We start from the raw sequence: 231,095 nt of genomic DNA, 5'->3' as shown, positions 1-231,095 counted from the left end.
TAGCCGTGTTAGTCTGGATCTGCATCCGACGAAGTGGGTATTCACCCATGAAAGCTCATGCTCCAATACGTCTGTTAGTCTATAAGGTGCCACAGGACTCTTTGCTGCTTTCACTTAGACTAATACTAAAGCAGCATCGGGAAGGGCACTGGCCTGGTACAGATACACAGGGAGCACAGGTGTTGCTGAAGGCCATTGTGCATACACCATGTCTAATTTGTACCATGCTTTTCTGTCCAGCTCAGGAGGGGGCACATTATCTGCCTCCTCCCCACCCGTCTCAGCCCCTCTTTTCTGTCTCCCACATTCATGTTAGTGTCAGTAGTGACACCTCTCTTTATCTAGCCTCTTGCACAAGCCTGTCAATGCTTTATTTTAACCTAAATCCACCCTTTCCCTATTAGCCTCTTTGCTAAAGCTCTTGTTCTAGGTCTAAATTCTCTCTCACAGCTTGATTAATGTGACCTCCTCCTCTGGAAGCTCCCTGCCTCTCACCTTGTGTTCCCTTAGTATGTCTCTATAATAGTGCTGCTAACAATCATACATCCTGGAGGTGTGAGCAGTCTACACCCAAATGAAAACAAACTAGCCCTCAGTTGTGTGCAATAGAACAGTCTGACAAAGAAATACCCTTACCTTCACCAGGGTTTTATGATGTGAGATAGCTATAGTACCCTCTTCAAACTTTATCCACCCTCTTTCAAATAAAAGTTGTTTGCTTTTAGGATTAAAGCAGAAGACCAGTCTTCTCTCTTTCTTTATATTAGCCTAGTCAATCCCCACCCAGGCTTCCACAGTTTACTTCCTTCTTTTGTGCCCAGCTCTTGAGCCTGGTAGAATATGCATGTGCTCCACACTTTTTAGCCCTTTCCTGTCTGTTTCCACATCCCTGCAGAGCTAACAGGAAGATAGAAGGTTGAGATGGGGCTACCAATGCTCAGACACTTGGGCCATGAGCCTTCCATGAGCTCTGCACAAATGGACCCTGAACCCGCATTAATCTGGTAGCAGGATAGAGACCTTGGGTGATATTTCAACACTTTAATTCTGGTCATGGATAGTACAGAAGGATTCCTCCCAAAAAAGGGGAGGGGCACATTTAGGAGGGGAGTGGAATGATGAAGTTCTTATGTGACCTGAACTGATTTGTCTTTTCAGCCCTACATTATTTTACTGCTGTTACTAACCTGTTGAAAGGAAACTACACCACCAAACATGTTCCTTCACTTTCTAGTTAAATTCATGTAGCTGGGACTACTGTTAGGAGACAGTGGTATCCCAGCTGCAACAAAGTGCTGGATGGATTTAACTATCAAACTCTTGTCATGCACTTGCCCTATGATATCTGGGACACTTTCAGAGGGTCTCCAGGATTTAGGCTCCTCACTACCACCTGCCCTTAAGGGGAGGAAGCCTTGTCTATACCAGTGGGATGTCAGCTCCCCAACTTCACTGGCCACCGGCACCACAAGCACTCCTGAATAGGCCTACAGAGGCCCTGCCATCTCTCTACAGGTTATCAATAAGCACACACCAACCCCCAAGATCTGAGCATCTCCCTGGAATGTCCAGACCTTATTCCACTGGACACTTACAGTATTTAAAGATCTACTGCTTCCAAAGACACAGCACACCCCAGCTTACACATTCCAACTCAGATCACCATTGTACTTACCACACAGCACTTAGACATGCTTATAGTGAAATCAAAAATAGGTTTCTTTAACAAAGCATAGGGATTCAAAGTAATAGTAAGTAAATTTATTGGAAACAAATGGTTATATGTAAAATAAAATCATAATTAAGTCTAGGCTCAGAATGCATGTTAACAAGATACTCTCATGACTAATAATGTTTTTCTCACAAACACTTTATAAGCAGGCTGGCTGTGACCCCGCTCTTATGAGACACAACATGCTGTCATCTTGCCTCCTCGGTGAAGGATTCTGTGTTTCTTTGCATTCCCTGATACACCGGACTAATCCTTTAATTTTAGTCGTAAAGAGGACACTCCCCTGATGATTGTGTTTTCCTGTAAATTTTCTCTTGTGGATTTTGCAATCTTTTAACTGGTATCTGGGCCAATATGCAAATAGGCATCCTTGTGAGGCAGATGATACACAATACTCTCAGGGCCAAGCACAGAGATAAGGATCTGTTGCCTCCTGTCTAAAAGGAACCTGTCCAAGGTATGTCACTTCCTGGTGATCTGTCTTAACGTCCAGACCTTAATAATGTAATTTTTAGTTTAGATATATAATTCCTTAAATATTACCCAAACATACATTTCACTGTGATTCTGACAACCAGTGAACTATTATGCATATATCTGACCCAGAGGATTCCTCTAAAATCCTGCATTCCCCATGCCCTCTGCCAGTTGGTACCAACAGGTTACTGGGTCACAATACCCCTCTCCCTTTTTAGAATGCTGTTATAAGAAGCAAGGTTTAGAAGAAAGATTTTGAAAGTGGAAATTTCAGTAACACTTGATCTTTCTACCATTCTTTTGAGATTGTATGTAGGACTTCAGTTTGCTGAAGAATATCATGAAGGTGACCTCAAAATCCCATATCAGAGGTAACCTGCTCACTCCAATGAGAAATAAATCTGGCAAGATAGGAGAAAAAAAGGAAAGAGACGTGGCAAGCAGTAAGATGTGTAGTTGGTCAATCTATAAGGATGGATTTAAAAAACAAAAACAGAAAGAAAGAAGATAGTGTATAGTGGAAAGGGTACTAGACTGGGAATTGGGAGACCCCCGTTCTATTCCTGGATTTGCCACTGACCTTGGGCAAGTCACTTTATTTCTCTGTGTCTGATTCTCCACCACCTTTTAGATGTCTCATCTTTATAGATTATAAGCTCTTTGGGGCTAGGGTTGTCTCTTATTCTGTGTTTTTATAGTGTCTATCATGATGGGGCCCTAATTTTAGCTGGTATCTCTGGCCATTACTGTGATATATAATAAATAGTAATTACTGAGGGCAACATCAGGTCTCACAACAAAGCTATTGGAATTACATCAGTCAAACATCAAATGGTTCAGGCTACAATTAGAAACAAATGTTGGTCAAAGTCAAATTTAAGATAATTCAAAAACAAAAACCAGTACTGTAGAAAGTTAAGGTTGCTAACCTAAGCATAATACTAACTCATTAAAAAATAGGAATCAGCAATTAAGACATCAGTAAACAAAATCCAAGCATAAGTCTCAAAACATAATGCATATGCCTCAACCTCATGTTCCCAATGCTAAACATAGCTCAACAATCTGACTACAAACAGGAATTGCAACCTTTACTTCAACTAATGATAGCCTGTAGGAGATGCAAGGAGGAATGTGTTGGCTTTTTAAAATACATTATGAGTGCGTCGTATGTTACACCAACCCCGTTTCCTTTTAATTTACTCCATACTGATTGCCTAAAATTACAGTGTATGTGGCTCTGGGCGTGATCCTACCCAGCCACAGCCACTGTGAGCCACTCTAGTAGCACAAAGAATCTGTAAAGTCAGCCGATCTGGGCCCCCAAGGATTCCCTGTGTTGGCTAAATCCCTTGCACTAATATTTAAATGAGAAGCCAAGAGTATGTAATTACATTATTCAGAACTAGGATCATGCAAAAACCCTGGCACAGATGCAGTTAAATAGTTCATACACCCACTTTACAGTTGGCACCACACACAATTATTTTGTTTGACTACCACAAGAAAAGATTTTAAGTTTAACCTGAGCCAATATTAAAATATATTGCCTCATAGTGTTGTCTCAGGTGAGGCCTACAGATACTCTGAACCTCTTTGACCCATTTTCCTGAGAGAATCAAAGGCCCAGTGACTAGATTTCACACAGACACATACCCTTTATAACTTTTTCACGTATCCAATCAAGGAACAAAAACAATATCATGTGACCAAAGTTCTGATGAACCCCTTGGGCAGATAATGTTTGTAAACAATTCATAGGCTGAAATTTATTCACAAAAATCTGCAATATAATGTGTATAGTTATTTGAATAATTCCAAGTACTAGATTAAATTTAAAGTGACAAATTCAGGAAAGATAAAGGAACATAATTAATTTGAATGAATTGTACACTGCAAATGGTTTCTACAGATCTAGAATAGAATGTTCGCAATATGAAGTCAATCCAACTAACCTAACTCAAAACACTGCAGTTCTCCTATTATTTACAGTAACTCCCCACTTAACGTCCTCTGTCTTAAGGTTGTTTCAATCTTACGTCCCTGCTCAATTACAGAACATGCTCCATTTAAAGTTGTGCAATGCTTCTCTATAACATTGTTTGGCAGCCCCCACATAAGCTCCCCTACGCCCCACCCCCCACAGCGCCTCCCACTCGCCGGCAGACCCTGCCAATCAGCGCCTTCACCGTCCTCCCCCCCCCCCGCCCGCAGCATTCAGGAGGCAGTGTTCAGGAGGGAGGGGGGAGGAGCTAAGATTCGGCACGCAGGCTCCCCCTCCCTCCCCTGCCTCCCGAACACCACAAACCAGCTGATTGCCACGGGCGGGTGGGAGGGGGGAGGCTGCACACCGAGTCCTCACTCCTCCCCCCTCCCTCCTGCCCCCTGAATGCCGCAAGCCAGCTGATTGCCACGGGCAGGAGGGAGGGGGAAGGAGTGAGGACCTGGCGCACCTCCACCTCCCTCCCCTGCCTCCTACCAGCAGCAATCAGCTGGCTTGTGGCATTCAGGAAGCAGGGGAGGGAGAGGGAGCCTGTGCACTGTGTCCTCGCTCCTCCCCCGCCCCCCCAAACGCTGCAAGCCAGTTGATTGCCGCGGACAGGAGGCAGAGGTGGGAGGAGCGAGGACACAGCATGCGGAGTAAAGGGGGAGGGAGGGAAGAAGAGGCGGGTTAAGGGTGGGGGCTTGGAGGAAGAGGGGGCATGGGCGGGCCAAGGTTTGAGCCCCCCGCCCCTGGTACTTGCAGAGTAGGGGAAGCTGCCGCTGCTGCTGTGCAATGTGCTTCTCCTAGCATACAGCACCTTCAGCCTCCTTGCCTGCCTCATTGTCTCCAGTGCCAGTGGGCTGTGCCAGTGTGGGGTAAGGCAGGGGCACCTCCCAACTATAGTACTGTTCTGTACAGTGTGGCAAAAAAAAATTTCCCTGGAACCTAACCCCCACATTTACATTCATTCTTATGGGAAAATTGGATTTGCTTAACATTGTTTCACTTAAAGTCGCATTTTTCAGGAACATAACTACAATGTAAAGTGAGGAGTTACTGTAGTTTATTTGTTTTGTCAGTGTAATTGTGCAATCTTGGGGAAGACAGGAGGTAGGAGTAATTGATTATAAGAGCAAGATACACTGGTGCTCAATTTCTCCTCATTCCCTCCTCCACCCTATGATTCAGATCCTGTGTTGTTATCCTCACAGACTGCCACACTACATGGAACCACATTGAAGTCAATGGGTCTCTGTGCTGGTGAGTCGTCTGTCCACAGGAAACCAGTTGCAAGACTACGGCTTAATTCTTTACACAATGGTTATGCATTCAGATTAAGCAAATATAGGTCCTCCTGATCCCCAGACATTAAAAAGGTCATAATAAATTTTAATATTTCCTGAGAATTTAAGACCTGAATTGGTTTAAAGAGGGACTACTTGCAGCACATAAAGTTAAGTAAATGTGTAAGTCTTTGCATGAGCATGGCCACAGATTAGATAGGACTAATTCTAATTGGACTTCATGAAAATCTATGGGTGATTAACACACCAATGCAAATAACACTCAGTCTGTTTTAACTACAATCTTCCAACTAATTGGTGTTTGATTTATAACTAAAATTAAAGAGACCATTATAGCTATTTTCTGTATTAGCACAGTTTGAATTCCACTTATTTCAGTAACCATATTTGGGGGATGATTAAAACAGCAATAAATGTGGCTTTTTAAAAGGTTGAAGCTTTCCTCCTTGTGCCACTGTTCTGGACTCATGAGTTGCTCAAAGTGCTGAAATGAGATTCATCCAAAAATGGATTAAAAACAAATATAACATTCAGGTAGATCAAATATTTATATTTAAAGTCCCCAAACATTAAAAAGATCATAATACATTTTAATATTTCCTGAGAATTTAAGACCTGAATTGGTTTAAAGATTATAGTCACGTACCAGAAAAAGTCAAAATAGGTGTACGTTTAATTCCGGATTTTAAAAAAATAGCTAAAAAAAAATCTCTGCTCAGTTTCCTAGGGTACGTCTACACTACGGGATTATTCTGATTTTACATAAAGCAGTTTAGTAAAACAGATTGTATAAAGTCGATTGCACGCGGCCACACAACGCACATTAATTCGGCGGTGTGCGTCCATGGTCCGAGGCTAGCGTCGATTTCCAGAGCGTTGCATTGTGGGTAGCTATCCCGAAGTTCCTGCAGTCTCCCCCGCCCCTTGGAATTCTGGGTTGAGATCCCAGTGCCTGATGGGGCAAAAATCATTGTCGCGGGTGGTTCTGGGTACAGCCTCACCCCTCTCTCCATGAAAGCAGCAGACAACCGTTTCGCGCCTTTTTTCCTGGGTGAACTGTGCAGACGCTATAGCACAGCAAGCATGGACCCTGCTCAGCTCAATACCGCAATCGTGGATGTTTTAAACACCTCGCGCATTCTCGTGCAGTCTATGCTGAACCAGGACCTGCAAAGCCAGGCGAGGAGGCGGCGGCTACGGCAGCGCGGCGATGAGAGTGATGAGGACATGGACACAGAAGTCTCTCAAACCGCGGGCCCCTGCGCTTGGGAGATCCTGATGGTAATGGGGCAGGTTCTAGCCATTGAACGCCGATTTTGGGCCCGGGAAACAAACACAGACTGGTAGGACCGCACTGTGTTGCAGGTGTGGGACGATTCACAGTGGCTGCGAAACTTTCGCATACGTAAGGGCACTTTCATGGAACTTTGTGACTTGCTTTCCCCTGCCCTGAAACGCCATAATACCAAGATGAGAGCAGCCCTCACAGTGGAGAAGCGAGTGGCAATAGCCCTCTGGAAGCTTGCAACGCCAGACAGCTACCGGTCAGTCGGGAATCAATTTGGAGTTGGAAAATCTACTGTGGGGGCTGCTCTGATGCAAGTAGCCAAAGCAATCATTGAGCTGCTGCTACGAAAGGTTGTGACTCTGGGAAACGTGCAGGCCATAGTGGATGGTTTTGCTGCACTGGGATTCCCTAACTGTGGGGGGGAGGGGCGATAGACGGAACCCATATCCCTATCTTGGCACCGGAGCACCAGGGCACCCAGTACATAAACCACAAGGGGTACTTTTCCATGGTGCTGCAAGCACTGGTGGATCACAAGGGACGTTTCACCAACATCCACGTGGGATGGCCAGGGAGGGTTCATGACGCTCGCATCTTCAGAAGCACCACTCTGTTTAAACGGCTGCAGCAAGGGAATTACTTCCCAGAACAGAAAATAACAGTTGGGGATGTTGAAATGCCTGTAGTTATCCTGGGGGACCCAGCCTACCTCTTGATGCCATGGCTCATAAAGCCATACACAGGCAGCCTGGACAGTGGTCAGGAGCTGTTCAACTACAGGCTGAGCAAGTGCAGAATGGTGGTAGAATGTGCATTTGGCCATTTAAAGGCGCGCTGGCGCACATTACTGACTCGCTCAGACCTCAGCCAAACCAATGTCCCCTTTGTTATTGCTGCTTGCTGTGTTCTCCACAATCTCTGTGAGAGTAAGGGGGAGACCTTTATGGCGGGGTGGGAGGCTGAGACAAATCACCTGGCCGCTGATTACGCGCAGCCAGACACCAGGGAGATTAGAAGAGCACACCAGGAAGCGGTACGCATAAGAGAAGCTTTGAAAACGAGTTTCATCACTGGCCAGGGTAGGGTGTGACTGCTGTGTTTGTTTCCCCTTGATGAACCCCCACCCCCCTTGATTGACTCATTCCCTGTAAGCAACCCACCCTCCCCCTTCGATTACAGCTTGCTTATGGAAATAAAGTCACTATAGTTTAAAAATCATGTATTCTTTATTAATTCATTATAAAAAGAGGGAGAGAACTGAGAAGGTAGCCCGGGTGTGGTTTGGGAGGAGGATAGGAGGGATGGAAAAGCCCACTAAAAAAATTTCACAATAATGACAGCCTTTTGGTTGGGCTGTCCACGGGGGTGGAGTGGGCGGGTGCACGGAGCCTCCCCCCATGCGTTCTTACACGTCTGGGTGAGGAGGATGTGGAACATGGTGAGGGTTGAGGGTGGTTATACAGGGGCTGCAGCGGCACTTTGTGATCCTGCTGCCATTCCTGAAGCTCCACCAGACGCCGGAGCATGTCAGTTTGATCACGCAGCAGCCCCAGAGTTGCATCCCACCACCGCTGATCTTCCTGCCGCCACCTCTCATCTCAGGTGTCCCTCCTGTCCTCATGTTCACTGGCATCTTTCCTGTAATTTGCTACCACGTCCTTCCACTCATTCAGATGAGCTCTTTCCTTGCGGGTTACTTCCATTATATCCAAGAACATTTCCTCTCGCGTCTTCTTTTTCCTCCACCTTATCTGAGCTAGCCTTTGGGATGGAGTAGGGAGGCTTGAAAAATTTGCAGCTGCATGAGGGAGGGAAAAAAGGGAGAGAAGTATTTAAAAAAGATACATTTTACAGAACAATGGTTATACTCTTTCACAGTGAACAGTACTATTCACCTTACATAGCACATGTGATTTCACTACAAGGTCGCATTTTGCATCTTAATATTGAGTGCCTGCGGCTTTGGTGTTACAGATCTCACAGACACAGGTCTGGGCATCAGAATCCAGCTTGCATGCGGCCATGGTAAGCCACTGTCTTTCGGCTTCTGCAGTGCTTTACCCCTCCCCCCACCGCATGGCTGGTACCATGAAAGCTGCTAATCACCCCCCTTCCCTCCCCCCCCACCGCGTGGCTGTTAGATAGGAAGATCCCTGCAAAACAAACGCGAAAAAGCTCATCGGTATTTCACTTCTCCCCTTCCCCCGCTTGGCTACGTGCAAGAAAGGATTTTTTTTTTAAGCTGCATTCCACGAACCCAGTAGGAAAATGGCCATCTCTGTCCCCTTAATTAAACTCCTGATTTTCAACCAGGTTACCCTGAATGATATCACTCTGCTGAGGATTACACAGCGAGATAAAGAACGGATGTTTCTTGAATATGCAGCTATGCTTTGCCATGCAATGATACCTGATTACTTGTGTAAGCAGAGTCAGGATGAGCCCCACCCTGACATCTGGTGGTAAATTATGGGGAGTGCGGAAAGAATTTTAGGTTATTTGCATTGGCACTCCCACCCCACTTAGCATACCGCAAAGCAGCATGGGATGGTTATTTTCACAGCTGTGGGACCCCCATTTTCATTGTTATTGGGGCAGGAGCAATAAAATGTTGTCACCCCGATTAAGTAAATGAGGAACTACAAAACTGTCTTATGATAGAGGGTTTCATTGTCAACTAAATAGCACTTGCTAGACAAGGGACATGGGTTCCAAAACCCAGTCAAGGGAGAGAGGCTGGGGACAGATATCTGTACTGGGTGGTGCAGGCTTCTTGTGTGAGCCAGAAGCACCAGTTCCACCTGTCCCTCTCTCCACTGTGGAATGTCAGAGTTAATTTTTGATTCCCTTAAGAATCTAGATACAGGTTACTGAGCTGAACTCACTGGCACTGGGGCTCCCCTACTATGAGCTGGAATCACTAAGAGCTGAAATCACTGAAGAGCTGGACTTGCTGAGCTGAGAGCACTGAGTACTGTGCTAATGAGTGGGGGAGCCTGAAGCAATACTGTGGAGCAGAGCAGCTGGCAGAGCGGAGTGGAGCAGTTTGTGCAGCCACTGGTTGAGTGGAGCCAAGCAGCTCGTGAGGACGGCTGGAGTGGCTCACAGGACAGCTGGTAGACCAGAGCAGCTGGCAGAACGGAGCAGCCCACAGAGCGAGCGGAGCTGAGCTGTTTGCAGGGATGACTAGTGGAAGCAGAACCCCATGAAGAGGCAGGGCAGTTGGCCCCGAAACCACGTAAGGTGCCCTTTTCTACCCAGGCTGGGGAGGGGGACCTCTGCAGAGAGACTCTTGAACTCTGGGGCTGCACTGACCCGGGACAGAGACTTTTGGATTGTGGGACTTTTGGGACTGTGGGTGATTTGGGGGTTGCTGGACTCAAGGGCCCAGAGAGAAGGACACGGCCCAATTTGCTGGGGTGGGTCTTTGCTCACGGTTTGACCTATGAACTCTAGCTGAGGTATTTTCCCAATGTAATGCTTGTTGTTTATCATGTTATTAAACCTTTAATGCTACACCAAGACTCTGTGCTTGCGAGAGGGCAAGTATTGCCTCCTTGAGGCGCCCAGGGGTGTGTGTAAGATTTTCCCAGGTCACTGGGTGGGGGCTCGAGCTGGTTTTGCATTATGTTGTGGGGAAGAGACCCCTATGTATTGAACCCGGCCCTTGCTGCTATTGTTTCGGCCCGGCAGAAGGGTTACACTTGCTACATGCATGGCGTGGTAAAGTGTCCTACCATGGTGGACGGAACAAGGCTGCCTTGCCCAGAAATCTTCTGCTAAGGCTTTTGGAGTACCTCCAGGAGCGCTTCATGGAGATGTCCCTGGAGGATTTCCACTCAATCCCCAGACATGTTAACAAACTTTTCTAAGTAACTTTACTGGCTGCGAATGCATCCCAAGTCCTCAGGGCAAATCAATCATTAAAAAACGCTTGCTTAAAAAACAATGTTTGATATTTACAAAGGTACACTCACCAGAGGTCCCTTCCATGGCTTCATTGTCTGGGATAGTGGCTTGGGAGGGCAATTCCGTCTGGGTCAGAAACAACTCCTGGCTGTTGGGGCTAACGGAGTGCTGTGTGCTCTCTGCAAGGTAGTCCTCCTCTTCCTCCTCCTCACCTTCCCCGTCCGCATAATCCTCAGCCATGGCAGAGATTACAACCCCCACCTCGGAATCCACGGACGGGGTGGGGTAGTTGTGGCGCAGCCCCCTAAAATTGCGTGCAGCTCAGCGTAGAAGCGGCATGTTTTTGGCCCTGCATTGGACCTTCCGTTTGCTTCTTTTGTTTTCTGGTAGGCTTGTCTGAGCTCCTTAACTTTCACTCTGCACTGCACTGAGTCCCTGCTATGGCCTTTTTCCATCATAGCCTTGGAAATTCTTTCAAATACTTTTTCATTTCGCCTTTTGGAACGCAGTTCTGTTAGCACTGAATCCTCTCCCCATATAGCGATCAGATCCAGTACCTCCTGTGTAGTCCATGCTGGAGCTCTTTTTCGATTCTCAGGAGACTGCATTGTTATCTGTGCAGATGAGCTGTGTGTGGTCACCTGTGCTGATGAGCTCTCCATGCTGGGCAAGCAGGAAATGAATTTCAAAAGTTCACGGGGCTTTTCCTGTGTACCTGGCCAGTGCATCCGAGTTCAGATTTCTGTCCAGAGCGGTCACAGTGGTGCACTGTGGGATACCGCCCGGAGGCCAATACCGTCGATTTGCGGCCACACTAACCCTAATCCGATATGGTAATACTGATATTAGCGCTACTCCTCTCGTTGGGGAGGAGTACAGAAACCGGTTTAAAGAGCCCTTTATATCGATATAAAGGGCCTCGTAGTGTGGACGGGTGCGGCGTTAAATCGGTTTAACACTGCTAAAATCGGTTTAAAAGCCTAGTGTAGACCAGGCCCTAGAGCCACATGCACCTCCTCTCAAAGAAGTTTTCTGCCTTTGGTTTCCAAATAGATGACAATCTGTCAAGTGCAAAAACATAACAGAAACAAAACACTGACAAAGCATTTTAGAATACCCACACAGTACAAGTTTGCAAAATGATTAAATGTGGAGATGAAAGTAAGAGAAGTAAAAAGGATTCAACACCTTAAGCTGTCCAGGGTGCTCAGTCCTTGATGAACCATGTAAATTGCAGTAGATAGATGATGGAGAAAGTGAAGTGGGTTTAGATTTATTTGTCTCTTTGCCATTGTCTCTTTTTCCACTATATGGCTATACAGTTGATGAGAATATTACCACTGTCAACTCCAAGCATTCAAAATTCATGAGTCAGGCCCTCAAAAAAACATGACATTTTGTTTTTCAAATAATAGAGTTGGGGATATTTTGTATTTGCCTTCTGATTTCTGAGCCTTTAGATTGTACTCACTTCAAGTTTTCATCTTTTTTCTGCTGATAAAAGCACATCCTCTTCTTGATGGTATTGGAGACATTAACATCACTGACATGAAAGCACAGGATTCTAGAGACAAACACTATGATTAGAAACATACACTTAGATTGTTGCAAAAATTGTATTGTGGTTCTGAATTTATAATGATGCCACATTTGTCACTCTCACCTTTTAAAATGCAGCACTGTAACTTTTCCCAGTGATTTCTTCAGAGCTCTGTATCAATAAGAAGCTTTCCCACAGTCTCTCAGGACAGAATGAAAACATATATAGATTGTAAACTCTCCAGGTAAGGAACTCTTTATTGTGTGTGTTCGGTATATAAAACAATGGGGCTCTGATCCCCCAATCAGGTCCTCTAGGCACTACCATAATTAATAACACAGACAAATTATCTTCTCAGCTCCCAGCCTGAGTAACCAGGCCATGAACTGAGAAGGTCATAGATCATGGAGCAACAGCGGAGCCACTCTGTTCTACAGGTGGAACTGCCCCTGGATTTTCATTATCATGGCTCCACCTGCACTGCCCCCAAAAAAGACTTCTTGTATACATTGGGTTGCAAAGATCCCCTGCAAATCTCTGGCTTCTTTGTGTTTGCTCCCCCATGTTCTGGGCATGCACCCACAATGAAACCATACTGATCCTGCTGTGTTCGGGGTTCTTTGCATCTATGGAGGTGTAAAGAACCTCCCTTAGTCAGTTTTTGACATTTATGTCCAGCTTATCCATACAGTATTACCTTTTGTATATTCAAGGCATCAACTGAGGGAGAAAAGGGAGGGGTTCTTAGATAGGTGGATGGGGGTGGACCCTTGATTGTTTGTTCTCACACCATAAAGCTCAGAACCTTGTTAATTATGAAGCCCTGACAGCTGGACTCAGATTGTTATAGAATATTGATTGAGAGACTTCTGCCACTGCCAATTATTAAAAATAGTCATCAGTATCAAAATCTCCTCTCCACTCCCATGGTTTCGTCAATACTTCTTATCAAAACATTTTTTCTAAACTCTCCTAATCACACAATAAAAAGAAAAATTGTTAACCCTGGCACTGCAGACTAATTCCAACCCATGAGCAGTCAGTGATAAATTGTCCAGAGAGAAGAAGCCACAAATGAGCTTTTGGAAGTAGTAAATTAAGCTGATTTTTACAGTAAAAAAGCATCTTACTCCGGTTCCAGATCATGTGGCTGACATGGCACAGCTGATTTCCACAGCTGTAGTTGCCTGTGTGCAGAAATATGTCAGGTCAGAGGTGTTTGGGTTGGTCTCTTGCACCTCTATTATTTATTGTGGCATTTCATTGTGATGAGTATCCAGTTCTGATACACTTCCTGATCTGATGCAATTTGGCATAATTCCACAAATTTCCATGTTCTGAGAAGAGTAAATGCAACAATAGCCTCAGTCAGTCATGTCAACAAATCAGCAGAACCTAAGGGGAGCAATCTGCCCTCACCTGCTGGAGGCAGTATTTGGTGCAGAGAGGCTTCATCAGCTGACTAGAAGGAATTATGTGATTGGCTGAGAGGATTGTATAATTGGTTAAAATTGGTTTAGAGGTGCTCGCCATCTGTCTTTTACAGAAAAACCAACTAGGAGTTTTATTCCAAAAGTAAGCAGTGGGTCAGGTAGTTTAGATCTCTTTACTCTAAGCACAGGAAAATCATTGTCTTGTTTAGAAAGCAAATTAAATTGGATGTGATTTGGTCCTATTATGTCAGTAGCCAACGTGCCTGTTTAGTTTTGGCCACAGAATCTACCTCTAACGTACAAAATGCATTCCAACTGCAGGCAAGAGTCATAAGTGGTCACGTTTCTAATATTGTGATGTCAGCGATTTGTGGCTTTTTGGGAACAGATTCTTAAATGATCCTGCTTGACTCTCCAAAACACTTCGTTAAATTGGAAAATGTGGTTTCTGATGAGCCTGTCTGCACTAGTAGTAGATACTCAAACCATCATTGCTTCTATCTGTTTGTCTAAGCAGGATGGAATGTCTCTAATGTTACACTCAGTAGGTCAGATTCCAAAGTACAACACTAGATCTGGCCTAGTTTGGCAATGCCCTGTCACATGAGTGACAAACGAAAAACCTGCCCTCTTCTTCACTCATGGGCTGGGAACACTACAGAGGCAGAACACATTCCTATAAGGTATGGATTGGGTCTTTCCAGCCACATCATCTTCCCTTCTCATCCTCTGCTAGGAGTGGCAGTGGTGGACGTCAGAGGCAATTTTTGTAAATCAAGGGTTCTAATCAGTTGAAGACAGTAATGATTTTATTGTTTAGTCATATTAACACCAAATTAATTTAGCTTTAAGGCCACATTCCTACAGCAGATTATGGAACTTAATTTTAAAAACCTGGTTATACAAGTGTATGAAACTTCTGCTATAGCTCCCACTGATGTAACTCAAGGACAGCTAAACTCAACTTATTGAACTCTCTCAGAGAAACATGACATGCCCAACTCTTCTAATTGAGTTAACCTGCAAAAGAGAGGTTTGTAACAGAAATACTGATAGACACTTAACTCTAGTGGGACTACCAAATTTTAGAATAAGGTGTTTTAAAAAGGAATATGAACAATGAGGACCAAACAATATGTCATGTTTAAGTCATCCCTTATTCCATCCTCACGCTCAAACAAAATTGGTAGCTTTATTTTGCTTCATTCTTGTCCAAGATGGGTGGTCACTCAAAGGAACTAGCACAAAGTGGGATGAGTAACTCTTTCCTCCCTTGGAAGCCAGATTTTCTAAACTGCCTTTCTAGAGCATGAAGTCACTTTTAGGAATAAATCTGAGAGTTGAAGTCCCATGACAGGATTTGGCATCATACCAAATCCTAACACTGCAGTATTGCACTCAGAGAGTCGCACAGTTTGAAGTCCCTTGCATCCGAAGAAGTGGGTATTCACCCATGAAAGCTCATGCTGCAAAACGTCTGTTAGTCTATAAGGTGCCACAGGATTCTTTGTTGCTTTTACAGTTTGAAGTGTCATTCTTCACTCAAAGACACTAAATGATGGGATTCTGCCATTACTTCAGGGGCTGTAAGCAATCTACACGGGTCCTGGAGAGACCTTTCCCCAACATCAGCCATAGGTGGGCGAGGCTGCTGTAGGTAGACCTATGCTGGTCCCTCCCCATGCAAACCCAGTGGTCCACTTGTGGGGCAAGGAAAAGTCAAAGATCCTATGGCCTACTCAAGAGTAAGGGAAAATGGGTTTTAACAGCCAACAATGTTTTTAGCTATTACTTTGTGCATAGCAAATAATATCCTGGCTTACAGTCACTATACAACCATTATTTCATTGCTTAGCTAATTATACACATGGTGTTAATACATACACTTTAATAGTGTATTTTCAGGAAGTAAGGGGAAACTGTTCAGTATGGAAGTGCTACTTCTCCAGAGCTGAGCTGGCCTGGCAGCAGACAGTTCCAAATTTAAAGTGACAAGAGGAAAAAGAACCATAGATCCCTGCTATTTTATCCAGCTTTATGTGCAAGACTCATTTTTCCCATAAAAGCTCCGTTTCCAGTGAAAGCATTTTGCAGTATACAGCATCATTGAAGCTAACATGGAAAGCTATATTTCAGAATACCAACAGTAAGGGGCAGCAGAGCAGTCACTATTCTATTACATAATTAAAAAAAAACTGGGACAAAACAATCCAGCATTTTCTAGACATACCTGGTGTGTGTGGAATATTCTATGCCAAATGCATATGTTTTAATTGCAGCTCAGAATAGCCTTAGCAGAAGAGCGAGGAGAATGTTTGCAGTTTTCACTCTGACAGGTAGTGGTCTTTGCAATTTTTTAGGGTTACATGCTGCTAGGTGGATGGCCAGTGAGGATTGCTGAGATTGAACTTTTTGTTAAGTTGTTGGGTTTTGTTGTAGTTAAGAAGAACCTTAAGAGACTTAGAACGATCAGCTGATACACTTAGAAGTATGTAGTTATAGACCAGCTATCAGGGTTACCCTCATCTTCCTGTGTAGTAACCACACTTTTTACATCTGGTTTAAGGCCCTGATCCTGCAATGAATTCTGCATGGTGACAAACTCCACTGGAGCCAATGGGGCCAATGGCGGTCCAACCTCACAGAGCTCCTCTATAGTGCCAGTTCTTTAGACTGCAAGCTCTCCGGGGCAGGAAGCTCACCTCTCTATACAACTGTACTGAGGCCACAATCCCAACTGAAACTTCTGGGTGCTAATAAAGCAGTGTGCACTACCAGCCAGGGATGGAAGAATAAAGTCCCAACTCCAAATCTCTTCACATCACTTTCTTCTGGGCTTCCTTTATTTCCAAAAACCCAAACTAAAACCAAGAATAAATCAACTCCAATTACTAGGTAATAACCAGCCAAGGTCTTGCCACCCGGGAAGACAGACAACACACCCTTTCCCTATGGCAGTCGTTCTCAATTTTTCCAGACTACTGTACCCTTTCAGGAGTCTGATTTGTCTTGCATACCACCAAGTTTCATCTCACTTAAAAACTACTTGCTTACAAATATCAGACATAAAAATACAAAAAAGGGTCACAGCACACTATTACTGAAAAATCACTTACTGTCTCATTTTTACCATATAATTATAAAATAAACAATTGGAATATCAATATTGTACTTACCTTTCAGTGTGATACTGGAGCCTGTTTTTCACTTGTAAGAAGCCTGCGCCTCAGGCATCGCGGTTGAAGCATGTAACTTAGCTTCACGGGGCCCCCTGTGGTGTGGAACCCCAGACCATTTACCTGCTTGGCACCCCCTAATGCCAGCCCTGCACTTGTGACTCCCCATAACCTGTCCTGTGACCCCTTTGGGGGCTGCAACCCCCAGGTTGAGAAACACTGACCTAGATGAGTTCAGTACCCCCTGGAAGACCTCTGAGTACTCCAGGGGTATATGTCCCCCTGGTTGATAATCACTGCCCTATGGTAACTTCCCCTACCTTGCCTTCCCTTTTCCTTTTATAACTCTTCCCAGATCAACCATCTGAGTAACTCCTTACATGCCAGAGAGCCTTTACATCTTGTCACAATGCTAATGGAGCAGAAAAACAGGCTCATCCCTATTGTATTTTGAAATTGGAATAATAATTCATAAATACTTAAAAATAATCATAGTTTGTGCCTTACATTTCCTTTAGCAGCTCTTATGTCTTAGTGCTTAAAGATGTAATGGCATGTAGTGATGAGTAAATACACACTTCACATATTTGAGGGCTTTATCACCAAATATTAGTTATTTTTTCAAAAAATGCACAAATTCTGAGCCACCAAATTGGTTGACTCAAGCCTGCAAATAATACTTGCCCCATTTCCCAATATAGCAGATATAACTCATGCACAGAAGGTGACGCTAATGCTTCTTAGATGAGAATTAATGTAATTAGATATCATTTCCAGCTAAATTGTAGGTGTTCACTAGGGAAGAACACTTTCTTAATATATGATTAATTGCTGTTACTGGTATAGCTGCAGGAACGAGATCAGACAGGGAATAGTCTCAACAGTTCAGATGAGGATTTGTCAAACTCTGTAGCTCCTGAATTAAATGAATGTTTATGCTCAAGCTACTTTTAACAGGAGACACTTATGGCAACAAGCATGTTTATGTTGATTACTTTAATCTTGCGCCTGTAAACTGCTGTTTTGATGTTCTTTAAATTACCAAAGGTGTTTAAAGGATTCTGCCTACCATGCTTTCAAATTGTATCTTTCATGTGAATCTTATCAACTTGTTTAATTGTGAAAATATACATAAAATGCAGTGGGAATTGGACTGGTGACTCATGCCTCTCATAATTCTTCAGAATACAGGGGAGCAAGAATTTTTGTAACTTCATCTGAAGCTTTTCAAATTTAATTTTCACTCTAAAACTTGAGCTTTGATTTTCTCAGGCTATGTCTACACTACAGACCTTACAGTGGCACAGCTATATCACTGCAGTTGTGCTGCTGTAAGTTCTCCCATGTAGCCACTCTAATCTGATGGGAGAGAGAGCTCTCCCATTGGCATAATTAAACTACTCCCAATGAGCGGTGGTAGCTATGTCAGCGGGAGAGCGTCTCCCACCAACATAGCACTGTCCACACCAGTGCTTTTGTCGGTGAAACCTATGTTGGTCTGGGGGAGAAGGGGAGGGGCAGGGGTTTCACAACCCCTACCAACAAAAGTTTTACCAACAAAAGTGCTAGTGTAGACATAGCCTTAAAATAGCTTCTGGAACTCCGTCTTTTACTCAAAGAGGAAACACAGTGCATTATCTTTCATACAAAGGGACAAATACTTCTACCTAAAACACTCTTACCTCCTGAACTTGGATGTTTAGATAAAACTGTGACCCACAGCCAAATCTCCCCAGTTTTGCCCATCTCTCAGAAATCACCTGGAGCATGTTGCTATTGAGTGGAAACTCTTACTTCAAAGTAATCGATTCTTTTTTACTCACAGCTACCCTTCAGCCAATGAGAAGTTCAGTCACTAGACATCAGCTGTCAGAGGCTGATGAACCTTTTTGTAAAACACAAGGAACTCAAAGCTTAAAATGATCCCCTGGAGGCTTGAAGATGGCAATGTTTACCACAGATAGCAGAGAAGAGTTTTATTATGAAGCTGAAAAGAGAAGAATCTGGAAGGCCTATCTGCCAAGCTAAAGCAGCACTTACAAAACTATGTTGCAATCTCTAGAGATCCCAACTGAGAAATGTGTAGGTACTGTGCACACACAGTAAGGGAGTCCCAGCCTTAGGCCTGGTCTACACTAGGGTGGGGGGTCGAACTAAGGTACGCGTCGCGTAGCTGAAGTCAAAGGACCTTAGTTCGAACTTCTTACCTGTCCAGACGCCGCGGGATCGAAGTCCGCAGCTCCCCCGTTGACTCCACCACCGCCGTTTGCGGTAGTGGAGTTCCAGAGTCGACAGGAGCGCGTCCGGAGTTCGAACTATCGTGTCTAGATTAGACGCGATAGTTCGAACTCCGAGAAGTCGAACACTACGCGTCGACCCGGCAGGTAAGTATAGACCTACCCTCAGAGAGCTTACAATCTAATAGATAAAAGGTGGGAGGAAAGAAGCTTTGTTATTCCCACTTGACAGATGGGGAATTGAGTCACAGATTAAATGATTTGCCCTTAATCGTGCAGGAAATAAATGGCAGAGCAGGAAATTAAACCCATATCTCCTATGACTCAGTCCAGTGCCTTAAACATAATACTAGTCTTCCTCTTAAAAAGATAGAAAGGCTCAGCTGGGTGGAAAATTTTATCTATTGTAAGACTATCTATGCTAATCACTATGCCACCAATTTATCTGAAACAAAGACATACAGTATTCTTATTGTTCATCTCTAAACTGTCCTATTAAGAAATTTTGTAGATTTACAAAAATAACAAGCTTTCATTATGCACCTGCAGCTGACTAAACAATTATTATCTGAAACTTTACTCTTGGGACACTTAATTGAGCTTAGAGTATGAGGAATCAGATGATGACCATTTCCTTGTTCTACTTTAGAGAGGAAATCTGTATCACCATACAGTACCCTACATTAGTGTATATATAGTACCATGGAGTATGGACTGAGAGCTGCTGAAGGAGGCTGTTTTTCCATTTGAAGAAGGAAGTCGGGGAGGTGGGAAGGGAAATGCCCAAAGCAGCAGTAAACTTGGGTGGAAGGGCTGGAAGTACATCTCTCCCCAGTATATAACCCATCATATATGAGCTGCTCTTACCCCAGCTGTCTGGTGGGGTTCGTGATAAGGCAGTGCCAGCCTGTGGCTCTGTTTTTGATAACAGAGAGCACTGGCAAATGAAAAATGATTCTGGCACTGACTTCTCTGGCTGCCTTGATGTTTGTTACTGGAGTGTGCATCTGCACACAGTGAGTATAGATTACACTGGTGGATAGAGTACCTTGTATGATTGTTAGGCTGTCCTCCCTAGCAAGTAACATTATATCAAGCACAAAGGGGTGATCGATTTTGTGATTAGAGCACAGGCTGTAAACAAATGCAGTGCTGATGGTAGCATGTCAACTGAAAAGTAGGGGTGTAAAAAGAGTAAAACATGCACAGACATGATGGTTTACATGCTCTCCAATTACGCCTGTCTTCGCATCCAACACATTGTTAATAGCAGGACTAATGGACTGTCCCAATGACTTCTAGAGTTAAAGGAACAGTGTACACTAGCAAATGTGGCACACCAAAATATAAACACAAAAGTCCTTTACTTTGACGTTCAAAAAAGCATTTTTCCATGGGCTACACAAAAAACAGTATATCCCTTTAGCTGGTTTCATAGTAAGAAATTAACTAACACAGCCCAGAGCTATAAGGGTACTTAGAGACTTTCCAAAGTGACTCATGATATGGGATGCCCTTTGAAAAAGGCCTGATTTGTTTCAGATGATAGGTGCTCAGTGCTTTCTGAAAGTGGGGGGTCCCTTGAAGAAGTCTCTACTTAGGCCTCCATAATAAAAAATAATCGCGATAATCAATGATATAAGTACCTAAAAGAAAAAAAATTGCCCACAAGAAAATCAAGTGAAGAGCAGAATAAATGTAGGTCTTTCATGAGGGAGAGAAATGTCAATCATCCAAAAATACCTCAGCGATAAAGAGGATTGCCCATTATATTTTTAAAATATTCTTTAGGATCCTGAAATATCAATTATGGTGTCAGTTACACTTACATCCCTTTCTATTCTGCTAAATCCTGCTTATTCAAGTCCTATTTAAAAATACTTTTATTCTCCCTGTTCAGCAGGAGAAGGAGGTTAAACTTGAAAGACCCTTCAATTATATATGAAGAGGCAGATCTGCTGGCAGCTTGGGGATGAGTATCTGCATATCTGAGAGCAGGTGATCACTTCTGCTCTTCCTATTTAAAACCCAAAAGGTGCTGTGCAGTAGCAGCACTGTACATGTTAGCTGAGGTTTTAGTTTTTGCTGAAATATAAAAAAAAAAATCTAGCAATGAAGGTCTGTTCTTCAACACTTCAGTAGGTTTTGCAGATCCATTCAGCAGAGCTTTTCATGTTGTTCCCTACTTCCCTAACAATTGGCAGTCTGCATCCTATCTCCTAAGTATTTTGGAGCCTAAGTTTCATTGACCATCAGTTTTACACTGACTTGGCTTTTAAACTGTCTCCAGTCTAGTACTCTACACTTGAAGGAAATCCCATAGTAAGACTTCTCCCTTCCTCCTCCCCCTCCTCCCAACCCTAACCCCCCCCCCCCCAGCCAACTGCTAGGCTCTCACCCTTGCAGAAGGGCATTAATGATCCATTGTAAAGATCTTGTTAAACAATCTCTTACTAAATCAAGATCTCAGATCAATAGCAAAGAATAGACTGGTTTACAAGCCTATTTTAAAAATAAATTAATAAATAGTTGTATCTCCAATTGACAGGACTGGAATGGTTTCCCTTGCAACAGCCGAGATTACAACCTAATGAACCATGCAGGAAAGATGGAGCATGCACAGCATCTTGTACAATTGTGTTAACATAGATGGTCACGTCTCAAGGTCCAAGAAAAATGATCAATAACTTCTAGATGCATTACAATAGAAAAGTCTCCTGAGAATTATTCGTTTCAGAGGTGCTTCACTTGCAGAATATACCATATTTTTGTAGCATACATAATTCAAGTACTCTGAATGCTCTAGGTCAATGATCAGCTGAAGGAAGATTAAGACAAGATTTTAGCAAAGTGACTCAATGTCTTGGACCAGAAAAGGTGTCCCAGATATACTTGCTCAACTGAACAAGCAAACTAACTCTCTAGCCCTGAACTGTGGAGAAGGCGGCAAGGGGATACCAGAGGCCAAAACTATAGTAGTAGAGAAGAGATCAAAGTAGCATGGAATAGCTCATGGAATTGTTATAGTCCCTTCTTAGTAACTGTCCTTTGAACAAAGACAGCAGTGTACAGCTTCACATCCTTCAAGATTTATGGATGAGCTCTGTGAAGCTCGAAAGCTTGTCCCTTCCACCAACAGAAGTTGGTCCAATAAAAGATATTACCTCACCCATCCTGTCACCCTTCAAGCTAGTCACTCAGCTCATTCAGCCACACACTGCAGAGCACACTGCCTTCTAGCCCCTACTAGCCCAAAGAGCGAGGGACTGAACCCTGTATCCCATATCATGCAGCCACTACGCTACCAATTTAGCCACCCCCAATGCTTATTAATGCATTTATAGTGAAGTATAAAATATTGTTACAGATGGAGATTTTGGATGGCTTGAAATGTATTGACCTCTGTAGTTCACAAATACTACTCTTTTAAGCAAATATGTCTTCATCCCAAGCTTGCCCCAGTCGCTGCACTGTGTGGTAGAAGAAATGAAGTCTCATGACACAAGTTACAGACATTCTGCTTTTGATTTTGGTGCCTGGTGCCACTTTGTTTTCTGTGTGACCTCTGTTGGGCTGTTACTGTGATGTCCTAGTTAATACTGTCAGCTCTCTAGCTTCACTGGATCACATAGTTTCCCTGTTGCTGGCTTCTTTTCCCTTCTGTCTGTAATAAAAGCCTAACGCTTCCTACAGCTTCACAGTGCATTACTGAGCCTATGTTTCAAATTGGCAGACTTTAACACAGTGGTAGCACACAAAACAGATGACTGTCAATACATATTCATGCCATGGGCTAATAATGCAGCAGCAGAAACACAAGAAAGATCAACATTCCATCTAGTTCTGTGTTCTCTTCTTGACAGGAACATCTACTGAATGCTGCAGAAAAGGGTTAAAATGCCCAAATGTGTAGCTGTGTGATGTGTTTGTGTTGAGTTGGTGGGGAAATTTCTTCCTCATTGTAGCTGATGATCAGCTCATGCACTGAAGCATAAAGATTGGTAGCTGATGTAAATCTTATCCTAGCTTGTATAACTGCAGGTAAAGCAGTGGAGCGTATCCATACTTTGTGCAATTCTTGGTCCAATTGATATAGCAGGAGGACATGAAGGAACTTAGCTCGTTGGAACATAACACAATTTTAGGAACGGGAAAAATTATTTTGTCCTAACAAGCCTGCTACATGTTATGTAACTTTCAGCCCACATTCTTGCAGTAAAAGTCCAGATTCTAAATCCTAAATTCATGCCTACTCTTTGCTGTGATGGCCTCCCATGGCAATTTTTGCCATATGTTTAGTATTCACTGAGTGAAAATTTTCTGCTTGAGAATCCTATTTTCTCTCAATCATTAAAAAGTGAGTCAAGATAATTTACTCTTAAACACCTTGTTCAGAGTCTGGAGGGCCTCCCACTAGGTCACCTCCAAATCTCTGCCTACTGGAGGCATCAGAACGATTCTTTTATTTCCAGATTTCAGTCTCTTACTGTTTTTCCAATAGGCACCATGAACTTCTCTCTCAGCCAAGTGTGCACATATTGGGACTGTTTGGTGAAGGTAAGTATGACTGAATACACACCTCATGCCACATTCTCTTAATGGAATATATGTTTTTCTACGGTGGCAGCTGTCCAGGGTAGAATGTGCTTCATCTGTTTAAAGATCGCCTTCCTATTTATATGCAATGTGTATATGCACTAATAATTCCAAAGAAAATGCATTACACTCTGCATCCTTAGGGCTTTTAAATTAGCAGGAAAAGTTCCTGACCTCAAGAAGAACATTTTGCCCCCATAGAATTGAAGTACACCTCAACCTCGATATAACGCTGTCCTTGGGAGCCAAAAAATCTTACCGTGTTATAGGTGAAACTGTGTTCTGTTGAACTTGCTTTGATTCACCAGAGTGTGCAGCCCCCTCCACCCCCCGAGCACTGCTTTACCGCGTTATATCCAAATTCATGTTATATCGGGTGGCGTTATATCGAGGTAGCGGTGTACTGATTCCGCCACTGCTCCCAGAAGAGAAAATTAACAACAGAATGAAAAACAAATCTCATTAGGAATTCAAGTAGCCTACTCCTTTCTCAAGATTATCTGTTTTACAGGAGGCATATGTGGTTTGGCTGTGAGTCTGTCTGTTTAGGTCTATGAGTACTTAGCTTCAGATGTGCAGTGCTGGAACTTGCTTCTACCACTTTGACACACCCAAGCTGATCTTACTTGCCTCTCACATTGAAAGCCTCAAGACGTAACTATGGAGAGCAATTGAGAATAAGATTAGTAAGGTAAAGAGCAAGGGGGGTTATTTGACAGCCCCGTTTGGGGGTGGAGGAGGAGGGGAAATTGAACACTGGGAGAAAGAGGGAGAGGCTTGGCTGCTGTCACCAAAAGTGTAACCTAGCAACCTGAACACAATCAGGGACAAAGTAAACAGACTTTTTAACAGAAGTGAGGTAACTTTGTATGCCTCCCTCCAGACCGTGGGAGCAAAGGGGACTCATTCCCCAAGCTATGATAGCAGTGTAAATGGTGAGTAGGTCCTTTATATATATTTAATAACAGGCACATTTCTGGCTTTTACTGCTTTTCTTTGTTCAAATACCACAGTCCCAACTTTCCCTTTGAAACAGCAGCCCTCTGAAATGTAGGAAGCTGGGAAGAGGAAGCTTCTAGCAAGTAGCCCTGCTTTATGCAAATATGTCCGAACAAGCTATGGTCCCAGGCCACCTGTGTGTGAAAAGAAAGGTACACTCGCACATAAAATGGCTGGGATGGGCAGGTAGGTAGCTTCATAATTCCCAAAGTCTGAGACTTAGTGCTGCTGCTTTTATAGCCCTCATGTTTGAGTGTCCACTCCCCCACATTACCTTGGTTATTATTGTTTGTGTTTTTCTTATCTCATACCTGAACCTATGAGGTATTCAGGACTCTCAACTCCCATTGGCTTCAGGAAGAGTTGAGGGTGCTCAGCATTTTGCAAGATCAGGCTAGTTTTGTTTCTCGGCTCTGACTATTTACATGATTAGCAGAGTCCCTGCTGGCATTATTTTATGTATTTATTTATTTGCATTACCATTGATCTTGGTTGAGGTCTCCAGGTACAGAGCCCCATTGTGCTAGTCGCTGTACATAAATGTAGAATGAACCAGTCCCTGCTCTGAATAGCTTACAATCTATGGGCTAGTCTACACTTACCAGCCGGGTCGACGCGGTGAGTTCGACTTCTCGGAGTTCGAACTATCGCGTCTAATCTGGACGTGATAGTTCGAACTCCGGAAGCGCCGCGGTCGACTCCGGTACTCCACCACTGCAAACGGCGGTGGCGGAGTCGATCTTGGAGCCGCGGACTTCGATTCCGCGGCGTCTGGACGGGTGAGTAGTTCGAACTAGGGTACTTCGAATTCAGCTACGCTATTCACGTAGCTGAATTTGCGCACCCTAGTTCGACCCCGCTTCTTAGTGTGGACCAGCCCTATATAAATAGATAAGATAAACAAATGATGGGAGAATATAAGTACCATTATCTTCAATTTACAGTGGAGGAATTGAAGCATAGAGAGATTAAGTGTCTTGCCCCAGGTCACACAAGAGATCTGTGGAACAGCTAGGATTTGAATGTAGCTCTGCTAAATTGCAGTCTACCAGCTTAATCACAAGACCATCCTGCCTGTGCCTTCTGGGCATACTACTATTAGGAAGGTTTCACCTGAATTAAAATACATTTTTAGAGAGTTTTCAAAGAGTTATAGAAATGAGGGGTGAAAAGATTTATTAGGTCATCTAATTAAAGTAAACATACACCAATCCTATACACCTCAGCTGGGAAACCAACTATATGTATACAGCTCACAATTTTGATTCATACAGTAGATGCATCACGATAGTGAAACTGCCACAAGTCTGTTTCACAAGGGGAAGAACCAGCCCCAAATTACTGGGGAGATGAGGATCAGGGCCACCCAGGGGGGCAAGTGTGGCAATTTGCCCCAGGCCCCGCAGGGGCCCCCATGAGAATATAGTATTGCAACTTTTTTTTATGGAAGTGGCCCCCAAAATTGCTTTGCCCCAGGCCCCCTAAATCCTCTGGGCAGCCCTGCAGAGGATTTATTTAAATGAACTTTAATTAAATAACTCACAGTGACTTGTTAAGGTGTCATCTGTCTGATGGCTGGTGAGGGCTGGCTGGACTTCTCACGGCCCACTGTTTACATGTGACTGCATTGTTGGGGTGCTGCTGAATATGAGGGGGTATCATAATCTCCTAGGCTTGGTCACTGAGATCCACACTACAGTTTGCAAAATACTTCTTTAAACTTCCTTTGCTTGCTGCCCAGCTGCCTCTTCAGCATCAGGCATTCTTTAGAATTACCATGGGGGTGGCAAGGTGGTGGTTTGGCCTAGGTAGGGCATGGACAAAATAGCTTTCAAACAGATATTCAGGCACTGACCTTTAGAAAGCTGTAGTTTCTAAACTCCTAGCTAAAGAAATGCTCAAGCAAATATAGATAAACTGTATGTCAATGATCTCCCCAGTGGGTTCCACTTTAGTTACATTTGAAATGGTGAATTATGAAACAGAGGGTAGAGGGAAATGATAGCACCTAAAGCGTCTTCCTGTGGTTTGTTCTGCCCTTTTTTAGTACGTGTGGCGTGTTTGAAACAAACCTATGCCCATGGGTACTGAGCAATGACTCCCACTAATCCCTGATAAGCACCAACCCACACCCAGGGCCTGTTGTGTGATTTAGGGATTCATTGTGCAGTCACAAGGTGACCAGTGTCATGATTCCTGAGGGAACCCATGAAAGCCCTGAGGGAGTAAGTCTTTGTTTCTATTTGTAAATGCTACTTCAGGAAGCACCTGCCAAAACAGCATGGTATAATAATACTTCCGCCTTATAGAACGTTTTATAAACATTCACTAATCCTCACAACACCCCTGTGAGGGAGATACTGTTAGCCCCATTTTACAGGTGAGGAAACTGACACAAAGAGAGGTCAATGGTTTGAGTTGTTGTGAGAGCTCAACACCTCTCAAACCATGGTATAAGTGAGTTCAGGAGCTGAATGTACCTTAAATTATAGCAATTGTGCAAAGAAAGATTCTGTCTCCCCACACAACAGATGGAGAGTGTCTCCATAGGTATATAGAACATGTACATAGAATCCATGTGTCTGAATTCCCAACTGAATTGTGCAGCTATGGATGCTGGAATAATCACCAATTTTTCTGTATTGTCATAGAATCACTAAAATGGCAACAGAGATAAAGAACTTGGAACCTGTTCTTCAGCAGCTGGAGTAAGTACCCAAGTGCCATTCCCTATATTTGGAAGAAACATCTAAGCAGCAATGCCATGAGTGAGCAGGTGGGAAAGCAGCAGCTTGTACCCCTGCAAACAGTAACTGAGCTGATGGGGCTTCTGACTAAATATGGTCATATGGGGTGGTGATAGGTGTTTCATTGCTGACAGAGGAAGCCTGCTGGGCCCATCTCCATCAGGCAGACAAAAGAAACATTCTGCTTGAAGTTTGGCATGTTAGCTTTCTAGCTAATAAATCTGTACACACCAGGTTTCCTATGCAGTGACATAAGCAGAGTTCAAGTTACATTGTGCGGTAACAACACTGAGTGACATACAATCAAAAAGTCTGGTTTTGGTTTTCATTTTGAAACCATGGATGATAACTACAGAGGCAGCATCCATTCCCAGAACTAAACCTGGGTGAATCGTTCATAACAAATAATTCACAATGAATGTCACCTTGTTTCCTGTTCCCACTTTGTTTGCAAAAAGAGAACATTTTTCTGAACTATTTTTGCAGTATGAAATTATTCACTGAGCAATTTCTGCTGATAATCCTTGGTCTGTGGCTTGATTATGAGCAGTTTGTTGGGGATGTTCAGTGCCTTCAGAGTGAGCTGTCTTATTTGGATGCCCAGGGCTAGATTCTCTGTATGTGAGCTGACCCTTTTACACTGTCCTTGGGACAAAGGAGGCATAACAGGATTACTGGGGATTCCCCTTTTGTAGGTGAATTCCAGGCTGGTATAGAAGCCGAGTAGCCAGTTGTAGGCCACCTCTTCATGCCCTGCTCCAAAGACAGGGGGCACATCAGGCAGAAGAGGCATGTTGGGGTAATTCTGAGACAGCAGAACAGCCATCTAAGGGGCTATTATAGCTGGGGTAGGTTACAACAACCTGAGGCTGTTCTTATGCTTACAGGAGGGGATGAACTGTCCCCTGGCTGCCCCCAGCCTCAGTGGGGTGCAAAGGTGGCTCTAAACCAGAGGTGGGCAAACTTTTTGGGCTGAGGGACACATCCGGGTGGGGAAATTGTATGCAGGGCCGGGGCAGGGGGTTGGGGTGCAGGAGGGAGTGCAGGGTGTGGTGTGGAGGAAGGGGCTCAGGGCAAGGGATTGGGGCAGAGGAGGGGTGCGGGCTGTACGAGGGGGCTCAGGGAAGGAGGTTGAGGTGCAAGAGGAGTGCGGGGTGCAGGAGGGGGCTCAAGGCAGGGGTGCAGGAGGGATGTGGACTGTGGGAGGGGGTGCATGGGGTGCAGGGTGCAGCAGGGAGCTCAGGGCAGGGGGTTGGGGTGCACAGGGGTGTGGGGTGTACAACAGGGCTCAGGGCAGGGAGTTGGGGTGCAGGAGGGGTGCGAGGTGCAGGCAGGGGGCTTGGGGCAGGGAATTGGGGGGCGGGGTGCAGGAGGGGTTCGGGCTCCGGCCTGGCACTGCTTACCTAAAGCAGCTCCAGGGTGGCAGCGGCACGCACCAGGGCCAAGGCAGGCTCCCTGCCTTCCTGCTCTGTCCCCGGCCCCGCGCCGCTCCAGGAAGTGCTGCGGCCCCTGGGGGAGGGGGAGGAGGAGGGCTCCTCGTGCGCTGCTCTTGCTGTGCCTCCAGGTACCTCCCCCGAAGCTCCCATTGGCCACGGTTCCCCGGTCCCAGCCAATGGAGCTGCGGGGGGAGTGTCTGGATGCAAGGTCAACGCACGGCGCCCTCTGCCCCCCGCCCCAGGGGCCACAGGGAAGTGGTGCTGGCTGCTTCTGAGAGTGGTGCGAGGCCCACGGCACTGGTGGGGGCAATCCCGCAGGCTGGATCCAAAACCCTGAGGGGCCGGATCTGGCCCGCTGGCCATAGTTTGCCCATCCCTGCTCTAAACCACCTTTTTCCCAACACCCCAAGTCTTGCCCATAGTACACAGAATATGTTTCCGTTCCCTGATTGGATGAGCACAATGCTTAAAATCAGGTTTCTGATGCAAATACTCATGGCAATGAATTCAAATTCACTTTCTACAAGAGTTGCCTGAAAACATGCCATTTCTACAAACATGGCTGTCAATCAACTTGTATTCATGTGTAAAGCAAACACAGAAGGGCTCTCAATGAATATTCAGGCAAAATTCAGCATTCACTCAGCTCTACTCAGCGGTTAATAGCCCCTGTTTGAAATACTGCCTGGGCCTGCAAATCACTTCCAAAGAAACCTTCCCTGCTCATCATTCTTCTGCTGCAACAGAGAGCATTTTGAAAACTTTGTTCCTGCCAAAGCATAGAGCACTCTGATACTTAGTGGGCTGCCATCGGGAAGTACATGGGGAGTCCTAAAATGGTCTTTTTTTGTAGCACTTCAAAAGGATCAGAGCTGAGTTAAGATGATCATGAGGAAAAATCAGAACCCACATATTCCTGGGTCTCCTCTGCTTCTGATCTAGGAAACAGAACACTGAGCCAGACACTCCAGTAAAATATGATGATTTTTTTTCTAGCTAAGAAATGCACTGAAGCATGAGCATGATGCTGCAATGGCTCCTGCTCCTCATATTAGCGTTGATGCCGATAATGCTGGGAGTCATCTGATGAAATGACAGCTAATGATCCTCTGAGTGGAGGAGTTTTTGTCAGTTTTGAGAATGTGATCTCAGTGCTGTAGTAAAGTTGTACTTCTAACCTTGCCTGTCTCAGCAGATGACAGATTAGGAAGCCATGACTCTGAGTCACTCATCAAAGCTGCCAGCTGAGGCAGTTCTCAGTTGTTTTTGTTTTCATGGGGGTTTCCTCAGAAGGCTCCTTTTTCTGCATGTCAGCAGAAACACAGGAGTCTGTGTGGGCTTGCTTCTCAGCTTCCATACTCATGTGAGCTCTTGCTGGCCTACAGGTAACAACAAAATGTTCGCATAAATACAGAACGGACCTGTTCAACACACACAGCAAACTTTCCTATCAGCTTCTCTTCACTCGGGTATTTCATTCAAGCTGTTTTTCCTCAGTAAATTTGTCTAGAGCATTAAGTGCATTTCAGGTGGGTACAAAATTCAGATTCAAGATTTTCCTTTCTGTAAATGAAGCATTCTAATAAAGTCTGCTCCAATGTCAATAAGGGAGAGGATTCCCTCAGTTTGCCGCAATCCCTTGGGATGTGGAGGAAAAGAATAGGTGATGATGGATCTCTCTGCCTGGTCACAATGGCCTTGGGGTGAAATCCCTGAAAGGAAGATAACCTGCACTGGAATTTGATGCCTACTTGGAATGGACTCTTACTCTGTCTTCCATGAACCTGACTTGTACCTAAGATATAGACATTTTCATAAAATGTGATTGCATTCTGATAAGTGGTTTTCTTCTCTTTTTCTCCAAGAACCAAGTGTATATCTGCTAAGGAGAAGATGGAGATGCTAAGGAGCCCAGTTGCTGGTCCAGTCAAAGGAAAAGACATCACAGCATTAGCAGGGAAACTCAAACACGTGGCCCTGAACACGCCACTGCGGTTTAGTACGGAGGCCATGAGACCCCAGTCAAAGAACAACTCTCGCTTTGGCAACCTCAGCCACCATTCCTTCTTCTCACGGCACAACCCCCATCCTCACCGAGTGACCCACATCCAAGGTATGGCCTTAGGATGGGGGGCAGGAAATGGGAATTGAAGGCATTAATTATGTGGCCATTCTTTGCTGAGGAGCAGAGGTCAGATGGGATGGGAGGAAACAGAAAAATCCCTGTAATGCTTCAGCACAGGCCTGATTGCAGAGCACAGTGGGATATGAGGAAAGTAGCAGAACTCTGACTGCATAATGTTTCTAGAGTAAGTGTTGTCCTGATAGTTATTCTGAGCAGCTGTGATAATCTGAGACTCCTTAGGTTAATCCCATGCATGTCTTTGCTCCATCCCAGGACCTAGTTCAGAAAATCAGCTACTGCATCATCTGGATAAAATAATCCCAGCTGTGTATTTGCAGTAGTGTAATTCATCCAAATTGTATATTCCCTAACTAAATAGAGATCTATAAACAGAGGTGCTTCAGGAATCCATTCAGTATTATTGGGGCCAGGGAGGAAAATTGATCTATGTATGCCATAGCAGAACGCATGCACCTACAGATTTATTATTCAGGCAGAAAATAACTGTAAATGCTGTGTGTGTTACGCAAGGTGAAAGACACAATTTTCTTGTGTGCTTCTTCCACTGAGTTACTCACTGATATTTGCCTCTTTTCATTTTCTTTTGTAGGCTTAAATGGCGTCCCCATCTGTATGGTTAATGACGGGTGGTCTGTGCTGACCCCTCTGTCACCTCATCCAATGATAAAAGGCCAGCTTTCTACTACCGTATTGGGGGTACCAGGGACTCAGATGCCCATTGGAGATCCACATAGTAATCTGGTCCCCAGGTTAACTGTAGGTTAGTGTGCTGTAGACTGCTTGATCAGGATGCCCTGTTAGATGGCCTTTTGTCCAATTAAGAGGAATTCCTTAATTAACAGAATTAATCATGCTGTACCTGAAATGGTTCTCAAATGACTTCACTTGTTTTGACTTGCTACAGGACTGGAGGTAGATCAGGTCTTACATTGACAAAAGGCTCAGCCTGATTATTTTTCCTGCCCCTCTGAGCTGAAGTGGTTTTGAACCAGAGGAACATAATGCCAGGTTTCAGAGACATCGGGTATTGCCACACAGCACTGGTGGAAAAGCAGCTTTACCCTGGCAGAAGTCTTCCTGTGGCATACAAAAGCACCATCAGCTTCTCATTTTTACAAGGGCCAGATAACCCTATTTTAGAACCACTTAATCGCTTGCACATATCCCAAGCAAGTGAAATTACCATGGCAATTAAGTGATGGGCCATGCCATTAAATATCATCATCAGGTTTAAATTGGTTCCTTGCAAACAACCTAATTAACAGTATCTCAAATAAATGGAGTGAGAGTAATTATTTCCTAACCCTAAAGCCTCTTATATTAGAGCAGTGGTTCTCAACCAGGGGTACCCATAGCGCTGGGGGTACTCAGAAATCTTCCTCATCTAGATATTTGCCTAGTTTTACAACAAGTGACAAAAAAGCACTAGCAAAGTCAGTACAAACTAAAATTTCATACCGACAGTGACTTGTTTATATTGCTCTATATTCTATACACTGAAATGTAAGTACAATATTTATATTCCAATTGATTTATTTTATAATTATATAGCAAAAATGAGAAAGTAAGCGATTTTTCAGTAATGGTGTGCTGTGACACTTTTGCATTTTTATGTCTGATTTTCTAAGCTAGTAGTTTTTAAGTGAGGTGAAACTTGGTGGTACACAAGACAAATCAGACTCCTGAGAGGGGTACAGTAGGCTGAAAAGGTTGAGAGCCACTGGGTTAGAGGTGCCTGCTTGTCCTTTCCCATCTTTCAGAGATATCACTGTAAGCACAGTGCCCCTTTGTTCTGGACCCCTCCGCATTCTCCAGCAGCTTTATTTCTGGCAATATGAAGCCATGGGTTTTCCCTTCACCTGGAAGGCATCAGACCTCAGACATGCACAATGCTTTGGTGTTGCACCAACCACCTGATACAACAGAACCCCAGGAGGGGGCAGGGTGTCTGATTCTGAACTGCCCATCTTGAGCAAGAGGCTGTGGCGCACAGGGCTCTCACCATGATTTTAGTGGTCTCGTTTTTAGCCTTCTGTACCCCCGCAGCCCTGATCCTCCCTGCAGAGCCCAGAGCCCAAACAGGAGGCTTTAACCGTGGAAAAGATCAGAGATTTGAGAGATTCTCCCCTCTTCCCTCCCCTCCTCATCCTCTCATACAGCTCTGCAACAACCCTCCTGTCTGTATGAGCCTCTATCTCCTTCCCATGTTATACTATGACGTTTGCACATGCATGTTTATGTTACCTCTAGGGCTACTCATGGTGTGAAATATGGGAACCTCCCTTTCCACTCGCTCTCATACAAAGAGTATCACTGCTCAAGATACAGTACATCCCATAATACTGTAATATATCCAGTGGTTGTAGCTACCATTTATTTGTGTCTCATTTCCATCCAAGCTCTGTAGGGGAACTGTTGGCCTCAGGATGAGACCATGCAAATTCTTTTCCACAGTGAAAATAGGAAGTCATGGATGCCTAGGGGGAGGAATTCAAAGTGTGGTCTCTGTTCAGACATATGCAAGGTTTATAAGTGCTGTAGGAACTAAGTGGTTCTACTATACTGAGCTTTCTCATGTCTCCTCTCTCTCACAGGCACATTGTCAGATGCATGGAGAGAAGAACTGAGGGAACTTGCTGCCAGAGTTAGTGCTTCCTCCTCCACTGAAGTGGAGCAAAAGGAAGTGGTGAGTTTTTCATACTGCGAGCATGACACTTAGGGCTGCTTTGCTATTGAGTGTCATCTAACCAACACCTGGAATGAAATAAAGAAATGGAGGAGAGGGAGCAGAAAAACCTGAAGAGAGTTTTTTTTATGAGCCTGCTGTATCGCTACCGTAGGTCACGTGTCTGTTGGTGACAGCATCAAGACTTGAAGGGTCATGTGGAAATCTATTTTGTAAAGATGGGTAATTTAAAACTATTTACTCCTAATCTAAACAAGGCAAAATGTGCAATGGAATGTGACCTATGCCCAGATCTGGAGATCCCCAAATTTTGAAGGTTGACCGAAATCTGAACCCAGAACCAAATTTTGCAGATGATTTCTTTGCTTTTATAATGTGCTGGATCGTAACTTCTGGATCTCTACTATCCCATTCTCTGTGGTGTTTAATATCTGGAGCCAAAATTTGTAGTTTGAGTCTTTAACAACTACACAGAGGGGCCCACACCAAAAGGAGAAGTGGGTCAACACTAGTTTTTCACCTCTTGACACATAGGCTCAAATCTACTTTAGGGTACAGACGAAATTGGTGTGTAAAAGCACATCACAAAACAATCGCACAACGGCACAACTGTTAATCTCCAGTGGAGGGAGGATCAGGACCTACAGGATGTTGCAGGTCAAGATTACGGAGCCATGAAAGATCATGGCTGGACACAGCAGAGGTGTTTTAGGTCAGGCTCAAAGGACACTGGCAGTGCTGTGGGGGGCCAGAACTAGAATACCAGTGCGTATTACAGATCAGGATTGAGGTGCATATGTAGCACTGCGTAGAGGAAGTTTACACAACCTCTGCATGCAGTGTATCAGCTCCAGTGAGTGCTATCCATCACTCACTTTCAAGAGCACCAAATTCAGCACCCTGGATTAGCATTCTTTAATAGTGGGACCGGATAATGTCAGTGTTAACTTATAAATGATTATAGCTGCGTAAGGACAGCTATGGGTTTAGATGCAGTGTTTGGGTTTTGACCATTCAGTTGTCTGTCTCTTCTGACAGACAGCAGTAGGTGGTGCACAAGTTTCAATTTTAAATAAAACATTGTTTGTAAAATCAGTGCACAGTTCACAGCTAGAGAGAAACACACCTCCCAGATGAGCTTTTAGTACCACACAGTAGCTTCACTTTAACAGCAGCGGGTGCATTCATACTTTTTGCAACAGACAGGCACCTCTTTGATGAAGATTTCCCCTTTTGTCACAGCCTTTTTACACTCAGTCTTGTTCTAATCATTTTATCTCCTGTGCAAGCCCTGTCCCACTCTCAGCCCTCTAATCGGAAAGCATGTGTGCACTTGCATTTTAACAGGCGGAAGAGCCCCGGAGAGCAACACAGTACTCAGCAGAAACTGGGCGCCTCATCCCACCTTCTTCTCGGGCAACAACCCGCCATACCCCCCAACAGTTGTGCCGGAATAATGCGAAGAACAAAGGCAAAGATGCTGCCCTGTCTTTCCAGGACCAAGAGCTGGTAGTAAGTAGAACATAATGAGAGAGTAGCTACACCTGATACTTCCTGCTGCTCACTTCCTCTGTGTGACTGTTTTTCCTTTAGGACTGTCGCAGTGTAGGTACATTCCATCCCGTGTGCCGGGTCAGGTATGGAAAAAAACTGTACAGCACCCCGTTAGGTCTGTGTTCGTGTCTCTGACTATAAAACATGGTACTACGGCCTAGCGGCTGGAGTCAGTAAAGCAGCCCTTCCACTCAGGGAAGCTTGGCCTAATGGCCAGAGTCAATAAAGTAACCCAGCTCAGTGGGACTGCATGGCTGATTGGCCCATTGCGGGAGTGGGGCGCCACTTAGGGGTGTGTGGAGTGATACCTCTCCAGCATATCATCAAGGATCTACAAACTATCCTGAAGGACGATCCCTCACTCTCACAGACCTTGGGAGAGGCCAGTCCTCTCTTACAGATTTGCTTCAGGTTGCCCCAACCTGAAGCAAATACTCACCAGCAACCACACAACAGAAACACTAACCCAGGAACCTATCCTTGCAACAAAGTCCGTTGCCAACTCTGTCCACATATCTATTCAAGGGACACCATCATAGGACCTAATCACATCAGCCACACCATCAGGGGCTCATTCACCTGCACATCTACCAATGTGATATATGCCATTATGTGCCAGCAATGCCTCTCTGCCATGTACATTGGCCAAACCGAACAATCTCTACGCAAAAGAATAAATGAACACAAATCAGACTTCAACCTCCTGGACACTCAATTACAGAGCTAAAAGTCGCAATTCTTCAACAAAAAAACTTCAAAAACAGACTCCAATGAGAAACTGCAGAACTGGAATTAATCTGCAAACTGGACACCATTAAATTAGGCTTGCATAAAAATTGGGTGTGGATGGGTCATTATACAAACTAAAAACTATTCCTCCATGCTAATTTTTCCTCTCCTGTTACTCACACCTTCTTGTCAACTGTTTGAAATGGGCCACCCTGATTATCACTACAAAAGTTTTTTTTCTCCTGCTGATAATAGCCCACCTTAATTGATTAGTCTCGTTAGAATTGGTATGGCAACACCCATTTTTTCATGTTCTCTGTATATATATCTTCCTACTGTATTTTCCACTGCATGCATCTGATGAAGTGGGTTTAGCCCATGAAAGCGCATGCCCAAATAAATTTGTAAGTCTCAAAGGTTCCACAAGTATTCCTCGTTCTTTTTACTGTTAAAACTATGTGCCTTATTTTTAACTTGAATTGGTCTGGCTTCAACTTCTAGCCCTTGGTTCTTGTTCTGCCTTTCTCTGTTATATTAAAATGCCACTTAGTACCTGGTATTTTCTCCCCATTAAGATACTTGTACATTGTAATCAAGTCATCGCTCAATAGTCTTTTAGATAAACTAAATAGATTGAGCTCTTAAAGACATTTTCTCTAACTTTCAAATAATTTTGTGGCTCTTTTCTGCACCCGATTGAATTTTTCAACATCTTTTTAAAAATGTGGCCACCATAACTGGATGCAGTATTCTAATATCAGTCTTACCAATGTCATATGCAGAAGTAAAAATCACTTCCCTAATCCTACTCACTATTCCCCTGGTTTAAACATCCAAAGACTGTATTAGCCATTCTTTTGTTCCTGGATGTATGACTTCACCTTTGGCTGAAAAATTTGATATTTACTTCGAGATCATTAATAAAAATGTTGACTGATGACAGGCGGGGCAGGGAATAGAGGACTGACGTGTGTAAACAATGGGAAGGGAATAAATACTGCTCTTGTAGGAGTCATTTCCTCCCTCCCTCAAGGAGACAAGTTTATTTACTAGAAGTTGGTTTGTTTCTTACATCTTGGATTTGATATGGTTTTGTTTTTAAAGGGTGAAGTGACAGCAGACAGCACCAGGTTAATTGCAGAAAGGCAGCTGAAAGGGGTATTAAGAAGAGAGATTCATGAGAATCTGCAGCAGTGCCCAAGAAACATTTTGAAGTTCATCTCCTCTGTAGGCTGGGAAGAGAATGAGAAGTTCCAGTTTAGCATGTATAGCAAGTGTGACTAGGCCTGTCCCTGATTTGCTAACTCTAAGCACAATAGATAGAGGGAAACAAGAGATGGTAAAAAAACAACACAGAATATGAGACATGAGTTCACTCCTAACTGCTAAAGTACTCTGATGTGGTGCGTTTGAGTGCCTGTATACAGGGACACTGGTCAGAAAGAGGTGAGATGCAGTGCAACGGAAGACCCAATGTCCTAACAAGTTTAGTCCAATTTAAACACTGACTCAGTGATCAGGGCCTTATCCTAGTCTCTGTTGGGGAGGAGAGGGGGATATCTACCCTTGCACACAGTAGGCTTTGATAGATCATCCTCTACTGCTTTTATTATATTTTAAAATGTGTAGGTTAGACCCTGGGCAGGGAACAGTAACTCATAAAACTGAAAGACAAAGTCCACACCTGTACGGTGTCTAGATAAGCAAGGTGCCTGTGTATGCATACCCTAATGACCTCCTGTTTTCCTGTGTTCCAGGTCCAGTCAGTGTCACTCTGACCTGATCATGCTGTCACTTTCTACTTTGCTCTTCTGCCAACAGATTTTGGAGCTGCTGTGTCAGATCCTGCAGACAGACTCCTTGTCGGCTATTCAGCAATGGCTGCTCACAGCTGGTCAGAGGGGTGAGGAGAACCTGGAACCTCAACTTGGTGCCTGGGCAAGAGGAATAGACACCCACTTCTATTCTCAGAGTTTGGCACGCTAATTATCTCTACTTCAGCAACCACAAGTTTATTCCCAATACACACGTTACAGCCTTTCAGATCAACCTGAGTTTGTGGAGTACACATTTTTCTATGAGGGAAAAGTTGCTTCTGGAGGAAAGATTCCTTTGTATAGAATCTGTTAGGGTTTTCTAATGACCTGGTTTGCAGTAACTGGTGAAGAACTAAGGATATGAATTTTGCTTGGTGTTCAGGGACTCAGATGCTGCGATGATGAGATTGGTATAGAATCTGGACAGATGGATGGCGTGCATGGCTTTCTAAAAATTGTCTCTCTCTAGTCTCAGTTTTTTCTTCATTCTATCTTTCCTGCCAGTGATTGTCTTTTGGGTCTCACTGACTGTTATTGAATATGGCCCAGCATCAGAGTAAAGGACTGTTTCTATGTAAAAGTTGTAGGCCAAAACTTTCAAAGTAAGGCTCCTAAATCAATTACCTGATTTCCACAGGTGCTGAGCTCCCATTGACCTCAATGGGGGCTTCAGGTGCTCAGTACCTATGAAAGTCAGATCACTTATTTATCTGCTTAAATATTTCTTTAGAGGCCTAGCGTTAGGCTTTTATGTTTGAATATTTTGCTTGAGTTACAGGCTGCAGCTTAAGGTAATGCTGCTGCTGCTGAATTCAGGCTTCACTATTGAGTTCCAATATAAAAATGCAGCTGTAGGAAGATAAATATTGTTGGTCAGATTGTATTTATTGTATTCATTTTAAGGGTATTTGTTCTGGGTGTGTACCAGTTGAGTAGGGGAAATCCCTATTTCCACAAAAAGGGAACAGTGGGAGCTAGAGTGGCTCTTCTATCTTAGGTAGCACTGTAGCTCGCGGCTCCATGGACCTGTATTGCAGCAAGAGACCATTACACATGCCACTCTCCCAAGAACAGGGTATCACTGGAGTCCTGCTGTACTTCTGATTGATCAACTTCTCTCTGCTTTCCTTGAACACATGCTGCTTATAGGGGGTGAAGAAAGTGACAGAATCCAAGGCATAGGAAAATCATTTTGTGACATTCAAATGTTTCCAGATTGGAACCTCTCTCTCTCTCTGTTGTAACAGGTGAGATATTGTTTCTTCTGCTGCCTACTTGTCTTCCTTTCATTACAGAAAAGGATCTTGTTATGAGGATGTTGCAGACTGCAACTGCCAACCTACAACCGGAGCCCAAATCCTTGAGCACAAGCATGGAGCAGAGACTTCAGTCCCAGATGTCCCAGACTGCAGTGGGCCTGTCCTCCAGAGGGCAACACTTGGGAAGGAATCATCCAGTCAGGTTCTCTCATAAAAACTATTCAATTGGATGTTCACAGTGTGATAGAGAACTGAAACATTTCACTTACTGAGGGCTGGAGACATGTTGGATACATTAGTTTGCATATACAGCAGCAAGAAGAGAGAAAGAGGCCGTTACACAGAAAGAGATTCATCAAGCAAGCAATAAAACTGATTTTATCCACCTACTTAGCTCCCCTTTCCCCATTTCAACTGGTTTAACTGAGGGCCTGATCCAAAGCCCATTTAAGTCAATGGCATGGCTTGCAGTCATTGCTCAATGGGGGCCCATTATTTCAGTAGCACATGGGTCAGAGATTAAGGTGAACTGGTAAAATCGTGCCGAGACTTGGATTTCAGTACTTGTATGTGGACTTCCAGTCAATAGCATGAGCAGAATAACTAGAAAATAAAAATACACAAACACAGGAAGTGAATGGCAAAGTGGCAGACTAATGCAACCTTTCATTTTCATGACTACCAGGTTTATTCAAAATTTAGAATTTTAGATTTAGAAAAATACTTAGTTTTCTCTGCATTTCTTTATAACAGATTATCTCAGAGTCCGAAGCAAGAACCCATTCCAGAGGAAGACAAGCCAGGTAAAAATATTATTATAAGTAAATACTTTGTATTTATTACATGCTCCCTTTGAATCCAAGGGGCTTAAGACATTTTATAAACATTAATTAATTAAGCAGCAATAGACCTTTGAGGTAAGGAAGTATTTTACCCATTTTAGGGTGATGCCTTAGAGAAGTTAAGTGATTTCCCAAGAGTTACACAGTGAACTAATGGCAGAGCTAAGAATAGAAACCAAGAGGTCCTGGCTCCCAGGCCAATGCTCTAACCACTTGATCAGACTTTCTGAACATTCACACCTTACTATGAGAGCAAGACTATACTACAGATAGACAAATAAATGACAGCAAATTCCTTGCAGGCTATATTTTGGTAACACAGAGTAGGAGTTCAGATAGCCTTTTTGTGGTTACCTCTGAGTGAACAGTAATGCATGCCCTGTGAAAGAATCATAGAATATTAGGGTTGGAAGGGAACTCAGGAGGTCATCTAGTCCAACCCCCTGCTCAAAGCAGGACCAATCCCCAACTAAATCATCCCAGCCAGGGCTTTGTCAAGCCTGACCTTAAAAACCTCTAATGAAGGAGATTCCACCACCTCTCTAGGTAACCCATTCCAGTGCTTCACTACACTCCTAGTGAGAGAGTTTTTCCTAATATCCAACCTAAACCTCCCCCACTGCAACTTGAGACCATTACTCCTTGTTCTATCATCTGCTACCACTGACAACAATCTAGATCCATCCTCTTTGGAACCCCCTTTCAGGTAGTTGAAAGCAGCTATCAAATCCCACCTCATTCTTCTCTTCTGCAGACTAAACAATCGCAGTACCCTCATCCTCTCCTCATAAGTAATGTGCCCCCTAATCATTTTTGTTGCCCTCCGCTGGACTCTTTCCAAGTTTTCCACATCCTTCTTGTAGTGTGGAGCCCAAAACTGGACACAGTACTCCAAATGACGCCACACCAATGTCAAATAGAGGGGAATGATCACAACCCTGGATCTGCTGGCAGTGCCCCTACTTATACAGCCCAAAATGCCGCTAGCACACTATCAACTCATATCCAGCTTCTTGTCCACTGTAACCCATAGGTCCTTTTCTGCAGAACTGCTGCCTAGCGATTCAGTCCCTAGTCTGTAGCAGTGCATGGCCATTTTCAAAAGTCATTTAGGCACTTAAACACAGACAACATCTCTTAGATCCAGATTTTTAAAGGTATTTAGATGCTTTAAAATGCAAATAAGCACCCAGCTGGAATTTTTAAAGTAGCTAAGTACCTAACTCCCATTGATTTCAATAGGAGATAGGTGTGTAGGGGCTTTTGAAAATCCTACTAGGTGCCTATCTACTTTTGTAGGTGCCTAAATACTTTAAAAATCTGACCTTTGGGCTCTGAAAATGTTATCCATATGGGCGAGGAGTTAGCTACTCTGTGAGATTATAACTGGTGTTGACCCACATCGACATAGGCGCTGACTCTGTGGGTGCTCTGGGGCTGGAGCACCCATGGGGAAAAATTAGTGGGTGCTTAGCACCCACAGGCAGCCAAGCTCTTCTCACTCCCCGCCCCACCTCCTCCTCCTCCGAGTGCGCTGTGTTCCCACTCCTCCACCTACCTACCAGCACTTCCCACCCAGCCGCCACCAGACAGCTGTTTGGCAGCCAACAAGCTTTTGGAGGGAGGGGGAGGAGAGGGAATGTGGCACATTCAGGGGAGGAGGTGGGGAAGAGGCAGGTCCAAGGCGGGGATTTGGGGAAGGGGTTGGAATAGGGGCAGGGAGGGGGCGGAGTTGGGTGGGGACTTTGGGGAAGGGGTTGGAATCGGGGCAGGGAAGGGATGGAAAGGGGCAGGGCAGGGGCAGGGCCTCATGGAAGGGATGGAGTTGAGGTGGGGCCAGGGGCAGAGGGGAGGTTGAGCACCCATGGGACAGAGGGGAAGATGGTGCCTATGCACATTGACCCATCCCAAATTATTTTTCATTTTCAGTGCGTATGGGTACTGCAGAAGTTCTCCAGTTCCATTTATCCCAGGAAGGAAAGCAGAACCAGCCAGATCCACCCAATTAACATGGAATCTTCTCTCATTCCTGATGGAAGAACCTCAAGAAGTGCTAGCACATTTCCTGCTATAGCTGCAGTGTTTTACTCTCATTACTCACCTAGTGAAAAAGTGTTCTGTAGAGTACATGAAAAGGCATGCAATATCCAGTATCACATAATCTCTCTCTTCACTTTGACATCATATGTTGAGACCTGGCAAATTTAAACAGAATTTGTTTAATGACTGTGCCATAGACATTAAGTCATACTGTAAAATGGGTCTCTGTGAAATTCCGAACGTCCCCATAGCTGTAGATGCTTAAAGTACTGCTTCTGCTATGATCCGGCTGGGTATTTGGTTCAATATGCAGAATCACAAAGAATGTGGCTGGTTTTTTTTCGTGATCTCAGATGCAGGAGGTGCATGGCTCATAAGGTGGGTTGACTCGCTGTTTGAAAGGTTGGCCATTAAACATTTCAGGCCTTCCTCTCAGATCCCATGGGTAGCGTTGAGCAATTGCTCACCATTCCAAAGGACTCAAATCAGTCCTGTCAGTGCTTCTTTAAAGCCACTGGCGGAGACAGAGCCATTCTGAGTGATTCTCAGCTCTTTGGCTCCTTTTCACTGAACACAGCTGCTGCCTCATTGCTACCTCCTGGCATGTAGTGGGAAAGTAATCTGGATGAAGAAGAACTGGTTGGAATTCAATCCAAATAAGAGAGAAGTGATGTTTGTTCACAGAGGCATTTAGAGGATTGGGTGGAAACACCACCTATGGAGGGTGTATGTCTGCATTCTGGCAAAATAGCTCACAGCTGCTTGATCTTACTAGATCCATCACTGCTGCTCTCGACTTCTCAGGTAGCAGTGGTGGCCTGCAATTCCTTTTGTCATATATGGCTGTATGATTTTTCTTCTAATGTGGACCTTAGAACAATCTTCCATGTCTTTGTCTCCTCCAGGCTAGGTTACTGAAATGTGCAGATTTCTTTGGTAAAGACATCATTGCATATCAATTACTTGTATAAAGACTGTACGACTCCTAGTATTTGCCTGTGGTCCTTTTAGGAATAAACTGTCTGCTTGTGTAGCCAGCTGATCTCCGTGACTCCTGCCACTCTGTGATCAGCTTAAAGCGTCTGGAAGAAGCAGAGCAGAGCACAGCACTGCAGACTGTAACAGCACTATGGCCACTGCAGTCAGAGCAGAAACTGGAGATGTTGAGAGGCTTAATTAGGGTTTCTGAAGTGCTTTGGTGAAAGGTGCCATAACACTGTAATCTTGTGTTCCCATTTCATGTTGCCACCGAGATTTCAAATTACTGCAAGCATTTGCACCAGAATATCATGGAAATTGGAGGTTCTTGCTACAGAGCTTCTGTCCAGCGGGCCACAGAACCAATCAAGAAAGTAAGCTGGGTCTGGTACTTTATGCACATGCAGAGAATTCAACAGCAAGCTGCTCATTAACAAGTTGAGGTGCTTTATGGTGTCCACGCATCTCTTCAATGCAACTCTATTTCTTAATAAAAGTAGCGTTCCGAATCAGAATCATGTTAGTAGGCTTTTCTGGAGACAGAAGAGCAAATCTACAAAGGAATACAATAGTACTGCATGCGATACCTACACAATACCAGGTCAATCTAGTGCCCAGTACTATAAAGGTATGAGATGTTGAACTTCTACGGGCCAAAGCCCATAAACCAAACCATTAGAATCCTCTGCCCCACAAACCAGTAAGTCCAGTCTCCAACCACATTGTTCATGTGTGTGCGTGTATGCACCAAAGTGATTGCTGGGCTGTAATACGTTTCCTTGCCTCAAACACAGGTGACATGGAAATGAATGAATGAACAGGCATCCCACACCTGGTTGTGTGCTAAAACAGCTTCTGAGTGCATTGAGTGACTCCAAACTTGGTGCAGAAAAGGACAATGGTTCTGAGCGGAATGGGGGCTGATGGGAGATGACACACTTGCATGACCATCCATTCCATGAAGCAAGCTAAGCTCCATTACACCTTACTGTGAAAGATCGGAATTGGGATTTTAAGTGGTTTGCCAGCAGAGCTCAGCATAAGCAGACTAAGCAATTGCTCAGGGCCCTGAGCGGCTCAAGGGCCCCCCCATTCACTTTTTAGTATGTGTTGGGGGGCAAAATATCCCTGCTTAGGGCCCCTAATGGGCTAGCACCACCTCTGTAATAATTGCCAGACTTGTTACTTTGCACATATATGTCACCTTCCTGAGGAGCTCAAAGTGCTCTGCAAAACTTCAAAACACCCTTGTGAGGTGGGTGAATTTTATGCCATTTTTCAGGAAGGGAAACTCAGTCTCACAGAGATTAAGACCTTGTGTACACTGAGCTTTTAGCTACCAGTTTCAAAACCAGAGTAAGCTGCAAATTGCATTGCACCAATATAAACTGTGCATGCACTATGGATTTGCACTAGTGCAGCTACACCAATGGCTAAAGTCCCAATATAGACAAGGCCTAAATAACTAGCTCAGTGAGTCAGTGGCAGAGCCAGGAATAATGCCATGGAGCAGGAGTCAGTAGGACTCAAGTCCTATTTTGTATATGCGCAATCTGAGGGGAACTGTGCATGACCAGTTCATCACCCCATAACCTATGTTAAGAGTTTGTAAATAAATTAGTTCAAAATCTTCACAAAAATCCTGTTAGAGCTCTTGTTTTTCCCTCCTTTCCCTGGCTGCGCCACACTTCCTTCCCCTGCCAACACATTTGTCTGAAATGTAAGACCCTGTGAAATGCGAGGCACACTGCACTTGGTATAGTCAGACAAGTGGGTTAGCAGTGGCAATGGGGCTGGTAAGTGAATGTCCTTTGATCTCAAGCCAAATCCCTAACACATTGCAAGATGCAGTCTTTAGTTATCGTTCCTCTCCAGAGCTCATTACTCTCTCTACATACAAATCTCTCCCAAAAACCCATTTCAGTTGTGACTCAGAGATGCAAACTGGTTAAGGCCCCTCTGAACTGGGTGCTTGAAGATTAGACATCATATAAAAACATTATGGGTGGAATTTTCATAGGAGATCTAAGGGACTTAGACACCCAATTTCTACTGATTTAGGCTCAGTTTACATCACAGCATTTGTAATCTAGCATGGCCAGTTACCTTACAACCTGTCATATGTTGTCGATCACAGTTCCCCAGCCTTTTGATTATGTGCTTGTCTATTATAAGGTCTTCCTGGCAAAGGACATTCCTCCTTCTGTGCTTGGAGAGCACCTAGCACAGGGGTAGGCAACCGATGGCACACATGCCGAAGGTGGCGCATGAGCTGATTTTTAGTGGCACTCACACTGCCCGCGCGGGTCCTGGCCACCAGTCTGGGGGGCTCTGCATTTTAATTTAATTTTAAATTAAGCTTCTTAAACATTTAAAAAACCTTAGTTACTTTACATACAACAATAGTTTACTTATATATTATAGACTTATAGAAAAGAGACCTTCTAAAAACATTAAAATGTATTACTGACATGCCAAACCTTAAATTAGAGTGAATAAATAAAGACTCGGCATAGCACTTCTGAAAGGTACTGTTCTCCTAACCCTAATGCCCTACTTTTCAGAATTATTTTCTTCTGAAACAGATTACAATTCTGATCATTTTTCACAGACAGTTGGTGAAGTGCTGTGATAGAGGCCTGAGATTGAAAGCGTGTGTGTGTGTGTGTGTGTGTGTGTGTGTGTTTTCTATTCAATAAGCTTCATTCACAGAGCCCAGCTTTCTTATTCCTCTCCAGCCTGGCCCTTTAAGTAACCTGATCCTAGAGGCTGGAACTCCACAGCCCCTGAAAAGGGAAGGAAGAGGGATGATTCTGCTGCTGCTTTTTGGGCCACTTTCTTGTCAATTTTCCTTCCTTTCTTTCCCGTACAGAGGGGGAAGTGGCTAGGAGTGGAGAGCGGGTATGTTTCAGGGGACAGAGCTTCTCTTCTGAACCCCTAGGCAGATTCAGCAGGGCAGACTCCAGACTGTTGCCTTTTCTCCACCCAGAAATCAATTTTGCATTTTTTGTTGATTTCCTTGTTGTAGGCTTTGGCAAATCCAAATGATTTCCAAACATTTTATTTCTTTTGCTGCTGTGGCTGCTGCTACTGCTGCTGGGGGTTAGAGCAAGGGATTAATGATTTGCTTCTCTTTCAATGTGTAATTCAGGGATAGGGAGAAGGTCAGGCCTGGTCACCTGACATTGTGAATCCCGTCAATTCTGGCCACTCTGGAGGGGGTTTGTTGTATTTTCCTCCTGCCCCGCTCCCTGCCCTGTCTTTTCTTTAGCCTTCTCCTCTTTCCCTAGCACTCTGTTTTGCTCACACACAATCCCCACCATGAATTCACAAGCAGCTTCAGGACACATCTGGCTGATTTTCTTTTTCTTTACCAGCCCAGCAAAAGGTAAGAGACTTTGCACTTCAGCTTCTGAAATGGCATGAAATGAGAAAGGATCCTGTGGACCTGAGATACAGGATGCTTGTCACACCTTACACAAAACTCTGTATAATGCCTAGTGCTTACTGGAATTCTAGATCTCAAAATTATAGTCCCACAGTCAAAGAAGGGAAGTAGAAGGAAAGCTCTGAAAATGCTCACATTTCTAATCTCTTTATGAAGATTCATTAGCATAGGAAGTAACAACAGCTTGTGCATCTCCAGAATTCAGGGACAGGTGGCTGGCTATAACTTAGTTTCAGGCTTCCTGGTTAGAAGCTTCTTCTCTCTGGGTGCCTGGAAATACAGGAAATACTGGCCTTTAAAGATTCAACGTCATGTAAAAGAAGCCAGCACCAGTTACCTCTGATACACAGAGAATGGTTTAAGGAATTCAGCTAGATTTACACCTATGGATCTATGGAGTTTTCCTTTCATGGAGACTTTGGCATCCTTTGGGGAGAGTTTTAAAACCTGTTTTGCTGGTCATTATAAAGGATCAGATGACAGAATTCCAAAACGCTTCAGTAACCTACTACATTCACAATGAATTGGAAGAATAGTAGGTCCCTTTGAGAATTTCAAGCACAACTGTATCTTTAGATAATGGATTGAATGGATTATTCCTCATGGCAAAAGCAAACACAAAAATCAGAGTCAATCTTTAAGTATATACAAAGTATAAAATACACAAGAAGATTGATCTCAGATAATTCTAAACATACTATGTAAAATGAAAAATTAAAGAATATTAAGGCTGCGGTAGAAAAACAAAAATATTCTGAGGCAAGGCCTCTCCAGCATCTTTATCCTAGCATGCTGTGGTTAGGTAAATGATTAAGTTAGGGACAGGGGGTTATGACTTAGCTACAGTTCTCATCACTGCTACTTTAAAACAGGCAAAAGAGTGGATGAAAGGGGGAGTATTTACTCTCTTCCCTCGCCATTAAATATTCTAGGTTGTCCAAGGTAGGATGGAATGAATGGTCATCTCTGTAAGAATCCTTCAAACTTTCCTGAGCATGAACATATCCATGGAACTGTGCTATAGGACTAGAATTCAGTCCCTGGAAAGAAACCTCTAACACCGGCAGCAGTGGACAGGAGTAGGAAATGAAAAAGGGACTGAAGTCTTTTGTTGAGAGCTAATCTCCAAGCTCCCATGTGAAGTCTTGAAGTCCCACAGCAGGGTTCCTGTTTTTATTTACCTTTCAGCAGAATTGTGCAAACTAATCCTTAATAGATTGTGTGAATTGTGCAAGCTAATCCAGTGAATCAACCACTATGAACCCTAGGAAAAGATCTCCTGACACTCAAATATTTCAGTGATGGGTGTGCTACAAGAACCTACACAGAATACAATAGAAAAAAAACTGCACCAAATGAAGAAAGTTTTTACAGGTTTCTACTGGTTGACAATAGCAAATGTTATTGTATTATGATACCAGCAATCTGTAATTCAACAGTTTGTAAGGGATTAAGAAATAGAATGAAGGTTCCCTGTAAATTGTGAGTGGATGGAGTTTACATACAGCACTACTCAAAGGTGAATGATAGGGCTACTTAGTAACTTTACCCAAGGTCTCAGAGACCACAGCAGATAGTGGAAGAAGATCCTCATCTGATATAATTTGTCATAGCTCCATTGTTATAATTCCATTGACTTCAGTAGAGTTATAACAACTTAGACCAGCTGAGGATTTGCTCCAGGCTGTATATTCAAACGGGTGGTGAGACACTACAGTGCACATAATTAATTTTAATAGGCCGACATTTGGCTGCTAAAGTTGCTATGGACCTGTGCTGGGTAATTACATAGACCAACGAACTCTTCCATGCAGTGATGTTTTGTTAACAAAGGTATCTTACTAAATTTTCATCCTTAGTCCTTGATAAACCCCAGATATATGAATGATAAGATGGGGAGGGGGGGTCAGGAAATCCATTCCTTTATTTTCTCATTTAAACAAAAACACTTTCCCACAACCAAGGAAAGAGGCAGTACCACTGGGCAAACAGACTTATGTGCATTTGCTGGAAATGTGTATCCATTCTTGAAAAATATAGTGCGTATATTGGTAGTGTAGCAGTGTCCTACTTGTATTGGTTGAAGAGGGGGACTGGGGCATTAAGCATTTTCTAACTCAGACTCATTGTATCCACCTATCAGTATTGGTGCAATATTGTCTATTTCAAAAAGCAAAGCAATACAATTCAGAAGTATTTTCATGAGCCCAAGGGATAAGTCATCACTGGCAGAGAAGTCATCAGAGTTTGTGAAATCAATCCCAATTCACCCTTTGATCTGATGATGGAACTGTATCAAGGAGCTTTTGATCAACCTTTTACATCCCCTCCCAGCATCCATTAGAGCCAAGGGGAGCCTTTCTTCCCAGCTGAATCTGTAGAATCTGGGTTGATCTTCTCATCTGAAAGTCACCCTGTTCACATCAGTACAGCAGCATCCAAATATACAGTTGAGGCTAGAACATCAGCAGGTGTAAATTGGGGTAGCTTCATTGAAGTTTGGGCTAATTTACACTAATTGAGGATCCAGGCCTTGAAACTCAATTTTCTGGGTTAGATACAATAAATACTGCTAGTTCACTCTCAGTTTTAGAAGTGATTCCATTTATTTTTCTGCTCTATTGTTGATACACTGTAAAATGGAAGACACAGGCAGATAAAGCAAATAGTTTTGTTGTTGTAAAATAAAAATGTTCTTTCCCCTGCCAGTCACTTGGTTAGGCTTTACTGCAAATGACTCAAGGCAACTTTTTAAGGTGATATATATATATATATAATCTTTCAGGCTTTCAGAGTCAGTGGAGTTGGACAGAGAGAAATCCAAATGACTGTCGGACATGGGAGTAGATTCATCCCTAGTGTCACCCCACTGGCTTCATCTGCAAATGTATATTGCTGGTATTATCATGGACATTAGAAATAGAAAAGGCCTTTTAGGTCACTTGGCCAGTGCTGGCCAGCCCTGTACTGTACATTGTTTCTAATGCTTTGTGAAGTCTAGTTCTAAATGTCTCCCTGGATGGCAATTCCACCATTTGGGTGATTATGCCACAGGCTACAAATCTCGAGGTCAGGAAGCATTTCTTAGTATTTAGCCTGATTTGTCTCTTTTTAAATTTGAATTCATGGTGCAAGACCCATTACTGGGCTTAAGCTCTCATAATGCCATAAATCACTGGTAGTTTTTGCAGGGTTCCTCTTAAAGGCTCTTTGTATAAATCACAGTCTTTGAAACATCTACATCTGTGAGGGGTGAGTCTGTTATTGGCACTTGGTGGGGGAAAAGCAGAGCAGAGACACAAGCTGTCAGAAAGCTCAGTCAAATCTAAGGGTGTGGACAAGGTCCTTTCTAATCTTTACTCCTAATTGTACCCCTTTTTTGAAGGGCCCAGGAATAGGAGTTACTAAAGGCAGAATAAGTGGAGGTTCTTTCTACCAACCTAGGCCTCAGCAGCAGGACCAGGGAGAATAAGAAAACATATGTATTAATTTCAGACAGGTTCTGATCTAAAGCCCATTGAAGTCAGTGGGATTCTTTTCATAGCCACTTAACCTATCTGCTGAGATAAATTTGAATCCAAGCCATCATGGGTACTGAGGAATGTGAAAGTGTGTGCGTGGCTTCAGTTCTGGTCTCCTTTCATAGGGAACTTAGAGACACCATCTTTCCAGCCTGGAATCCTCTATCAATACCGCTACTCACTGGAGCTGCAGCTAGATTATGTCTCAAGGTTGTCCTTGCAAGGAAGTTGGATGCAGGCTGAAGCTTTGGTTCAGGTGCACCTGCTCTGGAGAAATCATGCAGGGGAGCAGCTTCTCCAGATCCAGGTATGTGATGGTTTTGTCCCCTAGTACCTGCAGGCCCGAGAAAAGCTATTGGTGCTTCTAGTACCAACAGGCTATGAGGATTTCCTTTTAGTTCAAGTGGTAGAGCTACTACTGCTGGATCATCTTGGGCTCCATCGGCAACTGGTTCCTCCCATGCAAGCAGATGAAGTTTTTACTTAGGCATGCTGACTGTGGAGAAACTGGCCAGTGGCTTGTCCTTACCCAAACATTAATAAGCCAGTTTAGGGCTAAAGTGCTTGCCTGAGAGTTTCTTCACTGAATAAACACATAGCAATGCTAACTTCAGTTGGTGGGCACAGGGGACATTCAAACTCAACCATCTTCTGTTTCCAAGCAGGTGTCTGTGAAGAGTCTATGAGATATGGTAAAAATAGGGCTGTCAAGTGGTGTCTGTGAAGTGGTGTCTGTGAAGAGTCTATGAGATATGGTAAAAATAGGGCTGTCAAGTGATTTAAAAAATAATTAATAGTATGATTAAAAAAATAATCTCCATAAAAAAATGTATTGCTATTAATCGCACTATTAAACAATAATAGAATACAATTTATTTAAATAATTTTGGATGTTTTCTACATTTTCAAATATATTGATTTCGATTACAACACAGAATACAAAGTGTAGAGTGCTCACTTTATATTTATTTTTATTACAAATATTTGACTGTAAAAAAAACAAAAGAAATTTTATTTTTTCAATTCACCTAATACAAGTACTGTAGTGCAATCTCTTTGTTATGAAAGTTGAACTTACAAATGTAGAATTATGTACACAAATAACTGCACTCAAAAACAAAACAATGTAAAACTTTAGAGCCTACAAGTCCCCTCAGTCCTACTTCTTGTTCAGCCAATCGCTCAGACAAACAAGTTTGTTTATATTTACGGGAGATAATGCTGCCTGCTTCTTATTTACAATGTCACTTGAAAGTGAGAACAGTTGTTCACATGGCATTGTTGTAGCTGGTCTCGCAAGATACTTACGTGTCAGATGCACTAAATATTCATATGTGCCTTCATGTTTGAACCACCATTCCAGAGGACATGCATCCATGCTGATGACAGGTTCTGCTCGATAGCGATCAAAAGCAGTGTGGACCAACACGTGTTCATTTTCATCATCTGAGTCAGATGCCACCAGCAGAAGGTTGGGTTTTTTTGTTTTGTTTTGGTGGTTCAGGTTCTGTAGTTTCCACATCAGAGTGTTGCTCCACACCTTGTCCCTCTCAGATTTTGGAATGCACTTCAGCTCACCTTGGATCCAGTTCTGTAGCTATCTTTAGAAATCTCACATTGGTACCTTCTTTGCGTTTTGTCAAATCTGCAGTGAAAGTGTTCTTGAAACAAACAATATGTACTGAGTCATCATCTGAGACTGCCATAACATGAAATATATGGCAGAATGTGGGTAACAGAGCAGGAGACATGCAATTCTCCCCCAAGGAGTTCATTTACAAATTTCATTAATGCATGATTTTTTTTTAACCAACATCATCAGTGTGGAAGCACGTCCTCTGGAATGATGGTTGAAGCATGAAGGGGCATATGAATGTTTAGCATATCTGGCACGTAAATACCTTGCAATGCTGGCTACAAAAGTACCATGTGAATGCCTGTTCTCACTTTCAGGTGACATTGTAAATAAGAAGTGGGCAGCATTATCTCCTGTAAATGTAAACAAACTTGTTTGTCTTAGTGATTGACTGAACAAGAAGTAGGACTGAGTGGACTTGTAGGCTCTAAAGTTTTACATTGTTTTGTTTGTGACCGCAGTTATGTAACAAACAAATCTACTGCAAATTGCACTTTCATGATAAAGAGATTGCACTACAGTACTTGTATGAGGTGAATTGAAAAATGCTATTTCTTTTGTTTACCACTTTTACAGTGCAAATATTTGTAATAAAAAATAACTATAAAGAGAGCAGTGTACACTTTGTATTCTGTGTTGTAATTGAAATAAATATATTTGAAAATATAGAAGAACATCCAACAATATTTAATAATTTTAAATTGGTAGTCTATTGTTTAGCAGTGTGATTAAAACTGCAATTAATCGTGATTAATTTTTTTGAGTTACTCGCATGAGTTAATTGTGATTAATTGACAGCCCTAGTTAAAAATGCACTCTGTGGCTCCCCTCAAGTCAAATGGCCAGAGGTGCTGGGAAGGGAGAGACACACACGCTCTGTGACCCATACCCGCAGACCTTCCATCTGTCTTTTGTGGTTTTAGATCCAAGACCTAAAAGTCTACCATGATTCAAAACACGAGAAGATTCAGAATGTTACCAGAGACCCATCCACCGAGGTTGTGCTGGGCAAAGAGGACACCGCAGAGCTTCAGCTGCCAGTTTTCCTCCACTGGAATAATGGGAAGGTGTGTTAATAGTACCCCACCCACAGACACACAAAGAGCACCTCACATCCCTATTCAAACCCTGAGGAGTCCCTCATTTTCCCTGCTTTACATTCTTGCCACTCTCAGTATGTGGTAAGCACCACTCCTCTGGCCATGGACCCCAAGATGAAACTCTCCTCAGATGCTATCAATGCTGCTGTTTAACTGGCTAGTGGGAGAGACTGTTGAGTAGCAGAAGGCTTTCCCTTTCTGGGAATAAGTGCCCTACCCCAGCCTTTCAGTGTCTGAACACCTGCCAGCCCAGACAGTTAGTCACTTCACATCATGCACTAATGGAAGGCACTCCAATATTATGGTGAGGAGGGTGCTCTGAGCACATCTATAGAATACAATACAGCAAATGAAAGAATTTGGAAGTAGATCTTCTGCATAGCTGTGCACGGGATGACTATAGAGTCAGCCAGTGGGCTCCAGGTGTGATAGTTCTGTTGAAATAGAATAGGCTTGAGTAGTCTGGGTTAGCTGTGGTGGCTCTAGGTCAGATTTTTAGGTGGGAGAGTGTTGGTTATTGCTGCATAGAAGCTGATTACTTAAGAGAACTCTTGAAAGCTCTCCTACACCCCTCTGCTGTGACTTGTAGGTTGTTCAGGGAAGTACAGACACTCTTCCTGAAGTCCTGCTATTGCTACAAAGCCCCCTGCTCTGTCGTACATTACACAATTGGGTGGTATACAAGAGCTGCCCCTGCACTGGTCCTACATTTACTGTTCAGTTAACAGCTGTGGATGCATCATAGGATTCAGATGAAGATAAAAGAATGTTATTTCGACTCAGTAGAGCAACGTTCCAGGTACCCACCGGTGGAACTGCCACTGCTTTAAGGTTTGTGCAAAGTGGAGAGGCCTCACTTTTTAAAAAGACTTTGTGGCCAAAAATGTATTGTGAAATTAAGCCCGTGCTAGTCAGGGATATCAGCTGGGTTTTTTTAAGCCTTTCAAAACAGTGTAGTCGTCACCTAGTTCTAGTACAGTGGCAGCACAATAAATGTTTCTCTCATCCCCCATGGAGTCCCTTGCCTGAGGTTCTCCTTACTGCCCCCTCATATGAAATTTTTCTCCACCTTGAACTGCCATATCAGTCTAGAAAACCCTTTTGACAGCCTGGGGAGAGGGGAATTCTCTCATTATCATGCTATCTCCATGCCTTCATGCTGAGTTCTTGTCCCTTTCTCAGCAGTGTCCGGGATTCTCTCCTATAAATCATACATTTCTTCTCGTAGGTAGAAGGCATCTATGGAGATAGCGGAGGAAGGCCCCAGACCTTGAATCTGAAACGGGGCCTCATCAGTCTCCTCCAATTCCAGCTACATTCTGGGACAGCAACTGAGGTAGGAGCAGAATATATTTTTTTCCCAAAGAAAAAGATGCAAGAACCTGATCTTAGTGCATCAATAAAACCACCCTGGAGTGAGAGGGTGTTTCCCTCTCCAAACCTATTGCTCTTTTCTGCAGTTGCTAATTAGTGCCAGTTACCATAATGTTTTTCATAATTTCTGTCATTATATTCATGCTCTTTTTGTGTTTACTTGCTATAATGACTTAAATGTCAAACACTCATTTGGGTGTGCAGTTGCCTGATTTTATACACTCAGTTTGTTGCAAGAACTATGCTAGGTAGAATAGGCATGTGTTTTCTGAGCCTCATTTTCAAAATATGGCCCTGTATCTGGTTCTGTGCAGATTTTCTACATAATCTGTTCAAATTGGATTGCATCATTTTTGTGTATAGTGAACTGTATTTTGTTCTGCCACAAGTTCTACTCACACATTATCATTTCATGACATGATTTCTTATATTTGTTTGGCTTCAGGAGGATGTTTCTGGGAGCTGTCAAGTCACATATGTTGTTTACAAGGATTCCATTGTAAAGACAAAAGATCTGCAAAGCTGTACAAGGCCAAAGTTTGGATTCACCTCCGTTAACAAAGCAAGTCCATTCCTACGTTGGTAATGGTGGGTTAGAATGTTCCTGCCCCAGTCACACCCCTTTTAAATGTACTACACTTCTCCAGATCTTACCATAGGGCCAGTAACTTCAGGGAGGTCCCAAAGTGAACAGTCTCAGGTGTATTATGATCATTTCATGTGGGGGCTTAAAGAAAGCTTTGAAAAGAAAGAAAAGTTCACTTTTGAAGCCTCCTTGGGGTCTCTTCTGTCAAAGCTTGGTGGCTACTGAAGAATTAAGGCAGAATCAGATTAAATGATCATTCTGAGCCTTATGATCAAAAGGAGCAAAGGAGACTGAATATCCAGAAATATTTGCTAATAGTGAAATCAATTGGATTGTTGAAGTGGAAGAGTGTGACAAGAGAAGTGGCAGAAGCCCCACTGGCTGGTTTCAGGCATTCAGACCTGGCAAAATTAGGTACAAATTCTAATGATACTAGTGGCCTTACATCTGCCTATGCCAAGAGTGATCTGACCCCTATCTTAGATTTCACTGAAAGCACTGGAATAAACTGTAGGGAACAAACCTGTACTATAGGTGACCTAATACGAATATTTATATAAAAAAGCCATTTAAATGTAAACATGGCACATTTCCCAAAGAAAATAATGGAATTTGTCAGGACCAAATTCATGAGGACACAGGTTTGTCCAGGGTGGATGTGTGTGTGAGGATGAGGTTGAAGGCAGTGGTAGAACTTTAGGGCTTAGTCTAATAATTCCCATTGAGTTAATGGAAGTCCTGATCAGGATCAGAACTATAGTGCCTTCAATGGGCTAAGAGACAACATGGTCAAGTGTGCTGAGTGCTTGGCTAGAACTCAGGAGTCCTGAATTCCATTCCTGACTCTCCCACAGGCCTGTAGTATGACCTCTCTGAACCTCAGTTTTCCCATCTGTAAAACAAAGCTAATGATACTGACCATCCATTGTAAAGTGTTTTGAAATCCACAGATGTAAAGCACCGTATAAGAGCCGGGTGTTATTACTCCTATAATTCACTATGTAAACTGGGTCACTGTATCTCATGTACAAACATTCACAAAGCAAACCTGGTAGTTTCCTGCAGCTCTATTCTTCCCCTGTGACTTCCCCATTCACAAAGAATCCTCCAGATGATGACCCAGGTGCTCAGATAATGTCTCTTGAAGTTATCAGAGGTCTCTGGGTGAAGTTGAGAGCAACAGAGAGGTGATGGTGAAGTCCAGCAAGTGCGCCATTTCTTTGGAAAACAAAAGAATCTCGTGCAAGGTCACTCTGCAGCACAGCAAGGGAGCCAAGCATTTTTGGCTTGGGTTCATGCTTGATAATTTGTGCTTTTTCTCTCTTTTTTACTTGGTGAATGGCCTTGTGAATAAGAACACTAACCTAGGAGGCTTTTCCTTTCTGTGCTTTCCTTTTTCACAGGCGATTGGGGGGTGGGGGCAAGGGTATTGCTGGTGAAATTTGCTGAATTGACACTGCTGCAGAATGAGGCTTCTCTTTATCCACAGAAGATCTCCTCACATTGCCCCTTTAATATGATTTGGTCACACTCTGTATTAGGAATCTATTAACACATTGTTTATAAGGGGTTACTAAACAAATAATAGATGTTACAAATGTGAGTTGTTTGCATTATAGATGGTTATAAGCACAACAGTAGAAGATGTTATAGATATTTATAAGCCATGGTTATAGTGACCTGCTAGACTTTATAACACTCTATAACATCTGTTACTAATTCCCTGAACCATAATTCCCCCCAATTAAGGGTATCCCTTAATTGCAAGGATATTGGGGGTGAGAATGGGGGTTGTCTCTCTAGATTGTCTGAATCTTTGTGACCAGAATGAGTGTGATATGAAACAAAGACAGTAGGGAGTTACCTAGAAAGAGAGCTGAAGACAGTCAGACCTGTAGTGCTGTCAACAGAGGCTGATGGAACCCCATTCAGAATCCATTGCTATTGCTGTGTGAAGCATTCATTTCACATTTGCTTAGCTAGTGATTGCACAGAGCACTGTGTACCTCTTGATGACTAAAGAAACAGCCAAGCCACCCAAAGCATAAGAGATGCCCTGTGTTAATACATTTTGTTATTCATCTCTGGAGACCAGGGCTCAAATGTGGAGTAAGTCAAAAGTGAAATGTGTTTGGTGCGCTCAATCTAGTCCCTGGGACATGTGTCCATAGCACAAAACCACTTCACAAGATTATGCATCAAAACCCACCTTCAATGCCTTTTCTTGGGCCACTACTTGTGCAGTACATGAGTGATTAGAGGCTGGCTGACCCCAGACAGTAATTCTTTCTCCCCTAGTCTAAAATCCCAAGCGTCACTATTTTTCCCTTTAGCTAAGGCTTTGGCAATGGCAATTTGTAATACATGGAACCTTCCACTGGGTGTCACTGTTCCTCCACACTAATCTCCGCTATAGCGTGGGAACCTGACAGGAAACATCTCTTTTTAGTTTAAGTGGTCTGGTGCTGAACATGGCGCCAGGTTATATCTTGGAAGAACCACTCCTCTCATGCAGGCTGGATTTCCTCTTAGAGCCTGATGTTCCACTCACAGAAAATTGCTGATGGGAGTTATGCACGTTCTGGCAGCAGTGAAGGGATTAACAAGATCCTACTGGTGCCCAGAGAATGCCCTAAAAGTAACTATTAGCTTTGTGCTCTACAGTTAGATATAGAAAATAGAGTAGGCATTTCTATATTTTTCCTTACATACATTTTAAGATGAATCTGGTGTTAGTAAAAGGGTAGGGTTGAGTTAACAACCTTTCTCCGCAGCCCCCAGCCTTGTTGAAGATGGCCCCACTCAGCTCCGCCAGGCCACAGTTCAGGAACTGAACTAGACTGTTCCATTCTTGGGCCCTACCCCATACAGTTATTCCAATGCACTTGAGCTCTCAGATAAAGCATCTCCAGCTGTCCTACTCCTGTCCTCTCACAGCTCAGTCAGCCTTCCCCATTCCTTTTCTAGCTATTCCAAGCCTGTGCCACCTCCCAGCTCTTTAGTGCACTTAGCTGTAACCTGAAGCAGTCCCCTATAGTCTAGTACTAGATCCCAGCTCAGCTTAGCAAATAGACACCAGTCTTAACCTGCAACAACCACTGATATCCCTGCCTTGGATTCCTAAATAGCTCTGTCTCTGTACTTCACTTCTGATCTGACCCACCCTCTGCTGAACCACCTCTTAGCTCTGCTATTGCATCTCAATCCCAAGCCTTGTCATCAGGGCCGCCCGGGGGGGGGGGGGGCAAGTGGGGCAATTTGCCCCAGGCCCTGGGCCCCGCAGAAGCCCCACGAGCCCTGGCCTGGCGGCGGTCCTGGTCTTCGGCAGCATTTCGGCGGCAGGGGCCCTTCAGTCACTCCAGGTCTTCAGTGGCATTTCAGTGGCAGGGGGCCCTTCAGTGGTACCGAAGACGCGCAGTGACTGAAGGGCCCCCTGCCGCCGAAATGCTGCCGAAGACTCAGACCGCCGCCAGAGAAGTACAAGCGCCACAGCTCCCCCACTTTTCCCCAGGCCCCCTGAATCCTCTGGGCAGCGCTGCTTGTCATTATAGTCCTGGACTCCACACAATAATGCCAAAATATGCAATGCAGGACCTCCTACTATTATAATCATAGATGTGTCCAAGCACCTCAAGCCCCACAAACAACATCCCCTCCTAGTTCAGTCATGGGCATCTTCCCTAATGACCAAAAAGTGTTAAAGCTGCCAAATTGTGTGATGGTTCTGTCATGAGGTGGTTCTTTCATCCAGTAGGCTCCAGGGCAAGACTTATCAAATGCATAGACACAACTTTTGTTAGAAATAAAAAGGAGAGCAAACACTGAAAGGAGAACAAGAAAGGAATAGATTGGCAAAAAGATAATGTGTTCGTTTCATTCTTTTGCAGATTTTTGGAGTTCTGTGGCAACCCACCAGCAAAAGCTTTTACTCTGTACAAGGAAGTCTCATCCAGTCAGTGCTGTCGGAGGAAAGCCACGTGGTCTCTCCAACCTTGAAATCCTCCATTGGCACCAAGATCACGTCAAGGTTAGTGCTGTGCTAGTTCCAGGGACTTGCATACACTGAGTAGGCTGGAATGGGATCAATGTCTGCCTACCAGAGATACCCTCCTCCCATGTGGGTTTGATGTCCTTGTTGTGTCTTGATGTGGGCCGTGGAGAGATGGTGTGAGATAAAAATTGGGCATACTGAAAAAATCATCCCAGAGGATTTATATATTCTGGCTCCTACATAAGCCCAGGGCAGGCTACAGGAGTACAAAACACACGCCAAAATTAGCTACCTTGAAGGCTCCTCCCCTCCTCTTCATTTTCCCCTTGCACCTTCTGAAATACTAAATGCCCTTCATTTACCACTAGATCCATTTCACTTCACCATAGGATACACCAGTGGTTCTCAGACTTTTGTACCAGTGACCCCTTTCACACAGCAAACCTCTGAGTGTGCCCCCGCCTTATAAATTAAAAACACTTCTTTATATATTTAACACCATTATAAATGCTGGAGATGAAGCAGGGTTTGGGGTGGAGGCTGACAGCTCATGATCCCCCCACGTAATAACCTTGTGACCCCCTGGGGGGTCCCTACCCCCAGTTTGAGAACCCCTGGGATATACCATACTGATACCAGCACATGTCCTGACCAACCCCTAAGCAAAGGGAGGTTTAAAAGATGAAACCCTTCTCAACAGCCTCTTTTCTCTCATCAGACAGCAGCTTAAACTTGTGTCTTCTTCAATGCCTGGCCCTGCAGAGACTCCTGGAGAAAGCCTTCAGGAAGCTCTGGCTGGCATACTGGAAAAGCACCAGCCTATAAGCACAGTTAGCGAACTCTTCAAGAGGACCTGCATGCAGTGCCCATCAGTGAGTAGCACCAAACTCTTGCAGAAGAATTCTCTTTCTAATGTGACACTTGGAAATGTAAAACAAAGTGAGATCTAGCTGGAGAAGGCCAAAGGGCCTAAGAAGTTTAAATAGAAAATCTGTACACACTGTGATGGCAAGGAAGGGCCAACAGCAGCTACACAGCCAGTATCTATCACTGTGAGAATAAACACAATGGCTCAAAAGAATTCCCTGGCTAACTTTGACCCAGGCAGTAGGTAGGGAGATTGTCCACCAAAGTCTCATGATCACAAGGGCTGCTTCATCTCAAAGTAATGAAGTACTAGTGTAAAGACACTTTTTCTAGTGTGCCCACAGGGAGAAAAGCAACTAGAGATTCTTCCTCCAGGCAACACTTATATCAGGTATTCTTATAGTTTTCCATAGTTCCTCAGTCTGATTGGAATGTTATGCAGGGTCCCCAAAGTGCCGCATAAGTTTTCAAAATGTTATTGTTCATCTGCAGCACTGGAATAACAGGCTCTCTGAGTAAACCCATGGAGTGTGGTAAGCCGGTCTGCTGTTATATACTCTGAAATAATACACACTCAACCATGGACATTAAAACTATTGTACTGAGAGAGGAAATATTGCCCAGGATACTGGGGCTACCCTCCATTGTTTTTGGAAGTGCGATGGGTTCTTTAATAGCACCTGAACAGTAGCCACCAGAAATAGAAAGAAGGAACCGTGGGTGAAAGTTTCACACCAAGGACAGCACCCCTAACAATGCCCATGTTAAACATTATTTGTATTCTAGTGGTGCCCGGGGCCCCAGCTGAGATGGAGACCCCCTTTGTTCAAAGCCCAGTAAAAAGGATAGTAAGAGCCAGCCTCTGCCCCAAACAGCTTATAGTTGAAATAGACAAGACAGACAAAGAGGGGAGGGCAACAGAAGCGTGAAGTGACTTGCCCAAGGTCACACGGCAGTGTAGTGGCACAGTCAGGATCAGAATCCAGGTCTTCTGACTCCCAGTCCAGTGCACTATCCACTGAACCATGCCTTGAACAGGTTGTCTCATTAAAGTGGTCAGACCCTTGATAGTGTTCCAAGCCCCCATTGTACCAGCTGGGGCTATTAAACTGTCACTGCACAGCATAAGTTTCCCTCTCATGTCTGCTCTTCAACACATGCTTCGCAGACCAGCCCATTTGAATGCATTTTCTCTGGTTTTGTGATTTTGTGGATGGAGCAGTTGACCTTAGCCATCAAACTTTTCAATTTCATGTCAGGTTGCATGCCAAAGGCATAGCCCTCTGCTCCATTATGAACCCACATTCCTGATTGGTCAGAGGAACTGTCTAGTTCCTTGTCAGGTGTTTGGCCTCAGTAGCTAGTCCTGGAGGTTCACTGCTCACATGCTTTTCTTTAAGAGCTTTGATGATTGAAGGTCAGGCACTGAAATTATCAACTTTTCAAGGCTGGTGCTTTAACTCCCCTGCTTGATCTTTTTCAAAGGGTGATGAGAAAACTACAGCAGGAGGACACCTGGTATCTGGGACTCCTGAGTAGGAGTAACTTGCCTTGCAAATAGAGAGGCCAAGACTCAGCTCCCACGTCTCATTCTTCACACTGTAGTTCTTCGCTTTGTAGTTTCTGCATGTCCAAAGTTGTCAAGTCCACCCATGTTCCCTGTGAAGGAGCAGAGGTGTTTAGTAGCCTGGAGCCACACTTCTGTGAACTTGTCAGCCCACGTAATGTAAGTGGAGTTGAAATGGGTCAATACAAGGCACTACAGAAGGAAGGAATGCTGTTGATGCAGAAAGTAGTACTCTTCCCTCTGAGTCACTATTTAATCAGTGTCCTGATGGGAGAATTTGCAGCTGACAACTGAGATCTTGACTGTCTCTGGTCATTGAATATCTCATGGACTTTTTACAAGAATAAAGATATTAGTCCTGGCCAAATTCCAGCTGGACCATAATATTCTGCCGACCAAAATCCCCCTTACAGTGACATGCTATTCTTTATTTCTGTCCTAAATATTTGGAGCTAATGTTGTTGCTAGCTGTGGAAAGGCTGCCAATGTCCATGCCATAGATGGCTGCATTTAAGGGATGGGTGAAATAATCCCTGTCTTTATACGGTGTACATTTTGTCCCATGCTATGGCAACTATATAAAATTGCCTTTATTGATAATATGAGTGTTTGTTTTCAGCTCAAAACATATCTGAGGACTCTTGGTAACAGGAGAGTCAAAATGGATGTCTCCAAGGTGTCGACAACCTGGCAATTCCACAGGTTCATCCAGATGCTGCGTGGTGCCAAGAAGAGGGATGTCCTCCAGCTGCTGAGGAAAGCTCCGGAGAAGATAGTGTAAGTAAATTCCCCAGTGACTGTCTGTCCGGAAAAGGCAGCAGCCATTCTTACAGACACCTGTGCACAGGGCAGTTTCTGGACTCATTTTAATGATTAACCACATTTCATTCAGGCAGATGTGAAAAGGGCACATTATTATTCCCAGTATCTCAAATGACCAGTCTGAAGAAGTTCAAGGACCACTTTTTTTAAGGACTTACCTTATGGTACCTTGTAAGAAAAGACCAATTGAATGTGTTTGATGCAGATTCAGCACATTTTAGAGTAAATGCTCTGGTGAACCTTTCAGAGACACGTGCCCCATATAAACGCAGATCCCTGCTCTGCATGTCCCATTCAGTAATTCCAGGACAATGTCATTTTCCACTTCCTGTGCTGAACTGTTGCATGATGTTACTGTGCGCTTTTAAAGGCTGCTGCTTTCCACCCAAAGAGGTGGTTGCATTTCAGTGCTAGGTGAAATCCATATGTGATTACATATATATGGTTCCAGTTCAGCAACTGCTGTAAATTATCTCATTTATGGGTGAAAGCTTCTCTAGAAATGGTAGCTAATTATTTAGTTTTATAATTCATCCAATTGAAGCTGCAAAGGGTGTTTATATAAGTAGAATGTGAATTGAGCTGGAATTACCCTGCACACTTTTGAAAAGCCTCTAGACCAAATTTAGCCCTGCTGTAAGTGGGTACAGTTTCACTGACTTCAATGAAGGACTGAATTTACTTCCTTATCTGGAGCCGGGGGAAACAGAAACAAGGGATCATATTCTCAGCTGGAATATATCAGTGTGGGTTCATTTGACTTTAATGGACTCTATGCCAGTTTACACGAGCTGAGGATCTGGCCCCAAGTGGTTCCATCCTCCCCATGTTCAGCTGTACATGACGCACATAATTCGCTTTCTCTTCCCATTCCAGTACCTTCTTCATTGATGCTGCAGTTGCTGCCCAGTCAACAGCTTCCTTGGCAGCTCTCTCTGAATTTTTGGATTTTAGCAACAAAGGGCAAGTGCCCCTGCTAGAGCAGTTTCTCTATGCTGCAGCCTTCTCTCCTCGGCCCTCAAAAGAACTTCTGCGCCTGGTGCTAGTAAGTCAGAGGCATTTCCTCACTCCCCTTCTGCTCTTTGGTGATACAACTACTGGATTTGGGCTTCATCCTGCTCCCATTAAGTTAAAGAGAAACTCTCAGTGACTTCAGTGGAGCAAGATCAAGCCCTCACAAAGGAGAAAGATAAAACGCTAAGTATGTCCTTTGTCCATTCTAGCATTTAATGAAGCGACTTCAGCAGCAAGCCTCATGATTTTGGACAAAATGCTGCCGTGTATTAAAGGGAGCAAGTTGCCTAGGTGTATTGACTAGAACTGGTTGAAATTTTTTCAAATAAGATGGGTTTTTTTCCCCCCATCAAAAATGGTATGTTTGGGAAATGAAATTTTACATGAAAAACAGACTCTCTTTTTCATTATTTTTCAATTAAAATGTTATCAAAATTATGGAAATGTAAAAGCAGCAAAGAGTCCTGTGGCACCTTATAGACTAACAGATGTATTGGAGCATGAGCTTTCATGGGTGAATTCCCACTTCGTGGGGAGTATTCACCCATGAAAGCTCATGCTCCAGTACGTCTATTAGTCTATTAGGTGCCACAGGACTCTTTGCTGCTTTTACAGATCCAGACTAACATGGCTACCCCTCTGATATTATGGAAATGGTTATTAACATGTTAAACTTACTGAAAAACAGGTTTGATAGTCAACAAAAAAATCAATAATGCTGTTAATTAACATGTCAATAACAATTGGAAAAAAATTCAGACAATGAATGAGTTCATTTTGATCTCAAAGTGGAAATTATTCTGAAATTGCAACATTTTTTACAAATCTCTTTTCTCTTTTTTTCAGCCAGCGTTGATGTTGACATCTCAATAACTGTACTTACACAAGGCCACAGGGAGTTGGGAGGGAGGAGAGGGAAATGAGGAATTCTGTGAAGCAACCCCTAAAACCACAGTTAGCTCTGGCAGTCTGAGAGCAGAGGGGCACTGAGAATGATCTCCTGCCGCCATGTTGTTATGTAGGAAGGCAAATCTAAGATGGAGTTGGAATTCCTTTTCACATTTCTGGAGTAACTAGTGGTCCAGGAGTGTTCCAGGTTGCCCTCAGGTCAGAGCACAGCTTCATACTGTCTGCACTAGTGGAGCCTATGAGAGCTTGGAGGGAAGGTGGTTTTACACCTCTGTTGACAAAGAGGCTTCCTTTGCTCAACAGTAATCCCATTATGGCCTGGGGTTGGCCTTCAAAGGGAAGCCTGTGCAGCCCTCCTCAGCTAGAGTGCTGAGACCGCATAAAGTAAAAGACGAGTTTATACTGGAGGGAAAAGCTGGCCAGGATCTTTAGGACTCCATCCAAGACATGCAAAATCCCACCAAAGGGATTAAAGTGGGGGAGGAAAATTCATTTCTATGTCAAATCCCTCTATTTAAATTATTATTGTACATGAATACTTGAAATGTGAATAAACATTCTGAGGAAATAGGTGGCATGGCTTTATATCAGTTGGCTGATATAGACAATAAAAGCTTAATTGCCTGTTATGGAAACCAGAATATTGTGGGACTAGGCCATGAATTACCCCCTCCCAGGCAGATGAAAGCAAGGCTAGAGAGACTCTCTCAAAAAACCCTTTGGGGTAATAACTAAAACATATTCTCTCTCTCCCCTCATGTCCTGCCTTCATTTGTTACACCCACTCTCCCAGGACAAGCTGAATGGAAAGGAGTTAGACCCTGCCATCTGGGAAACAGGGATAATTGTCATTGGCTCTCTAGTTGGCAAACTGTGCCGGATGAAGCTGTGTGGATTGCAGGTGGGTTTCCTGACATGATTGCTTCAGTTATTCTTTTTAGTCCTCCCTTTTTTCCCTCACAGCTGCCTGAAATTTGTGTCATGCTTCTTTTTCACCCTGCTCTGTTTCTCCCTCCTCCAAACAAACAGGAAGTAGGACTTGGAATGGAAACTGTTCTGAGAAGATTAAGAGACACCAAGGAGAATTCTGAGATAATCATTTACCTGTTGTCCCTGCAGAATGCCCTGCTCCCAGAAACCATTCCTACCCTCCTGCATTATGCAGAGGAAGGGTCTGCAGGGGTCTCAGGTACAGCAGTATCTGCCCTACAAAGGTTCTCCTCTCAGCATATCACTGGTGAGGTATGGAATGAGCCTACTTAGTATCAGAGCTTTTCCTTATGCATTTAAAATACCCTTCCATGAAGCATCCCAGGTGTCTGTGTCCCAGGAAGTGTATGGGATATCATTCTCACCAAGTCACTTTGTAACTACCAGCATTCTCTGTCTTTTGCATCTGGGAGATAATGCTTCCTTAAATTTTAGCTGCTATTCCCAGAAGTCCCTCTATCCTGCACTGAGAAGGAAATAAGTGGTGTGCTTGCCCCATGGTGCTTAGATGGATGTATCCAATTAGCAGAGTCTCCATGTGATGACTGGACTTGCTAAGACTTGTTTTGCACATTACTGGAGCTGAAATTAACTGGGAGCTTTGTGGCTCATAGGCATTAGCCATACCCGGGGAGCCAGAATGGAGACTCCCTTTACCCAAGTCAGTAGGAAATGTGATAGTCTTTTCAAATCTGATATAGTTCCCTGGATCTCAGCCTGTCTTTCTAACATCTAGAGGTCTCTCAACTTTCTGAGAGCGCATTTTCTCCATGCCTTGCCACCACTAGGAGAGATGCCATCTAGATTAGGAACAGGAGGCATTGGTGATGACTATACTTCTGGTTTTTTTCCTGGAGTTGTAAATAGTAGATCTTCTGTTCAAAGCCCAGAGTGTAGTGTGAGATGCCATAATTATACATTTGGTGTTGGGAATGGTGAGAAGTAAAGTTTTAACTATATTCTGGCATTAGGTGAAAAAGGCAATGAGGAGGATTTTCCATCAGAAAAGCAGAAACTATGAAAAAACCTCTCGACTGGCTGCTGCTGAAATTCTGTTGGACAATGAGCCTTTGCCCATGGACCTCACCAATATCCTGCTGGCCACCAAAGAGCTGGAAGCAGAAATGTCAAAATTTTTACTTTCGAAAATCCAGACTAGTTTACATTCTCACCATCACCCAGCCAGGTGAGTATGGAGACTAGAAAGTATTAACTGTGACTCTTAAGACCCAAATCCCTTTTTCCCTTGTTCTTCTTTTTCCTCCCTTTCATTCTCTCCAACATTCTCTCTCTTCACTCTCATCTGTTAATCTTTCCTTTTTTGTTATTTTTCCCCTTAAGAAAACTAATTTGATATAAGTTCCCAGATTTGTTGCCTCAATCCAGTCGTATTCCATGTGTGGTTGCCAGTTGAAGACAGTAAACAATATAATATGGAACACCAAAATGACAGTGTAAAAACTGTAGAAGTGTTCGGAAGCTTAATCCCATGGTTGCAAGATATCTATAAAGTATGAGCAATGATATTAGTCTCTCCAGATTCTCAAAAAAAGCCCAGCCCAACACCTGAATGAAATGCCGAAGTTTTTGAGCTAGGCAAATAGTGATAGACTTGAGGAGCTCAATCTATTTAGCTTAACAAGAGGGAAGGTTAAGGGGTGACATGATCCCAGTCTGTAAGTACTTACATGAGCAACAAATATTTGATAAATGGCTTTTTAATTTAGCAGACAAAGGATAACAAGACCCAATGGCTGGAAGCTGAAGCTGGACAAATTCACACTGGAAATAAGATGTAGATTTTAACAGGGAGAGTAATTAACCACTGGAACTATTTAAGGCATGTAGGGGGTGATTCTCCCTCAGTGGCATTTTTAAAATCAAAATTGGATGTTTATGTTAAAGATACACTGTAGTTCAAACAGGAATTATTTTGGGGGAATTCTATGGCCTGTTGTACAGGAGGTCAGACTAGATGATAACAGTTGTCCCTTCTGGCCTTAGAATCTATGACATATCGCACCAATGTATTTGAATACATTTATTCAGGTAAAAAAGTGAATCCAGTTCAAAGGTATTCACGGTCTCTTCATTCATTTTCTGCAAACATTTATAACAAGCAACTTTTCATTCACAAATATATACACAGAAAGGGAAAGTGTTGTAATGCTCCAATGAACAGATATTCACATGAATGTTCACATAACCATCTTGAGAGCTCTTTGGGGATTTGGAAGTCATCCACTCAAGAAAGAAACAATACCATGGTCACCTACGTTACAATCACATGCTTGAATAGTAAATTAGAAATAGCCATTAATCAAAGCAGTGCTAATGGTAAATCATTTGTAAGCAATTCACAGGCCAGGATATGTTTGCACAAACCAGTTCTTAAATCATTCTGAACATACTAAATGATAAAAAATAAAAAAAAAAATCAGTCAGTTTACAGATAATCCACCAATAGAAGAAGATTATGTTTACTGGCCAATGTGGTCAGTAAACATAATGTGAATACTTCAGCCAGCTCTAGCACGTCGCATTCTATTCTTGTAGGACTAAAACTACACCCAGACCAAGGAAACCCTGAGCTAGGAAAGGCTTTTATAGCATTTCACAACTCCACTCTGCTCCACCCTCTCTCCCTCATTTTCTTCTTCTGTCATGCTCCATGTTCTTCTGTCCCTCTCATGCTGAGGAAACAATAATTACAACCACCACTAAGGCTCAAATTTATGCATGTCATGAATAGTTGCTCATGCCATAGGGGATATTGCTGAGCTATTTTCTCCCTCCTTTGGGAGATACAAAAGAAGAGAGAGATTATAAAGGAGCTTGTTTAAGTAAAGCTGTTTTTATGCCATTTATATTGTTCTTAACGTGTTGTTATCTCCTACCTCGCTATAAAACCTTCCAAAATGGCAGCTGACTTTTCTGAGTTTCTGTTTAGATTCAGACACTAGATTTTCCTCTTTTTCTGCCCCACCCATACACACCTTTTCCTATTTTTTTCTCTAGGAAAGCAATGAAAGAAATTCTGAAAGATCCACAGATCAATAATTACAACTACCTCTCCAAAGCTGGCAGTTCCTCTTCTTTCTCAGGACCCTTGGCAGGTGACAACATGAACAAGATTATGTTTAAGTTCATCTCAAAAGACCAAGTGAAAGTAGCTGTAGGCAGAGCCTACTTTTGGAATCCATTGTCAAGGGGCACTGGGAGTTACAAGGGATCTCTAACTTGTGTGACTGTCCCAAATTTAACACGAGGTGGCAAGAGTCCTCTGTATGTGTCCTGAGATGTCTAAGCACATTGGTTATTTCTCCATTAGCTCTAGTTGCATGTACTTTAAAAGCAGTGGGGAAGGACAGGCGATGGAAGGATATGTGAGGGAAAGAAACTGCTGTGGTAGGACCACCACAATCCTAAAGCTGGCTCTACATGTAGAGAGTAAAATGAGGCACAAAATCAGTCAGACATGGTCACACATTAGCAGAGCCATTGTTCTTGATTCTTTACAAAGTGTATCAGTGCCACTCTGAAGCTGGCTGTGTGGAGTGATGTCAGACACACGCCATCATCCAAATACATGTTTCTGACATGCTGCTTGTCAAAGGGCACCCCCATCCTGGAGCACCCTCCTGTAACAGCCACAGCATGCCAAGTATGCCTGTCTCAGTTTCCCCTTTCAGAGGCCCCAGTAACTCCACTTCAGGTTCGGTTAAATAATACCCCTACCACACCCCGGGTATATAGTCCTTAACACCCCATTCTTCCCAGCAGTCCACCTCCCACACCACTTTCTTTGTTGGGAGTCTTTCCATGCCGTACTCCAGTGTCTTCCACCACACCAAGCCTCCTTGTCAGGCCTCTTCTGTCTCTCTGCCAGGACACCCACGCCAGCCCAGTTTGGGGAGTCAGCTGACCAATCACAGGTGCATTGGCCTCTTCCTCTTAAAGAACCAGTGCCACCATGTGGTACTTCTTCCCACACACTTTGTACAAACACTGATCATGCCAGTATCACAGTTCTCCCAGAATCTGCTACCACAAAAGATGAGCCAAATCTAGGACCGAAACCTGTGGTAGATCGCTTGTGTGATAGAACACTGCTGCTATTGCTAGGCCAAGAGACTAGCTCTATTCCTGATTATTTCTTAATTCATTAGAGTATTTTAATAAGCTTTTCAAAGGGGCAGATCCTTAGCTGATGGCTATGACAATTTACACAACCTTTATCACCTGCCCAAATATTTTTATCCCCATTTTAGGGCTAATCTTCTGATTTATTATAAGTTTGGACGGAGATGAAATTCCCTCATATTTCAGCTTCTTGGTCAGATTGTTAGTGTATGGAACAGTGCTGTTCATCTACCATAGCCTGGAAGGGAAGAGCTATTGAATATAATGATATGATTTGAATGGGGTTAGTACTTACCAAAAGGCCTCTAGCCTCTTGTCTGATTTACCCAGAAACCCAACAGGAAATATAGCAAAGTAATGTTTCCTGCACCCCCATCAGAGCTCTTCTGTACTTTGAGTTATAATTCCACTGAAATTGACACCTTGAACACAGGAGACCACACTGGACTCCTCTGCATTCCCATGGCAGAATCCTCAGATCTTCCCATTATATTACATGGTAGGCCACCAAGCTCTTTATTTTCCAGTGAGATAGTTGCAACGTGTCGCTCCCCTCAGCCATTATTGGAATGTTTTAAAAATGGATGTGTAACATTTTGCCAGTGATGACTGCTGTGCAGCTCTACTTGCTGGTGTCTCTTTCTGTCTTTCAGTCACTGATGACATGCTGTCCACTTTCAGTCTGGAGCTGCTATTCACTGAGAGTGGTCTCCTGAGGAAGAGTGTCTCAGGTTTCATGCTGCGAAGCCATGGCCACCAACTTCAGGCAGCTCAGGTCTGCTATCAGGTTTTTTCACTAGATGTGAAACACTTTAGATGACTGAACAACAGATACACATACACAACCCAGGATTCCTGCATTGTGCCAGCAGACATTCAATAGCTCCTCTTTAACCTTCCTTGTAGGCCTGGTGGGTTCCTAATATTTGACTTGGGACCGGTTTTGTTCAATATCTTCATTAATGATCTGGAGGATGGTGTAGACTGCACCCTCAACAAGTTTGCAGATGACACTAAACTGGGAGGAGTGGTAGATATGCTGGAGGGTAGGGATAGGATACAGAGGGACCTAGACAAATTAGAGGATTGGGCCAAAAGAAATCTGATGAGGTTCAACAAGGACAAGTGCAGAGTCCTGCGCTTAGGACGGAAGAATCCCATGCACTGCTACAGACTAGAGACTGAGTGGCTAGGCAGCAGTTCTGCAGAAAAGGACCTAGGAGTTACAGTGGACGAGAAGCTGGATACAAGTCAACAGTGTGCCCTTGTTGACAAGAAGGCTAACGGCATTTTGGGCTGTATAAGTAGGGGCATTGCCAGCAGATCGAGGGAAATGATCATTCCCCTCTATTCGACATTGGTGAGGCCTCATCTGGAGTACCATGTCCAGTTTTGGGCCCCACGCTACAAGAAGGATGTGGAAAAACTGGAAAGAATCCAGCGGAGGGCAACAAAAATGATTAGGGGGCTGGAGCACATGACTTATGAGGAAAGGCCGAGGGAACTGGGATTGTTTAGTTTGCAGAAGAGAAGAATGGGGGAGGGGATTTGATAGCTGCTTTCAGCTACCTTAAAGGGGATTCCAAAGAGGCTGGAGCTCGGCTGTTCTCAGTGGTACCAGATGACAGAACAAGGAGTAATGGTCTCAAGTTGCAGTGGGGGAGGTTTAGGTTGGATATTAGGAAAAACTTTTTCACTAGGAGGGTGGTGAATCACTGGAATGGGTTACCTAGGGAGGTGGTGGAATCTCCTTCCTTAGGAGTTTTTTAAGGTCAGGCTTGACAAAGACCTGGCTGGGATGATTTAGTTGGAGACTGGTCCTGCTTTGTGCAGGGGGTTGGACTAGATGACCTCCTGAGGTCCCTTCCAACCCTGATATTCTATGATTCTATGACTTCATGTACGCATTCAGAAGCCCTCACAACAGAGAACATCTGCTGTATCTAGCCACACATAGGAAGGCTTAATACCTTAGCTGCTTGTTATTCACTGTTCTGAAGTGAGAACCAGGGCAAACCTGCTGTTTGACATTTTAAGAATGCCTGCACTGAAAGTTGTTTAACTTGGGTAAATGTCCCACACACGTCAATATTTTCCTGACATTTTTATTCATCATCTATCTATGGATATATGGGCCCATATCCCAGCTGGTGTAAATCAATTTCATTCCATTGACTTCAATGAAGTTGCACCTATTTATGCTAGCTGAAGATCTAGCCCATGGCATCTTCAAAAAGACTGGAACAGAGACACTACTGTTTTTTAATTTACTACTACAAAGACTGAGTGAAATCCTGGCTCCTAATGTCAATGGGAGTTTTGCCATGAATGGGTCCAGGGTTTCATCCTAAAAGTCATTAGATAATAACTGGTTTTAGAGTGGTAGCCATGTTAATCTGTATCAGCAAAAACAATGAGGAGTCCTTGTGGCACCTTAGAAACAAATGTATTTGGTTATAAGCTTTTGTGGGCTAAAACCCATAGAGACCGTCTGGTTTGGCCAATGTATATGGCAGAGGGGATTGCTGGCATATGATGGCATATATCACATTCTATTAAAGGGACACCATCATAGGACCTAATCACATCAGCCCTGGGGCGGCTCTAGGCATTTCGCCGCCCCAAGCACAGCAGGCAGGCTGCGTTCGGCGGGCTTACCTGCGGGAGGTCCCTGGTCCCGCGGCTTCGGCGGACCTCCCGCAGCCGTGCCTGCGGTAGATCCAGAAGCTGCGGGACCAGTGGACTTCCCGCAGGCAAGCCGCCAAAGGCACCCTGCCTGCCGCCCCCGCGGCGCCGGCAGACCACCCCCCGTGGCTTGCCGCCCCAAGCATGCGCTTGGCGTGCTGGGGCCTGGAGCCGCCCCTGCATCAGCCACACCATCAGGGGCTCATTCATCTACACATTTACCAATGTGATATATGCCATCATGTGCCAGCAATGCTCCTCTGCCATGTACATTGGTCAAACCAGACCAGGGGTCTCAAACTCAAATGACCCCGAGGGCCGCATGAGGACTAGTGCATTGGCCCGAGGGCCGCATCACTGACACGCCCCCTTGCTGCCCCTGGCCCCACCCCCAATCCACCCCTTCCATGAGGCCCCGCCCCTGCCCTGTCTCTGTCTCAGGACTAGGGCAGAAGGGCAGGGGAAGGGCAGCCTGCCCTGGCCCTAGTGAAGGGGGGCTCTAGAACCCTGGCAGCAGGTGATGCCGAAGCTGCAGGTGGAGTCAGCGTGAGCTCCCGGCATAGCAGGGTGGTGAGGCAGCAAGTGGGCCGGGAGACACTGGGAGGTGCGTGGGGCAGGTGGGGCCAGGAGAGACCCGCCCCAAACATTGGGGAGCAGCGCGAGCTTAGGCACAGAAAATAACTCGGGAGGGGGCGGGCATATGATGGCATGATAGGAAGTAACTGAGGGAGCCCAGGGCCCCAGAGGATCTCAGCCCTGGGGCTCTCCTTCGCGCGGGACCCGCCGCCAAAGTGCCCAAGACCTGCGGTGGGGCAGCGGGTCTTTGGGGCAGGTCGGCTGGTCCGGCCGGCGGACCTCCGCCGCCGTGCCTGCGGTAGGTCCAGAAGCGGCGGACCGGTGGTCTCGTCCCACCCGGCCCGGTCCGCCCCAGCGGGTCCTGCTTCCCACCCAGGCCCGGCCCGGCCAGCCCCGGTGGCTCCCGCTGCCCTTACTCGAGCGCGCTTGGCGTGTTGAGGCCTGGAGCTCCCGCCTGCATCAGCCACACCATCAGGGGCTCATTCAGCCCCACATTTCCCAACGCTGATATATGCCATCAGGCGCCAGCAATGCTCCTCTGCGCCGAGGCTCCAGGAGGCGCCCACGGGCCGCATGTTTGAGATCCCTGAACCAGACAGTCTCTACGCAAAAGAATAAATGGACAAAAATCAGACATCAAGAATTGTAACATTCAAAAAACAGTAGGAGACCACTTCAGTCTCCCTGGACACTCAATAACAGACTTAAAAGTGGCAATTCTTCAACAAAAAAATTTCAGAAACAGACTCCAATGAGAAACTGCAAAACTGGAATTAATTTGCAAACTGGAGACCATCAAATTAGACCTGAATAAAGACTGGGAGTGGATGGGTCACTACAAAAAGTAATTTTCCCTCTGCTGATACTCACACCTTCTTGTCAACTGTTGGAAAATGGGCCACCTTGATTGCATTGGCCTCGTTAACACTACAAAAGTAATTTTCCCTCCCTTGGTATTCACCCTTTCTTGTCAACTGTTGAATATAGGCCACATCCACCTTAATTGAATTGGCTCATTAGCACTGACCCCCCCCACTTGGTAAGGCAACTCCCATCTTTTCATGTGCTATACTTATATATTAACTGCTTACTGTTTTTTTTTCACTCCATGCATCTGATGAAGTGGGTTTTAGCCCATGAAAGCTTACGCCCAAATAAATGTGTTGGTCTCTAAGGTGCCACAAGGATTCTTCGTTGTTTTTTTTTAGATACAGTAACTCCTCACTTAAAGTCATCCCGGTTAACTTTGGCCATGGCTACACTTGCAGATTTGCAGCGCTGCAGCAGGGTGTGAAAAAACACCCCCTCCAGCGCTGCAAGTTGCGGCGCTGCAAAGCGCCAGTGTGATCAGAGCCCCAGCGCACGGCTCCCAGCACTGTACGTTAATCCCCATAGTGAGGTGGAGTACGGACAGCGACCACACTCGCGCTTCAAAGCGCTGCTGTGGGAGCGCTCCCGTGGCAGCACTGTGCAATGCTAAGTGTAGCCATAGCCTTTTTATTATTATTACATTGCTGATCAATTAGGGAACATGGTCGTTTAAAGTTGTGCAATGCTCCCTTATAACGTTGTGTGGCAGCCGCCTGCTTTGTCCACTGCTTGCAGGAAGAGCAGCCCGTTGCAGCTAGCTGGTGGGGGCTTGGAACCAGGGTGGACTGGCAGCCCCCCCCATCCGCCCTCCACGCCCCTAAGTTCCCTGTGCAGCAGCTGCACAGCAGGCTAACAATTGTTGGCAGTTCAGCTGTCCCTCCCCGCACTGCCATGTGCTGCTCCTGCCCTCTGCCTTGGAGCTGCTCCTGGGAGCCTCCTGCTTGCTGGGCGGGGGGAGGGGAGGAAGAGAGGGAATTAATGTCAGTGTGTCCCCCTCCCGCCTACTCCTGCCCCCCTGCTTATCCCTTCACCATATAGAGCAGGGGAGAGACACAACAGGGCTCAGGATGGAGAGAGCTGGCTGCAGCTGCTGTCTCAGCTTCCTGATCTTTTTAAAGAATGTGGTGTCAGCGTACTTAAAGGGGCAATGCACATCTCTCTCTCTCCCTCCCCCCCCCCACACACAGGGTGTGTGTCTCTGTCTGCCATGCTGTCCCCCCTCCCTCCATTTGTGCTGCCTTGTAGAGTGTGAGGCTACATTAACAACAATGTGTTAACCCTTGAGGGCTCAGCCAAATGCTAGTTCATCATTTAGCAGTAAGGCATCCCAACCTCTGACTTCACCACCTCAACCAAGCTTCACAATCATCATTGCTGTGTACAGTATAAAATTCTTTGTTTAAAGCTTATACTGTGTGTGTGTGTGTGTATATATATATATATATATATATAAAATATAGTTTCTTGTCTGGTGAAAAACATTTCCCTGGAACCTAACCTCCCCCACATTTACATTAATTCTTATGGGGAAATTGGATTCACTTAACATTGTTTCACTTAAAGTAGCATTTTTCAGGAACATAACTACAACTTAAGCGGGGAGTTACTGTAATAACTGTTATCCTGAATGTCCAAGTAGAGGTTGGGTAAAATCTGGAAGCTGCTAAGTGCCCCCATATTTTGAGAAATTTTCCTCGCACTTTCATGCTTAGTGTGAGAGACAATTTTATATCATGGTCTGATCCACATTTGACACAGTGCAAGGAGATCTGAAATCCCGCTAAGATTTCTATGGTGCTAATCACTCTGTAAGGTTGATTGCAAATAGATAGAAAAAAGATTCTATCTATCATACTTATATGACCCCCATCACTGTAGTATCTGGGCATCTCACTATCTTTAATGTATTTATCCCACAACACCCCAGTGAATTAGGGAGTTGCTATTATGCCCACTTTACAGATGGGGAACTGAAGCACAGAGAGCTCAGAGACATGCCCAAGATCACTGTGATGGAGCAGAAAACTAAACCCAATCACCCAAGTCCCCAGCTGGTGTCCTAATCACTGGACAGCCTTCATCTCTACTTTAATTAACATCCTTAAAATAAATAATATCAAATACTAGAACCCGATTCTCCACTGCTTTGCCACCTGTGTTATCATTTACACTCATCCAAAATTGGTGTAAAATAATTCCAAACCGGATCAATAGTGTTTTGCAATCACTTTGTTCAACTTAAATGACTGCTCAAAGGATAGGCCAGTGTTGTATCAGGCTCACTGGGCTTTAAATATAATCACTTTCCAGTTCACTAGGCCCATGGGTGGATGTTACTTGAATCAGTAGTACAGTAATGTAAGATGCCAACCAACTGCTCGCAATACAAATGTTTCTATCAGTACTTCAGCAGGTTCTTTATCCAACTTTCCCTAGTGGGAATAGTGAAGGTCAACCCTTGAGGAAGCCTTACCTTGTGCAGCACATTTTCTCTGCTTGCGTATTTTAGGTCTCTGTTGAAGCCCAGGGGTTGGAATCTGTGCTGGGAGAGAGTAACCCTGAAGGAGAAGAGGAGCAGGAGCTCATGGCTGGGATGTCTGCCATTTTCTTTGACGTCCAGTTACGGCCAATTGTTTTCTTCCAAGGATATACGGATTTAATGGCCAAGGTCCTCTTAAGCAGCGGAGAGCCAACCAGTGTGGTCAAAGGGACTGTCCTGCTGATGGATCATGAACAGGTAATGGCTGTATGATATGCAGACCTTCCCTCATCCAAGCTGCCTGTTAAACAGTGCCATGGTACACTGCAGCATAGTGAATATTCTGGAGGGGGCCTGCTTGCAAGCCATCGGCTCATGATCGATATTCATGACAGTGCCAAATCTAACCATGGGATGGCACTGATCAAAGGATGTTAAGAATTGGTTTTCTGAGTTGGCTCATTAGAGGTGGGTTCTGCACTGCCATGTGGGAGACCTCTCTTCAGTTCCTGTCTTCCCCGCCCCAGCCCAGTAGGCATTGGGAGTCAAAGTAGGCAGCATCCCCTCTGGCCAGCTGCTGTTTAATATTTTTGTATGAGCACCCAAGATCAAGAAAAGTGCTTCCAAAATGAATACACTCTTTTCTGTTCTACAGGCAATTCCACTTCAGTCTGGACTGCAAACAATGGTTAAACTTCAGGGGGCACTTGGGTTAGATATTTCAGCCAACATTGATATGAATTTATGGGAGCAAGAATCAAGAACCAGCATCAAAACAAGGTAAATGAGTGAAAACTTATTTAATCTCTGAACACTGAGGAGACTTATTAGGAACTAGCGTTAATTAGAACAGCCTCAGAGCTGCTCCAAACATTAGAACAGACTCAGGGCTGCTCCAACGTAGGCTGACTTGTAACAGCCCCCAAAGGGCTATTTTATATAATTGGCCAAAGATAACTAGAGCTCCATGTTTTCCAGCCATGCCTTTCCCACCAAATACACCAATGCACATTCTATGCTGGGAGGATGAGGGCTTCTTTGGGAGGGGGAAGGGGAAGTGGAGGGAGTTGCATAGAGTCTCCTATACCTCTGTACCAGCTGTGAGAACTACATCTGTTACACGCCCCTTTAAAAGATCTGCTTCCCCATGAACACAGACACCCATCACTTACTGTCTTTAGGCTCTCATAGCCTGTGCTTGGGATCAGGCTAAAAGCCTCACTTTGATAGATGGCTTTAATAAACAGTTTTCTGCACCTCCCCTTCCTTTGGGATCAGGAAGCACCACACAGCTGCTGACAAATTAAGAACTAATGAAATCATAGAGTGCCAGCATTGCATAGACAGTGCATTCCCCTGGGAGACATTGTTCAGTGACCGGATTTATGCTTTCTCCTGTTGCAGGGGTGGACTGGCCATTGATTTCACAGCAGAAATTGATGCCCCTTTCTTTCAAGCCAGCGTGAAAAGCCAGACAGAGGCAGAAGCCTCAATCAATTTTGATACAGCAGTGAGATTTTCTGGGAATCCTGTGCTCATGTGTCTGCAGCTAAGGGAGGAGCAGCTCCCTTACAGGTAAACTGTGGCATTCTAGTCCAGGACTACTAGGGTGTGGATTTTTACTCAGGGGTGGGGATTGGGACACGCCTACAGTCAGGGACATTAGTTTGTGACTCCCAGTGGCAGGGAAGGTGCGGAGGGAGATCATGCATTACTTCCCCTGCCCTCCTGACACTAGAGCTCAGTTCAGAACCTTAACAACAGTGCTCCCTAACTCCAGTGGTGCTTGGCCTTCCACAATATCATGAGCATCTGAGATATTCAAGGATACAAAACCTACAGGATACAAGAGAGGAGGCTATTATGAAAGCCAGTTCTCACTCTCCCACTAAGAAGCGAGTTATTTATTGCCCTGTTTCTTGTAGCACGTGGTAAGAATTTCATTGTCCAGCATTTGATTTAAAGCAGGTTCCGTTGAGTCTCTCCATTTGGAGAGATCAGTAAAAAGTTAAAGGAAGCCTTGGACGATGCTGGAGAATTAGCAAGCCTAAGGAGTATTAAGACGAGCCCTGTGCCCAGAAGAATGCTGGGCTATCTTTTACAGTATTGTGCTGATAAACCTCTTTTATACTTTAACTGCTGGTCCTAATGCCAGTATTGATTTTGCCCCAGACATAACATCATTGTTTTATTACTCTGTTACTGATAAGTCCTTCATGGCTCCTTCTTGACATAAATAAGCGTCAAGCAGTTTGTTGCTGCTGTATGGCATCAGAGGCAGACACCCTGGCACTCTTCCCATGACTTACTAGCTGACTCAAGCTAACAGGGCTGAGTGTAGCTGTCTGAAATACTTGCAAATAATAGATGGATAGGTTCCCATAGAAAAGCCTTGGGCCTCCTAACCAACCCAGAGATGGGACATGAAGGGAACCTCACCTACAGGTCAGGCCTCAAAAACAGGGAGAGAAAGGAGCCCTTGGGTCCAAGGTCCTTTCCCTCTGAGGAGTGAAACTCTTGAGGAGTTATTCATTTCTCCACAGATCAAATCTTGTTACACAGCTTTTCCTGGAAGTCCAGTCTGCTCCATCTGTTCAGTGTGCACTGCAGACTGGTGATAGAAATCAACTCATTCTCTAAGAATCTTCCCCATTTCAGTCAATTGCTGGGAGCAGAGGGATAACTTGAGACAGCAGTGGTTCATCCTCCTACTGAAACATTTAGGCCCCATCCACATTATAGGTGAAACTATCAGGAAAATTACCCTGTCCAGTGTTGCGAAATGTTGGAATTATTCTAAAGTGTGCTAGTTAATCTGTGCTAAAAATTAAACTCACAGCAGCCTCTAGCATGGTTATACAATGTGGATATAATACTGTTTTCAAGGGCAATAAATCCCTATTGACAGAAGTCAAGAAAAACACCTGTCAGAATATGCCATAACATTCCAACAGATCAGACTTTCAAGGAATGGAACATGCTGATTTGAGGAGACAAGTTGGATCCAATCTTGTCTCATTCTAAAGTCTCCTAACTACTTCATTGTTGCTCTTGTTGTTTTGCCCCACAGAGAAATCTTTACAATCTCCGAATCTTCACCGAACCAAAGCATCACTGTTCGCAAGGGGAGACGGGGCACTATTGCTGGACGCGAGCTTTCCTTGCACAGGGCCAACTCCGAGATGTGCAAGATCCTGTTGACGGAGGCAAAGGAGCAGTAGAGGAATCAATGTGTCCTGGGTCTGGATTTATCATTCCTCCCTTTTCCTTGGTCCCAAATTCTCAGTGAGCTGCATCCATGAGCCAGGCCCAGGACTGATGTGGGCAGCCCAGAGCCCTTTCTAGCTCCCACAAGAGTCTGCTTTTTACTGACTGTAATAAAAACAAGTGTCCCTATTGCAAGAGAACATGTTGAAATCAGGGTGCCAAATGTGGTTGGGACATGAATCCCTAAAGTCCATCAAAGCAAGTCCCTTGTAAAGGGCCAGCTCTGGGATGTGCAAGATCCTGTTGGCACAGTCAAAGGAACAGCAGAATTAACATGTTCTGGGTCTGGCCTTGAGAATCCTTAAGACACCAAGAAAGGAGAGAGGTAGAATTTTCATAATCATGTACCCTTCCCTATGATGGTCATTCTCCATATGGTATGGTCCCTTAGAAGCAAAACTGGGCCACGATCAACCTCACAGCTAAGACCCCTTGCTTTGAGAGTCACAAGGTGACTTTCAGGCAGTCTTAAGAAAGTGTTCTGAGAGCGGATACCCAGAATGGCATGTTAATCACACATTTCTCCCCACTCATCTGAGTAACCACCGGGGGTGAAAGGGAGCCGGTATGGGACAGCGCTTTAATGTCCCTGACCCTTTTGCCTCCCCTGTCGGGGGCGGCCACCAACGGGGGGGGGGAGAGGGGCGCAGCAACATTAAAGCACTTCTGCGGCAAAGGACCCTGCAGCACTTTAACATCCCTGCCCCTTTTGCCCTCCCCCCCCAGCCATTGATGGGCATGGGGGCAAAGGGAGCAGCTGCCCTGGGGCCGGCAATTTAAAAGGGCCCAGGGCTCCGGACACTGCTGCCCTACTGTAGCAGCGGTGTCCAGAGCTCTGGAGCCCCAGGCAGCCCCCCAGCCCTGCCCCTTCCACCTGAGGCCCCGCCCCTTCCGGGGGCCAGAGCCACACCACCCCTCCCCCGTACCGGTAACTGTCCTCAGTTACTTTCACCCCTGGTAACCACAATCAAGTGAGCTCTCCCAGAGCGTCTGGACAGAACTTCCCAGGGCTGAGGAAGTGAATGGAATCCAGTGTTGCATGATTTGGTGACTGTGATAGTGTGCCATGCATGTGGAAAGGGTGGCTTGATTTTTTGGGGGTACTTGATTTTTGAAAAAAAAGCAGTGAGACAAAAAAAGCTGCATAATCTGTCAGCAATTATGTTCCTTCCTTTTGGTATAATTAGAAGTGTTTGTATCTGAATAGGAGTTCATCTCAGTTCCCTCACAACTTGAACTTCTTCTGCTTGATCCTCCAGTGAGTTCATGCTCTGTTGCCAGGGAAATGACTGATGTCAGAAATCCAGAAAGAGAAGATGACGCTGGAAGTGGCTAATCCTTTGTTTAAATAGGGCAAATTCACCTCTAGCATAACTTCTAATTTTAGGGGTTAGATGGATGAATTTGACCCACACAATTTTCAGTATTAGAAAGAAAAATTAAACACATTATGGAAAACTAATGTGAAGGTAAATAGGGTTGTGCTTAAGTAGGGTGTGTATATATGACAATTTTTCCCTTGGAATGGAAGTCCACTAGGGATATTACTTCTTATTTCACCAATACAACACGAGTGGAACAGTGGAACCACTACTGGGGCAGAATGTCCAGTTCTGGTGTTCACGCTTTAAAACAGATGTTGAAAAATTAGAGAGAATTCAAAGAAGAGCGACAAGAACGATTTGAGATCTGGAAAATCTGCCTTACAATGAACAACTGAAGGCACCCAGTCTATTTAGCTTGTAAAAGACCAGCTTACAACATGATTTGGTCATGGCCTATACATACACAGGGAAAAGATAATCAAATAGGTGAAGGATCTTGAATTTAGGAGACAACAGCATAACACGATCCAAAGGCTGCAACTGAAGTTAGCAAAGTTCAAACTGGAAATGAGACACGGTTTTTAATAGTAAGAGGCTTTAAACATTAGAACATTAGATTACTAAAGTATTTGTTAAATCTCCATCACTTGCATGTTTTTCTAAAAGATATGCTCTAGTTTTACTGGGTTAAAAGTAGGTATCACAAGGTGAAATTCCCTTGCCTGTGTTACCCAGGAGGTCAGATTAGATGATTATAATGGTCCCTTCTGGCTTTGAAATCTATGAATCTATGAAATGGAGAGTTTGGTCAAGGTTAATACAACAAAGACATTTCATATAGTTCTCTCTCTTTTTATTATTCAACAAAAATTGAACAGAGCAGTGTGGGGGTGTCTTTCCCAGTATCCCACTCTCCTCCCAGTCTTGTCAGAAGATAGCAGATATATATATATATTTTTGAGATTCATGTCCTAGTGGATAGTTACCTATGGTGCTCCTCCTTCTAGGTCAGGGGTAGGCAACCTATGACATGCATGCCAAAGGCAGCACGCGAGCTGATTTTCAGTGGCACTCACGCTGCCCAGGTCCTGGCCACCGGTCTGGGGCCTCTGCATTTTAATTTAATTTTAAATGAAGCCTTTTAAACATTTTAAAAACATTATTTACTTTACATACAATAGTTTAGTTATATATTACAGACTTAGAGAAAAAGACCTTCTAAAAATGTCAAAATGTATTACTGGCACATGAACCCTTAAATTAGAATGAATAAATGAAGACTCGGCACACCACGTCTGAAAGGTTGCTGATCCTAGGTTTACATAGTTATGGAAAAGCCTTTTGCATCTCTTAGCTTCTTAAAGTGGTACCACTCTTTTAAATGTAGCACAAAGTGACGACGAGACATTACTCAATCCTAAAGATAATGAGGCAATATTTAAGTAGCAAAGTGATGGAGAAACTTCCCTTTTCTGTTTATATTTTGGTTATATTTGTGGTAATTAATGTACATTGTAATGTGCTTTTTTGAGTAAACGTTTACGTTTTCAATGATTTTTCTTTTAGGTGACCAGCATTATTTAATCAGTTATTTTTGTGCTACAAATTGAATATTACTGCAGCAATTGCAGAAGGAAGGGAAATTCACATCAACTAGCAATGCTCCTGGATCACTTTCTGATAAGACTTTTTGTGTCCCAGTTTTGCTTCCCACTTACAGTTTTTATATCAAAAAATCCTGGGGGATGGGGGCTTGTGGATTATGAGAATGCTGCAAAAGCTGAGGATTTTGTTGCCTGATAGCATTTCTTTCATATTGATTCTCATATTTTTGCTTGGTGGTGTTTTGCTGCTTTTTCTGAGGGAGATACTAATTATGCGTCATTTGGTTTAGTTTAATAAATTTAATCTATTTTTTTTTAAATTCTATTTGACTTTGTTAATTTTTCCTTGCATGTGAACAGACCAGGTACATAGGCAGAAATCAACCACTTTGCAACACGTTCCCAGCAGAAGCCAGAGGGAATGGTGTCATTGAAGCCAGCTATATTTAACGCTGCTAGGAGCTGGACAGGAGCTTGCTTTACAGCTTCAGCCTCAAGAAGTTCCAGAGAGCTGAAGCTAAATTCTCACAAAACTCCTCTGGTCTCTTCTGCTCTGCCTCTACAGAACTTAGAGATGACCTTCAGCCCTGTGCAATTCATAGGCTTAAAGATCCCAGTTATCCAAACCCTCCTATTTTGTGAAGGTTTTGGATACCACTCAGAATGTTGGTAAAAATCAGGGTTTACCTTCATCTTCTGAGCAGCTCAAACTTCTGCAGATTACTAGGTAATTTGCACTGAGCAGGCCCAAGGTCATAGAGATTAATTACAATGTAACCTGTTCTTTTGTCTAAATGGCAGAATTACCCCCTGACTGTGGAAGGAAGGAACATGCTTCACTTGTTATATTTCTAGACTGTATTCTGGGCTTCAAACTGCTTTCAAATTCAAGTTATCCATCAATAAATTCTGTCCCTCTTTGAGACTCATTTACTTGCCTCTCCATCTTTACTTTTTCCCTGTGGGGCCCTACACTCTCTCATCATCATCAACTTTAATTCCTGCTAGCTTGATTCTCCTATTCCAGTGCTGCTTTCCTGTCCTCCCTGTTTGAATTAAAACACCTCAGAGCTTGCTAGCAGTTCTGCTGGCATGTACCATTGTGCTTACCTCCTTCGGTGGAACTGAAGGTTAAGCTGCTAATGACACAGTCCTGCAGTTAACCCTGCCTGTAACTTATTCCACAAATGGGTTTGCAGCCACAGCATGAGGCCTGAGTGATCTTAATTCATATCTGAAACCACGTTATTCTGCAAGGTGCCTGGGAAAGACAATTTCAGAATTGAAACCTCCATCAAACCAGAACAGATTAAGCAGTCACACTCCTTCACTACTAGTCCAAACCAATGAACAGAATGGTCTGGTTGCCAGATGTCGAGATACTACTTGAGAGCATTCCCAGAGTTTCACCTCCTTCTTGGTTTCCTTTAACTTCCCATGTGCTCTCCTAGGATTTACAGAGGCCTTTGCAGCCCAGCTGAGGGGCTGTATTACCTGGGGTCAAATAGGAAATTACATACATAGCAGCACATTCCAATAATTGTATACGCTGGGGCTTATAAATTGGAAGAATTTAACTGGCGTTACTCAGAAAAATGTGTCCATTTTGCCCTAAGGAAATTGATACAGTTCCTCAGTATCTGCTTTATTCCCTGTTATGAAGCAATCCTTGGCAATGCATTGTTCAGATTGCAGTTAAATTGCTGTTTAAACATGTATTTTGCATTCTCTGGCACACCTTGACAGCTGCCAAACCCAAAGTCAAGCTATTTACTTCTCAGCATCAATTGGCAAGTTTTAAGAATGGCCACTGCCTTTTGGAGTATGGCAGGAGGCACGGATTGTCACCAGCAGTGCTCTAAATGGCTGATTGGACCTTAATGGTGATGTTCAGACCCAGCTATGCACCACGGTGCACAGCCAAAACTTCAAAAAGAGCAGAACCCCTTTAGCCCTTTTGTTACTGATGCTTTTAGAGCCAGGGCAGTCAGAGTAAAGAGCCTTCAGATCCTGCCAAGTCCCACTGGCCCCAGCAGCATCTTCACTTTCCCTGCTACTTTGTCTTGTCCTTGTCCTAAGACAGCCACCACCATAGGAAAGTTAAGGCTTTGACTAGCCACACCCCCATGTAACAGTTTCAAGATGATCACCTCTGGTCACAGAGGTGTATATAACACTGGTAAACCAGGTGCCAGCTCTTGCCAAGGCTGTAGGTGTCAGCTGAGCACTGACAAATTCATAGCTGGAAACCAGACCAGCTCACCTAAATATTAGTATTGTTCAAGATAGGTGTTAGAGTTACAAGAATGTATTTATTGTTTAGACTCTATAAAATGCTTGTAAATTGCTGCATACATACGCCTTAATTGTAATATCAGTATCCCATGCTATAAGGTAATATGTAAGTTTTGCTATATAATTGCGAAAATGCCTGCTCTGAACTTGTGAACCTAAGCAAGAAGAGTCGTTTCCCCTGCCTGTCAAGAAGGCCTATCAAGACTAAATGGGCCATGGAGGACAAAATCTTTGTTGACTGCCCCATCATCCATGAGGAAGTTATGTGCAGGAGTGCTCGTCCCATCGGTTTGAACTCTGGGGAAAAGGGTATATAAAGATGCTCAAAAGAGGAAATGGTTCTCTCTTGGCTGTTTGGCCTCTCGCAAGGGCTGGAGCTAAGGAACAAAAGCAGAGAACCCCAGGGGCAACCTGGATTAGCCCTAAAAGCCATTCAGTGGACAGATTACTACATCTGTGTCACCTTTTGGAATCAAAGACTGTACCTCATCTGTGCTTATATGTTGCTGGCTTTAACCTGCACATAACTCATTTCTTTTTTTATAGCTGATAAAGCTTTTGTTAGTTTATTATAGGCTCGGCTACAGCATTGTCTCTGGTGTGAGATCTAAGATATAAATTGATCTGGGGTAAATGGCTGGGCTCTTGGGACTGGAAGCAACCTGAATATTTTGTGATTTTTGGTGTAAGTGACAGTTGATCACTGAGTCCAGCTTGCCTGGGGTTGGGGAGATGTAGGGAAGAGGATTATATCTAAAGTAGCCTAAGATAGTAACTAGGAGGGAGTGAGGGACCTGACATTTCAGTGTGGGACCAGAAGATCTTAATCTAGGTCTGGTTCAAGGATTCTACTTAAAGAAATAGTTGTATTTTTCCCCATTAAAAAGTAGTAAAATTTCTGGCCTTTAAGAAAGATTATCTCCTCAGCCTCCCAGGTGGCGAGACTAACTCTTCATATTTTGTCTGGAGGCATATTTCTAGCTTCTCTGGAAGTTTCTGGAAAGTTTTGGAGTGCAATTCATTAACTTTTGCTACTGATGGCAGTTTTACTCTCCTTTTCACAAGTCAATGAAATCTTAAAGTTTCAAGGTCCATTCCAGAGGTTTTTCAACTCTAGCTGTTCCTTGGTTTGACATCCTGCTCAGGGCACCCAGAACTTTGATCCACTGTGTCACACCTCTGCCTTAACAAGAGCAAGAGCTTTGCAGCTGCTCAATTATGTGTCGGCTCCCTCACATACCAGCCTGTCTGCCTGGTCAGCAAACTCTTTAAGACTCTGCCAATCTGAATCTTGCCTTGTGAGGAACAAACAATGAATCCCAGTCCCCTTGTTCCTCAGGGACAACTCCCTGAACTGTCCAGTCCCCCTGACTGGATACTCACAGAAATTACGATTGCTGCCTCCAGAGAGACAGAGCCCACACCAGCCTCTTAGGTTAGCTGAAGACTCAGACTTTGCTTTAATACACAGCACTGAGATGGATTTGTAATAGAACAAGAATAAGTTTATTTAAAAAAGAACAGATTTAAGTGACACTAAGCAAGAGTAAGAAAGAGAGGGTCTGAATACAAACAAAACAAAATACACTTTCTAGTGACTAAAACTTAATCTTAGCAAGTTACAATCTTTGCCTAAGCAGTTTTCTTACTCACATCAAGTTATCAGCATCTCCAGCCCTCCAGACTGGGGACCCAACATTCACAGAATCAAAGGGAGCTGCTCTCTTTGTTCCCTAAGGGTATGTCTTCACTACCGGCCAGATCGGTGGGCAGCAATCGATCCAGCGGGGATCAATTTATCACGTCTAGTCTAGACGCAATAAATCGATGCCTGAGCGCTCTCCCATCGACTCCTGTACTCCACCGCCATGAGAGGCTCAGGTAGAGTCAATGGGGGAGTGGCAGCAGTCGACTCACCATAGTGAAGACACTGCGGTAAGTAGATCTAAGTACGTTGACTTCAGCTACATTATTCATGTTGCTGAAGTTGCATAACTTAGATCGATCCCTCCCCCCACTATAGATCAGGCCTAAGTAATGGATAACAAAAATGACTTTTTGCTCCACTTACATTACCCAAAGGCCATTGTCTCTGCCTCAAGAGCCAGAAAGGATTCCTGGGGTGCAGATTCTTCCCCCGCAGTGTGCTCATTAAGGGTATGTCTACAGTTAAAATGCTACAATGTAGCCACTACCTACACCAATGGGAGAGGGTCGCCCATCTGCCTAGATAATCCACCTCCCCGAGGCACTAGCTAGGTTGACGGAAGAATTCTTCTGTGAACCTAGAGCTTTCTATGCCTGGTCAGTATAGCTGAGGCTCTCATGGGGTGTGGATTTTTTTATACTCCGGGGATACATAGGTATTCCAATATAGATCAGAACTTAGCCACTGCTCGTTAGCTGTATAGCTTTGTTCACCATAGGTATAAATGTACTTTCATTGTCCTCTGCCAGTAAATCCACATTCCTTTTTCTAGGGTGGGCTGGGTTTATGCACTGACTCCCAAACACATTTTAAGAACATATTTCCAGCACACATGTATAAACTCTTTGTACACAACCCGTACATATATTATGCAATGATTTTGGGGGTGGCGTGTCACCAGTTTACATATGATACTTTACATGACAATTTTTAGATACATACTATGATGATAGAGTGCTGGGGTAATGAGTGCATCAGACCTGATCTGAGTCACAGTATGGTGGGCCCTCTGGCAGTTGACATTGAGAGAGTCCCCAGGGTCATACTTGGAACCAAAAAGTAAAGGGCGGTGATAGACTGGGCCAGGTGGCCTTTTCCTAAAATTGTCAACATGTGCCACTTGTGTTCCTTAAAGGGTCAGATCATCAAGTGACAATATGTTATAAACCCAATTCCTAGTCATGGGTCTTCCAGTGTCATATAACTTCTGTTCTTTTCACAATAAAAGAAATTGATGAAAGTACTGCTCTCGAGCCTCAATTGTTCAACTGGTTTTTTTATATGTTACATTTGAATTCAATAAATGGATCACCTCTTCCATGCTGCTTTTTCAACTAGAGGGGCCAATGGCCTGGCCATGCAAAATAAAATGTACAAGAGGAAATACCATAAAATAACTTAGTGTACCCAATACCAACTGATCATATCCTTTGGTATTAGAGCAGGAGGCATACACAGAGTTTGGCACTTCCAATAACCACTCTAAGAGAAGTAGCAAAAATTTAACCCATGTTAGGCTGCACTCCAATAAAGTGTCTGTGCTCCACTTTTATAAGTGCATTAACCTTTCCTTGTGGGGAGGTTATGGATTCACCAGCAAGACTGCCAATGTCATGGAAAGTTCCAAAGAAAACTCTAGAGGATCAGATCTGAAACCACTGAGCTATGCATGCTCCCATCACCAGTAAAAGTTAGTTACACTGTATGGTATACTAACATGTAAACAGGTCATTAATTAGAACCCTGCAATATTAATTAAAGGAGGAAGGAAGGTGCCAAGAAGAAATGGAGAAACCAAAGGAATCCACATCTACCTTTCCATTAAATGAATGACATTTTTAATGGGCAACTTTAATTACCGACTTGTTGGTGTGAAGAATTAGCAGCAGCGATTCTAGTTTTAAATCTTAATATGCTATTCACACACTTTTGCACCCAGCATTTGGCAACTGTCTTTCCTCAGGAGCCCTTGGATAGTTCATGAGAAAATGTTCCACCCCAGGCTGAGAAATGACTTGCACTAAATTGATCTGCACAATTAGAACGAATGGTCCCATTCATTTCAGTGCAAGGTTATTTCATAAGGAAAGATTTAGCACTGAAAATTAGGAGAGATTTCAAGTGTGCAGGATTCCATCCCTAGCCTGGTGCTACGTGCCAGCAAGCATCTATTTAACTGGGATTTTGTGAGGTCATATTAAAGGATGAAGCCTGTCACATAATAGCACCTTACCAGAAGATTGTTTAAAACCTTGCATTGTTTTTTGTAAACGAGACTGACATCTGGAAGCAATTTTTCCAAACATCTCTCCAAGAGTCACTTCATATATTGTAGTTCAGAGACCTCCAGTGGCTATTGAAATAAATGTATGCCAGGGAAGTCCAGGTTTCCCAGGTGATGGATAGTAGGCAATGAGGAAAGGCTTCTAACTCATATATATATATACACACTTACGAACACCACACAAGTAGCCCATTGCAATACCCATATTAGAGATGTGGCTAAAGAACTTTGGCAAAGAAGGCTTCCACTACTTCTTCACACAACAATGAAGCAGTGTAGAGGAAGCAGCACCTTCTCTTCTTCATTACAAGTGCCGCATTTAAAAGCACTGACCCAATACGGTAGGAAGTGGTATGAGTTCTTGCAGCACCGGAGAGGTCACAGGATGTTCAGTGCTCTTCCTGTCTCGGCTACAGTGAAAAGAAACCTTGAAACGTGAGTGAGACTAGATTGTGCCCCTGCAATGTGCCAGGAACCTGGGTGGGTTCACTATGGCAAACAAGCAGACAGAGAGGCAGTCAGTGAATCACCAAGTTCTCAGGAGAGGTAGTAAGGAATTAAATGAGTTAATAAGAAGCCATCTAGCCCAGCTGAACACACTGGCAGATTTTAGACCTTAGAGAGCTTGATCTCTCTTTATCATTGTTACTCTTTCAAGAGTGAATTTATTAGTACTGGCAAAAGGTGCCAGGCCTGAACACTGAGGTCCATAATGGGAAGCAAGTGCAAAGTGCAAGCTTCCTACCTCTGAGCTCTCCCCAGGTCATAGGTCATTCTTGACCTATCTGAGTCTGCTAACCAGTATGATAACTAGGTGTCACCTGTAATAGTCTTTTTTTTCAGACGAGTAGCTGTTTCTGGGCACTGAATAGAGTTCACTCTCTCATTTCACAAAGGGCACCAAACAGGAATTAAATGGTAACAGAGAACTGTCAAATGACCAACATTTGGCAAGTCAGATCAGTATTTTTAGTGAGTATTCATATCCACTTCCTAACAAATCAATTGTATCCGGTGTTATTCTGCCATGGTTGGAAGGGTTCAAAGGGTGCACATTTCCATTTTAACCAGAGCAGCAAGAAGCTTACACTACAGAAGATTACAGGCCTGGAACTACATTCACATCCTGTTTAGAGCCAAAAACATACAAGTGAGTCTGTTATAGTTTGTGCACAGAAACCTTCATCATAATCTTCAGTGGGTACCTACAATTTAACATAGCTCATATTTCCTGCGTGGTGTTAGCCCTAGGGACCTTCAGAGTGATGTGGGTAGAGGGGCAGCTGCCTTAACAGAGTAAAAATCAAGTAGGTGTTCACAAGTAGCTGAAATGGTCCATGTGGGTGATTAAAATAGATTTTAATCTGGGATATCTAACCTCAGAATGGTCCTTGCTCATCACAGTATGTTGCAATTTGTTTGGAGAGAGTAAAAAGTGCCAGGAGGTTCCAGAAAAGGATTAGTAACCAACTGATATGCTTGGAATACAGTAATGAGTCTGACTGTCCAAAAGCAAGGGAAAGTGCCGACTGTAAAAGGTCTAAAAAGAAACATACAAAAGTGGAGATTTTTTATTACTGTGGGTGCCTCTCTCCGGCCCATCCCTCTGGTTGCCTTGTCCTTGGATGCTCCTCATTCCCAGCTGCTTTCTAGAAGCATGGTCCATATCATCAGGTGTTGTCCTTCAAAATCACTATAAAGGCAGGCTTTAGTGCCACAGTCAGCTTTTGCACTGAATACAAGAGGCAGCAGACATCTCCACACCATGTTGTCAGCAACTTTCAAACTGTGCTGTGGGATCTCACAGGAGCACCTCCGAAAGATGACTGGTAAGCAGAACTCTCCTTGGTCTATAAAGCAGAGCATACAATATACTGTAAATATATTCCTCCATGTAGTGTCAACCATGGAAAAGTGTTGTCCTCTGAATAACTGGTGTGATTCTACGGGACAACCACAATAAATCTCTATGTCCTGTACAGTGGGCTCTCTCAGTCACACAGAAAATAGCATCAGTCACCACTCTATAGATAAAATATATATGTATGTATTTATATAGACAAACACTCAGAGAGACACATTTATAAACAGGCTGACGTATATAGTGCATATATTCCTGTTTTGCTATATCATGTTTAGGAAGGGTCAGATTTTAATCTGTAAATGCTGCTAATTGTTCTTTCCCTTTATGTAAAAATAATGACAAAAATGGGATCATTAATAATCAATAGATATAGGGAGGGAAAGTTGAAGACACATGAAGCTGAGGATCTGACCCATAGGATATGTTGCATTGGTAGACAACAGGTACCTTCTTCACTAGCAGACCCAACAACAAATCATTACATATTCTCATGGTCAAAAATTATGACTTGGTTCCTGAATCTATTACATTCAGAATAAACAACAATTATTAGTATCTTGGAGAGGGACAGTAGTTCCCGCTAGTGCAAAAAAATCAACTTAGAAGTATTTGGAAATCAACATTGGCATCCACTGAAATTTATCCTCAAAAATCAAATCCTTCCAAACCAAATTTTTGATGCCATGGAACAATTCATTGTGATGCCCATGAATCAGATTTCCCCCCAGCATGGTGTTTCTTGCTGCACTGTTCTGCAGAGATACCCTGGTCTATGATACAGGGATCCTCTTTGCAGCAGTCAAGTGCAGTGTATTACAGTAGGATGCAGGGAGAGGGTATGTTTTGAAGCAGATATTACTGATTTATAGCAGAGGTGCAGAACTGCAGTGAGACAGAGCTACAATGATATGCTGCAGCTCAGTGAAATATGATGTAACATCCTGGGATAAAAGTGTACTGTGCTAACCATTTTATACTGTAGCTTTCATTAATTTATTATTTGGACAGGAAAATGTTAGAGAAAACTGAAAAAGGCAAACTCCCCTCATTCCTCCACTGGAACATTTTTGACACCCAAGGTCAAATGGAAGTTATGGACTTGATGCAGGAATTACTGGATGAGTTTCTAAGGCCTGTGTTACGCAGGAGGCCAGATTATATTATCATAATGGCCTTAAATTCTAGAACTCTATACATCCAGTTCTTTTCTGCAAGCTACCAGCAGCGTAATGTCATTAGAAATTTTCACCATACCACTTAAGTGTCCCTCATTTTGAGGGATGATACTAATTTTAATCCCCAAATTACCTACATTCCACACAAATTTGATGTCCCCTTACCTTTATTGTTGAAAACTGTTTACATTAAACTAAAGTATAATGAGTACTGAGGTTATAAAAAGACCATTTACCCTAACAGAAGCAATCTCACAGCATCTGAAGTTTCCTATATGAATATTTGGTTCATGGTCCTTATTTTGGGCCATCATCACAAACTTGCCTTCACAGTTCATGAGGCCAACACACACCTTACTGAGAGGAGTCCTGCTAGATCAGTCTGAAAAATCAGAACATTTCTCGTGAAAATTTTTCTGTAAACTTTTTGCATGAAAAATTTTGAAACTCATCACTTTTCTGCTAGGTAAAAAAATTTGAAACATTTTGGTCACCTCTACAGTTCCAGGCAATTTTCTGGCAGTTCACCAGATTCTTCCCTCTCCAAACAGTTGATTGCTACTCTACCATGGCTGGAAAAGACCCCTGCCACGAGGCACGGGGGTTCTTTAATTTTATTTTCCAGCTAAAATAAACTAAAGCATAAGGCAGTGAAGTGCCTTGCCCAAAAGCCATCCACAGACATCCAGTGAATGAGTAACTCTAATTAGTGTTCTCTTTGCTCTCAGACCTTTGCCTCAATCTCCAGGCAAACGTGCCTCCGTACTGAATGTGATACATTTTAGTAGCTGTCTATGTTTGTCCCCCTGTAGGTTTGAAGAGAATGGCTCTCTCAGCTGCTGGGCATGACACAAGAGGACTCATGTCAAAAGGATCTCACTGCCTGTCTTCTACAGTTCCTGATTATATTCAGAGGATAATGTGGAAGGACCCTGGTAAGAGTTCTGTTTATCACAGATGCGTGGATGTTGCATGTCCTAAGAAATCTCCCACAGGTGGTTCCTACTGCAGCTGGCACAGCCTCTGTGTGCTACCTGCAAACTCATGGATGGATGGATGTGTATTAAAAGACTGTTCTGAATGTGGCTGATTAACCAGAGATAGTGCTATACTGAAGGGAGCACAGAATTAATGTTATTCTCATCACATGAGAGGTCTCAATACCTTGAATAATTCATAACCATCTCAATATTGGCTAGAGGCCAGAGTTTTGTACTACCCAATGGTATATTCATCCTGAGACTTGTAAGAGAGACAAAATGAACTCATCACAAAATGAAATTCAAAGACTTGTAGAAAAGGTTGAGTTCAGTCAACAGTGTTTTGTTATATCTAGACAGTGTTTTTAGGCCCATCTAATGATTACCTAAAGATTTGCAGATGAGAGCTACCTGTCCTGTTCTTTTGAATCATTGGTTGGAGAGGCAATGTGGTATATATAATGCTACTAAATAGTCCCCATCTGCATTCAGTTTCTATCACATTATTGTTGGGAACTAGTTTTAAGTGCAATTTTTTGAAAATACTTTTCAGCAAGTCAGCACATAGCTAGTACCTGCCTCCTGCAAATGGTTTTGATTTTATCAAGCCCCATCTCTTTTATACCTTGCACTTAAAAACAGTTTCTTATAATGGTAAAAACTGTGATGTAGATGTAGGTGCCAATATGTCAACACTGAGCTTTTGAGAGCCATTGTCCACGTGAGGCTGTTGTAGAAGAGGCTTATATAGGTGGTTTGATTTCAGGAAAATTTTGTTATAGTTGGTGGAATGATGCTACCTGAAGTGACTGGGCCAATCAGCATATTGGCGATAGTTTATTTGGATATTAATGCTATTGCTTAAAAAGTCACCTGTTTAAATGGTTTTCTGCTTTAAAGATATTTTATTCCGCAGTAATGATGTCATGACTAGGACTCATAGCCTTCTGACATCAATGATGGGAAAACTGATTTAAGTGGTTAGCTGGCAATGGGATGTTGCTCTGTACGTTACATTGGAGATGCCCTCCCCCCCCCCCCCCCAAGCAAAGCAAAAAAAGTTCAGGTCTGGACTGCTCCAAAGTTAGAGAAGATTCAGACCTATCTTCTTACAGGCCTGGGCCTGAGCTGAGAGGCCCATCAGTGCACACTGTAATTCCACACACAACTCCTAAAACAGCAGATCTATCACATAGCCTTATTAAAGGCCAGAGTATATAGGCAAAGTAGGGAGGCTTTGGAACATTCATGAACAAGCACTTTGCGCTTGCTCCTGTAGCGGCAGGTGAAAAACATGGCTCTGAAGTTAACTCCAGCTGGTTTTCAAACACGGAGCTTTCCTATGTGAATCAAGGAGAAGCCACCCTGCATGGGGCTTTAGGGATTCTGCAGCAGCAAGATGGCTGGCAGACAGAAACCTACCAGGTACAGTCCTTGCACTTGTTGCTTTTGTTACTCTAGTAGTCCAGTCTAGTAGTCTGAGAAAATCTTGGGGAATGGGAAAGGGCTAGATGGAATCAATCTCAATCACTTCCTCTTATTATTGTTAATAACTATCTCTAGCAATGCCCTCTCCCATAGAGCTCCTTTCAAGACTAAAAGGCCAGTGTCAAAAGAGCAACAGCAATGTGTTTATCACATTTCCACCTGTCTGTGCATGGCAAGGACTATGGGTGAATTAGTTTGAGAGGCTAGGAGGTTGTGTGGTGGGGAGAGTGGGTGTGACTGCCAGGGCACATGGTATGTGTGAAGATACCTACCTGCTTTTCTGTAACAGGAGTGCTTACAGGAAACCATTCTACATTATGGTCAGTGTAAAAGGAAACAGGTGCAACTTCTAACAGACAATTGGCTAAGCACACACACAAATACATTAAACAAATAGACAAGATGAAAAGGCTTTGAGGGGAAAACTCAGTCAATCATAGTCCCAGAGAAAGTTCAGAATGTTTATGCTACAAAATGAACAGATACCAGTTCATGGCTGTGTTCTGGTTTTTGTTATTTGTGTGTTTATATAGTAAGATCTTTACTAGGATAGTTTCCTTTAGCTAGAAAGGAAACAGCAAGCACAGAATGAACCTCTGGTGGTGAATATTTTATAAATAAATAGCAGTGACATGATTTAAATATAATGACTTTCATCTATAAAACAAATGGTGATGAAAAAGGACCAAAATCATTTATTAGAAAGGCCCATTATGTCAGTGAGCAATTCAGTGCCCTGCAGTGCATGACCTGGCAGAGAGTGTGGGCAGGTTAACTGACATTGGCCTGAGTCCTGTTGCCAGCACACCTGCTACATCACTGTGGTCAGGATTACCCTGCCAGGTGTTCTTTCATCCCAGGGAAAAGGAGAGTTGGTGCTGAGTACAGTTCTTCCCAGGCTCGGCAAAGTCTTCCGAATGGAGACAGTGCTGGACGTTCCAGTGGACCAGCTATACTATGAACTGTTTGAGAAGCTGGAGCAAATGCCTGAGTGGAATCCTACCCTTAGTCAAGTCAAGGTAAATGGAGAGATGGGTCTGGATAGTCTACAGCCTCCAGTTTCTCGACTGCTACTGACTTGCCTGCTCACAAATCTCTCCCAAAGCCTCCTGCAGTTATTTTACATTTATATAAATGCTCTCAGGACCCTTGACAGAATTGAAAACAGCCAAATTAAATACCCAAATATAGCTGAAGTGCAGCTGTGTCCTTCAGTATAACCCTCCAGCAGCAAGCCAGGCAACTCAGGAGCTCAAATCCCCTTTTCCCTCTAAGTAATTCCCCATTTATGATAGCTTCCCACTCCCCTCCATTTCCAATGCCTGGATCCAGAGCTGAAGTTTGTAGCATGGCCTGAAGGTCAGCAGGCTGGGGCTATTTCAGGCCAAGGGGAAGGGTGAATTCTGTTGCCATGGGGCCATTGTCAAGAACACCCTGCCAGCAGCCCCTCTGTGTATTGTATATGCCAGCGGGGCTTCAAGTCCAGCTCCTCTGCTGATCTCAGCTGTGACAGTATGTCACAGGGAAAGAGGCAGTCTCTCCGATAGGTGGGACATAAGCCATTTTAGGGCTTTGTAGGTCAAAACCAACACTTCAAACCTTACTTAGTAACTCACAGACAGCCAATACTGCTAGTGGAGCTCCGACAGAATATACTCGTCGTAAGATTCTCCACTTATCAACTAGACCTAGGATCACAGGAACCTATATAGGATCTTAGAAGAGAGAAATGTGTTGAATGTCAATGCCATTCCCTGAAAGGGCAGGATATAAACCCACAGACAAAACTGCACAGAAGGACTCCGGCTATTTAGAAGAGGTGGAGCCTATTACATACAACTATTGCACCTTGCTGAGAACATGGACGTGAAACTAAATGCAGTAAAAGAGCAGGTGTTAAAGTGGGTCAGGGAGTTGTGATACGCTAATATATATTTTAAGATTTACTTGAGAGTGTGAGCACTTAGGGGGGGGCGACTTTTTGTTTTGGATACCATATTCATCAAGAAAGAGGAAGTAAAACAATTCCCTTGGGCACCCTGATTGTAGGAAACTTATATTGATCATTGTCCAATATATTAGTGACTGGCCTATGAGGCCAAAGATGGAATCAGAATGGGAGGGTCATCCCCTCATTGTGTGATCAGCTGTTAGATATTTGCGTTGGGTCACAGCAAACAGTAAACTGGAATAGTTTAGTTTTTATACAGAAACAAGCTGCTGCCTTTCTGTCCCCCTGCAGACATCAGTGTGCAGAGTTTCTTTATAAGACTATCTAGTTAAGGGCCCATGAACTAATGCGTAGATAATGCGAATTAACTGAGTGAAACGAATGTATGTGCCAAGTCATTTAATGAAGTCCCTGTAAATTAAAGTTCACAAGTTAGAGATGTACAGCAGAAACCTATTGGAATGCTGACAGCTACTTGGATAATTAAACTGATTATACAAAGATCTTTGAAGGGGTCTTCAGCAATAAAATAGAGAAACACACCTTCTTTCCCCACCCCCAAAACAATAGAGGGTTGGGGTTTGAGATGGGCCTTAATAGGAGGTCAAGTACCTAAACAGAAGTAAAGAAATAATTAGTCAGAGCAGAAGCAGCATTTTCCCATTGGCTAACAACTGTAGATCTGACTATTCCTACCCTGGGATGTTTTCCCAGAAATGTTCTGTTCTTCTCAGGACCCAAGACTGCTAGTAATGCTGCTGTACTGCAGGGAGGAACACAGCACTGGGAGTGGATTTTGAGTGCATTGCAGCTTAGAATTAAGTTTCTCTGCTTTCTTTTGATTTGGCCTCTAATTCCTTCTCTCCTAAATTTAGTAACTTGTTCGTCAGAGATCAATGTTACCTCTACTGCGTTATAGCTCAAGGCACATCCCTGGCTAGCTTCTAGGCAGGCTAGTGGAGTCATACAGTATTTCCTAATCAGTACATTCTTTCTCTTTCAGCTTAGCTTCCACACTAGTATTAGAAATACTCCCCACCCTTTTAAAGGAAGCGAAGTACCTAACCCATAAACTGTTGCTAGCTAATGACATTTCTTCTTAGGTCAATAGGACTAACTACTTCTTTCAGCCCTCACAGTCTATCCTTCCTAATATTGGTTAACCCAAGTTCCTAGGGGCACATCCCCCTTATACTGTACTGGGAGGATTACTTAATTATCCCCAGCTGGTCAAGCTCCCCACCCTGCCAGTCCCTGCACTTAGCACTTGCAGCTGTGATCTTTCCTCTGCTGCGGAAGATAGTGTTAACCCCATCCCTGCCAACTCTTAGGACAGGTTGATACTTTCCCAATCATTAAGCCTATATAGGCAAGGAAGGAACAAGTTCTAAATGGGGCATGAAATCCAGCCTTTGCTACTGTATATATGCCTTGATCATAGCAGCTTTGGAAAAAGATGGGGGGATAGTTAGAACATTCCACCTCTACTACTCAAAGATCTACCAATAATACATTTAAAGGTGAGTTTCCACAGCTATGGAAAGGTGCCAGCAAGGAGAACAAGCATTTGTTTTGCAAAACCATTAGTGCCTTTAAGGGAACAAAATGGCCAGCTGGTTCAAGGGCTGTTGTCACCCCTTATGCTTGTTTGGAAGGGGACCATGTTTTCCAGACTGTTTGGTTATTGCAGTTTCCAATCCAGTAGTTTCTATTCAGTTCTTTGGTTTGTGTTCTTGCTGAAGATCCTCCAAAGAATTGGGAAGGACACCCTGTTGACTCATGAGATCACTGCTCAGCATCCTGGGAACCTCATTGGTCAAAGGGACTTTGTCAGCGTACGGCACTGCTGGAAGAAGGAGACAACTGTGTATCTGGTTGGCACTGCAACCCACTCCGAGTTCATGCCCATGCAAAAGGGGCAAGTCAGGTGAAGGCTCTGAATGTTAACAGGAATCTGTGCATGCATTATTTTGGCATGTGTGTTGTGCACTCAAGAGGTACATCTTCCCTATAGATGCTGGTGTGTGTGTGTGTGTGTGTGAGCACGAATGCACAATTTCGGTGGAATACAAATATGTTCAGCACAACACACATCTAGGGCCACACAGAAACCACTCTTCTGAACAGTTAGCACCTAGCAACTGCAAGACAGGTAAGGCATTAAATAATTGAGCGTTTACATTTTATTTTTAACAAGGCACCATTACAAGTGAAGATCCCAGCCCTCTTTTGGGCCCTTCTAGTGCACAGATGGACACTAATATCAGTCTCTAATCAGGAGAAGATCTGAAACAGAATAAGGTGCCGCTCAGGAATGTGATGTCTTCGTAGGGGGGGCAGGACTGGAATGGTAGGGTCTGATGCCGATTAGGCCTGAGGTGCATTAGACGGGATGTACAGAGTGCTATGCCTGGTTTCTAGCCTGCATCGCTGGTACACTCCATTATGTTTATGAGCACTAAATTCCCTTGCAAAGTACAGGCCTGACCCTACAATAACATCTGCACAGGAATGCCCATGTGGCCACGCAGAGACACATTAGCTGCAGGGGTCTGCCTGCACAGATGTCATGGAAGGACTGGGCAAGGAATCTAAAATGAAATGTTACTAGTGAGGTGATGCCTATTAAGATGAGAGCTGATACCTGTATACTTCAATGGTTAGACAAACTTCTTCCCCCAGGAAGAACTACCCATCTGTGGCCTTATTATTAGACCTCAATAAACATACTTTTAATCTATTTGTATTTAATTCATGCACAATTGGCTCAGTCCAGTAAGAAGGGATGTCATGGAGAGCTTGTAAGCAGGTTTCAGTGTGAGCAGATGTGCTAATCCAAACCTGAGGTGGCTGGGACTACTTTAGTGTCCAAGTCAGACGGTTCAGTCGGTCTCTCATTGGAAAGAAGCTAAATTCCTTTTTCTCCCGCAATCGTTAGGGCCGAGTCTGGGTTGAGCTGCATTGTTCTGCAACCGCTGGAGGGTGACCAACGTCAGACTCGCTTCACCTGGCTCCTGTGCATGGACCTCAAGGCAAGTTCATGCTGCCTTGCTAAGATATATGACCACTTTGCTCCTGGCACCTGTGGGAGGCAGACTTGCGGTAGGAGGAGGACTCTAAGGCAATGATCCTTTCTGAGAGCTGGGGAATAGATCGCTGTAAAATAATAGCCAGACACTAACTTCACGTTCCTTAGCATGGTGTGTCATCACATTAATACTGTTTATACTCTCAGGAGCCCCTGGGATGGGTGCATTCTCTTTTCCTTTGTTTCAGAGAAGGAACGCACAGTGCAAGCTGACACAGTAGTCCTGGGGGAATTCTGCGCTACTGCGCATGTGCAGAATGTATGTTCCTTGCAGATTTCTTTGCTTCCCCGTCAGAAAGTCATTTTTCTGCGGGGAAGCAAAGGGAAGCCACAAGAGCAGTCATGCAACCTTCCCCAGCAGTATGCTTCAGGTGCCCAGGGAAACTGGCAAAGAGATAAATCACTGTGGGGTAGGGGGCAGGACTGGGGAAGACCCGGCTGGTGGCTCCTACCTTGCACCACCATACCCAGACCCCCGTGCTGAGCCCCAACCACCTTCACCTGGACCCCCCTGCAGAGTCCCATTATCATTGCGCCCAGAACCCCCCAACAAGCCCCTGTGCATCCAGATCCCCCCACACACACCTGGATTCCCCACTGAGTCACCTGCATCCAGATTGCCCCACACTGAACCCTCTCAACCCACACCTGGATCCCCCCACACAGGGGCGGCTCTAGCGATTTCGCCGCCCCAAGCATGGCGGCATGCCACAGGGGGCGCTCTGCCGGTCGCCGGTCCTGCGGCTCTGGTGGACCTCCCACAGACGTGCCTGCGGAGGGTCTGCTGGTCCCGCGGCACCGGTAGACCTCCCGCAGGCACACCTGCGGATGCTCCACCGGAGCCGCGGGACCAGCGGACCCTCCGCAGGCACGCCTACGGGAGGTCCACCGGAGCCGCCTGCCGCCCTCCCGGCGACCAGCAGAGTGCCCCCCGTGGCATGCTGCCCCAAGCACGCGCTTGGTGTGCTGGGGCCTGGAGCCACCCCTGCCCCCACACTAAGCCCCTCCACACTTGGATCCTACCTTGCTGAGCCTGCCTGCCAGCACACACCTGGTGCACCTGGTACAGAGGGGCAGGGTCCTGGGGTGTTTCTGGGACAGGCCTGGTCCTTGCACTGTGTCAGGGTCAGGTGCAACCTCACTGCTGAGTCTGTGTCCGGGGGGAATCTGTGCGCAGAATTTTTTGTTTTTTTTGGCACAGAACGCCCTCAATAGTAAGGGATGTGCCGTGTGGGCATGATTCACCCCTGTGCTGACACTGGGGCAGGGATGAAGAGGAGGCATCTTGCACCGTCATTATTCAGACTAGCTTTAATTGCCCGGCCACAGGATAACCTCAGGTCTCTGTCCTTGTCTCCTCTAGTCCAACCTTCTATGAACCCCAACCCCAGGGCTACTGCAGTGGAGGCACAAAGCTGACACAGCCGGTTCTGCACCTGCAAAGTGTCCCCCTCCCTCCGATCCACATGCCCCCCACCCCCACACTGGGGGTGCATTCCCCAGGATGGACTCCAAGCTGCCAGACTCCTGAATTTGCACCTACATGGATGGAGCCCTCTCTCCAAAACTGAGCTGACACTGGCAGATTCGTTGCACTGACATCTTGAGCCCTGCTTATTTAAAGATGTTTTGCTTTTTTAAGGGATGGATCCCCAAGTCCATTATCAACCGTGTCCTACCTCAGTCTCAAGTGGACTTTATCAGACACCTACGTCGGCACCTTTCCACTACAGCACACCCCTGAGCTTCTGGGAGGATAGTCTCTCACAGCACAAGGCTGCCATAAAGGGAGGAGGAGGAGGATGCAGGAAACAAGCGCTAGGCCTGTGCCTTTCATGTTTACTTAAATGCTGCTACAGCCAAGGTGGCATTACAACTGGAGAGCAGCTGAAAAGCAAAATTCTGATCCTGGCATGAAACACCCCAAAGCTTGGAGGGTGTTCAGCTGTGGCACATGGGCTGCACCCATTGTAGGGCTAGGGCCTATAGGGATGGTTTGGGCTTCTCTCTACTTACGTCTTTCTCCACCACTTTTCTGCCCAGAGCTGAACTGGGCAGTGACCCCAGCAACATACAAGTTGTGTTCCAGGTAGCTTGTAACACTAACAGGAGCTCAGTTAGTGGGCTGCTGTGCTGTGTTCGGAAGTGAGCGGATGACACTGAAATAATCTCTGCTCATTAGCACTTCTTTAGCTCAAATGACAAGGCACTTGCCTAGAGAGCCTAAGGATTACCCCTAACTGAGCTCACCACTTCCTGCACTAGAACAGTAATATGGTGTCTGGCTCCCTCTAGTGGTATGTCACCTCCTACCAGAGGACCTACAAGGTATTTCATACTTTTTCATATTGACTTCTGTTTGACATTTATGAAGCAGAGTTTCTTTCTCTGCTTTAGTCTGTTGTCAGTTTCATCTGACATTGAAAACTTGGGTGCTGTTGTTTGGCTTGAAGTGGTCAGTCACCTTTTCTTTAGAAAGTCTAAACTGTTTTATTTTTCTCTAATTTGATGGTACTGGATATAAAGAGGGACGCTTCAGTCCCCAGAGCCCTAGGCCCTGTCTTGACTGGCAGAAAGGGTGTGTTTTTCAAACATGTTAGCCGGTGTCTTGATGGAGCTTTCCAGTCTTATTAAGCTAACGCATTTGAAGCCATGTTGGCAGGCTGTGCGTTAGCCAAGGATGTAGCCTAGGTTAAAACAGGGCCAGGTAACATGGCTTCGAATGGTTGAGCCTAGGTCTTGGTGGGGCTCTCCAAACATGCTAAGCCACGTTGAATGAGGTAACACGCTTTTTGTCCATCAAGGCAGAGCCCTGACAATTAAACTATACAGAGAACAGGGATGGAATTGCAGTGAGTTACGAATACACTTGGATTCCATCCAGGGATTCCAGTAACATTCTAATCTGTGAGTAGAGGTCATGATCTGGCCATGAGATGGGATTTCCTGGTGGTTGCATTGCTACACATTTACAACTAGGATAAACCACACTTACTACTCCAAATTTGTAGCTTAAAACCACTGGGAGCAATTTCTCTGGCCCTTTAACCAGCATGGCCTTCTTAAAAATGGGATGTTTGTTTGAATGAATCCATCCCCATTTTGCTCACCGAACAGATGGCCGCATGTCTCACTGCACAGAAACTATGAAACATAATTAAAACCAAACACTGCAATAGTGGGTCAGACTGCATGAACCAAGCAGGCTCATCTGGTTTTTATGAAATGTAGTTATTGCAGCCGTTTCAGTGTGCTTGCTAATTTATAAGTGCATATGTTTGTGTGTTTCTTGGGCCACTCTCATTTACTGAATAGAAACACTGCCAAAATGTCTCTAAGATTTCATGGGACCCAGCCAGGTGTGTGTCTGTATGGGATTTGTTGAAGTTAAATAAAGAAATGAAATACTGTTCTTTGTAAAGCGTGAATTAACTGATACTGCCTCTGATTTATACCCCAGCCAGAGAGGTGGACTGGAGGTGGGGAAAGGGTTATTGAACACAGTCCCCTAATGATAGAAATATGGACAAAGCTCATTCTTTGGATGTTACACTCCACTAATCCAGACTCAGTAGTACTGCATACTCACTTTAAACAGGTGCAAGGCAGTGAAGATGAGGCCCATGCAAGGACCTCAAAGTGCTGTACAAACTAGTGCAATGGGCTTCTGCACTTGGCATTTTACTTCATCTAATGATGGGACTTTTCCCATCACTTTTATAATCTTCCTCCCCATATCCTGAACCCAGAATGAAATCTACTTCCTGCCCATTCCTCCCCTCTTGCATAACATGCAGAGAGATACAATCTGGGACTACTGCCCAGGACCCCTGCTACTGCTCAACCCACTTCTCAATAACCACACACAGGTTGCATTATTCACATGGTATATTTCCCCCACTGCCCTCAAAAATAAACCAACAGAAAAAGGTGAGGGCATTGAATGGATTTTTTACATTAAGAGTTTCAAAAAAAAAAAAAAAACCCAACAACAACAAAATTAATAAATATTAAAAAGCTCTGAATCTTATATGTACAAAACTTTATACATCATAACACTGGACAAGTTTACATCACAGGAATGATTTGACGTGTTCATCGGCCAAGGAGGAGATAGGAAACCACCCCAAGTCCCAGCTCCACTCACCCTGTTAGGTATCGGCTGCAACATACAATCTTCTTGTGGGTGGGAATGGCAGAGGTGGGAGGAGACAAATTTCATTACTGCGGGATGGAGAGATTGGTGATGTGACTTGCCCCATACACATAGTGTCATTAGCTGGTGTAACACTGGTACATCCCTGTGCAAGACCTTAAACTGCACCTCCTTCATATACATTTGAGTCTCACTGTTGTGCCCAGCTCTGGTGGTGACTAGTGTTTTCTCTGATTTGCAAACCAGGTATGTATTAGGACCTCACCAACATCAAACAAATGCCCAACTCGCTACAGATCAGTCTACACTAAGCAAGAAAACCATTTTAGGGACATCAATTGCATCAACTGGTTTGTTGTGTTGCTTGTCCTCGCAACATCAATACTTTTGCAGAACTCTCTTGCTACCTCCACACACAGTCTTACAACCACTGTTGTACCAGTGGGTTCCAGGTTCCTTGAAGCACCATCCTATAGTGCTCTATCATGTTGCAGGGAGTGAGGGCTTTGGGGTAATTTCCAAATCTGACACACTGCACTGTGGGACATAGGCGGCAGAAATGGGTGTGCTGGTGTAGCTGCTAAGCCTGTAGGTACAAACTACTCATTCAGCCAGTCCTGAGACAACTTGCCCCCAGATGCTGCAATAGAAAAGTCGTACAACACCTAGGACAGCTGTTGTGTGTGAAGTGCAAGGCCCTGCACATGTGCTGCTTTCTGGAGACATCCCAAGCAATGATTGTTGGCAATCGGTTTTTAATGCTTGATGTAAACAGGTTTTGGGGGGGCGCAAAGAGCAAATGTGTTGAACCCGCTTAAGGGAAAAATTTTGCTTCACGGGGAAAAAGCTGAAAAACTGCCTATGTTCATCTTAATCCCAACATGGTATTGAGTTGCCACAGAACTAGCAGGAGAGATGCATGTTACCATATCCACCAGGGAACAGTTCCCTCCTCTCAGCTTTTCCCTGTGGATTCAAAGTAAATGTCGTAGCAGATGTGGCCTACAAGTCACTAGTTCACGTTACGACTTTGGAGCTGATGCAGTGAGTCATCACAATTATGTACTATGTTCTAGTGCATAATTTATATTAAGTATGTGCTATGTTTATATAACGTGTCAAACCCGAGCCCTGAAATCAGGGCTCAGTTTGACTCCACATGTGACAGGTTTCCAGACCTTAGCCATGCTGGTGCACTGGGAGTAGTTGTTGGTGAGATGGCAAATGGTTCCTACCCCACCCCAAACTCTTCAGAGGCTGGTGCTGAAGTGGAGCTGCTGGTATTCTGGCACTCAAACCTGCTCACAATACTGATCAGGGATGACCACTGGCTACAGACGGTAATTGTGGAGGATGATGTGGTATTTCCTAACCCGTTCCTCCCAGTGGGTGTTGCCATCAAGGTAATGTACCTTGGTGGGAGCTGTAAGCTTCAGGTGAGAGTCTTAGAAAATAATGCTCTTTAAAGAGTAAACAACACACAAAATGAAGCATTATCTTTGGCATAATAAACAAACATTGACACTCAAGCACTCCCTTAAAAAGTTCATAATGATATTTCAATCAGAGGGACAAGCCACTAATGTTGTGTGCAGTTTGCAGTAAGAAGTCGTCTAAGGGCCAGATTCTGATTTGTTACACCCATGTAAATCTGGAGTAACTATTAAAATCAATGAGGTTATTCCAGATTTACATTGGTGAAGCTCTTGCCAGAATTGGGCCCAAGGTCTGCAGTAAACCTATGAAAGGCTCCATGATGGTTCCGGAAACCTGCATGCCTCTATCACAGACATCCTGTTACTGCGTTTCCTTACATGTGTTGTTAGTTTTAGGAATGCTTGTTTGTTACATATTGGTAAGGGGTCTGCAATGGTCTGACATGAAATTGCACTAGCTACCTGGATTAAATGAACCTTTGTAAGCCAATCAGGTTTCCGCTTTCACTAAACCCGTTTTATATACCAGTATATCTCAGGGCTGGGAAAGTGTCTCTGAGGGACAATGGGTCACAAGCAGTTTGCATTCAGGGATTGGTTGATCTGATCTCCAACAGCTTCAAATTCCCTTCAACAGAAACTAACCAGCTGCAACAGACCAGCCCAAACCATGTGGGCAGCCCAGCTATCCCTCCTCGTCTCAGATTCCGAGAGATGGTTCCCTACCCATCTTGTCAGCCACATGTGAGGGTGCAGAGAGTCACTACCAATGCATCCGACAAAGTGGGTATTCACCCACGAAAGCTCATGCTCCAATATGTTTGTTAGTCTATAAGGTGCCACAGAACTCTTTGCCGCTACTACCAACCCAGATACTCAGCATTTTTTGCCCTTGGCTAAAATGTCACAGCAAGCCTTCCAGTGCAGAAGGTAAAAAACAGAAAATGGAAGAGGTAGTAAAGAAAGAACGAACCATTTTTCACTACTTCCCATTCCTGCCAAAAGGCTCCAAAGGATTTCATTAGTTTAACAAATTATTGGGGTTTTTTGAGCATTTCTACCCCTTTTGTCACTTTGGTGTATATACACTTCATTCATACTATAGAGCCCTTCTTCTTGCAAACAAATCATTTAAAATTAAAGCTTTAAAAGCATTAACCAACAATATATGCATATGGACTGGATTACACCTTGTTATGGGTTAAGTTAAAACCTCACTGAAACTGACATATGAATGTGACTTCCACTTAAAATAGCTGTGAGACATTTAAGGGATCACACTTAAAACAAGGCCTAACAGAGCCCACCCAGGAGTTTTGGATCGTGTAGGTGGAGGGGTGAGTTGGAGGAGAAGGGGAGAACACACAGAAACTGAAGACAGACAAGAACAGAGAGGCACGCAAAAAAAGCAAGAAAGCCAAGCAATAGCCTGTGAGCACAGTGTGACCCCGGACAAAGCTAGTGGGAAAAAGCTTTCGGACCTGTTGGCTAAAGAGGCTTGGGGCAGTAAGCTAAGGAAATGCTCCTTTTGCTCTCGATTCCTCCTGCAATCAGAGAAACAGGGTTTTGCACATTCCTTGTAAATAAACAAGATTGCAGCAAAGACTATACCAGACTCTATCAATTGTTACTTCCAGCTGGAACATCCCAAGGCCCTGAAATTTGACTAGCTGCTCGGGTCAAGAAGGGGCAACAAGATGTTTCTCTTTACAGCACCTGTTTGAGGCAAGTGAGCGTCCTGGTCTCTGACACAAGAGGAAGATTATCTAGGACCCACCCCTTCAGGATGCTGGGCACCTCCTACAAAGGGCTGGACTTCTTCAGCAGCCAAGTCAAGACGAGGTCTGGACTCAGTCCTTCACACGAGGCATGAGGTGGATCTGACTCTTACTGAGCTCTGAACACTCCTTAACTCCATCAGGCTTGCAGTCTAGAGACTGAGGGCATGCTGCAAATCAGCTGACCCACATTCTTTCCTGCACCAGTGACAACTACAGGGGTGCAATCCTGCTCCCACTGAAGACAGCAGGGAATTTTGCCACTGATTTCAGTGGGAGCAAAAACAAGCCCACTGTAAGCACAAATGTCAGAAAAATGTGAGAACGGATTTGCAGCCGGACTCATGTCTCAACATCTGGCTGCCAAGCCAGGCCTGGCCTTCAAACCCACCTACTATTCCAGCAAATTTGCCTACCTTATTCTCATTTGCAATGATCCCTCACCTGCCTTTGCCCAAACTGTTGTCTTGTCTTATTTGTGTCCATCTTGTCCAGATTAGGCCTGGCTCCTGCAAAGCACCGAACGCCAGCTGCAATCTTCTGAGAGCCCTCAACTCCCACTGAAGTCAGCCCTCTCAGGAGATGTTCAGCACCTTGCTTGACTGGGTTTAATCCTGCTTGTGGGAGTTTTGCCATTGACTTCAGTGGGAGCAGGAACAGAGTCAGACTAGATGGGTATGTCCACACTGCAATTAAACACCAGTGGCTGGCCCGTTTCAGCTGACTGGGGCTCACAGGGCTCAGGCCACAGGGCTGTTTAACTGCAGTGTAGATGTTTATGCTTGGGCTGGAACCCGGGCTCTGGGACCCTCTCCACTCACGGGGTCTCAGCAGGAATCAAAACAGCACCTTACAGAACAGTTTTAGAGGACAAGCACATACTCCCACAGCCAAAATTTCAAATGAAGAGACGTGCACTGTCGGATCCACACGTCGCTAACCAAACTGTTCTATGCAGGGGATGCTCTCCTCGGGACCTTCAGGGCAACATACTTCTTTCACAAACACAGGAATTTGCAACATATTTATGTACTGAATTCCCTCGTTCTCTCTGCAGGTAATGCCACACTTCTTCCCCCACTTCTCCTCTTTCTCTGGTGACTGACCTTGCCATTGCCTCACTAGGTAGAGCCTCCAGACACAAACACCCGCTGCCAGCCTTGAAAGGACACCCTACGCAGCTGGAGACAGGTTGTGAGCACAGTGAAATCCAATGACACCCCCCCCCAACGAAGCCAAACACCCCTGCCATGTACCATCCCTCTCCCAGTTGGGTCAGGATACTGACAGCTCCTCTCCTGACCCCGCTTTTGAAACTGGGTCTCCCCATCCACACATATAGAGTACAAGTCCATCTGGCCTGCTGTTCCCATGCCCCCTTGCTCTGCTCTTCGCTGAGGTTAAGAGTAGAAAATCTATTTGCAGCACCATTTCCAACAGGATTTCAGAATCCACTGTGATCCTTGCCACGTGGATAACAGCAGCAGGTGAGTGAGGACTGAGCTGAGGGTCAAAGGTCCTTTTGGTTGAGTTTTGTTTTATTGCTTGAAAAATCTCTTTGTAGCACCTTGGAAGGAAATGCCCAATTGATTCAAGCCACTCTCTGAGGTAACCAGGCATGGTCTACACAAGCTGTGCGCGCTCCGCCACTGTTGGGGGTTCATTTGCAATCCAGCGGCCAGTGCTGCTTCTTCCTTTTGTTTCTTCCTTTGATTTGATCTTTTTTCATTATTCCAATAAAGAATTAAAAAGTGCCACTGCTGAAAAGTCATAAAAATGAAGCCGTTTTTTCGGTAGCCTTCTGTTTGGTTTTTAAATCTGTGTCTCATCCGTTTCCGAAAGTGGCTCGGAAACTTGGCTGCTCTGCCCATGTAAACCGTCAACAAGAGAGACATTGGGAAAATGTTTCATGTCACAACAGGGGAGGAGGTCCTGAGACTGTTCCCCAGCTGCTCGGATCCCGTACTATGCCTTCTCCGTCGTGCTACGCCCTGGGAAGGGACAGAGGAATCGCTTTCGCTGTTTACACCGGCAGGTTTGTTCAAGGCAGGAGAAAACCATTGAAAGGCAGTGCTGCCCCAGAGTTCCCCAGAACTCTGCCCTGCTGCAGCATGCCGGCTAGGAGGTAGTAGTCTTGAAGTGTCAACTTTTGAAGTCTCATCGACTGGAGTGCCCCGAGATTGGGTCGCAGCATTAGCCCAAGAGGTTCCATGGGCAGCTGAACCTTCCGTGCTGGGCAGCTGAGCATGAGCAGCTTGGGATGCATCTGTCTCTTTGGCAGCTGTGCTTTGTATCCTGTGTGGGCGGTGCCGGGCAGTGGGATGAAAGGGCAGGGGTGTGACTGGGCTGGGAAAGAAAGCACCAGTCTCTGAAGCACCTTGTTCTACACCGGGCGGCACGCTGGTGGTGGAGACCTTTTTGCCACAGGACTCACAACAGAGTTTGTTGTAGCCAGGGATGGAGCAATAGCGAGCCAGAACTTCCATCTGGCAGAATATGGACTTGTCCCCAAGGCAAGGCTCTTCTGTGACAAAGACATTTATAAAGAAGCTAGTGAGTATAACCAGGACGTACAATAATAATGTGCACAAAATACGATCCAAAATCACTGCATACATGGGTTTAAAATTATCCCATAAAGCTGCTGTCAGAGTAAAATGCCATATTACACTTGGTGTTACATCATGTTTAGCATTGGTCAAATTTCAAATTCAAGGCTTGATTTAAGCATTGAAAACTGTGAATTCTCCTGTGACCCTCTCTGAATCTGTACGTCTTGACTTTCTGGTTTCAGGCATGTTGGAAGCACTCAGCTCCTCAAAGGAAAGGTGGAACAGAAGTACCAAAATATTAATTATTAATTATTATTATTAGATAAACTGTTCATACCAAAGGTACAGCTTGCTTCTCTGCAGTATTTTGGTACTCCCACTTCCTAACAAAATCAAGACATGCACAGATGCACAGATGTTTTCTTAAATGAACCAAAATGGTGAAATGTTTGGCTGAGGGGATTAGCAATAGGATGTAGGACCTTTCACCTTTAGGAGACCAGTTCAAATAAGGCCGGCATTTTAGAGGGAGTTTACAGACTCCAGATGCAGCCTTATAAACATTGCTACAATTGTCACTACAAACCAACATAACCGAATAACTCCGTTGTTTTGATTTTACTAGATGACGTTAGCGTTGAGTGGTAGGTGCTGGAGTCACATTGCTGCTGAAGACATCCACCCACCCACAGGACAGAAGAAGTAAAATCAACAGCAGTGGAAGTTCCTCCATGCCAATAGGCCTCAATGCTGCTGAGGAAGAATCATCTTTAAGGATGAGACGCTAATTAAAGACTCCAGGCTCATTTAGGGCCTGATGCAAAGCCCAGTGAAATCATTGGAAGGCATTCCAATGGCTTTGGATCAGACCCTTAATCCTTCTCATGTCTACTTCTTTGGAGGCCTGATACAGCAAGGTACCTAAGAACATGCATAATTTTTAGCATACATCCCATTGACTTGAATGGAATTACTCTGTATGCATGTGTTAAAATGCCTTGCTGAACTGAGGCCTGGGGCAGGGACTTTGTCTTCCTCACATCTAGACAAGAATCTAGCATACTTTTGGCAGTAGCAGATAAAAATGACAAGAAAGTCATTTGTTAGAATCATGTTATGATGTTGACATTTGCCCACTAACAGAATGGGACTATCAGCTTAATCCAGAGAGGCCATCAAATGATAACAACTTCCTGTCACTACCTCCTTATGTCAGATTTGAAATAACTTAAAAGTTACAAATTCCCTGTCCATGTATCTATTGGGTTTCTGGGAAACAGGGCGGGCGGAAGCCTGCCCCATGCTAACGGATCCCCCCCTCAGCCTAAGGGGAGGATCTACAGGACCTCAGAAACCCACTAATTGTAGCTATCCAGTTTCCTAACACAACCCAAGAACTCTAAGATTAGGAAAAGGCCATCTGACCCAACGTGTCACTGCTCTTTGTACCACCACAAAAATAATGACATTAAAAATAATGACAATATTTACAAGGGAATTCACTTGCCAAAAAATATTGGGGTTTGTGCGTGTGTGTGTGTAAGGAATTACCTTACAAGTGGAGAACCAATGTTGAAGGCCATTGGAAATTGGCCTTCAACACTGGTTCTTCACTTGTAACATAACTCCCTTCTCTTCATGTGCCAATATATATTTATGCCTGTATCTGTAATTTTCACTCCATGCATCTGAAGAAGCGGGTTCTTTACCCACCAAACCTTATGCCCAAATAAATCTGTTAGTCTTTAAGGTGCCACCAGACTCCTCCTTGTTTTTGTGGATACAGACTAACAGGGCTACCCCACTGATACAACGAAAATCCTTGCAACTGTATATCAAGGGCCACTAGATGGCACCCTAATTTCAGGGTTAGATGCAAAAGTGAAACCTCAGTGACCTGTTTAATTGTCAAGGGAAAGACTCAGAAGAGAGTTTGGGTCATTCTCCAACTGCAAAACCCACAGAAGGGAGCAGGGAGGATGGCAGGGGAAGAAATGGAGAAGGGAACCTACAACACTTGAACAGAGTGCCGCAAAGGTCTGGTTTCTGAACAGGCAGCTCAGGTGAGTGCTGAATGCTGAATTTAGGGAAGGACAAAGAACAGTGTTAGTGGTCTAACTTCAATCTCACTTCGCATGAAATAGGGAGGTGGTGGGGCACTTCCCAGCATACCCATCTTAGCATGGTAGCATTTCATAACTTCAGACTGCAACCAAGCTAAGCTTGTATTCTCCTCTGGTGTCCGTTATGGGGCTTTAACCTTTTGATCTCCCTTTGAGAAAGGTCTTCCTCCACTAACCTTCAAAAAATGGTGTCCTCCATTAAGTTATTTCCACTTCAGTCACGGAAGAGGAAGAAGGCAGCTTGTAAACATTTAATAGCAGAATCCCTTCCTGAGGAATGCAGGTAAAGAGACTTCTGCTCCAAGAGACAAACTTAGGAAGAGGGAAAACTTACTTGAAGATATCTTGTTAACAGGATTTTTGGGCCCATCCTGGGGTACCCACTGTACTTTCGGAGTCACATGATCACTGGTGTCTGCGTTTGCTGCAATACTTGGTAGCTTTCCTGTAGGTAGATCAAGGCCAGAAAGTTTAGGCATAAAGATTAGCCCAACAGAGGCATTTCCAAAAGAATCTGAGAGTAGGTATGGTGGGGAGGGTTCCTTGCACTAGCCCTTGTCTTCTAGAGACACACATCAAGATTTTTTAAAGTAACAAGGGTTTTGGGGTGCCTCAATTTTTGGGTGTGCAACCTGAGCCACCTTAAAAAGGGACCTGATTTTCTGAGAGCAGGTGCTCAGCTTTCTGCAAATTAGGCCCCTGTAAGGAATCTTAGATTGGGCACCCAAAACTGAGGCATCCAAAACCACTGTTAAAAATCTTGGCCAAGGATTAAAATAAATTTGATGGTCTCACCTTAATCATCAATTATTCACACATCGCAACACCATCAGAAAATTTTACACAATCTCTGGTCCTAAAGAAAGGACAAAAACTGGAAAGGCCAGGAGTGCTGTACATTTCGGTAATGTCAGTCTTGTCTGTTAACGTTTTTCCCTGCTGGTCCTCAAGGTCACTTCAGCTGTGTTGCCATTGTGTCATTAGCATTCCCCTGAAGCTGATGGAACATCAGGGCTTACTGACTAGTACAGTTAGCAGCACAGCACAGGTACTCTACCAAGACAGTAACAGCGGCTGTTTTAAATGGAAGCGAATGGGAATATGTGAATACCTGTATCTATGGAAGTGGATTTTCAGGAACAACCTGAATCCTTAACTTATATCTTGTAACACCTTCTTCTGCTCCTCGGCATGTAAACTACATCACCTTCCATAGCCTTACACATCAGTAGAATAGATCTCCATGCAAAGAAGTCCAACTTGTACCACACCATGACCGTTTCTCAGTTTGATTCCATGACTGACTCTAGGAGAGTCTGCTCCAGTGACATTTCAGCTCCTCTCACCTGGGCACGCTGCCATTTTGCAGACTTGGACAGTCTCTGGTTTCTCATCTTCACATTGCCCAATGCTATTGTCACTGGCCTTACACACCACCTGGCGCTGCTGGATGCCTTCTCCACAGCTGACTGAGCACTGTGTCAAATCACCAAGGAGGGGAAAAAATACACCTATCAGTGCTGGGGGGAAAAAGCAGGGATGGAGACATCGAAATGCACCTCATGCTACAAGAGGCTTCAAAAAGATCTCTGTGAGTGTGTGCACATGTGCAAGACTATGTATATAAAACACACACAAATTAGTATTCAGACCAATGGATAGAGATCTCCCCAGCTCTGTTGAAATTTGTCCCCTTGGCTGGATACGGCTTAACCTTCCAACTGAGAATGACTTTCATCTCTATATCATAAAGGTACTTCTGGAGATGAAAGGTTTGGCTTCCCAAATGCACTGAAGTGAATTACATACCAAGCATTTCCCCCAGGTTTGATACCACGGGTCACCCATTATAAGCGCCCCTCCAAATCCTCCATCCCTACTCTGCCACCAATGACTTAGCTTTCTTCAGGGCTGGACAGAGGCATTACCATGCCCACATATACACACCCCTGTCTGCCTCTAAAAGGACTACACAGAAAGCTACTTTTCACTTGTCTTCCTACAAACCCAAACAATAATGTCAGCAGCCGTCTATGTCATTATCTAGTTCACTACAGAATTCATTTGCTATCTAGGTGATTTACATTAACCCATAACAAATGTGGTCCTCCCACAGGCCTTGTTCTCTAGGGCCTGATCCAAAGCCCAAGGAATTCAATGGAAATCTTCCTATTGACTTCACTGGGCTTTGGATCAGGCACTTAGAGTGAAATATATCTCTGGATAATGTTACACTGTGTGTGCTGTATAAAAATATGCTCCTGACTGTGAAAACGCTCTCAGCTCCCACCAGAATAAGGGAGGTTTCAGTGCTAACCCCCAGCTACTCAGCATGGCCGCTGGCCACCAATCACCCAAGACTGGTGGGTTTTCCACAGTAGTGAAGCAGGTTCTTTTGCAAGCCAGCTGGCTCCCGAGATGTATGATGATCATGCTTTCTCGAGTTTTTGAATCAGGTAGCAACCAATCACAGATCTGTGGAATAAAAGCTTTACTATGTCACAACATTGTAGCCATTGCAGAACCTGGGCTCACGCACCTGGGACCAGGCCCCTGTCCTCCATTGGGCTGGACAGGGCAAGCGGCTGCAGGGCCTGCGTGTATCCGGTCGATCTCCTGTGCAGTATTTGGTGTGTACAGTCCGGTTCGTGCCATTCAGAAGGTGCTGGATGCATTGCACCACCCTTATCTGAACTCCTAGCTTGCCACAGGACTTGCTGCAGGCTCCCCATTCCTCTGCCATCCAGCTGAATCATTAAAATACAGCACTGTCAACAGCTTGAGGGGGAGAATATTTGGACTTTTTCAGATTCTGGTTGGCTTATCTTTCTGGAGCTTTGAGATGACAGATTGAGAGTCCTTGGAAGAGATCTGGAAGCTCATATTCCTAGCTGCAGCATAGACTTCAGATTAAGGAGCAAATCCTCAGCAGGTGTCAACCAGGATAACTCCACTGAACTCAGTGGAGCTACTTGATTTACAGAAGCTGAGAACCTGTGTCTCTGAGCCTTACTCAGAGAGACAGGTTTTGTGCTGATCTAATGTGTTGGACTCCAGTAGGCCAAACAACGGCAAGTTTGTCTTGGTCCCTCTATGACAGCCTGCATAACCCATTAGGAATGGTTATGCCTTCCATGATTTAAGTCATTGTCAGTTCCTTCGCACATGTCCCTACCTTATTTGGACAGTACTGGGTCACCAAGATTTTATACTTTTCAGGATGGAGGTGGGATCGGGGTGGGAGGTGTTTAAAATAAAACAACAATTTTCAAATAATGAAAATGACCAGAGCCTCCAGCCTGAACCCTGAGCACCTTCCTGCAGGCATAGCAGAGTGTCATGATCGTAGGGGGAAGAACTCACGCTGGCTGGGAGCACTCCTGTGGGTTACATCGCCTCCGGATCGGCTTGGGTTTCTTGCCATTATCACAGAAGTTCCGATGCACCATCCGGTTATCGCTTTTCCTCCGACAGCCATACTTGGTGTACTGGATGCCTGAAGGAACCACAGAAAGAAAAATACACAGGGAATAAAGGAATCACCAGTATAGATACAACTTGGTTTGAAACGCCACCTTGATGACCATTAGTTGGATCTCCCTAACTAGCTCCTCGTGCTTTTCTGATATGACTTTGCACTCCAACTATGGAGTTCACCATGTCATACAAGGGGCCATAATGCAGCCAGACAATACTTCCTCTAGGCTGTACACACATAAACACACAAAGGCACCAAATATATTTGCAGTCAACAAGGAGGTGGTGGTGAGATATTGCTACTCAAGTCTGGAATACCCCAGTCATTCCCATCTTCCTGCCTGACCCATATGGTTGCTGGCTGCTATGTAGCCAATGGGAAATACCATTTCATCTCTGCAAAACTAGGACCAGATTCCATACTGCATCCTGACTGCATCCAAGTTCTGCTCAGACACAGGGTGAGTGTGCAAGGGAGTAGCTCTTATTTAGGCCACTGCCATAAGGTCCCTCAGGGATGACAAAGTGGACTTAGCAGATGAGCCCCTGAGCTCTGGTGCATTTTGCGACTATTGATAAGAGTTTGATGGGTCTTACTTTGGAGCTTACTTCCCCTGATGGAAAAGAAAAGAATCCACATCACAAGACAGCCCCAACATGTTGTTAGAATTTGGCACACTGGTCACATTTGCTTGGAAAAAGACCGGGTCTGGGCTAAGCTGGCCTGAAGCATGAGCTTCCATTCACTCTTCTAGAGGGTGATCCCTCCATGTCAGGATTGTGTTCATTGGTGGAGCATGTATAAGAGAAGGTCATATTGCAGCAGCTTGTAGCTAAAGCAAGGACTTCAGTTCCATCTCTGCCAGTCCCTAAACCTTCCCAAATGCCAATATTTATTTTTAAAAAATCACAGTTACAAGGAAATGAGAACAAGGTGGAGCCATCAGATCTGCTTTGACTTTTAAAAACTGATTTATTTCAGTGCTCTGGATAGAGTTTACATTTGTTTGCCCCATAATTATGATGATTTCACCTGCCTTGAAACAGGAGCTATAAGGATTTGTAACTTGTGTAAGTGTGGTGTCTTATCCATTCATTTGCATAACAAGCACCCTAGAACCTGCACACAGACACACACTTCCTGTTTCTCAGTGTAGGGAATGACTCAGGTACTGGTGGGAACAAACCAGCAATAACAGGTGGAAGTGCTACTGGGTCTTACAGGTCTTTCCATTTCTATAAGTTCCTATGATTAGGTCCTTCCCCAAATCTGTAAGAATAACAGTGAGATGATTCTCATTTGTATAGCGCCTGGGTCTGTGCTTTTAAGCAAAGCTGCAGAAATCTGACTTAAAGACCCCTGGTTACTTTTTCAGGAATCCTCCTTAACTGAGACTACAAAAGTTGCTAGTGCACCTTGTAATTGTGCAAAACCAACATTCACACATAAAAAATGGCACCTGTGTGCACAATTACCTATGCTGTGTGCACAAAAGATATCCACTCAAACTTCTGCAGGTATCATTAAAAAAGAATGTTGAAAAATATGACGTGCGTTTGGAGTGGAGCTGCATCAGAGAATGCTCTGCAATAATTGCAAGGGTCTTTATAACTGTCATGGGGCAGCCCCTTAGGGTGCCCTCCAGCGTCATGCCGCAGCACATCCCGTGCACATGCCTGTTTCCCCTTCAGTGGATCATCTCAGAAATAGTCCACAAAGACTTTCCAAGGATACCTAGCCTTTGCAGGGTTAGTTTATTACCAAATAAAGCTCTGTGCACGTAAACCATAACAACAGTCCCACAACCATAATCCAGAATTCCCTAGCACAGTCCAAATAGTACAGTCAGTCTCCAAGTCCCAATAGTCTATGAATACACTAAGTATGACCCCATCATCTCTCACCATACTCAGGTTCTCTGGTACAGCTCCAACATCTCTCACCAGGCTCGCCTTTCTAGTATGGCTCCAGTGTCTCTCACCATGCCTCCCCCAGTCTTTAGTCCTCTTCTGGCTCTCCAGCTCAGCTCTCCGGCTCAGAGAGCCAGCAGGTATCTCTCTCTGCTGCTCTCAGCCTTCAGCCCTTTCCAGCCTTTTCTGGCAGAGATGGAAACTCTCTGGCCCAGGAAGGTCAGCAGGCTAGCCCCTCCATTGGCTTCCTGGCCCTCAGCCCTTTCCTTAGCCAGAGAGCCAGTGCTGGGAGACTGAAAAGTCAGCAAACTAGCCCTCCTTCTTTTCAGCTTTCCCTGGAGACAATCCTCCAGATTGCTGATCTCTGACAGCTCTCACCTTCCAATCCCCAGACTGACCTGGTCTGTTGTTAGGCTCTTCCACTTATATGGCCCAGGTCCCAGCTCTTAAAATCCAACTGGGAAGCAGCTGACATATCACAAGTGCATTGGACCACTCCAAAACCTCCTAAAGGGGCCAATCTCCCTGTGACACTCAAATTCCCATCTCAGAAATCCCAGGTTTTAGGAAGCCACAAAAATCTTAAGCAAATGGGAGAATCAGATGATGCGTCAAACCAGACTCCCAAATAAAGCAGTATATCAGAGTACTGCCAAAGGAAGTTAGATTGGCTCCCCAAGCATCCTGGAATTTAAGGCTTGGAATTGCTAAAGAATAGAGAATTAGGTAATTAAGGTATATGGATATCTAAAACCCAGAGGTCTACTTTGACTCATACTGCCCTACAGGTCCAAGAAATCTGAGCACGACATACATGTGACCGTGTATTACAGCTTAACAGACATATAAAAGAGAAACAGACCTCCTCCACAAGCCTTTGAGCACTGAGACCAGCTCTTTAGGGCCCACTCATAGGAATCCATCTCTTCAAGAAGGACATTATTGTTTCCAATCACCGGCAGCAGGTCTTCATGGATAATGTACTTATACATCAGGCTGCTCTTGGACTCATCTTCCTGTGGGATAACCTGGGATCAGAGAAAGAACAAAGGCAGTGTAGAGGGAGCAAGGAAGAGAGAAAGAGAATGAAATTGTGGGATAGGGTGAGAGGGGAAGGAGGAGAGGAATTAAAGAGGACGCAAACAATGACAATGTAGCATGTAGACACATAACATGAAAAGTAGAAGAAAAGAAATAAGGAGAAAGAAACAGGAAAGAAATTAAACAAATACCACAGATAAAAAAAGATAAAACTTGTAGTTAACATGAAGAACTCTTGATCCATTCAAAATATTTCAATTAATCTAAAATGACTGGAAGGATTCTAAAATACTCACGGAACATACTCTGTATTGGACCTCTGCACATGTGCAGAAAATGCCCATGATCTATCAAAATATACACTCAAACTCTAGACTTCATACACAGAACTTTCTACCTTATCTGCATAAATAGAAAACTGTACTATAACTTTAGACATACAAGGAGACACAGAAGTGTTGTTTGTAACACTCTGTACCAATAAGTGAACACGTATTCCAAGACATTGCAGGGCAGGGAGGATGAGCTTTTCTTCAACGGAGGCATGGGGAATCTAGAACCCGTTAATGCTGGGATAAGGCAGAACAGGGTGCATATGGTAGGCTATGGTTGTATGCCTTGTGTGATGGAGCAAGGCCGGATGGCTACAGGAAAGTACTGAGGAGCAGGTATGTTAGCTCCAGGCTAAGCAAATCCCTAGTACCATGGGAACCAAAATGGCAGTTGCTCCAGGCTAATCAAGGCACCTGGGGCCAATTAAGAACTTTCTAGAAGGCACCGGAGAGAGCTACATTGATTGGAGCACCTGCAGCCAATCAGAACAGGCTAATCAAGGCACCTGGGGCCAATTAAGAACTTTCTAGAAGGCACCGGAGAGAGCTACATTGATTGGAGCACCTGCAGCCAATCAAGGCACCTGGTATAAAAAAGGGGAGCTCACTCCAGTCTAGGGAGGAGGAGCCAGAGGAAAGAAGTGTGCATGAGGAGCTGGGAGCAAGAGACAAGGAACTAAGAACTGAGAGGGGGTACTACTGGAGGATTGAGGAAAACACCATACAATCAAGCAGCATCAGACACCAGGAGGATCCAGTGGTGAGGATAAAGAAGGTGTTTGAAGGAGGCTATGGGGAAGTATCCCAGGGAGCTGTAGCAGTCAAGCAGCGGTTACACGTAGCACTATAGAGACTGCTGCAATTCACAGGGCCCTGGGCTGGAACCCGGAGTAGAGGGCGGGCCCGGGTTCCCCCCTAGCCCCGCTACTCCTAATCAGACATAGGAGTAGTTGATCCAGACTATGGGTTTCATCCAAGGGGAAAACCACTAAGGGGAAGAAATCCGCCAATAAGCGCAGGACCTACTAGAGGAGAGGAGGAACTTTGCCGCACTTGATACTTTGTCAGATGTAAGGTCAAAAACATTCACGGTTCTGAGAAGTGCATTCGTAGTGTATTTCTACACGTCTTGAAGTATCTTAATCGCTATTAGATTATGGCTAGTTAATTTCATTTTTTAAAATAACTTTTAAGAGTTTTGTAGGAATTACGCCACTATGAAATTCTGCCATTCCATTCTAAATTGTATATCAGGCTTTTCTAGCATTTGCAACAGTGATTTCACTGTGTGCTCTGCTTCAGTGAATGATTGTGCCCATCACATCTCCTGAGGACAAGACAGTGTGACTCACCAGCACACTGATTGCTTCATGCAGGGGGCCGCTGGTTTTCAAGCTCTCCTTGCCATTCTCGATTGTGTATTCCCACTCCAAGCCCATCTCAATGAAGGTTTTGCTTTTGGCTTCCTTGTCTTTGGCATTAAGGATGAAGTTTCCAGTAGCTTGGTTCTTAACAGCTGGGAAAAAGAAGTTCACAAAGTAATTTTCCCCTGTTAAAGACCTTTAGGGACAGAAAAATGAATTGTGAGCATAATGCATGGGAATTTAACTGACCAGAAGAAATCCCTAAGGATGGGAATTGTATGGATAGACCTTCATGGTGAAAATATTCCTCATTACAGACCAGATATTCATAAAAAAGATCTCAGAATCCGGGCTCAGCTGGTTGGTCTTTTGAAAATCCAGTCATTAAGTATCACAGTGGGAGCAGCTGGGAGCTGAGCAATTAAAAATCTGGCTCTTGTTTAGGTACCAAAATAGCACCTGCAACTCTGGCCCTATATACACCTCTACCCCGATATAACACTGTCCTCGGGAGCCAAAAAATCTTACCGTGTTATAGGTGTTATATCGAACTTGCTTTGATCCGCCGGAGTGTGCAGCCCCGCCCCCACAGAGTACTGCTTTACCGCGTTATATCCGAATTCGTGTTATATGGGGTCACGTTATATCGGGGTAGAGGTGTATTAACAATTGTATACTATTGACTGTAAGCAAAGCAAGTCCTATTAGTCTTTCGATTGTGATCTAATCTTCTGTCAGAAAGGTAAAAGTAACGTTATTCACGGACGAGACTGCAGGCCTGGATTGTGCCATGAGTTAATGCACTAGATCTTTACAGAAAAACATCTGGGCTCAAATAGTAAGCAAGCAAAATGGGTTTGCCCACATCACAAACAGACCATTTAAGATAACACCCCTAGGAATCTACATATAGGGAGGCCCAAAAAAGAGATAGCAGAGGTGCTGTAGGTCAAGAGTGAGATGCACTGACAGAGCTGTGTGAGGCCCAGGACTGGAATAGCAGTATTGCCGGTTGGAACTGAGAGGCACTGGCAGAGGCCTCAGGCCCAGAATTCGAGGGGACACGCAGGCAGATGAAAGTGTCCCTTTTCTGCCCTTCTAAAGAAAATACATCCTGGTGGGGCTTGTGTCCGCGGTGCAGAGAACAAGGCTGTGAGCAGCTGCTCATGGAAGAGCCTGAATACATTCCACTGAACGAACAGGCATGTGCGTGTAGGGCTGGTGATCAAGACAGACCAATCCCCCTGACATTCCAACTCATCCTTTGAATTAATGGTCTTCTGAGCAGAAAGAAAACATACAGACACATACACACCCTTCCTATGTCTGAAAGAGATTTGGCTTCAGGACCCAGCCCTCTGAGAATATACCTCACACAGAGGAGCATTGTGTGAGTTCTCACTACAGGATCACACAGGCAGAGCTCAACTGGCCAGCTTCACTGGAAGGTTCACTAAGAAGGATTTTGGAGACAGCAGAAAAGGAGAGCTGCAAATTGAGATGCAAGAGGCTGGGAAACAGCTACTCCAGCTTAACTCCTTCGTCATTTTCAAGCAGGGCCGCCCAAAGGATTCAGGGGGTCTGGGGTCTTCGGCGGCGGGGGGGCCCCGCTTCGGTGGTAATTTGGCGGGGGGGGGTCCTTCCGCTCCGGGATCCGCCACCAAAGTGCCCCGAAGACCCGCGGCGGGGCGCCCCACCGCCAAATTACCGCCAAAGACCCGGCACTTCGGCGGCGGGTCCCGCTTCGGCGGTAATTCGGTGGCTGGGGGTCCTTCTGCCCTGGGCAGAAGGACCACCCCCCCTCCCCCCGCTGCCAAAGAAGCTCCGGGGGCCCAGGCCCCGTAAGAGTTTTCTGGGGCCCCCGGAGCGAGTGAAGGACCCCGCTCCAGGGGCCCTGAAAAACTCTCGTGGGGGCCCCTGCAGGGCCCGGGGCCCTGTTTTCAAGTAACTTTCTCTCTCAGTCATACGCGCACACACAAATACCCACTCACTCCAACGTGCTTTTAAACAGTGCGGAGTAAGAGAAACAGAAGGATCACTCTATAGAAGACTTTAAAGGCCAGGATGTTGCCCCGCTGTGCCTCCCTGGCCCTGTTCTGGCAGCACAAAGCGGCTGTAAATCTGGCTTAACCAGATACATGGGCTTCCCCCAGTGTGGAGAAATCCTCAAGTGGCCTAGGGCCAGCACAGCAGCTCCTACACTATCCCCTATGCTCCTGGTATAGACAGGCGTGGCTGAGGAGCTGCTCTATCTAGCCAATCCCCAGTTGTTGTAAGGTCCCTTGGGAGCCATTACCAGCCAGTGCAGCTTAGAACAGCCATGAGGATGTTCTTAGATGCAACTCATGACATACTTGGCACCCAGCAGCCACAGGACTGGGTGGGGTAGGATGGATTTTAAGGTTGCCCCTTAACATCCTTCCCCTGTCCCAAGGATTTGGCCCCAGGACTCAACATTTTCTTTTTTTTCAGCTGACTGTTAGTGCTCATGGAAGTGAAGGAATGGAATCATTGGCTAGCGCCAGCCATTAGCAAAGGCAAATGTTGTACAAATTCTTTGGCCTCCTGCTCCCAGCTCTGCCAACAGACCTCAATTCTGACATGGAACACCCCTTGCTATTCCACTCCTGAGCGCACACACCCAGTTCTGCCAAAACAGTTCAATTCTTCACCACCCTCTGCTATTCCATTTCAAGGCTCCTCCTAAGCAGCAACTGATATTCACACAGAACTGGCTAAATTGTCTGGTAGTTCTGTGTAAGAACAAATGTTGGTCTTCTCTGACTTTTGTGCAAGGAAGTGGGCTAAGAGCTACTCATTTCACTGGGATCTGGGTGATAAATCAGCCTTTTGCACTCAGTTTCCCATTTTATCCATGCACCTGAATATTTTGTGCATGCAACTGCCCCTTTGCACTTCCATACACATTTTGAAAGTGTGACTACCACATCTATTTTAGATAACCCGAGCCTGAAAGCTTCTTTGATTAATCAACACTAGGCCAAACTGGCTAATACCCATCTCTGAGTCTGTCTGTGCTCTCTGGTTGTTCAGTACTCACCAATGCTATGGGAGGCCGGCTCCATCTCTTCTATCTGAATGTATCTGGCCCCAACCGGAATCTCAAACATTTTCAAAACACCCACTGAAAATTAAACAAAAGTAAAGCATTCTCAAAACTGATAGCAAAGCAGGCAAGTTTAAATTCTGTGGAACACTCCCACTAGGTTTTGAAACCACAGGATTCTTCAGTGAGAGAAAGGAAATGGAGAAGAGCATTTTGGTTGGTGCTTTTACCTTGTGTTTTTGCTGATGGTAAAAGACTGGTTTTATATAACTCTCTGTTTGCAAGATCAGCCCCAATCCAATTATGCAGATACTAAATACAGTAAAGCACTAGAAGGCAGTTTACTGAGCTAACAGGAAATCTGTGTTTTTATTAACTATGGGTCAAATTCAAAAGATCCAGTGATTCAATTCAGATAATCATCCAAAAATGTGGATTCTTATCTGGAATGTATATGAACATGAGTTGTTTGCCCTCTCTTTCTGCAGTTCTCTCATAACTACGTTTTTTCCTCCTGAAACCTCCCCAAGATTTGCCTAAGAGCCTCCTGGCTCCCCTTCTTCTCCCTAAATCTTACTTCAATGAGAGCCTTCCAGCTTCCTATCTTTCTCTTTCTGCTAATCCTACCCTTGCAAAAGTATTGCATGATCCTTCTCATCTCCTGGTCAGGTTCCCAGCATTCTGTGGCTACCCCCTGCACTCTTCCTTGCTCCTATCACATCTCTCCCTTCTTGCAACACCACGTTTCTCTAGAAAGGCTCTTGCCTTTCCACTACTTTGTCCTGCTCCTAACCCCTGTGAGAGATTAGGTAAAGAGACAGAAATTATTTTCACATGGATTGCTAAAGATACTGTAGTATCTTGACTACTCTTATGCAAAGAGCTGCCCTCAGCAAAGCTCTCTCATTTCTGACTTCCTTCGTAGTCTTGAGGGGTCAGACTCCAAGTGGCATCAGTGTGATCCCACCCATCTGTTAGCAAAACACCTACATGGGATGTATGTCTTCCAACATGCACTGAAGTTGGCAAGGTTGGGAGCTCAGGCTGATTGATCTACAACACAAGCAAGCTCCATAACCTTCACAAGGTACGCCCTGGACTCTGTCAGCTACATGAAGCTGCCATACGTGGGTGCAGACAGGGAAGCAGTTGCTGAGATAGCCTGGCCCCAGTACATCAAGGACTTTGTAGATGAGGACCACAACCTTGAACTCAGTAGGCAAACAGGGCCTGATCCAAGCCCCACTGAAGTGAAAGGGGACTTCTTCCACTGATATCAATGGTCTTTGGATCAGGCCTCTGGTACAAAGGGAAAAGCAGTGGTGTGATATAGTTGTGCCAGTTTGTGTGGTTTAGCAGGTAATCCACTGTGTGCTATAAGAACTGTAACTTCTGGGTAGTCTTCTCCTACAGTGCATTGCATCGGTCTAGCCTGGTGATGCAATAACTTGAATCATATAAATAGCCAGCTAACAGATAGGCAGAAAGAAATAGATACCAACACATAAATAAGCTGTTGTAATTAACTGACTAAATGATTGGGTCCTTGCTCAATCAACAGAAGACCAAGCACAGCTGGGAGCTATCACTTTGGCAGTTATAGAGGGCATATCCTTAGGCAATATCAACCAGCAGAGCACCAATGAAGTCAGTAAAGATACGCTACCTGATGACCATCATATCTGAGCACACAACCAGCACTTGGACATCAAATTTCTGGGCTTTCATTTTGTTTGCCAAAGGTCTGCAGAGTAAGACAAAGGTCTAGTCTTCTTTCTCAGTATTTTGTTTTAATTTCAAAATGCAAAACCTGTATGTAACAGCCTGTTAAGTGATGTGCAGTTGGCCAGAGGCAACATAAGCAAGCATTCTGAGCCTGTGGATACACTTCCGGCTAGAAAGACATGGCCTTCATTTCAGCAGCAATATCGCTCTAACCTTCCTGTTCTGTGTTTGTACTGTACTTCTCACAATGGGGTCCTCGTCCATGACTAGGGCTCCTAGGCCTTATGATAATACAAATAAATACTACTACTACTGATGATAAACTATGAGATGTAGTTGTACGTATATCTGTAGGGCCAAATTCTCATTTCAGCAACACCCGTGTAAATCTGTAGTAATTCCAATGGACTTCAACAGAGATACTCTAGAATAGGTTTACACTGGCAGAACTAAGAGAAGGTTTTAGGCCACAGATGGATTATATTTGTTACGTGCAAAGGTACATTAAAGCAATCACTTCCAAAATATGAATACTCTTCCCCTACTCCCGGGCCAGACTCTCACCTGGCTGCTTTGGGGATTTGATGAAAGTCCCTTTCACCGTCCGGCAGTGGGAATTGTCACCCCCGCAAACACCACACTTGTCATCCTGCTTCAAAGAGCCAATTTCCTTGTCACATCCAACATGCTGTCACCAAAGAGGGAGAGAAAGAGATTTTAAAAAGGTCACATATGTAGAGCCTCAAAATTCAAGGCAGGCATCATAGCTTGTCCTGGGCTTTAGCCACCCTCCAGTCTTACAGCAGTATGACAGCTGTGCAGATGTGTATGGCAGGGGAAGATGGTAGTGACTTTCCAGTGCAAACCCTCACAAAAAACTCTGCCAGCTGGTGAATCATTCTCACTAGCAATCACTCCCATGACAAATGGGGAGATGGATCTGATATCATGTGCCCTACTTCTTTTCTGGTGCTAGGGAGCTTTTAGGCTGATGTAAGCCTTCAGGGTCGTCCTGCTTCAATTCTCTGCTACACTTGACCACCACCTGGTAGCTCCAAGTCCCCTTAAGTCCGTCCGAAAGAGTCTATAGGGGTGAACTGTACAGACTTGGATGCCAACTTTGGATGGAAGTCTTAGTCCATCCACCAGTATAATCAGCCACTCCTCTACTGGCACCCTTAAGTCTCTGTTTATAAAAACAGTGTGACATAATAAAACAGAACTTGGAGGAAAGTATTTAACGAGCTTCCCCCACATTACTAGTTGAATGCACATGAATTGCGTCCTACACATACACAGCTTCTCTACCATTGTGAGTGCCAGGGAAGCCTGGGTAAATAACAGTGTACCTAAACCTTTATGTACTCTTCACACAGTGCCCCAGTTTAGAAAGGAATTTTAGATTCTATGAAAAATGTAGAGCATTTAAGATTCCACTGACTCCAGAAATGTGCATGCTTGTTCTCTCTCTCTTTCTCTCATTTGAATAGAGGACAGGCAAAAACTGCCAGACCCAATGATTAGTTACATACGTACCACACACTCCCCCCGAACACAGGCACTGTATTGGTCTCTGTAGCTGCATCTGGTACCATCATGAACCACCTGGTTCATGAACACCACATCTCCTGTTTCCTCTGACTGACAAATCAGCTCACACTTCTGAGCATCTGCAGCAAAATAAGTATTGAAAAACCCATGTTCATGGAAACACAATGGAGTCAATACAAACTATCTTAATAAGAGGAACTTGCTATCTTGAATTAGAATATTCTCAAGAGCCAATCCCTTCTTGTCTCTAAGTCCCTCCTACATTTGCCATTCGGTACTCTATATTCTCTTACAGAAAACTTAGGGAGGTGGATGTTAACCACAACATATTAAGATTTGACTCTGGCAGAGCAAATTAAATGATCTAAGAAGTACATGATTGGGCAAGCTGTTTTCATTCTTTGTTGAAATCTGAAATGATTGTTTATGTAGTGAAACACCAAATTCTGCCTGCAGATATGCACGTGCAAGTCCCTTTGACATCCTCGCAACTGCAAACGCATTGAGTCAGTTGGTACACCGCTACCTCGATATAACGCCACCCGATATAACACAAATTTGGATATAACGCGGTACAGCAGTGCTTCAGGTGGGGCGGGGCTGCGCACTCCAGTGGATCAAAGCAAGTTCAATATAACATGGTTTCACCTATAACGTGGTAAGATTTTTTGATTCCCAAGGACAGCGTTACATCGAGGTAGAGGTGCACTACAGAATCACTTGATTCCTTTAATTCAATGAGAGTTGTGCGTATCTGAGGACAGAATTTGTCCCACAACAGCTACAAATACAACATATCATCCAGCTGTGTAAAGCAACACAGCGTTACGAAAAAACTGTAAAACAGTGACAAAAATCCAACTTAAAAAAGTGCAGACAGATACATTTATGTTTAAAACAAACAGCAGATTCTCTCCTGCATCAAAAATTCCTATTGGTGAAAGTCAGTGGGGGAGATATCGGAGCACTGCTTATGGTTCTCTGATTCTGTTGGCTTGTCTTCACTGTCCCCAGCCCTTTTGTAGGTCAGAGGTGCAACTTAGGGGCCGCATTAAGGAATACCAGTGGCACATGAAAATCAGTTTTGCTCCTCTTGCTTGCCTGGATCTAGGTGCAGAGGTTTTATTTCCCCTGCAATTATTGACAATATCACATATAATACAAAGAGCATTTTCCTGCTCTATTTCAAGTGCTTGTAATGTTCTAAGTGCTCGCAATGGAAACCCTCAGCATAGGCTTCTGTAGGTAAGGGAAAGTGATTTTTGGGAACCTGAAGGGCTGGTGATGGAATATGAAGCTCTTCTCTTTAAAGAGCACTGAGATCATACAAGCGTGAAAGATGTCACATAAAACCCAATTCAATTTTTTCTCTTTAAATGACAGTTCAGTGCAGGGGTCTTTGATAGTGTCCTTGTATTGCAATGTGAAAGGCATAATCACGTACACCTGTAGGAGCCGCTACAGTAGGCAAACAGTGGCAGCAGTGTCATTCCAATAGCAAGGAAAAAATATATATACAGGTCATAAGTAACTCAGGACCAATCCCAGAACTGTCCGAAGAAAGAGCTATCCCCATTGCCATACTGTAGCCTATCCAAACTCTTCTGAATGGTCCCCAGGGAATGTACGCAGCCCACAAAGCAAACAGAAGTCCAGTCGATGACTACACGAGCACTGCCTGGCCGAATGGGCTGTCTCCACTCACCATCATGGTGCTCATAAGGAAGCCAGGTGTGTTTGGAGTTCTGGTGGGTATAATAAGAGTTACGCTTAGAACACTGCTGGGCACGGAAATCTTCGTAGGGTCCACGACACTCTTCAGTATTGCAGACCTGGTACTCATAAATGGCACCTGGGCAATGGCGCCCACCATAGGCCGGACTAGAAAATAAATAAGGGGATAAAGAATTTTGAAACTATTTCAGAAAGGGGTACTCAGACCTGACGCAGCACAGTCCTACTAGGGATCATGTGTGAGGGAGGCTTTCATGACTGCCTCTCTGAAGCCTGGATGTTCTAGTACAATGGCATGAGGTCCCATGAAAACTTTAAGTCTAGAAACACTGTCCACAGGTCTCCGTGAAATACTTTTTCCTCTTCACTCGACTGACTTTCCCCACAATCCAGTCCAGACTACCATCATGTTAAAGGACAAACACATGTTTGCACAGAAAGACTTATTTATATTAGGTTAGTCATTTAAAGCACCAAAGTAACAGTGAAAGCTGGTGAGCCCACAATCCATACCTATCACTACCAACTTTGTGCTAGTTTGACAGTCCATGTGAGCACACTTGGCTCACACGTTAGGATTCTTGTCCCCTGCCAGCATACAAGAACAATGAAGTGGTACAAAGTGCACGTGTATTGCCATAACTGCTAGCTGCTATCACCAGGTCACTGAGCCAAGAAGCTGGGTTTGATCCATTTGGAGCCCATCTGCCTTGACAGTGCTTCTTTGTTGTTAGTGCTCCTCTGGGTTAAAGGAAGGTGACCAGCTCAGTTTGATTACGTCAAGCTTCAATCCTATTCGGTGCATGTGAAGAGAAGGAGTTAAACGAATTGTAGCTCAGCGTTTAAATTTAGGGATTACAGCTGGGATTTTCAAAGGAGCCTAAGGGAGTAGGATAAACAAATCCTATGGGAGTTAAGAGCCCAATTCCCTCAGGCTCCTTTGACAATCCTATCTTACATATCTGACCATAAGAGATGCCCATGATTTATAGCAACAAAAGCAAAGAAAGGATGGACAAGCATATCCCTAAAGTTTGCTAGGCTCTGGGAAGGAGAGTTCCCTTTAATGCTCTGACACTCCATGCTGTGGTGCCAAGGCATGGCCCTTCCTCTCTCCAGCTTACACTCAGCTGTCCAGAACAACACTCTCACCTTCCTTGTGACTGACCTACTGCAGGAAGGAGGAGGAGGAGGAGGCCCTTGTTCTCTGCCACTTTCAATAAGGCAAGGACTGAGAGAATTAGCAGAAGGCCAAACTTACGGTGGGTTGTTGCAGTTCCTGCTGCGGGAGCGCACCCCACCCCCACATGTCCTGGAGCAGGAGCCAAATTTGGACCAGGAACTCCAGCTGCCATCCTGGCTGTAAGGCTGCTCTGAAGTCTTCCAGATGCAGTGACCCTTGAAACACCACTGGAACAGGAGAAGAAACAGGGGTTACCGGAACACCTGCCTCTTCATAACTGTCCAGTGTTAGTGAGGAGAGAGATTCTGTAGCCACAGGGGCACCCAGCTTAACAACATGGTTTGGAATCTGGGTCTCCCACTCCTATTGGTCAGATGGACATGACAGACAGTGGCAACTGTGAAGTCATGAAACCTTAAAGTAATAAAGAAAGGTCTCGGGGGCCTGGGTGGAGGCGTGGACTAATGAACTAGCCTATCACCTCCAGATAGCCAAATTCAAAACCTGACATAGGTCATCAGTGAAAGTGAGCTGGGTTTGGTGGTTTCATCCTAGTTCCCATTTGTTCACATCACATTAGGTAAAACTTCTGCTCAGAAGACAGCTAGGAGTGGATTGGCAGGGTTCACTGCACAGGTACAGCTCTCTGTGTCCCAGGACCAAAATAGCAAAGGACATCGCAGATCAGGACTGTGGCATTTGCCTCTATTATGCTTCGTTCTCACATGTGCAACAAACTTCTCCCTTTCACAAACACAAAATTCAGTAACAAATGTTATAACAAAATCTCCCATAAAACAGAGATTTGTCTCCATGAAAATTGCCTGGGTCCAGAACCTCAGCTACAGCCAGAGAGCACATAGCTCAGTTCAGAAAGGGGTGCAAAGGCTGCTCTAAATTATGGTTGCCAATGATTCTAAGGGGCACATACAGCACCAGGGGCACTGGAGGAATATAGAGATGTCCTAGTCATGCCTCCTTTCTCGCAGCCACACCAATTATTGCCGGCACCCTGGGGCTGGTTGTGCTAGCTACGTGCCCAGATTACAACAGTGAAGTAGCAGCACAGCACCCCAGGACCTGAGCCATAGTTTTGTTGACTTTGGTTTTGGGCTTGATACACTGCATCTAATTATTGCTGACCGCAGGGTGTATCCCAAGGATCCTGCAGCGTGAATGGCACGTGTCCCTCAGCTTCGCATTTAAACAGACAGTGAAGCAATCCAAATCCAGTGGCTTTGCCACAAGAGCATAGAATTACTCTGTGGCCAGGACTAGTAGTCTATAATGCTTCAGAGGAACATTGTCAAGCAGTTGAGGCTCAAAATTTGACTTTCCTTAGAACTGTTACAAACTGATGAAGAATATCCTCTAGTTGTAAATATATAGGGCCAGATCCTCAGCTGGAGTAAAACAGCATAATTCAACTGAAGTCAATATAATGATTTACACCAGCTGAGGGTCTTGCATCTGGTTTGTTTTGGTGTTGTTGTTTTTTAAATCATCTCTTTGTATCTGAGAAACTGAAAAACACAATGGCCACTGTTTATTCATGACAATATTCTGTGTTTGCCCCACTGCTGTAGAGACAGAGGCAGAAAGTGCAGAAGGACAAGTTCAAGTTTGTTACCTGTGAATGCACAAACCTTGCTAGAAGCTGTTGAATGCACAAACACACATCATTAGATGATTCATAGGCAAGAGATGCCCTTTAAGATCCTTTTTTATGTAAACTGTTTTTTGGGTTCATGGCTTGGCTTTCCCTCAGCTGTTAACTTTCTATCTGTCCAGAAACTCCAGCATGCACTGCATTGATGATGTCAATTACCCCTGTCATTAGCACTGTAGTCTGCATATGAGGCAGGATAACTGTGTTTGCATTCAATATTCAGCAGCTTTCTACATTTTCTGGATTTCTACTTTTGAGTTCTATAGGATATCAAATAAGTATATTCAGCCAAAGCACTTCCTTGGCCCTTCTGCAGGCAAAACTCTTGTTGAAATCAGTGGGAATTTTGCTACAGTAAAAACTGCGTATGAATTTCAGGATCTGATCCTTTAAGGAGAAAATGTTATTTTGAATAGAAAATGACTGGCTGGGATGATTTAGTTGGGGACTGGCCCTGCTTTGAGCAGGGGATTGTACTAGATGACCTCCTGAGGTCTCTTCCAACCCCAATCTTCTCTGATTCTATGACTTGCCTTATCTTGAAGGCATTTGGTAACTTATAAAGAAGTTGGCTTGCTTCTTGATGAATCATGTTCAGAAATATTTGCCAAACTGAAAAGATCCCTACCACTAGGAAAAGGGATGTTAGGAGACAATCAAATATGGATAATAAAACAAATAAGCATTTTAGCAGGATTGGCTATATTCCTAGCTCTGCCACTAAACAGGTGTATGACCTTAGGTGAGTCACTTCATCTCAGTTTCCTCTGCAATCCTTTGTCTTTCCTCTCTATTTAGATTGTTAAGTTCCTCGGGCAAGGACTGTCTCTTAGTCTGTGTATGTACAGCACCTGGGCACAATGGACCTCCGATCAGTAAGTGCTACTGTAATAATAACAAATAATTTGATACAGTGCACAGGCTTTCACATCTAGTCAGCCAATTCAAATCCAGCCCAGGCAGAGACATGACACTGTCTCTACAAAGGCCTTTTTTGAAATGGGTTGGTCCTCTCAGTCCAGATCCCAGTGGACAATGATTCATAGCCCCAAACCACCACAACTGGCATTAACCAGACCAGGGATCAGCAACCTTTCAGACGTGGTGTGCCGAATCTTCATTTATTCACTCTAATTTAAGGTTTCACATGCCAGTAATACATTTTAATGTTTTTAGAAGGTCTCTTTCTATAAGTCTATAATATATAACTAAACTATTGTTGTATGTAAACTAAATAAGGTTTTTTAAATGTTTAAGAAGCTTCATTTAAAATTAAATTAAAATGCAGAGCCCCCCGGACCGATGGCCAGGATCTGGGCAGTGTGAGTGCCACAGAAAATCAGCTCGCGTGCCACCTTTGGCATGCATGCCATAGGTTTCCTGCTCCTGAACTAGATCCTTTTTGGCAGCCACAGGAGAGAGGAAGGGAAATGAACAGGTCTGGAGACTAAACTGTCTTTCACCTCTAGAAGCGACAGCTCGTGGTCAGGGTTGAGAAACACTGGCAGGATGATGCCACTGCTACCCATGCTATCCCCGTTGTGTGGGTAAACCATAGATTTCAGTCTCCAGATGTTTCAGCCTTGGCACCTTTCACCACCATTATATGTAACGTGCACAGACACATTAACAACCTTATTTTAGAAGTTCTAGACAGGTCTCATTTAAGGAGAAGCCGTTCAATAAGGCAATATCTTGTGTGAGATCATTGTGACTTATTTTAAAGTTATTAGAAATTGTTCATTATTTTAAACACGTCCATCCACTGAAAAGATTTCCTTCTCAAATGTTGGTATGATGTGGAATAGGAAGCTTCATCCTACAACATCTAAACATTTTATATCCAGATTTCCCCTTCCCTTTCAAATAAGTATTTTGGGGGTAGCCTCTTCAAAATGCAAAGTTTTCTGCTGTCATTGCCTCTGGGACCTCATGTCTGAATAAGAATCAAGTCCCACGCTCCAGTTGCTTTTCTGACTCATTGGCACTTGCATATTGTGGTAACGAACATTATAGGAAACCCTGAAGTAGACAGATCCTATGATGAAGTCATAATCATGAATTTATGACATCACAGTCTGTTACCATGCCATTAACTGTAACATCACAAAGTTAGCAAGCAGTACGGCTTCACTTCAGAACCAAGTAGCAGGAGCAGATGGTCTGTAAGAAAGAAAAGCCCTTGTCTGAACATAGATGTATTGGATAATTAGGGAAAAAACAACAACAAACTGTACTTCTTTAAGTGAGGAAAATGTTGAAAGACACATAAGTGGAAATGATTATGAATGAGTTATAAAGTAATCCTTAGCACGGACGCTTCTTTCAAAGGCTCACTATTACCTCTAAAGGAATGGGCCCTTCCAATCTTTCTGAATAAAACATATGGTACAGAGCAGATGTAAAAAAAGAGATATGCTTTTCAAGATGCATGAGACTATAGTTCTTCTTTGCCCCAGGCCTGTAATTTAAATATGACTTACAAACAATTTTCTTACAGAATACAGTGTACATTCAGTGTGTGCATGTGCTTGGATCTGTGTGAGTCAGTGTGTGCACTTGTAAGTAAATATCTGTGCATGTATCGGTGGATTTGCATGCCTCGGCATCTATGTGCATGTACATTTTTGAATGTACCATTATGATGAGGGTCATGTCTATTTCCCAGTAATAGTGAATCCAGTCTGTATCCTGCCCACTACCACAGGTACCTTGCCTGATGAACATTCGGTCCCATCCAAGGGGGGCCCTTTCTTGGTTTTGCAGAAGTAAGGGTTATCTGGATGGCTGCACCACAGCTGCTTGCAAGGGTCAAAGGTTCTGAACTGTGAAGCAAACAAGAGCCCTTCTGTTATTTTAATGGGTAGATAAAATAACAGCCTCATCCACCTGAAATTATGAGCATGTAAGAGAGAGAGCAGGTAGAGTCAAGAATCATAGAATATCAGGGTTGGAAGGGACCTCAGGTGGTCATCTAGTCCAACCCCCTGCTCAAAGCAGGACCAATCCCCAGGCAGATTTTTGCCTCAGATCCCTAAATGGCTCCCTCAAGGACTGAACTCAGAACCCTGGGTTTAGCAGGCCAACGCTCAAACCACTGAGCTATCCCTTCCCCCTCCTCTGAACCCTTCCCACTGCAGAGACTTAGACCCCAGGGAGGCAGAAGCAACTTCATGAAATTAGTTTTGAAGTGGAACTGAGAGTGTCTCTTGTTTCAAACAACTGTTTTCAACCCACATGGACCCCTTCCCTCTCCTACAGTTTGAATGTGGACAATCCTAGCTCCTTCGTTTTGAAGTCACTTTTCTAACCCCCAGTCCAGAAATTTGTTGCAGCTCTTCCATCAGGGCAAACAGAAGATGCAGTCATCCTCCAGGGTGCTATCACTTCTGATCCAATCTGGTGAACGGGCAGGAAAGGAAAAGTCTGGAGCCAGTCCCTCCACTCAAATCCTCTCGGTGGCTAAATAAGCCTAATAAACCATGCCAGACAATGACCAGAGACATCGCAAGATGCTACCAAACCCAGGACTACTTCACACTTGGCCCACAGAACCACTACGCAAACCCCCCGCTGCTTCCTTGGCACACTTTATCACTGAGGGGGACTTCCTTTCATTCTACAGCAAGAGAAAAAATCCAGACCCTATTAATAGGAGCAATACTCACAGCTGTGCATGTTTTGTAACCCACACCGAAGTCAAAGCGGCACTGTTCATCCATAGAGTAATTGATTCCCGGGAGCTCTGGTAACTTGGGCCATTCATGCTCAAAGGGATCATCTAGCAGGCAGTCATAGGAACTGCAGTGACATCAGGTAAAGGCAAAGACAAAGTTGGGTTGAATGTTACAAAATTTACTCTCTTTCTCCACACCTTTCTTCTTTATTGTTTTGTGGTTTTATCTATCTATTTCCCTGACCCCCCCGCATTAAGACATCTTGCTGTCTTGACCATCCCCCACATCCCTTACAATATCCACCACTACCATGTGCATTCTTCCATCAGCTAGGAGAGGATGACGCATGGCCTCTACCAAAGCCTCTTCACAGGCTGGGAGCAGCACCCTCCTAGAAAAAATTTGTCTCCACTACAACAGCTCTGGTGGTGTCCATCATCACTCACTGACAACTCCTCCCTTGGAGTGAAGAACTAGCAAGTTCACTACCAGGTGCCTAACTGTCACTGTCAAGGAAAAACTCTTATGTTAGCAATAGGTGCTGTTGTCACAACACATTCAAGGTGGTCAGAAGATTCCAGTCCAGGATTTATTGCTACTTCTCCTGCCCAAAATAAACAGGTTGAAATGCAACCAAATCCTGGCTAGATTCAGCTGGTTATAAATCTGTCCCTCCAGTAATTCTTTTTCAATTTTACTTCAAACAAATGCATAACTTACTGGGGTGTTACACTTTCTGCAAGATGCAGAACACTGGCCAGTCTAAAGGATAGGCAGGGGCATTGCAGGTAGAAACATGTGAACTGATCAACTCAAACTGCAAAATTACTTAATATCAGCTTTGATGTTTCCTCAAAATAGCAATGATTCACTTGAATTGTGTGTGTGTGTGTGTGTATAACTTTTTGTGAACTTCAGCTTCAGTGATATCCGCATCTTTTTTCAGGCTACTATTTGCACAGTCCATTGAGTAAGAACCTGATTTGTTAAGGCAGATCACGTGGAGAAGGTCACATATTTTTCTAATGTGTTTCTGAATGGCTAGATCTATCCCAGGTGATCATAAGTATCATTTCAGCAAAAGTCACTTTCACATAAACATTTTTAAATGAAGATATGAACATGATCTTTGGAGAGGCCCAGGGGCTCTCCACTCAATATGTTTTTTCATATATTGAGTATGGTATGTTCTGAGCCTATTCAGCAATGACCATAGCACAAAATTAACAGAGGCTTGTCAGTGCAATTCATTATATCACTAAAAGAAGGGGAGAATTAACAGGGAAGCTAAAGCAAGCATTATCTTTCAAGGTCGGGGTTCAGAGATGAGAGCTAAGGCCCTAAGAGAAAGTGTCTGCTGCACAAGATTCTTTTTGGTTTTGCTTTCCTTATTCAAATGTATCTTTGCAATAAGATGCTTCCACTCTCATTCTTCCATGCATACGCTAGTTCATACAAATACATGCAATCATTCATTTGTACAATAAAAACCATAGACTAGCTAGTCTAAATCATAGTTGTGGAAATTGACCTACTGTATGTATCGGTTCAACTCCTGCTTGCTGCATCGGGACCAATGATAACGGTGGAATGCAGCTTGCACCAATGGTGCCATAATGCTCCCCATGCTGGTCTCATCTGCACACCGGTTCCCCTGGCCATCATGTTCCATACCTAACCTGTTAAAAAAGCCTGTGAGTTGTGTTCCAAAGGGACATGCCAGATAGACAGTTATCAGTAGCATTCTGAATAAGGACATTTCCTGTAAAAGCCTCTATTTAACTGGATGAGGAAGGAGGCATATTCACTGTGTCTCTTCCACTTGTTGGACCAATAGTTGCCACTTTTCCAGCATTCCATGCAATTCCAGCACCAGTAACAGTTTGGGGAAAAGGTGACCAGCCCTCTGTGGAGAAAGAAGTGATTCGGCACTATTTAGAAAAACTGGACGAGCACAAGTCTGGGGCCGGATGCGCTGCATCTGAGGGTGCTAAAGGAGTTGGTGGATGTGATTACAGAGCCATTGGCCACTATCTTTGAAAACTCATGGCGATCCGGGGAGGTCCCGGATGACTGGTAAAAGGCTAATCTAGTGCCCATCTTTAAAAAAGGGAAGGAGGAGGATCCAGGGAATTACAGGCCAGTCAGCCTCACCTCAGTCCCCGGAAAAATCATGGAACAGGTCCTCAAGGAATCAATTCTGAAGCACTTAGAGGAGAGGAAAGTGATCAGGATTCACCAAGGGAAAGTCATGCCTGACTAACCTAATTGCCTTCTATGAGGAGATAACTGGGTCTGTGGATGAGGGGAAAGCAGTGGATGTGTTGTTCCTTGAATTTAGCAAAGCTTTTGATACGGTCTCCCACAGTATTCTTGCCAGCAAGTTAAAGAAGTATGGGCTGGATGAATGGCCTATAAGGTGGATAGAAAACTGGCTAGATCGTTGGGCTCAACGGGTAGTGATAAACGGCTCCATGTCTAGTTGGCAGCCGGTTTCAAGCGGAGTGCCCCAAGGGTCCGTCCTGGGGCCGGTTTTGTTCAATATCTTCATTAATGATCTGAAGGATGGCATGGACTGCACTCTCAGCAAGTTTGCAGATGACACTAAACTGGGAGGAGTGGTAGATACGCTGGAGGGTAGGGATAGGATACAGAGGGACCTAGACAAATTAGAGGATTGAGCCAAAAGAAACCTGATGAGGTTCAATAAGGACAACTGCAGAGTCCTGCACTTAGGGCGGAAGAATCCCATTCACTGTTACAGACTAGGGACCGAATGGCTAGGCAGCAGTTCTCCAGAAAAGGACCTAGGGGTTACAGTGGGCAAGAAGCTGGATATGAGTCAACAGTGTGCCCTTGTTGCCAAGAAGGCTAACGGCATTTTGGGCTGTATAAGTAGGGGCATTGCCAGCAGATCGATGGACGTGATCATTCCCCTCTATTTGGCATTGGTGAGGCCTCATCTGGAGTACTGTGTCCAGTTTTGGGCCCCACACTACAAGAAGGATGTGGAAAAATTGGAAAGAGTCCAGCGGAGGGCAACAAAAACGATTAGGGGGCTGGAGCACATGACTTATGAGGAGAGGCTGAGGGAACTGGGATTGTTTAGTCTGCAGAAGAGAAGAATGAGGGGGGATTTGATAGCTGCTTTCAACTACCTGAAAGGGGATTCCAAAGAGGATGGATCTAGACTGTTCTCAGTGGTAGCAGATGACAGAACAAGGAGTTATGGTCTCAAATTGCAGTGTGGGAGGTTTAGGTTGGATATTAGGAAAAACTTTTTCACTGGGAGGGTGGTGAATCACTGGAATGGGTTACCTAGGGAGGTGGTGGAATCTCCATTCTTAGAGATTTTTAAGGCCCGGCTTGACAAAGCCCTGGCTGGGATGATTTAGTTGGGAATTGGTCCTGCTTTGAGCAGGGGGTTGGACTAGATGACCTCCTGAGGTCCCTTCCAACCCTGATAGTCTATGATATTCTATGATTCTAAGAGTGCAGGTCTGTACAGAGACAGAGCAGGAATAAAATGCAAGGAACTGAACTTACCAGCTATGTCTATTAGAACTATGAGCTGGCCTTTAGGATATGGCTCAGGCTCAACTCAGAGGCATAAGAAAAGTCTTTGTCCAAGACAGGAACTTATAGAAGAGGCTTCTATATTTTTCACAGCTGAGATCCTGAGTAGTGATGTGCTAGAAATTCAAGGACTGCAGACACTACAGGTCATAGCAGATAATGCTCCATTTTGATCCTAACAGCCCCTTCAGAGTTAAATAAGGAGCATTTTTTGATGGAACATGTACTGTCTGCCTGCTACACACCAATTTTAAACGTGAGCACAGGCACAGACCTTGTTGCAGAACTTTATTGGTCAAATTTGGCCTGTGGGCTTCAGTTTGGGCATTTTTCCTTTAGTGGAACTTCAGAATGCTGACTTGAGAAAAACTCAACCATCTGAAAACCATAAAATGCGAAGTTAAGATTGCCCATGAAACTTAACACACTGACTGCAGCTGGAGTGCATGTAAACAATTTCCATTGGCTACTGCGAGGTCCAGGGGAGCAGAGGGTAAGTGGCAAGACTTTTTTTTTTTTTAATTTTATCCTCTAATAGTGCTAGGTGGAATCCCGTGAGAGACACTGAATGGATATATAAAATGAGGTGAAGAAGTTGTACATTGCTGGGGTTGGAAAAGTAAAGATATGTGTGTTAACGAGGCACATTGGCACATTGCTGAAAGATGGCAGAGTTAAGGTTGCATAGGCAACCTTGACTCTGCATTTCCTGGTTTTCGGAAGTTTGAGTTTTGCTCAAGTCAGCATTCTGCAAGATGACATACCACCAAGCAACCTTAACTCTGCATTAATGTAGGTTGTTTGTTTTTTTGCCATTGAATACATATACATACACCCATTAGCATTCCTGAGGAGAACAGAATAACAGAAACAAGATGGAAGAGGTCTATTCATATCAAGATTGCTCACTACAATATTTTACAGTTTGTCCAGTCTAGTTTGACATTATTCAAGCAATAGGGATTTCTATCACTTTGACCAGAGCCTAGGTGTTTCTCACTTTTGGAAATATTTCCTTCTGTACACACCAAATATTGCTATTCTTGATTCCATCCCATTATTCCCTCTTACAGCCCCTTGAATCACTCTATTCTCGACTGAGAGGCTGCTGTACCCACAGGAGAAGCAGTCAGACAACCTGGGGGCACTTGTACATACCAGAATGGTGTCTGATAATTAAAGGTCTTTGGAGGTTATGGTTTATATCTATACATGAGTAGTAGGTGAGATTTTATGTTTCTGCCCACTTTACAGTACCTCCACCTACAGTTCATGTTCAGAAACAAAACACAACATCCAAAGACATTCAATTTCCAGACTCATTCTGGTACCAAGGTGACAGATTCTAAGATGTGCAGATATGTAGACTGTAAACTCTAAGGCAGAGATTGCCTTTGAGTTGCTTGCTGCACTTACTATACTACAAATAGATTTATTCACTCCTGTATTTGCCCGTTCTAGCAGCCATGTTAGTAACTTGGAGGGCCCTTATTTCATCACATCACAACTTTTCATACATCAGCAAGTCCACTGCATATGGCAATGCAGAGCCTGGGGGACTAAACACCCTGCTGAGCCACCGTGCAACGATGAAAACAAAAAAAAGATAAAATGTCCAACTGTCTCCTCCAATGACTCACACATGGCCGGTCTCGTGGGCAACCACGAATGCTGAGGAGAATCCATCCTCATGGTTGAGAGTGCAACTGCGTAGAGGGTGGCACATACCAGTGACGGGAGCATAACCTGGAGCAAGACAGAAGACAAAGCAAGAGAAGGGAGGGGGCGGTTCATGAGAAGGAAAAAACCACAAGCTAGAGCCATTCCAAATGTATTTCATGCCCAGCTCCCTGCTGAGGGACACGGACTCCACAGCTGCCTGGGAATATAAATGAAGCCAATCATATGTTCCACCAGCTCATAGCTCATGGAGGGAAACGGGCTTGGAGGGTATTAGAATTACACACTGCTTGAACCTTGCCTGGCCACCTGCAATAACTGTGTTGCATTCTTTCCTGACTCATTCTCACACTAAAGGAACAGCGAACATTGTCCATATCTTAAACAAATGCACCAGCAACTGCTATAATCAAACGGCCACCTGTACAGATGGATTGAAAACATATTTGACAGCCTCCTCGCCCCTTTCTGCACCTATTCACATCTCTGACTGCATGTCTGACTTGCCAGCTCCTTCTCAAATTAATCTCATAGTAGTTTCCTTGTAATTTTCCTCAGAAGCTGTTGCACTAGGTGGCAGAAGGGACTGCTCATGGGTTACAGAGTCTTCCACCCTTAGATTGCTGTTTCAACTCTAATCCAATCCACAGGTCCTGAAAACTGTAATCATCTGATGGCTGCTTGATAACTTATGTCAGTGGCTCTCAACCTTTGCCGACTACTATACCCCTTTCAGGAGTCTGATTTGTTTTGCATACCCCCAAGTTTCACCTCGCTTAAAAACTACTTGCTTACAAAATCAGACATAAAAATACAGACGTGTCACAGCACACTATTAATGAAAAATGGCATACTTTCTCATTTTTACCATATAACTATAAAATAAATCAATTGGAATATAAATATTGTACTTACATTTCAGTGTATAGTATATAGAGCAGTATAAACAAGTCATTTAGTTTGTACTGACTTCACTAGCACATTTTATGTAGCCTATTGTAAAATTAGGCAAATATCTAGATGAGTTGATGTACCCTCTGGAAGACCTTTGCATACCCCCAGGGGTACGTGTAGCCCTGGTTGAGAACCACTGGCCTATGTGAAATGGACTGGCAGTCTCAGCCCAGTTTATAATAGAGAGGTGGACACCAGTTGACAATTTCATCAGACAAAAACTTAATCAGCCTGGAAGCCAATCTACCTTCACAGCTTTTCGAGGTCAAGGAGAGGGGTGGTGTGGAACAGCCTGTACACTGCAGCTGTCAGCGCAATGGATATACAAGGGATAGTCTCTGGGGCAACTTTCATCAGCACTAAATAAAAAAAAATCCCTCGGACCCTGAGCAAATGGAGAGAACTGATCAAGGATGAGTGGGAAGTTCTCCCCTGTACCTCTAACAAGTCAATTTAATTTGCACTAGTTATTCAGCAGTGAGTGATAGTATCTGGAGCACTGTCACAGCAGGCAAAACTAAGAGGGCAACATGTCAGATAGGTGACAAGAGGGGAAAACAAACAATACCAAGAAAGAAACTTAAGCCAAGGAGTTTACCAAATACCTCAATTGGTCAGTACCCACTGGGACATGGACATGGTTTCCGCTGAGGTCATCTTGGCTGGCCGTGCCAAGAACAGGCTAATATTACACGTACATACTCAAACATTCCTAATATTTTCCATTCCATAATGGTAGTGCATCTTGACTAACCAGACTGCATGTATAGAATGGCACCACTGTTCAATTTAACCCCATCTCCTCCTACAGGCAGCAGACTTCCTACAGGCGCTGTGCTCTAACGACTGTTTCAGCCTGACTCCCTCCCCTGGCTGCTATCCCTATTTTGAACACTGACACTATGCTGCCGCTTTTCCGGGAAGCTTTTGACTGCAGTGACTTCTCTGTACTATGTATCTTCTAAGCCATTTGTTCCCCAGAAACCCAGTGGTGGGGGAACAACTAATATTAATTACTCCGGAACAAGGTAGAGGGGGAAGGATGTGAGGGGAACTGAATCTAATTCATAAACTGAATGAATGAGTGGATCAGCACTTTGTACAGGTGGCCAAGGATGATAAAATAAAGCAAAAGTGAACAATTTCCTGAAGACTCCTCCCAAATGAAGGTCCTGAAGACATCAGTAGTTGACTCCATGGCCACCCTGATAGGACTGAATGCCTGCGGTAAAGGCAGTTGTTAAGAAAAATGGAGTTCAATTAAATCGTTGTGTAATTCTTTACACTTGTGCTCTCTTTCTGCCTGTTTACCTCATGCTACAAGGAGTTTCCAAGACCAGCAACTATGTTCCAGTGTTCCCATAGTAATGGTCTGTTACAAGTAAGATAGTCAACTGGGCAAACACGGAACTGGACAAGACGTGACTTCTCAGCTCCTACAGAGACAATGGATTGGGGTTGCGGCCATGAGAGTCATTTTTGTAAATAGGGATCTCAAGGAGGTAAATAAGCAGGCCCTTCCAGGGATCTTCTGGAAATGCAGGTTGAGAGAGTCATAGAAGCTACATATTTGGGGCGAGGGCCCAGGGTGTAATACACCTCTAGGTGCTCCATGGTTGGTAACCTAGCAGCCACCGTTGTTAAACAGGGGGATTTGGGACAGGGAAAAAAGAAGCCTCCCTTAAATAGTCCGAAGGTGGCAGCTCAAAGACTGAGCCACATGGAGCCCAGAAGAGACTAGGGAAGAGGAGAGGATAGAGGAACTACAAGAGACCATGTTGTGTTATTGGGCTGTGCTGGGTCGGATACAGCCAGTTATGGCCACACTGGTGGGCACACTAGAATTACTGCAATACAACCCCCAGGCCATTAAAGAGAAATCAGATGGTGGAAGATGGGGAGCAGGACAGGAGCTATTGGGGTTTTGACTCGTATAAACAACAAAAATACACTTCAGGAGGACAACAAGTCTCCCAAACAGCTGATTCCCAATCATTCCTTAAGAAGGAGAATTCAATAATGATACAAATAGGCACCAGTCTATCAAATGATTACTCCTGACTTTCAGTCACTCTTATTTAAGCGCCCTCAGGGTGCAATTGCATAAGAAACCCTATGGCCAATTCTGGTAGCTACCTCTGACTCTAGCTTAATAGTGTGCACCTTCTGAGATGCATATGCACACAGCGTACGTGCCATGTTATGTATGTTTATTGAGAGACTGGATTGAGTGCTATTTGGTGAATATGTTATTTGGCAATTTTGTCGGTTTTCAACAAATAATTTTTAATGATATTCAACCAGCTCAATAATGCTGAAATACTACTCATCAATTAAATTGTTTGCTAAAAAAACCAGCAATTTTAAGTGAATAATTTGTTTGAATATTTTTTCTGACATTCAGCCAATTGTCCTTAGAAACAGAATGTATATTTTCTATAGAGCCTGCTTACTCTGGAATTTTCGAAGGATCATAAGTTTCTTAAAATACCATTTTTCTTTTTTTTTTTTTCAAACCAACCCAAGTCAAGTTGGCCTTCTGTTTGAACAAGTATGGTGAGAATTTTTTAACATGGGAAATGTGTATTCACCTTCTCCAAACTCAAATGGCTGAAGGGACTTTATTCAAACTCAAACTTTTACTCAAACTTTCAGACAAAAAAATATTATCTTCAGAAAAAGACCGATGCACAATTTTTGAGAGCTTAACGAAATCATCTGCTCCAGGTGAGGTGGTGGTCAAAATGGCAAGCAAGATGTGGCAGGCTGAATCAAGAAAAAGACAGAGAGTAATGCTGAAAGTACAAGAATCCCATTGTGTGGGCCACACCTTAAATACTGTGTTCAGTTCTGGCCAAACCTTTTAAATAAATTTATAGAAGTGGTCCCAAGAGGGACAACAAAAATGATTAGACCCATGGAAAGTTTTTCTTTATGAGGAGAGATTGAATAGATTTTGTTTAGAGTACAATACTGAATGGAAGGTCCATTTACTCTCTCAAAACAGAAGACTACCAATGAAGGAGGGTACCCAATGAATTAAAAGGACAATCCATTTGAAAATTATAAAAAAAATTACTCAAAAAATACTTAACCTGTGAGCCTCACTGGCAAAAGGTTTTATTGGGGCGAAAAGCGCAGTAGGATGCGAAATGTGATGAGATATTTATATGGATAATAAAAATGTCCTAAGTTTTATCAGCTAGCATTACAAAATATTCAGTAACGTAAATGTTCCTGTTTCCAGACACATGCTAACCACTAACTGGATTTAGTAAGAAACTTCCTCCAACTGCCTGTTATCAAATTATTGCCCATTATTGAGGGTTTACTCCTTCCTGTGGCACATCTGGTGCTGGTCACTGTCAGAGGAAGCTACCAGCTTAGATGAACCATTAGTCTAACCCAGTATTATAATTCGTATGTTCAGGCAAAGACCAGGCACGGAAAATTTCAAACCAATAGATTAATGTTTTGGAAAATTATGGGCATAGGAAAATAGGATGCTATAATGCAGTGGCTCCCAAACTTGTTCCGCCGCTTGTGCAGAGAAAGCCCCTGGCTCCCAGTGGCCGCAGTTCGCTGCTCTTAGCCAATGCACATGGCAGTGGGAGGAGGGACAGCTGAACTGCTGGCAATTGATAGCCTGCTGGGCGGCTGCAGCACAGGGAACTTAGAGGAGCGGGGAGCTGATAGGGAGAGCTGATAAGTGGGCTGCCGGTCCACCCTGGTTCCAAGCCCCCACCAGCTAGCTCCAACGGGCTGCTCTTCCTGCAAGCAGTGGACAAAGCAGGCAGCTGCCAAACGACGTTAGAAGGGAGCATTACACATGTCATAAACAGATAGTTAAGGGTTAAAGTCTGTTTTACCTGTAAAGGGTTAACATGCAGTACCTGGTGACCACCTGACCAAAGGACCAATCAGAGACGAGATAATTTCAAATCTCTGTGGAGGGAAGCCTTTGTCTGTGTTCTTTGTCAGAACTCTTTTTGAATCTAAGAGAGACAGTCATGTCTCCAAGCTCTCCTGGAGTAGTTTCTACTAATTAATAGTGAGTATTAATTAGAAAGGTGAATTAGTCTTATGATTTGATTTCTATATTTGCAATTGTGTGTTTGCTAAAGGAAATGCTTTATTCCTGTTTGCTGATATTGCTTTGACTGAGAAAGGGGGGAGGGGGAATTCTCTCCAGAGATTGATAAGGTTAGACCCTATGAGTGTCCAGCTTGGGCTCATAGAGATTCTGTATTTTCTTTTTAGTCTTTAATAAATTCTTTTCTTTTCTATTAAGGACTTGTTGGTCTTTCCTTGGGTGGATTCTCAGGGAAAGAGAAGGGGGAGGTATCCCTCTGTAGTTAGATCCCGTGTCTCTCCTAGGAAAAGGGAGGGGGGAGGAAGCAGGGGGAATGGTTTGTTTCTCCTGGGTGTAAGAACTCCATGGATTTGGGGCTCTTGGAATCCCCTAGGATTTTGGGGAAGGACTGTGTCTCAATCCACATTTAATGATTGAGTGGTGGCAGCCTACTAGATCTAAACTAGGATTTTAGTTTAGAGGGAAACCAAGTCAGGTCCCCACATTGGAGCCCAACAGTTCCAAGTGGGGGTGAGACCTTTGACATGGTGGCAGCGGAGTTTCGAACCCATTGTTAGAAGAAATCTTCAGCCAGGTTGGCTGGAGGGAATTGAGTTTCCAGCAGGCTTTGTTGGAAGCAGTTTTTCTTTTGGGTTGCTTGGACAGGCAGCTTGAGGAAAAAGCAGTTTTCTTTCGGGTGGCATAGAAAAGCACCTTGGAGGAAAAGAAAGTGTGTGCATTCCTTAGGTGGGGGGAAGTGCCCTCACAGGTTTGCTGGGGAGATAAGGAATCTCAAGACAGAGGTTTTTAGCTCTGGTTGCAAGGAGGTGTGTCCCTCCTTTGTGTGATCAGGATTCCTTGGTGGGGGAGGTGCTCCTGGGAGCTCACCCCATCCAGCAGGAAAAACAGGTTAGGTGGGGGGGAAGTACTCCACAAAGTACATTCCCATCCAGTGGGAAAAACAGGTTTGCAGGGGGGGGAGACAGAAACCCTCAAGCCAGATAATATTTCCCTGTGTCTTTTGAAATCCTCTGGAGCCAGGTAATACAAAACCCTGAAAGGATTTACTACACTTTTCTCACAGGTACTAAGTAGGACCAGCCGGTCAGCTGGGCTTATTAGTACCACTGCTCAGAAGGAGAGGAAGATTGTTTTTTGGAAACGGATTTTCAGCAGGGTTTAGCTGGTGGAAATAAGGTTTTCTAACGGGCTGTGTTAGAAAATTATTTTTTTTCTTCTTCTTCTATTTTTTCTTTCTGTCTGCTTGAAAAAACAGCTAGGAAAGAGGTGCAAGTTTTTCTAGGAGGCTTGTTAGAAAGGACCCCCACTGTGAGGTACTTAGCAAGTGCTAGAAACAGGACAAACCAGGTTGGTTTTTTTTTTGGTCTTCTCAGTATATCAGCAAACAGCAACTACACATTTGCAAATGAAAAGTTTTGTTTTTTTTCTATTCAGTCTCTTCGTGAATAGAAAGGGTTAGGAATGGGGGAAACCAGTTCACTGACTGCAGAGGGGTGTGGCCAGCACCAAAAAACAACACCAGCAAGCCACACATAAAATTCACTAACTGCAGAGGGGTGTGGCCAACACCAGAAGGCACTGTTCCCCATCCCAAGAAATTTCCCACCTACATGGCAGGTGGGAACACTCACGCCTTCTTGAAAAGTTTTAAAAGGACCTGCCATGGGTACAGCATCCCTGAAGACCAGTACAAGGACTGGCCAGGAAAGTGGACTTTTGCTGTCTATGACAATTATTCCATCCCCATGCTACTGGGGGAAGACTTGGCCAACCATGTGCAGCTGGCCAAGAGGGGGGAGTGGTCACCCGCGGCCAGGCCAAACAAGCAGGCACTCCCATCCCTGTTCCTGAGCTATCCACCAGAACTCGGTCTGTGTTACCAAAGACCCAGACAGAGGTGGTGGAACTGGATCTCATGCCAACAACTACAGCAGCCATAGTACATCCAGTCCCAGAACCGGAACTGGAAGAGCAACCAGCGGCAGAACCAGCGCCAGCACTGACGCCAGCGCTTGCAACTCCACCGCCAGGGGGCGCCAACGGGCCTGAACTGGCAGAAGCAGCAGACAACTCTACCCAAGAGGCTCAGCCAGAGCCTGAAATATCACCTTGTGCACCAGTGGAGAGCGGTTCACAGTCAACGAAAACAACCTCATCACCTACATCGCTTCCAGAGGAACTGGTGTCTCCAGCTTCAAGGAAACAGTTCCAGACTCAGCAGGAAGCCGATGACAGCCTTAAGACAGCTTGGGCAGCGGCATGCAGCAACCCACCGCCTCTCAACTCTTCTACCCAATTCCAGTTTGTTGTAAAACAAGGACTTTTATATAAGGACCTTCTTTCTGGTGGACACCAGGAAGGCCAGCATCCGCAAAGACAGTGGTAGTTCCAACTAAGTACTGGGACAAGCTCTTAAGCTTGGGCCCTGACATCCCAGTGGGCATTCTGGGGTCAACAAAGCACAAACAAGTTAAAAACATTCCTTCCACTGGGAGGGAATGGGCAAGGACGTTGCCAAGTATGTCCGGTCAAATGCATACAAAGTGTTCTTCAATGTCAAATATCTTGTTGTTTACATACTTAGTAGTATATGTAATAGTGCATGTGTTTTGTTTATCTGTTTATTTTACAGTTCTAGGAGGAAATCACCACCAGTAGTTCCCACTGTTGGCGATTTGGGGGGCGTGTCATAAACAGATAGTTAAGGGTTAAAGTCTGTTTTACCTGTAAAGGGTTAACATGCAGTACCTGGTGACCACCTGACCAAAGGACCAATCAGAGACGAGATAATTTCAAATCTCTGTGGAGGGAAGCCTTTGTCTGTGTTCTTTGTCAGAACTCTTTTTGAATCTAAGAGAGACAGTCATGTCTCCAAGCTCTCCTGGAGTAGTTTCTACTAATTAATAGTGAGTATTAATTAGAAAGGTGAATTAGTCTTATGATTTGATTTCTATATTTGCAATTGTGTGTTTGCTAAAGGAAATGCTTTATTCCTGTTTGCTGATATTGCTTTGACTGAGAAAGGGGGGAGGGGGAATTCTCTCCAGAGATTGATAAGGTTAGACCCTATGAGTGTCCAGCTTGGGCTCATAGAGATTCTGTATTTTCTTTTTAGTCTTTAATAAATTCTTTTCTTTTCTATTAAGGACTTGTTGGTCTTTCCTTGGGTGGATTCTCAGGGAAAGAGAAGGGGGAGGTATCCCTCTGTAGTTAGATCCCGTGTCTCTCCTAGGAAAAGGGAGGGGGGAGGAAGCAGGGGGAATGGTTTGTTTCTCCTGGGTGTAAGAACTCCATGGATTTGGGGCTCTTGGAATCCCCTAGGATTTTGGGGAAGGACTGTGTCTCAATCCACATTTAATGATTGAGTGGTGGCAGCCTACTAGATCTAAACTAGGATTTTAGTTTAGAGGGAAACCAAGTCAGGTCCCCACATTGGAGCCCAACAGTTCCAAGTGGGGGTGAGACCTTTGACAACACAACTTTAAATGAGCATGTTAACAACGTTAACTGGGATGACTTTAAGTGAGGAGTTACTATACCAACCTCCTGCCCAGGATGGTGACGGTGACTGTGAAATGCTCAAGGAGATTAAAAGAGGCTATAAAAACAGAAAACTCAGTAATAATGGAGGATTTCAACTCATAGATCAGTAATTGGTTAAAAGACAGGAAACAAAGGGTAGGAATAAATGGTCAGTTTTCAGAATGGAGAAAGTTAAATAGCGGGGTCCTTCAAGGATCAGTACTGGACCAGTGCTGTTCAAGATATTCATAAATTATCTGGAAAAAGGAGTAAACAGTGGCATGGCAAAGTTTGCAGTTGATACAAAATTACTCAAGATAGTTAAGTCAAAGCACACTGCAAAAAGTTACAAAGGGAACTCACAAAACTGGGGGACTGGTCAAGAAAATGGGAGATGAAAATCAATGTTGATACATGTAAAGTAATGAACATTCAAAAACAATCTCAACTACACATACAAAATGATGAGGTCTGTCTTTCTTGAGCGGCAACAGCTAATTTATTTTGGAGTAATTGTGGATGGTTCTCTGAAAACATCTACTCAGTGTACAATGGCAGTAAAAAAAACCTAACAGAATGTAAGGAACCATAAGGAAAGGTCAAGATAAGACGACCCCCATGCATAGGCGGCAGGTTTGTATAATTTTTGGTGGGGCCCAAAATGGTGGTGCCCCCCCCGCTCCCGCCCTGTAAGCCGATATAAAATGAAGCTACAACGCGTCAGTGCCACAAGATTACAAGGGTCAATTAAAAGTGGAAAGTCAGAAGCAGCACTTGCCTACTTCAATATACAGTATTATATTTTGTTGCATCTGTTGTGATGAAGTGGGAATGTTCTTAATATTTTCTCTGAATACTGTGTGGGTGCCTCAGTTTCCCCTGCAAGATGCCAACTGAAGGTGTTGGGGACAAAGAGATCAGGTGGCCTCCTTGTCCAGAAGAGACACAGAGGCCAGAGGAGGGAGTGTCAGTTTGGAGCTGGCTGGGGAAATTGGGAGAGACCCAGAACTTGGTTCTGGGCTCCCCACCCCCCAAGATGGACCTGACAGAGGGGTTCTGTTTTCTGTACCAACAAGCTCTGTTTAAACTGTGTTCCCGTCATCTAATAAACCTTCTGTTTTACTGTCTGGCTGAGAGTCACATCTGACTGCGGAGTTGGGGTGCAGCGACCTCTGGTTGCCCCAGGACCAGCCTGGGCAGACTCACTTTGGAAAGTGCATGACGTGGAAGGGCATGCTGAATGCTCTGAGGTCAGACCCAGGAAGGTGTAAGCTTCTTGCCCTGGAGACAGTATGCTCCGAGAGAGGAGGCTCCCCCAGAGTCCTGACTGGCTTTGTATGGAGATGTTCCAAAGCATCACAGCATCCCCTTCCACACCGTGCACTTCCCAGAAGTCCACACAGGCACTGACACTCCCTCCTCCGGCCTTTGTCTCTTTTCCAGGCATTAGGAGGCCACCTGATCTCTCTGTTCTCCAACAGCTTCAGTTGGCACCTTGCAAGGGAAACTGATTTGGGAGAAATGAAGTAAAAGCTGCCCAAACCGAGCTTGAGCACTCCTGAATTTTGAGGTGTTCAAATCTGGAAGGCAGGTGCTGGGGGTGGGAGAGGGCTGTGGGCTCCATGGGGGAGCATGGCAGCAACTGTCTGGAGCTGCATGGAGCCAGATACGCTGGTCTGAGTGGCACAGTAAGCAGTTTGGGGGTTGGAGAAGAGGTAGGGTGTTCGGGGGGGCTGTCTTGGGACAATGAGCAGGGTGAGTTGGATGGGGCAGAGGTTCGAAGGGGCAGTCAGGGGACAGGCAGCAATTGGATAGGCATGGGAGTCTAAGAGGTTTATCAGGGACAGGTAGGGGTGCGGTCCTGGGGGGAAGTTGGGTGGGGTCTCAGGAGGGCAGTTGGGGACAAGGAGATGGGAGGCTTAGATCGGGGCTGAGGGCCCATGGGGCAGTTAGGGGCTGGGGTCTCGGGAGGGGGTAATTGGGGAACAAGGACCAGTGGGGCTTAGATAGGGGGTGGAGGTTCTGGGGGGCAGTTGGGGCTGGGGTCTGGGGAGGGGGCAATCAGCGGACAGTGGCTGGGATTCAAAGGGCTCTGGGCTGCTGGCAGCCGCGGGGATCCCCGAGCCCGTTAAATCCCAGCCGCGGGCCGGGAATCAGAGGGCTCTGTGCTGCCCACTGCGGCGGGGAGCCCAGAGCCCTTTAAATCTCAGCCGCGGCCGGGAATCAGAGGGCTCTGGGCTGCCTGCACCCCGGGGAGCACAGAGCTTTTAAAATCCCAGCCGCGGCTGGGATTTAAAGGGCTCTGGGCTCCCCGCCGCAGCAGGCAGCCCAGAGCCCTCTGATTCCCGGCCGCTGCTGGGATTTAAATGGCTCTGGGCTGCCTGCAACCGCGGGGCGCGCAGAGCCATTTAAATCCCAGCCGCGGCTGGAATTTAAAGGGCTCTGTGCTGCCTGGAAACGCGGGGAGCCCAGAGCCTTTTAAATCCCAGCCGCAGCCGAAATCAGAGGGCGCTGGGCTGCCGGCGGCGGCGGGCAGCCCAGAGCCTGTTAACTCCCTGCCGCCGCGGGGATTCAGAGGGCTCTGGGCTGCCTGCAACCGCGGGGAGCCCAGAGCCCTTTAAATCTCAGCCGCTGCTGGGATTTAAAGGGCTCTGGGCTGCCTGCAACCGCTGGGAGCGCAGAGTTTTAAATCCCAGCCGCGGCTGGGATTTAAAGGGCTCTGGGCTGCCTGCAAACACGGGAGCCCAGAGCCTTTTAAATCCCAGCCGCAGCCGGGAATCAGAGGGCTCTGGGCTCCCCGCGTTTGCAGGCAGCCCAGAGCCCTTTAAATCTCAGCCGCGGCTGGGATTTAAAGGGCTCTTGGCTGCCTGCACCCGCGGGGAACACAGAGCGTTTAAAATCCCAGCCGCGCCAGGAATCAGAGGGCTCTGGGCTCCCGCGCAGCAGGCAGCCCAGAGCCCTCTGATTCCCGGCCGCTGCTGGGATTTAAAGGGCTCTGGGCTGCCTGCAACCGCGGGGAGCGCAGAGCCTTTTAAATCCCAGCCGCGGCTGGAATTTAAAGGGCTCTGTGCTGCCTGGAAACGCGGGGAGCCCAGAGCCTTTTAAACCCCAGCCGCAGCCGGAAATCAGAGGGCTCTGGGCTTCCCGCTGCAGCAGGCAGCCCAGAGCCTTTTAAATCCCAGCCGCCGCCGGGAATCAGAGGGCTCTGGGCTGCCTGCAACCGCGGGGAGCCCAGAGCCTTTTAAATCTCAGCCGCTGCTGGGATTTAAAGGGCTCTGGGCTGCCTGCAACCTGGGAGCGCAGAGTTTTAAATCCCAGCCGCGGCTGGGATTTAAAGGGCTCTGGGCTGCCTGCAAACACGGGAGCCCAGAGCCTTTTAAATCCCAGCCGCAGCCGGGAATCAGAGGGCTCTGGGCTTCCGCTGCGCGGGAGCCCAGAGCCCTTTAAATCCCAGCCGCGGCCGGGAATCAGCGGGCTCTGGGCTGGCGGCTGCGGCGGGGAGCCCAGAGCCTTTAAATCCCAGCCGCCGGAATCAGAGGGCTCTGGGCTGCCTGCTGCGGCGGGCAGCCCAGAGCCTTTTAAATCCCAGCCGCAGCCGGGAATCAGAGGGCTCTGGGCTTCCCGCTGCAGCAGGCAGCCCAGAGCCCTCTGATTCCCCGCCGCGGCTGGGATTTAAAGGGCTCTGGGCAGCCCTGGCGGAGGCGGCGGCGGCGGGGCGCTCCAAGCAGGGGAGAAAAAACATTGGTGAGGCAGAGCCCCTGCTTGGGATTTATTCATGGGGCTAAAGCCCCAGAGCCCCATATAAGTCGGCGCCTATGCCCCCATGGGATTCAATTTTGTCTTTCCTCCATTCCTTTTATTAAGTTCTCATCTTTATAACTTTTTCCAAAACCTTTGTGGACCTCAGCCAGTAGGCACACAGACTGTGTTAGCAGGAAATCCCTTCCAATTGCTGGGTTTCCCCCAAGCCCAGCAAACTGCACATACATGATAAAGATGAATACAGTACCTTGCATACCTGCTGGACCAAAATCTTGCCTGGTGAGGAATACGGCATGGTCATGGTATTCAGCATGGTCTGGGTCTGAGCGCTGCTGAGAATGGGCCCAGCGGCAGACCTGCTCCAAGCTCCGAGATGGGTTCCCCCGCTCTATCAGGCTGACTGACTGGGGGGTGAAAAGAAAGGAGGGGGCATTACCAGGTGACAATGAACCTGTCCCAAGTTTTGAGGTAGAGGGTTCGGAAGATCCCAGATAGAGTTTCCACAACATTAACAATGAAAACATAGTATATTAAATTTCATAGACTCATAGCTTAAAGCCAGCAAGGACCACCAGATCATATAGTCTGACCTCCTGTATGTCAGAGGCCACTAAACACCACCCAGCCCCGCACAGCAAACCCAACAGCCAAAATCAGACAAATGTATCACAACCCTCAGGAGACTAAGCTCTTGTGTATCACAGGGTGAGAACAGGAGGGGCCAGGTGCACCGGTGCCCAAGGCCCCTCCGATGGCAGGGAACTGATTGAGATATACACGGTCAATCCTGGCAAGTGACCTGCATTCCACGCTGCAGAAGAAGGGAAAAAAATCCCAGGTCACTGCCAATATGATCTGGGGAAACACTCCTTCCCAACTCCATGTACGGCGATCAGTTAGACCCTGAGCATGTGAGCAAGAACCAGCCAACCAAGCAGAGAGAGAAAATGCTTTGTGCCACTTTAGAGTCCTGGCCCACTTTACCCAGTGTCCCATCTCCAGCCACGGCCATCTCTGATGCTTCAGAGGAAGGAGACAAACAAACCCAAACAGAATATATTTGGGGCAAAAAAAATCCTTCCTTGGCCCCTCCCCCTCCAGAAATTATAAACATGCAGCACCCCCAGGAATGGAGGATGTCTGGCACACAGTAAATGGAATAGCAGTATAGGGAGGGGTAATGCTGGACAAAGATCACAAAGTAAGTGCCTAATCTTATGAAAACCTAGGTAAGATCTTCAAGCACAGCAGAGAGGACCTTGATTGTTCAGATAACCCATACACAGCAAACTGCCTGGTACTCAATGTACTGTAGAAGGATGAAGGTCTGAGTTGGCCCTGTCAGGAGTGCAACCTGTGGCTTCTAGTTCACATCTCAATGTTTAGACCTTCTGCTTTTGCCTCCTTTGCATCTTCAGTATATCATCATCAATTAGATGCCGGCATTAACACCTTAGCTGAGAGGCCAGAAACCCTATCTCCTTCCTCAGATGGACATGATGTTCTGTTGTCACCTGCCTGGAGATAAAAGGTAATAATTGGAAATATACCAATCTCCTAAAACTGGAAGGGACCTCGAAAGGTCATTGAGTCCAGCCCCCTGTTTTCACTAGCAGGACCAATTTTTGCCCCAGATCCCTAAGTGGCCTCCTCAAGGATTGAACTCACAACCCTGGGTTTAGCAGGCCAATGCTCAAACCACTGAGCTATCCCTCCCCAAATGCTTGCCACAATGTGGGCTGCCTCAAATCTTTTCCTCATGTACCTGGGAAACCATGAGCACCACCTTCAGGATGCACGCAGTTTCTGCTCACCAGGAATATTTCTCTTGTAATCAGATATTTTCCAGGAAATGCTGGTGTTCTGTATCTGCAGCAGCTCATAAAATGGCTATTTGATTCAGTTCAGCAGGAACCAGACAGAAAAACCCTTCCATCGGTGTAGGCTGCGTCTACATTACAGGGCTATGGAAGCACAGCTATGCTGGTAGGGCAGACATACCCTTTGACTCCTCAGAGAAATCTTTGTATGCCATTTTGTTAGCATCATCACAACACTTTGGGCTTATGCTGTACATTATAGCACATTTAATGAGAGGATCTCAGTGTTCCACATCAGCTGACCAGCCCTGTGAATTAAATATTCTATTTACAGATAGGGAAATAGGCACAGAGTGGTCTAAGATCACACAGCAAAAAAGTGACAAAATCAGGATTTGAACATCTGAGACTCACTGAGAGGCAATGTTGTCCAGTGGACTGAGCAGCAAACTAAGCCTAACGCCAATCCTGGCCCTGACACTGATTCACTGTGTGTCCTAGGGCAGTTCACCTAACCTTTCTGTATTCTGGTTTCTCCATTTGTAAAATAGGAATTAAAATAGTTACCTGATGGACTGTTGTGAGGATTAGTTAACACTTGTCCTCTGCTTTGAAGAGGTGAATCATGAAGGCCCCAATGTCGGAAAGCATTTAATTGTGTGTGCATATTCACCATAGCACTTAAGCACATGCTTCACTGGAATTCAGTGGGACTTGAGCATGTGTGTAAGTCCTGTCCTGAGTAGCAACATTTTCCTGAATTGGGGCTTATGTAAGTGCTAATTATTACTGCTAGCAGACACCACACCAGACTGTTGCTGTGCACTGAATTCCCTTTTGAAGGGCGACAGGGGAGTATTGTGCCTTGACTCTTACTACTACTACATGCCCCCTCCACACTGCTCTTTGTCTTGGTGAAGAGCTCAAAATGAGCGCAGCTATAGCAAAACAAAAACCAAATGCCACAGAACCAGTCCAGAAAGCTTCTTCTCTGCACTGTGGTGTGACAGAAAATCCCTGCAACCAAAAATTAACCTCAGTTAACCAAATAAGATGTTAATTACTGAGAGATTAACCCTCCTGCCCTACCCCTTCCCAAGCCAGCTCAGAGCTGGAGTCAGCAGCAGCAGTGGGGGAAGGGTAAGAGTTCTCAATCAAAAACACAGGGGTACTGTAAGGCAGAGATGTCCTCATGTCTGCCTTCTATAGAAGGAAAATCTTTGGAGTCTAGGAATTTCAGCAAGTCTCACGTGAAACTGAGAGAAATTCAAGATAGTTTTGTTTCAGTCTGGCAAAGCCACAGCATGTGACAGCTGCTTACAGAGGGAATGGAACTAATATTTCATATTTAAACAGAAATCTATTTGCCTTTCACACTTTAGCAAAAGATCAAAAATAGCTCTTCAGAGCAGGGAACTTGCCTTACTGTTTGTAAAGCCCAGTGCAAATTTACCACACTGCACACGTTATTTTTAACAACAATAATTGTATCTGCATTTAAAGTAAAGCATTTGTTCCTTTGTTTTTCCATCCTAGCAGGTCCTGTGCTTAAGCTACAATGCTGATTGCTGACCCTGTGAGATCCCAATAATTTCTATGTAACAGATTTTGATACCACATACATCTGCACAGAGGATTAGCTCAAGGAGAAGATTGGCTGTGTGGAAGAGGATCTCTAATGCAAACACTAATATATAACTAGACTGAATCCTGACTCATCTCCCCAGACATACACACCAATCTGAAAGCAGGGGGTGCAGACAGACGGGGAAGTTAGCTGAAGGTGTCGTTTTTATAGACATAACCCAGTCTGGAAACTCATTGCATCCCTCAGCCCAAGTCTGAGCATGCTGTATATTGTGAACATCCCCTTCCCCTAGATAGCATCCTCTACTCACTCCAGCCCTGTATTTACCTGTCTGTAGCCCACCATGATCATTCTGACCAAGACAATGTTAATGTGAACCCCCAAGGACTCGTCATGGTAAATTTCATCCACCTAAGGGAAAAAAAAGAAAATAGAAAATAAAAAGTTAAAAATAACCCTATTTAAAAAAACACTGGCTTTTGAAATGTCCTCAAGCCTATAACAATAGGCAAACCTCTCCAGATCCTATGACAGTACAGAGTATCTGCTAGCTTTCTTCATGTGACTATTGATCTAAAAAGGTGCAGTGGGACACTAAGAGGAGACACTGTCGGACAACATCTTTAAAAAGCAGTATAATATTTTGTCTCTCTTGTAATTGCTTCTTCAAAACTTGAAATTAACACTTACAGTAACTGCTGATCCCTTGCCAGGTAGAGCTGGTATAAGCAGTATCTCTCTGAAGGTTCAAACCCTATTTCAGCTTATTAACCTCTTTTATCACATGGGAGTCTCTGGTCACAGTCAAGAGATTCCCTGCTGAGTGATATCTCCAGGATTTACTCCACCCTTGTGTAGTGGAGTAGCATGTTCTTTAATTTCCAAACACTGAACGCAGCAGTGCCAGCTGTACCCCACTTTCCCCTCACACAACCACTAGTATATTAACTAGGTCTTTGTTCCGAGCTCCTCCTGTGCCTACATGTAGAGGGATTGCTATTTGATATAGTAGTTCTGGTCTGGAGGAAGGACTTATGTAGTATCCCAGTTCTGGGGATGCAGTGTAACATTTCTTATGAAGCAGGTATTTCTATCCATGGTTCTCATTACATCCATTTAAAAACTCTCTTGGGGAACACAACACAATCATCCTGCACTGTGGTGGTTCTCTCTCCAAAAGGGCTTTGTTGCCAACTCCTTGAAGAAAAACACATTGTACTTGATAAGTAGCTAGTGACACTAGCCCACTACTGGGAGAGTAGTCTCAGAAAGGAGATACCCCATATCACTCTCAATCGAAGGAGACAAAAGCATGCTGGATGCAGGTCCTTGTCCACACCTTGGACCGTCAATGGCTATGCAGGGTGTGGAAAGTTTTGCAAATCCAGCAATTCAACTAGGTGGACATCCATTCAATGCTTTAGAATGTACATTATTGCTTTGATACATCACTGCCCAACCCCTAGCCCTCCAAAAGCACTTCACACCCATCCCCCATAGCAAAAAAAGATCAGGAAAAGCCTCTGATAAAAAGCTTTCAGAGTCTCTCTTCCAGCTGGCACAATCGTCTTTCTGCCACTGCCAAGAGATCCTATCAGAGGTTCTTTTTGAGGGGCAGCTGACAGAAATGTCCTAGAGACACCAGAGGATAATACAGAGACAAAGGAAACTTGCTAGATGTGATTCAACGCCCTTCTCTCTCTCACCACCCCCTTCAGTACACAAGCCCCTTCCTCACCCTGTCCTTGAACAAAGCAAACTGAATTCAATCTGTTCCGATTCGTTCTGTGAGGTCTCTCCAGACCGCTTCACCTTCTCTTTCCTCCCAGCTCTTCGCCCTTCCCTTCCTTTCTCATGTTTGCTATGCATTCATCTGATGAAGTCCTAACTCACATGCCTCACGGGAGCAAGAAATGGTTAAAATAATCTTCCCTTGCTTCATTTGAAGAAAAACACTGTAAAGCAAAACTGACGGCAGGATGACAAGGGTAGAATATCCTTCCTTTCCGGGGTGCCTATCACATAACCCACATGAAAACGCCTTTCATTTCTGGAACATAGTGGGCTGTTTGTCTCCACACAGGGCAAGAGACAGACTCTCTTCAAAAGATGTAACACCAAATAAATATTTAAACACAGACACACATCTACACATACTCTGTTTGAACAGTCTCCATAGTGACACTTAAATACTGTCCCAAAGCCTTGCCTAACCCCACTCCTGCTCCTTTCCTCACTCTGATTCTGATATACAAAGTCATGCATGGCCCAGTGCAGAGTTAGTGTCTTTCTTTTTTTAATAAATGGTCCATTTTTAAAAAGCAAAATTTCCAAATGATTGGGCGCTTTGCTGTCTGATGATATCCCTGTTATCGTCAACTGAGTCCAGAACAGCTAGATTTCCCATGGCACTTGCATCAATCTCAGATCATCCTGCAATGAGTGGTTATTACCAGTGGAGAGTCTGAACTCATCCAGTGGAAGGAACTGTTTCATGTCCTAATATCCTCGCATTTTAAGGCGAAAAATGGCATTTCAGAGAGAGATACAAGATCTTATCAGGCTGAGTGAATTAGTCATCTGAAAGTCCGCATCAGCTATAAAAGCCTGTTAAATCTGGCCTACCAATTCACATGCCAATTCTCCTCAATAGCCTACTCTGTCCTTTCTTTTGGAAGCTATTGGAGAGTCCTACAGTCAGGGCCAGCTCCAGGTTTTTTGCCGCCGCAAGCGGCAGGGGAAAAAAAGAAGCCGCGATCAGCGGCAGCTCCACCGCGCCACTTTCTTCTTCGGGGGCAGGTCCTTCTCTCTGAGAGGGACCAAAGGACCCGCTGACAAATTGCCACCGAAGAGCTCGACCTGCCGCCCCTTCCCCTTGGTTGCCCCAAGCACCTGCTTGCTGAGCTGGTGCCTGGAGCCGGCCCTGCCTACAGTAAACACATGCCCAAAATAAAATTTTAGACTAATGAACCACATCTGCCAGCAGTGATAACTTCCATCCCAGTACAATTTCCTTAACACACTAGTGGCTTTTGGGAGATGTAGTCCATTCAAACCAACTATCCTGGTGGAAACACAAAGGGGGCTGTCTGAAAAGTGGAAAGAATAAAGTCTGAAATACTGAAAATGCTCTTTAAAATGGCTTTGTTAATGAAGTCAGCCACTAAGCAAAACACTTGCACAGATGCCAAGAAATCTAGTCTGTGCATGCAGCTCCAGTGACAAAATATATACAAAAGCAAGAGAGACATCTGTGGCCCTCAACCACCCACAAAACAGATGTGAATTTGGCAGAAAAACTGGTCTCTAAAATATTTTGATTTTTTATAACATCAGACTTGCCTTTTTCAAATGCTGATCAGGTTAGCACTGCTATGGGGCACACAGCTGGAGTGGGGGTAGGAAGGGTTCCAAAGCTATCAGAGTTGTTTTTTTGCTAGTTCCTCAGTCTCCCAACTAAACCACTGGAAATACAAAAGCCGGAATCGTCACAGATTTAAGCAAAAGGTGAACTGGATTGCCAACTATCAGGAAATATATTTAAAACTGTCAGTTACAGTCAGTAAAAAAATGTACAGTATGTCAGTAAAAATGGTAAGTTAACTTAAATGGTTTCCTTATTTCACCCAAAAGAGAAATATTTTTCCTTTACTCTTCCATAAATTTCCAGACTATAAGAATATTTTAAATATGTCATCCAGATTTATGGGACTTTTCTGTTTTGATGGCTAAAGTTGTGGATTCTTTAAAAATTCATACAGACATTGTATGAAGCCAGAATTGCAATTTTCCAGACTACATTAATACTTTTTAATGTATGGAACCTAGAATGTATATACACCTCTACCTCGATATAACGCTGTCCTCAGGAGCCAAAAAATCTTACCGCGTTATAAGTGAAACCATGTTATATCAAACTTGATTTGATCCGCTGGAGCACGCAGCCCCACCCCCCCAGAGTGCTGCTTTACCGCATTATATCCGAATTCGTGTTATATGGGGTGGCATTATAATGGGGTAGAGGTGTACTTATTTTGTATTTGAAATGGCATCAGTAATTAAAAGCTGGAGTGTAAATCAATTTTGAATACAGTACAACCTTGCTAAATCTCTCTAGGGATTAATACAGCTACTAAGAATTACTGATGTTTGCAAAGGAGTAATTTAAGCCCTGATCCTGCAACTTGTTGTGCACAGGCAGACACAATTAAAGTCAATGGGACTGTCTGTGCAACAAGCTGCAATTCGCCTTAGACATTTAGGGCCTGGTCTTGCAGCCCTGACTCACATGATTTGCCTCAGTGTTTCCTGTGAGACTGACTACACACATGCAAGCAAAGTTTGCACAAGTGGGCCCTTATTCAGCAAGTGCAGTAAGCAAGCAAACAAGCCCAACAAAATAGCAAGGATAATACATCACAAAATGTTCTCTGATAATGTATTCAGCAAATGTAGCTCAGTGGAGCTGTGATAATATTTCATAGCATATTAGTAACCTTCTGAAGTACAGTTTGTAAAAATAATGAAATATTTTTAGTAATTACTTGCTTATTCTTTCTTACTGGAAAAAGAAAGCTTGGTTCTCTGAGGGTCATAAGTAGTTATCTATCCATCTTGGAATTTCTAGCATATTCATCATCATAATCAGTGCCGTAACAAGGGTGAGGCAAGTGCCTCACTTGCCTCAGGCATACAAAGCCAAGGGGAGCAGAAAGTGGTGGAGAAAAAGGGAAAAAAAGAAAAAGCCACTGGCTGGCACAGAAATATTTATAACCCAGGTGATCTCCCCCCCCCCCGCCCCACCTGCCGCCCCCCTGTGCCTCCCCAAGTGTCCCCCAGCCCCGACTTTCTCCCCGCCTCTCCCCGCCCAAGCAGAGCATCTCCATGCTTCCAATCCCTGCAGCAACTGCTGCCACAGGGTCCTAGTGCCCCCCATCTCACTGCCAGGGCAGACTGACTCTGAGCCTGCCCTTCCCCCTCAGACCCTTTCATTTTCTAATGGGACCCTCCAGAAGCACAGGGAGTCCCCCTGCCAACAGTCACCGCTCCTGCCCTATGCTGGGAAGGAGGCAGCCCCATCCCTCACCCCCAGTGAGCCTACAGTCAGGGGCAACAGCAGGGGAGGAGGCGCACGCAGCACCCCCCGGCACCCACCATGGGGGAGGCGAGGGAGATTCCTGGACCTGAGAGGGGCCCTAGGAGCACATGCAGTGACAGTGGTGGGGGTGAGTGCGCTGCTGGGGAGGCAGGAAAGCGGGGGATCCTCCCCCAGAGCTCGCTGCTGCTGGCAGGGAAAGGGCTGGGGGGAGTCCTTCTCTCTGGCCCCTGTCCCGTAGCAGCCCCAAACTCATCCCCAGCCCAGAGCCCACACCCCAAGTCAGAGCTTTCAGCCCCGCACCGCACCCTCAACCCTCTGCCCGAGCCCTGAGCCCCTCCAGCACTCAGGAGCAGCACCAGGATTTCTGGCGCCCTAGGCAGAATTTGAGGGGCGGCATTTTGTGCGCTCCTCACGGGGCTCGTGGGAGCTTCCGGTTCCGCTCCCATCACGCTGCTGAAGAAGGACCCTCCGCTGAAATGCCGCAGGCGACAGCGGCAGTCATTGAGCTGCTCAATTGCCTGCCGCTGTTTTCTGTGGCACGTCGGCAGAAGGTCCTTCTTTGGCGGCGCAACGGGAGCGGAACCGGAAGCTCCCGTGCACCCCGGGGGGAGCGCACAAAATGCTGCCCCCCGAATCCTGGCGCCCTAGGCGACCGCCTAGGGTCGCCTAATGGAAGCACCGGCCCTGCCAGCACCCTAAACACCTTATCCCCAGTCCCAGCCAGAGCCCTCACCCCCCACACTCCTACTCTTGCCCCTAGCCTTGAGCCCCTCCCACACCCCAAACCCCTCATCTGCAGCCACAACCCACAGCCCGCACACCAGCCCCCCCTTCCGCTGCACCCCTTCCCTCCCCAAACGCCTCCCAGAACCTTCACCCCCTCCCTCTGCACCCCCTCTCATCCCCAAACTCCCTCCCAGAGCCTGCACCCCAATCCCCTGCCCCAGCCTAAGGCCTGCACCCCAGACCTCCTCCCTCACCCAAACTCCCTCCCAGAGCCTTGGGCGGGTGGGGGGGTAGAGTCTGGGCAGGGACAGGTTCTGGGCACCACACAAATTTCTACAAACCTGCCACCCCTGATCCTGCCCTGCAAGCCTGAACTCCCAGCATTCTCAGGACACATGCTGATCCCTAGTGGCCACTGCTGATATCCAGCACCTCTGTCCTCTCTTAACCTGTGAGTCCCTCTCTGGATTGGAACTGGACTGGAACCAAAGACCATCTTGGAAGCAACATTACCAGCCCAAGCAGTCAAAAATCATGAGTTGACCTCCCAAAATCACAGGCTCTACCGCCGCCGCTTCATCCATTCTTCAGCAGCAATTCAGCGGCAGACCCTTCCCTCCAAGAGGGACTGAGGGACTCGCCGCCGAATTGCTGCCAAAGAGCCGCCCCTGGGGGAGGGCGCAATTTTATATTCTTGCCTCGGGCACAAAAATACCTAGTTACGGCTCTGATCATAATATCTAAGCACCAAGATCTGAGAGTCTCTTTGAGAACAGTGCAACACAGTGATCCAAAAACTGCACTAGCTACTTACAGACAAGAAAAATATTCTGGCACTGGGAAGTAGAAGAGAACTGGAGTTAGTATGACACATTTCATATTAAGTTCAGATATATCTCAAATGTGTTTCACAAAGCAATGAATTCAAACTTGATCTAGAGTAGCACAATGCTTATGGGAATGGTTGTAGCCATTACGGTCTCAAAAATAGATTATGTAAAAGTAGGACGCTGGAAACTATTTTACTGAGAGAGGGAATTTCATCCCTACTCTTTTTTTAAAGGAATGTCTTGGGATCTTTAACTCCCACCTGGACAGTTATGTGCAGAATGAACTTCAGTCTAACGTCTCCCTCAGATGACTGTTGCTAGTAGCTCCTACCTTATGTACATAAGTGCTGAAGCAGAAATCTAATTCTCTACCACCAGATAGAGATCAGGGTCATTTCTACAACACTTTAGTAGGAAACTGAAGGATCCATATCTGATAGAAACTAATATGACTTTCACAGGTTAATTTAAAAAAACCCACATGTGGATCAGCATTGCCCCAGGGGTAAACTGCACAGCATATTTTTTATATCCAGATTATATAATTGATTGAACAAAATCAAAAGTTTCTGCACTGGCAAGAAGCACAGGGGTGCGTTGCTTTCTGGTGTGATGAGCCCGACCCCAATCAGGAAGAGTTTCTAGGAGAAACGCCAGCACGGGGCCAGCTCCTCCTGCCCTCGGGCTAAAGTGCCTGTTGAGTTAGAGAAAAACTGGCAGAGCTTCAAAAGCACACCAAATGCCAGCTCCTTTCTGAACCTGACAGCTCTGACCTGAAGTGCCTTAAGAAGCATTTTGGCAGCTTACGCCACCCCATCAACTGGGTTAGACTTGGCTGGAGTGGAGAGGAGGTAAGAATGAGGGCAAGGAGAGAGGATGGGCAGCAAGAATTTGGGAGGGGAGGTAGAGAAGAGAAGGGAGAAACTGCAACTCGACATCATGAAAAACGTTAAGTTAAATCTGCCAATTGGTAGCAGTTTGTTTCTCTCCACCACATGAAATAAATCCCTTCCCTTGTCTCCACAACTCAAAGATGATTAATCCTTTGCCATATACACTTATGATTTCAAGTTGGATTGAAGCTGAAGGGGATAGAAAGGGAAGGGGGCAGGGAGGGAATCCTTGGCCACTCTTCCTTTGCAGGAGATGCTGTTCTATGCTTTCCTTTCTAATCAATGGGAAAGATACAGTTACACAGATACTGGAATATCCTGGAACACGCTCAAGCCTGCACTGAGTAGAAAAGCAGAGTGGCTACTGCAGATGGAAACCTTCTGTGCACTTGTTTCTAGGAGCAAGCCCCAGAGAATATTTTCATTGCCATGTGAGGAGCATTAAGTGAATGACATGACTCTTCATGCCCTCTGCTGATACCATTAGCTGGTCAATGTCTTAAAAGAAAATCCCTCTGTGCAAATACCTTCTCAGCAAATGGATCTGTTAAAGGGACCAGACTACATGAAAACAGCTGGCGTGAAACTCTTATTATCAGACTTATCAGATAGTTTATATACCCAGCCCTCATAATGCTCTGATGAGGAATACCCTCCAAAACCAACATGTCTATTTAATAAACAAATTTATCACCAACATTATTGCTAATTCCTAGCAATGATTTAGGTGCCCAATAGCAAGAAAAATCAATCTGTATGACCCTGGCTGTATAGCAGTAGGTAACATCAAAGCTCCTAGGACTGTGCTGACATGGTGGATGATGCTGGTACAGTAAAACAAGGAAGTAAACATTAACATACTGGATACCATCTCTCCTGTCAGTCACTTGATAAACTTGCCAGTTCCATCAGGTCCTTTCTGAGTCTGGCTAGTTCTGGAGGTGAACCTTACAATTCTGCCACATACCATGGGTCATTCTGATGCTCCTAATTCACAGTGAGTACTTGCCCAAATACAGCGCATATCACTAATATGTAATCATGGCAAAAGGCACCAGAGGTCTGCATGACAACAAAACAAATTTGCAATTTCTAGACTTCACTGTCTTTGAGCAATGACTTGACCAAAAAAATGGAATTTTCCAAATGAGCAAAATCCCTGCCATTTCTAAATCCCAGATCTCATCTCAAATTAACTTCTGCCCCAATTTCCATGCCAATATGGACTTGTGAAAAATCTTTTCTGGAGCTTTAAGGGCAGGGGCAAAAGCACTACTTACTATACTAAGTATACTCAGAGCTAATACTAGAGAGCACCTTACATTTTTGGGTGCCACACAAACTAAGTTGCTCTCCAAACATTTCTGTAAGTTAGGTAAGTGTAATTATCCAGATTTTACAGATGGGAAAACTGAGGCACAGAACAATTAAGTGATTTGTCCACGACTGCACTGCTAGTCAGGACTTCCTAGCTTCTAGCACGAATGTCTACCCACTACACAATACGGCTCCTCAACAAAACAACAATAGATGTGTGAAGAGCTTCATATCCAAACAGGCAACTCCCTCTGTTAACCACTTTACAACATAAAAAAGAAGCCTGTTGAAAGTTATGTTATGACCACTTTACGCTGCGAGTGACTTCCACCCTGCTGGATTTGCCCACCACGGAATACCCCTAATGTAAATGAATTCCCCGCGTGGCACAGAACTGGCTAAATGATTTTTGCTGGTCCCTTTTGTGGCCACTTAAGACAAGTTTCTCTATATATGAACTTTGAAATAAAAATGGTAGCTCATACCTTAGGGCCCTTCACATGCAGCTGGTTGTACTACTATGATTAACACTGTCCCTGCTGTTTGCAACAAGTCTTCCTAGTAATAAGGCTATTTGATGGCTCCCAGACACTGTGCTTAGTTACTGTACCAAGTTGTCCCTTCTTGCCCCAATGTCAGCTTTAAAAAGGGACTTTTCACGCTGAAGCAAATTTGTAAACCAGTTATGCCTAAAGCATAATGCTTTGACATTCTGTATTCACCCTGTCATGGCTGAAGATGTGTGTTTGAATAAGAGCTTTCTCCCTCCCAATATAGTACCACATTCAGCTAGTTGGCCCTTCAAAGTATTCACAATAATACTTGACTTTTGATATCACAACCATGGAAACGACTGTGATCTCAGAAATCTATCATTGTGACTGATCGAGGCAAAAAATAAAAATGGCCTGAGGAGGGTAACGTTCCTCATTAAAACACCAATATCTTGGATAAGAATGTCAAGGAAAATTGTAATACATGAAAGTGAAAGTCTGTTCTAAAGAATTTCCCCAATGTGGCAATCCCCTTTCCAGAGTTAGAAACCTACAATCCACAGGAAGTTGTTTCTCCACCAAGATTCTTCCAGAGGAAAATCTTTTCTCTTGAACACAATCTCCACCTAAAAGTAGTTTGCATTTTCTAAAATCTCTAAATAAGGCTTCACTAAAGTTCTGTTTTGCTGAGAACTTACAAACAATTAAATACTTGACAGAATGGTAGGATGTAAGTCACTCCTCTAGCAGAACTCTGAGTCAGGAGGTTTCCTTAGCAACCCAAAACAATAGGAAAATACTTAGTAACTTTGTATTGTCAAGCAAATTCACTGGAAATATCTTATCACCCAGGTTTTCTTAATAGGTAGATGCAGAGCATTGGTGAGAAAACACCAATAGGAAAATTCCTAGGCTGCCATCTGTTTCCAGTGAAAGAAATCTTTGTCTACCTGCCCACCCCACTACACAGAAGTAGAAAATGAAAATCCTTCTTCCAGCAACATGGTGAAGGCAGAATTCCTGTTATAGCTACGCCATCTTTGTATCTAATGATATTGGTTCTACTCTGCCTACTGTCTCAGTTCTGCAGGTGGATAACATGCCCAGAATTAGTTCTGTGAGCACAAAGCATCCAGAATTGGTTCTGCAGGGAGAGAAAGAATGCCCAGGATTAGCTTTGCAGGCAAGTTTCAGAACCTAGAATAAAAACTAAATCCAACCCCCTGAGTGGATCACTTTGCACCTCATCTTCAACTCATTCCCCTGCTGTGTTGAGAAATATAGTATCATTGATTCCTCTCTGGGTAAATCCTCTAATCACCTGTCAAATCAAATGCTGGAATGAACGCAAATGAAAAGGGTGTTTAACTTCCAAAGTCAGAACCAAACTGAGTGATGACTCCCCAAAATCTAACTGAAGGGCACTTACAGGGAACCAGTGTGGCCTGAAAGTTGGGCGAGATGGGACCGTCTCCCAGATTAGGAGAGTGGAAATTCCAGTTCCACTGAAGGATTCTGGCTGTGTTCCTTATAACGCTTGGCGGCAATCAAAAGGGAGCAGGAGTCTGAAATCTGATAACAGACCAGGGATTGCCGCTGGGGAGTCCCACAGGGCTCCTACTCTACGCTTGTTCAAAACAGTAACAGAATCAAGCTTTTTACCATGTCCCTCTGTTTTCTCTGTTATAAATTCACACTCCTTACTCTTTATTTTTCCTATTCCCTTTGGCTGCAGTTACCGTAGCTCCCTGGCTGCCAATATTTGCTCCTAGCCATTATGGTCTTGTGCCACATAGCACACTTAGGCTCCTCTGCCTGAACATGGCTGGTTGCTTTGAGTTAGGTCGTATTTTTAGAATATAGTTTTATCTGTTTGATTTCTCTGTGCGTTCTTGTTGTACCTGAACCTTCCCTCCAAATCAGAACCTGAATGCAAACCCCAAATCCTCCCCCCAACTCCTATTCCTTGCTATTCAAGCTTCTTCAAGAGCAGTTTATTAAGCAATCGTGCTCCAGCCCATATACGCTAATATTCATTTATGGAGCCACAGCCAACAATTTTCTGTATTGAGTGCAATCCCCTTTCTTCTTTTGTCAGAGTGGGGCCCAGCCTGATCATTAAAAATATAAGCGTGAGTGGACAAATGCTGGTGGGAACTCCAGAGGAGAAAGCAAAATGACACCCTTTATGTGACAATGTTCCCCATGAAATCTCCTTAAAGGGATTAAAGATGCACGCACACATATAACAAAAAATCCTCATATAATGAACAGGATGAAGTTCCTGCCCCACTGGGGGAAGGGTATGAAGGGGGAAAAAAGCTGACAACCTTCCATCCTTTCACCTCCCAGCATGGGCCATTCTCATCCCACCACCTTTCAGAAATTCAGAAGGATTTAGAGGGATGGCCAAATCCCACTGCTATGATATGAACCCTGGTAGCAGCAGCAGATGGTGAATGGGATGGTGATGCTGGGGTAAAAGGAGGAAACAACTCCTTTGCATTATTCTTTAATCCTAAAATCACGTTTCCCATGTCTCGGCTTTAGAATCTCAGAGTCCCAGTCTTAATTGGTTAATTCCCTCTTCATGAGCTCAAAGGAATGACAACAGATTGAAAAGCAAAGCTGGGTACAAAGCACTTCCTCTCCTCTGTCCCTCAAATAGTGTTAGATATAGTCTTAATTCCCACCCCCAAGAACCCTACACCATACAGTGCCTTTCTCACACAAACTGTATAGTCACTGAAAATGCTAAATGTTTTAATAACAGGAATTCTAATATTATTTTTCCCACAGGCAACAAACTTTACAAAGTAGGAGCTTTAAAACAATACAGATAATCAAATACTTATCTCTAGATGACAACATTCTGGACATATATAGGGATGTATACATAGCTAATTTATCTCTGTTATATAATTAACTTTATACTAAGTTCTTTGTTGGAGAAAATGCTTTAAAAGAGGCTGGTAAGAGGAAGACAATTGTGGGAGAAGAAGGAAATGGAAGGAAGATGAGAAAGAGGGATATGTACTACCAGATATTCCACACTATTATTCTTGGAGGATCATGCTGTAAGACAAGTGAGCCACGGAGCTGCTGGGGGCACTGTTGTAAATCTGGCTCTAATTGTGTAATACGTGCATGCACGGAAAATTTAAATTTGTAGCTACACAGTACTGGCAAAGATGCTGAGGGTGATCACATCTCAAGCTTCTGTGTGTAAGTTGGTCAATCATCTTTGGGGCTCAGAGAGGACTTTCCCCCTCATATTCAGCACTGCACAATTTTTCAGGGACATTATGGGAGCATTGAGAACAATGGGATTCGTGAGGTGCTGAGCTCTTTTGAAAATATGACTGACTCCTGTACAGACCCATGGAAGATGAGCATGACCTATAACAGTCTCACAAATCCTGTTGCAAGAGGAATTTCCAGGACTGAGTTTATATTATCAGAGGTCATAGTCAATATTCATAACTATTTCACAGTCTGATAGAGTTTAAGGCCAGAAGAGACCATTAGATCATCTAATCTGACCTCCTGTCTATCCTGATTTCTCCATGAGCTACAAAACATCCGGGATTTTTAAGTGTCAGTAGTTGTTCCTCGTCCATTTACTACTTGCTCCCATGGAGTCCCTTGTGCAGTGTCAAACAGGTAGAAAAAAATTAACAATGTTTTCTCTCCAAATCATCTGGTTTTGGAGTTCCTCCAAATTTTGTTTTTCACAAAATTTCAAAAGTCCAACTTTTCTTCCACCACAGATCAGTTTTCAAAATCCATTTGTAGCTTGAAATTTTGTGTTTTCCAAATTTTCCACAGATGTACAATGGTGGTCATCTCTGGTACTTTTAGCTTTTCAGTATTTAAGTAACTCAGCTGTCTAAAAAGAAAATCATCCACACTCCCCAAATAAACACACACACACACACACACACACACACACACACACACACACACACACACACACACACACACACACAAAGAGGAATCCGTCAGAACAGCACAAAGAGGCAATCAAATCAGGGGAGGTAAGGTGTTTCATCTAACTCCCAAAGCCAAACAAAAATCCACCACCCTACTTTTTCCCATTATCTGCAACTTAAATAAAGTAAATAAGCAAGTGACTACCGATTTATCAGTAAGTTTGATCTGGGAGTGAATTCATAATAAAGGGTATGCCTGGTGCAATTTCAAGCTGCCTGCAGTGTCCATCAGTTGGCCAATGGATCATGATAAAGAAGACACTGACAGAACCTTAACAGCAGCAGTGCTGTACTAAGCTCAGCAAATGCCAGGCTGACAATAAAGCCTATGGACTATACATGACAACCTCCCAACTCCTCCCTCTTATGGCTCCATTTACTTCCAAAACCAGCATTTGGGACACTGGATAATCAGGACACCTCGTTAATGCCAAATGGTAACTGTTACAGATTGAACCTGGCTCAGTGTGAGAATCTGATGGGAAGGATTTTCCCCCTCTAATCAGATTAAGGTGGCAGGAACTAGTGGGCCCTCCTAATGAAAAGCCAACAGGCTCACAGAGAGCAGCCTAAATTCCTTAAGCAGAGGATCATGTGGGAAAATAGCTTTTTTCTTCCCAAGCTCTGGAAAGCCCAATGCTGGGGAGTTTATTTGGTGAAGTTTCTCAGAGCCTTCTCTCTCTCCCTCTGTTTGGATTTCTGTAGTGCAGTTTCAGAGCCTCCAGCCTGTTTGTCTTGGAATGCATGACACACTCATTCAACGAGTCATAGCAAATATATTGGGCCTGATTCTCAGGTCTGGCTGATACTGGCTGAGATGAAGATACTGGTCCTGATTCTCAAAACTGCTCTGGTCAGGAGCCAGCTTAAACTGCCAGCTGAGGATTCCCCTGACCTGAAGAAAACCCCTGCTGGCATAAAGCATAGCTGATACTATGTTACACCCTCACAGCATAGGCTGGCCAAAAGGGAGCGTGGCCAGGATGAGACGGTGCCTCTGTACTCCAGCAATCCCCAGCGGCTGCAATAGCCCTGGACTGTTGGCTGCCTGGTGCAATTCAAAGCAGCCCAGAGTGGCCCCCCAGCTGGCCACAAGATCATGGTTTAATCTTAATTTTCCTTGCTGAATAATTATCTCAGCTTCACTGACCTTGAAACAGGACCTCTGGGTACTTTGAGATATGGATTGGAAGGTTGTCTACTTTCACTGTTTCTTTGGTAAGTGCTTCTGTGTCCTGTGCTGAAATAGTGTTTGGAACTTCTAATATGATTCCTTCTTGGTGAAACATCCTTACTATAGCAATAGGACACGAAGGCACCAGCAACGGACGTATCTATCGCTGTCACAAAAAGCTTGTACTGCATCAGGACACCAGCCCTTTTTAGACTGACACCTACAAGCCCTGCAATAAAATTATGTCACTCACTTCAGCAATGAGGCTCCAAGAAGTAACTGCTAACGGGTGCATCACAGGAAAGGAGAATGCACCTTACCACCATTACAACCTCCAGAATTAATAGCTGTTTGAAGAAGAGAGTCTCATGCTGGTAAAGCCATCAGGAATAAAGTACTGGCATGTTTATGCACCTCTATCTTACAGAGAGGCTCTTTACATATCACGCATATCTCTCCCAGCACAAGACAAGGAAAGATATTTTTTGAGTAGAGAAACGAAGGCACACACTGCAAATCAAAAGTAAAATGGATTTGGGAACAGCTTTCCTGAAGAGACACTGCTCACATTGCCAATGTGAGACTATCAATTAAAAACAAAACAAAACTTCTTCTAAAGGTTCCCTGACAAACCAAGCTGGATAGAAAATGGCATGTGCACAGCCTTGTGGGGACTGTGGACCTGTTACAACACAAATCACAGCAATTTCCTGCCTTCATCCTCCTCTAAAAATATAGTTCCATTCTACTTAACACGGCTGATGGGCTAACAGCCCAGTGCAGCCTGGCTGCTGGTGTTACGCTTCCTCTATTGTACTCTTTTGCCAGGGGTAGTCCCATTAGACATATTACTGCAACCTGATTGGCTTTCTATTTTGCACTGGTGATGTGCCATTATCATTACAGCCCAATCGTGCAAAGGTACAGTAACTCCTCACTTAACGTTGTAGTTATATTCCTGAAAAATGCTACTTTAAGCTAAATGATGTTAAGCGAATCCAATTTCCCCATAAGAATTAGTGTAAATGGGCGGGAGAGACACCTGAATTGCCCAGCCCTTGATAGCCTTCTGGGCAGCTGCCACACAGGGAACTTAGGGAAACTGATATGGGGGCTGCCAGTCCACCCTGGTTCCAAGCCCCCACCAACTAGCTGCAACGGGCTGCTCTCCCTGCAAGCAGTGGGCAAAGCAGGCGGCTGCCAAACAACATTATAAGAGAGCATTGCGCAATTTTAAATGACAATGTTCTCTAATTGATCAGCAACGTAACAACAAAACAACGTTAACCGGGATGACGTTAAGTGAAGAGTTACTGTACACAATATGAACCAGCTTTTGCAGGGAAAGGGGATCAACCAGCCAACTGACATTTAAAAAACAAATTGCATATATATGAATATTGACAAATTATTTTTGTTTACCTTTGCAAGCTCAACATACTTCCAAATGGATGAGGAATGGGTTAAACCAGTGTTTATGTACAGCAATGAACAATTTGTTCACCAGATGAAACTGTAGTTCAACAAGCATTCGTACAACAGTGTTCTTGGAAAAGAGAAAGTATTTGCCTTCATTTCCAAGCAGAGCCACAGATGTTAGCAATTCCACCCTCCCCACACATACTTCTGATGCACTCCCACAGAAGGACACAACCACACAGCTCTCACAAAGCCCTGCAGAAACCCCCACGGCATGCTCCTGACTGCAGCATCCAGATACAAACCTCAGTTCCCCCAGTGTGAGCTCCTCCAGGCAGAAGTCGCATTGTTCTTACAGTACTCAGTTGTCCACAACAACAGCTTAATTAGCCTTCTGACAGTGTCTTAAAAGGTAGTGTCTCTTTCTTCTTAGTGCAGGTTGTTAACCAAGCGTGACCTCTGGCAGGAAAGGTCTTAGGGACATTTCTCTTGTTGGTCAGACCACTGGTGCCTCAGGGACCTGACTGGGTTGCAATATGGAACTGAGCTCACCCAGAGGTCAGGGATGTTATCTCAGAGTCACAGATCAGTGGCAACAAATTAGCAATCTGTGAATGATGGCATTTGGGGTGACAGTTCCCTGATGCGTTCAGCCAGGGTAGTGTCGTCAGTAAAGGAGATGAACACAGTTAACAATACAGTGTCAGACCCCTACAAACTGCCCTGGCCCAAAGACTCTGCATAAGGGACAGAAGCAGAGAGGGGAGGGGTGTGGTGGGGAGTTGCTCCTCAGTGGCTGAGAATAGCTCACTACTGTGAAAGGGCAAAACAGTGGTTGAGCGGTCTTTGACCCTGCACTAGGCTGAAGCAGCACTGAAAGAACCCTGATCCTGAGCTGGGAATTGCTGGTATAAATAAATATAATTCTGTTTATATGTTATAAGAAGTACTACTTAGGCTATGAACTTTCAGAATCAGGATCTGGGCAAAAACTAAAGATGGTTTATGTCTGAATACACCTCCATTACATAAGGGTTGAGTAGACATCTGGCAATAGATTTTTCAAAATATTTGTGGCAAGTTAGCTCCTGCATCTCAGTTTAAAAGCACCAGTGGGTAGAAATCCCTAACAAACACCTTGAATAAATGGCCCCGTCCTCCTCCACTGGCCTAAAATACCTTGAGATTCTTGGGGTTACGCCCTCCCAAGAGCTGTGATGATTCTAAATTTTGCAAAAATTTCTTGATGAGCTTCTGAATTCATTGCTCGTCTAACCCCTTTACCTAGGATATATTTAGATTTTAAAACTCCAGGAGTTTTGGCTCTCATCTGAGCCTGCCTCACTCTTTCTAGTTAGTCATACCGCACTCCAGCCTTGCCATGGTTGAGCTACCAGCTCGTTAAATCCTCCCTTGTTACAGTCCTGATGGCACACCAGCCAAGCCTCTCCGCTTTCGCCTCGCCTTGAACGAATGGGATTAGTACTCAATTGTGTGGTCTTGGTCAGGTTGTGATTTATAGACGCTGGCATCATCCTCTTGCGCACTCCTTCCCAACGAACCCCTAAGCATCCTCCTATCCCGTGTCCTCCAGAACACAAAGCACAGACTATGCGGCTGAAGTGCACATTACACTAACATGTTTTCAGTTAAAAAAAGGAAAAACAGAAAACTATTATAGAGGAATGTTACCATCCAGCACACTCTTGTGTTCCCTCCGCAGTGCCAGGACAGTCTCGTCAGTGCTATGACCTGTCTTCTCACTATGACTATATTGTGTAATTCTCATGCCACACTTGGCTCACCAAGTACATTTTAAAACCTTTTTCTGCTGAATTCAGTACTTTAGGGAATTACTACAACAGTATGTAAAAGGGAAGCAAGGAGGTAATGTGGAAAACTCCACACCAAGACACCTTCCCCCCCTCCCCCTATATACATCCTGTAGCCCTTTGTGACATCATGACATGGTGGGGGACTGGCTTGAAGAGAAGGCTCAGAGGGGTCCCAGACAATGATGGATAACCAGCGGGTGAGTCCATTAAACTGTGAGTATCGCCCACTGAGTGCAAGAGATGCGTCAGAGCCAGAAGCAAGAAAATAAAAAAGAAAAAGACCTCCTTGAAGGGAAATGCTTTGGTAAACTATTCATTTAGCATATTACCCAATGGGGTCATGTTTTCCCCTTTTATTGATCTTTTCTTTCAAACTCATTAAACTCACAAACGGGCCCTTTATTTCAAAAGACAGCTGTCCCTCTTTCACTCAGATAGCATCCTGAACATTCACACAGTGAAAAGCACTCCCCGCTGCGTATAAACCATGAAATGTGTTTGAAAATAAAGCTTTTGATTAAAACTGACAATTCTGAGCTTCCCATGCTGTCCCCCAAGCTGAAAAAAATGACATCATCTGTGACACCAGCAGTGTGGGGAGAGACAGGTGTTAGAGCATGTAACCCCTTCCCCGCCTGATTTCAGAACAATTTAACAAACAATTCAACGGGGCAAATTTTCGAAGGGGCCTCACTGCAACCTCTGTTCATGAACAGATAAGAAACTTACTTGCATTTACAATTCTTGTGCATGCAAATGACAGGATTTAGGTACATGAAACCAATTTGCACAGTCAAACTGTGTTTTACAGATGTGACAGAACAAAAGAAACACAGAGACAAAGTCAAGGGCCCCCTGATAAATTGGCTTTTAAGGTTTCAGAGAAATATTAAAAATATTTTAGTCTCATCCAGGCTCTGACATTCATTGATGTCTCCTCAGGAAGAGAAGTGCATTCAGCCAACTAAAATGATCATTTTAACTGAAAATGTTATTTTAAAAAATCATGAAAGCTGCCCTGAGGATTCCACCTCCATTAAGCAAACCTCTCAAGACACCACTTTAAAGTAGCTCCAGTGTTTGCAGTAGTTAAAAGCCATCTGACCTTTTGTTAAAGAACAAGTAAACATCGTCTGCTGGTCTCTTTGGGGGTTGCTTAATAAGATCTCATTATAGAATCCTCACGTTAAATCCAGTGAGAAGCATGTGGACTTTCAGGCAAACCTGGATATTATTAGCTTAAAGTTGAAATGCAGAGCTCTCATAAAAGTGTAGTAAGCAATGTAAAGTCCCTGATCAGTTACAGGATCTTTGACTGGGCAATTACACCTTACATGAATTATCTGGAAATTGGATCTTCCCACATATGCTGAATCTATCAAATTCCATGATCAAGATTCAAGATTTCCTCTGCAACAGCTGAAGACAACACAGATACCCAGCCTTCTCAAGCTATTCCCAGCTCTATCATCAACTGCTACTGGGGAAAAATGGAATCCCAAACTCAGGTTCTGTCAGGTAAGTAATGAAGGAACTGGATTTTCACCACTCTGCTTCACCGCTTTGTTAGCTTCCTTCTCTCTCACTCTCACCTTCATACCTTCTTCGATGTTCCCCTCCCCCACGTGCCTGGAATACCCTTTCTAGTCCAGTACACCTCATACTTAGCCTTCTTTTTATTCAAGTCTCTGTCTGAAAAACTCATTTCCCCTATAAAGCTCATAATGCTAAACCATACCTGTAAAACACAGCCCCAAACCTTTCCTCAAATAAAAACAAACACAGAGTAAAATGATATAATAGTGAACACTCCAAGGCCCTGATCCTGCAAACATTAACCACATTTTTGCATATGCTAGTCTAAACTTAGTCTAAAGTGAACTCAATGGGATTATTCACATGCATAAAGCTAAATAAGTACATAAGAGTTTGCAGAATAAGGGCCTAAATTACCACCATGCTGAGGGGCTCTTAGTGAATTTTTGAGTTTTATCTTTGTCTGACTATTTACCCTCTAAGCCAGGGGTTCTCAAACTGGGGGTCGGGACCCCGCAGGGGATTGCGAGATTATTACATGGGGGGTCACGAGCTGTCAACCTCCACCCCAAATCCCACTTGCCTCCAGCATTTATAATGGTGGTAAATATATTAAAAAGTGTGTTTAATTTATCAGGGGGGATCACACTTAGAGGCTTGCTTGTGAAAGAGGTTACCAGTAAAAAAGTTTGAGACCCACTGCTCTAAGCGTGGGGGCAGGAGCCTCATATTTCTTTGTGTCTTGTGCAGCATTGAACAAACCCTTGGTGCTTAATAAATAAATCAGGAGAATGCACAAGAATAAAAAATTTCACATACTTTGTTTTAAAATTTAAATCTCGCTGTAATTTTAAGCCCACTTGTATATTTGGGGATGGCAACAGTGTTAAAAAATAATGCAAGATAGCAATGGAGGATGATAATGCCAGTTAGGTATGCTTAAGGAACTGCACAGTACAGTAGGTTCACAATAATCTATCCATGTTAGAACTATGTTTATTGCAATTAACAGAAAAGAATTACCATGAAGCATTACTATTTCTTTATCATTATACTGATATGCCTTAAAACTCAGACTTCAGGAGGTAAATAGCGAGCAGGTGTGTTAGGAATTTAGCTAGCTGATTGACTCACACTGACATTAATGGGAGACATACAAGTAAATCCTTACATCTCACACTGATAATTTACCCGTAGCCTGACTGGCACCATAGCAGTTGCATAGCAGAGGGTAAATAGTCAGTTGCAATGCACCATAGCAATGCAGTTGCAGTTAATGCTGTTTTGGTTTCTACATTTTAAAAAGTCTTCATAGATTTGTCACTTCAGAACTGGTCATGCCTGCATAACGTTTTCCATGACCCTGCAGAAAAGAATTGAAACAGGGAGGAAGGGAAAATGCATGAAAGGAAGAATAGCTGTTTTCATTCTCCAGTTTCCAACTGTACAGATACCACTCAGTATATCTCAGCTGGTCCACCTGACATCATTTGGGAACCCCGTTATAAGAACTAGGGCTTTGAGCACAGAATCCATGTCTCTAACTTCCAGACACCAAAGCAGCGAACGAGAAAGCAGGAAAGACAACAGGGTTAGAAGGAATTTCTCTTCAGGCCCCATCTGGTGCACAGACACTGCATCTACTCTGTTCTAGCATGAGACATTCAGCCAGGGAAGGAATGAGGAAGGGAAATAAAGACTGAGGGAGGAGGAGGGAGAGAGAGAGAGATGACTGCTCATATTTGTGACGACTGCTCATATCTGCAGCTATTTAGGTGCCAAATGCTCAACAGCGCAAATGCTTTGAACGATTAGTAGTAAAATAAATACTGGTCTTCCAGGTCAACCAGCTCTTTTGGAATATGCAAATCTTTCTTTTTTGTTAATAAATGGTTAAAGGAAAACTCTTACAGGTCAGTAGTAGGGAAGCTCTGGAGGAGGGTTCAGGGGAAACCAGGAGAGGCTACTCAGAACTGATGGAGAGGAGCTGAGGATTGCCAAAGAGGAGCTACGAAATGAGGGAGAAGCTCCTGATTTTCATCATGAATAGCTGCTCTTTGAGCACAATTTTCAAAAGCAACTAAGTGACATAGGAGCCTCTGAAAATTTTATCCTTTGCTAACATGAAGCAATAATTAAAAAAAACGAAATGCAATAGGCCCTTCTCTGTTCACTCCGGAAAAACAGTTTTCACAGCATTTCCTGGGATTTGGGGGACAGTTTTCAGGGAGGTGCAAAAGGAGGTGACATTTCTGTCTCTCCATCCCTCTTGGGAACATCCAAAACAAATAGGACATTCTCGGTCTGTCTTTGCTGAAGAAGGTAATGTGAATGAACCCCACACTTTTGTTCTCTCCCTTTCTCCCAACCCACCAACCCAAGTTCAGTGCCCCTCAGTCAAACAGGTATTCTGGACAGTAGCCATCATCCACAAGGCCTCTATAGGGATTTTCATACAGAGCTTTTTGTTTAGGTCATAAGCCCCCAGCTCCAGCCTGTCAAGAGTTCTGCAAAACCATGAATTGTTTATATACTTGCAGAGACAGACAACACCATTCTTGCTAATATTTCCCTGCAGTGAGGACAGTGTCAGTAGAGCAGTGTTTCCCAACCAGTGTGCCATCAGACCCAAACAGGTGTGCCACGGAATTTTCTGAAAAACTACATGTGAGAACAAAAAACCTCTTCCCTTTTATTTTAATTAGTGTCAGAGCCAGATCACATTCTGGACTTTTCCTCTGCGGGATGAGGCCCCTTTCAAATATTATGCATGCATCACGTTCCATTCCCCAAAGTGAGGTTAAGAGGGATAAACGGTAAACAAAGATGACGTGCCCTGATGAATGCAATGCGCCTTTGATGATGATGCACACAAAAAAAAACATACAAGTCAAGCCTAAGTTTTATATTTACATTTGACTTGTGGTAAAAGCCAGAATGAGCCAGATCCGGGATTGCATGATAATTAATTACATTGCATTTAAAAATGGCGGAGAAAGTTACACACGCTTGGGAAGACTATTTTGGGAATGAGAAGAAATGATTAATTATTAACTGCTTGTCATCCCAAAATATTATTCTCAAGTGCGGGTCACTTTCTCCACTGAGCATGCGTTTGTCCAGAGTTCTTATATTTAGCTTTAACGTTAGTTTCCACTGTTGAAAATGTTAATTCTGGCACAAAAGACAGGTCGCGATCTAACATTAGCCGCCATGGTTGTTTTGATTTTAACACTACTAGCCTCATTCTGGATTGGCTCATAAATATTCATGAGATAAAATTAAGAGTGGCCTATGATAGATGCAACATTATACTATGGTTATATGAACTTGACATTACGGGAGTCAGGTGGTGGTTAGTACATTTTTCAAATCTTACAAATCTCAAAAGTTACAGTGGTGAATTCTGAATTTATGATCCCACAAATGGACAAATATTCAAAGAAATATTCAAAGCAATTTCACATCTACTTGCGGTGATGAAGCTGAACCTAAAACTAAGAAAGTGAAAGTGGTGAACTGACACTTCTGCGAGAGTTATCCTCAATATGGGGAACCATCTTGCACTCTTCCACATTGTCTCATGTGCAGGGAGAAACTCTCAAACAATGCCACGGGGCCAAATAAGTTAAAACAACACCTTACAAGCAAACATTCATCCTTTGCCAAGAAGGACACACTTTGTTTTACGCATTTGAGGGACCAGAATGAGAAGCAAGCATGACCGATGATAGACTGTGCAACTGTTTCTGACAAAGCACTGGAAGCAAGCTGCATGGCTGCTGAGCTTGTAGCAAAGGCAAAAAAGCCACATACAATCAGAGAGACATTACTTTTACCAGCATGCAAAGAAATTGTGAGAGTAATGTTAGGTGCACATGCAGTCAAGGAAATTGAAAAAGTTCCCCTTTCAGATAACAAGATAAGTCACTGCATTGATGTCATCAGGTGATATTAAGATGGCGCTCAAAGAAAAATTAAAACTAAGTGGAAAATTTGCATTGCAGCTTGACGAATCAACAGGTATCAGTGGCCATGCTCAACTCTTGGCTAATGTAAGGTAAGTTGATGGAGATAGTATCAAAGACATTTTTTTATTTTGCAAAGAACTGCCAGGTCATGTGACTGGAGAGGATATATTCAGTGTGACAACAGCCTACCTTGAAGAAGGAGAACTTCACTGGAAAAATTGTATCAGTGTTTGCACCAATGGGGCAACCTGCATGACTGGCAAAGTGAAGGGGTTTGTAAGCAAGGCCAGGGAACAAAACCCAAATGTGTGGGTGATGCATTGTTTCCTGAACCATGAAATTCTTGTCACCAAAACACTGCCAGAAGAAATGTCTTCAGTGTTAGATGGAGCAGTAAAAATAATGAACTTTATAAAATCACGGGCCTAAATATCACGCATTTTCTCCTTGCTGTATAAAGAAACAGAAACAGAGCACCAGAGTTTACTTTTCTACACTGAAGTACACTGGCTTTCCCATGGAAAAGTTCTCTCATGCTTGTCTGAGCTGAGAGAGGAGATCATAATGGTCCTGAACTCAGATAAATCAATGTACACGGACTTGATTGCTTATGTGGCATGGGCTGTAAAGCTTGCCTACCTGTCTGATATATTCTGCCACCTTAATGAGCTGAACAGGAAAATGCAAGGTAGAAATGAGCATCTTCTCTCCAACATGGATAAACTACATGGGTTTAGGTCTAAGTTAGCCCTCTGGCATGAAAAAGTAGCAAAAGGAACAATAGAAATGTTCCCCTTGGCAAATGCAGCAGATCCTGCTGGCAATATTTCGGTCAATGTCATTTCTGAGCATTTGGAAAGTCTGGAATTAAAATTCAGTTAATATTTTCCTTCAATTAATAGAGAAGATTTTGACTGGTCCAAGATCCTTACAGCGCCTAAGAATGTTACAATAACGGCTCAAGGTCAGCTTGCTGAATTAAGGATGGACGACGTTTTGAAAATAAAGCTTTATGATACGCCGTGGGAGTCTTTCTGGTTGAAGGTGGGAGGAGAATATCCTGTAATCTCTGACCACAGTATCTCCATTCTGTTGCCCTTTTCAACCTGTGCAAGTTACATTTTTCAAGCCTGACTTACATCAAGAACAACCAAAGAGAGCAGTTGAGGTCAGTGAAGCAAGAGTTCAGAGTGGCACTGATAACATTTCCTCCCAAGGCTAAATGACTCTGCGCATCAAGACAAGCTCAGGTGTCTCGTTCAAAGCTTTTTGTTATTTTTAATTCTTGAATATATTCATCACAGACTGTGAATCACAGCGTGCATCGAATTCAGGGTAGCATTTCAGAGATCCATTCTGTGTCAGGTGGTGCTAGGCTTGCAATCTCTGGAGTCTGGCTTTTGCTGTTGCTCACTTCCAAAGCCATACAAAAGAAGAAATGGCTCAAAGATGAAAAGGTACTACTGTAAGTCTTGATGCATAATAATATCACTAGTTGACCTTTCTTGATTGGTACAACTTTTGTAGTATTTGTTGTTCACCATATAATAAAACAATTATTTTTTTATTTGATATCTTGTTGATGTGCATGTGTGAGTCGACTGAAAATATTTGTCACAATCTGTACAATGATGTTAGACTTTAATATGGTGGTGTGCCTCAAAATAATTAAAGGCAGCAAGATGTGCCATGGCAGAGAAAAAGTTGGGAACCACTGTAGTAAAGGGATAGTTCACTTGAGCTCTCTCCCATAACTATGCCTTGTCTGCACTCTCTCAAATACCGCAGCTCCAAAGCTGTCTTCCAGATCTAGGCTCACATATGGGGAAGAGAAGGAAAAATCTTCACCCCTTAAATAAAACAACTGAGTGAGACACTTAAACACCAGCCAGATGGCAACAAACACTGCCTACTTCCCCTTCCTGGGACTCCTAGGAACAAAAGAGGAACAGATTAGGAAGCTGTTTTGAGACACTCTGCACTGACAATGCACATACAGCTTGATGGTACAGTAGCACAACTGGGTTACGGTGAATTAAGAAAACCACAACCACCAATCAATACAGACCAGTAACATTATGGAGGACACTATACAGTCTTTTTAGCGTATGTGCAACATGCCACAACTGGCACGTGACCAGAATTCATCACTGAGTTTGGTCTGCTGGTTGAATCAATGGCTTCCCCGGCCCGGGCTGGGTACTGACGGGGAGTGCCACGTGAACACTGATCCATGCCCTAGTAGTATGCATTTTGCAGTGGTTGAGACAGTCACAGAGATGAGTATAAAACCATTTTTGCCGCATATCCACTTTTCATCATTTCAACTACATTTGTTAAGTGTCAAAGACAACCCTTCTCAAGGCTTGTTTTTCAGAACAATAGATTTGGGACATCACAATAAGTTTTGTGTCAGAAGACTGTGATGGCAAAACAGGGTGTAAGGGCTTCACTGCAGGACAGCCTACAGCTAGAAGGACACCCTAAACGCTGATCCAAATATCCAAGAAAGAGGGGGAAATTACACTAAAAATAAAACTGTCTTTTGTACACAGGCCCCTTCTGTCTCCTGTCTGACCCCAGTGTGAAAATTCCTCTTCAAAGTCCAGAAAGGAGAACCAACAGCCTTCATCAGGCAAATCCATCTCTCTTCCAAAGGCACACCGAAATATACCTGGATTACTTGACTTATTCATATTCAAAACTCAGCCAAACTGCTAGTGAATAAACTGGCTATAGAATTGCCACTATATGAAATCATACACACTGCATATGTAAACAAAGCAATGCTTTCAATAGTAATTATCATTACCAATTTCTATTTGCATTCACTCAATCCCTGCAACCTCCCACATCCCTTTTAGGACCAGTGCTTTATAAACAATAAAAGAAAAGAAAACCTCACTATGTTCATGAGTGTGAGGACATAATTCTGGACGTGTTCCTTCCCATGGAACCGCACAACTGTATCGTCCACGGCCAGCAAGACCTCAATGTTGTAGTCATCCTTCTTGGCGTGGCGTCTCTTCCGGTCCACTTCACCGAGCCGGTCTTCAATCAGGTCCAGTGAGTTTGGGAGCTCACCCACACTGAAGCTTGGAACTGAAGAGGTGAGAGGAAAGAGGTAATGGTGAGAGATTTCAAGGCTGCTTCATGCAAAACAATGTGGCTTTAGCAATGTTTCCTGGCTCTAATAGCTACCATATATACTTATTCATAAGCCAAATTTTTTTAGTAAAAAAAGGAAGCACCAGAGATGGGGGTCGGCTTATGAACAGGTATAGAGAGGGAGAGATGGGACACAGCCCCTCCCCGCAACTCAGGGCGCAAGGAGAGGCAGCACAGCCAGCAGAGCCAGAAGGGAAGAGGTGAGGCCAGAGTCTCTCCATTTCTGGCCACGCTGCTCTGCCCCCAGCCTCCGAAGCAGCTGCAGCTCCGGGGATGGCAGGCTGCAGCCCTGCCGCTCAGCCCCGCTCCCCAGAGCAGGCTGTGGTCGCGCCGCCTGGCCCGCCAGAGCACACTGTGGCCGTACCGCCAGGCCCAGCCCACTGGAACATGCTGCAGCCATGCCGCCCGGTCTGGCCCACCGGAGCAGGCTGCAGCCGCGCTGCCCAGCCTGCCGGAGCAGCTCCAGCCAGGCCAGAGACATCCTCCCCTGGCCCTCCCCAGATAAGGTGGGAAGGGATGGGATGGGGAGAGTTTGGAGGTTCCAGGCTAGGGATGGGGTCATGTGGGGCGTGGTCACAGGGGTTACTCTCCTGACTCCCAACTTCTCCCCCACAAAACATTTCCCCACCAGTTGCTGTCCTGGCCCGTAAGGGTAGGCAGCTGGCGCGCCGGGACACTTTGTTTACTTAGGTTTACCTCCGTGCCTGCGGACGCTTGAGGTAAACAAACCATCTCGGCCCACCAGCGGCTTATCCTGATGGCCCGGGAGCCAAAGTTTGCTGACCCCTGAATTATAGGGTCGGCTTATGAATGGGTTATAAAAATTTTCCATTTTTACTTATGCATCTTGGGGTGGGGGTCAGCTTATAAACGCACCAGCTTATGATCGAGTATATATGGAACTTGTCTGTTTTCTTATATGCATCTGTCATCTGTCAGTATCAATGCCTATAAAATACCTGCCTACTCCCTGTATTGATTCGCACCCCCCTACCCTCCAGCCCTGCAGTGGCCAGTGAAGGAGAAGAGAGCCCTATGTTTGTTCCAGTTCCCTCTCCTCCTCCTGAAGGTTCTGGAAGGAAAGACACAGTTTTGTCAGCCTGAGGAATAAAGAAGTGCCTGGTGGCTGTTTAGCAACAGAGCTGCAGTGTCTGGTTTTTTATTCCATTTAAGGAGAAGGTGCATGTGTGCTCCAGTTTTTATTCACTGGGGAACTGGAATGCAGTTTTGGCTCCAAGGCCCAGAACCAGCCATTTCTAATGTCAGCTTTCTCTGGCAGTCACGACTTCTCCAAGCCCAAAGGACTGCTCATCCTGGGTGCCAAGAGGAATGTCACTCTCCATGTCTGCATACACCTTGAGACCCCACACTGTGCCTACTCTCTCCCCACCTCTGCCAATAACCATGTGGCTATTTCAGATGCTTTCTATTTCTGCAGTGAAATGTTATCATCTCCCTGATGGGAAAACAGCAAGTCCAACATTCTGAATATTTTTTGGCTACTATCTTGCTTAAAATCTCTAATGAGAGCAATAAGAATGCACCTTCACCTTCACTGTTACTGTTCAGTGTTTGTATCCAGGATTAGGCCCCATTGTGCTAGGAGTTGTACAATACATATAAGAAGGACCATAGACAGGCAAGATATATAGAAGAACGCAGGAAAGCGAAAGGGGATGAGAAGAGTGATCAAAGGGAGACAAAAGGAAACAGAAAGTTAAGACCCAGATCCCCAAAGGCATAGGAAACAGGCAGCTAAATACCTTTGAGGAGCTGGGCCAAAATCCATCAGATGTCATTTCTGGAAGCAGCACCTCTTAGTGGCTACTGAGAGCAGGCATTGCCAACACCAGCAAGGATGAGTTAAGGATCCGGAGCATGTTTTATTTTAAAAGTGACTATCATGGTGGTGAAACGTACAAGACTAGACATCAAAGGGAGATGACTTCCAAGGATACTAACAGCATGGGAAGCAGGAACATTATCAGTCCCACTCTTCACTAAATTCAACACTCAAGCCAAAGATCTGAGTAAGTGCCCCCAAAATGAGTTTTAAGGGTTCTCTGAAGACAATAACAACTTACGGGGCAGCTGGGCAACCTCTCCACCCCCCAGGCCTCTTGATAGCCACGTGATTCTTTGATTCTTGTGCCCTATTTGGGAGCATGTCATCTAGCTAAATAAAGCTGGATGACATTAAGAGAATTCCATTGCTCCAAACAGTGAGTCACATAAAGCATCTCTCCCTTCTGGTGTAAGAGCTCTGATCTCCGCACAGCACATCTTGCAAGAATTTCTGTATTTGCCAATGAGGGGTTCGTTTTCAAGCAGACGGATGAAGACTGTGAGGCCCAAGCTGTGAAACTGTGTTTAACATTGATCAAGAACATTAAATGTAGCAAAAAAGCTAAGCTCTCACCACAACTCAGACTTTGGCCCCAGACCCCCATCCTACCACCTTTAAAATAACTTATCCAGTCACAATGTTTCAAGAAATTCCTTCTCTATTTTTATCCTCTCTCCTTTCTACAGAGCAAGCTTTGACAGACACATCACACATTTGCGCCAGAGTTGTCGATCCACTCTTACATGATGTCCTCATTGGCCAGGTGCCTGGTTATAGCATAGAATGTGCAGACAGATGGGAAAGACCAAACAAGAATGCAAGTAAGTAAACACAGCCAGTGGGCTTTGCCTCAGGTGATATATTCACTCTTCCTATGGTAAAGCCTTTCTTTTTAACGTGAATTTAGTGCTCGTGAAAGGTGTCTGACTGGCAGGTTTGATTACCCACCACATAGCCAACAAGTGATAGTGACTTGCAAGGCCTGATTCCCCCTTCCTCTGCACCCTGTGCTATTACTAGTGCAAAGTGGGGGTAACTTATTCCCATTCTGATGGGGTAGTGATTTACATCCACTTTGCAGTAGTGTAAATGATAAGACAAGGTGCAGGGTAATGGAATCAGACCAATTGAATCCACACAGGAAACAGTGATTTCTGGATGGCATCATCATCACCTGAGCATTCCAATCCTCCAGCCTCCTCTAAACAAGAACTAGTAACAAACATGAAAGGCTCCACCTCCAACCAACAGTCCCAATAAGTCATTTGTCACCTTTTCCTTGCCCCTATTGCTTCATGACTCTTTTCAAAAAAATTTTATGAGATATACTTAATCTTAAAGAGCAGCTGACATCACATGGGAGACTTTTAAAATCCCATTCTCTTCAGAGATAATTCTGCTCCCGGTATGTGCTGCATTTTTGGTGTGTTTCTTCACCTCCTTCTCTACTATTGAAGTACATAGGCTTGCTAATAGGATCTTTTCTTTGTTGGGATTTATTTGCTCCTGCCTTCATTCCATGCTGTGTTTGCAACAACACAACTTTTAGCTATGGAAATTAGTATGATGTTACAAGAAGGAAATAATGCTAAAGAACGTTAACTCTTAGTCAAACATATACAAAGTGCCAGTGCTTTACAAACTTTGGCCCTGATCCTATAAAAAACTTCTGCACGCACTTAACCTTATGCATGCAAGTAAAAAAGTCAGCAGGACTATTCATGTGTGTCAAGTTAAGCACATGCTTAAGTGTCAACAGGCTCAGGGCTATAAATAAGTCACGCCTCATGCCCAAAAGACCCAATAATCTAAAAAAGAGAAGACAAAACACACAGAAGACAAGACACAGGACAAAAGTTCAGGAAAAGGAAGATTTAGGGATTGTTATTTACATCCAGAAAAAATCAACACCTAGTTTCACTAAGTATATTCAATTAAAACAAAAACCTGCATCTACACATATGTCTTCAAATCAAAAAAGTTGCAAAATTACAAACAGAACCAGCCATTCTAACCTCAATTCACCCTTATCCCAACTGCACTTTACCCTGGTGCTTTTGATCATAAGATGTGAGATTGTCTATTTTATCCTTTCTTCTTGGCCTCGTCTCTTTATCTCAGTGCTAGGGAAACAAGTGTCTGACAGCAAAATCAATTTACTTTAAAGATAAGTCTCACCTTTTCTTGTTGCCACTAGGAGGGAAGAGGGAGAAAAAAATGAAATTTGAATCAGAACTTGGTTCCAAATGTTGCAATTATGGATTCTCTGGACAACAGACCAAACCATCCAATTATTTTACTTATAGGAAAAGCCTACAGAAAACACTAAACCTAACTAGTACCCTAGCCTCACTTCAAACTCTACGGCATTAACTCTCATTGGACCCCCTAACAGTAATCAATGCTGAATGTAAATCTGCCAAGAAGATAGTTGCCTCTGTTTAAGTGATCACTCAAGCAATTTTTCATCATTTTAAAGACTTTTTTTGTTCACTGTTGTTGATAACAATCCATTTAGGGGAGTTAAAACTGAAACTGGTTCCTTTCTGACAATTTTGTTTCCTCCAACACATTTGCCCAGGCTGGCTTGTTACTGCAGGGCAGGGGTAGGCAACTTGCGGCACGCAAGCTGATATTCAGTGGCGCTCACACTGCCCGGGTCCTGGCCACTGGTCTGGGGGGCTCTGCATTTTAATTTAATGTTAAATGAAGCTTCTTAAACATTTTAAAAACCTTATTTACTTTACATACAACAATAGTTTAGTTATATATTATAGACTTATAGAAAGAGACCTTCTAAAAACGTTAACATGTATTACTTGCACACAAAACCTTAAATTAGAGTGAATAAATGAAGACTCGGCACACAGCTTCTGAAAGGTTGCCGACCCCTGCTGTAGGGTTTCTCAGATATGGCTGGGCTGATGGCACTGATTATTTGTTTCTCTTTTTTTCTCACTCTTATTTTTTTTAAGGAAAAAGAGCAGACTTCTCTATGAAAAGTTAAATCATAAAGACAGGCACCCTGTAAGTAAACAGTAGGAAAAAATTAAGCAGGCATGATGTAGGCCTAACAACTAGACACTATCATTTACATATATTGTCATGATACTTAAGGCCCTAGAAAAGCAGGTGTAGAAATGTTGGATGGGGGCATCTCAAAGTGGATTGAACAAAGCTGACTCCACCCTCCTGATTCCGTAGCCCTTCACCTCTTTCTCCACAGCAGCCTGGATGGGAAATGCTCATGGCCTTTAGTTCTCCACACCCTGTAAATGATGACTCTCCCTGAGGGTAAATGGTGATCTATAGATATTGGAGACTAGAGTGATCTAGTCTGGGCTCCAGACAGTTACAGGGATCTCTCACCAGTTTTGCAAATATAACTGAATGAAAGTGAGACTGATTAAACCCATGAACCAGATAAGCTTTGCTATCCCCAGACACCAGCTCCACTGTCACACTGAGATAGAGGGATCCAGGGGGAGTAGTGCCTAGAACAAAGACTGGAAATCATGCGACCTAATTTCTAATCCCATCTCTGACAATGACCCCATGTGTCCTTGAGAAAGTCACTTAACTGTTTTTGTAACAAAACCTACTTTACAGGAGTACTGTGAGGCTTAATCAGTTACTGTTCATGAAGCACCCTGAGAGTTTCAGGTGGAAGGTATTATAGAAATGCAAAGTATTACTATTATCATTACTGGTTTCTTAAAACTGGTCTTCCAATAAAGACATCTTTACGGCATTATGACCAAGTATCAGATCTTTAATTGCATTGAAACCCGTACAGAATTCAAAAACATGCCTTATCATACTGAAGAGAATAAATGAACTCAGTGACAGCAGACTTCTCCATTTCAATGTTTATCCAGAGAGAGGAGACTTGGGGTTTTCTCTGTACCCAGTCACCTGCATTTTTATTTTTCTACAGATGAAACACATATCATTTCCATTCATTGGAACAAAATTATGGAGCCGATTCATCGCAAGGTACTTTCACTGGATTTAGGAGACTCTGGCTGCCAAATTCTCTGATGCTTTAGGGCATAAAGAGGCCATTAAGCTTAACTGAGCTCCAAAGGATTTTCACCAGGATTCCTCCCACTTCCCAGCACAGGTATCATGACTGAGCAAACAGCATGGCTAGCAGTGATTGTCAACTGCCAGAAAGCTCCCTGGGAGCTGTGGGTAGCCAAGCATAATCTAAGAAGCACCAAGGATGAATATACACCTGGTTCAGGGAAACACAAAGGTTGCTGAAAGGTCCCCTTATCAATCAGATTTTGTGCCCTAGCGCAGCTCAGCCAGAGTAAATGAAGCATGTGCATGCAGCATGTAGTAAAGTCACACACACAGAGTCCTACCTTCATTATGAAGATCCTTGTGTGATTCTGCTCTTTCCTGTCTGATGGCAGATCTGCGGTAGACCACGTGTGCCCTCCCATTCTCTTCCTTCTCCTGCTGCCCCTTCTCCAAAGGCTCAATGAAAAACTCACTACTGTCTGTTCGAATCAGGCCAGCCTAGAATGCACAAAACAGAAAGGGGAAAAGGAACAAAAGAAAGAATATATATATACACATTCACGGTACTGCTAAAAGAGTGCATTAAAGAGAACATGCAGACATGGAATCATAGGTTATTAGGGTTGGAAGGGACCTCAAAAGATCATCTAGTCCAACCCCCTGCTCAAAGCAGGACCAATCCCCAAATGGCCCCCCTCAAGGATTGAACTCACAACCCTGGGTTTAGCAGGCCAATGCTCAAACCACTGAGCTATCTTCCCCCCCCTGGAGTGAAAAGGAACCCCAGAGTACACAAGACCACCCCCATAACAGTGTGGACCAAGGCAATTTGCATTAAACTCTTTAACACTAGAGCATTACTGCTCACTACAAAAAAAGAAAAAAGAAAATGCAAAAGTCTCATGTGCAACAGCCAACTCCTAGAGTAAACTCGGATATTGTATTTAATTAATAAACTACCAACAATGACAGCTGATGATGGAAATCAGAATAATCTGAAGTCAGCAAATTCACTTTACTTATGACCTTAAATTCAAAGGTACACCCTTGCACATTCGTTAGCCTACCCTTCTCAGACCTCACGTTATTGCCAGAGACATTTTTGCCAATATTCATGGAATTTGGAAATTAACTGATGAGACTACTTGCACAGAAAGATATTACTCAACCATGAGTGTGGCAGTATTGGTCCCTTATGGCATAAGCTCTTTAGAGCTGGGACCAGTCTTCCGTGAATTTTCTCTGAAGAGGCTATTACACCTGTATGCGCTATAAAAGAAAATAAAATAAAATGTACATCAATAAAGAGAGAAATTTAGTGACATATTCAGTTGTTTCTACTCCAGAACACTGTCTTATGTTCCATGATAATTTACAAAAACATACTAACCCCTAAAGATTTGAATAATCCTTATGATACTGCCTTAGACCCCTTAGACATTTCTCAAAACCATTTTAAACACCTTTGCAATACTTAGAGTTGTTCACTCAAAACCGTGCAGAAATTCCCATTTCAGCCCCAATAAGGCAGATTTCCCCTCCTTGTATCTTCCATTGGCTCCCCTTTCTCCACCACATGAAGGGCAAGCTTGCTATCTCCATCTGTAGCCCTTTACAATTAAGCCCTGCCCTATCCATTTGATGCATTTTACCATAATGTCAACTTCCACCTGTTCTTTACCAACATACTAGCCTTTGTCATCTGCCAGTATGTTGCTTTCTCAAACACCTCCATGTTTCCTCTGATGCCACTCCTTATGAGTGGGAAAAACTCCCTGAAAAGAGCCACAAAGCCTCCACCTTATCTCCTTCAAATATCTCCTTAAAAGTACCTTTACTGTCATGTCTACAATACAGCTGGTTAGTTCAGCCCTCTTCCTATTGTACAATGACGTACTCACTTTACTGCTGTCTTGCCTTGGACAGCATCTTTGTATCATTCACATTTTGCATCTTGTCATATCCTAAGTCGCAAGTTCTTTGGGGCAGGGACTGTCCTACTATGTGTCTGTAGAGTGCCTAGTATAATGTAGCCCCAATCCTTAACTGGTGCCCTTAGGTGCTACTGCAATACAAATAATAATTTCCCTTTGTTTTCCATGCCCCATTATTCCCCTTACAGTAACATGCATAGGAACAACTCATCACTTTCCATGAAGGGCCTTCATCTGCAACCCTTCCATCAGTCCAAGTAGCAGTACTTCTTTGGGAGATTCAAGAGAGGTATCTATTCAAATCAAATCTGTTTTGCAAAACTGATTGACAATCTATCAGAGAAGACAGACTGAGTGGGCATCTTTTAGCTGTTTAATTTCCTTTGACTCTTGACCACCAGCTGTCATAAAAGGTCCCTCAACTTCTCCTTCTTGATGGAAAAGAGGAATGAATGAAAAAACAATTTCAAACTAAGCTCCTTATGTGGTTACAAAATCCCTTTTCTTTTGATCAGTTACAAGTGTTTCTATTTAACTCATCCACACCCTGGGATCCATCATCTATCATGCACTCCTGCTTTCAAACTCTAGCAACCCTCAAGGCCCTCCCCAAAGAGGAGATGCTGAGGACAAAGAGGGAAATCAGCCATTCTACCAAACATATTAATTCCACTCACAGCTACAAGAGGATGATCATCGTTGGCCATGAAGCCTTTTGAGAACATTGGATTAAAACCACTTTATAAATACAAAGTATTATGACTAGTAATATCTTCCAGACAAGGGAAAGGATGTATGAAATAACAAATGTTATTAGAAATGTTTTCTGGCTACCACCTGTTCTTCATTAGCATTAAGCGTCCATTAAATTTAGCTTGAAATTGACCAAATCAGTTATGCACTGAAACTCCAGCTGGCTAGGACCTTAGGCAATCAGAAGGAAATCACACACTGAGGGATGCCTAGTTTTAGAAAAAACAAGTACCACGGTCTAGCAGTCACCAAGTCCTTATATCATATCATTTTTACTTCATCCAGTGACCAAGAAGCAAGTTCTTTCACAACACGCACATCACAGTGCCCTTGGAGACTCAGCAGCAGGACTAAATATCTTTCAGTTTTAATTTTTTTCCCCTTGTTATTAATCAACAGGCTCCTTCAGGAGTTTGAAACTTTAAAACTGTCATGTTATGAGAGTTGTTGGCTTCCATCATGCACGAGTATGGTAATTTGTTCCTGCAGGCTTGCCCATGAAAGATGGGCTGTCCACACTGGCTTATTATTGTATGAATGCCTGTGAGTACCAGGCTGAGCATACTGATTTGTTTCTATAATATTGCCTATGAGCGCTGGAGCTGAACATACTAGGTTACATATCAGTACTAGGCTACTGAAATTTCTATTTAAGTGCATTGAAAAGCACTGTTTTACAAGTACAAACAAATGACTGGACTTGGGACACATATTTAGAAGGGACAGGAAAGGCAAATCTGGGGCCCTTCCAAGCTGACTGTGTCATTTGATTCCCTTCATATTTGTGTACGGTCATATTCATTGTGGCATTAGCCAACCTGGCTTGCTTGTACTCCACCAAATTTCCTGCCCCACTTCAGTTTTATTAGCTGCTTAATGCTTTTGGAAACAAGTTTTTCCCCAGGAAAATAGGTATATTTAGTTGTTCTACGATTGTAACAATGGCCTAAAATACCATTTCTCAGGCCCTTCCCATTTTACTATAGCCTTATGAAGGTCTTGTTTCTGGCTGCTTCCCAAGGCTCCGATTAGCTTGATTACAACTGCACTCTGTTATTAGCTGGTGGCACAGCCCAGGATAGACTTGATCAATGCTGCTCTGACTCCAATCCCTCCTTTCCTCTACCCCTGCCTTTTTTCTTCCTTCTCTTCAGATTCCCCTTTTCTGTTCTCTTCTCCCCTGTGATGTAATCTTATAGAAGCTCATCATTGGGTGGTGCAGTTCTGACAGAGGTAACTTTCTATCCGTTACCTTGGGCTTTTCTTTAGCTCCCATCAGCATAGTGTCTAAACATTTTCCATTCCTTTTCTTCCTCCCTCTGAACATCTCATTGTTAAGAATTGGGATGGTAGAATCAGCGTTGTCAGCCAGTCTTTATTCTCCTCTTCTTCTCTCCTCCTTTTCACATCTCTTTGTCCCCCCAACTCCTTTCCTTTCTCCTTCCTTACTATTCTCCACCCTCACTTCCTTAATCTATTTGCATATTACAATCCTATTAACTAAAATGCCTTAACAGTCTTGAATCTTATTATTAAAACTTTAAATATTCCTCCTGGCTATGAAAATTGTGCTTTCCAAAGTGGAACAGGACCACAGCAGTAGTTTACTGCTCATGGAAACATCCACTGACCATTCAACAGTATATAGGATTGATTTAATGACAAAGCCCACCTGTTACACAAATATCGTTTCTTGGGCTTTTCCTTACTTCACTACTTTAAAAATAGAACATTTAACACAAAGATCTTTGCCTTCCCTCTAGTCTCCTGTACTCCCTACACTATTATTGAAGAAGGCTATGTTTGAAGATGGGCTTCTCACCTTTGCAAGCCAGCTCCTCCTCTTTGATCATGTAGTGTGAACTCATGACTTTCTAACCATCCTATTGGCCAAGGAGTGCTCATTAAGGGGACAGTCAACCCAGTTAGGCCCCCAAATGTACCACTCTTTGAAGGAAGATATATTCCTGGCGGATTCTATTATTTTATAGATTTAGGCCTAAATTTTCAAAAGTCACTAGTGATTCTGGGTGCCTCCGTTTCTGGGTGGCCAACCTGAGACACCTTAAAGGGGCCTGATTTTCTGAGGGTGTGTGCTCAGTACTTTCTGAAAACCAGACCCCTTTAAGATGTCCACTTGAGCACCCAAAATCACTGGTCACCACCTAGGATCTACCTAGTAAGTCTACCAAGAGTACGCTACCTAGAAAATTTAGACCATACACATACACGTATGTAAAAGGGATACACAAGAGATAGTTGCATAACTATGTGATAACTACAGAGCCATATGATATGTTGCAAATATCATGCAACCTTCAGCTTCACAGGCCCTTCCACATTTCTGGGTAGTACTAGAGCATCAGTTTGTGTGTCCTGCTGGTGCACACCATCTCAGCTCTTCACCCTGGTTCTCATAAACCCAATTACAATGGCACCGAAAGATTGCACTGTCAAAAAATGCAAAGCCATCTTACTCCACTTTTCCTTCAGATTCCTAACAACATTATTATGCACTCACAGATGTTATACTTTTTAAAAATTCTCCACATTTGAAAAATACTTGAAGACACTTGGTGACATTTAAAGGCAACAAATGTAACATGGATAAAATACCTTTTATGCAACACATCACCTGGGAAAAATCCTATGAATCAGCATACTGGGACAATCATAAACTTAGTCCAGACGAGTGACATTTAATTACCTAGGCACAGATCCCCAGAGGTAGTTAGGTGCCTAACTCCTATTGAAATCACGTTTGTGCTATAAATGGAATGTGCTTAACAAGGTGCTATTGCATACCCTGATTTTAGCTATGGCTGTCTCTTTCACTGTATTAAGATCCTTTCCTACCATTGTCAAGTCTTCAAGATATGGAAAAAGCTCAGTAGCTAATGCAGGGAACAAAGCATCGGAGGGTTGCCAACATTGCATTTCAAAAATAGGGACTGTTTTCTTAGCACCCTCGCCCCACCCCTCCTCCCAATATTATTAATAAATAATAATCAGTACTCACCTACATTCACCAGGGCACTTCTTGCTTCTTTTTGGAGCACTCAGCTACTCCCAATCTTGTTGTACAGAGATGAAAAAATAAGGGACGTCCCTTGTAATAAGAGACTGTTGGCAACTATAGTCACAGGGTCACTCCTATTGAAATCAGTGGGAGTTGGGAGTCTAAATAATTTGAGGATCTGGGCCTTACTACCAGCTGGACCTGCATTTAAAAAGGTTGGGTATGTTGCTTGAATGGTGTATCAGAGTTGAGTATCAAATGAAAGTTAGCCTCCTGTTTCCATTTCCTATAAATGCCACAAATTGACAAAAGTAATGCACGTTTTGTCTGTCCTACCCATCGCTTTGCTAAATTCTTTTCTGCTTCCCTTAGCCACTTACTAATGGTGCTGATTAATAAATAATAATAGTAATTTCTGTAGTGTTTTTTCATGTTTACAAAGTGCTAATTAACTTCATAATGCTCAAAACTAAATTGGTTGACATTTTTGAACAAAATTTAAAATAAAATAATAATAATAATAATAATAATAATAGACTGTTTTTCAAAATTGAAAACTTTCACAAAGCCAGTCTGGGTTTTCCTTTTTCAAAGTTTTTCTGAGATTTTTTTTTTTGACAAAAAGTGTAACGTTAATTATTCTTTCATGTGGTTATATTTTGTTTGTCATTTTTCACCTTTCATTTGACATTTTCAGTTTGTCTTGTTTATTTTTAAAGTTTATTTTCCATTGCCAATTTTGATAAGCCACACAATGCAATAATTTCCAAACAGATCATTTTGATTTTGAAGGTTTTCAATTTAAAAACAGAAAAAAATCATTTAAAAAAATTGCTGACTTGAAAAACAAAACAAATGCCACTGAATTTTTTTTTGTTTTGTTTTGTTTCCAAAAACAAAAGAAAATATTTTTGCTTAAGTTTTAGGAACCCCTGTGAAATTTCTGTTGGTGTTTGAACCAATTCTATTTAATTTCCATAAAATGTAAATATTTATTATTTTCCCTTTTTTAAAGATGGGGTAATAAAGCACAGAGTTTTGACCCCTGACCCCGCAAACTCTTACACATATGCTTCACTTAACTCACATGAGTAGTTCCACTGATGTCAGTGAGACTCCATGAAGTCTATGGGAATACTACATTAAGCATGTGCTTAAGGAAATCACTGAATCAGGCATTTAGGCACAGATTTTTAAAGATATTTAGGCATTGCTGTGCTCAGTATTACAATATCTACCTGATTTAGGAGCCTAAATCCCTAAGTGCCTACGTCTCTTTAAAAATCTTGTCCTTAGTGACTTGAGCAAAGCCACATAGTTAATCAGTGGCAGAGCTGGGGTTAGAATATGGGAGTACCTGGTTCTCAGTGCGTTTCTGCAGTTTTGGAATTGTGCACACTGCAAATTATGTATGGTCCGGAAAAAAGTCATACTTTCTTGTCAATTAGATACAAAATCCATGATGGCTTTGGAGAAAAATTACTCGCCTGTGCTTTTTTACATTCCTGTGAACCTAACTGTTGTGGAATAATATTGAGGCAAACAATTCAGTAAAATTCAAAAGAGGATTAGACATTGTGAGACAGATTTTCAAAGTCAGACAAATCCAAATTACTGCGCTTGCCTAATTTATGTTTGCAAATCTTTGATGCATGTGTGTAAATCAACTTCTTGTGATGCTTAGCTCCCCATGCATTATGAATAGTTGATTATGGTACGCACATAGAAGATTGCCATGTATATGTTAGACAAGTGCAAAAATGTTGACTACTTCATTTTTGAAAATCTGGTCCTATATGAGAATACACTATGAATTTACACTAAGAACAATTAAACTTTAAGGGCTTTAAATCCTCATGTTTTAGGATATAAACTGGCAACAGGAATAAATAATCCCCACCTTCATACACTATAGTGTCATACATTTTTAGTAGTGCATTACAGCAGGGGAGTTTGCCTGGTTCTGAAACATCCAGCCTTAGTCAAGAACAGAGGCAGAATACTCAAGTAGTCACTGAGCAGCTTGAATGTTCCATGTTGCACACAGGAACATCTTTCCTTCAGAAAAAAAACAATGGTGCGTTTAGCAATTCAAACAATCCTATTGCCTGAATATACCTGGGTGATTTTGGATTTTCTTTTGGAACAAAGTCATAGCTGTACATCTGCTAGTGACATATCCCAAACCAAACCAAAACAGGAGCCTAATATCATAATTTTACTTCTCCTGACAGACCCAGGACCAACCATTTCAGTGAACTAAATCATATGTTTCTCTCAGGAATCTTCTCTGCAGAGCAGCTCCAGAGTTTAAGCAGCTCAGAGCCAAGAGAGATTGCTTGGCACAAAATCCTGGCAGCCCCAGGACAAGACGACAGCAGGCAATGCTTCAGCAATCATTGCCAATGTCTGCAACCACTGCCAGCTGCCTGTGACCACTGCCAGACGCCTGGTACAAGTTAGAGTTTCAGCAATTAGGGTAAAGAGGGGGAGGTGATTACATCTTAAGATACTAATGATTTTGTTAATTATAAATTTGAAAAATGACAAACTTCAGAGCTTCCCATATCAGTGTAGAAACACTAACAGTTTCAGTGCACAAAAATTCCATTGGCCTTTTGCACTACTGGTGTTCTTCTATCACTGGAAAAAAGAGGAATAAACAATAAATAGTTCCCCTAGCATACTGCTGTTGTGGGAGGAACGGGGATATAAATTGCAGTAGATTGAGTATTAACTAAGGAAATTACAAAAGAGCATTTTTACCAGCAGGGGACACAGAGTCATTTGTAAAATCTACAGTGATGCTGAGTGTAAGCTTCCAATCCATTTATCAAAGTCCAGAATTCCCACTGCAAGGCAAGTGAAACACTAATGACTAATGTGCGCACTTAATCTACAATCAAAGTATTCTAATAAATAAAAAGTAAAGCACAAACCACAGCAGCCTTTCGGGTTCTTGAAATCAAGGCTTTGGAGCTGTGCTCCGGCTCCGAGCCAGCTCCAGGCAAAAACCTGCAGCTCCACTGCTCCAGAGCTGCTCCGCACTCCAGCTCCAGGCTCCGCTCCAAAGCCCTGCTTGAAAGAGAAGGAAGGCGCTCGGAATGTACAAGTTTGCCCATTCTAAAACCAGTATTGTTTTATTTAAATATTTCAGCTGTGTAAGAATTAAAGTGACACAGGAAAAAGCTCTCGGATGCAACAACCCTGGTTCAAAATACTTAGCCTGAATCTTCACAAGAGGGTTATTGGGTCATCAGTGATTAAATGAGTTTACCACTTTTGGTCTTGCCCCCACATCTCTACTCCATCCATTGATATCAGGACATCCAATAGTAACACACCATTTTAAGTACCACACCTGCCGTAGTGGACATCAGAAAACCTGGGCTCCATTCTGCCCCCCACCCTCTGCAAATGCAGCGTGAGGGTGCCTGTTAGCATCAGTCATCTTCCATTATTCTCTCTGCTCCTCATATCCTTAGATTCACATGGACACTCTGCACACAAGCCTCCTCACTATCACTATGGTTAGAGCATCATGATGTAGTTCCATGATAAATGCATGAATACCTTTTTATCACAAATGGCCCAATCCTTAAGTGTATGTTAAAACAAATCCCATTGTAGTCAATGAGAGTGTTGCCGAAGTAAGGAGTTCACAACTCAGTTCCTATTTATCAACATCTATGCCTTGTAAAGTGCTTCGCTCTTTTTGTGTGTGCGTGCACGAGCGAGCCAGGGAATATGTTCCTCTGACAGGGCTTTATTAAATGGGCTCCATTCCAGGATGGTGCAATTTGATTTTACTCAGCATCACTCCTAGAGCTCATTTAGCTTTCTGAATACAAAATTACTTTCCAAAATCTATTTCTATTGATGTTGTATTTGGATATCACTCAGAGGATAGATTCTGCCATCCACACTCATACTAAATAGTGCCTTACTCCACAAGTAATCCTGATTACTCACGAGTAAGATACTACTCAATATGAGTAATATGGAGAAATATGACCCACATTCACCAGCCGGACAACTGGTCATTAGGAACAAGTTTCAAGCCATTTCCTTTATTCCCTTTGATATTTTCAACGGTTGGGGAAAAAAATCACATTGTTTTGAGTGCCACTCAGCTGCTGGTAAAAATGGCACAACTTGCAGGGGTGCTAATTAGAGCCAATTATAACTTGATTGACCTGACTTGTACCTTTTAAAATACTAACTAGAACTAAATCTGTCTTGGCAAGATGGAAATATTGTTGCTAACTTAAGAAACTCACTGTTTTATGGAGCTGGCTGTAGTTTTCAGTCAAAGATAATTATCAAAACAGGGCTTGCCCTAATCAGTCTTTGTGACAGGATTCCACCATAAACACTCGTAAATATATTTAAAATATTATAGTAAACTTATTTCTATCTAGGCTCAACCTTTACAAAGAGTACTGGGGAAGGAGGTTGGAGGATGAGCGGGGGGGGATGGGAGGAGTGTGAGTTCTTCACTGATTGTCAATGTACACTGAGGGACAGTGGAATTCACAGAGCTGGAGAGATGCCTTCCTTCCGAATGGAAGTAAGACAGTTGGGCCCAGAGATGGCCCACGGAGCTAGGGGTAAATCTCTCCCCCCATTAATGTATCCTCTATAATCAGTGGGTAAAAGAGGCTCAAACTCCCACAAAAATATAAAATTATCATTTCATCTGGATAAACAGTACTGGGAAGAAGTGATACCTGAGCAGAGGTGCCATCCTTCAGCTTAGACACTGAACTGAGCTCTCTTTCATCTGGAAACCCATCAGTAGGAGTTCATCCCTACTATATTCCATTGCAGTAGAAGGCAGCATTGTGTTAAGTTGGCAACTGCGTTGGCCCACATTACTGGTATATAAGCACAGAAGCTGTCTATCTCATGGGGAGCTGACCTCTTGACACATTTCTAAGAGCCAGATTCTGATATCTATACTCATGTTGGGTAGCTCCTTACTCCAGGAGTAGTCCGACTAAAGTCAATGGTGCTATTCAATTAAAGAAGGGGTAACAGAATCTGGCCCTAAAAAGGGAAGAGGATAAACCTGTTGCCCTGACCTACATTCCTTCCTCTGATAAAACAGGTTCGGATGTTTGACAATTGTTGTCATGGGTGCATGATAGCTGCGGCATTTAGCTAGAGAACTCTGCATCTGACCCATCACATTGGAAAGCAGCGTACAATTCCCTAAATATGAAAGGCACCATTCAAAACCAAATTCTGTTCAATAATAAAATTTATTGCACAGATGGTATGTTTCAAATGAGACAATATATTTAAAATATTACAAAATTAATAGCCTTTTTGAAATATGTTATGGCATAGTACTCTGCACCTTAAACCGATCCCATATGTCATAATTTGGGCAGCAGTGTAACACACTTCCGGTATATTTTATACATTGTTACATGTGGAATAAATTTTATAAAACACAGCAAAATATGGAACAAATATACTGAAACTAAATTAGAGGCCTTTTTAGCCACTTGGATAACTCTAGACCAGTACATTTCTTGCAAATGAATATGGGCTTGATCCAGCACAGTTCTGCTAGGTGAAATTACTGGGAATTGAGGTCTTTATCTGCCCTATTTACCCTGTTGGTCCTGTGTCACAAACTCAAAAACATGCTGAGTGGCGATGTGAGAGGTGTCTAAATGTTCTTCTTTCAGACTTCAAAGTGGGAGCTAAATTCTCCCCTCAAATATGTTTGCCTCATTCCCATTAAAGTCAATGGGAATGGGATGCTCATTTATCCTGAGGGTAAAATTTAGTCTTACAGCACTTTGGATTGAAGCTGAATGATCAGGAATCAAAAAGATTAGCTTCAAATGTGAAGAGAATTATTGAAATGGGACCCATATGTACAGAATTAGTGCACAACTATGTCTGAGAAACGTGACTCCCGTGCAGACTAAATTTCCCAGCTTCCTCCTTTGACTTGCTCAATCTTCCAAAAAGAATAACCGGCTATATAATAAACCCATAACCCTGCAACCAATCAAATGAAAGCTAGGTAGCTATTTTTTAGCAGATTTAATGCTCAGGAAAAATGAGAGAACAGAACTGGGTTGAGCCTGGCACATTACAGGCAAGAACTGTGCAAGTTTTTCCTGCAAACCTTTGCCAGCACACCTCAGTCTTGATCTTCAACAACTCCTACTGCTCTAGTTCTGGGCTTCCATGCAGCCCTGTCTATGCACATCAATTCTGACCTGCAACAACGTTCCTGTTCTAGTTATGGGCCTCTCCTTACCAGAGATTGCTAACAGTGCAAAAGTGTGCCAAAATGAGCAGTGGTTTTGTGATGTCTACGAACAGGAACTATTCTGAACTCATTGTTACTGGTGCCCTAAGTTGGAATTTGAATCTAGGTCTTGCAGAGGTGAAAGTCAAGGGGAGAGAATCACTCCACTAATTAGCTCTTCAACCAAAATAGGGCCTCATTTTGATCTCACTTACACCACTGCAAATGAGGAGTGACTCCATTCAAGTGATAGAGTTAGACCCCGGTAAAATCAGTCTAGTGGAATTGGTATCATGCCTATAGTAAGCAATTAGATACACCTTCCTATGAACCTTTAAACAAATGATCTGTCTCCCTCCTAACACTAAGCCCATGCTCCAGAAATTACAAGCATAATCCTAAAAGACCAACATCTACATTTTGGGGTCCATCCCTCCTCCTATTGAGATCCATGGCAAAACAATCATTATATTCAATGAAAGCAGGAGTAGCCCTTGTGGAGGAACTTACATAGTGCACAACCCTGGGGAAAAAAAGATTCAAAAAGCAATTTATTTATCCCTTCACTTTCTTTGTTGCTGCTTCTTAAAGACAATGGGCCCTGCTTTTCTGTTGTAAAATGCTAGCAGTCTGATGTGGTCACATTTTACACTTACTTTGCGCTGGAGTAAATGACTAGTTGCAGGATAACAGAGAAAGAGACTCACTGATGTATAAATAAATACATTTCCACAACCACCAAAATTCGTCTTCTGCTGGTCCCTGCTGTTAAGACACAATCTTGTGTTCAAAGCATCAAAACATCAAAAAATGGCAAAACTCCCTTTGCCTTCAATGCGGCCTGGATTTCACCCCAAGTCTGTTCCCCTGGAATTGATTGTGATGTCACAAATTCAGCATTATATTGTTAGTGCTGCATCAAAAAGCAGAAAGAGAAGTGATTTAAAGGAGAATAAACCTTTGCTTCTAAAAAAATCCTCCTTGATAATTAGCAAAGAAAATTATGAAAAACACAGGCATTGATCAAACTAACTAGTGGTCAAGTATATTATTTTAGCATTTTTCCCCAAAATGGGTGTCCATCTTTACACCTGAATCCAGTGTCTCATATAACAGCAGGATATGTTCTCTCCCCACCAGCAAATGACCTCGGCAATTAACAAAACACGGTGACAGCAAGATACTCAAAGAAAAGCAGAAAAAACATCAAGGGCTCTGCTCCTGATCTGTGTCTGTGCAACACTCAATTGCTCTAATTACTGTTCCCATAAAAATACTTGGAATCTTAGCTCAATTTCATGTGTGTGTATATATATATATATATATATATATATATATATATATATATATATATATAGTAAAACACTGCCAAAAAAATTAGATTCCTTAGTTTCCAAGAAAACTAAGGAGCCTGCAGAGGACTATGTCTGGAGCGGAAAGCATGATGGCAAGTCAAAGGATTCCACTCTTACTGTTTCTGAACTCAGGGCCGCCTTTGGAACTAATATGAAAGACAAGGATTCAACAGCTTATTACAAATGTACCTGAGCTACCCATGACAACATTTTCAAACACAGGTGTCAATAGCTAGGCATAAAAATGGGAGACGCTGTGGGCTCAACACCTTTGAAAATCAGGCTACCTATTTACATGTGTAAATATGGATTTCGGACAATAATTTTAAGCACTTTCTAAAAACTCATGGTCCCAGTTCCCAGTTTTGACACAACATAATTTATCTGTACATGTTCTTCATTTGAAGCACTTAACTTTATCAACACTGTGTGGTACATCTACACTGCAATAAAAGGCACACAGAACGGCCATGGCTGGCCTGGGTCAGCTGGGTCAGGTTTGCGGGGCTCGGGCTGTGGGGCTAACAACAATTGCAGTGTAGATGTGCAGGCTGAGACTGGAGCCCTGACTCTGAAATCCTGCGAGGATGCCCAGGCTGCAGCCCGAGCATCTACACCGCTATTTTCAGTCCTATGGACTGAGCCCCGTGATCCAGAGACATTTGATCTGGGCTCAGAGTCTCAGGGCCTCAGGTGTTTTACAGCAGTGTAGATGTACCCTTAGTGACCAAGAGATCCTATGTGTCCCACACAAGCTATACTGGAACGTCAGAGCTATATTCTCTTTTTGACGTTTGTGGATAACTACTAGTAAAGTTAACAATTACAGGACATGTACATAACAAAGGGAAATGCAACACTCCTTTGGCCAGATTCTCTCCTATTAAAGGGGCAGGTTTGTACAGCTCCGCTATGCAATTATGTACATATTCTTCTAGATCTCCCAATTATCTTACTGCCTACCTTGTAAATCAACACACCCATCTTTTCTACGGTTAATCACATCTGCAAATCAAGTGTGGTTATGATCAGAAAAGTAACTATAAATATTACCTTGAAAATTCTGCCCATATTTGTTCCCTGAATGACTGCTGATTTTCTGAGTTTTATCTACTAAAACCAAGCTTTTATTCCGCTTCAACCTTATAGGTCCACTATGGGGGCTGGATGGATCCTCAGCTAGTGTAAATTGTCATAGCCCCAGTAAAGGGAATGGAGCTATGACAATTTACACCAGCTGAGGATTTGTCCCTGCATGCAGAAGAGCAAAACTAGATACTACTTTGGACAAAAATGTCATTTGACACCCTGAAATCACAGTCTGCACTTAGGTCCTGTCTTTCTGACCCCTCCTCTCCCAACTTGGAGATGCCATTCCCATTCCAGGTACTTGGACTAATGATGGGAAGGAACTTGCTGCTTGGGGAAAGGCTACTTACGTTTTAGCAAGAGAACAAGAAATGCAATGTCAGGAAAATTAGCAGCCTTTTTCTTCCCCATGATTCTATTGGAGCTATAAAGAAAGAAAGAAAATACCGAAAGGCAACGTATTTACTTTATAAAAGATGTAACATCTTGTTTTGATTTAGCTTGGATGACGGGGGAGACCAAAAAGTGAGTTGCAGCCATTGGGAGTATATGGTTACCGAAGCTCTGAGAAACAGCATACTGCAATTCTAATCTCGCTTTGCAAATCAGCAAAACCCAATGAATCCTGCTCTGCACAGGGCCACCCAGAGGATTCAGGGGGCCTGGGCTTGTCAGCGAAGACCCGGCACTTCGGCGGCGGGTCCCAGGGCGGAAGGACCCCCCCGCCAGGGTCTTTGGGCACTTCGGCGGCGGGTCCCGGGGTGGAAGGACCCCCCGCCAGGGTCTTTGGGCACTTCGGCGGCGGGTCCCGGGGCGGAAGGACCCCCCGCCAGGGTCTTTGGGCACTTCGGCGGCGGGTCCCGGGGCGGAAGGACCCCCCGCCAGGGTCTTTGGGCACTTCGGCGGCGGGTCCCGGGGCGGAAGGACCCCCCGCCAGGGTCTTTGGGCACTTCGGCGGCGGGTCCCGGGGCGGAAGGACCCCCCCGCCAGGGTCTTTGGGCACTTCGGCGGTGGGTCCTGGAGCGGAAGGACCCCCCGCCAGGGTCTTTGGGCACTTCTGCAGCGGGTCCCGGAGCAGATGGACCCCCCACCAGGGTCTTTGGGCACTTCGGCAGCGGGTCCCAGGGCGGAAGGACCCCCCGCCGGGGTCTTTGGACACTTCGGCGGCGGGTCCCAGGGCGGAAGGACCCCCCGCCGGGGGTCTTTGGACACTTCGGCGGCGGGTCCCAGGGCGGAAGGACCCCCCGCCAGGGTCTTTGGGCACTTCGGTGGTGGGTCCCAGGGCGGAAGGATCCCTCGCTGCCGAATTGCCGCCAAAGACCTGGAGCGGAAGAAGCTCCGGGGACCCAGGCCCCACAAGAGTTTTCCGGGGGCCCCGGAGCGAGTGAAGGACGCTGCTCCAGGGGCCCCGAAAAACTCTCGTGGGGGCCTGAGACAAATTGCCCCTCCACCCCGGCGGCCCTGGCTCTGCAAATCAGCAGGTCCTACAGAAACACTATTTACTAAGAATTTTTGAATGTATGTTTGAAGATACAAAATCCTTTATCCATCTGCTACACGAAAATTTCTAGATAGTTCGGTATTTCTTTGGGCTACCAAAAGCATGTGATATGTGGTAAATTAGCCAATGGAAAGAGGCATTCATAGACCTCTGACGAGGCTGAGAATTGTTTTACTCACTGGGTCACTGACTATGTGAAGAATGAGAGAAGCAGCTGTTACAGGGGTAAAGGGGAAAAGAAGGAGCATAACTATCAGTGGACCATGACAAGAGGCAGAAGAAAAACTCCTGAAAGTCAAACAGGAAAGAGACATCGATCTCCACTCTCAGGAGCCAGGAACAGGGAAGTCTCTGCATACCTACCCATTAACAAAGTAGAGCTGTCCTCCCCTTAAAATCTTAATTCTACCCTCCCAGCCACCATTCCTTTCCTCCAGGTGAACCAGAGCTTTGATCACCACACCAACCACTGCTTCCTAAACATTATGTCAAACCTCTCCAACTTCTACAGCGCACTGAGCTCTGCAGCAAACTGTAATGCAAGGGGAAACATCCACAAACAATTTGTTATTGAATTCAATGCAGCAAAGACCTTTTTTGAAATGTACTTTAATATTTTATTTAATTTAATACAAAAACTTCCATTCAAAAATGATTTTCCATGCTGCTCTGAAATTTTGAGTTTGTTGCAAAATCCAGCACAATACACAAACCCCTGCCAATGTGAAATGAATAGGTCATTTTAGTCCATTTCTTATGCTTGGCCTATACACAGATTTTGTACTGATTTAACTATTTTGGTTAGGGTGTGTTTTTTTTTTACTAATATAGTTATACCAGTAGAAGCCCTAGTTTGGATGCAGATGCAGAATGATAGGTAACTTATACTAGTTTAGCTTATTACCTTTCCCATACAGGAACTGCTATCCCAGTATAAAGCATCTTTATATCAGTATAACTACATCCAGACAAGGGGGGATTGTACTACTTTAACTATACCAGTATAGTTCAAACAGTACAATTTTTGTGGGTAGACAAGCCTGAAGTATAGGAGCATCCACATCTCATGCTACCTCCACAATTGGTGCTATTGTCATTAGACTGATCAGGGAGCTTAAGGACTGAATGGGCCGAGAGAGGGAACACCTCTGACCTCCTGCAGTGTACTCTCCAGGTCAGAGGTGAGGTATATTGGTTTCAACTCCACCTGCCCAGGCTTATGCTTTTTTATGGAGCAGAGGATTTCAGTCTCCAGAGCTGTCAGCTGGGCACCCTTCACTTAAGAACTAAATTCATTAAAATGTAAAGAAAAGAGGATCTGCATCCCAGATTACAGATGGATACAAACCGCAGGCTAAGAGAATACAGATACCAAACAGCACAAAGGGCAATCTTAAAAATGTGCACTTCTGAAGAAAAATGTGTGAGTGCTTTGAAAGATTCTACCATTTCTAGTGGAATCCACCATTATGCACACAGGAAATCTTGCAGAAAATCGTAGAATCTTCTATTTGCATTCTTGTGACCCAGGCGGAGTTCAGCTAGTCTAAGGGATAGAACAGTGATGGAGAAATCAGGCAGCTCAAGGAAGCAGTGTGATAGAGTCACTAGAATAACTATAAATAGTGCCTTCAGGTACCCAAAAAGAAACTGATTGAACATTTCATCAAGACCTGGTGCCATAAACAACTGTTTCTTGGAGGAGCTCATTTGGAGCATACGCTACTCCTGACTTGGGCCTGAGTAAAACACAAGAATTGATTAAGGAGTGGCACTGAGTGTGGCTGAGCCACCAAAAGCAGTAACCATAACATAACTGTTTGACATCCTCATCGGATCTTATCAGATCGTTGCACTCGGTGTCAGGTTAAAAAATTAAAATCCATTCGCTGGGAAGGGAGGTTGCTTAATATAACTCAAGTGATACTATGACAAAATAACAAATATTGGCATGTGGAATAAGGAATAAATGGAGTCAGACAAAATTTGAAGGGCAAATATCCAAAGATGTAATAAATAATGAGAAATTTCCCAAGTGTATCAAAAGAAGCCTGTGGGAATATCAGTTGGATGTCCAGGATACACAGAAGTGATGAAATAACTAATACTGTAGCAATAAATTAGCAATACTAGATGTAGTTCAACTACCAGTTCTGAAGAAATGAAAGTCTTGAAAAATTGAGCTATTAACAAAAACATGTACGTTATCAGTGAAAAAAATTACTATCGTTTTCTAGCGAAAAGGAGGGCAGCAATATGATACCTGTTTTTCAAAAGGTGCTTAGTGTGATCTCAGGAATTGTGTAGATCACTGAACCTTACTTCAGGAGCAGGAAACATAGCAGAGAAATTCCTTGGAAATAAAATCATAAAGCCAAATAAGTATAATTTGATATGAACCAGCACAGCTCTTGAAAGGACAAGTCACACCGCTATAACCCATTAGACCTTTTCAAAGGAGTTAACAGAATAGTGTCTAAAATGGAACCAGTGAATACAAAGCATTTACACTTCCAGATTTTTGTAAATGAAGCTCCTCACAAAAGATTATTGAGGCAACCTGGTAGCCATTTAGGGCTCAATGGGAATTACAAATGCTCCAGCATGAGCTCAGCCCTTCGACTGGGAAGTCTCCACCTAGGCCTTGATCCTACAATCAGCTCCATGTGGATGGTCTCATGAGCCTGCACAGAGCTCACTACAGACCTGAATCCTTATTACTGTATTATTTTTACTTATTAAAAGCTCAGGGACTTTGTCTTTATACCTGTCTATAAAGTGCCTAACATATACTATTAGTGCAATACAAAAAGCATTTGTGGTGATCACCACCATCACCACAGGAAAAAATGTGAAAAGTCCTCTTATGGATTAAAAACTAGAGTAAAATTAATGGCCCGTTCTGAATGTGGAACGTGATTACTCCTAGGCTGTCCCCAGGATCAGAATCAAGACTGGCATGGTTCAATATACAGCATTTATTAGCAATCTGGAAAAGCAGGTGAATGTTGAGGTGGCAGCGTTTGCTATAAACAAAATGAAAACAATTAAGGTTACTCAACTTTAGAGACCATTTTGAGGGAAGATTGCTTCCCCTCCATTGCACATCATAAGGAGAAGGGACCACAGCTTGGGCCTGGAAGCACAGAAGGACCAGACGGGGGCAACACAGCACACTCTCCTGCCCCCAAGCTCATAGAAGTCTCCTCTTACTAACAACATGCATTAGGGATCTCCTTATAATCATCCAGGAATGCTGTCAACCAGAACTGCAGCAGAGTTGGGGAGCAGCAATCCTACAAGACAAATACCCTGGGACATCCACTGGATTTGGAATGGATTTCCTAGCCAAAGCTAATGCTCATCCATAGAGAAGAGCAACTAAAACTATTAGAGACATATGGATGATTTAGAGTAAGAAATTATCAAAACATTTAGCAGTACTTCATTTGGGAAAAGAATAGTATGAGGAAATATCATAGAGATATAGAAAATAACGGTTAGTGGAGAATGTTTTGTAAGTAGTCCTTTTTGCCCTTTCTCATTATTAAAGGAAAGGGGTCATTCAATAAAATTAAAAGTTAACAGAAGAAAACAGAAGTCAACGAAAATATTTAATGTGCAATTTACTATCAAGTTGTGAAACCCCGATAGAACATAGCAAACCTCCTCCATTCCTGACTTGGTTGCAAACTAGTGGTGGGTGAGATGATTATACATTGTTTAAATACACAGATATACATATATATTTTGTAAACCGCTATGGGGGTTTACACTTACATTATCTCAATGTAAGACATAGTTATTACATTAACTTTGTAAGATTCTAAAGTTATATGAACAAAAATGGTGCCTGCAGTTACACCGACTAAGACAACGATAACAAAGGCTGTCTGACAAACCTCATGCTTCAGGGCATACAATAGGAGAAGAGACACGTTGCACCAACATTGACCTCTTAGCCAATTAAACAATGCTGATTGGTCCTAAAGAGACTCCAATCCTACGCTCCTTGCCCAGAAGACTGATGCAGAAAAACAAAAATAAGAGGACCTATAGGCAGAGAGAGATGAAGGTGAAAGGCAGGGGAAATAGATATCCTCAGGACAGAACCCTTTTGAGGGAAGTAATAGACAATATACTGTAGGCCAACTAAGGGAAAGCTAATCTGTGGCAAAGAGCCAATGAATGACAACCTGCTGCATGCTGTAGGTGGTCAACCTACTACCAGATAACATAATTAATTGGATCTGTAGTTCATCTCTCAAGAGTGCCACACACAGGGAACTACAATTCAAAATCTAACGAGACATGCAGAGTTGGCCAGAAGGTTCCTGCCCTCAACATTCTAAAGTGGAGAGCAAGTTTCTAGGAATGCCTGGCACTTCTGTATGCTGGAAGAGAAGAACTAGCAAGGTTCTGTTAAAATGTCTCCTTGGCTTTTACATTTCCTTCTGTACTAGAAATAACCTCACATTATAGACCTGGTCATGTATTTTTAGCAGCAGGAGGAGCACTGAGGGCACATTGGTAGCAGACAGGATCTCCAGGGCAGGAGAAGGGAATTGCAAATAAGCAACCAGCATCTTCCTGTTATACTTTTAGATGGAAGGTTTAATTTTAGCAACAAACCAGTACCGTCAAACTTGCCATAGGCCTCTCTGCTCATTCCTTGGGTTGCCAGCAAAGAGGTACTGGAAGCTCTGATGCGAGTTGCTTCGATACAAAGCCAAAATTAAATATTCAATCACAGAAAGACAGCAAAGGTTAAATAATGAGGCAGAAGAGAAAGGGGGAACATTTGTCCTGAAAAAGGGTGATCTGCCTTCTGCTTACCAGTCCATCACAGTTGCTGATAGCCACAGTGGCACCCGGCATGCCTGAGACATCCCCGATGAAGAGACACTCCTGCTGGAGGGGCTCTCGGAATAGCTCTTGAAAATCTTCCTGCCATTCGGCAGAGGCTCCAGGTGGCACAAGCCGACGGTTGGGCTTCAGGCGGAGATGCAGTTCTTTCCCAAAGACCGTGACATTAAAGTATAACAAGCGGTTTCCAGCCCTGCCTTGGTGCAGTGGCTCATCCAAGGTGCTGCGGGCCACCCTGTGCCGAGCAGAGGGTGGGGTGGAAGGATGGCTGGCTTCAGCACTGCCACCTGCCACTGAGCCAGATACCGTGTGTGAGAGGAACCGTCCCTGGCAATCGGTACTGAAGGGCACAATCACACCATACTCACTTAGCTTTCCGGACAGGAGGTGCTCTAGTGGAAATAAATACAGATAGAAAGACTTCAATACATTCAAAGCAAAGAGCAACCCTTTGTAAATGTGTTATGAAAAGTATTTCCTCCACAGTACTGTATGTTAATTTCCACATGCATCAGGAATTTCGTAGCCATTTCGACACTGGATTTTCTTGTTAAATTAGATAAGCATGTTTAAGCTGATAAACTTTCTCCCCCTCCTATAAACTCCTTTTTATTCTGTGTCTACTTTGTATTTTTCAATCATCAGGCATATCAAATGTAGCAGAATAAACTCATCCTGACATACACTTATGCCTCTTGCATACCCAACTAACACCAAGCATGCAAACTATTTATTGTTAAGCTTCCATCTAACATTACTTCTCAAAAACAAGGGATCCCATTAAAACAAAGCTATATCAGCATCAGCATCAATTTAGAAGTGTTTGCAATGGACCCCCAGTAGGATACATACCTCCCTATTGCAATTTCCTATCACAATCAACACAGCACAGTTCCAGCCAGTTACATAAAAATACACCTGTCAAAACAGCCTAAAACACTCCTACCGCCTAAATCAGAGAAGGCAAAAAATAACCAGCCGGACATGCAGACAAATAGAAATTACAAGCATACAATGAGTCTAACATTTTCAAGTCAAATATAGTAATGTATCTTTTTAATTGGCATGTTATTGCACAGATTTGATACACCACACACCCACACTAAGTAAATTTAGCATGACAAAAATAACATGGGACACTGGAAAGGTAGCTTGTGCTTTCAATGAGACTGATGACTGAATGCAAATCCTGCACTCTAACTTTTTAGGCAATTATGTCTTTCCCATGCACACTTAAATGCCAGCTAAAATTACTTTGCAAATCTGACAGAAGGCCCGGCACTTGTATTACCAAGCGTGCTGATTTCAGTTTGAGCCTTTGATTTCCACTCCCTGCCCCCATCCCATCTTGAGAGTGTAAATGAGACTTAGGTAAGGGGTGGGGGCTATGTAAAGAAAGTATTTTTCTGCACTTACTGGCAATATGGAAAAATGCTAAATTCCCACCAGTTTAAATAACTGAAAACCTAAAAACAGTTAAAAGGAAGGGAAGGTGGATGGATGGACTGATGAACACATAGAGAGAGAGATTCACACATGAGCCACGAGAAAAGTAAAGGAAATTAAACTCTTAATATCACACTAGTTTTCCCCTCTGTTCAACTCCCTTCTGTGAGCGCCCCTGTTGGCTTTGCTCCTGTGAATGTACCTTTCTCTTTCCGATCTCACTGATTTAAGTGATGTCTGAATGCTATAGGTTAAAAAGAAAAACCAACTCAATCCATGAGCGAGGGGAACTCTCCTACCTTCGGGTTTTGCTGCCCTGGCTGTAGCAAACCAGTAGTTGAGAGGAAACAAGCAGGACAGCATCACACAGAGATAATCCATTTGGTGCTAGCGAAGCGTTTTCTGGGGGCTCTCTCCGAAAACAAGCGCACAAGGGAGCAGCTCTCCAAAGGGAGATGGAGCGAAGTTTCTTCCCCTCGGCTTCCTGCGGCTCCTCCGGGAAGCCGGGCGGCGAAACGGGATCTGGCGAGCTCAGCAGTGCGCCCTCCTCTTGGAGTGCTGCAGACTGTCAGAGGCGCACGCAGAGCAGGAGCCGGTCCTGCTGGTCCCCGCCGCACTGTGCACAAGTTGGACAAGCCCCCATGCATCTGGCAACGCAAAGTGGGGAGGAGGGAGGAGACACTGGCTGGGAGGGAGCCCGAGAGGCTGCTGCCGCCGCCGCTTGGTGCAAACGCTAGTGCCAGCTGGGGGGTCCGCGCCGTGACGCCGGCGTGTGAGTGTCAGGCCGGCTGCAGAGTCCCGGGGAGGTGGGGGGCAGCGAGGGCCTCTCCTGGGGGAGGCACAGACAGGCGCGGAGGGGAGGTCCCTTGCACGTGGCGCTTTCGGCGTTGCTACAGCTGCCATTAGCAGCAGAGTGCGGATGGAGCCCCTGGGGAGCCCCACATTAGGGCTGTTAGCAGGCTGCTGCTCTCCTCTTGCGAGCGAAGACCTGCCCCTCTGCTCCACGACACGGATTGTGACCGCATTTTGCAGCCCTGAAACCCAGCTGTCTTGTTGGTGGGGCCCTGTTACCGGGGCAGCCAAAGGTAGAAGGTCTTCAGCAGAAACAAGCGGCTGGGAGGCAGGTCCCTGGCTGGCTGTCTCCGTGTACCTGAAAATGCTGTGCTAGTCCTACAGCTTTGTTACAGACTAAGGAAAGTCCATGGTACCCAGTAATTCTTGGAGCCCATTATAAGCACCGGATGTACAGGCAGGGACATTCAGATCCTGCTAGCCAACCATTATTATGCAGCTACAAGCACCTGCAGCCCATGACAGGGTTACTGGACTAGGAGATGGGGAAGGCAGTAGACGTGATCTATCTTGATGTTAGCAATGCTTTGGACGCAGTCCCACATAATATTCTCATAAGCAAAGTAGGGAAATGTGGTCTAGATTAAATTGCTATAAGGAGCCTACGCAACTGGCTGAAAGAAAGACCATACTCAATTTAGGAGTAATTATCAATGGTTCGCTGTGAAATTGGGAGGGCATTTTTAGTGGGTTCCACAGAGATCTGTCCTGGATCTGGTACTATAAACTGTTTTCAGTACTGACTTGGATAATGGGAGTGAAGAGCATGCTTATAAAACTTGCAGATGACACCAAACTGGGAAGGGCTGCAAGCATTTTGGAAGACAGGATTAGAATTTAAAATTACCTTGACAAATTGGAGAATTGGACAGAAATCAACAAAATGAAATTCAATAAAGACAAGTGCAAAGTGCTACACTTAGGAAAGAAAAACCAAATGCACAACTACAAAATGGGGGATAATTGGCTAGGTGGTGAGTCAATAATGTGATGCAGTTGCAAAAAAAAGGCTAATGTCATTTTAGGATGTATTAACACCAGGGTCACAGGAAAAATACAGGAGGTTATCGTCCCACTCTATTGAGAACTGGTGAGGCCTCTGCTGGATTACTGTGTCCAATTCTGGGCGCCACACTTTAGGAAAGATATGGACAAATTGGAGACAATCCAGAGGAGAGAAACAATGATAAAAACTTTAGAAACTTGACCTATGAAGAAAGGTTAAAAAAACTCAACATGTTTAGTCTGGAGAAAAGTAGACTGAGAGAAGCCTCATAATAATCTTCAAATGTGTTAAGGGCTGTTACAAATAGGACGGTGATCAATTGTTCTTCATGTCCACTGAAGGTAGGACAAGAAGTCATGGGTTTAATCTGCAGCAAGGGAGATTGAGATTAGATATTAGGAAAAGTTTTATAACTATAAGGATGGTTAAGCTCTGGAATAGGCTTCCAAGGGAGGTTGTGGAATCCCCGTCATTGGAGGATTTTAAGAACTGGTTGGACAAACACCTGTCAGGGATGGTCTAGGTTTACTTGGTCCTGCCTCAGCACAGGAGGTTGGACTTAATGACTTCTCAAGGTCCATTTCAGCCCTAAATTTATATAATTCTATGAGGGACTGAGAAAAAGGGGTGTCCATCTGGAAGCTCAAGGAGTGGATCTGATGAGCTACTTCTGGTTTTCCACCCTGACTTTGGGTCTTCATCTATACTGAAGCTAGGAAATGGCAACTGTTTCCCTTTTTCTTCTGTGCCAGGAGGCTCTGTAGAGGGATGCACTGAGGCCAGCAAGGAAAATCCCTCATCTGATGCACTGAGCTTTGGAAGCCAGATTTCATTAAATGGCCACTAATTGGACATCCGCTCTGGAAATCACACCCCCACTCACTTTAACACAAAACAGACCTCCCACCTGGGACAAAAGTATTTTTTCTTTCCTATGGTTGCCAGTCCACAATTTTAGCCAAAAAGAAGTTTTGCTGATGTGATAGTGTGACACTCGCTTATACAATCAAAGCGATTTATTGAAACACTGCAAGTACCATCTCCAGCACACACAGAGAGGATAGAACTTCCTGCTAACCTCTACCCCCGCCCCCCAACACACACACACACACCAGATCAAATACAATAACATAACAACACAATTTAACACTAAGATATAGCACCATCTATTGGTGCAGGTGCCTTTTGCACTAATCATTACATTATGCTTGAAAATTGAATGAGAACCCAAAGAAAAATGGCAAAATTGGTAAAAGAATTAGAGAAATGCAAAGAAAAATTTAAGGTCCAAATACAGCAGTGCACCTAAGCATGTGCTTAACTTTAAGCATGTGAGCAGCCCCCTTGAGTTCAATGGGTCTTTTACAGAAAAAAATCAGAGAAGCTTTGTAAGCATTGGCACCATTTGGATTGCAACAGAAAAGTGTGTAGGTGAAGTGCGTAAGACTGATCTGTTTGCCTATTCAGTTGGTGCTTTGCCAGCATCTAACGCTTTACTTTGTGAAGTGCTTTTGATTCAGCCTGTATGTAAAGAGATGCAGAAATGCAAATATTATTGATATATAATATTTCCATATATGGTGCAGAGAGAGAATGCCGCACACTAAGAATGCATAACACCCTAAACAAAGACACAGAAGTCAAAGCCCCATCGTGATTCTTCACAACTGCCTTTTAAAATCATTTACAATTTTAATTTCATTTTGATACTGGTCTGTGCACATTAGTCCGTTCTGGCAAAATTGTGACATACCAAAGGTGGATCCTGATCAAATAAGCCCAATGGGCTAGGCCAAACCAAATTATTTGAATCCCTTAAAGAGCAGCTTGTGCCTCGGGAAACTTTTAAAAATATTTTGTTTAGAAACAGTTGTGTTTATTTTTCATAATTCCCTCTTCTTTTTTTTAGGGACATTTGCATAAGACTAGGATCTTGTTTCTTCAAATTACATCTTCTGCTGCATATTCCCGACCTGAAGCCATAAGACATCTTTCATCTGATTATTTCCACATCCACTGAATGGAGAATTCTGTCTTCAGGTGAGAGGTATGCAGCAGAAATGGAAGTTATCATAAGGACCTCAGTTCCCATATTCAGAGAAATACAAACAACACTAGCAGAATGGCTTCTAACTACATCTGTGCATAAGTTGCCTAAGAGTCATCAGTGGCTCTTTAAGAATAAGATTTACGGAGATAGCTTTTTGCTTTGTTGTTTTGCTTTATAAACTTTAATTTGTGATTAGAACTTTAAAATAAATTGTCATTCTTATCAGTTTAGCATGGGTAGAAACAGGGGGGGAAAAGTTCCACGATTCCTTGCCAAACAAGAATGAGAAGGACAAAGAGCTTAGAAATATAAACACCATGAACTAGCAGAAACTATCAGACAATCAGACCTAGCCTTTCTCAGGGGCGGGCTTATTCACAAAGTCTTCTGGGAAAGAAGAGAAAGTAGGAAAAGAAAGGGAAAGAAGTAGCGTAACAGAGATCCCAGAGAAGTAGTAAGTGCATTACTTCCATTAAATCTTCGCTTGACTAACCCAGAACAAATATTCTCCTTAAAGTTAAACAGCATTTCAACAAATTCTAATACAGAAAAGAGGCTTCACTCATCATGTATGTTCACCATAAAGATCCCCATCAGGAATCTGGCACCATATGATTATGTGGTTGATCGCAAGATGACTATGAGTAGGCAATGTGATGTGTGCAAAAAAAAAAATGCGGTCTGTGTGCAGATATAAACTGTCAGCTCCAGGGAAGATTGTGGCCTGCATCTTGCAACTAGATGATCATAATGGTCCCTTCTGATCTTGAATTCTATGATTCTATGATTCTATGATTACAGAACAGGTGATGTCTAGAGCCATCTAGAACACAGGCCCACTAATGGCTTACAGCTGGTGTCCCATGTATTAGAGACCTATAACAAATAAATAAATACAAAAGATATAATCCTATTCATAAGGGTTGCCATAAATATTTACTAGGGCTGTCGATTAATCACAGTTAACTCATGCAATTAACTCAAAAAAATTAATCACGATTAATCGCCATTTTAATCGCACTGTTCAACAATAGACTACCAATTGAAATTTATTAAATATTTTGATGTTTTTCTAAAGTTTCAAATATATTGATTTCAATTACAACACAGAATACAAAGTGTACAGTGCTCACTTTATATAATTTTATTACAAATTTTTGCACTATAAAAATGATAAAAGGAATAGTATTTTTCAATTCACCTCATACAAGTACTGTAGTGCAATCTCTTTATCGTGAAAGCGCAACTTACAAATGTAGATTTTTTTTGTTAAATAACTGCACTCAAAAACAAAACAATGTAAAACTTTAGCGCCTACAAGTCCACTCAGTCCTACTTCTTGTTCAGCCAATCACTAAGAGAAACAAGTTTGTTGACATTTACAGAAGATAATGCTGCCCACTTTTTATTTACAATGTCACCTGAAAGTGAGAACAGACGTTCGCATGGCATTTCTGTAGCCAGTATTGCAAGGTATTTATGTGCCAGATATGCTAGATATTCATATGCCCCTTCATGCCTTGGCCACCATTCCAGAGGACATGCTCCCATACTGATGATGCTCATTAAAAAAATGTGTTAATTAAATTTGTGATTGATCTCTTGGGGTAGAATTGTATGTCTCCTGCTCTGTGTTTTACCTGCATTCTGCCATATATTTCATGTTATAGCAGTCTTGGTGCAGCTGCAGTGGCCCCTTCACTCAGCTTCTTCAGTGCCTTACAGAACATCTCCCCTCTTTTTAGTTTCAGAAACACTTATTAACACTGGAAAGTCCAACAAGGACTAACTATAACTGTAGCCGGAGGACAGGGTAGACCAGCAGTTCTCAAACTGTGGGTCGGGACCCCAAAGTGGGTTGCATCCCCATTTTAATGGGCTCACCAAGCTGGCATCATACTTGCTGGGGCCTGAGACTGAAGCCAAAGCCCAGTGGTTTCAGCCCTAATTGAGGGACCTGTAATCTGAGCCCTGCCACCCCCCCTGCCCTGGGCAACTGGGCTTGGGTAGGTTCAGGCGTCAGTCCCCCCTCCTGGGGTCATGTAGTAATGTTTGTTATCAGAAGGGGGTTGTGGTGCAATGAAGTTTGAGAACCCCTGGGGATGACTACCTGAACTTCTGGACTTGCTGAGAACGTGCTTCTTATTCCACTGGCTCTCTTGGCTTCCTATGCTTCTTCCTTTCTTTCACTTTTTGTTTGCTCTGTTCCTCCTTCTTGACTTGAAGCTTGGCCTTCTTTTTGGCTTGGCCTTTCTAGTCATCTCTTTGGCTTTATGCTTGGCCTTTTCCCATCCTCCTTTTCTGGTTTGACCCTTCTCTTTGACTTTTAGGCTTAATCTTTTTCTTTTTGTCTTTGACTTTAAGAGTAGAAATTTTTCTTGACTTTTCCCCCACCCAACCCCTGTCTTTTGATATATATATTTTTTTTTGGTCTCTCTTTTCCTTGGTTTCCACTTCCTCTAACAGCAGGGCTGGGTCAGAACTCACATTTCTTGATGAAACAGGCCTTCCTCTTCTGCATCAGATATGTCAATGACATCTCTATAGCTCTCCGAGACTGATATTTTTCTGGGAGATTTAGTACCAGGACCAGCCTGGGCCCCGGCTCCTATATTGTTTCTTTCTTGTACACAGTTAAGAGGCCATACTAATTATAATTATAGAGAGCCTAGCTTCCCCAAGAACTTCTCATAATGTCAAGTGCTGAGAGGTATGGTCTAGTACGAGGTGGCCAGCCTGTGGCTCCAGAGCCACATGCAGCTCTTCAGAAGTTAATATGCGGCTCCTTGTATAGGCACTGACTCTGGGGCTGGAGCTACAGGCACCAACTTTCTAATGTGCCAGGGGGAGCTCACTGCTCAACCCCTGGCTCTGCCACAGGCCCTGCCCCCACTCCACTCCTTCTCACCTCCTCCCCTGAGCCTGCACTGCCCTCACTCCTCCCCACTCCCCCCCAGAGCCTCCTGCACACCAGAAAACAGATGATTGGGAGGTGTGGGGAATGAGGGGGAGATGCTGATTGGCAGGGCTGCTGGTGGGCGGAAGGCGCTTGGAGCGGGGTGGGGGGAAGCTGATGGGAGGCTGCTGACATATTACTGTGGCTTTTTGGCAATGTACATTGGTAAATTCTGGCTCCTTCTCAGGCTCAGCTTGGCCACCCCTGGTCTAGTCAACATGTTGTGGCAGTGATATGTCCCCAGTTTCAACAAATCTACACCTGAAGTCTTTCCTCCAGCTTGCTGATGCCTGCATCTGCCCTCCACCACCAGAGGTACAGCCTTTGGGGAAGGGGAGCAAAGCTGACTTTAAGACTTCCTCCCTATTCAGGGCTGCTCCAGGAACTAGTGCAGCCTGTGGTGTAATTTGGAGCTACCGGGAGTTGCTTTAATTATGGCACACAGCCACACACCCTCCTCCAGGCTGGCTATGGGCTACTCTGCAGCACAGCACCCCTCCTATCCTGGGATTTGCAAGGGGCCTGTGTGAAACCACCTATGACTGGCTTCTGCAGGGCCTACATCAGGTGGGAATTGTCCTTCATCCAGCTAAGAGGCCTTTACAGCCCCTGCAAACACCCATAGTAACATAAAAGGATTGTGGCAGGAGGAATCTGGAGTGTGTAGCTTCAGCGCTTGGGGGAAAAAGAAGTAGAGAACTCCTGTAATTCTGCATTGCTTAGTGGGAAAGGAAAAGCAGAACTAAGTATTAAAGAATAGATTCAATTTCTCTCCCCTCTCATTTTCATTTCATTTGCCTTAGCTGTTTATTTGGTCCTTTCAATATTTACATTATTTTCATTTGTCCAAGTAAAAAAGTATGCAGCTCTCTTTTAGTCTGGAGGCACTCTGCTTCTGTTGGCAAAAAAAAAAGTATAGATGCTTGGTTCCCGCTCATTTTGAGCACTGCTCTTGTTCCCAGAATTACATTTGTTTTTTGTAACACCTTTCTAGTCAAAACCATGAATAAATATATAGCTATAAAATCATATCATATGCACATGCATACACAGACTTTTATATGCTGCATGTGATCGTGTGGTGCGCTATACGGGTTTACTTGGCCTGTGTTTGGAACGTCTGAATTACTAACAAGTGGTGAAGTGGAGCTAATCCGAAACGAGTGCCAGTATAACCTTTATACCACACTATAATGCATTCTGTACATGCCACATGTTACAGAAGAGCTATTTTAGTAACATTAGAGGGAGTTCTAAAAAAATTAGTTGGGGTTATTTTTTGCCTCCAAGTGCCTTAGTTACCATGAGTCCAACTGTGCAGGCCTCATAGGAAGAGAAATCTCTACACATTACCTAAAATAGCTTGTCTACCCATAATATCATGATTTTAAAATCCAATATCTTGGGACCCACCAGGGCTAGAAATGAGAGCTTAATTTCCCACTGGAAAGCTGCAAATTTTCTCTTTCCAAAGATATAAAGATCCCACTTACAGACCTGATGTGGTAAAAGATATTGGACTTTCAGCCTGTCGACTGCTCCAAGGCTTAATATTGACCATCCTGCACCTCAGGGCAGGGGGGATTTTGGCAGAAAATTTTAAATTTGGGAATGGAAAAAGAAGATATGCCTCCAGCAGGTTGTTTTATGTTCTCTTGAACGTGACTGTCTGAAGTTGTTCAGTGGATTGCCACCACATGTGACATTACATATACACACACAGAGAATATGAGAGGAAGTTTGGTCTGGTTGATTAACATGATTTTAGTTTGTTCCTAAACTCTGCATTGTTGCGCTAGTTGTTAGGATGACATTCGACATCAGTATACACAGTGTAGTGTCCATGGTCCTACTGCCTTTACAGAGATAGTGAAAGCCTCCCCTCTAGGGACTGAAGAGAAGCTGCTGACAGTCTCTCCATGAATGAGCATGACCTCATCCCTCAGACGTGCAGAGCTGTGATTAGATTAAAATGGAAAATATTTACTGCTGCACCATGAGTGGTGAGAGGGAAGCATCCCTGATGCAAGAAAAAACATCAGAACAACCCCCCCACCACCCCCAACACACAGCAAGTACAAAAAGCATGTTAACTATGAGCAGAGAAACCCATATGTGTCATGGAAAAGTCCTTACAGGGACAGAGCAAGCCAGGAAAACAGCTCCCCAGAGAATTCCAGAGCCACATCCTGGCCGAAGCAATTTTAATCTCTATAATGCACATTACATTCTTGTCAAGTTGTCTTAAAATACTGTAAAATCCAGATCCCACTCTTCCCCCCCTCATTTGTAGTCTTCATACCTACCCCTCCCAAGCCCATTAAAAAGGCTTGCTCTCTGCCAGAATACGGAGTTGAGTCTATTATCAAAAGCATCTGGGGGTTGCGGCAAAAAAGTGAGAGTCACTGAAACGGTTTGAAGGTTTAGGTAAATGACAGATACACCGCTAGACTTTTGCAGAAGTGGTACCAAAATAAGGAGAGAGAGCAAGTAAAATAAATGCATTTCTGGGGAAGAGCATACATACAGAGTAGGCTGATCACCTTTTCTGGAGCCCCATAGGGCAAATAACTATAATGTTGCGAAGCTCTGTCATCCTGACTTGTCTCATCGCTATGCAATATGATGACATTTAGGCCTCAGAACTGCCGTGTAAAAACAATCCTGCAAATTGCCATTACACAACTTAGGGCGGAGACGAAAAATAGATGAGGGGCAGGCTTATCCGGGGCTCCCTGCATCATGGTCACGACACATGCCATGGCCAGCATTCAAGCTCCATGATGAAGGATTTTAAGAGTCATATTAAAAAGTTGCTCCCAACAGAGTCTCCAAGATGCTGCATTTTGAAAGAGCAACCCTTGTTAAGATGAAATAAATGAGCATTTTCAAGTGGTATATGGGTTTTAGAGGCAGAATGTGGGGATACACTGAGCAAATTTCAAGAGGGTTGTACTGACCCCTGGCAAAAAAAAATGGTAGCAAAGGTTCAAAGGCCTTTTTCTTCAAAAATACACATGCCTGACTTGCATACTCACAAATTCCAGTGTGTTGCTAACGTATAGAGGCACATATCAATCTCTGTGCACAAATCAGGAGCTGCATGCCAACACTGGCAATTTTGCAGGCATGTGAATCAGGACACTTGTAAAAATGTGTGTGCTTCTGAAAATCTGGCCAAGTTCCTATTTTGAGGCTCCAAAACTATTGTGGACATTAATGAGAGTTTCAAATATCTTGCACATTTTTTCAAAATATCAGAGGGGTAGCCGTGTTAGTCTGGATCTGTAAAAGCAGCAAAGAGTCTTATGGCACCTTATAGACTAACAGACGTTTTGGAGCATGAGCTTTTGTGGGTGAATACCTACTTCATTGGATGCATCTGTCGAAGTGGGTATTCACCCATGAAAGCTCATGCTCCAAAACGTCTGTTAGTCTATAGGGTGCCACAAGACTCTTTGCTATTTTTTCAAAAGCATCTTAAACACCTCTGCATTGCTGCACCTTTTATTCAAGACACTGTTAGAAATCAACAGATTTCAACAGTATATACGATGTGAATTATTAATGAACACTCTGTACTTAACTAGTGACCCCTGATGTGAAATTCCACTTTTATGTCCTATTGCTTTTCAGTGGGACTAAGGTTCCTAAGTCACTTTGATACATTTTACAAAAATGCCTAAGTGAAAATCTCCATTTCTCCTGGGCAGTCAAGGCCAGCCAGATGTAGAAACTACAGTTATGTCATATAAGAACAGAGCCCTAACCTGTTCCAGTCCAAGAACACTAGTAAAACACAAACACATTTTATGGCTTGCTTTTGCAAGGGAGACTGCCCTCTAGGTTTCCATGAAGTCATAGAGATGCTCTTAGCCATAGTTACATTAAGCCATTTTGCTTTGGTAAAAGATTCTTTGGTGCTGACTAGAAACAATAAACCAAAAACTGTGAAATCAAGTTATTACAGGGAGATCTTGAGGAAATATATGCAAATGACAGGAAAATCCCTCCTGAGAACAGTAAATCTTCCACTAAATGGGGTTATGAGGATGTCCGTCATTTATTAACCGCATGTTTTCTATAACTGGATCCACGATTATGAGACTTTGCTGCTGAATTTCAATTACAGAAAGGTTTTCATCCCCTTCTTCCCCTGAGGTGATCTCCAAATGCTTGCTGGAGTCCTGAGTTTCCCGTTTTATCTTGATACAGCACCTGGTTCACCTGCAGTAACCTTGCTCTTTCAGACCTGAGGCCACACACTGATCTGCCAGCATCTCCACACTAACCTGCAGGACCAAAGACTCAAATGGGCTGTGAAAATATACTGCAGATATTTTCTTCTTTTTTCTTTCTTTTGGAGTTTTGGCCTCCCAACAGCATCAGTTTAAAACCATAGTGTCTCATCTGAGCAGTATTTCTCCAATCCAGTATCCATCTATCCAGACATCTATATGGCACGGGGAGCAAATGGCTTGCCCTGGAATGGAATGCATGTCACCCTACAGAGGTGAATTTCTTTCTTGTGCGGGTCGATAGAAATCAGTGCTGCTCTTTCCTAGGGAAGAGTTGTCTCTTCCCTATAACTCTGAACTGCAGGTGCTCTAGATTGGTCCTTAGGATTGTTGTTCTAGCACTCATTTACCCCTGTTATTTCCCTTTCTGACCTTCACCCAACCTATGTTTCTATGATTTTAACACCTGTCTTCTGTCTGGGAGGCTCAGCACAGCACCTGCTCCTTTTTTAGCTGACTTTGTGCAGTGGTGTTGAGGTGGAAGGAGCCCTTTGCAGATCTTACACTAATTTTATTAGAAGCTCAAAATTCAATTTCTTTCTCAATGGATTTTGTCCTTTGTCAAATTGTCAGTGATGTCAATGCCCCTCTGGTAATAGAAGTTATTAATTGTATGTTTCTGCAAAGGAAGCATGATACATTGGGTTTGTGGGAGCCCTATAAATACAATGGCCCATACAGTTCCCTATGCAGACATGGGAAAAATCAGTGAGCTTCCCTCACAGAGTTCATTCTGGATTGTCTCCAGAACGGTGCTTATCCTGACACCCTTGTGGCATGATCAGAGGGTTCAGCCTCTGCACTCCAAAGAGCTGCATAGATCTTGGGGGAGCAGGAAGGGCCAGGACAAGCAGAGGCCCTGGGCCTCTACACTCCTTCCCTAGACCTCTGGCTCAATGGCAGCTCAGCTCTCACTCCCCATCTGGCCCCAGAGCACACCTGATTCATGGTGCTGCTCAACAGCACGGAGCATGTGTGTAAATGAATTAATACTGGTTCGATCTTTATTAATGTTCTAGCTCAATTGCTGCACTGTTGAGATGAGAATGGTGATGCATTAATAATGGATGGGTCCCCATCTCTGCCCCCTCCTGACCTTGGTCTGCCCTCTCGCTAGCCTGAGATTTGGGGCCTCATGAAAGGTCAGCTCGGGGTTCTGGTGGAAATTATGTCAGAGTCAGCATCTCTATCTGTGGCCTCCCCCAAGACTTTAGTCTAGAGAGACAGGGGGATGATTTTGGCCACTGGTCATTTGATTTTCCCTACTCTTTAATTTCTGTGCAAAAAAGTGCTAATCTAATACAAAGGGGGAGTCAAAGTTTGAGCCTAAACTTCATTTCATTGTCTTTTTTTATTTAAGACAAACTTGTTGAATACAGCTCTTAGATCCTTGAGTGCTTGGGCTTTGTGGTCTAGCATCATTCCATTAGACATCACCTGAGTCCTGCAGAAAGGAACCAGAGGCCAAAGCAGCACTTAAACAACCTGCCTTTCACCAAAATTGTTATCTATTTTTAGCTACTTTTAGAATAATCAACAAAAGTCTTTCTTTGCAAAGCTCCAGCTACATTTGTGCCTCAGAGTTCCTGAAAGATATTTTCTTTGGTGGTGATGGGTGATCAAACCTGGGAGGTTTTAGGCCAGGAAGTAGGACAAAAGTTGCATGTAGGCCCATGCCCTCAAACTACTGCATAATTCATGCCTTCCATGGGTAGAGATGGGGAGAGACTATGATAAATAGGAAAGTTGACAATTGAAACTGTAGAGCTGAAAAACAGGTAAAATGTGCCAGAGACTTAAATCATGTTGTGGAAACAAATGCAACCCCAGCTAATCTCAGAAACTTGATTGAAAGGTCAGAGCTGATGAAACAGGGTCATAAGGATTTATACTGACAAGCTTGGATGCTTTCCAACCTCTTCTGTAACTGGCTAATGAGGGAGCTAGTGAAGAAGGATAGAGTTAAAATAGGTCTCCTTCTAGGAACCATTTATCTGAAGCAGGAATAACTAAGAGTTTCAGAAGAAAGCAAAGTTTCACAGATAAATGTTCATTGACATGTGTCATGGTAAAAAGTTCTTCTCTACTTTAGAAAAAGCAACCAACCACTAGGAGGTTACACAGCTTTGAAAGAAGAACAAAGGAAGTTGGGGGGGGAGGGGAGAGTGAGAGAGTGTAAATTAAACAACAATAAAAAGGTTCTTTATAATTATAAATCAAACCTAGAGAATGATTGAAGCTGACATTGAACTCCAGGTCAGCAGAGACCACAGAGGAGTTCAGACAGTCTGCACAACCTCAGATTACATAAAAAAGCCACACAGAGGTTTTATTACAAGCTTCAGTCCACACTGAAGTGCATAAACCAAAAATACAAATGACATCACTTCAAAGGCTGTAACCTCCAAGAAAATAGGAAGCGGCGGGGAAACATTACAGATTTTCCTGGTTTTCAGACTAGTATTAACCTGATAATTCAGTACTTAAAAACTCTACAATCTAAAAAAGGTAAGTGACAGTGCAGACCAACTCTTGTGTGCTAGGAGCAAGATTCCTCCTGGCTCACCCTCCTAACTTCTTTTGTTGTGAAGGGTCTCACCAAAGCCACTAAGGCCAAGAAATTAACTTCCGAAGATCTGAGTTAAAATTTGCCTCAAGTGACCCATAAAATAAATCAGGCTGTCTCTGTATAGTTCCCAGGAGATGTTTGCCCAGATCACAGATCCTTAACCCAACTCTCCACAGCCGTCACACTGCTCAGCAAGGTTGCTTAGGACATAGACCCATATTTTTAAAGGTATTTAAGGATTGCTGCTCAGGGTTGCAGTGCCTAACTAATTTAGGAGCCTCCTCAGTCTCATTTTTCAAAAAGATGTAGGCAGGTTTTTTTTCAAAGTGCCTAAATCTTCAGAAAATGAGACCGAGACTCCTAAATCAGTTAGACATTACAACCCTGAGAACAACTAAATACCTTTAAAAATCTGTGCCTGAAATACTATGGTGATGGGTACACTCTGTAAACACCACACATACAGTTTTAGATAAATATCAACAAAAGCAAGTGCTACAGGTCAAAATTCGGGTACATGGGTAGAAATGAAAAGTGTCCAAGGAGGGCACAAAGCGGGGCGTATAGCGTGTCAGGAATGAGATGCTTTGGCAGACCTTATCCAAGAGAAGCTTGCATAGCACCTGCCTACACTATATCTAGCTTCAGAGAGTGCTATTAGTCTCACCAAATTAAACAGCAACACACTTTGATGATAAAAATAGATGGATGGAAGTTGCACAAATGCCTGTGGATTGACAAGAATGAAATATTGTGTTCTGCACTGGACTGTGGAAGATGCTTTGACAATTAAGTCCTATTTTGGTTGGCTGAAAAGAATAAAACAAGGTTGATGAAAGTTGCACCCATAGATGCTGGAACTAGGGGTTATGGGGGTGCTGCAGCACCCCCTAGCTTGAAGTGGTTTCAATGATATACAGGGTTTACAGTTTGGCTCAATAGCTGTCAGCACCTCCACTATACAAATTGTTCCAGCAGCTCTGGTTGTACCTGTGTTTCCAGTGTACAGTCCTGGTTTTACAATGTTTAATAATTTATCTATGGAAACTTGGTCCAGGTATAGTATTTCCTTATTTCATAGAATCATTGGGGTTGGAAGCGACCTCTGGTGAGTCGTATCAATCATTCTGAGTATCAGCGGGACTGATTTCTATTCAAAACTGACTCTTCCACCACTTGTCAAGTGCCTTCCAAAAGTGCATTGGTCATGTTTGGTTTTTTCTTCTTTCATCCTCTCCCCAGTAGGGAATTGTGTGTGCAATGGAATATTTTGTATTGGTGGGGTTTTGTTTTTGTGGATTTTTTTAAGTGTACATGTTGGCCCATTTATTTTAGAGAAGGCCAGGTTTGAGGAGTGTACCTTGCACTTAAAGGCAAAGATGGTAAAGTCTGTAATGGTCTTTAGACCTGGGGGAGTTTATTCTGTTGTCACAGATTGGTCCCTCAGAAAGCTCTGTTTCCTGCATCAATGAGCTGTGTCCTTACTGTAGAAAGTTCCATTGTGCCAGAGGAAGGGAGCGCTCAACCACGGTCCTCATCCTGGAACATTAGGAGAGCTTTTAGATCTTTATTATTCATAAATCACCCCTGGGATGCATTTCAAGTCTAGCCTTCAATATCTTCAGCCATCTTCCTTTCGCAGCCTGGTTCACTTGGTCATTGCTTTCATACAGGTAGCTATGAAGCTTTTTCTAGTGTGTAATATACACTTTCCCTGCTGCAGCTCAAGCCCATTACTTCTAGTTCTGTCCATGTTTACTAATGAGAGTAATTAATCCCTGTCCACTTTTTAACATCTCTTTACAAAATGTGTAGATAGCTACCAGGTCTCCCCTCCACCTTCTATTCCCTAGGTGCCCCTTGCCCAATTCACTTAACTTTTCCCCATAGGTCTGACTTTCCAGAACTCTTCTCTCTCCTCTGAACTCTGTCCAATTTCTCTGTCTTTTTCCAGGGCAGGGCTAATCAGAGCCAAGTAGAGCAGAATAATTGCCTTGTATGTTTTACATGCAATACTTCTCAAACCAATTGTCAGGGATCAGGCCCTGCAGCAGAGTCAGTCTCCTGGCAACCCAACAAACATCGCTGACCTGCAGCAGACTACCTGATTGACTTCACCACCTAATTGGTCAGGGAGAGCGGCTAGCTGGCAGCAGGCTCTGACTGCTCAATGCGAATCATACCTGCAGCTGCACTTGCCCTTGGTGCAGTAGTCCCTGCTCCTGCTTTGTTGCAGCTCTTGCTCCAGTTCCTGTTCCAGATTCTGTTCCAGCCTCAGTTCCCTTTCAGCTCCTGTCTCTCCAGTATTCATCCTTGGCTCCACCTCTGGTTTACAACTCTGGCTGACCCTCTGGCTCTGGCATTCAATTTCCACCTCTCCAGTACTGATCCTCGGCTCTGCCTCTGACCTATAATCTGCTTACCCTGTCTTCAGCTCTGGCATTTGGCTTCTGTCCCTCTGGCACTGACCCTCAGCACATTCCTGGACTCAGGTCTAACCAGTAGGCTGAACTCCCACTTTAGCCACTAGAATAGACCACCCATGGCTAGGGTGACCAGATGTCCCATTTTTAAATGGACAGTTCAATTTTTGGGGACTTTTTCTTATATAGGAGCCTATTATCCCCCACCCTCTGTTCCGTTTTTTCACAGTTGCTATCTGGCAACCCTACCCATGGCCCAGTCTCTAACACCAATGCAATATGTGTCTTTTTTGTGCAGCAGCAGCATCCCATTGCTTCTTGTCCAATGTATTATCCATTCTGATTTCAGCTCCTTTTCTAGGGCACTCTCTAGTCTGTAGCTGTGCATTTTATCACTCCTGCTCATGAGAACCTCTTTCATGACGCTCAACTTATTTATATTGACCCAGTTCTCCATTTTATAAACACCAGCTGAGTTTTTAATCCTACTCTATCTTTCAAAGAATTTGAGATCCCTCCTAGATTCATGCCAGCCACCAATTTGATTAACATACTCTCCAATCCATCTTTCCAAGACATTAATGAATAGGCGGATTGAATGACATTGGGACCAGGATGAGTTTGGACATTTCACAAGGGAATGCAATCCTCAGCTGTGCTGAACAAAAGCTCAGGGACCAGAAGCAAGGGTAGCTCTGAGCTATCTTACTCCTCCCCTTGATCCTGGGGATGGCAGAGGACCAAGCCATCCTCCAGCACAAATTAAAGCAGCTGCTGGACCACAGAACTGCTCTAACTTGGCCTAATGGCCGTTCTACCAGCCGGGGATTAGTGGAGTATGTCGCACTCCCAGCTCACTCCCTCTGACCCCCAGGAAAATAAATTACTGCACATCAGAGAATGTGGTGCCGATTCTAGGCAGTGCTTAACATCAGTTTACTTTTCTATATGTAAAAACGAAAACAAAAGCAAACCCCGCCACTTGATTTTAACATCTCACAACCTAATTTTTTGGATGCAACTTAGTTTAGGACTTTAGCTAATTATTTCCATTTAATAGTTACTCTACCAAGTCTACATCATTTCTCTAGTTTCCCTAGGAAAATGTCACATGGAATGACAGCAAATGCCTTCCTAAGTAGACATAAACAAGAGCTATGGCATTCAATGCACTTTTTTCCTCTAAAATAAAAAAAAAAAGTTAACTTGGCATATGTTTTTGACAAAACCATGTGGCTCTCTATTTATTGCCATGTTTTCCTCTCAGTACACAGTGACTGGGTTATTAATTTTCTACCAAGCTCCTGCTAAAGTTACCATGTAGTGACGTGTAAATCCCACATCTCTTTTTCTCTCTCTTAAGCCTAAGAAATTTGCTTTTTCTACTGCTCTGGGTCCTCATTTGTCCCCCAGCAGGTCTCAGAAATAATGGTTATGATTCCAGTATGATCCCTGCCAATTCAGTTAGCATTTTAGAGTGAATTTCATTTAACTGTGTCCTTCAGTGTCTTCTGTTTGGTTCCTGAACTGTGAAAATTATTTTTTCATTTGCAAAAGGGTTTGGGAAATTCAGAAAGGGAACACCCCAAAGCTAAGCTAATTCTTCATGGACAGGAAATTCTCTCATCCACAATGTATGTTTGCACATTAAATGTGAGAAACAGGTATAATTTGTCATTGATCTGTCTTACTAGCTGATATGCAGGTATAATAAGGTAGCTAAACATCTAAATGACAAATTATGTCTGCACTCATACAGGAGAGCAAACTTACAGCCACAGCTATTTGTACCTTGAGAACTGTAGGCACAACAAGGGAGGCCTGGTTAAAGCCAAAGCGAAATCAGGCTCTACCCACTTTTACATTGCTGGAAAGATGAAAGCAAATGTATGGTTGGCAATAGCATGTGGCAGATGTCAGGTGCTAGGTATACTGTGCTGGGCACTTGACTGTGTGTCAGCCCACTGGAGAGCTCACAGCCTTGCTAGCCTAAGAACATCAGGCAGACACAGGTATGTAAAGTCCTTTTTGCTGGCTGAAAAGAGCCCAGCCTCCGACCAGTGTTTGAGGTTTCTAGGAGCCAGAAAAAATTAAAACAGAAGGTGATTAAAAGAGAGACTAGTCCAGACATATAGTTTTTCTGGAAACGAAACACATACAGATTTTGTTTTATTGTATCCTTTCCTTTACTATTCCTTATCAGGGAAAGCTTCAATATATGAGAAAATGACGACGTTACCAGTCGAGAAAAGCTTAGTATGGCTCCTACTGGCTTGGCTAAGTAACTGAAGCACCTGCTTAAATAATAGGCATCCTGGTTATAGGCTTAAAGGATCCTGATGGTTCAAGCTGCAGAGCAGCCTTAGGTAACATACACACAGTTTGTCCCACCTAGAGGTGGACACACTCTTCAGAGCACCCAACTGATTCTTTGCAGTTAGCTCCATTTATTGCCAGCAGATTGTGGAAATGGTGACCTGCTCATGGAAAAATGTGTTAGTTTGCTACAGGTATTTCTTTTTGAACAAAGGCATTTCAGTCTAGGGCTTTGCTCATAGACATTTAAGCTTTATTATTCAATCACCTCATCACATGGTATTTTTTTTTTTGTTCCCTGCATGTTGTGGGAGGGTTGGGCCAGGTGCAGACTGGCTGGCCAGGGCTATCACAAGGAGTGTCAGGGAGAACCACAGAGGGTCAGGGCCTCTGCACTGATGCCTTGGTTCTCCAAGGATGTCCTAATAACCAGGAGATTTCCCATCCAGACCTTATATACCCAGATCTGAGATAGACAAGCCCCCTCCCATCACTGCTAGCATGAGGTGGAAATTCTGTAGCCCTGAGTTCAGATTTTTCCAACCAGCTTCAGCTTTCCCTGAGTTTTTTCTGTTGGTGTGTATTAACTGGGCCTATGTACCACACAAGATAGCATGCAGTCATAGCAGTTACTTGTGAGGCAGGAAGTTGAATGCCCAAGTGCCCTTAACTGCCTGAGAAGTATGGGTATCTGGCATTACAATATTTATCAGAACACATGGTTTCTTTTAGAAGTGTTTCTGGTAGATTTTTGTAATACTAAGCTAGTGGGTCTGATGCACTTCCAATTATACCAAATATTCACGGTCCAAAATTCCTCCTTTCGTAACGTCCACTTTATACATACATATGCGTCACACTCACATACATAAACTCAAGCAGTGTATAGCATACCTGTGCTCTGATCCAGGGCTTTCTCAGGAGTTCACTCCAGTACCCTGAAATGGAAACCAGCAATTTGGCACAGAAATGAATTACACTTGAGGGTCTGACAGGGCTGGAAGGACAAGATGGGGGGAAAAGAAAAGTTTATGATGCTCAGAGGGATGGTATTGTGCATAAATGGATTTTTTTTAAGCTCTCCAAGACCTGGCTCCACAAAAGCTTCTTAATTACTGTTTTTTAGCTATTAAATGAAACACAGATGCTTTCTTTTTGCAGAGGGCCAACAGTTTAATGGGGGGTTCGTGTACAGTGGTGCTTCATAGCAATAAAAACATGGGAATTACTATTATTTTAAAAGAACAATTATGTCAGAGCGAGTTGTGGCAGCTTTACAGCACCACATGCATTCCTGGCACGGTTTTAATTATTTCATTTGTACGGCTCAATAGCTGTGGCCCTTGTGATGACTTCTGTCAGCTCGAGTGCAGGCTTTTGGCCTCCTCTTCATCCCATCTCCAGCCTAGCATTCAGATACATAGGGAATATGTAAACCCTGATCTCCGAAATGTACCTCTTTCTCGCTTTTGCCAGAAGTAAGATTAAAATATGGCCAAGGCAGAAATCAGGGATATTCTCAAGGGAGGAGCATTGCTTCTGGTCCTTCCCACGGCAACAAGCTCAATTTAAAGCACTGAGACCCTTAGTTAACAAAAGATCTAAGCCCATGCTTAAGTCCCACTTAAGTGTTTTACTAACTAGAGATGGGCTGCCAAATCCAAGACAAGGGTGTGGTAAGTTGGTGCTTTTTGTCTATATGATCCTCTTGGAATTATTGAAGGAAGATAGCTGCAAGCATCGCAACCAAGAGCAATGTATACGGTCTCCGGTCTCCTTTGGCAGCTATTATGGAGCTGATCCTGGAAGGTCCTAAGCATCTTCCACTCCCACAGAAGGCAGTGGCAATGGAGGATACTCAACCTCTTGTAGTAGGCCAGTCAAAGCCAAATGGAATTGAGCCCTATATGTCAGCTACAGCTGTACAAAACTTCCATAGCAACACACAGTTAGGCCTATTGGTTTACTTACAATTCTGGTAACAAGACCTGGGGCATAAGCTCCCAAAGAGATGCATGGAATTTTAGCTGCATGACTCCCATTCACTTTAATGACCCCTAATGTCCCATTACATCTGTAAGGCAAGATAGCAGGTGTTGTGAATTAAATCAATGGACTAGCTCCTGTCAACTGTCATTTTATACCTCATATAGACAAAGCTGCAAACATTGTGTGCCTGCTCAGTTCAGTGATTTAACTCAAACAGAACCTAAATGGGAAACTTGGTACAATATGCCAGTGGAATATTGGCTTCATGCTATATTTTCCTCTCTGTTTATGAAAAACGTTAAGCCATGTTAACTCTAACTCCTATGGAGTTCTATTCCCCTGCATGAGAAAAGAGAACTGGCAGAGTTAGTAGGGCTCCATTCCTCGCACCTCTGCTTTGAGGCCCAACTGTGAAATGTGGGCTATGTTTTCAGAGAGAGGTGTTTGTAAAAAACAAACTGAGCATCTGACTGGAAACAACTGCATTTGCACACACTTTTACAATGCAGAGCCTAAAAACGATTGCTAATAGTAATAAAAGCATGTAGGAAGCATCTGGAGTGTGGTCCCCAATTTAAACTTGCAAAGATATTTTTAATAGAATTAGGCATTTGATTGTGTGTCTAAATGTAACAGGACAAAATCATATCTAGCTATTTTTACTCTATTGGCTACAATGGAGTTACATCAGGGATGAATTTGGCCCAGGATTCATTTTTCCATACGCACAGAAGAAACCGTGTACTTTCAGTCTGGATGACTTGTTTTAGATGAAGAGAAATGACTAAACTAATATCTGAATGAAAGTGTGTGTCTGATCTAAAACACTGCCTGAACTCTGGCTTGCAAAGTGTCTACTGCCCCTGCTGGCAGACACACTCCTTTGACACTGAAAGTTTTAATACAGAGAAAATAGAGCCATGATCAATTACATAGTTTTATACGCCACAGTTCAGTTGATGTATTTGGAATTGCGACATACCTGTATTTCTTATTCAGTTTAAATTATAACTTTCAGGTGAGGCAAGCCTCAAATGGCTGCCAAACCTGTGTGCCTCTATTAGTGGGTAGGCAAAGGAAGGGTTGCATGCCCCCTGTATAGCATGGAGTGCTACTTAGTGCGAGGTCCCTGATGAATAACTGCAGGGGCTGGATGAAGATGGGACCTGGGGGAGCCAGAGGAGAAAGCAGAATTTCTGCCAGTGGGCAGATACTCCCTCACAGGAGGGTGGAATAAGGGCCCACAAAAGCTACTTCATCCTCTGTATAGTGGCTCTTCAGCCGTAGGTAGGAGAATGCTGCCTTATCTTCTTTTTCCTTCTAACACCAAACACGTCTTCCCAGCCACTGACTCAGCTACGGCTGAGGACTGGGCACTTGATTTGGCATTCACGGCACTTTGTACATTTGCCACCCTTTCTCCTACTGTTGATGTCAGAAAATAAACAGAATTGCAGATACTCTTGAGTAAAATTAAGTTAGCACGTGCATTTGGTGCTTTAAAATTATCTGATAAGCAGGGCTTGCAGGACACAAGGCAGAGCTAGTGAAATCAGGATGACCCAATGATTTTTGCAATGAGTGGCAAGCTGCTCATGCAATTATTAAGTGCTCAGACTGCCAGTGCCTAAAGCCAGCCCTGAGTTTGAGGTTTTTTGGCAGAACTGAGCTGTGCAAAACCCAGGACTGGATCAACAGAGGATGTTGCAGTTTAGGACTGTATTAACAGAGATGCCGTATGTAGAGTAGCCTACATTGTTCCAGGCTCTCCTCTGTGCTACTGT

At 44.0% G+C, this 231,095-nt stretch overlaps 4 protein-coding genes and 1 long non-coding RNA gene across 9 annotated transcripts; 3 read left to right on the top strand and 2 right to left on the bottom strand.

Annotated features, from left to right (window-relative positions):
• Positions 1 to 24,525: 24,525 nt before the first annotated feature.
• On the top strand, positions 24,526 to 42,835 carry TBATA (thymus, brain and testes associated). 2 transcript variants are annotated; one of them, XM_039482248.1, is made up of 10 exons: positions 24,526 to 24,611; positions 27,327 to 27,383; positions 30,724 to 30,971; positions 31,594 to 31,764; positions 33,599 to 33,690; positions 35,038 to 35,202; positions 37,795 to 37,945; positions 39,086 to 39,251; positions 39,803 to 39,852; positions 41,821 to 42,835. In XM_039482248.1, the coding sequence occupies exons 2-10, from the start codon at positions 27,337 to 27,339 to the stop codon at positions 41,898 to 41,900; spliced, it is 1,170 nt and encodes a 389-aa protein (XP_039338182.1). In that variant the 5' UTR covers positions 24,526 to 24,611; positions 27,327 to 27,336; the 3' UTR covers positions 41,901 to 42,835. The 2 variants fall into 2 exon arrangements, with proteins under 2 accessions (XP_039338182.1, XP_039338181.1); XM_039482247.1 differs by lacking the exon at positions 24,526 to 24,611 and adding an exon at positions 24,767 to 24,861.
• A 2,844-nt stretch (positions 42,836 to 45,679) lies between these two features.
• Positions 45,680 to 81,200, top strand: LOC120369222 (microsomal triglyceride transfer protein-like). Of its 3 annotated transcripts, XM_039482244.1 has the most exons (19): positions 45,703 to 45,810; positions 46,200 to 46,297; positions 50,004 to 50,185; positions 52,438 to 52,581; positions 53,843 to 53,950; positions 54,434 to 54,550; positions 58,462 to 58,601; positions 59,284 to 59,437; positions 61,619 to 61,776; positions 62,698 to 62,866; positions 64,538 to 64,645; positions 64,774 to 64,986; positions 65,706 to 65,920; positions 67,753 to 67,850; positions 69,531 to 69,652; positions 75,518 to 75,745; positions 76,143 to 76,267; positions 76,892 to 77,062; positions 78,558 to 81,199. In XM_039482244.1, exons 2-19 carry the CDS (start codon positions 46,231 to 46,233, stop codon positions 78,706 to 78,708), a joined length of 2,670 nt encoding a protein of 889 aa, XP_039338178.1. In that variant the 5' UTR covers positions 45,703 to 45,810; positions 46,200 to 46,230; the 3' UTR covers positions 78,709 to 81,199. The 3 variants fall into 3 exon arrangements, with proteins under 3 accessions (XP_039338179.1, XP_039338180.1, XP_039338178.1); XM_039482245.1 differs by having other exon boundaries at positions 45,680 to 46,297; positions 64,864 to 64,986; positions 78,558 to 81,200; XM_039482246.1 differs by lacking the exon at positions 64,774 to 64,986 and having other exon boundaries at positions 45,680 to 46,297.
• An 8,592-nt stretch (positions 81,201 to 89,792) lies between these two features.
• LOC120409493 (steroidogenic acute regulatory protein, mitochondrial-like) lies at positions 89,793 to 101,925 on the top strand. The gene is made up of 7 exons (XM_039547696.1): positions 89,793 to 89,799; positions 91,822 to 91,944; positions 93,269 to 93,414; positions 94,338 to 94,496; positions 97,171 to 97,355; positions 98,367 to 98,460; positions 100,159 to 101,925. The coding sequence occupies exons 1-7, from the start codon at positions 89,793 to 89,795 to the stop codon at positions 100,258 to 100,260; spliced, it is 816 nt and encodes a 271-aa protein (XP_039403630.1). The 3' UTR covers positions 100,261 to 101,925.
• Positions 101,926 to 102,455: 530 nt separating this feature from the next.
• ADAMTS14 (ADAM metallopeptidase with thrombospondin type 1 motif 14) lies at positions 102,456 to 209,233 on the bottom strand. Of its 2 annotated transcripts, XM_039482173.1 has the most exons (23): positions 209,152 to 209,233; positions 207,377 to 207,798; positions 186,957 to 187,113; positions 184,765 to 184,779; positions 180,478 to 180,674; positions 154,615 to 154,698; positions 151,127 to 151,283; positions 138,509 to 138,614; positions 134,828 to 134,971; positions 133,284 to 133,416; positions 132,327 to 132,440; positions 128,025 to 128,173; positions 126,735 to 126,910; positions 125,015 to 125,148; positions 124,043 to 124,166; positions 121,748 to 121,831; positions 118,675 to 118,838; positions 116,812 to 116,977; positions 113,925 to 114,057; positions 113,101 to 113,308; positions 111,908 to 112,037; positions 110,896 to 111,006; positions 102,456 to 108,410 (listed from the first exon to the last, which is right to left on the bottom strand). In XM_039482173.1, exons 1-23 carry the CDS (start codon positions 209,231 to 209,233, stop codon positions 107,794 to 107,796), a joined length of 3,807 nt encoding a protein of 1,268 aa, XP_039338107.1. In that variant the 3' UTR covers positions 102,456 to 107,793. The 2 variants fall into 2 exon arrangements, with proteins under 2 accessions (XP_039338107.1, XP_039338108.1); XM_039482174.1 differs by lacking the exon at positions 184,765 to 184,779.
• On the bottom strand, positions 195,087 to 199,418 carry LOC120369187. Its single transcript, XR_005582990.1, has 3 exons — positions 199,252 to 199,418; positions 195,261 to 195,396; positions 195,087 to 195,173 (listed from the first exon to the last, which is right to left on the bottom strand). It is a non-coding gene; the product is annotated as an uncharacterized LOC120369187 (long non-coding RNA).
• Positions 209,234 to 231,095: the final 21,862 nt, after the last annotated feature.

The sequence above is a fragment of the Mauremys reevesii genome, linkage group 7 (genome assembly GCF_016161935.1).
Source record: "Mauremys reevesii isolate NIE-2019 linkage group 7, ASM1616193v1, whole genome shotgun sequence".
In the NCBI taxonomy this organism is placed as follows: Eukaryota; Metazoa; Chordata; order Testudines; family Geoemydidae; genus Mauremys; species Mauremys reevesii.
This window is presented reverse-complemented; position numbering and strand designations above follow the sequence as displayed.

What these genes read in the sequence shown, in the direction of transcription:
- TBATA (XM_039482247.1), top strand. An exon ending in CCGAGTGACCCACATCCAAG is followed by an intron (nt 30,972 to 31,593) that starts GTATGGCCTTAG and finishes TTTCTTTTGTAG; the next exon opens with GCTTAAATGGCGTCCCCATC. An exon ending in AAGTGGAGCAAAAGGAAGTG is followed by an intron (nt 33,691 to 35,037) that starts GTGAGTTTTTCA and finishes GCATTTTAACAG; the next exon opens with GCGGAAGAGCCCCGGAGAGC.
- LOC120369222 (XM_039482244.1), top strand. Translation starts at nt 46,231, where the DNA reads ATGAATTCACAAGCAGCTTCAGGACACATCTGGCTGATTTTCTTTTTC. An exon ending in TCCACTGGAATAATGGGAAG is followed by an intron (nt 52,582 to 53,842) that starts GTGTGTTAATAG and finishes TTCTTCTCGTAG; the next exon opens with GTAGAAGGCATCTATGGAGA. An exon ending in TTTCTCAGGACCCTTGGCAG is followed by an intron (nt 67,851 to 69,530) that starts GTGACAACATGA and finishes TCTGTCTTTCAG; the next exon opens with TCACTGATGACATGCTGTCC.
- LOC120409493 (XM_039547696.1), top strand. An exon ending in GATAATGTGGAAGGACCCTG is followed by an intron (nt 91,945 to 93,268) that starts GTAAGAGTTCTG and finishes TTGCTCCTGTAG; the next exon opens with CGGCAGGTGAAAAACATGGC. An exon ending in ATGCAAAAGGGGCAAGTCAG is followed by an intron (nt 97,356 to 98,366) that starts GTGAAGGCTCTG and finishes CGCAATCGTTAG; the next exon opens with GGCCGAGTCTGGGTTGAGCT.
- ADAMTS14 (XM_039482173.1), bottom strand. Translation starts at nt 209,233, where the DNA reads ATGGATTATCTCTGTGTGATGCTGTCCTGCTTGTTTCCTCTCAACTAC. An exon ending in TCAGCAACTGTGATGGACTG is followed by an intron (nt 187,114 to 207,376) that starts GTAAGCAGAAGG and finishes TGTGCATTCTAG; the next exon opens with GCTGGCCTGATTCGAACAGA. An exon ending in CAAATCCCCAAAGCAGCCAG is followed by an intron (nt 121,832 to 124,042) that starts GTGAGAGTCTGG and finishes TTTAATTTTCAG; the next exon opens with TGGGTGTTTTGAAAATGTTT.